The sequence below is a fragment of the Schistocerca piceifrons genome, chromosome 2 (assembly GCF_021461385.2).
Source record: "Schistocerca piceifrons isolate TAMUIC-IGC-003096 chromosome 2, iqSchPice1.1, whole genome shotgun sequence".
In the NCBI taxonomy this organism is placed as follows: Eukaryota; Metazoa; Arthropoda; class Insecta; order Orthoptera; family Acrididae; genus Schistocerca; species Schistocerca piceifrons.
In genome coordinates, this window is record NC_060139.1 from 1,010,845,677 (window position 1) to 1,011,134,034 (window position 288,358).

The 288,358-nt window shown below is 42.0% G+C and overlaps 2 protein-coding genes and 1 pseudogene across 2 annotated transcripts; 2 read left to right on the top strand and 1 right to left on the bottom strand.

Annotated features, from left to right (window-relative positions):
* Positions 1-43,742: 43,742 nt before the first annotated feature.
* Positions 43,743-44,976, top strand: LOC124777040 (RNA-binding protein pno1). Its single transcript, XM_047252306.1, has 2 exons — positions 43,743-43,829; positions 44,222-44,976. The coding sequence occupies exons 1-2, from the start codon at positions 43,814-43,816 to the stop codon at positions 44,890-44,892; spliced, it is 687 nt and encodes a 228-aa protein (XP_047108262.1). The 5' UTR covers positions 43,743-43,813; the 3' UTR covers positions 44,893-44,976.
* A 57,860-nt stretch (positions 44,977-102,836) lies between these two features.
* Positions 102,837-229,337, bottom strand: LOC124777686 (mast cell tryptase-like). Its single transcript, XM_047253162.1, has 7 exons — positions 229,262-229,337; positions 133,907-134,068; positions 132,281-132,447; positions 119,367-119,589; positions 116,534-116,695; positions 105,064-105,264; positions 102,837-103,044 (listed from the first exon to the last, which is right to left on the bottom strand). The coding sequence occupies exons 2-7, from the start codon at positions 133,998-134,000 to the stop codon at positions 102,902-102,904; spliced, it is 990 nt and encodes a 329-aa protein (XP_047109118.1). The 5' UTR covers positions 134,001-134,068; positions 229,262-229,337; the 3' UTR covers positions 102,837-102,901.
* Positions 190,336-190,453, top strand: LOC124778717 (annotated as a pseudogene).
* Positions 229,338-288,358: the final 59,021 nt, after the last annotated feature.

Consider the following 288,358-nt stretch of genomic DNA (forward strand, 5'->3'; position numbering starts at 1 on the left):
TCATGTTTGCTTGTCGGAGATTTGACTTACCACGTGGCCATAAGCGAGCAGGATACAATAATATCCTTCCGCTCAGCCGCTCTGCCGGTATTTAGGAGCCCACACAGCCCCAATCCAGCAGTTCCAGGACGGGGCTAGTTCTTGTTGCACTCCACTGGAGACCGTCCAGCGAGCAGCCCATTGTGGTCATTAGATTGGCAACATCGACCGTCCTGCTCTCACCATCGGCTAGTGTCTGTCTAGGGCTTTGCTTCTAACTGATCGTTTGAATCTATTCTGTGGATTTTGGTTCCACGTGATAATTAGCAGAGTTGCGTGACTCGCGCTCACAAGAGACACCTTGAGTGCGGCGTCGCAAAAGATTAATGATGTTTACGGCATTCGACGCCCCACATACTGTCTGTCTTGCAACCACAATATTGGCTGCTAGTCGCAACACGGGGCGGGACCGGAGGTGTCCAGTGGCGAGCGTGGCACGAGGCTACGGAATGTAGTTGAACCGCTTAGTCGACGAGTAACTCACAACAGTGATACAGTGTAGTGCTGTTGATACAAAGCAACGCTACGGCAGCGATAGACAAAGCAAACATTGCATTATGTTTAAAACAACAGTTGCCGAAGTGGACAGAACGGAACCCATGAAAGTTCACAGAGTGACAAAGAGGTGACAGATGAAATACTAGCAGTTACGCAAGATGCCGCCCCCCCCCCCCCCCCAATCGTGAACCATGGACCTTGCCGTTGGTGGAGAGGCTTGCGTGCCTCAGCGATACAGATAGCCGTACCGTAGGTGCAACCACAACGGAGGGGTATCTGTTGAGAGGCCAGACAGACGAGAAGAAGGGTAGCAGCCTTTTCAGTAGTTGCAGGGACAACAGCATGAATGAAAATTCCTGGCAGGAGAGCTTCTGTAAAGTTTGGAAGGTAGGAGATGAGATACTGGCAGAAGTAAAGCTGTGGGTACCGAGCGTGACTCGTGCTTCGGTAGCTCAGATGGTAGAGCACTTGCCCGCGAAAGGCAAAGGACCCGAGTTCGACTCTCGGTCGGGCACACAGTTTTAATCTGCCAGGAAGTTTCATATCAGCGCACACTCCGCTGCAGAGTGAAAATCTCATTCTTGAAACAGCCTGGATGATTGACTGATCTGGCCTTGTAACACTAACCAAAACGGCCTTGCTGTGCTTGTTCTGCGAATGGCCGAAAGCAAAGGTAAACTACAGGCGTAATTTTTCCAGAGGGCATGCAGCTTTACTGAATGGTTAAATGGTGACGGCGTCCTCTTGGGTAAAATATTCCGGAGGTAAGATAGTCCCCCATTCGGATCTCGGGGCGGGGACTACTCAGGAGGACGTTGTTATCAGGAGAAAGAAAACTGACGTTCTACGGGTCGGAGCGTGGAATGTCAGGTCCCTTAATCGGGCAGGTAGAAAATTTAAAAAGGGAAATGGATAGCTTAAAGTTAGATATAGTGGGAATTAATGAAGTTCGGTGGCAGGAGAAACAAGACTTTTGGTCAGGTGATTACAGGGTTATAAATACAAAATCAAATAGGAATAATGCAGTAGTAGGTTTAATAATGAATAAAAAAATAGGAATGCAGGTAAGCTACTACAAACAGCATAGAGAACGCATTATTGTGGCCAAGATAGATACGAAGCCCATGCCTACCACAGTAGCACAACTTTATATACCGACTAGCCTCGCAGGTGACGAAGAGTTTGATGCAATGTATGATGAGATAAAAGAAATTATTCAGATAGTGAAGGGAGACGAAAATTTAATAGTCATGGGTGACTGGAATGCGATAGTACGAAAAGGAAGAGAAGTAAACGTAGTGGATGAGTATGGAATGGGGGTAAGGAATGAAACAGGAAGCCGCCTGGTAGAATTTTGCACAGAGCATAACTTAATCATAGCTAACACTTGGTAAAAGAAGGTTGTATACATGGAAGAAGTCTGGAGATACTGAAAGGTTTCAGATAGATTATATAATGGTAAGACAGAGATTTAGGAATCAGGTTTTCAGCTGTAAGACATTTCCAGGGGCAGATGTGGTCTCTGACCACAATCTATTGGTTATGAACTGTAGATTAAATCGAAGAAACTGCAAAAAGGTGAGAATTTAAGGAGATGGGACCTGGATAAAGTGACAGAACCAGAGGTTGTTCAGAGTTTCAGGGAGAGCATTAGGGAACGATTGACAAGAATGGGGGAAAGAAATACAGTAGAAGAAAAATGGGTCACTTTGAGAGATGAAATAGTGAAGGCAGCAGAGGATCAAGTAGGTAAAAAGACGAGGGCTAGTAGAAATCCTTAGGTAACAGAAGAGATATTGAATTGATGAAAGGAGAAAATACAAAAATGCACTAAATGAAGCAGGGAAAAAGGAATAGAAACGTCTCAAAAATGAGATCGACAGGAAGTGAAAATGGCTAAGCAGGGATGGCTAGAGGATAAATGTAAGGATGTGGTGGTGTATATCACTAGGGGTAAGATAGATACTGCCTACAGGAAAATTAAAGAGACCTTTGGAGAAAAGACAACCACTTGTATGAATATCAAGAACTCAGATGGAAACCCAGTTCTAAGCAAAGAAGGGAAAGCAGAATGGTAGAAGGAGTATATAGAGGGTCTATACAAGAGCGATGTACTTGAGGACAATATTGTGGAAATGGAAGAGGATGTAGATGAAGATGAAGATGAAATGGGAGATACGATACTGCGTGAAGAGTTTGACAGAGCACTGAAAGACCTGAGTGGAAATAAGGCCCCGGGAGTAGACAACATTCCTTTAGAATTACTGACGGCCTTGGGAGAGCCAGTCCTGACAAAACTCTACCATCTGGTGAGCAAGATGTATGAGACAGGCCAAATACCCCCAGACTTCAAGAAGAATATAATAATTCCAATCCCAAAGAAAGCAGGTGTTGACAGATGTGAAAATTACCGAACTATCAGTTTAATAAGCCACGGCTGCAAAATATTAACACGAATTCTTTACAGACGAATGGATAAACTGGTAGAAGCCGACCTCGGGGAAGATCAGTTTGGATTCCGTAGAAATGTTGGAACACGTGAGGCAATACTGACCCTACGACTTATCTTAAAAAATAGATTAAGGAAAGGCAAACCTACGTTTCTAGCATTTCTTAACTTAGAGAAAGCTTTTGGCAATGTTGACTGGAATACTCTCTTTCAAATTCTGAAGGTTGCAGGGGTAAAATACAGGGAACGAAAGGCTATTTACAATTTGTACAGAAACCAGATGACAGTTATAAGAGTCGAGGGACATGAAAGGGAAGCAGTGGTTGGGACGGGAGTGAGACAGGGTTGTAGCCTCTCCCCAATGTTATTCAGTCTGTATATTGAGCAAGCAGTAAAGGAAACAAAAGAAAAATTCGGAGTAGGAATTAAAATCCATGGAGAAGAAATAAAAACTTTGAGGTTCGTCGATGACATTGCAATTCTGTCGGACACAGCAACGGACTTGGAAGAGCAGTTGAATGGAAGGGACAGTGTCTTGAAAGGAAGATATAAGATGAACATCAACTAAAGCAGAACGAGGATAATGGAATGTAGTCGAATTAAATCGGGTGATGCTGCGGGAATTAGATTAGGAAATGAGACGCTTAAAGTAGTGATGAGTTTTGCTATTTGGGTAGCAAAGTAACTGATGATGGTCGAAGTAGAGAGGATATAAAATGTAGACTGGCAATGGCAAGGAAAGCGTTTCTGAAGTAGAGAAATTTGTTAACATCGAGTACAGATTTAAGTGTCAGGAAGTCTTTTCTGAAAATATTTGTATGGAGTGTAGCCATGTATGGAAGTGAAATGTGGACGATAAATAGTTTAGACAAAAAGAGAATGGAATCTTTCGAAATGTGGTGCTACAGAAGAATGCTGAAGATCAGATGGGTAGATCACATAACTAATGAGGAGGTATTGAACAGAATTGGGGAGAAGAGAAATTCGTGGCACAACTTGTCTAGAAGAAGGGATCACTTGGTAGGACATGTTCTGAGGCGTCAAAAGATAACCAATTTAGTATTGGTAGGCAGCGCGGAGGGTAAAAATCGTAGAGGGTGACCAAAAGATGAATACATTAAGCAGATTCAGTAGGATGTATGTTGCAGTAGGTACTGGGAGATGAAAAAGCTTGCACAGCATAGAGTAGCATTGAGAGCTGCATCAAACCAGTCTCTGGACTGAAGACCACAACAACAACGCAAGGTGAGTCAGTGGAATGTGTGGTGTCGTATATGCTCGACTTTGCGGATAATGTACATGAGGAGTATAATGATGACGATACGTACCGAACAAGTGAAAATGACACTGAAACAGGTGTCGAGCCACGTAGTTGATATTCCTTGTCGGATAGGGAGCCACAAATACCTTCTCGAGTGATACGTAGTAAAGGACATCCAAGGAGCAGATACTAAACATAATTACGTACACGGAAGATCATCCGCAGCATAGTGAAAAAAAATCACGAATAGATTTCGAATAATTCGGCACCAATATGACCTTGTAGTACGTAAGAAAAACTACAGATATTCATGGCAGGACAAGGCACTACCATGCACACCCTGTATATTGTGTCGAGAATCCTCGAAACGCACAGACATCAAAAACTGGTGTTTGCGCGTTTGAAGGATGCTCTATAAGTTTACAAGATGTGCATGCTAGTGATCTGCTACGTTATGCACATCAAATTGCGCGCCATTGATTACAATCATTTCAAGGGAAACACTGAATGCTTACATAACTTCAAACAGAGCTACAGAATTGGAAGACGTAAGATAATGAAATTTCAAACAAAGCACAATCTTCATGATGCACAAAAAAATGAGGAATCGAACCGAAAATTTATAGATGAGAATAAACAAACTTGTCCCATTGGTCTTTAAAGAATTTGCTTTCAACTCTGACCAATCAGGGTTTGAAGAGGAAATGCATTTGAAAGAAATCCTGGAAACTAGAGCTACCAAGAGAGTTGTATCAAGATCAACGAACATCAAGGCCTTAACGCGCTGAAATCCAGTTGTACCGACTGTTAACCTGAACGGTAAATTGGGTGAAAAGTTATTTACTGTGCAGCGAGAAGTTGGAGATGCTCACATATGCTTTTATAATTTGCTGATTTTCATCCACCTGACAACTTGGCATGAGGTTCGACGTACAATGAACGCGTTTCACAACAAAAAGATTTTGAAGGCCTGAAGATGACAGCGAAGTCGGTCGAAACCCGTTGTCTTTAATAAGGAAATACTTTATACGATCTAGGCTGTTGAATGTTCTTTAGCAAAGAAATCAGATCGCTCCTTCAGTATTCTTAAAATGAGAATGCGAGGCCCGTCTCACTGCCGGCAATGTAATAATAGACTTTGAACTAGCGGCCGGCTTTCAGCCGGCTTTGTAAGCCAGTGGGTTAAGGTAAAGACTGAACAGTACGCGTATGCGGAACTGTTACGTGACAGATCACCAGTGGTACAGAAGGTTTTAAAGAAGCCGTGAATGTTTCTTAAGTTGATATCTAAAACAAGGTTAGTGGGACACTGTTGGGGGAACTTGTGTTCCAATGTGCTTAGTCCTTTGCACAAAGTGACTTGATAATCACGATACCGCTTACACGAAAAGAATGTTGCTTGCTATTGTTATGGTTGTCAGTTTGACAACACGTGAGTACTTATTCACCAAATGCAGCTCTTAGCATCTGAAGATGGCCATTGTGGCCGAAACCGGTTATGACTGTGTCATAAAAAACGATTATGTTGAAAGCTAAGCAGAATTTGATAGGTCAGTCTTCATCAGTACCAGCTATGGCCTAAACACACACACCGTGACGCGAAGAGTAACAGCGCTGTGCTTCTCGAAAATATGGGAAGAATTACGTAACTCTCGAGGTCGCCGTCATACCCCCAGACGATGACTATCTAGGGTGGAGCAGAACCGTGATTCACCGCTGAACACAGTTCCATTCGTCAGCAATCCATACTTTCTGGTCACAACACCATTCCAAAGGTAGCCGTTTGAGTCATGGTGTCAATGGCAGCATGCGGTTGGTATGGCAATTCCATAGGCCAGCCTCTATTAGTCTCCAACCAATGGTGTGTGATGACACAGAACTGCCCAGGGTGGCTATCACTTGTTCTCGGACGGGAAACGCAGAACTCGATTTAGGACATGCTTGAAACACCTGGGTTAGCAAGACAGAGCGGATTAGGTTGTGGAAAGGGGCCAGAAAAGGTTGCTGTCAGTTGCACTCAACACACAAACTTTATTCATCAACACACAATATTACAACAACGATGCAAAACACTTAAAACTTTAATCGACCTCCCTTGATTAACTTTAGATCGGCAGTAGGCCACACTCAAAATGGAAGACACAAGGCCTAAGCAAGAAATTGATATACAGGGTTCTTCTGGAGGTTTCACCCAAAAATATTTTCTAAATCTTCAATCTAAACAGGCTGAGGGCCTTAGCAATTTAATCTTAATGGAACTTGGCTGGAGGCAGCATATTAAGCAATAACAGTTACAATCAAAAGGCAGAAGGCCTTATCTTGAAACATTTATTGCAAGACAAGAACATTAATTTAAGAGATATTAAAACTCGGCTGAAGGCCGCACATCAACCAAATAACTGAAATCCAAACAGGGAAATTACTATGTAACACACAAGAAACGGCGCTGAAGTTTCAAAGGGTCGATCTGGGATTGTAAGACTAACGCCCGTTTAGGTGAGACAGGCAGCCTGTCCAACGACTTCCTAATCTGAAGGCAACCCAACCGACAGACAGCCGACAGACCAATCAACAAAATCAGTTCCGCTCTACGCAACCAGCAAAACGACCGCAAGATTTCAATACAACGACACACAGAATATTGGCGTCCATAACGACCAACAACACCTCAGCTGTCGAACTACACGCCGCGCTGGACAGCAACAACATGGCGAGGAAACTACACCGCCGAAAATTACATCAACGGCCAGGGCAGGTAATCGGAACGTCAACGGCACAAAGCAGAAGATACCGCTGGTCAACCTCAATAACAGGGAACAAATTAAGTTAAGCTGCACAGGAAGACAGCTGGAATCTTAGCCGACTAAAGTACACACACGTTGTTGCTGGTGGGAATGTCCCAAAGCGACAAGCAGTATCACGCGAAGAAATGTAAACAGCTGAGGCTAGATAGTAGGTTAAGTGAGGACTCAACTTCCATGTCCAAGATCGGTGGGCGACGCACTTCGTAGCACTCGCAAGCAGCACCTCACACTCCAATCGCGCGTGCACGCCGGCCCGACTCCGCGCGACGGGGACTTCCTCGCTGCTCCACGCCAACCGACCGACTACGAGGCCCGGAAACGGTGAAAGGACCAAATATAAGTCGGCCGATGAGACGACCAACCGAACGACCAACCAACGGTCGTCCCGCTCCTATCTCCCTCCGTCGGACAGTTTGTGTGTGTCGCCAGCGGTCGGCGAGCTCTGGTTGTCCGCGCCTCACCGGCGCTCTGTCCCCGACTTCACTGCTGCTGCGTCCCGACCAACCGCCAGACACACGACGACCCGGAAACACTATCGGTCGCTCCAGAGATGATACGACAGTGCACTTATCGATACGCGCTGCAAACACGAGCCGTTCACGGCTCAATGCATGTGCACAATACTGATGTGTCCCTATCGATTTGTAATATGCGATATCGCTGATATCGGACTCGGGGACGTAGGCTCTGTGGGGCGCGAAACCTATGAAATAGCACGCCATTTGGGCAGAGAAGTCGGTCGGTTTGTTGTCGAGGAGGCCGCGAGGAGGCGCAGGACGCTCTGGTGTTGGAATTTGCTCTGGTCGGCGGCGTGCACAAGTAGCAAGATGCGGCAGCGATGTGGGAACTGCGTTCGGTCTCGGTGTACTTGTATTTCGGTCGGGACGAAGGTTTTTGCCTCCTTGTCATCCTGTAGGGCGTCATTGCAGATATGGGCCGACAACATAGTGAGCTGCACTCAGGAACTGGGTGGACTTGTGGTGACACGCTAACTTTGCTAAACATATTCACGGTGTCGACTGCAGCAGTTGAAATTTTTACCGGTAACTTCAAATAGTAACTGTGTGGTGTGCTGACGAGCCAGGGGACCTTTTGCTTAACTATCAAGTATCCGAGCTGAACAGGGAAGAAGCTGTTATTACAATATTGTGGCCTCAAATACTTGTCTCAAAAGTACTTTTCCTGAATTGTCCAGTTGCACGACAGGAAGCATGTGTGTGCATAAAGTCTGTTAAACTAATTTGCTTCTCTGTGTTTTCTAGAAGTCTGCTTATTTTGCCTTCTCTGTGATCGCGGGTTTGTTCATGACGGCGGTTGGCTTGGGGCAGCCTTGACCATTCTGTGTCTGGCGTAAGGGAAAAGGACGCACTCAAAACAAGCCTGCACTGGCTGTAGAAAAAGGAAAACGATTACTGTTTGTAAACTGGATATGTTGGTTTCTGTAACCTCTTCTATAATTTTTTGCGTCTTGTAGTATAGTTAATATCAGTAACGCGAGTGTTGGTTAAGGTTGAATGCATGTTTGCGGTCTAAAGGTGTCAAGCTCGAATTCTGTAGTAACTGATGGGTTTTATTTTGCCATGACTTGTGAATTATTATTAGTCATTTTGAGAATTTCCTGATAAGTTTTAGTCAACAAGTTTCTATAGGCAACCCGTGTTGGTTAAGCTATCTTTGTTCAGGACTAACTTGTTTTGAACATCTTTTTTACGATGACAGTTGTTCCCTCGAAATTTAGCCCAGTGCGTATTTTATTGAAAGTTTTGTAATTGTTATTAAAGTGAATGCCTGTTTTTTTTATATACAGGGCGTAAATTTTAAGTTGACAAACCAGAATAACTCGAAAAATAAGCTTCACACGAAAAAATGTGTAGAGTCCAAAGACCCACTTATCCGAATCTGCGGAAAAAATTAATATTTTGGTCAACATTTGTAAAACTCTAATTCCTCGCCCTCAAATCCCACCCTATGGCGAGAGAGGAGAGTTTTAGTTTTAGCGAATCAAAATTTACGTAGTAAATAAGGATCTTTTTTATTCATCTGTAACCACTATCCACGCAAAAATGGGGATGAAATGAGAATGAGGACAGCACAACCCCCAGTCCCTAAGCGGAGAAAAATCCCCGACCCAGCCGGGAATCGAACCCGGGCCCCGTAAGACGACAATCCGTCACACTGATCGTTCAGCTATCGGGGCGGACTCATAAGTGGTTTGAGGTACCGAATCAAGATGTTGGCAAATGATAACGCTCAAAGACGAGAGTGTTTTGCCATACTGTTAATGTGCGGCGCTTCCATATCTATCGTAGTATTCAAGGTACTACAGATTTTTCAATGTAACACTGAAATTATTGAGGGCTATCGATGGCTGGTGAAACGAGAAATGTTGTGGTTTTTTTAACAATATAAGTGAAGAAGTTACATGTTTATTTTTATGCTGGGAATGGGCTATTTCATAAACTATTGACCTGATTTGTACTCAGTTGTTTGTTCAATAATACACTATTCCAGAATCCTGTCACAGATTCAACTGCATTAGAATGTTACTGAGATAATTTATTTCTAGACTCTGCTGTGTTTTGGCAAAAGAAGCAAATTTTAACATGGCAACAATAGAAGTTACGTATTTCTCAAAACTCGTCACAGTCCTTCATGAATCAATGTCTCCTCAACTACCTTCTTGGTGTGACTGACAATTCAAGACAAGTCCTGTCGTGTGACATTTGCAGTGTCTCCTCTTGTCAACATTTCAACTTCAAATAACCTAAACGTCTTGCTTTTTGCCACATTACTTTTCATCTAGGCCCATATACTCTCAACTCGATTTAAATGAACATGATACGGACGAAGCCTCATTAAACTATGCCCTTTTACCGTTAGCCAGTTCGTCGGCCTTGTAGAATGGTTGGCACTAAAAGTTCCATTAACTCATCCTTATAAATGTTAGGTTCAACTTTATCTCATGGAACATTTCTTTGTACCCAGAACAAAATATGCGCTTTTCTCCAATACATTGTTGGAGCTTTATGCATCACAACAGAGTGGTATGGTGCTTCGTCCATTACTACTGTCGAATTCCGAGGAATGTTTTGCAGCAGAACGCTATTTTCCCAGCCGGTGAACGTGTTCTTGGACGATTCTTTTATTGCAAATCTCGTATTCAGAAGTATTGCACTCTTGTTGTTAGTGCAACGACAATACGAAACACTTGTTCACAATACCTGACGTCTACAGAACGCTTCGGCGCCAGAAAACACGACTTTACAACGAGAACTGATGAAAGTTGATGCATCTAATGCGTGACACTGCGTGGTACTGTTTATACATAGTATGGCAATAGGGTCGCTTTACCACCAGAACCGTTGGAGGCGTGGTAGGGTGAGCCGGCTCGCCATCGGTGTTACCTGGGCAACGGTGTCACGTCCCCCTCCAGTCAGCCAAACGTCAGAAGTCACAACTAGTTTCAAACGCACTCTAGTCAGAGACTATAGGCTTGTCTTGGTCGTACTGGCCTTACTTACTAATAAGATCGTTTGCAGACTCTATAGCTGTACAGTAGATGCCCCGCTTGTGTGAAGGTTTAATGTGTTGAACAACACCTCGTCGATGCCTGCAAAAGGCAATGTTCTGGGTTGGAGTCCCAGTCTGGAACAACGTTTCGTTCAGACGGCGGGAGTTACATGCAGGATATTTCAGTCTTTGAAGGACCATAGTGCACTCACCAAGGATCATATTTCATTAAGGAACACGAGCATTTAACATGACATTTAAGAGGTATCCATATGAATGAGCTGAGCTTGCCATGACAAGCAACACAACATAACGTGGTGAACTCAAGGCCGGTTGTGATCTGCTTTTAAACCAAGAGATTGCATTAAAAGATGTTCCACTGTCTGGCCATCCAGATTTAGGTTTTCCGTGATTTCCATAAATTCTCGACTCCAGTATTCATTCTGTTGCCTCATTTCCTGTTCCATAGTCGATAACTGACTACCATGAAAACGCACAACAGTTTTTTGAATGTGCATTTAAACACAATGGTGAAAAATGAACGACGTTCATTTTGTGTAAGAGGAAGCGGTTTTATGTGGAGTGAAGGAAAAGAATGAGGACTACACTGAGCTGGAAGTTACTTGTTTCCTTTAGTTAATTGAAGATAATCGCATTTGACCTTTATTAAATGGTACTGTCTTTGGTGTACTAGAAAATTCGGACTGATTGGTGACGAACTTACATCCTGTCCCTGGCTGTCTAATTTTTGAACAGTTTCTCTTACAAGGAAGCATCACCAACTTGATCTCATATTTTAAATAGAGAAAAAGCATACATGAATGATATCAGTTCCAGCAACCGATACCGAGAGAAAATTTGGCTCATAATTATGATATTACGGACGTACTACCTTCTGAAATCACAGCTGTTAAGCATTCAGGCGCACCGATTGTTTCTCACTCGTTTCTGCAGCCGCCAAACGCGCGAGTGCCAAGTACTATACTGCAGAGTAACAAATAGAGCCCTACTATTGGCGGAACCAAGACGACGAGGAAAGAGGAAGAGGGTGGAGAAGGCCTTACGTCTGCCAAATGTGTTTTGAAATCTCGATCGATAACTTATGTTACTTTACGCGAAAAACAGTTAAGTAACATTAGTATGCAATATGTCAACATCACACGTTCGACATTATTTTAACATTATTCTGGTACTGTTCTTTCAGGAAAGGCTGCAACCGTGCCATTCATGATTTAAATAATGAAAACTGCACCAGTTACTTATTTTTTTATACTTAGCACAATTGTTTCGAATGTTGTAATATCTTTGTCGGATATTTTGTAACCAAATAGCATAAGTGATGATTTGCGTATGTGTGATATAATGGAGGAGGCACAATACCTTCTAACCTCAAAAGATGCAATAGAGGCAGAAAATCACACATACATGCATCACTTAACATAGTCATGTAAATAAATGCACAAATGAACTTGAAAATGAGAATAAATTCTCGAAAAGCTTTGCGCTGAGCATCAAAAAATTATGTAACTGATGCAGTTTTCATTATTTATATCATAAATGTAAAATCCTAGGCAACTGTCGAATTATTATGAAATGAAGTTCACGGTTTTCGATTTACAATTCATGTCAGTCACGTTAAAAAACAGCACAACTCCTGCAAATGTGCTTCACATTAACAGAATCTGCTTTAAAGTCCAAAGAAAATAATGCACAGCAGCGACGACAATAATTAAAAAGCGCTACGCCACTTCTTTAATGACACCCTAATTCATTTAGTTAATTTACGCTGTATTTGTGAATCGTGGCATAAAAGTGTTCCAAGTAAAAAGATCTCCGACATCATCTACATGCTGGAAACCCCGCACTTTGACGCAATCAACAGAGCACTATCGTTTGTTGGTTCACAGACGTTATGAACACAGACCTCTTACAGTAGTACTGACCAGAGTGGCCGAGCAGTTCTAGGCGCTACAGTCTGGAACCGCGCGACCGCTACGAAAGCAAGGTTCGAATCCTGCCTCGGGCATGAATGTGTGTGATGTCCTTAGGTTAGTTAGGTTTAAGTAGTTCTAAGTTCTAGGGGACTGATGGCCTCAGAAGTTAAGTCCCATAGTGCTCAGAGCCAGTTGAACCATTTTTTAACCAGTAGAACTGCGTGCTTTGGCATTAGTAGGCTGCAGTGGGGCGCTACGAAGTGACAAACACGCGGTGCGCGCGAATATTTCAATGCTGTTTTCAGAACGTCGTAACTGCATATTGTTAGTATTTTGGCCCACATTTCCGCGCGAAATCAATCGCTGGGACTAATGTCTCGCACGAGTGTTCTTCTCTCCTCAAAACATGAGCTCAAGTTGGAGATGTTTTCTTGTTAGTGGCAAACGTCACCTACAACTGGTCACAAAAATCTGCTAATTCTGCGCAGAGGAATAGGAACATGTGTTAATTCGAAGGTTTTCTAGTCATCAAAGTTACCAAAACGTTGGAGCAGAATTATCTTACACCTGTGACGTCTCCGTATTTTTTTTCCACAATGTGCGCAATTTAAATGAGTTAATGATACAGTTTCAGAGCATCTAGGGGCGTGCATAAAATTTTTTAAACGCATTTTCCGTACGATCTTCTGCTTTTCATCTTCCGTACAAGTTCACTGACATGTTTGAGGAAAGCATACTGTTTATTTAAAAAACGCCATGGAGACAAAACCGGACAGTTGATTTATAGGCAACATGCGTATAAAACAACTTACGCTCGGAAAACCGATATTTGATTGAGCTAGCAAAATACACTCCTGGAAATTGAAATAAGAACACCGTGAATTCATTGTCCCAGGAAGGGGAAACTTTATTGACACATTCCTGGGGTCAGATACATCACATGATCACACTGACAGAACCACAGGCACATAGACACAGGCAACAGAGCATGCACAATGTCGGCACTAGTACAGTGTATATCCACCTTTCGCAGCAATGCAGGCTGCTATTCTCCCATGGAGACGATCGTAGAGATGCTGGATGTAGTCCTGTGGAACGGCTTGCCATGCCATTTCCACCTGGCGCCTCAGTTGGACCAGCGTTCGTGCTGGACGTGCAGACCGCGTGAGACGACGCTTCATCCAGTCCCAAACATGCTCAATGGGGGACAGATCCGGAGATCTTGCTGGCCAGGGTAGTTGACTTACACCTTCTAGAGCACGTTGGGTGGCACGGGATACATGCGGACGTGCATTGTCCTGTTGGAACAGCAAGTTCCCTTGCCGGTCTAGGGATGGTAGAACGATGGGTTCGATGACGGTTTGGATGTACCGTGCACTATTCAGTGTCCCCTCGACGATCACCAGTGGTGTACGGCCAGTGTAGGAGATCGCTCCTCACACCATGATGCCGGGTGTTGGCCCTGTGTGCCTCGGTCGTATGCAGTCCTGATTGTGGCGCTCACCTGCACGGCGCCAAACACGCATACGACCATCATTGGCACCAAGGCAGAAGCGACTCTCATCGCTGAAGACGACACGTCTCCATTCGTCCCTCCATTCACGCCTGTCGCGACACCACTGGAGGCGGGCTGCACGATGTTGGGGCGTGAGCGGAAGACGGCCTAACGGTGTGCGGGACCGTAGCCCAGCTTCATGGAGACGGTTGCGAATGGTCCTCGCCGATACCCCAGGAGCAACAGTGTCCCTCATTTGCTGGGAAGTGGCGGTGCGGTCCCCTACGGCACTGCGTAGGATCCTACGGTCTTGGCGTGCATCCGTGCGTCGCTGCGGTCCGGTCCCAGGTCGACGGGCACGTGCACCTTCCGCCGACCACTGGCGACAACATCGATGTACTGTGGAGACCTCACGCCCCACGTGTTGAGCAATTCGGCGGTACGTCCATCCGGCCTCCCGCATGCCCACTATACGCCCTCGCTCAAAGTCCGTCAACTGCACATACGGTTCATGTCCACGCTGTCGCGGCATGCTACCAGTGTTAAAGACTGCGATGGAGCTCCGTATGCCACGGCAAACTGGCTGACACTGACGGCGGCGGTGCACAAATGCTGCGCAGCTAGCGCCATTCGACGGCCAACACCGCGGTTCCTGGTGTGTCCGCTGTGCCGTGCGTGTGATCATTGCTTGTACAGCCCTCTCGCAGTGTCCGGAGCAAGTATGGTGGGTCTGACACACCGGTGTCAATGTGTTCTTTTTTCCATTTCCAGGAGTGTAAGTTCTGTCCTAACATACAAACACAGCACTGGAAAGCTGCTTCTGAAATTCGTTTTTCGTCTTGTGCCAGATGTTACGCGACCTAACGTAGTGAATATGGCTGGGAATTACGCACCCGGCGTGCAAGGTTAAACGTTCACCAAGGAATTGCTTCCTACGAACCAGTCACGCACAAGACTTCCATCGCAGTACCCTTGCTATGGCTTCAGTTCAACAGCTTCCAGTTGCCACAGACGTGTGACCTGTCACATACGTGAAAAGAAGAAATCATACAACCCATAATTGCTGAAGTGTGGATTTTCTGCATATCCAGCATTACTTAAATACCATTAGTTTCTTTGTCTATGGGTTCACAGTCTCGACGTAACTTGTAAACGATGAAATCATTTTAAAAACCAGCGTATGATCATATTTACGTATAAGGAAGCAAAAGGATAGGTTGTGCTGTTAAATGAATTTGTAAGAATCAGTAAGCTAGTTGTTAGTAGCGTTTTTACTTACACGACGTATTGGAAGCAATTTGTGATGTAAAAGACCATATATGCAAACGTTCGACTTTTGTACGGGCGGGGGGTAACAAGTGCCAGTACCGACACAGATTTCTTTAATGTGACACACACATCACCAACGTTATATATTTAAAATAGCCAGTGGCGAAAACCAGCAAGTAATGTGAAATATTTACGTGGGGAAATAAAATCACTTTGCATAATAGAATTGACAGCCATCGGTGATTTTTGAAATGCTTTCATCATTTATTAGTTAAATACATCGCCTTCTGTTTCATCAGAAAAATCTGCTTACGAAATTTATCACAGTGAAAAGTGTTTTGTCATCAACAGGTAACCTTATCAGCTGAAAACATAATTTTCCAGACGATTTCCACATACAGTATCTTCGTCTTCAGAGACGTCATTATAACCTAGTGAGAGACAATTGCTGCTATTATAGTGGACGTTCTCCAGCCAGATTGGCGGCTGTTTCCACTAACGAAACGTAACAAGTTACGTTTCAGTGCTGGGCATCTAATATACACAGTCTGATCAAAAGTATGGGAACTTTTTTTTTTCAGCGTAAATGGGTTCCGCATTAATGCATTAGTATATCATACCAATTCGCTGCCGTGCGATAATTTCACCCCATACTGGACTCCAGTGAGTAGTTGCACTTTAATTATAACTACCGGGTAGCTCCAGCTTAAGTTATACCGTTCACACACTACCGTTTAGAAGCCTTACTGAATCATCGCTTTGCTTGACGCCTTGCAATCTGAAAAGAGGGAAAATCGCGACGTGTCAGACCACATTACACACCTCCAGTCAGTTGCGGAATTGTGTTGTTTGACCAATTGAATACGCTGACGTTAACAATGGTTTTTTGTGAGGTACATGGCTCCGTACATCCATTCATGCACCTGCCTTTTCAGCGTTCGTGCGGAATTGTTTCATAAATGTTCTAAGTTTTTCAGACGAGAGAGAGGAATTAAACTCATGCAAGGCTAGAATACCTAATTGTCCAAAAACTAGAAACAGAAGGTGTGTTTGCTTCAACTTGTGTCCAAGGATCGCTACTTTCCACGGTTTTAGGAAAGACTTGATGTTCCCACTATTCCCGCTCATGCTCCAAATAGAAAATATACCAGCACCGTTATCTGCCATAGAAGATGTAAGAAGAAGGGTCAATGAGGGTGGTAATAATCAAAAACTTATATTATTTATTCGTGGGAATGCTATATCTGGTGCCCCAATTATTAGCGGTACAAGTCAACGAAAAGAATTTTTAAAATAAAATGTGATTTTCTCGTCATCTTTGTCTCACAAACCCGGTTTATAGAGCTGTTATTGATGCCATTCGTAAAATTTAGACACCTCTATAAAGCTATAAAAGAAGTTATTGGCTAGTCACTTCCTCCTGCGAAATATTTTTTGAAATGAATAACATCAACAACATTTTCGAGACTTTTTTTTTCCCGAGAGGCACCACTCCGAATTTTTGTGTTGAGGCCAAATCAAATTTCGTGAAACTCATTTTTTTTGCTATGGAATGGAACTGGCAGCAACACAAAGAAAGAAAAAGCAAACTTGGAGCGCTCTATGGAGCGCTGTGGAAGCTATTTCTTAATGCTTACTTTACTTTCTGTCCCCGGGAGAAATACATTGCACTTTTCCTCTCCAGAATTCCGCAGCTGTTATGCCCTTCCTGGTGGCATTTTAAACACTTCCCGCGCATGAGATCCCTAGTCTAAAGCCTGGTTTCTCTGAAGTGATCTTTTCGTCCACAGTATCATTCTCTCGAAGATTTTGCACAACTGACACAAAAGCGAGATCAGGCGAAAATTATTTAGATCGTTGGGCTCTTTCCCCGGTTTGAGAATAGCTATGATATGTGCTTCTCTCCACAGCTTGAGTAAATAGGCAGATTCAACACATTCATTCATTATTTTAACCAACAACTTTATACCTGTAGTTTTAAATCTGAAATTCTACAGCTGCTGTGGCTTATATCGTCTGGCACTGCAGCTCTGTAGCTTTTCATTTGTTTTATGACACCTACTAATTACGTTGTTGTAAAAGGCAGGCTCAGAAACTTATTTTCCTCAGTGTTTCGTGATAATTTCTTAGTTTGTGATTTCTTCTCTGTTTTATCTTTCGTAAGTAGTTGAAGAGCTATTTCATTTGACTTTGCTAAGGTGGGTTCCTTTGCTGTTTTTTTTATAATCATTGCTTCATTTTTTTATTAGTTTCTATGCCCTTCTATTATTTTGAGGCGTATCTAGATCAGCTACAAGATTTAATCATTTTTCACTTCTGCCTTCTACGATACATGTCATCAGCTTGAATAATGTCTTCAACAAGAGGGCCTCTTTCATATTTATCTTGATAGAGTTTAAGAAAGTTAACTGAGTCTTTTTTGAGGCTGGATATATTCGTATATTGTACACTGCACCGAAATGGTATGATTCCGAGAAATCTTTCTTACTAGAGCTAACGAAATCCTCGTACGGTTTTGGAGTCGCTTTAAGTTTTGCAACTTATTTGTCCAATTCTTCTGAGAAACTTTCTCTGCGCGCTTTTTTGATGTTGAATCGTTTAAAGGAAACTTCTTTTGGACTGATAATTCCAACTACCTCACACATTACGAGATTAAGCTATGTTTTTGGCATCGGTTCATCAAATGCTTTTACAATATAGTGAGCTGCTTGCAAACTGATGAAAATATTATCTGGATTATAGCTCTTGCGCCATCTTCCACTTCCAAAGGATGGTCTCAACAAAAGACATGTACGAGCTTCAAGCCTTCCCTTTCCACCTAGCTTTCTAGCTCATCGACATTCTTCTCTGTAGTTCCGAGCCCCAGGTTTTGCTTCTGCATTTGAAATCTGCCACTACAATCTTGATACTCTTAGACCTGAAATTCCTGTACTTAGCGGAACTGAAGTCAGCGTTAGGTGGTTTGTTGGTTGATGTTATTACGCTGGCCTCTAGTTCCATTGTTAGTAACTCTATGTAGTATCTGCGTTTCAGACTTGCAGACGTGATGTTTATCCCTAGCCCTACAAATACTGCACTTAGATATGTTCATGGAGCCATTCTAGTCCATTCACAATCTTTCAATTTTTTCTGTTATTTTTTGTTCCACTATTTTTTGCTCCACTATGTGTTTATTGCACAACAAGAACGTCAGCTTTAACTTTTTTGCCCATGTTAGCTAATAATATTTCTTTATTACTGGATAAACTTTCCGTGTTGATTGAAGTTGTCGCCAACCTTGAGGAAAGCGTTTTCTTTCCTCTGTGATGTCTCCTGGTGGTTGAAGGATTTGCCATTGGCATGATACCAACGTTGCCCAGGGTATGGATGACACTGGGAGTGACTACTGCGAGTAAAAGGCTGCTATGAAAAAAGATGGTCGTGAAAACGATTGATAGGCTTCTGAATTTGCCGGAGCTGCGCAACATTACCGAGATAGCCGGTGAAAAACGAGTCGCTGTCATCTGCGTGCGGGCGCTGCGGAAGCATCGTAGTGTGGAAGACGACTCCACGTCCGTCGGTGATTGTCTCACGTCCGCGAAAATAGTTTCGCCCGGGTGCCCAGACGTCTTTACAAATAACTGCTCTCTCCATAGAAACGGAAGAGCTCTAGTGACTGTGCTCCGTGACGGTCGAGAAGCCAGTCCCGCCTCTCCCTTTTGCTCAAAACCTTCCTAAAAACAGCCGCCCCCCCCCCCCCCCCGCCACCAATGTTCTCGAATAAATCTATCATGGCCCAGCAGTGGTTACCATTCCAATCATGTTTTCTAGCAAGGAGACCCGATCTTCCTCAACCAAACACTGCAGTGAAGTACACATTCTGTTCGCCGAAAAAATTACACACTATGCTTGGATGTCCTGCATCCAAACCCCTGACTCATTTCACAAGATGAAGGAAGCTTCCTAGTGAAAACAAGCTCAGTCTCGTCCATAAAACGATTAAGTGGGCGCCGGTTTGGAGGGACGCCGCGGCGTCTGAGAAACACGACGTCCGGAGACATCCGTCGTCCTTGCCTACAAGGTACGCTAGTCTTGTAATAAACACATTAGCTGGGCAGCAGCCCGACGCTGTTTTACCTGCGCCTGCACGCGAGATAAGGAGAGCAGACTCCCACACAACGTCCACTCGCTAATCAAGCAGTTAGGCCGGAGCGTGAATGTCCGGCGCCGCCAGTTTCTAAAGAAGTGACATTTCGCATTCAGCCACGGCGTTCCCACCCTATTGCTTGCCGACCGCCACAATGGTGCCCCATAAACCACTACCCTGCCAGGCACACGGCCCGTTGCGGTGACTCCAAAGGAATCAGTGAACTGGCCTGCTGCTCGGGGAAGTTCTAAAGCTGCCCCTAATGCAATGGTCACCTCCAGCGTCCAAAACTCTGTCTCTATAGCCAAGTTTAATTCTAGTACTGCTACTCAAGTCATGCAAGTATTGTGAGATCAATCAGTGGTTCACCCTAACCCTAATAGTCTATCAGATTAGTATCAATGAGGAAAAATTTAGATACGCCAAAGGTGAATGAAATTGTATGATAATCACCGAAACAAAATGAAAGGGGATGTGCCTGGCTGGTATTACCACAGCAGTAGCCTGCCCAAAAGGCACCACCACCATCCACCTTTGACACCACTTTCCGGATAGAGGATGTGAGTAAAGCAGCCGGCCGGGATGACCGAACGGTTCTAGGCACTACAGCCTGGAACCGTGCGGCCGCTACGGTCGCAGGTTCGAATCCTGCCTCGGGCATGGATGTGTGTGATGTCCTTAGGTTAGTTAGGTTTAAGTAGTTGTAAGTTCTAGGGGACTGATGACCTCAGAAGTTAAGTCCCATAGTGCTCAGAGTCATTTGAACCAGTTTTCAATAAAGCAGCACAGACAGTGCTGGCCTGTGGGGCAACGGGCCGGCTGTTTCTTCTATCGTCCATGTGGCTTACAAGTTGCTCTGGCTGAGCATCTTCTGGAAACGAGGGACGTGCACCAGAAATGGGAGTCTCTACATTATTCCTCTGGTCGACCATGTCTGGAGACAACCAGTGGGTCGTTGTCGTCCACAAGTCTTCTAGTGACTACAAGCAGCTTTGTGTACTCAGTGAGCTGCTTTTAGTTCGTTGCTGCAGTGCCGAGAGCTCGCGGCGTTCGTAAAGACTGATAATGTTCTCCACTGTGAGCGTGATAAATGTGACTAGTTCGCTTCCTGCATGTGTTTGCGCCCTGATGCTTCTACACTTATGCTCATAAATTAAGGATAATGCTGATACATGGTGAAACAACGCTCTGGTTCAAATGGCTCTGAGCACTATGGGGCTTAACTTCTGAGGTCATCAGTCCCCTAGAACTTAGAACTACTTAAACCTAACGAACCTAAGGACATCACACACATCCATGCCCGAGGCAGGATTCGAACCTGCGACCGTAACTCTGGGGGCGGTTTTCCGGTATAAAACACCTCGGGGTATGGCCATGCGGTGCATTTGACCTGCGGTCGTAGCACGGTGGCGCTGGTAGCAGTCCACATACGCAGAAGTGTGTTGGTGCATGTCATAGTCTGGTGCAGCGAGTAAGTGTGCAGACGTTTTCAGACGTGCTAATGGTGACTGTGTGTTGAAAATGGCTCAACGAACAGATATTGATGACGTTATGAGGGGTAGAATACTATGGCGACACACAGGAGGTCGTAGCATAGGCCCTCCGTGTGCCGCAAAGTGTGATCTCAAGATTAGGGCAACGATTCCAGCGGACAGGAAACGTGTCCAGCGGCTACAGTACGGGACGTCCACAGTGTACAACACCGATATCTCACCATCAGTGCCAGCAGACAGCCACGGAGCACTGCAGGTAGCCTTGCACGGGACCTTACCGCAGCCACTGGAACAGTTGTCTCCAGACACACAGTCTCAGACAACGGAACAGACATGGTTTATTCGCCCGCAGACCTGCAAAGTGCCTTCCACTGACCCCTGGACACAGGAGAGCCCGTAGACCCTGGTGTCAAGAACACAGTACTTGGTCATTGGAACAGTGGTCCCAGGTATAGTCTGAACAGTGATTCTCGCCGGGTTTTCATCTGGCGTGAACCAGTAACCAGATACCAACCCCATAATGTCCTTGAAAGGCACCTGTATGGAGGTCATGGTTTGATGGTGTGAGGTGGGATTATGATTGGTGTACATACACCCCTGCACGTCTTTGGCAGAGGAACTGTAACAGGTCAGGTGTATCGGGGCGTGATTCTGCACCAGGATGTCCGCCTTTTCATGGGTGCAGTGGGTCCCACCTTCCTCCTGATGGATGATAACGCACGGCCCCACCGAGCTGCCATCGTGGAGGAGTACTTTGAAACAGAAGATATCAGGCGAATGGAGTGGCCTGCCTGTTCTACAGACCTAAACCCCATCGGGCACGTCTGGGATCCTCTCGGTCGACGTATCACTGCACGTCTTCAAACCCCTACCAGCTCCGACAGGCACTGGTGCAAGAAAGGGAAGCTATACCCCAGCAGCTGCTCGACCGCATGATTCAGAGTATGCCAACCCATTGTGTGGCCTGTGTACATGTGCATGGTGATCATATCCCATATTGATGTCGGGGTACATGCGCAGGAAACAGTGGCGTTTTGTAGCACATGTGTTTTGGGACGGTTGTCTCAACTTTTATCACCAATACGGTGGACTTACAGATCTGTGTCGTGTGTGTTCCCTATGCTATTAGCGCTAGTTTTGTGTAGTACCATGTTCTGTGGCACCACATTCTGCAATTATCCTCAATTTATGAGCATGAGTGTATATCGGAATCGGTTCAACCTTCTGTTGTTCTCTGTTCCTATGTCTGGACAGACGATTTGAGGAGCGTGTCGCTCGTATCAATAACATTTTCCACTTGGTAACTGTTATGTTGTCATTTAATGGTGTGTTTCAAATTATTGGCGTTTTGTAAATTGCTTTAATGTTTAACGCGTCGTTATTCAGGACGTTCAAAGTATTTTTTCTCTGGTACATTTTGCATTAAATCGCCACGTCGCTTGCTTAAGTTATTTGGAGCCACTAGCTGATGCGCCTTACCGCGCAAATCTTGTTGCATGTATTTTGGTGGGTTATACTTCCAAGCCAGGCTTGTGTTTACATAGGTGAGGTTCACCAGCCAACCGTTGGCATCTTCCTTTCACCTATGTTTTCCGACCTGCGTGACTCAAGTATTTAATTTTTCCACCTCATGGGGTGATTTAAAGCTGAATGTCAGTTGGCCACTGAACTTCACTTTTAGGTGTTAGTGGGGTGGTTACCTTGGCCAGTTACTTATCTTATAGCAACTTTTCACAACTGTTTTAACCGCAATGCCAGCTTGCAGTCTGAAGACTTCTTTCTGTTTTTACTTGGTTTACTTAAAAATTGCTTCCCTGTTCATCAGGCTGTCATTGTACGTCTGTGCTCTGGGGCGCGTCCCCACTCATTGCTTGGGAAAGGAGGGGCGTGGTGAACAGCGTATCGGGCCCGCCGTAAGTAACTTCAGGTCCGTTCGTCCGGACCATTGCGTGGCATGTGGTGGTTTCATATCAACACCTTTAATTTTTTTTCTTTTTTTTTAATGATCTCTTTTTTTTCAGGTAAACCTCAATTATTCTCGCATTTTAGTCAAGTCCATTCAAGAAATGTTCGTGGACTGACTATTCGACGACTGTTTTCTCAGAACCTTTGGAGAGATTAGTATGTAACTTTAATAGCTTAAATATTATCTTGCTGCTCTAATTAAAAATTGTTGTAAATAGTTCAAAAATAGTAACCATTGGCACACAAGATTTCCATATTTTTGGAAAGAGAACAACATTTGTTGTAAATTTAAATTTTTGTAGTTCATGTTTCCAAGAATGACTTTTGGAGAGCTGAGAGCAAGTATTTGTATTAAGACTATAACCTTTTGTTATTTGATCTCACTGGAATGTTTGATAAATTGTTGATCGATTATCAGTAATTGTTCTTAAGTAATTTTATTTAACAGCTCTGTCTTAATATATCAAGGTCCCGTTGGCCTGGTTAATAAAGTCATGTTGCTGGCAAGAGTTAATAAAAATCTCCATACGAATGACGTTCAACCCATATTTGGCCCAGTTCTTCCACTCCCTGGTAACGTTACCCCAGTAGTGAGTACCAGTTTACATCCTCAAAGATGCAAAATGTCATTTCCGACCATTTGTTACTAATATAAGATACTCAGTTAGGGATTCTGTACCGTTCATAAAAGACATTAGAATGCATGCATCTCCTAATCCCTCAAGGGCTTGAATATAATTTAATACTTCACTGATTAGCCACAAGGCTGTTACACACAAATCAAGTACTTAAACTACTGGGCTCTTAATCACTATTAAAACGATAATGACAATTAAACCCTCATTTCATTTTTAAAGAAATCAAGAAACTCAGTGCTCAGTTTGCCTAACGGCTTTCATCACACGGTCACAAGGACCTTACAGTAATAGAAACACTGAGTAAATAACTCCTCCAAAACACTAAAACAAAGTCCTAATCCGGCGACACCCCCTCAGCGGCAAGAATGACAATAAACTGCTTAACATGAGGCTGGAACGGGAGATCTGCAGAAGCGCGTGTGACCTGCCAACACTTAGGCCTCGTGCGATGACGGGAAAGCCACCGAAGAAGAGGGAAAATGCGTCACTGTCCCGGACTAACAAAACAGCAACGCGTCAAGCGTCAAGGCTGTCAGCATATACCAGACAACAAAGAGCAAACAAGTTTGATAGAAACTAACAAATGGTTCAAATGGCTCTGAGCACTATGGGACTTAACTGCTGTAGTCATCAGTCCCCTAGAACTTAGAACTACTTAAACCTAACTAACCTAAGGACATCACACACATCCATGCCCGAGGCAGGGTTCGAACCTGCGACCGTAGCGGTTGCGCGGTTCCGGACTGTAGCGCCTAGAACCGCTCGACCACTCCGGCCGGCTGAAAACACTGAACAAAGTCACTTAAAAAATCACATAACAATCACACAAGATTAAATAATTCAAGGTATACCCTTACTGGGGCCTCTTAAGGACTAATAGACACTGTAATTTGGATTTGCACCAAATGGCAAACGGCTGGTTAAATTGCACATCTATAACCCGAAGGGCTCCTAAACACGGAGTAAGAGAGTGTGCAAATACAAGCACGCACACACTATGACCCACACGTGCTTACCTTCAGTCTGATGGCACACAGCAACCTTAGTTACAGGCCAAATCCAATAACTCGCCCCATGACGGGCCATAAGGTCTATTACAAACAGAAATCACCATCAGTAGTATCAAATACTCAATGATGATAACAAACAACGATTTCAAGTACCAGATTAACATAGCAAAATACTAGCTTGGCGCTTACAGAAACCTCCAGATTCCCCGCATCTCGTGGTCGTGCGGTATCGTTCTCGCTTCCCACGCCCGGGTTCCCGGGTTCGATTCCCGGCGGGGTCAGGGATTTTCTCTGCCTCGTGATGACTGGGTGTTGTGTGCTGTCCTTAGGTTAGTTAGGTTTAAGTAGTTCTAAGTTCTAGCGGACTGATGACCATAGATGTTAAGTCCCATAGTGCTCAGAGCCATTTGAAACCTCCAGATTGACACACACAGCCCGAAAGGGGGGCACTGAAAGGCATAAAGGAACCGGATCCTAGCCAGCTCACACTGGGGAAGTATTAAGTCTTTAAGTACAATACTTACTGAACAGCCTTCATACATAATTTCAGACAAATGTCACAGAGGCCAGTGGCTTCAGGACTCCATGTAGGCAACCGGTTAATATTGCCCCCTGCCCGTAGCTGCTAAGAAGTTGTTCAATACAACGCGGCGTATTTAGCGCACCACAAGTGACTGATGCCCTTGGTAACCAGATTGCACGCGACGCGAGCCGCTCCTTGTCCGCTAAACTCGCCGGCAGCAACTGTCAACCCTGCAGGAAAATGTGCCCCCCCATACCCAACAGCCAACGGTTACAACTCTGTGCAATCAGCAGGACGCCGAGTACTCAGGCACACCCGTCAAGCTCCGTGTCCCACACACCACTCACTACCACACAGCACGGGAGGGAACACATAACCAAACAAAGATAATACGACGGGGACCAGCGTTGATGGACCGCGCACACAAGTGGCGCCAACAGGATCGCGCTCGCGCCCTCACAGAAGCAGCCACGGCTCAAAGCCACTATAATTTCCATCTGAAGGTTTGTTTTGCATTGTTGTAGTACTATCTGCCTGTAAGAATCGTCCAATTAAATGTAGATGGCACCTCTATAGACTGTGTAACGAATGCAAAATTTCTAGGAATGAATATTGATTCGAAGTGGTGTGAACACACAAAAGTACTTACAAACAGAATGTCATCAGCATGCTATGCCCATAGAATCCTATCATCAGCGTGTAACATTCAGTGTCTTTTAGTTGCATATTATTCATATGTACACTCAATGCTTAGCTATGGCATTCTTTTTTTGGGGAACAAATGCACAAAATATGAACTCAGTTTTCAAACTCCAGGAAAGAGCCTTAAGAATAACAACCAAAAATACTAGTCGAGCTCATTGTAAAGATCTGTGCAAAACACTGGGGATTTTAACTGCTCCATGTGAATACATTTACCAGTCAGTTGTACACATCAAAAATAACATTGGTAATCACTGCACAAACAGCTCTGTCCATGACCATGCAAAAAGAGATAGACTCAACTTACATTTACCAAGAAAAAATATAAAACTCTACACAGTATTTTCTACCAAGGAATAAAACTGTACAATAAATTACCAAAAAATATTAAAGAAATTGGAAAAATACACTTATTTAAAAAGGCAGCAGAAAAGAACCTGTTATGCAGCACATTTTATACATTGAAGGATTACTCAGATAAAACAGTGTAGGAGTTTGATAAAAAAAATGTTGTACAAATAAATAATAATAATAATAATCCAGAAAGAGATTTTCACTCTGCAGCGGAGTGTGCGCTGATATGAAACTTCCTGGCAGATTAAAACTGTATGCCCGACCGAGACTCGAACTCGGGACCTTTGCCTTTCGCGGGCAAGTGCTCTACCATCTGAGCTACCGAAGCACGACTCACGCCCTGTACTCACAGCTTCTGCAAGATTCGCAGGAGAGCATCTGTAAAGTTTGGAAGGTAGGAGACGAGATACTGGCAGAAGTAAAGCTGTGAGTACCGGGCGTGAGTCGTGCTTCGGTAGCTCAGATGGTAGAGCACTTGCCCGCGAAAGGCAAAGGTCTCGAGTTCGAGTCTCGGTCGGGCACACAGTTTTAATCTGGCAGGAAGTTTCAATAATAATAATGATGATGATGATTATAAAACATCCAACATTCCACATAACACCTTCACTTTGTTTTTTTCCTTCTTTTTTTCTTTCTAGAAATACTTAACCCCCAAGCTATGCATAGCACAACACCTCGTCCTCTTTCTGAGCTCAACATCTCACTCATTATGGAGGGATGCTGACTCAGTTTCTCAGGATAGCAAATGGGAAGTTGCGGTACAGAAAATGGCCCAGAGATCACCAGTGATTGTGTGTGTGTGTGTGTATGTGTATGTGTAGTGAGTGAAGTGTTATGAAACAATGTGTGTATAGTGTGTGCAGTGACCGATAGTGAGATATGAGTAAACAGTGTGGCATTACATTATTTAATAAGTCATTTGTAAAAAAAAAAAAAAAACTATTGTATACCAGGTGTAAATCTAATGATTGTCTCTAACTAGAAGTCTGTGCATATATGTGTATACGAATTAGCTTATTTTAAATTGATCTAAACTTGTAAATACTTTGACATTTCGTACATCCTTGTGAAAAGAGATCTACAGATGAATAAAGTTACTACTACTACTACTACTACTACTACTACTACTAAGAGTACATATAAACAAGTGAGTTCTTGTTACAGGCCCATCACACTATGTTCACCATATGCAAAACCGTTTGTAAGTGTAGCTTATGAGAGGATACAAAAGCAAACTTGAAAAAAATTAGTAATCGACGATAGATTAGGTTACATGCAGACTTTTGTACTAATGCTGGTTCACAAAGATGGTACTTCAGTCTGAGACGTCATCATCCCTGCCCCTCTCCCTTTCCATTGTACTTAATGTTATCTACATTCGGAGAGAATTACCGTTCATTAAGCCAAGCAGGAATTTTGCCCAAGTATTTGTGCAATTTCTTACGGTAATAGTCAGCCAACAATCTTATAGTGCTGCTAATCGTATATACTAAATAGTTTATGTAAACTGGAAAACTTACAGGTCTCGTTGGGGTTCCTCTGAGCACACCCAGTGTTACCTCTGCGGAACATTCCCCGTTCAGTATAACGTACTGGGTTCTGTTAGACAAGTACTCCTAGGGCAACTCATATTTTTACGAAGATACTTCGCATAATCATACTCCATATGATAAATGAAATGAGCGTATGGCATCGTGGGTCGGAAGGCCCCTATTCGGGGAAGGTCGGCCGCCACGTGCAAGTCTTATTTCATTCGACGCCACAGTGGGCGACTTGCGCGCCGGCGATGAGGATGAAATGATGATGAGGACAACATGACACCCAATATCTGAGTGGAGAAAATCTCCAACCCGGCCGGGAATCGAATCCGGGCCCGCTTGCATGGGAGGCGAGCACGTTACCACCCAGCTAAGCATTGTTGTTGTTGTTGTTGTGGTCTTCAGTCCTGAGACTGGTTTGATGCAGCTCTCCATGCTACTCTATCCTGTGCAAGCTTCTTCATCTCCCAGTACCTACTGCAACCTAAATCCTTCTGAATCTGCTTAGTGTATTGATCTCTTGGTCTCCCTCTACGATTTTTACCCTCCACGCTGCCCTCCAATGCTAAATTTGTGATCCCTTGATGCCTCAAAACATGTCCTACCAACCGATCCCTTCTTCTAGTCAAGTTGTACCACAAACTTCTCTTCTCCCTAATCCTATTCAATACCTCCTCATTAGTTACGCGATCTACCCACCTTATCTTCAGCATTCTTCTGTAGCACCACATTTCGAAAGCTTCTATTCTCTTCTTGTCCAAACTGGTTATTGTCCATGTTTCACTTCCATACATGGCTACACTCCATACAAATACTTTCAGAAACGACTTCCAGACACTTAAATCTATACTCGATGTTAACAAATTTCTCTTCTTCAGCTAAGCATGCAGACTCCATATGATAATATTGCTGCACCTCGAATAAGACGCGCTGTTATCGACTTGCCCTTGACTGTGTCTACCAATTTTTAACTGTGGCGGTTTCTTTTGAAATTATGGATTGTGAAGTCATTGTTATGGCACCAGTCAAGCCATACAAATAACAGTTCAAATTGTATTTTAAATAAGTCTGAATGCAAACTGTATTGAAATTTATTGCTACGCAATAAAAATGGGAGTACCTCACAGTGCGCTGGTTCTGTATCGAAATAAGTCATGTTCATAGTATGTTCATTAAACCGGATTGTTATGAGGGTAGAATGGCTTAAAATTTAAAAAAAGAAAAGATTCAGAAAATAAAAACTGAATAATATAATATTATTTAAATCAAACGAGAAATTTTGATGTGGATTGTATGAATCCTGAAATGGATTTCGTCAGAGCAATGGTGATGTATTCTTCCAATTCGTTAAATAAAGTTAATTAAAATAGTGTCTTTTTTGTGGAAATGCATTGTGCAACACAGTTTTAAAGGACGGATTTTTGGAAACCCCGTAATTATCTGCCATTGCGACGCAAGTTTGAAATTTGGCTCAAAGGTGCCCACAACCATCCCTGCGTAATGGCGCAGAAGCGTGGCGCCCTGTGACGTCATCAACGCATGCGAGAAAAAGGACAGAGCTCAGAAGTTCACGTGGGGTCTAAGGTGGGTTAATGATGTCACATTGGCACTAAATTTCACCAGTATTCTGCCCAACTCTGCCGTGCGTGTGTCACCCAATGAGAGGGTCGTCACATTCTCTTTAACTCACATTTCAGCCCTTCTTTTGAAGTCTCCGCTATGGATGTCAGAACCGCGACGCCCAGCTTTGAAATCACACCGTTTTCTTATGGGTGGCCGAAGAAAACATTTCAGACACGCCGCTGCTCAGAATAGACGCGGAAAAGCCTTGGTGCATCACATAAAGGGCGTCAACAAAACACCTTTCCTTGGGACGTTGACTTCCGTGCATTTCGCCGTGCATTTCGCCGTCTGATGAGGAATAGGACTACGTTCTTGACCACGTTTGACACTACCATGGACGATTCAACCTTTCTCTATGGACATCACGGGCCACCAACTCCGTTCAGCGCAAACACATGCCTTCCGAGTGCAGCACTACCACAATTTTTGCTCTGGTGTACGGGGTGAAACCACTAGGAACCGTTCAAAAGTATCCGACGAAATTTGAACTCGATCCGAAGCCGCAAAAGGAGCTTATGCTTTATCACTCCTTGAGTTCCGCGCCCTCTTGTGGCGTGATCATGGAGGGGTGCGAGATTCTCACGTACGTGAATAATATGGCGATACCTACCACACCAGCTTTGTTTCAGAGCATTAAAATATACCTTTACAGAGACAGGCCATGACGGAGTCATATGAACCTGTAGGCAACCTGCGCTGCTGCTCTTGCGCCTGTTAGTAGGCATCTGAAATCGGAGAGGTGTCGAGAGGTTTGCCTGTCTGCAAACCTGCAGGACTACTTTGCAGACTTTCTCTCTACAGCTACATTTTTAAAGTTCTCAAAGTTCTCTACAAAGATGGGCAGGTGAGAACGAGGCTGTTGGCAAACTAGGGAGTCTCAGAGACACTCTTTGCCCCTTTATTCAAGTATGCGTCTGTGTCACACCCCTCCATCCTCCATGATCACACCACAGGAGGGAGCGAACAGGAGGAATGTAAAAGCACCCTTTGCTGCTTCCGATCGCGTTCAAATTTCGTCGTATGCTTTTAAAAGGTCCCTAGTGGTTTCCACCATGTACACCAGAGAATGAACTATGGTCGCACTGCACTCCAAATAGATGCGATTATAATAAATGAGGTTGCTCTCCCACAAAGTCGTTAGAGAAGGGATGAATCATCCGTGGAGTGTCAGCAGTGTTAAAGGTGGTCAAGCACGTAGTCCTATTACTCATCACACTGTGAACTGTCGTTCTCGACCGCAAAATTTACAGAAATCAACGCCCTTAGGAAAGGGGTAGTTTTATTGACGCTCTTTATGACACTCTCTAAGTCCTTTTCGCGTCGATTCTGAGCAGAGATGTTTTTCTCGGTCAAGACTTCAACGCTGGGCGTTGTGGTTCTGACCTCCAATGCGGAGGCATCAAAAGAAGAGGTGAAATGTGAGTAAAAGGGGCTCCGAAGATCTTCCCACAATGCAACACGTCCACGGTGGCGTTCGGCAGATGGTTCAAATGGCTCTGAGCACTATGGGACTCAACTGCTGAGGTCATCAGCCCCCTAGAACTTAGAACTAGTTAAACCTAACTAACCTAAGGACATCACAAACATCCATGCCCGAGGCAGGATTCGAACCTGCGACCGTAGCGGTCTTGCGGTTCCAGACTGCAGCGCCTTTAACCGCACGGCCACTTCGGCCGGCCGTTCGGCAGAATTTCGTTGAAATTCGGCTCCAATGTGACATTATGAACCCACCTTACACCTCACATGAACTTCTCAGGTCTGGCCATTTGTTCCGCATGTGTCGACATCTTGTTGTTTGAAGCGTCGCAGAGTCCGAGGGTGATGTCGCAGGGCTCCACGCTTTCCCTCCATTACAGAGGAAGGTTGTAGACACCTTCGAATCGAATTTCATACTTACGGGCCACGATGGGAGGCAATGACGGGGTTTCGGAAAAGTGATCCGTTAACTGTGTTGCGCGGTGTACTTGAATGCACTGTAAACACGTTTCGACTGGCAACTGAATTTCGGCCAAAGGTGTTAAAAAATTTCTATAAGGCTCCTTGGCGGGATTAGCTCATGGAAAATACAGTCCACAAAACTTATTATCCCGCTTTGAATAGATTCTCACTTAACAAGTGTTTGTGACGTTCCTTTAAAAAGGTATCTAAAGGCGAATACTGCATTCACATGATCACTACTGATACAGTATACACAAATAAAATTGCTGGTATAAAATGTGTGAGATAATGTCAAGAGTCTTTATGTTGTTTCCGAAAGAGTTTATTATGTTACAGAAACACCTTTTATAAATCTGACCTTTCAATTTTGAGTAAAATTCAGGCCATGATGCGTAAAGAGCTTCCCATCAGCAGCAATTGGTTAAATGTTGATCTTTAGTGGATACGTAGAGGGGTTAAATGTTCAAATGTGTGTGAAACCTTATGGAGCCGGCCGCGGTGGCCGTGCGGTTCTAGGCGCTTCAGTCCGGAACCGCGTGACTGCTACGGTCGCAGGTTCGAATCCTGCCTCGGGCATGAATGTGTGTGATGTCCTTAGGTTAGTTAGGTTAAAGTAGTTCTAAGTTCTAGGGGACTGATGACATCAGAAGTTAAGTCCCATAGTGCTCAGAGCCATTTTTTTGAAACCTTATGGGACTTAAATGCTAAGGTCATCAGTCCCTAAGCTTACACACTACTTAACCTAAATTATCGTAAGGACAAACACACACACACACACACACACACACACACACACACACACACACATGCCCGAGGGAGGACTCGAACCTCCGCCGGGACCACCCGCACAGTCCATGACTGCAGCGCCCTAGACCCCTCGGCAAATCCCGCGCGGCGTAGAGGGGTTAATTCAACAGTATAATATCGCAAGTCTTCTACAGTATCCTCAATGGATAGAAAGCATACAAAAGCTAGAGTTCTCAACATTCGTTTTCCCTCTTTTATATACGAAATTTTCTGAAAAGTTCTCGGCCGCCCCCATAGACCACAGCACAATTTTTCCCACCTAGAGGTTGCTACAGGTTTCAGCGGGCGCCGTGAGAAATATGGTGATCCACATGGAGGTCGTCCGAAGAATACAACCGCAATAGAAATCGTGCAAGAAGTTCATAACACTTTGTGTTTATGTTGTTGAATGATAAGCATACGAAGGGATACGAAATTATCACATATGTAGGGAACTGAGGAGTTGGCGATGGCTATGTTTTGCTCGAAGAAATGCACATGATACCAAGAGTTTAGCGAAAGATGGGTGCCAAAACCGCTTGCGACGATTCAGAAACAGATTCACAAGACGATTTCCGAACACTGTTTGGCGTTGTTTCGTATAAAAATAAAAAAAAAAAAAAAAAAAAAAAAAAAAAAAAAAAAAAAAAAGCTTCAAATGGCTCTAAGCACTATTGGACTTGACAGCTGAGGTCGTCAGTCCCAGTCCCCTAGCCTTAGAACAACTAACCTAAGGACATCACACACATCCACGCCCGAGGAAGGATTCGAACCTGCGACCGTAGCAGCAGCACGGTTCCAGGCTGAAGCACCTATAACCGCTCGCCCACAGCGGACGGCTCGTAAAAACAAAGTGATTTCTGCATGAGTATGTGCAAATGGATGAAGCTTGCAATCTTCGCTAAACATTGGAATAAAAAAAATAATTTTTTAAATAAAAAAAAAAGAAACCGCGCTGGTTGGCCGCGCGCTCTATGGCGCCTTGTCACGGCCCGCGCGGGAAATCGTGGACAGAAGCTGGTTCTTCAGCTCCAGAGAAGACAAAGACCACGTCAAAAGCGGAAAAGGCCACGGTATTCTCCATTATTTCTCTCTAGAGATCATCACGCTGTTGACGCAAAAAAAATCATTATGGTAGTAATCATTTATGTAGGCTCTACTACAACGCGAGGTACAGATACATTAATGCACACCAATCATCAAACCATACCCCTGGGCTGACATTACTGTGACAACAAGCCAAATTGGTAATTAAAAATAGGTTAGCAAGTAAAATTGAGTGGATTAGCAAGTACACGTACGAAAGGACTTCTGATAACTGACAAAAAATTTCTTCACGGAGCAAATTGAAGGATGGGAGTCTCTATACACGAAGGTCGAACAGTAACAGGGGACTGGTAGTCTGACCTAACGGGTATAGATGGAAAAATTGGAGAGGAGAGACCTAGTATGCGAAAGGAAAGAATCATATTTCATCGATAGAATGGAACTGCGCACAAAAGTGTCTTGGAAATGTAAAAACTGAGGGATCTGTGGTACGAAGTGATGAGTCATTCGCCCTATTTTCCAGATCTGTCTCCTTCAGACTTCTCTATCTTCCAAAACTCAAATTCTTCCTCACTGGTCAGCATGTTTCGTCCAACGGAGGAGAGACTGGAACTGCAGATCAATATGTTACAGTACTTCCATCACTATGGAGGCGGTTCTAGGCGCTACAGTCTGGAACCGCGCGACCGCTACGGTCGCAGGTTCGAATCCTGCCTCGGGCATGGATGTGTGTGATGTCCTTATGTTAGTTAGGTTTAAGTAGTTCTAAGTTCCAGGGGACTGACGACCTCAGAAGTTAAGTCCCATAGTGCTCAGAGCCATTTGAACCATTTTTGAACTACTAGTGCGTGCAGTCGTCTTTCTGTCTTGTGTGTGTTGTTTTCTGCAGCTGGGTTATATTTCAGGTATCAACGACATTTTGAGGGAATAGTGCGATCAGATTGCGTTCCAAGCTCTACAAGGGCGTACTGCAAAGTTTATGAATCGATGCAGAAAGCCAGAGACCAGAAAAATGGGCCAGTGGCTTCCTCCTTCATCACGACCGACAATGGGGCACGCCACACCTCGTTTTTGATTTACATGTGTTTGGCAAGAAAAAGTGTACCTATCTCTCCACATCCGCCTTACTCACGAGATTTAGCATCATGCAACTTCTGGCTCTTCCTAAAAATTAAAACTCTGCTTAAAGGAAAGCTTTTTGCCACCACTCCTGGCAGTTAGATGGCTCAACATAGCAGCTGAATGCTCTTCCTACTAGGATAAGTGCATTGCAAGCCAAGGGCAGTACTTTGAAGGAGATTAAATCGAATTCGATGTAAGCTTATTACTTTGTTCGAATAAAATTATTCGCCATTTTTTTGATCACATCATCAATGAAAATAATCAATTTTTGGAAATAATTGGATATATAAAAAATTATTCGCCAAGCAGCAAAAGGAGGAAGCACACATGGCAGTTAAAGAAATGTTCGAGATTTCAGAGCCAGTGGCTCATTCTTCTCACAAAACGATTGAAGGAGAAGGAAGAGAGCTGAAGGAAAAGGACTGCAAGGATCAGGAAATGGCGAGAGTTGCAGCAAATTCGCCGAAAACCCAGTATCAGGGGAGATTACCAGACAAGATGAGAAGGAAAAACTGATACAGAAACAGTGTTGCATGTACAAGTACAGACATTGTCACGATAGGTTCAAAAATGGCTCTGAGCACATTGGGACTTAACATCTGAGGTCATCAGTCCCCTAGAACTTAGAACTATTTAAACCTAACTAACCTAAGGACATCACACGCGTCCATGCCCGAGGCAGGTTTGTGTAATCCATTATTGTGAAGTGTGAAGCAGCTTCTTAGGATCATTGCATGTCAAAGACAGAGAGAGGCAGAGAGAGAGAGAGAGAGTGAGAGAGAGAGAGGTAGACTAGACCAGTAATTGATGTCGCTGTCAAACTGTGGTCTGCTCACACTAGCTGGAGCGTTCACAAAACGTCACTTCACTTAGCCCAACGCCAAAAGAGCGAAGATGAGGTTACGAGATACCATCTGAGAGAAAAAGATGGAATATAGTGTCATAATTAAAGAATTAGCCACGATAAGCTTTATTAGTGGCCACAGCAAGATGTATATTGAATGCTCTTGATCAAGTTTGTACAGTAAACTACGAAGAACTTTAACAGCAGGGGAAGTATCATCGAAACATTTCAAAATAGTAACATTTATTTTTTAAAGAAAAATACTGACATTTATTTGCTAGAGTAAACATTCGCATACAAAGGTATGAAACAATGTTTATAAGGAAAAAGGAAAAGTTTATTTTTCATTGCATATTATGTGCATTTATAAGGAAATATGTAGAGTCTTTTTTCATTGCATATTATGTGATTTCTGCTCTTTCTGATTACATAATAACATCAAAAACTATTGAAATTTGCTCCATCGATGGAGCTGACTTTGCACTGTTAAAAAGGTATTAAATGGTTCTCTCCCTCAATAGAGCTGACTTTTCATTATTAAAACAGATATTTAATGACAATTGCTTCATCAACTTATACCCTTATTTAGATACACTGTAGCCATTTCCTTTGTGTAGATATTACAAAAGACAAACCAGTTTTATCCTTCAAATAGGTATCTGGTCACTTTTGTGAAAGAACACCCATAGGAAAAATATTTTAGTCATCACAGAATCTTTGCAATACGTCACAAAACAAAACAAGTAGTAAAATTAAGAAGACACGAGAATTTATTAAAGTCTGATGTTATCAGATAAGCCCCTTCTCTGTCAATATCTACAATATCTTCGTCACAACTAGAAACATTGACATTAATGTCCCATTTCGCTTCTTTCAGTAGTGTGACCAGGTGAAATGCATTGTGGAATATTTTGACAACCAGTTCTGTACCATTCAGCCAGCTCACACACACAGCAAAAGTATAGCCACAGCTTGTGGATACAGAAGTTTTTCAGTTTTTTGTGGCGCTACTTACAAGCCATAGCTTTTGTAATACTACAAAAACTTCAACTTGTTGTACGTGTTTGCGCCACTTTTCTTCCATTACTGCTCCCTGGTGGCAGTATTTCGAAACGTGAGCATTCTGTTGCTGTTATTGTGGTCTAATTGCTGCTGTACTCCATTAGCTTTTAGTGTGTTTTAGTTTATTATTGGGAAAGGTGAAAACAGTGAGCGACAGGTAAACTTTCGCAGCTTGTGGTACTACAAGAGCAGCAACCTATGTTTGATTTTCTGCATTTGTGTGTGTGCGCGCGCGCGCGCGCGCGCGCGCGCGCGCGTGTGTGTGTGTGTGTGTGTGTGTGTGTGTGTTTGCGAGCAATATTTGCAAACCAATGATGTATTCTACAATCTTAAAAGATTTTTGGATGAATAAATAAATAAACTTAATACATGTGACGAAAAATGCGAGTTGTGTAAATGTCGTGATTAGTGAGACCAAGCATTGTATAAATTGTGGATTAATGCTGCGCTATAATATTCATAACCACCCATTTGATTTCAAGTGTCACCATACTGAAAGCTATGTAACTATGCAGAATTTGTGGTGTCCTGTGCGTACAGTAGCTTGCGATGCCACAACAGAAAGCCACAAGCTGTGGCACCACATTAGTTGCATGTATAGAAAGCAACAAGAAACAGAAATAGGAACAGAAAATTAATTACTTCTCCTACGAATTATAAAGAAGTCAGTTCTCAACTATCTCCTAACAACTGTTGTGCAATGCTCTTGTATGCAACAGACAACTTATCTCCTCTTGCCGCTGCAACATGCTAAAATATTTCAAAAGTAATACTGCTATCCGTGCAGTGTGCAATGCATGGTTATCATAATTGCAAGAACTACTGCCGTGTTTCTTACATACATAGAAATTGGATGATCTGCAGGGGTTAGGTCAACTAGCCTTAAATGGTGTAAAAAATGAAAGAAACCAATAAAGTCATAGGACGTGGAGGACACATAAATTGGCCAGCCCGTTCTCCTGATCTTACACCCCTGGACTTCTTTCTGTGGGGTACGTTAAAGGAGAATGTGTACCGTGATGTGCCTACAACCCCAGAGGATATGAAACAACGTATTGTGGCAGCCTGCAGCGACATTACACCAGATGTACTGCGGCGTGTACGACATTCATTACGCCAGAGATTGCAATTGTGTGCAGCAAATGATGGCCATCATATTGAACATCTATTGGCCTGACATGTCGGGACACAGTCTATTCCACTCCGTAATTGAAAATGGAAACCACGTGTGTACGTGTACCTCACCCCTCATGGTCATGTACATGTGCGTCAGTGAAAAAGACCAATAAAAAGGTGTTAGCATGTGGACGTAATGTGCTGCTCCAGTCTCTTCTGTACCTAAAGTCCATCACCGTTCCCTTTGGATCCCTACATAATTCGGTGCTCTCCGATACACACGATCGAACAGCGGAGGAGTGGTACTCAAGCGTCAACTTTAGGTTACAATGTCTCCGGATGTAATTAACATTTTACAATGCAACAAACGGCACTGATTACGTATTTGTTTACATGTTCAGATGTGCTAAGAAAACTAACAGGGTTCTATTTAAAAAAAACGTAGGTTTGTGTTAAGAAACATACTTCTGTGCATTTTTTATGGTTTGTATTAACCAATTACACTAGCCCCTCTCCTCACGTTCGGTCTGTGGAATCGATTCGTCAGTATTTGATGTGGTTTACGAAATATATCCAGCGGTAACGTTAGGTGACTCACCCTGTATATATATATATATATATATATATATATATATATATATATATATATATATATATATATATATATCAGTGTTGTGGCCAGAAATTGTGGAATAATTAAAAGTCTGTGTAGAGTTTGTCAATGTTTAAGTAATATATATATATATATATATATATATATATATATATATATATATATATATATATATATATATATTACTTAAACATTGACAAACTCTACACAGACTTTTAATTATTCCACAATTTCTGGCCACAACACTGATACAAATATTGCTCTCAGTGTATGCATACACAAATCTGACAGAATCCCTCCAGTGCACAAGCAACTAGCAACTATGTGCAGCAAAAAGGAAATTACCAAAAAATCCTCAATTAATACCAAGGTCTCCTCTGGTGCTACTAGCATAATCACAGCAAGTTGCAACCTCTCATGTTGCATGGCTTCCATATATTGCATGTTGCGTTCGACCACTTCTGACTCCCCTCAACAACTGTTCGCTTGCTGCTACAAGCATTAATAATACCTCAGACTTAAAGTTTGTGTACGATCACAGCAGAATCATAGACGTCCAACTTCCAACATACCAACTGGAAATTCCGTTACTTATAACATGTGACCTATCTGTCTCTTCATGATTTTTGCGTATTTGTACAGGGTGACACAGAAAAGCGGGAACATTTCCACTATACAGTAAAACTAGAAGTACGAAAGAAAGAAATTACATTCATAGTACCTGAAACCTTACAACATTCCCATTTATTAAACATTCATGTCATTTGTCAGTTTTTAAAAAATTGCATCCTTTAGATGGCGTCCTCCTGTACGAATATATTTGTGAAATCTGCTGTTGAGATTCCTCATTGACTGCTGCAACATCTCAGCTGGGATATTGCGAATTGCTTCCTGAAGTCTCTATTTTAACTCATCCAAGGTTCTTGGTCGAGTCATGTAGACTTTGCTCTTGAGGTAGCCCCACAAGAAAAATTCACAAATGGATAAATCTGGCGATCTAGGGGGCCAGGGAATGTTACCGAATCGTGAGATCACACAGTTGCCAAACAATTCTACCCCATATGCCATTGGTTGCCGTGCAGTGTGTGATATCGCTCCATCCTGTTGAAGCCAGGCTTCTTGAGCGTTTGGAAGGCTGATCAATGCAGGTGTAACGAAAGTTCACAACATCTCCACGTAACGATTGGCATTGACAGTTATTGTGTTTCCCTGTTCATTTGCGAAAAAATATGGTCTGATAATCCCATGTGATGAAACACCACACCATACTGTAACTTTACTAGCGTGCAAAGGGCGCTCATGAACGTCATGAGGTTTTCTGCTTGCCCAGTAGCGGTAGTTCTATTTATTCACATAACTTGTGAGACGAAAGTGCGCCACATCTGACATTCACAACTTGTTTAGAAATTCATCCTCATTGTTTTTTGTTGTCATTTCTTGACAGAATCCTAAACATAACCAGTAATCATTGTCCTTAAATTGTTGCACCATTTGTAGTTTGTACAGATGAAATTTTAAATCAAGATGAATAATTCTGTGAACACCCTTCTGCGACATTCCAACCACTGCTGCCTACAACATTGATGTTCGCTGGAGAGTACACACTTCTTGGTCGGCCTGTTGGTTTCTTCTTGAGGGCAGATCCAGTTTCTTCAGAGAACATTTTATCTCGTGTTTCGATGGAACGCCATCATGATGTCCTAAATTATAGAAACGTCGAAACTCCCTCTGTGATGCTACCAAACTATCATTGCTTTTATAAAACATTTTTATGGCTAATGTATGCTGTCATCCTTTCCACTGATCCATGATTACTGAAATGGCGGACTGTTTACTCGCTAACTATCATGAACCCCCAGTGCTGCCACCTGCCCATGGCTGCCATTACCCATCTGAAACAGTTCCGTTATTCTGTGTCACTCTGTATTTGTATTTCTTTACTCTTCCTATAAATCGTGATTAAGTACATAATCTGTACAAACGATATAGACTAAGTCAGGTTTGATACAGTACATACTGTGATTTAGAAAACAACAATCAATATATGCTGAATACTGGTAACATAATTATGAAAACAATAAGATGACTGAAAGAATACTTTGGTTAAGAATAATTATGAGATCATTTGTGGTCAATTAAACTACATTTTCTTGGTGCTCCAAAAAATCAGAAACAGAATAGAAGCAGTGGTCAAGCAAGTACTCTTTTAGTTTCACTTTAAACTTAGGTTAATTTTGTATCTGTTTCAGACAGGATGGCATGTTGCTATAAAACACAATGCCAGTATGAAGTGCACCTGCCATACAAATGTTTGTATGTATTCTACTTGCTGTACACAGCACACTGTACATGCTTCTGCCTAGTATCATGAGAGTGGAAATCACAATTATACTTGAAGATATTTCCTTCTTTTAATATGCTTACTTTTATGAAGATTAGTACCTTGTACATATATAAACAAGGAAGGGGCAGTATATGAGCCTCTGTATTTAATATGTGTTATTAGTCTAACAATTTTTTTGTAGCCTGCATGTTTTTATATGAAATTCCCTCAACAGATAATTCCATACATCGGAAGTGAACAGGTACTGTCATGGTATATTGTGACCACTGATGTGTGTGCCAGGATATAATTGTCAAAATATTTGTGACAAAAAAGAATATGAATGTTATGCTGCTCATTTCACTCATAGCAATTTAAGAAGGCCTGTTAGGTTCTGACCTAACCATGCACTCAGAAATCGCCACATATTGAAAAATATAGAGCCAAATATTTGTGAGAAACAAGAATATTACCTTTATGCTTCTCGTTTCAGTTGTAGCAATAATTACCTTTATTATTTTATTACCTTTATTACTAATTCTATGTCATTCACCAGCGATGGCTTGAGAGACAGTGTCAAGTTTATAATAATATTACTACAATAAAATGAATACAGTATTGCAATTTCAACTTTGATACTGAAATGGATATTATAAAACATAAAGTTAGGAACTAGATAACAATATACTTTACAGTAATTAAACAATCAATATAATATAGTAAAATAGCAGAGATTTTGCTGCTTCATTGGCAATGAGTTGCAGCTCACGTAGACATTATTCTGTCATCAGAGATGTATTCTTCAATACTATACAAAGGTAGCACTGTAAGTATATGCAAATTTTAGTTTTAAATTGTTTGATTGGTAATGACTCAATATTATTAGGTAGGACATTAAATAATTTTAGGGAACCTGTTCAGTGTCTCAATTACTCAATATATTTCCCTGTCTGTAATGGCCATATAGTGAGTGCTGTGTTGATTAACTTCATTTCCCTTCCTATAGGTCTCATGAGTTTTCTTTGTATGAACAAGGCAATTGAAAAAATATTGGCTGAAAACAGTCAGAATTCCTAATATGGAAAAAACTGTTGTCCAATGATCAGCTTTTTTGCTTGAGGCAATGAGATTCATTGCTTTCTTTTCCAATAAAAGCACATTCTTATGGCCTGCAGAATGGCTCCACAATAACAGCCCATAGCTGACATGGCCATGGAACATTGCATAGCATACTGTTAATAGGTACCACTGTGACATTATAGCATGCAGAATGGCTCCAAGGTAACAGCTCATAGCTGATGTGGCTATGGGACATAGCATAGTATGTTGTGATACTACACTTTTTATTTCCTCAAGAAGTGTAGAACCTGTGAGAGTTAGGAAATACATGTTGAGTACGTTGTTGCCAAGTTAGCTTGGTATCAATGAAAAAGCTTAGAAGCTTAACAGCTGCTGTGTAACCCAGGGCTCCAGCGTCACTAAGGCTGCATATAATCCTCTTTGTTCTGTCTTTATTGACTTTCATCTTGTTCATGATGAAACAGGCCTTGGCCCCACTGGATGGTACCTCTACTTGTTGAACAATCTGAACTATATCCACCCCTTTTGAGAATAAAGGTGTATCATCTGCAAACTGCAAAGTGTGCCCTGTTGGAGTCTATGTCATTAACTAAACTTAAGAGCAGCAGAGATCCTATTACATATCCCTGTGGCACACCTTGTTTTATCTTCATTTGACCTGAGTCTGCTCCTTGCACTGATACAACAATTCCCCCAATACTACACGATTTTAACCTGCTGAGCTGGGCCCTATGTGGCATACAATCAAATGCCTCACTAAGGTCACAGAATACCATTGCTATAAACTCATTGTCTTCAAAACCCTGACTTATATTTGTAACTAAGTCAAATACTGCTGTTGTAGTTGAACTGATCTTCCAAAAGCCATCTGCATATCATAAAAGGTGTTCTTTCTTTCAAAACAACTTAATAGCTGATATTCCGTTATAGACTCCACCAACCTGTCTAGTATTGGTAGTTCTGATATAATTCTGTAGTGATATGTGGATCACCTTTTTTCGCCTATGTTCATTAATCAGATCCCTTTGCTTCCTTGCATGGATTCTGAGTTTCTTCGATAAATCTGGCCTTGCTTTCCTTCTTTGCTTGCTCCACTTATTTCTGTGCACCCTTTTGGCCTGTAAATAACTGCAGTATAGTGTACCCTTAATGCAAATATCTTCAGTGACTTTGTAGTTGTGCACTGGATTTTATTTTATCTAATGAAGAGGTATACCACCTTTTTACTTAGACAGTCTTCCATGTGGATTTTGATTTGGCAGTTGGCTATTTTAGTTTTCTTTGTAATAACCCTATTTCTGAAGACATAATTTCAGTGCCAGTTGGCAGTTTGTTGCGTACTTATTGAGTTTGTTGTAGTTTCATGATTACCGCGCTGTGATCTGCAAACATAGGGTCAACTATACTTACTTTGTAGTCCCAACTATTTAGGTTTGTGACAGATTTATGAAGACAAATATCTTCTCTTGTTGTTAAGATAACTTGCACAAATAGTCCATAACTGCTTCCAAAGTTCATAAAAGGCCTCTCTTTGTCACTATCTTCCCCAATATGGATGTTAAAGTCTCCTGTGTATACTAGATTACACAGCAGCTTTCCAGTCTGCTGATAAAGTTTTCAAAATTGCCATTTTGAGAACGGTACACAGAAATAAGCATTACGTTAGCATCTGGTGTCTTCAAAGCAGAAAGTTCACACAGAAGTTACTTACTTTACATGCTCTTACGTTCCTGCCTAATTACGCACTAGGAAATTGTCACATATTCGCAAATAAACAGCGAAATATTTGTGAGAAGGAGGACTATGAATTTTATTGCTCTTCATTTCACTCCCAGCAATTTAAGCTGTTTTCTTAGGTTTCTCCCTAACCACACATTGTGACATCGCCACATATTCGGAAATAAAGAGCCAAAAATTTGTGTTGAGGAAGAATTTAAAATTTATTTCTTCTCGTTTCAGTCGCAGCAGTTAAAACTGTGCTGTTACGTTCCTACCTAACCACACACTCGAAACGCGTCACATGCTTGGTAACAAACAGCCAAATTTATTTCATCCTTCGCTCTCTAATCTGACAGAAATGTAAGTAACGTAAGATGTTGCAGAACATTAACTCAAAAGAAAATCGCATAATGCTTTAACAACACTAAGATAGGCTACCTGTAGGCACTATTGGGATGCGATTCTGCATCCTTCCACTCTGCTATACATAACATTATCCACTACGCTAGGTTCTTGAGACGTAGGATTTTCACTTCCTCTCTTGGTTGTCAGAGCTTCTCTTGAAGGCTTCAAGATAAGGGTGACGTGATGTGTCAGATTTTCAGTTACCTTATATAGAATACTGCGTCATAAAACAAAACAGCTAAATATGCATTTAAATATGCAAGATGAGTATGGTGGCTGTTGCAACGAGCAAGAGATAGTATCAGGACTGTGTAACAGTTTTTGGAAATGGAAGCTTCTGCCACTCGTTTCGTTTTGCCTAGCGTGAATCGATCGTTTGGCAGCGATCATTGACTCGACTTTGCTAAAATATCGTTGGTGGCATACCATATCTTTCTTCGTAAGTTTTTGCGTCTCAGTGCACGTGGGTTTGTAAATATGGAAAAGTAGAGTAGCAAAGTAGATTTATTGTTCCAGGAGAGATCAAAATGCCAGAAATAGAAGGTTGGTTGCTATTAATCTTTTTGTTGCCATGGTTGTTTTGGTACAGATGTTGACAGGCTTTTATATTTTTCTGTTTACTTTGTGTAAGGCGAAATTTTTGGGTGGATGTGTACTAGTCGCGTTTACATATGTCCGAAGTTTTTCTTCTAAATAATTTATCGGATCATGCCATGTGCGAGTGTTCTTATCAGTCTGTTGCGGTTGTAGTATATTGAGAAACTTCTTTTTCGATACCAGTAATTTTAATTTTTAATACTTGCTATGTCTGAGGAGGGGTTTACCACATCCATATTTATTGCTGCAAGATCTTTTAAGTTGTGCACAGAAGCCCTAGTTGTAGTCTTTAACTAGTACTATGTTTCAAATTTGACAAAACGTAATTCATATTTCAGAAATTAAACAAGCAGTCAAACGTCGAGCCCAGAATGACAGTCCTATGGAGATTGACCATGGTATCGAAGGGAAAGCAAAGCCTAATTCTCTTCCAGCTAAAAGACAGAAGAATTTTTCTGCGGAAAAAGTGGAAGTAAGAAAAGTTCCCGTGCCAGCTCATCGTTATACACCACTCAAAGAAAACTGGATGAAAATATTTACTCCTGTCGTTGAACATTTGCATTTGCAAATAAGATTCAATCTGAAGACTAGACATGTTGAAATACGTACGTGCAAGGAGACAGAAGATATAGCAAATCTACAGAAAGCTGCTGACTTTGTGAGAGCATTTGTGTACGGTTTTGAAGTGGAAGATGCCTTAGCGCTTTTACGTTTAGATGATTTATTCATTGAATCGTTCGAGATCAATGACGTTAAACCCTTAAAAGGTGATCACTTGTCTCGTGCAATTGGAAGACTAGCAGGAAAAGGTGGAAGAACTAAATTTGCAATAGAAAATGCCACGAAAACTCGAATTGTTTTAGCAGATTCGAAAATACATATTTTGGGATCGTTTCAAAACATCCAAGTTGCCCGAAGAGCTTTATGCAACCTGATTCTTGGTAGTCCACCCTCCAAAGTGTATGGGCAACTACGAACAGTTGCAAGTAGGATATCAGAACGTGTGTAAAAGTATTATGTATTGTAAAGTTTACCAAATAATATTGGTTTTATTTGTGAATATAAAAACCATAATAAAACTTATGTACCATAAGTTTGTTATTTTCTTTGTTTGTTGTCACTTTTTTCCTTTGAAATTAAATGAGATTACCTCCAATTCCAAACCATCAGCTTTATGTTGTAAATAGCAAGTGATGTTTAACCACATGTGCTATCTGCACAGCTTCCATAATTTCTCCATTAATTTACAGTTTAACAAGTAATGCTACTTGCTGTGTGGCTAACAAATTTCAGTTATTGAGTCTAAATAAATGTGGAAGGTATCATTGGCCTTGCTTGCTCCTCATTTGTGTCAATGCTTGCAGGCTACTTTTTCCACTCGTGTTATATTTGTTCTGAAAGTTTATTTTAAGTAAAATAAGACATAAATTTAATGGTTGGTTTTGAATGTGCTTTTCCAAACTGATGGAATCACTCACAGAATTTTATGACTTCAGTTGTGGCCCAATAAAAGTGTATCTTTGGAATTTAGCATAATGGGTGTACTTAAAACCAAGGAAAATCTGTGTGTAATATAGAAAGGGGATTACTTATGGTGCTGTGGATTCTGAGCCTCATAAATAAGTTGAAATATTACAATTTTGGCATCACTCTGTGCACACTTCTCCATGAATGTGACCACTTATCTCTGATAATGCTCATACTTTAAATCTTGAGAATGCAAATATAGAGGAAAAACAATATTGCAAGAATTAAGCTACGCTTTCAGCTGCTAAAATCTGGCTGCTAGTCTGTTATAGGATTCCACTCTCCTAAAACCAGTTTGGAGGGGTAATGTTGCCCCCCCCCCCCTGTTCTCACTATCAATAATGTTTTAACTTGAGAGCTACTTTCCTTTCTGTACATTTCTTCTTCATACCTGTTTGTTTCTTGTATCATTTGTTGCCATCCGTATGTCCAGTTTCCTCTGACTTGTTAATAGCCCTATTTTTTTATTGATATTATGGAATTTGATTGTGACAGTTGTGAAACAATCTCACCTCAAACTTCTTACTTGGGTTTAGAATAATTTCTTTTTGCATCTTACCATCCCTCACCCAATTATGCTATATGTATTTACTGTCTGCATTTACATCTTGAGAAAGTTTATTTTCCCCCCAAACTGCTATGTATTTCTTTGAATTAAATATTTGTCGGCTGTGATCTAGCTGTTCCATGTATGACAGCTGTTAAACAGATGGTTGTAACTCATTGCACAAAATGAATAAATCCATTCCTGTTGGACAGGCAGAAGCAAGTGATTTCTCAGCTAAACAGTGGAACCAGGAGTTTTGAAGGCATTAAAAAAACTATAGCATATTGGTCATATGACAGATTTGTATTGTAATTCAACATGGATCATGTGTCCTTAGTAGGGTGATTTTCCTAAGTTAAGGCAGCCACTATGGTTCTTTTGAAAAACTTATTTAGTTGATTTCCATATCAAATCCTAGCTTTACTGTCTCTGAAAACCTCATTTATGAGAAAACGTTGCAATCTTCTTTCCTAGGAGGAGGGGGGGGGGGGGGGAACTTAATTCATAAATTATCAGTTTTGTGTATGATTCTACAAAGGAGCTATTTGGTAAGCCCATACCATGCTTTCTGATGTTGGCAGTCAGTGGGTAAAATAAGTATTTAACAAACTCCAAGCATGCCGTCCTTTACCTCATATGAGTTAGTCATCCTGTGACTACTTAATTAAGCAATAAATTACAGAAGAAGAAATACTCAGTATTTTAGTAAATATAATATGTTGGATGAAGCTTTGTTAGACACAGACCTCAATGTCATAAGCTGCTACAAAATTGTCATTTACAGATTGTTACAAACTTTGCCGAAATGCAATGTGGCACAACTGGATACGTGAGAATTCTACAAGCCAGAAATATGCTGGGAAAACATCAGATTGCATACCAGAATTAGAGTTCTAAATTGGTAAGCTAACACCTGGTCCTCTGAAAAGGGCATAACCAATTCCTGTCCCTATTGTCATTCACTCCGAGCTTTAGTTCCATCTCTGTGGTGTCATCATCAGTGTGACATTAAAACCTGATTTTCTCTCCTACCAATAGGTGTCAGAAATGGTAATTTAAAGTGAAAAGTTTGTACGTGTACATCAGTACTCCACAAACCACCTGACAGTGTGTACCAGAGGGTTCTGCTAACACTAACTGATCCACTCTTCCCTGTGAATGGCACATGGGAAGCCTCTGTGTGGGCTCAAATTTCTTGAATTTTCTCATTGTGGTCAATATTTGTATGATCTGTTTTGGATGATTTCTGAATTACACGTCATGTTCATAAAGTAAATGTACCAGATTTTTGCGTGTTTTAGAAAAAGTGTATTTGGAAACAAATTACAGGATGTTGTTAATACTGTTGACTATTTTTCCACGTAATTGCCACTGCATTTAATGCATGAGGTGAGCTGTCACACGAGCTGCTTTATACCTTGCTTGAAGATATCCCCTACCATCACCACCTTCCCCCCCTCTTCAGAACCTGTTTCTGCAGCTGCTAATCAGTTGAAAATGTAATTCCACACATCTGTGCCAGAGTAGTGTAAACACAATAATTTGAAGGTGCCAAGTGTGGGGAGGTGATTTGAAACATCTCAACCAAATAATTCCAAGTGCACCTTGGCTAAGGCTGTGTGAGTGAGGATGGGTGTAGATGTGCAACAAGCACAATCCTCTCATCAGCAATCCCCTCCTTTTCCTCTGAATGTTGCTTTTCAGAGTTTTTTTTTTTGGGGGGGGGGGGGGGGCAGAGGGTGTCTCAATCTCAAATGCATTGATAGCTCGTGGCAGAAAGTTGATCAAAATAATGCCTTTTCAGTCTCAAGACACCAAGGACGTGATTTTTTCCCCCAAAATTGTGGTTTTGAATATTTTGGCAGACAGGAAATTAGTGAGATGCCACTGTGATGCAAATCTTTTTTGCCTCGGGCATATAATGAGCCACCCATGTTTCATCTCCAGTCACAACAGAGCTTAGGAAACCCTAACCTACCTATTCAAGTCTCTCAAGAAACTCCTGGGCACTACTGACCCAATTTTTGTTGTGCGGCTCTGTCTGCTGTTTTAAGATCCTCTTGTGCATGGTTTCCAGAATCCTAGAGCTGCTGTGAGTATCTTGTGTTAGAGAGTTGTGGAAATATTGCAGGAATTACATCAACTGTCAATTGGCAGCTTCATGAACAGTTTCCTCAATTTGTTGCACTCCTCTGCTCATCATGAACATTTGTTCTGCCTCAACTAAACTCCCTGCACCACTTAAATACACACTTTCTGTTGGTAACTCCTTTGCCATAAACCATTTCGATTCACAAAAAAAAAAAAGTTCTGTAGGTATTATTACTTCCGTGAGTAGGAAGTGGATCACTGCCATGTGGCTTGCACTTGGTGAGATTTCTTACCAATATCTTTCATGGAACAGAACACTACAACATGAGTTTATGTATTATCATGTTCGTGTGATGCTCACTCTGGTTAGCAGTCCACCCTCTACCACTCAATGTTGCCAATCCTAAAAAAAAAACAGCCTGTTATCATCACAGCACACATGCTTTCTGAACATGCATAGTATGCACTTGTAAATGTTTACTATAAATATTTACCTTGAATCTGAAAAAGATTTATTTTGTGTTTTATTGTGAGTTGTTTGCCAGGCAATGTAATGACCAACAGTTTATAACATGGTGTTGGCAGTTCATGATAAATTTACGAGCATTCAAAATACATTTGCAGTAGTCCACATAAAATTTACCATAGCTCAAACTCAGTTTTAAATTTTCACAGAGTCCACCGATAGTTTGAATGCTTTTTTTCCCCCAGAACCTTTGTGTGAAATCCCACAGATAATTGTATTTAACTCAAAAGTTTGGAGTTCTTTGTGGGAAGTTTATGGTACTACCAGAACCAAGTCACTGACTGCAGTTCAGAGGTTTCATCAAACATGGAGAAACTAGATTACACTGGAATTATATATATTGAATTATTGTGGCCAGCAGAACAATCTCTTAACTGTTCAATTAATGAATGAATTCTGTTAGAAGAGTAATGAGACTAATTTTTTGTAACATTTTCCCATGTCAAGGTTGTCTTCTTCAAAATATTTCCCTTTATTAGTTACACGGTGGCAGAGGTGTTCTTCCAGGCTTCATTGCAATACCAGAAGGTCATTTCCGTTGCTGGAACACCTATCAGCTTGTCAGATACACTCTTTGTGGATATTATTCACGGCACCAGAATGATTCCCTTTCAAGCAGTTTTAGGACTAGGGGTTTAAAATGAAGTCACTGGAACAGAGAACTATCAAATAAAAGGGCTGAGCAACCACAGGACTGTTGTTTATTGCCAAAAATTTATTTATGGAGGCTGCTGTGTGTCAGGTTACATTGTGTAGTGCAGCATCTCGATAAAAAGTTTGGTTGGCAGTTTGTCCTGGGGCACAATATTTCTGTTAACAATAGTGTGCTAATTGCAAAAAGAAAAAAAAATTATTTCGTGTTTGCTAATTTTCGCCTTCCTGCGACTGTGTAGTTCGCAGAGCACCACCACTCGAACTTCGCCATTTCGTTTTGGGATCATGTTCAAAAGTATATTAATTGTCACCTATAATAATGTTTCTGATGGATTCTGATACTTCCTAAATACAGTCCAGAACAACAAAATGTGCTTCCTCCATACTGTTCTTCTGGTCAATTTTGAAGCTCTTTGGAACTATCTTCGCTGGTGCACACTTTTTCCATGTGCAAGTACTGGACTAAATTTTGATGAATGCTAAATACATTCCGTTTAACTTATTAGTGGTCACACCCTACGTTGACAAGCTAGCCGCACAAAATGCTGCAGGCTTAGTACACTGATATCCATTCTTGAGATTGTAAGTCTTTCCATGCAAGCTTCCACTTCTTCTCCTATTAAAAGAGATGTATGTGTAACTTTTCACGGATTTCAGTAGTGGCCTCACCAAGCTGTACACAAAATTTAAGGGCTCTTTTGCCCATACTAATCCATAATGCACCTAATGAACAGATTTCCCTCAGAAAGTCTCACACTTATTTAACAACTTCAGGAAGTTCAAATTGGTACTGTGATTAGGCCACGATTCAACCTAACTGCTTTGGGGAAGGGGAGGGAACAATGTTTTCGGTTCAAGATCTGTGTTGCCAATCTTATTCTGTAAGACACCTCTTATGTTCCAAGAACAAAATGTGCAAGTAGTGGTACACTGCCACTCATTTCTTAAAAACAATGTGCCTGAAATCAGTTACCACGAATGACTATTTCTGCCAGCTTCTTAAGATCAGAAGGGGAGTGAGCACAAGTCTTATGTTGTGTATGTTAGAAACCAAGGGACCACTTTTGCAAAAGTGCTATACTGTCTTCCTCCCCACTCAGTTCTATGAGCATGACAAGTCTAAGAGTGGAGGCACTGTGGTTGGCTGCTTCTTACTTGATGACTCGTTCTCTCTTACTGATGTGTGCAGGAAGGAAGGCTAGTTATGACTTAGTAAGGAAGTTGTATGTATGTTCTTGCTGTGGCAAAGTAGCTCCACTGTCTAACATGCTTTAGGCTGTAGTAGCACTGACAGGGTGGAAATGGCCAGTTCTCTGGGTCAGACAGCCTGAACAAAGTATGTTTTGTGAAGCTGCGAAGGATGCAAGATGAAAATTAAGTGACACAGTGTACACAATTGCAAGTGTGCTCCAAAAGAGGAAGATTGATATTTCAAAAAAGTCCATCATGCTACAGACAAAAAAACCACACAAAGTCTGTCCACTGCAAACAAAATCATAGTATACTTGTTTATTCCCCCCCATTAACCATGGACCTTGCCGTTGGTGGGGAGACTTGCGTGCCTCAGCGATACAGATGGCCGTGCTGTAGGTGCAACCACAATGGAGGGGTATCTGTTGAGAGGCCAGACAAACGTTTGGTTCCTGAAGAGGGGCAGCAGCCTCTTCAGTAGTTGCAGGGGCAACAGTCTGGATGATTGACTGATCTGGCCTTGTAACAATAACCAAAACGGCCTTGCTGTGCTGGTACTGCGAATGGCTGAAAGCAAGGGGAAACTACAGCCGTAATTTTTCGCGAGGGCATGCAGCTTTACTGTATGGTTATATGATGATGGCGTCCTCTTGGGTAAAATATTCCAGAGGTAAAATAGTACCCCATTCGGATCTCCGGGCGGGGACTACTCAAGAGGACGTTGTTATCAGGAGAAAGAAAACTGGTGTTCTACGGATCGGAGCATGGAATGTCAGATCCCTTAATCGGGCAGATATGTTAGAAAATTTAAAAAGAGAAATGGATAGGTTGAAGTTAGATATAGTGGGAATAAGTGAAGTTCGGCGGCAGGAGGAACAAGACTTTTTGGTCAGATGAATACAGGGTTATAAATACAAAATCAAATAGGGTTAATGCAGGAGTAGGTTTAATAATGAATAAAAAAATACGAGTGCGGGTAAGCTACTACCAACAGCATAGTGAACGCATTATTGTGACCAAGATAGACACGAAGCTCATGCCCACTACAGTAGTACAAGTTTATATGCCAACTAGTTCTGCAGATGACGAAGAAAATGATGAAATGTATGATGAGATAAAAGAAATTATTCAGGTAGTGAAGGGAGACGAAAATTTAATAGTCATGAGTGACTGAAATTCGAGAGTAGGACAAGGGAGAGAAGGAAATGGAGTAGGTGAATATGGATTGGGGGAGAGAAATGGAAGAGGAAGCCGTCTGGTAAAATTCTGCACAGAGCATAACTTAATCATGGCTAACACTTGGTTCAAGAATCATAAAAGAAGGTTGTATACATGGAAGAATCCCGGAGATACTAAACGATATCAAATAGATTATATAATGGTAAGACAGAGATTTAGGAACCAGGTTTTAAATTGTAAGGCGTTTCCAGGGGCAGATGTGGACTCTGACCACAATCTATTGATTATGAGCTGCCGATTAAAATTGAAGAAACAGCAAAAAGATTGGAATTTAAGGAGATGGGACCTGGATAAACTGACTAAACCAGAGGTTGTACAGAGTTTCAGGGAGAGCATAAGGGAACAATTGACAGCAGTGGGGGAAAGAAGTACAGTAGAAGAAGAATGGGTAGCTTTGAGGGATGAAGTAGTGAAGGCAGCAGAGGATCAAGTAGGTAAAAAGACGAGGGCTAGTAGAAATACTTGGGTAACAGAAAAAATATTGAATTTAATGGATGAAAGGACAAAATATAAAAATGCAGTAAATGAAGCAGGCAAAAAGGAATACAAACGTCTCAGAAATGAGATCGACTGGAAGTGCAAAATGGCTAAGCAGGGATGGCTAGAGGGCAAATGTAAGGATGTAGAGGCTTATCTCACTAGGGGTAAGATAGATACTGCCTACAGGAAAATTAAAGAGACCTTTGGAGAAAAGAGAACCACTTGTATGAATATCAAGAGCTCAGATAGAAACCCAGTTCTTAGTAAAGAAGGGAAAGCAGAAAGGTGGAAGGAGTATATAGAGGGTCTATACAAGGGCAATGTATTTGAGGACAATATTATGGAAATGGAAGAGAATGTAGATGAAGATGGAATGGGAGATACGATACTGCGTGAAGAGTTTGACAGAGCACTGAAAGACCTGAGCCGAAACAAGGCCCCCGGAGTAGACAACATTCCATTAGAACTACTGACGGCCTTGGGAGAGCCAGTCCTGACAAAACTCTACCATCTGGTGAGCAAGATGTATGAGACAGGCGAAGTACCCTCAGTCTTCAAGAAGAATATAATAATTCCAATCCCAAAGAAAGCAGGTGTTGACAGATGTGAAAATTACCAAACTATCAGTTTAATAAGTCACAGCTGCAAAATACTAACACGAATTCTTTACAGACGAATGGAAAAAGTGGTAGAAGCCGACCTCGGGGAAGATCAGTTTGGATGCCGTAGAAATATTGGAACACGTGAGGCAATACTGACCTTATGACTAATTTTAGAAGGAAGATTAAGGAAACGCAAACCTATGTTTCTAGCATTTGTAGGCTTAGAGAAATCTTTTGACAATGTTGACTGGAATACTCTCTTTCAAATTCTAAAGGTGCCAGGGATAAAATACAGGGAGCGAAAGGCTATTTACAACTTGTACAGAAACCAGATGGCAGTTATAAGAGTCGAGGGGCATGAAAGGGAAGCAGTGGTTGGGAAGGGAGTGAGACAGGGTTGTAGCCTTTCCCCGATGTTATTCAATCTGTATATTGAGCAAGTAATAAAGGAAACAAAAGAAAAGTTCGGAGTAGGTATTAAAATCCATGGAGAAGAAATAAAAACTTTGAAGTTCGCCGATGACATTGTAATTCTGTCAGGACAGCAAGGGACTTGGAAGAGCAGTTGAACGGAATGGACAGTGTCTTGAAAGGAGGGTATAAGATGAACATAAACAAAAGCAAAACGAGGATAATGGAATGTAGTCGAATTAAGTCAGGTTATGCTGAGGGGACTAGATTAGGAAATGAGACACTTAAAGTAGTAAAGGAGTTTTGTTATTTGGGGAGCAAAATAACTGATGATGGTCGAAGTAGAGAAGATATAAAATGTAGACTGGCAATGGCAAGAAAAGTGTTTTTGAAGAAGAGAAATTTGTTAACATCGAGTATAGATTTAAGTGTCAGGAAGTCGTTTCTGAAAGTATTTGTATGGAGTGTAGCCATGTATGGAAGTGAAACATGGATGGTAAATAGTTTGGACAGGAAGAGAATAGAATCTTTCGAAATGTGGTGCTACAGAAGAATGCTGAAGATTAGATGGGTAGACCACATAACTAATGAGGAGGTATTGAATAGAATTGGGGAGAAGAGGAGTTTGTGGCACAACTTGACGAGAAGAAGGGATCGGTTGGTAGGACATGTTCTGAGGCATCAAGGGATCACAAATTTATCATTGGAAGGCAGCGTGGAGGGTAAAAATTGTAGAGGGAGACCAAGAGATGAATACACTAAGCAGATTCAGAAGGATGTAGGTTGCAGTAGGTACTGGGAGATGAAGAAACTTGCACAGGATAGGGTAGCATGGAGAGCTGCATCAAACCAGTCTCAGGACTGAAGACCACAACAACAACAACTTGTTTATTCCACCTACGCCATGAGAAAACATATGTGCTCCACTGAACAGAAACAGGGTACAGCAATGTCCCTAAGATCAAGAAGTGTACAGTTTGTGTATTCTTCTGCTCATGGCAGCTTGCATTTATGGGCTAATAGAAAGTTGTGGAGCTTATCGTTAGTTTCTATAACTTGTGCAAAGATAGCTGTAAAATTTATTTTAATAATTAGGTGGATAAATAAGGAGCCTTCAGCCTTTCGACATGCACCAGCATACATCTGTCAGATAATTATAGTGCCCCTGGAAAGGCTGCATTGAAAGGCAGTGGCAATCCTTCCAACATCATGAAAGTAAGAAGAAAAGGCACTTCACAGAGCCAACCCTGATGATTGCAAACCTAAACACAGAGGGCAAGAAAAATAAACAACGGATCCTGAGAATGTTGACGCACGCAATAATGGGACCTACATTGTGTGCAAGAAATGCACAAAAAGGAGAAAACCCACATTATAAATATGGCAGTACTGTCTTCACAAAACCCGAGATAGCCATCACTACGACCAACAGAACTGCCAGTAACAATTTAAAACTAATGACTGTTGAATGTGGTATCTTTACAGACTGCTGGTATGCAAGACCTCTGGAAAGCAACTCAATCTCACCTTATCACCAAAATTCAACAACCAGAAAACACAATTCATTTTAGGAGATTAACTGGCACAGCACATCATTGGGCTGCAGAAGTACAGATGAGAATGGGCATATACTAGAACATTGGATGGAAATAAATAATTTATCCCTTTTTCATGGCCCCAAGCTATCATGCCCATTCACAGTAAGATCTGAAATTGTGAATCCTACCTTGATAATTGTTGTTTGTGATCAAACATAGAAGATCAATACTTAAAAACTGTGTATGCACCTCTCCATAAAACAAAACCAGCCTATCACAATCCATATATATATGCTGCTATGAGAATAATGCAAATACCATTCCGCAGAAGGTTAAACTTTAAAAAAGTTGAATGGGCAGAATGCACTGTGGAACTGGATGCAGAAACAAAAAATCTCTGGCCAGTACTGGAAAATTACCAAATCTTTGCAGCGTTGTCCAAAAGATTTCTAGGGGATGTACCATGAGGCTGCAGGCAGCATTTTATCTCAGCGTTCGCCGATGAATCAAAGAACAACCTGCTGAAATATGGAACATTTTTCAAACAGGAACCTTTCAGTGAAGAAATGTGGAGAAACATTAATGGAAAAGATTAGTAGTGAGTCAAGACAAAGGAAATGGTCAAAATCCTGGAAAGAATGGATATGACCCACAGCAGCAATGTGACTCGGAACCTAGTCGAAAAACTTAACTGTGGCTGTGGCCTTAGGGTAGTCAAGCAAATCCCAACCAAATTCATCACTAACTCCCATTAAATGGAAAACCCAACAAGAAATAGAAAATAAAAATTATCAGAAGCCAGAGCCAAGAATCAACAAACATGTTCAGAATGTCACTTACTCAAAAAGAAGTTAACCACAGGCTGAATTCAATTAAAAATAGAAAGCAGCTGGAGTCAATAACATGTGTGTGGAACAAATCAAACACCCTAGCCATGGTGGCAAACAATGAATTGTACGACTCTTAAACACTGTCTAAAAATGTGCAAGATCCTGATGATGTGGGAAGGGTGCAAACCAACTACAGAATGGCTGCCCAATAGTGCTCCAGTGCCATATGTATAACCTGTACAATTGATTGATTTTAAATGACATAGTCAATATCATGGTCCAAAAGCTCATCCATTACCAGGTTGGATTCAGATATGCAGAATCGTGCTCCAGCGAAATCCTGTCCCATACAGAGCACATAGAAAAGGGATTTGAAAACGAACAAATAACAGGTGCAGCTCTGGTATGCGTATGGCATTGTCAACCATAGACTCATGAAAAAACTCAAACCACATTTTGAGACCATCATTTCAGGAAAAGATTGAATCTCTGTTACAAAACAGTCATTTTTATATAACACTGAAGGATAGGAAAAGCCAGTGGCATTGGCAAGAGAATGGTCCCACCCAGGACAGTGTCCCTTTTATTTAATCTATACAGAGATGATCATCCAGCACCAGACCATATTACACATTTCTTTTATGTCATTGAGTAAGGTGGCACAGTGGTTAGCACACTGGACTCACGTTTGGGAGGACGACGGTTCAAACCCGCATCCAGCCATACTGATTCAGGTTTTCCGTGATTTTCCCATATCGCTTCATGCAAATGCCATGATGTTTCCTTTGAAAGGGCCCAGCTGACTTCTTTTCCCATCCTTCTCTAAACCAATGAGACCAATGACCCCACTGTTTGGTCCCCTCCCCCAAATCTAACAACCAATCTTGTATGCTAATGATCTGGGTATTACAACACAAGGAAAGAGCTCTGAAAAATTAGAAGGAAAACTGGAAAACTCGTTAAACATCATGTCTGAATGTTATCAAGAGAACTCCCTCGAGCCAAACACCTTGAATACACAAGTTAGTGCTTTCCACTTTTGCTTACAGGGAAATGGAAAGCTGAATGTCACCTGAAATGGCAGCAACCTGGAATATACTGAAAATGCAACATACTTAAGTGTCATGCTTGACAGATCACAGACATACAAATATCAGTACAAGAAGACCTGCCAAAGGGTTGTTGTCAACATCATCATCTTGTGGAAACTAGCGAATAGCAAATAGGGAGCGAGAATGATTTTCCAAGCATGCTGCTTTTCCATGGCAGAATATGCATGAACCCTATGGTCCAGACATGGATGTTCTGAAAGAGTCATTACAAGCTATATAAAGCAGCCAGATTCTCAGATCTTGAATCCCGAAGAATTACACTTGAGTGCACAGAAAAATTTAAGCAGACTTTTTTGATAAGCACTAACACCTACATGGTGCTTCATGTGGACCTGGCAGACAGACATAAAACCTGCATGAGGTTTCATTAGCGCCAATCTAAATGAGCCCCCAAAGCACAACTCCGCCTCATAAGAGATACCCAGCAGCAATACATCAAGCTGGAAGCTTTGAAGAATGTTGAATCATATCAGAACATATGTAGTGCCAATTGAAATGAATTTGATTAATGGAGCCTTAACGATGAAGCAGGCAACAAATGCAACTGTGGTGAAGTCTAGGACATGGATCACATACAGTGTCCCAACTCTCCACAAGAAGCATCCTTGATGACTCGTGGCCAGACAAGAGAGAAGCACTGGACATGGCTCAATATTGGGCTGAAAACGTTAAAAGAAAACTTTCTGGACATGAAAATGTAAAAGTAAGTTTAATAATTACTCACCAATTAGAACATGAACTTCATCCTTTGTCTTGTTTTCTCGTATACCGTCATTACAGACTTGAAAGTCAATCCCCCCCAAGGTGGCTCATCACTCTTTTTGGTGAATTTGTGCTTGGCTACCAGGGGCCCCAGCCTTTGCAGCACCTCTCCCCTTTCCATGCTGTATGTCTATCTTCCTGCTATTTTCTTTTCCCCTCCCTTGGGGAAAATGCCTTGGGTGTGTTTGGGAATGCATTCTGTAACTTCGGTAGCCCAAAATCGGAACAGTCCCTTGTATGTTTTTTTCTTTCTTTCTTCATTCTTCAACTCCTATCTTCTCGCCTTCCTCCACTTTGGTGTTTGAGATTTCTCCCTGCCTCTTCTTCCTTCCTGCTCCCGATGGCTGGCCCATGCATTGGACCAATAACAGGTGGCTAATTTCCAGTCTTGGGTCAACAGGTAGGTTTCGCACATACCCACTGGTATGGACCAGACCCACAGAGAAGTAACTGCCTGAACTGTTAGCTTTCCAATTCCCAATTGGTCCCTCTGTTGGGAGTTTGGGGAGGTGACCCGATGTGTGTTCAATCACCTATGGCGGGTCGGGTGAGCCCCCCCCCCCCCTCCCCCTCTGAGGAGCGTGCGATCAGAGATGCTAGCAGTCATGGGGGATTTTTTCACAATGAACCAATCATTTCCATCAGTCTACGTCTACTAAACGTAAACAGAATGAGGCTAGAGATTTGACGACTCTCCCTGCTGCGCCTCAGTTCTTCAGTGTGTCATGTACTGTAGGAGATCAATCTTCCACCACAATTAATCCATTTATTCTTCAGAAATGAATTGATGTGACTGGAGGTCCTGAGAAATACTGCTCTCACTTACATAATGTTAGATTGCTTCTGGAGACCAATTGTGATTTTGAAGCCCAACAACTACTTACAGCTGCACTCCTCCGAGGCTATCCTGTTTGAGTTGAGACCCATTGCATGCTGAATTATTCATGTAATGTTATTTACACTTGGTTGCTTGATGATCTGACCAAGGGGAGAATCCAAACTTATCACTAAGGTCCATCGGGTAATGAAAAAGGTTGATGCAGATTTAGTGCCTACATGCACTCTCTTTCTCACATTTGATTGAGTAGTGCTTCCATTGAAGATTAAGACAGGCTGATCCAACTGTACATTCCAAACCCAATGCATTGCTACCAGTGTTAACATTATAACCACACTCATGTGTCCTGTCAAAATATGGCCAAATTTGTTACCAGTGATATAGGTGCTCATGAAGGTCATTGCCCACCTCCTCCTTTCTGTCATATCAATTGTAAGACAACCCTGCCATCTCATCCCACGAGTGCCCCATTTATCTCAATGAGTGGGCTGTCCAGGAGATTAGGTTGGAGAACAAGTACCCTACCCTGTCACTCGCAAGTTGTTAGCTAGTCAAAAGCCAAGTACTGTCCTTGCTACACCTTATTCCGAGTCCGTCTGCCCCAAGTCCTTCAGGAATTTTTAATAGACCAAGTCTTCAAGGTAAATGTGTTTTGTCCTTGTCAGATACCTTTATGCAGGAGAATGGGGTGCCTCAAGGTTCTGTCCTGAGCACCGACCTCTTTGCTATAGCCAAGAACCCTGTTATGGACTGCATCCTGCCAGTCATCTCCGGCTTCCTTTTCATCGATGGTTTCGCCCATACTCTGTACATGTGAGGCTTCCACAAAGGACTTGGCCACACAGACTTGTGACCTCCAGTGTAGTACTACAGTTATGAAATTGCCCAGTATCACAGTAGCAGCCATGTCTCTTTCTCCAAAAGCCAAGCAATGAGCCACCAAATCTTTGCACCTGGTGGCAAAATTACCTGCTATTCAACCAGCAGGCCAGAAAGGATAAAAGGAACACTCCTGCGAAGACTTTTTATGTCCCTCCAGCCAACAAATGTCTAAGTCTTCATCTGCAAACCTTAAAGGCTCTAAGACTTACAATGGCACGGCTGAGAGTGTCTATGCAAAAACTGTCATACCAGTGTGATGTCATCGTCCTCGGATATGCATACCGTTTATCCACCACCGTGCCCAGCCACCCATCCTATGCCTCCTTTTCGGACAACTCCCATGACTGCCAGTATGGGGTGTGCCCTTTTTCTGTGTTGCCTCCCAGAGTTCACTTTTGGCTACTGCTCCAGCAGTTTAACTTAATGGTATCTGCCACATTCCCAATGGGTGTGAATCATTCACCACCTTGCCTTTGTCTGGCAGCCAGTGTTCATCATGGACTTCATTCACTTCCCAAGGACACTACTCCAGATTCAATCTATCACTGTAAGTTTCTCAAACTTTGCACCCAACTTAGTGATAGCACCTTCATGTACACTGATGGTTCTAAGACTGACCGTGGTATCGAGTGTGCCTTCATTATTGGCACTGACCGTTTCACGATATCAGCTTCCAGAACAGTGCTCAATTTCCACAGCAGGGCTCTTCATATTCTATCAGGCCATCCAGTACCTCTGGCAACATAGGCTTTTTAATCGTGTCATAAGCTCCAGTTCTCTCCGTGCCCTTCAGAGCCTTGGTGTGCTGTACACAATGTACCCCTTAGTGTGACAGGTCCAAGAAATCTCCAACTACCTCACTGTTGAGAGAGCCACCTTGGTGTTCATTTGGGTTCCTGATAACAATGGTCTGACAGGAAATGAGGCTGCTGCCAAGGCTGCAGTCCTCCTGCCTTGCCCTGGTAGCTCTTCCATTTCTTCAGATGATCTCTGTGTTGCCATCTGTTGGCAGATAGTGTCACTTTGCTATCACCACTGGTCTTATCTTCACAGGAACAAGCTCTGGTGGAATAAACCTCACCCGATGGCTTGGCTGACCTCCTCTTGTCATGAGGAGATCATTTTAGCTAGGTTCCGTACTGGGCACTTTCCTTTTAGCAATCATCATTTGTTACTTGATGATCCCCCACCTCTTTGTGCTCATTGTCTTTGATGGTTCGCCATATCCTGACCCAATGCCCTTTTTTTTAAACTCCTTACTTCCAGTTTTTGTTTGCCGTCTGAGTTATCAGCCATCTTAGTAAACAATGCATGGACTTCCAACCGTGTTTTACTTTTTATGTATAACAGCAGTCTGATAAAAGACATTTCATCTTTGGTTTGGAAAGGGGCAATGACAGTGTCTCACAAATCGAGACTCTGAGCGGAATGAGTTGGTAAGTTCAGAGAAGTCATACGACTTACTGGTGAACTGAAAGTGAGTATACAGAACATGTTTCTGATCTCTAATATTAACCTCTTCTACTGATGTTCCCTGTACATTTGGTAATATATTTTGTATGACTGTACTGCCTGTATAAGAACATATAACAGAAATTCCAGAGAGATAGGGATTTAATATCTCCACAAACTTTTGAACCAGTGCTGACAGCCCAAGAAAATTTCTGTTTATGTACTTCGAAAAATAAACATTTTTTGTTTCTTTTCCAACAAATGATTTAGCATCACAGTTGTTTGGAAAACAAATTGAGTACAGCGTATTCAGGTTTCCACTGTTTGAAATGTTACTTTATACAAATATGTTACCTTCATATAAATTCCTATAGAAGATTTAAATTACATCATCAGCATAAACGCTAACTTAGCAATATTAATTAATCAACAAACTAAGAATTTCAGAATTGAATTCATTAAGTACACCACCATTCATATTTGTTTTTGGGCATACAAATAAAAACAAAATCCTGTGATTCTCAATGCATAAATCCTAAATCTTAGCCACAACTCATTGTGCAAGTCTATAAACACCCTACCTCTCTAGCTGATTAAAAGATTGAAAAAATATACTATAAAATGAAAGAAATTTAGTCCATTGAGTGAGGAAAAAAATTAATAGTTATGAGTGATTGGGATGTGATAATATTAGAATTTTGTACAGAGCTCAATTAAATTATTGTTGATCCTTGGTTCAAAAACCATGAAAGAAGTATGTATAAATGGAAGAGAGCTGGAGACACTGGAAGGTCACATTAAATGGAAAGTATTTTTTATTCCAAAGGTTTATGCAAGTGGTTTCAGAATTACCTTTTTCCAAAATTTGGGGACAGGTTTCTTACACCAAACAAAAAAAAAATATCCAGCAAACATTGACTCTAAGATGTGTACCTTAAAGTTACAAGCACTACTGAGTAAGTGCTCACAGATCTTAAGATATGCATTTTAGAGCCTGAGCTCACTGGACTTCTTTTTTTGACCTTGTTTTGTTCCATACTACCTCCTCCCAAGATATGGAAAGCAAAGAACTTGCAATAGAAGAGAGATGGCTCACATTGCCAAAGATGAACAACTGGTCATAGCTCTTAAGGTATGCATTTTAGAGTCCATGTTTACTGGATACTTTTTTTTTGTTGGTGTAACAACTGGCCCCAGATTTTTAAAATATTATTTTGAAACACCCTGGATAATAGTAAGACAGATTTTATACTGAAGAATATTTCTAGGTGCCATTTTGGATTCTGACCAGCCTTTATTAGTTAGGAAATGTAGATTAATGTTGAAGAAATACCAGAAAACTAGAAAATTAAAGAAATGGTATCTGGATCAGTTTAAACAAGCAGACAGTGTTGAGAGTTTCAAAAGGGGCATTGGACAACAAATGACTGAAATAGGTGAAAGGAATACAATAAAAGACGAATAGGTGGCACTGGAAATGAAATAATGAAGGCTGTAGAGAAAAAACTGGGACTTGCTCGTATAACATGACACACAGGTGATAACTTTCGAGACAGGAAGGTGAATCAGACCTGGATTGAATCTGCATGGCAGATTAAAGACTTGGTGCACCAGCCAGTCAGAGTGGACTTTTTAGGCAGTTTCCTACACTTGTTCTAGCAAATGTTGAGCTGTTCCCCTTGTGCCTCATAAAATACAGAGTGTCAACAGTTAAAATATGATCACACATGGAAAAATAGGTTTACATGGTTCACAGACAGGTGGCACACATGACCTCCTTCCTTCCAGTTGCAAGTCAAATAAAATAAATTTGTCAAATCTTGAGTACAGCAAACCCTGTATTAAATAATATTATCACTAAGAGGAAGGAGTAGTTGAGAAACAACTAGACAAAAAATAAAGGCACAATGGAGGGAGGGAAAATTAGTGTTTAAAGTCCCGACGACAAAGAGGTCATTAGAGATGGAGTGCAAGCTTGGAGTAGGGGAGGATGGAGAAGGAAAGTGGCCATGCCCTTTTTAAAGGAACCACTCCACCATTTTCCTTGAGTGATTTAGGGAAATCACAGAACACCTAAAGCAGGATCACCAGACACAGGTTTACGCCATTGTTCTCCTGAATGTGAGTCCAGTGTGCTAACCACTGAGCTACCCCACTTGGTAAGGTGCAGTGGAAATCCTGGATTAATACATGAGATATAAAATTTACACACACACACCTGTCTCCCTACATTGTGCTCAGTCAGCTTCCAGCTCTTTCCTGGCCTGTGGTGAATGTACTGGGGTAAGGTGGGGGTGTAGAGTGAGGGATGGAAAGAAGCAGGGGGGGGGGGGGGAGGATTTGGGGAGAAGCATCTAGTGGCTTAGGGGAGAGTGGGGAGCCATCAGTGAGCTAGCTAGGAGTGCAGGTGGAGGGTGTAGGTAACAGGCAGCTGGACACGTGATTTCGTAGACTAGGGCATAAGATAACAGCACACAACTATCTGATGTAGGGACGCAAATTGGGTGGGGACACCAGGACAGGGCATATATCTCATGCCCTCGTCTATGAAATCATGTGTCCATCTGTCTGCCACCTGTTGACTCTACCTGCACTCCTAGCTAGCCCATAGATGGCTCCCCACTCTCTCATGAGCTGCTAGACACTTCCCCCCAACCCCCTCCCTGCCTTCTGCCTCTCTCCATCCCTCATTTCAGCCCACACCACACCCCCACCTCATCCCAATACAGTCACCATGGGACGGTAATAAGCTGGGAGTCAATTGAGCACAATATTGGGAGACAGGCGTGTGCATGTGAGTGACTGTGTGTGTGTGTGTTTGTCTGCATGTTTTTCCTGCAGCTAAAAAAAGCAAGTGCATTCCATAAGCTAGCCTAACTCCACATTTTTTGTTTGTGTACCTATTGATTATGCAGTACTTCTACCTTTTGGTGAGTCATCTCCTTTATTCCTAAATAATTTGTAGTTCTCGACCAGCATTTTCCACACATTATTTATCTAGGAACAAAATATAAAACTGCAACATATGGAGGAGGTGAAAGGGAATACAGATGTCTAAGAAAATAGCTTGACAGGAAGTGGTAAATGGCAAAGCAGTTATGGCTACAGCAGAAATGAATAGCTGTAGAAGCATATATGAATATGGGAAAGATATATGCAACATGTAGCTACATTTTAGAAACTTTTGGAGAAAGAAGAGGCAACTGCATTAACATTGAGACTTCTAATGGAAAGACAGTACTAAGGCTGGAAGATGGGGACATATACAGTGTATTCCAGGACGAATTGTCATATTTAAGGATATGACAGGAAGGATCATTTGAAACAAAAAAATTTTAGTAAACATGGGCTCTAAAATGCATAGGCCTACCTTGAGAGCTATAAGCATGTCTTCATCTTCAATACTGTGAAGCAAATCTCCTCTAGAGCAAGCTCTTTACTTTCTGTATTTTTGGATGAGGAAGTATGGGCCAAAACATGAAAAAAATTGTCTGGTAAACATGGGCTCTAAACTGCATACCCTTAAGAACTATGAGCACTTGCTCAGTAGAAGAGATGTGTTTCACAGTAGCTAAGATAACAAGTGGTCACAGCTCTCAAGGTATGCACTTTAGAGCCTATGTTTTCTAGCACTTTGTTCTTGTTTATGTCCACACTACCACCTATCAAGACATGGAAAACTAAGAGCTTGCAGTAGAAACATTGAAGATGAAGATGTGCTCATAGTTCTTAAGGTATGCGTTTTAGAGCCCATGTATTCTATCTAGACTTTTTTGCTCAGAATAATCACTCTTATCACATCCCTTGGTATTGATCATTCCTCTCAGGATACCCTGTATAAAGGAAAGAAATTTGGTGACAGTGTTACAGAAAAGGAAGAGGAATTTATGTTGATGCAATATTAATCTACATTCCTTTACAGAATAAATTTATCCCTGTCTAAAATATAGCACTCATGTGTGGTTGAATGTTACGGACTTTATAGATTCAGTAAGTTTCCTTTGCTCATCTGGTCACTCATATCCTTACTGCCAATCTCTTGCATCCCTTGGTGGACAGTTGTTTGTTATATGTAAGTCTACAGGCTTTTGTGGCCATTGTCAATGGAGGTAAAATTTTCTAGGTTGTTAGATTGTGTCACATTCGCTTTCTTCTACAGGATCAGTGTTTCAACCTTTTGGCTGGGTTCTTCATCAGGATCTTTTGGTGTTCATGGATAGCTGAACACCAGAAAATCCAGTGGAGACAGCTTAAAACATTGGTTATGTAGAAGTAATTGAACATGATGCAACCTAACATTGTAGAAGATTTTACATTTCCCACAACATTTGGTTGTATATGACCAAAAAATAATCATCCATGTTCTAGCCACCTTTAAATTGTTATGTATTTCAGCTATAGATTACGAACAGCTGCATGATATATATGCTGTGAGACTTATGCAGTCAAATCAATTGTGAAACACAAGAACCATTTGCTCCTGCAATATTTGTGGCTGCAATATTTGTAAATTCAGTTATTCACAAAACCAATTTTACTGACTGACATTATCATCTGCAAACAGATATCAAACCTGTTCACAAATTTTTTCAGCAGTAAGTAAGTGGAGATCTGTACTCTGGTCACTGTACATAGAAGAACAGATGACATCCATAGGTAATGTGGCATTTTAAAGCCAAAAATCTCTAGAAGTACTGTTCTTTAAATTGTTACATATTTCACCTATAGATTACGAACAGCTGCATGATATATATGCTGTGAGACTTATGCAATCAAATCAATTGTGAAACACAAGAACCATTTGCTCCTGCAATATTTGTGAATGCACTATTTGTAAATTCAATTATTCACAAAACTAATTTTACTGACTGATATTATCATCTGCGAACAGATATCAAACCTGTTCACAAATTTTTTCAGCAGTAAATAAGTGGAGATCGGTACTCTGGTAAATTTACAGCACCTGCTTCGAAATCTAGCTCTATGGCCTTTGTGGAATTTCTGTATTCAAACGGTATTACCTTTATGATGTGTATATGTAGACTGAAGCAATGAATGAAAATTTGTGCCAAGGTCAGGATTCAAACCCAAGCACAGTTAACAGGAGACCCGAGGTTGAATCCCAGCCTTGTTGCAAATTTTCATTCATTGCTTCAGCCTGCATATATACATCATAGATATTTGAGACTGAAAAAGGTCTCTCAAACCATATAGTTTGATTTGATTAAGGTGCTACCTTTGACTGTGATGGAGACAATACTAGACTCTTACAAAAAATAGTTGAGGTGGTACTTGCATTGTTAGTATCTTGTAGGAAATTTAAAACATCATACATGCAGTGGAAAATATGAAAACTACACACAGTGAAGCTCTAAAAATTCCATGGAAAAAATGTTGATAAAACGTAATGAGGCTTCTTTACTGTCAAAGTCATGCTCTCCATTTGCTACAAATTTTATTGTTAGAAAATTGTGAGAGACAAGGCATGGAAACTGGAATGTCCCTACATGAAGGAGATTTCACAGACATGGATCTATAAGATGTATGTTTGTGTAAAGCACATAATGCTGAGCTGTAAAGTAACAACTAGAACATAAGAAAATTTCAATGATAACTGTAATGGAACTAGAGGGGCTCAAGGTCGGTGATAAAAACAGATTCCCAATAATCTATTGTGTGTTAATTTCTGAGTAATTGCAGATAAAAGCTCCATCACATGTTTATAATGGCATACTGATAAGAAATAAAGTTAAGGTTGGCCTGTGTATGTGTAACACACATTTATACTGTAATTTAGTCAAAAGCATACCTACAGATGGTAACTGCATTTTTTCATGAAATAAGTAATTACTGTATATAATACTATCCAGTACACCTTGCTTTGTATTTTATCTAGCCTGGCACAGTACCAGTTCTGCTCATGTAATGCTTCTTTGTGCACCTCCTTTCATAATTAATATTTTTACATGTTATATGGTATGCATTTGAATAGTATGGAAAAGCAATATGTCTGTACACAAATAAAAAAGCTCATCTGGAAGTTTATTGACAAGAAAGATGATGATCCTATTATGTTACAAATGGAAGCAGAAGACCCAACACAGTACTCTAATATGTGTATAGATACGAAGGTAACAACCACAGCACCTTCTCTAACTATGAAAGCTGTGCCTAAAGGACTAGTCCAAAACAAATTATGTACTCCAACAGCTCCAAGAACCAATGTAATAACAAATGCAGTACAGCTCACTCCTGCTGGAACAAGCACACTGAAATCTGAAGGCAAGATCAATAATTCAGGGAAACACTCCACTATTCCAAGTAGTTGCAAGAATAACAGAAAAACAAGATCAGTGCAGCCTATAGTGACAACAGACGCACCGAAGAAAATGAGCTTAAGACCAAAATGACCTTCAAGAATGAACCAGGATTTTTTCCACCACAGAACAGCAAAAGTTGCAGTATAGAACTTTCAACAAATGTGCAGACAACCAACTTCCCTACAACCAGTTCTATAAAACAAACTGTAAGTGTAACTAAATCTAGGCTCCCATCAAATTCTTTTCAAGTTATGAATATAAATATTCAGCCTCTAAGAAATAAATACCTTGAACTAGAAGTTGCTTTAGATGAGATTAACATTGAGTGCTTGTGTCTTTCAGAGCATTGGTGTAGGGAATATGAATTAAACAACATCATTACACACCGTTTTAGACTAGCTAGCTCTGTAGGGAGGATGCCAGAAGTGGTGGTGTCTGTAATTATACAAAAACAGGGATAAAATTCAAAAGGAGATGTGATATTGAAAATTTAAGTGTAGAAAAGCATTTTTAAGCAGCTGCTATTGAGTTATATGGTAAGCAAAGGAAAATGATAGTAATGATTGTGTGCAGGTCACTATGAGGAGACGTAGATAATTTTTTTTCAAAACTAGAAATTATGTTAAACATTGGGTACAATGAAAAAGTTATTGTGCTTTTTTGTGGGGACTTTAACATAAATCTTATGTGCAATAATACGGTTGAAGATAAATTTCTAAATATTTTACAGAGTTTTAACATCTTACCCCATGTAATAGGTCCTACCCGAATAACACACACATCACAGACCCTCATAGATAATATATTCTCAAACATACACTCCTGGAAATGGAAAAAAGAACACATTGACACCGGTGTGTCAGACCCACCATACTTGCTCCGGACACTGCGAGAGGGCTGTACAAGCAATGATCACACGCACGGCACAGCGGACACACCAGGAACCGCGGTGTTGGCCGTCGAATGGCGCTAGCTGCGCAGCATTTGTGCACCGCCGCCGTCAGTGTCAGCCAGTTTGCCGTGGCATACGGAGCTCCATCGCAGTCTTTAACACTGGTAGCATGCCGCGACAGCGTGGACGTGAACCGTATGTGCAGTTGACGGACTTTGAGCGAGGGCGTATAGTGGGCATGCGGGAGGCCGGGTGGACGTACCGCCGAATTGCTCAACACGTGGGGCGTGAGGTCTCCACAGTACATCGATGTTGTCGCCAGTGGTCGGCGGAAGGTGCACGTGCCCGTCGACCTGGGACCGGACCGCAGCGACGCACGGATGCACGCCAAGACCGTAGGATCCTACGCAGTGCCGTAGGGGACCGCACTGCCACTTCCCAGCAAATTAGGGACACTGTTGCTCCTGGGGTATCGGCGAGGACCATTCGCAACCGTCTCCATGAAGCTGGGCTACGGTCCCGCACACCATTAGGCCGTCTTCCGCTCACGCCCCAACATCGTGCAGCCCGCCTCCAGTGGTGTCGCGACAGGCGTGAATGGAGGGACGAATGGAGACGTGTCGTCTTCAGCGATGAGAGTCGCTTCTGCCTTGGTGCCAATGATGGTCGTATGCGTGTTTGGCGCCGTGCAGGTGAGCGCCACAATCAGGACTGCATACGACTGAGGCACACAGGGCCAACACCCGGCATCATGGTGTGGGGAGCGATCTCCTACACTGGCCGTACACCACTGGTGGTCGTCGAGGGGACACTGAATAGTGCACGGTACATCCAAACCGTCATCGAACCCATCGTTCTACCATTCCTAGACCAGCAAGGGAACTTGCTGTTCCAACAGGACAATGCACGTCCGCATGTATCCCGTGCCACCCAACGTGCTCTAGAAGGTGTAAGTCAACTACCCTGGCCAGCAAGATCTCCGGATCTGTCCCCCATTGAGCATGTTTGGGACTGGATGAAGCGTCGTCTCACGCGGTCTGCACGTCCAGCACGAACGCTGGTCCAACTGAGGCGCCAGGTGGAAATGGCATGGCAAGCCGTTCCACAGGACTACATCCAGCATCTCTACGATTGTCTCCATGGGAGAATAGCAGCCTGCATTGCTGCAAAAGGTGGATATACACTGTACTAGTGCCGACATTGTGCATGCTCTGCTGCCTGTGTCTATGTGCCTGTGGTTCAGTCAGTGTGATCATGTGATGTATCTGACCCCAGGAATGTGTCAATAAAGTTTCCCCTTCCTGGGACAATGAATTCACGGTGTTCTTATTTCAATTTCCAGGAGTGTAGATTCCACTGAAGTGGAGGTAAATAACACTGACCTTGGTTTATCTGCTCACAATGCTCTTGTGCTTACCGTTCCCCCAATGCCTGTGAAAAAAACACCTTGCCACACTTATAAAAGAATTTTTTATAAAGAAAACTGCACAAATTTTTTTAACTGTCTAACCAATGAAAGCTGGACAGATGTGATATCAGAATCAAGTGCAAATAATGCATATAATACCTTTTCTTCTATATTCATGTCGCAATTTGAAATGTGTTTCTCTAAGAAGTTAGTGACGTCCAAGACTTCAGAACAAAAAGCACACAAACCTTGGATAGCTACAGGCATTAGGATTTCCAGTGTTGCTATGAAAAGACTGAACCAAGAAATTAAAACTTGCTCAGATCCACAGTTTGTGGAATATGTAAAAACATACAAAAAATATACCTAAAGGCAATAGCAAAGGCAAAGTTGTTATATAATGACAATTTAATCAGTAACTCAGACAAAAAACCACAAACTATATGGGACATTGTGAGGAATGAAACTACTACCTTGAGAGAAGAGGAAGAAATAATACTCAAAGGCAGTGAAAATTGCAATATAGAAAAGAAGGAAATGGCAAACTATATTAATAACTATTTTTTAAATGTACCACATTCACTAAACCTAAACTTCACAAAACAAAAAATAATACATACTCCAAGGGTTGCCTGCAGTATGAATATTCCTTCAACAAATGAAAAGGAAGTATTTAGAGTGATTAGAAGCTTAAAACCAAAAATGGCAGCTGGTGTTGATGAAGTACCAGTTTCAATCATAATAATGACTGCAGTGCAGATTGCAAAACCGTGAGCACATATTGCAAATTTATCCTTTAGTGAAGGTGTGTTTCCTCAGCGACTGAAGATCACAAAAGTGAGGCCACTATTTAAAAATGGAGACAGACGTAAAATAGAAAGTTACCGTCCCATATCACTTCTTCCTGCTTCCTCCAAAATATTAGAGAAACTGATGAAATTGAGAGTCACTAGTTACCTAGACAATAATAAACTTTGGAATAGTAACCAACATGGTTTTTGTGCAAAACGAAGCACAGAAACTGCAGTCATAGACTACACCTAAGAAATAATTAAAAATTTGGAGAAAAACAAAAGTGTAGTAGGCATCAAATTAGATCTATCTAAAGCTTTTGATACGGTCTGCCATGAAATCCTTCTTGATAAGCTGGAAGCAGTAGGTATTAGAGGAAGAGTTAAAATGTGGTTTGAGTCATATCTCAAAAACAGATCTCAGATAGTAGAGCTCACCACTGTAAATTCAAATAAAAAAATAAGATTAGTTTCAGAAGCAAAAGGAGTTCCTTTAGGAGTACCCCAGGGCAGCATCTTAGGGCCACTACTCTTTCTCATATATGTCAATGATTTCCAGTTACAATATGATACAGCCAAACTTGTACTACATGCAGATGAAACAAGTCTGATAGTGAGCGACTTTAGAAACTCGTTACAGTCAACTACTGACAAAATCCTAAAAAGTATTGAGACTTGGTTCAGTGCAAATAAACGTACACTCAATGCAAAGAAAACAAATTACATACAGTTTGGTAAAATGATTCAGGATGAAGACATTAATCTAGAACTGGATGACAGACTAATAGAAAGAGTGCATTTTGCAAAAGTGTTAGGAATGCATATAGGTGAAGCTATGAATTGGAAACACCATGTAAAATTTCTTACACGTAGACTTAACTCAGCCTCCTTTGCACTGAGAGTTATTGCAAATGTTTGCACTCTAGAAGGCATCAGAATGGCATACTTTGGATACTTTCATTCTGTTGCCTCATTTGGAGTAGTGCTCTGGGCCAGCTCAAAATCTAATTTGAAAGACAATTTTATTTTACAAAAACGGGCTGTTCGAATTATTACCCACGGTCCGACACAAGCTCACTGCAGACCTCTTTTCAAAAAGTGAGGAATACTTACTCTGCCATCAGTCTATATACTTAAAAGTGTACTCTTAACCATAGCTAATCTATGCTATCTCCACACAAATGCAGACTGTCACAACTGTAACACAAGGAACAAGAATGATCTCCATATAGAGCAAGTAAGAAGAATACGAACTCAGAAGCATGTTAGCCACATGGGCATTAAGCTCTATAATGCACTGCCTCAGTACATTAAAGATTTAAAGGACAATACAAATTTTAAATGGGAACTTAGAAAATTTTTAATTGATAAATGATGCTACTCAATAAATGAATATCTTGAAGACCAAGAAAATGACTTTACAAACTAACCTCCAAAATTTTCTATCTTCATTTGTTTCAGCTTTTATTATACTTTACCATCTATAGTACTAGTTATATATTGTTACTGAGAAACAAATTACTATAAACCATTTATGTGGAAAGAAACTGTAAGTTTGCTGTCATTAATTATAGACAATTTCATTTTGTACATTCTATATCTTAATTTCTGTGTATGACAAATCCAATTGTATACAATTTCATTTTGTATATTCTATATTGTTAATTTCTATGTATGACAAGTCCAATATCATTTATATGATGACACAGATGCTAAATAAATAAATAAATGATAGGTTAAATAGTGCTCACTTAAATCATGCACCACTGTTTGATACCTCAAGTCAACTTGAAAGCAACACCTCTTGTATTTGGCATCAATTTGAATAATCTGACTTAATGAACATAGTCCTCAGTTCATAGACTGCTAATGATACAAAAATGACAACAGACTTCATTGTTGTAATTACACTAATTCTGCAGATAATTGCATAACAAATATTACAAATATTACTGCCCATTATGCAAAAGAAATGACAGTCCCTACATGGATTCTATATGCTACAGCAAGGCAAATAACCAGATTGCTGCATTCCTGCTTCCACTGTTCTGAAATAGACTGGACATTAGTTACGTGATGAAATAGCTCCTGCACTCTGATTCACATGTATCTGACATGGCTTGGCACCATCACAAAACAATGACCAAGGAGAGAATGCAGTTGAAACCCTGTCACACAAGTAGTAAGATAAATTTTCATAAATCATTTCTAGAAAAGTGACATCTAAAAAATGTTTGACACTCAGTGATAGTTGACTGACTCCCAGGACTCAAGCTGAATTATCCTACCAAGTTCACTAAATATGTATTTGTTATTTAGATGAAATATTTTCAACAAATCTTGCACAGTAAGTGATAGTGTGTTACAAATTTTAATTCTGCAACTGCCAGAAGGTTATTTTACAAGTAAATTATAATTTCTCTTATCTTTTATTTTGTGAGAAATCTGCCTCTTTGTGCCTTAGCCACTATTACAGCAATGAGAGAATTTTCATATTATCAGTGCCTCACTAGTGGTGTGCTACTGCAACTGTAGCCACAGATTCAAATCTCTCTGGTAAAGTATGTTTAAAGTTAGATGTTTTTCCTTCTGTGCAGTAATATAAATTTGTAGTTGTGGTTTATTCATCTCATGATGTACATTTGCAATACATTTGGTTTGCATACAGGAAACATTCAAAACTTTGTAATACAGTTACAATGATTTTCACACTAATAAATAATAGCACTATTGATACTGGAGTGGGAACCAGAGGGGAGAAGAAGAAGAGGATGGCCTATGACCATCTGGCTCCAAAATGTACAGCACACAATGAGGAGAACGGGTGCAGAGGAAGAGGACACACAAGATTGAAACACCTGGAGGAATATTTTGAAAATATAGTTTAAGAACGTTTATTCTTTGAATTATATTTTCTGAGTTAATTATTATGTTGGAGATAAGCCTCTGTAATGACAAAAAGCTCAAAATAAAAAAAATAGCACTAAGATAAATAATAACACTACGATGATATTTCTTGTGCTATGTAAGACATTGTATCCACTTCAAATTTCCAGTTAAGTGGACCTAAATTCATCTGCTCTAACTTGTTCCCCTTTAATTCATTATACATTTTCAGTCCCATGTACCAAGGTGCCTGGGCATAGAGTTTGAGGCAGTGGGTGGGTAGCATAAAGTTTTCTTTGTTTCTTCTGTCATGTGAATGAACAAAATGGTTTCCCTCAAATAATTCATGTCTGGCGTACAAAAAGATAATAGCCTTCATTTAGCTGAAACCAAGTTTCTAAAGTACTGAGGGTACTGATCACAGATTTGGGATTTTTTTTCCAAATTCTGATTTTCAACTAAGACAGATGTATAATCTGTGGATAGAAGTGACAGGGAGCTGATCTTTAATGATAATTCATTAACATAGAATAAAAATAGGACTGGGTCTAGTGTGGAGCCTTGAGAACACACAAATCTGAAGGCTGTAAATTCACCTAAATACTTATGGATTACAATTACAGATAACCTAAATTGGAACGATCACATAGATAATATTGTGGGTAGAGCAAACTAAAGACTGCAATTCATTGGCAGAATACTCAGAAAGTGCAACAGGTCTACTAAAGGGACTGCTGACACCACGCTTGTCTGCCCTATTCTGGAGTATTGCTATGTGGTGTGGCATCCGCATCAGGTGGGACTGATGGATGACATCGAAAAAGTACAAAGAAGGGCAGCTCATTTTGTATTACCGTGAAATAGGGCAGCTAGTGTCATAAACATGATACGTGAATTGGAGTGGTAATAATTAAAACAAAGGCGTTTTTTGTTGCGACGGGATCTTCTCATGAAATTTCAATCACCAGTTTTCTCTTCCGACTGCAAAATTATTCTGTTGCCACCCACCTACATAGGGAGAAATGATCATCATGATAAAATAAGATAAATTAGAACTTGCTCAGAAAAATTTAAGTGCTTGTTTTTCCCGTGTGCCGTTTGAGAGTGGAACAGTAGAGAGACAACTTGAAGGAGGTTCATTGAACCCTCTGCCAGGCACTTTATTGTGAATATCAGAGTAATCACGTACATGTAAATGTAAATGTAGAGATATTTTTTTCCACTCAGAATAATAATTTGTCTCATTTAAATAGACGCTAACTCTTTGCTTTCTGCTTAATATGTAGGATTTCTGCCATTGTGGGACACTGCCCCTAATGCCATACTTTTCAAGTTTGTAAATAAGCAATGCATGGCTTACAGAATCAAATGCCTTTGTTAGGTCACAGAAAATTGCTCCTCTCTTATTGCTCTTGTATAATGATGTATTTATTTTCTCAATGAAATTATTCACTGCACTTTCCATGTTTTTCCCTTGTTGAAAATCAAATTGATGGTTTAGAATAATAGAATGTTTTGCAATGAAGTTTTGGATTTGGGCAACAGCAACTTCTTCTGATATTTTAGATATGACTGGGAGAATTGAGATAGGGTGGTAATTTCCCATGATCCCACTTGATCCCTTTTTGAAGAGTGGTTTGACTCAAGTACATTTTAGTACCTCTGGGAAACAGCCCTCTTCAAAACATTGATTGATTATTTGAGCTAGTGGGTTTGCAATTTTGTTGTGTACCATACTGCTTTAATAACTTTGGTGGGTATTCCATCCCAAACTGAAGTTTTTTTTTTTTTTCTAGGATTGAATTTTTTTTTAATGCTAGGATTGAATTTTCTACTTCCATAGTGTTTCCTTCAATGTTAGTTGAAATTCCTTGGTTACATTCTTCAACACCTAACTCAGATTTAAAGAGTGACCACATTGAAATTAAGTGAGTAATAGTAAGAAATCCTTGAGTCTGAACTGCAAGGTACAAAAAATGCAAGCTTTTCCTATTTGTCAGATGACAGATGGATTTTGCCAAACTTCATTAATTATTACTATAATCATAGGCACTGTTATGTTGCTTGTTTTCACTATTTTTGGCACGGTGGATCTGGAAGATTGGAAACACTGTATTTTCACCACACAGAATGTTCGTATTTATCTTAAGTATTCATTGTAAGAGCAATAGCAGAATACACAGTCAGGAAAGCTGATGAGAAGAAGCCGGTAAAATAGGTATAAATCTGCATGAGAGGGTGACCAGGTTTTGTGTCTAAGAGTGTATACAGGATTTCTGATGAATAGCAGACCATAATCTTTAAGGATAAGTCCTGGTTCAGCTTGCGAGGTAATAGCTGGTGTCTTTCAGCGTACCAAGATGCCAAAAGCTTTTATCAACCATTCTGTGTCCATAGTAACCAGATCCAATCCACTGGAAAACAAATATTGAGAAAAGGCAATAATTTTTGTATTTAATCAAAACTGGCATGAAATAAACCAATTTTTAACGTGGCAATAGAAGTAAAATTAAAAGGAGAGTTTGAATGAAAGTAAACAGTTTGTATTGTGAAATCTCTCTGCAAATAATAAACTTAAATTATTGTCCTTTCATTTCTGTTAACCCACCTATTGATGCTGCTTAGTGAATGAGTTATATTTTTCTTACTCCATGAAGTGCTGTATACTATGTGTTGAATCACCAGCATTATGACCTGTCGTTTGATACTGCAATTTGCCATACAACAGACTGCACAGGAGCACTGCCATTAAGATTATCCACAATTTTTCTCTGTCAGAGGGAGTGCACAAATGACAATGTTGAACATGTCATTTTAAGGTGCATTCCAGGATGATTCATTTGTAAAAGGCATAGCCAATTTCCTACCCCACCCTTATCTTATCTGAGCTTGTGCTCTGTCTCTAATGGCATAATTATTTTTTGTACAACAGAATGCACAGAAGCATTGCCATTAATATTCTCCATCGTTTTTCTCTGTCAGAGGGAGTGTACAGATGACAATGTTGCACATGTGGTTGTTAAGGCACATGCCAGGATGAATCATTTGTAACAGGCCTAGCCAATTTCCTCTCCACCCCTATCTTATCTGAGCTTTTGCTCTGTCTGTAATGACATTGTTACTAGTGAGATGTTGGATCCTAATCTCACTTCCCTCTTGTCTATTTGTACATGTTCATTGCATCTGCTGCTGGTAAGAAGAATACATTTTGTCTCACAGCTAAGGCTTTTCATATTTATCAGCGTGGTAATGTAGTTAATATCAGTGTGCAAGTGGATGACTTGGAAATGGATTCACCAATCCATATTCCTAGACTACTCTATTTAATAAATAATCAGATAAAATTATTTATTAAACAGACTACTCTACTTAATAAATAAGCAAATAGAAATAAATAAATCTGTCTTCACTCTGGGCTCCTGTGACCACATCAAAAACTGTGTTGGTGATTTTTACTTAAGTGCAAGCTGTGTTTCAAACAGGCAAAATGTTTTTCTATTCATTAAACATTATAAAATGTGAGGATGTGACGAGGCTGAGCCAGCTGACAACTGCCTTAAGTTAGAATAAAAATTGTCACTATGGTGACTGCAATTGTGCCTGTGAATTTGCTGTTTCCAGACAAGTTCTGTAATTTTACTCTGTTAGGAGAATTATGGAATCAGAATATGAAAATTTAAAGTTCCATAGATCTATTCTGATGTGAAAGCCAACCAGTTGTAGCTACTGGCCTTCCCTAAAAACATAATGATGTGCCATCATTTAGCAGCACACACTGTAGTGAAAGTTCCATATTTGGCATCAGTGCTGGTTTTGTATTCTCACCATGGCAGAGATTGCATGAAACTTCAAAGCAGTGGAGTGCAGCATCATCATGAGGTCACAAGCAGCTGTGAGTGACACTTAAAAGATGTCTAGTGTGTGGCAGGAAAGAGGCGATGACAACTTGACTTCGTCAGTGAGAAAAAGGTCTTTCAAGGTTTGAAATTATGTGTAAAGTTTGTAGCTAATGACTAACTGCTCTCATTCTCAAATACTGAATAAACTCTGCATATTTGTGAACCATGAGCTACACTCATTTGTCGCCCCCACCCGTTTGATAGGTAGGTGGCTCTTACCCCCACAGAGCTTCTTTACAGACAGTAAGTGGTGCAAATTGATCTAGTAGTTTAGAAGGAGATGTGGTACATACAAACATTCGTTTCTATAATACAGAATGTATTAAAAAGAATCATCTGATTTTTAAAAAAATCATAACTATTAAGTTATTTGAGATACGTGCATGAACAATGTACGGTTGGAAAACATGGTTCCCACTAGGTAGCAGCAGTGTCCACTCACTTCAGTTGTAGTAAAAATGGTGTCGTGACAACAGAAAGCAATTTGTGTACTACGTTTTGCACAGTATGGGTCAGTAATAACTGTTCAGCGTGACTTTCACGCTAAGTATTGTGTGGATCCTCCTACAGCACAGAGCATTAGACAATGGCATGAAGAACTCCAAGAAATAGTTTGTTTGTGTAAAGGCAAATTGCCAGGCCATCAACGAGTCTCTGACACAGATGTCGAACGCATCTGCCATAGTTTCACATGGAGTCCACCGAAATCCATTCGCCATGCAGTTCGACAGCTCAATGTGCCCCCAATGTCCATTTGGTGTGAGTTGTGCCAACATTTATACATAAAACCATACAAAATTCAGCTAGTGCAAGCTCTTTGTGAAGGTGACAAACAACAATACGAGGAGTTCTGTAATTTTGTTCTTGGCAAGATAGGGGACAACAATTTTTTTCCACGCTTAGTGCTTAGTGACGAGGCAACATTCCATTTAAATGGAAAGGTGAATCATCATAATATGAGAATCTGTGGTACAGAACAAGTACATGAAGTTGTACAACATGAGAGGGGCTCTCCAAATTTAACATGTTTTGTGCAGTTTCATAGGAAAAGGTGTATAGTTCGTTTTTATTTGCCAAGAAAACTGCTACAGGAAGCATGTGCTTGAGAACTTTCTTTACCCACAGTTGGAGATTGATTTTAATGTCTTCATTTACAACAGGATGGGGCACCACCACACTGGCATCTGGAAGTGTGGGGATTTTTAAATCAAAGGATTACTGAATGACGGATCGGTCGCACTGGATCATATGATTCAGCCTTACATTACTGGCCTCCAAGGTTACTGCACCTGACTATGTGTGATTATTTCTTGTAGGGGTTTATAAAAGGCCATGTTTATGTGCCTCTGTTACCAACAACAATGAATGCACTGAGACATCGCATAACAGCAGCAGTGGAAGCTGTAACTCAAGAAGTACTCACTGCAGTGTGGGAACAATCTGAATACTGCATGACATATGCCATGCATCTCATGAGGGGGGTGGGGGAGTATTGAAAACCTATGAAAAGGCATGAAAAAAAACTTTTTGTGTTTCTCATTCATCAAAAAACAAAATTTTATATGTTTACTAGTTTCAGCATATATAGTTAATTGCTTGTGAGCTTGCTGATTTACACTGTGATCTCATTTTTAATGTTAAAGTAACATTTGCTTAAAGTATCAATATTTTTGCTGGATTGATATTTGATGTAAGATACACTGTTCATTTTTGTTTGTTGGTATTGAGTGTGAGTAATGTTTCCATATTTTGTTATTTCAGCTGAGTTGTTCTGGTCAGTTGGGCTGAATAATGAATAAATAATATTGAAGTTAGTAAGTATTTATGCCCACACAACCCCCAGCCATATACCACTTCCAACAGTTCCTGTGCCACAATAAAAAAACTCCAAAAGTAGTCTTACATATACATAAAATCAGATAAAATGTATCAGAAGCATGTGAACTTAACGTTAATTTATTTTTAATATTTTACGAATGTTTATTTTAATGTGTTCTGATAACATTAAAATTGTTGATTAGTAAATTATTGACCACTGATTTTATTTGAAGTTCAATTCATATTTGATATGCTGTGCCTACACCATTCCAGGTGCAGTGTGCTGTCAACAAGTAATAATGAGTGCTTGAAAGCTAATGAACTTTATAAACAATATTATGAGAAAGAAAGTTACCACTCACCTTATAACAGAAATGCTGAGTTGCAGATGGGCACAACAAAAAGATTTTCATGCTTGAAGCTTTCAGCTAATGGTCTTTGTCAACAATAGACACACGTAAGCACACACACACTCACACAAACGCAACTCACACACATGACTGCAGTCTCAGGCAACTGAAACCACACTGCCATCTTGGATTTTCCATTGTTTGAACTTCATAAACAGAAACCTGAATAGAAACACAAATCAGTTTATAAAATAAATATGCTATGACGACTGATTTACGGTGAAAAACTGTAGCAAACTTACAGAATGAAAGAAAAAAATGTCAATTAATAATGGTAATAAACTTTGTTAAAAACGTGAACAAAATGGCCACTGAACTCAAAAATCCAAGTGCAACATGCTTTTGCTTCCTGGTTATGATGGAAAAAGGCTGTCTGATACTCTATAAAACATAAACAATGATATCCCAGTTACCAATGTGGTGATATCAGAAGCAAAAACAAAGGGTATCTTAAAAGTTGCAGGTTTATAAAGCAAAGTGTTGCTTGACAGTGATTTTGTCTTCTATGTCTCTGGTACAATGGATGTGGTATGTAATGAGGTTGATATTTGTGCTGGAGGTTTTACAAATTTTGTAGACCAAAAATAATTGAAAAATGCTATAGTTACTGCTGCTCCACATTGGACACATATGTTAACAGAGAAATAAGAAAAACAAAGGGAAGCTTTACAATATTACTCTTAGGTTATGAAAAATTCCCAGCTCTAGACTAAAGATATTTAGATAACAGTCTGCTCACCAAGCATGGATTACTTTTGAACTATGAGGATTAGCATATTTAGGGTGAAAAATTAAGCAAAATAATTAAGGAATGGGTCAAACTGAATATCCTTATACAGGATATGTCCTAACACTTTATTTTCAGTGCCTGAGCATTCAGTCATTTGAACTTTAATGTTCTAAATGATTAATGGAAAATCTCATATAAAGATGTGAAACAAATACTAACAAATAGATAGAGGTGCTGGCCAGTACTTACCTCAGCTCAGTACAGCCGATAGGTACACAAAAAACAGAACCGAAAATTTACGTTCCTAGCTTTCAGAACAAATGTTCCTTCATCAGGGAGGAGAGAGGGGACAACCATGCCTCCATCCTTGCTAACCTCCCTGTTTTCCTTTCCCTGTTGCGTCATAGCCTGGGTTGTGATTAACTGAATCTACTTCCCTTCCTTTCCGCTCTCTCCTCCCTGATGAAGGAACATTTGTTCCGAAAGTTAGGAACGAAAATTTTCGGTTCTGTTTTTTGTGTATCTATCGGCTGTACTGAGCTGAGGTAAGTACTGGCCAGCCCCTCTATCTCTTTGTTAGAACTTTAATGTTTTCAATTTTGGGGGACATTTATGTGGATTTATATCTCCATAAATACTGCATAAGCCATCTGACAGTGTGTGGCAGAGGGTACATCTGGTACTGCTAACTGATCACCCTTTCCCTGTTCCACTCGCAGATGGTGCATGGGAAGAATGATTGTTGGTAAGCCTCTGTATTAGACCTAATTTCTCAATTTTCTCATTTTGGTGATTTTGTGGGATATATGTGGCAACTAATATGTTGTCCAACTTTTCCCAGAAAGTAATCTTTCGAAATTTCGATAGGAATCCTATCTACAAGTAACAATGCCTCTCTTGTGCAATCTGCCATTAGAGTTTGTTGAGCAGTTCTGTAACTCTCATGCCATCCCAACTATCCGATCTGCTTTTCCTACTATTTGTTTTATGTGGTCATTCCACTTAAGAGTGCTCTCAATAGTTACTCCTAGATATTTTAGGACAGATACTGTGTCAGAAATTTTTCATCAATATTGTAATTGTACAGTAGTGGATTTCTTTTCCTATATATGCACAATACGTTACATTTATTAACATTCAGATTCAACTGCCAGACTCCTCACCAACCATCAGTCCTCTGAAGGACATGCTGTAGATTGATACTGTCTTCTGGCATTGCTATCTTCTTATTGACAATCACATTATCTGTGAACACTCTTAGAGAGCTTCTGAGACTTCCTATTAGATCATTCACGTACATTGTAACACAGTTCTATCGCATTCTCTTGCGGTATTCTGGAAATTACTCTTACATCTGTAGGTTTTGTTCCATTGAGAGTGACATGATGAATTCTGTCTGCAAGGGAGTCTTTATACCTGTCACAAATATGGTCCATTACTTGGTAAGCTTGTATTTTTTTTCACTAAACAGTGCAGTATCATGTGAAATGGCTTCCTGAAGTCCAGGAATATGGCATGAACCTGAGTACCATTGTCTACAACGCTAGGGATCTTGTGGAGGAACAGAGCAAACTGATTTTCATACGGTCTCTGTTTGTGGAATCTGTGTTGATTTTTACAGAGAAGATTTTCTTTTGAAAATGTCATAATTTTTAAGCATAAAACAGGTTCTGTAATTCTACAGCACTAATACTTCAGGGTTTTGTAAAACTGTACCTACCTGGAGTGAATTTACATTATAAATAATGTTGAGTTTAAAAAAAAAGTAAACTTATTGTGAAGATGGTCTTTGAATCAACAACCATAAAAATGAAGCTAGGTAAGAACAGATTAACAGTAGTTGAACTAGAAGGAGAATTTGTGTGATAGTTGGCCTGTATAGATCACCAAACAGGAAAGTTGATAAATTCTTCAGTCATTTAGAAGAATTTCTTCATAAACTCTCAACAACTGAAATATGCTTATAATAATAGGAGATGTGAATATAACTCTTAAGCTATAATGGTAATTATTCTGACCATATGACTGTTACAGCTCATTATACCTGTCAGTGAACAATTATTGCAATCAGCATCTTGTGTTAAATGTGGAACCTTGCCAAGATAAAAAATATATTAAATCTGAGTACAAGAGGGTAATAAATCAGTCAAAAATAGAGAATTGTAGGAGACTGCTGAAAGACATGAGCTGGACAGATGTTTAAAATACTTCTGACTCAAATGGAAAATACAAATCATTTATTAATAAAGTTACTTCTCCATTGAAACTTGTTTTCCCTTAAAGCTAACTCCGATCAAATGGAAGTCTGAAAATAAACCATGGACTACACAAGAAACAAAGGTATCATGTGGGACAAAAAGGAGACTGTATCTACTATCTAGGAACAGCTCTGATGCTAGCACTGTAATGCGTTACAAAGAATACTGCAAAATCCTGAAGCAAGTAATCCAGGAATCTAAGCAGCTTTATTATGAGAAAATGATATTTACATCAAGCAACAAAATAACAACTGTATGGGAGATAGTGAAGACACAGACAGATGGGACCAAAAAAGAAGAGAAACAGATAGCTCTAAAAATAAGTGAGACATTGGTAACAAGTGCACGTAGTGCTGCAAATCTCTTAAACAAGTACTTTGTTGCTGTTACTGGCAGCTTAGGGTTATCAGGTTCAGTAAATAGTGTGCTGGAGTATCTGAGACCAGTATTTCCAAATAATTTCAGTAAAACAGAAATGACACTCACGTCTCCGAAAAAAGGAGCATCCATCACAAAATCTTTAAAATCCAAATATTCTAGTGGCTATGATAACACATTGACAAAGTTAATCAAAGAATGCTCATGTGAGTTGAGTTCTATCTTAAGTTATTTGTGTAACCAATCTATTTATCAGTGGAACATTTCCATACTGGTTAAAATATGCTGAAGTTAATCCGCTTTACAAGAAGGGAGATAAAGAGATACCATCAAATTATGACCCATTTCACTTTTTCTGCCTTTTCAGAAACATTTGGAAAGGCTGTATTCAAGTGTCTCCTTAAGCACCTGACTGCAAATAATATCTATTGTGCAAGTCACAGTTTGGCTTCCTTAAGGGTTCCAATAAAGAGAAAGCTATTTATACATCAAGTGAGAATGTACTTAATTTGTTAGATAACAAATTAGAGGCTACTGGCTCTCTCTGTGACCTGTCAAAAGCCTTTGACTGTGTGAAGCACAGCAATCTCTTATGTAAATTAGAATATTATGGTGTCACCAGCAGTGCTGTGAAATGGTTCACGTCTTACCTAACTAACAGGAAACAAAGAGTGTCATTGGGAAATACCTATGGAGTAAGCAATTGCTCTTCATCTCACTGGCAATTAAATACATGTGGTGTTCCTCAAGGTTCCACCTTGGCTCCATTGCGTTTTATTGTGTACATTAATGACCTCACATCTGTTACATTGCCAGATGCTATATTTATTTTGTTTGTAGATGATAGAAACATTGCAATAAGTAGCAAGTCAAGTACAGATTTAGAAATGGCTGCTAATCAAATTTTCACTAACATCAATAAATGCTTTAAAGCTAATTCACTGTCAGTAAACTTTGAAAAGACCCAATATATGTAGTTCAGAACCTGTAAGTCATTTCCTTCCAGCATGTGTATAACGTATGAAGACATGCTGATCAAAGATGCTGACAGTGTTAAATTTCTGGGATTACAACTCGGTAATAACTTCAGTTGGGAAGGGTATACAATAGAACTACTAAAGTGCCTAAACAATTCTGTATTTGCAGTGAGAATGATGTCAGATGTAGGAGATATAAATATAAATAACTTACATCCTTTCTTACTTTCAATCAGTTATGTCATAAGGGATCATATTTTGGAGTAGTTCATCAAACAGAGCAAAAGTTTTTAGTGTGGAAAAGCATGCAATAAAACTTGTTTGTGGTGTACACACATTTTTGGTAAACTGCCAACAACCATTAAAAACTTGGTTCCATATAGAGCACAGTTTGAACAGAGCTTGAAAGACTCTTTGACAGGCAGCTCCTTCTACTCTGTAGATGAATATCTTAACAGGGTCTGTTGGACCAGCTTAAGTAAAAATGTCTGTTAGATTTCAGTTTTGATAGCACTTAGTCACAACAATCAAGATTAGGTATTTTGTGTATGATAAATTTATTAAAAGTGCACAACTAAATTTCATTCTGACAGTGTATTAAATCTGTAAAAATTAGCAGTTCCAGTTTACTATAAGGTATTCACCTATTTTGACAACCTCCTGACAATTGATCAGGATAGTGAGTATATATTCAAATGTTTTATGTTTTTTATGTTATAGCTTCTGACTTGTTCCACACCCACAAGAATCATCTCATTTTTGGGTATATGGATCTAAAACTGAATCTAATCTAATCTAGTCAGGAGGGTTACTGCAAGCAGTGAACAGACAGCATCTTCAGCTGGCAGGTTACGTGGGCCTGTCAGCCGGGCAACAGCCCAAGCGGCAGTAGGCACTCCTTACTTCCTTTCAAAAGCTGACATGTTCCTTTCCACAACCGATAGAAATATTGATGATGACTCCGCATTAAACCAAATTTTTGGTACTGATTGTGTTACTACTGGGCCTGCCTGGAATCTTACTATAGTAATGTTCGACTTACCAATACTAAGCTCTCACTTCAGTGGACTGTGGTACCATTCAGCCACATGATTTATATCAGCCTTGCCTACACATAAAGTCCACCACCATAATTCAAGTGTGTCCTCAACAAGGTGTTAATAAATGATTTGTGTGATCTAAATTGGGAAATACAAAATTGACACTGAAGGAGGTGGCAGTTTGGTCAGAAAGCATGGCTACTAGAATTGATTCAAATGGCTCTGAGCACTATGGGACTCAAGAGCTGAGGTCATAAGTCCCCTAGAACTTGGAACTACGTAAACCTAACTAACCTAAGGACATCACACACATCCATGCCCGAGGCAGGGTTCGAACCTGCGACCGTAGCAGTCGCGCGGTTCCGGACTGAAGCGCCTAGAACCACTCGGCCACCGTGGCTGGCTGGCTACTAGAGGTGTGAAATTTTTGGAATTGTGGCAGTAGTAGCTTAATCAACATCAGCAGTTGCTGGAACAGTTGATGAGCTCAGCTCATCATCGGCCACAATTCCTACCAGATATTCTGGCTTTACGGCCATTTATCAATGCATAAGAAGGCTGGGAAGCTTACCAGTAGTAGTCAGCAGTAAATTTCCAGACAAACAACATTCAGCACCCACAACAGTAGCTGAATTTTTTTGCTGTACATGAACTCCCAGTTTTCTCATCTCATATAGAAATTAGACTTGCTGTTGCAACCCCCAGAGTTATCACTTTTGGACATTATTTGCAGAACATTTTTCTACTAAAATGCAAGTGGTTGCAGCTCAGTTAATGGTTTTGCAATCTGTAAATCAGACTGAGAAAGGTAAGCTTCATAGGTAATGTTAATTTACAAATGCTTGTGGCCTGTTGTACATAGACAGTTTAATTGGGGATGTGATTCTTTCAACCTGATAGAGACATGTGCACACAGGCATTACATCAGTCATATCATTGTTATTAAAGGTGTTGCATATAGCTCATAATTTGAAATTTCCCAAGCCACCCAACAAATTTTTTCTACTGATTTTAAAGTGTCTGTATTGGGGAATTGGAATGCAGTAGTAGGGGAAGGAATAGAAGACAGAAGATGTGGCAGCCAGAATGAGGGAGGAGAAAAACTAATTGATATCTGGAATAAATTTCAGCTGGAAATAGTGAATACACTGTTCAAAAGTCACAGGAGGTTTAAGTGTAATTGGAAAAGCCTAGAGACACAAAAGGAATCCTCATGGATTACATCATTGTCAGATAGAGATACAAAAATTAGATATTAAATTATAGTGTATACACAGTAACAGATATAGATTCAGATCACAACTTAGTAATAGCGAAGAGTGGACTCAAGTTGAACAGAATTGTATAGCAGAATTAAGATGGGCAGAAGTGGGATACCACAGTTTTGAGGAACGATGATATGCATTTGAAGTTCTCTAAGGCTGATGATACCACAATAATTAATACCACAATAGGCAGTTCAGTTCCAATGGGATCTCTTAAAAAGGGCAGTCACGCAAGTTGGGCACACAAACATAGATACCAGGAATGTAACTGTGAAGAAACCTTGAGTAATTGAAGAAATACCTCAATTGATTGATGAAGAAAGGAAGTACAAAAATATCAGTGAAACATCTTGGAGTGTAATAAACAGGAAGTGCAAGGAAGTCAAGATTAAATCATTGCTGGAAAAATGGGACGAAGCCAAAAAGGAAATAGTCATTGGAAGGGCTGCTTCAGACAACCTTCAACAAAATTAAAGTGTCAGGATTAAGGATTCCAATGTTAAACATGGAGGAGATAGCAGATAAATGAAAGGAGTTCAGTGAAGGCCTCTGTGATGGAAAGGATTTGTCTGAAGTTGTGCTAGAAGACGAAATGGGAATCAATATGGAAGACATACAGGAACCAGTTTTAGTGTTGGAGATTAATAGGGCTTTGGAAGAATTGTGATCAAATAAGTTAGCATGGTTAGATAACATTCCTCTGGAAATACTAAACTCATTTGGTTCAGTGGAAATCAAATGACTTTTCAAGCTGATCTGTGGAATCTATGAGACTGGAGATGGCAAAGAGCAGGTAAGTGCAAGAACAGCCGCACAGTCAGTTTAAATGCCCATGCATCTAAGTTGATGACAAGAACAGTAAAGAAAACTGTGGACCTGTTAAATGACAATTAATTTAGCTTTTGGAGAGATAAAGACACCAGAGAGACAGTTCTGATGTTGCAATTGATAAAACAAGACTTAAGAAAAGTCAAGACAACTTCATAGGATTTGTTGACCTAGAAAAAGTGTTTGACAATGTAAAATGATGCACAGTTTTTTTAAATTCTGAGAGAAATAGGAGTGAGCTACAGGGAAAGATGGGTAATATCTAATTTGTACAAGAACCAAGAGGTAACAATAATAATGGAGGATCAAGAACGAAGTGTTCAGATTGAAATAGTATAAGACAGGGTTACAGTCTTTTGTCCTTGCTGTTTAACCTATGCATCAAAGAAGCAAAGAGAGAAATAAAGGGTAGTTTCAAGAGTGGGATTAAAATTCAGGATAAAAGGATATCAATGATAAGATTTGCTGATGACATTGCTTTCCTGAGTGAAAGTGAAAAAGAATTACAGGACTTGCTGAATGAAATGAACAGTCTGAAGAATGTAGAATATTAATCGAGAGTAAACTGAAGAGACACAAGACTAATGAGGAGCATCAGAAATAATATTAGCAATAAACTTAACATCAAATTGGTTACCATGAAGTAGACAAAGTTATAGGACTCTGCTACTTTGGAAGCACATGATGGATGAAGCTCAGAGGGCATAAAAGTACGGTTTCATAGGCAAGGAGGGTATTCATGACCAAAAGAAGTCTACTGGTGTCAAATATCAGCCTTTATTTGAGAAAGAAATTACTGAGAATGTACATTTGTATCACAGTATGCTATGGTAGTTAATCATGGAATGTGGGTAAACTGGAAATAAAAAGAATCTAGTGTTTGGGATGTGGTGCAACAGAAGAATCTTGAAATTTAGGTGGACTGATAAGATAAGGAATGAGAAAGTTCTCCACAGAATTGCCAATAACAGAGGAACATATGGAAAACACAGACAAAGAGATAGGACAGAATGATAGCATCTGTATTAAAATATCTGGGAGTAGCTTCCATGGTACTAGAGGTAGCTCTAGAGGGTAAAACAGTAGGCAAAACCAGAGATTAGAATTCATCCAACAACTGAGAATGCTGGGTGGGAAAGAAAAGGTACACTGAGGACCAATGTAGCGCAACAGAACTTTCCTTCCAATCCTAATATACCAAACATGTTCCACTGGTGGCCAAATCTACTCCCCTTCATGTGGTTCAGAGGTGTTGGACATGACTTTTACATTATTTCCTAGTTATCTTGTCTATCAGTCTACATCAGGGATGGCCAAGCTTTTCGACTGCCTGAGTGTCAAAGTGCTCAGCCTCACTTCACATTTCCCCCCCATTGTCATGCCATGCTGTCTGTGTGGGAGGAGGGCAAAGAGGGGAAAACAGTAAACACACTGCATTTAAATGGCAGTACAGTTGTACTGAATATGACTTTGTTTTATATTTTGCATTTCTCAACTACATAGATCACAAATAAAACAAGTTTTTAATATTAAATAACTATTTCTCCCACACTAAACACATAATATAATTTTTATCTGGTACAAACTGTCGGCATACAGACAGACAGACAGTTTCACAGAGTTTCACACCCAACTTGCCACATAATCATGACTGATTTAGTTTCATAATCAAAAAAATATCTTTCAAACAAATATGTCAATTAAAGTATTGTAGCACTTTTTCAACTTGGAAAATCTACCTGAGAAAAGTAATGTAGGCATCCTGGACAATTTTATCATAAAAAGATTTGTAATTAAAACTGGAATTATCTTGCAGGCCAGTCATCTACATCTGCACATAAACAGGGCCACTTTCAGATGAAACAGCAAATGCTCTCCAAAACAGCTTGAAAACAGATGTAAGAGTGACAGCGTCCTCAAAACCTTTATAAAACTGACATAATTCTTGCAAGGCCACAGTGAATTCTTCAAACCTTGCACTTTCTCCAATGTCAGTAACCTTAGCGAATTTTGTTGTCTTTGTCAGAATGTGTCCCTCCCACAATGTGATTTTCTTTTTAAATGTATCTCCATGAAATCAGAAAGAAGTTACCTTGCAATGTCATACGGTGGACAGTGTGCAATCAAGTCCACTTTAAAAGCAAAGTCCTAAATCCACTCCGGATGTTCTAATATTCATTCCTGCACTACTTTTTCCTTCATAAATTCGACAATAGTGAGACTTAAATTGAAAAATCATTCTAGCCATTTCCACTTGACTTAACCAACTTACTTTGCAGTAATATATGAAGTCTTCATACTTCTTCTACTCTTCATTCATTTCCACTGAAAACTGTTGCGACTGAAAGTGGAATAACGGATACAACTTCAGAAATTTTACTATTTGTATGAACATCTTCTTCAAGTGCTCCATGCCTGCTAATTTAGCACAAAATGTTTCTTGATGTACAGAACAATGAATCCTGTGTGTTGATCATTGTAAGTTTTTGTTCTTTCATTGTCATCTAAAAGTTTCAGTTCTTTCTGCGTGGTGCTATAACATCGTTTTGTAGCAAATAAGCAGTACCCATCACTTATGTGAATTGAAAATTTTCATCCCTGTCTTCTGTCATTCCCATTCATTTTAAAGTGTTGTAATGATAGATCGCTAGATTGCCTCTTCTTGTGCAAACAGCCACTGGACCTATGAATGTCCTTCATATCACGAAAAAATGGTTAAAGGTAAACAGCAGTGAAACCACAATTCTGTCAAACTCAGAGAGTTACACTGATGGCAAAATGGTGCACTGCAATGCTAAATGGAATGTTGCACTGTTCTGAGTACTTCTGAGTAGGACAAAGCAAAGCCGAGTGATGGGCTGGGGCTTGGGCTGCACATGGTCCACACACACGCACTGCATGTATGGCTGGCCTTGCTCTATATCCACACCAGTATTGCACTCATTATGTCCCCAAGTGCTAACAGTGTTTTTGTAAGGGACATATAATGGAAGTACTGTATGTCAGAGTTTGACATGCACTTGGTCACATGTTTCTATGATCCAGATCGATGCAATAAAGTGCACAATAGTACCAGAAAAAATACAGTTACCCCCAGAAATCAGGGGTATCTATGGATGCCCATCATACCTGGGGGCAAGGAAGGGCCACAGTCCCCCCCACCCACCCAACTCTCAGGGAAAGGAAAAAAATGTAGTGTAGTCAGGTGTTTTTCTTTCAAGCCAATGATTTAAAAACCAGTATTACAAAGGTTTTTAACGGGGTAGGAATGGGAACTTTTTTATGGCTACTTACAAGTTGGAATTCACCTTCCAAAATATTAAAAATACCTCGCCCCCCTCCCCAGACTATCATGGGGGCACCCTTGGAAGTGTCCCTGTTACATTGTTATTTGACGTAGGTTCATCTGTCTCTATGGTTAATAAGTATGTATACTGTAGTACTGCTCTGCCTTTGGACACTGTACAGTCCATATTGTGGGTGTATGGGCATTATGAAATAACATTGTTAGGCCAAATTGAGGTCTCTGTAAAGTATAAACAAGTGACCAGAAATTTGCCATTTCTTGCGATTGCCAACCCATCTGTTAAAATATTTTTGGACTTGATGGCCATTTGCCTTTTGATTTTTCTCTTCAGCTTGCAGTTATTAGTACTCAGCCTTCAGGCTTATCTAAAGAAACTGACACTCATCTTTCCCAATTTACACTGCTATATAAGCCTAGGCTAAGAACAGCTTTAAATTTTCATACACTTGTTGTTTTGAAACCTTATATGGTGCTGTATTTTTAAAGCCTGTCTCATCCCACTGGTCCTTCAGAATGCAGTGAAATTTGAATTAGAGAGGTTAGAACAATGGAAACGGCTTTTTTCTATTCTCTTTTGATAATGAGTCTTTCCTTTGGAGTCATGTGTAAGCCTAGTGGAACCATACACCTATATGACGGCTTTAACCCTTTCAGACCTGAATTTTTTCTGAAGGAAGGAATATTTTTCTTTATGTGGTAATGCTTGTAGGTGACTTTTAAATTATTTTAGATACTGGATTTATAAAAAAATATGTGCCCATTTTCCAAATATACTTTGTACACTTGACTTCATTTTAACAGACTAAAATAACTAATTATGAAATATTCTGTATTGTTACAAACAGTAAAATGATCATTCAACAATTACCATGAAAATAACAATAACAATATTCAGTTATACATTGGAAATATAGTGAACCAACCATTTCACTTATTCTAGTGGTCATGAGCTATGCTGACTTGCTGATATTTTCAGATCAATGCCCAACAGTTGGCAGCACTTGCGCATGATGAAAAGGTTGAACAGTCACAAATGCGTACCTCAGGTTTCCACTGGGAGAAAAGTACTTCTGTTGCAGTTAAGACACGTTAAAACTTAATATACACAAATGTAGTCAGAGGGTCTAAAATGGTTAAACTTTCTGTCAGTCCCAGGGAGAATTCTTATTACTTACCCCAGTCTGATGAACTATTTTTCAGACCAGCTGGTGGTGAGTTCTTTTCAAAAACTGACCTGGTGGAGCCTTATTTCCATCTTCCATTACCTGAGGAGTCGAAGAAAATCTCGGTGTTAAGTACACCCTCTCGCCTTTACCAGTGTAATACGTTACCATTTGGGGTCACAAATACAACTGCTATTTTCCAGAGATTTTTAGAATCATTGATATTAGATATTCCCCAATGATTCAGCTCTCTTGGCAACATCCTGGCTAAGAGTCATAAGAATGAGCAATGTCCATGCAATTTGCATCCCTGTCTGAATGGCGTCTTAAGTGCAGTTTTTCTAAGTGTTCATTTTTTCAACCTTCTGTCACCTGGGACACATTTTAGTGAAGAGGGGCTACACTCCACATTGGACTATGTCGAAGACATCAAAAATATGCTGGTTCCCACATCTGGGAAGGACCTAGAGGTGTTAGGTGTATCTTGACAGAATTATATATTATACTTGTTTTATTCCTTGGTGAGCTTCCATTGCCTATCTTTTGAATCAGTTCCACTGCAAGGGTGTTCCCTTCCAATGGTCTATGGCTTGTCAGGAGGCATTAGAAACTTTGAAAACTTGCCCTTAGTCAACTCATTGTTTAAGGATGTACCAGCTTCAGTTTCCATTGGTTTTGGTAATGTATTTCTCCTCTCATGGCAATGGGACCAGTCTTTCCCATAGTTCTTGGATGATCCCAAAAGACCTGTTGTACTTGTTTCCAAATTCTTAAACTAGACTCAAGAACATGATTCATAAACACAAAAGAAAGTGCTGGCCTTCATTTTTGAAGTACACAGATTCCACATTTTTCTTTATGCAAATTAGTTTCATTCAGTTACTGCTGGTCTTTGCTGTGTTTGTTTGGGTCCAAGGCTTCAGTGTCAGAATGAATGGCTCACCATTCCCCATTGGGCTTTGTACTTATCTAATTACCAGTGCTCCATACATTATTGGCCTTCATGTATGTCCATACTTGAAATTTAAGAGACAAGAATCTGTTTTTGCTTTGAGTCCCTGGCTGAGCAGCCTTTGGAGGACTTCTCAATAAATTCTAGGGATGTTACAGTTACATCCCAGCAGGGTTCCACATTCCAGCACATTTTCTAGTATGCTCGAATAGCTAATCTGCTGACCTCAGCACCACCAGCCTCCATGTTTTCTCATGTGGTGCAACCAGCCTTCCCAAATAGCCCTGCAGCTGCTGATTTTCCCTATGTCATCAGGCTGCACCAAAAAATGACAACTGCTATGACCAGGCCCCTATAGAAAAAATTTCTGGAGAAGTTGCCCCTCACCCCTTAGTCATAGATAATGGGTCACAGTTTGTGGCAGTTGCCTTCCAGCAAATTCTGAACCTTTAATGGCTTTAAACATATCATGACTACTCTTTTTTTTCCTGGCTCCAATGGCCAGCAGGAACATTTGTCCACACTGTTAAGACCCAAATGCCAAAGCCTACGAGGATAGCTGCTTCCCAATTGGCTGTAAATGCTTTTCTTACTTCTTGTAGAGCGACACTCATTTACAGCTGTAGTCCAGCATGTATTGCATGAGTATCCCCAAAAGATGCTTTTTGGTCTTTTACTACCACTGCCTGCTTTGAGTCAGAGGGGCATTGCTTTTTGTGTGGGTGCACCCAACTGGGCGTGCACCCCAGGTTGGATCTGAGGGACTATTATGGCGCAAGAGGGCTGTCAGTTGGTTCCAGTGGCAAATTTGTAGGGGTTGTTCCACAGGCAGCCAAATCAGCATCAGGTGCAACATCCTGGCCAGATGCCTCCAACTTCCAGAGGGCTCCCACAGCAGTGGCTGCCCCCATGTTGTGACTTTCTACATCTCACCAGAGACAATGGGTGTATGGTCCTTCCATTTCTTTTGTACCTGGCGCAAGAGGTCCCCATGGACATCAATACCATTACTCCACCAATGAAGTCACCTGTGCTTCTGGGCATCTCCACCTGAACAGCCAGCTCCTGTTTCTTCATCTCCTCTCCTGACCATCAATGCAATGGGATGTTGTCCATCACTAGCCTACTGCCAGTACACCATTTGCTCTCATATTGTCCAGATCATTTCTAGCCCTGTGCACTGGTTCATGGGGCAAGGGATCTAGTAGTTCTAATGGATGTAATGATGGATGATGCCATACTGTCGGTACGCCTATGCCTACCATCCAACAGGGTCGCTGTGAGTGGTGAGCAGACAGCTCCTCCAGTCGACAGGTCACATGGGTTGGTTGGCTGGCTGATTTAAAGCCAAGCAGCTGCAAGCACACCCTCACTTCTGTTTAAAAAAGATAATGTGTTCCTTTCCATTGCCAGATGAAATACTGATGACTACTCTGTACTACATCTCTTATTCTTTGAGCTGTTCATATAACAACTGGGCCTGCTTGAGTATAGTGGCATTCTGTTATCACTGTTAAGTTCTGCTTTGGTGGACTGTGATACCATTCAGCCAAGTGATTGATTTCAGTGCAATCTATGAGTTGTTCCACCACCTTAAGCATAATGTGTATCCAGTAAAGCGTTAAAAAAATGTCTTCTGTAATTTAAATTCAGAATAAATGATACATCTGAGACATTGGAGGAATCTTCAAAAACCTGAAAGTTTGCTAATGGCACAAGAAACTAATAACATACCCAAACAGGAAAATAACTGAACAGCTGGTTCACAACCAGCAGATGGATAACAAATTGAGGTGATGCCACTGTGTAGATAAGTTAATAAAAAGGCTCAGTTCTGCCTGCTTTGCACTCAGCAATTTCTTTCATTGTTGACCTGCAGACAGGTTTGATGTATACATCATTTACTTAAGACTCAGTTCTGTCCTGTGGCATAGCTACTGAGGCAACACAAGTAAAGTTATAAAAATATTTCTTCTACAGAAGTTTGCAACAAGGATAATATGTAAATCCAGTAACTGAGCACCCTGCAGAAGCTTCTTCAGTGGCCTAGGGATTCTCACACTAAGCTAACAGTACATATACTTGCTAATGGTAGTTGTAGTTAATAAAAGGGGTGAATTTAGAATGAACAATGCAGTTTACAGCCACAACAGTAAATGTGAAGATTATTTTCAGATAAACTATGTATTCCTCTCGAGGGAGCAGAATAAAGTTGTATACTCTGTGCAATAGTCTCTACCAGTAGACATCAGGGAGGGAATTGAAAATCCTCAAGTATTTAAAAATGCAGTAAAGAAATACCTGCTCCTACAGTTTATCAAGATATCTCAAGTTAAGAATGTAAATTCCATGCTACTCTAGTATTTGTGTCAAATGTATCTTCACTTTGCCAGTATATAGCCAACTGGTAGCAGTTTGTATAACGTTACACAGATGCTTTTTTTGGAGTATTAGATAAAAACAGCAGGTGATTGGTACAGCAGAAGTAGTGGCTTATTTCAAAGCACTGTAGACTTTCCACTCTACAGCTCATGACTATCTGCCCTCCATACCATCTGGCCTACTTAATTAATATTATAATAATACTTCTCCATGATAAATCAGAATCAAGTTATTGTATGTACTGCACTTTTCCAAAGCCTAAGTGAGTGGATGTAGGCTACACTCCTGTATGGCTTTTCAGAATATTTTATCCCCCTTTTGTGCTTCTAGCACATCTGGAATCACAGTTATAAGGAACATACTGCATTGTTAATACTGAATTAATTACCAGAACCACTCTTTACCGAACAATCCTTAGGAAACCTCTTCAAGCATTCACAAACAACAATGAACACATGTAGAGAGCAGCTTTGTTGGCAACCCTTTGTTTCTTCAGTTGCATATCACATGTCCAATGTGCATATGTTGTTAGATTGTTGTTTTGTGCAGTCCTTCGTGTTTCAATTAAACAGTCTGAGCCTGATAAATGATAAAAACATGCAGTAACTTTGGATCAGGGACTTTGCACAGTACTGCAATTGGATTCTGGAGTAACAGCCAAAACTATTGCTTTGGGGTTAGGAGTAGGAAAAAGTGCTATTGGAGACTGGAAGAAAAATCAAGGAGAAATTGAATAGTGGTGTGCTTTCCAAGCAAGTGGAAGTGGCATAAAAGTAAGGAAGACAATGTTGAAAGGGAACCATAAAGATGTCAAGGAAGCTTTATTTTTGTGGCATGAACACTTAAGAAGAGAAAGTTTGCTCATTAATGGGTTAATATTGCAGGGAAAAGCATTGCAATTTCAGTGGCAAATAGAAGGAGAAGATACAGAATTTACTGCCATTGATGGATGGTTGGATCAGTGGAAGAAACTATTCAGTATTTGTCAGATTACCATTAGTGGATAGGATTTATCCACTAAAAACAGGTTGTACCATTGTTTAAAGTCTTATCTTTCACAGCTGATTAATGAGGAGGGAATGTCTAGTGAACTGTTGTACAGCAGGGGTGAAAATGGTTTAAATTACAAGATGCTGCCTATGAAAACGCTTTCTTCATAAAGGAAGCTGTGGGACCCAGATGCGAGAAATGTATGGAATGAGTTGCCGTATTGACTTGCAGTAATGCATCTCACAGCCACAACCTTAGGCTTACATCAATAGGGAAATCATGGAAACCTAAAGCTTTCAAAGCCTGAAAAATCAGAAATCACTACCCATACATTACACTCGCCAAAAGAAAGCAGAAATGAATTCATATATCTTTAAACCTTGGTCCAAAATGAATTCATATCACCTTTAGAGAAATATCTGAGACACAATAATTTACCAAGGAAAGCTCTGCTGCTGTTTGATAGTGCACCCTCTCATCCTGCCAGTGGTGAACTCACAGATGGAGATATCATAGTATTATTTTCCCCACCAAATATGATTGCTCTCTTTCACCCAATGGGCCAGGGCGTACTTGAAATGTTGAAAAGGAGTATTTCCACCATTTTCTTATTGTGTTGATATCAACAAGTGATAATAATGAGACTGTATAACAATTCTGAAGAAGACTGGCATGCTAGACATCATGAAGTGGTTGGCTGAAGTGTGGGAAGAGAGTCTAAACTTATCACCTGGAAGGTCTTGGAAAACTATTTTAGGCCATGTAGGTGGACATTTTAACTTAGAGTCCATATGTGAAACCAGATACAGATGATGAAATTGTTTCATTGCTCATAAATGTCCTGGGCTGTGAGGACATCAATGCAGAGGACATCACAGAATGGATGGCAAATGATGAAGTTGATTAAATAACTGAAAATGATGTTGTGGAAATGGTGATGCAAGGGGAGGAGAGGAGGACGCAAGGGTGTAACACAAGAGAACAAGGGCAAACTTAGTTGACAGGAGAAATCTCATCCAACATTTGGAAGGGTTATAGATGATTAAGGCAGTGATGCAGTACATTAGTAAGCAGGAGGAAGAAATGCTAGCTGATATCATCTGTTTGCACAAGTTGCAGGTTATTGCAGCAGGCAAGAGGGCTAAAGGAAACAGTCATCTATCAAAGACTTTTTTAACACTTCAACCTGTAAGTTTCATCTTTTTTGCTAGCCACATCTTTCCATATATGTGTAAACAAACATTCATACTTTACAATGTGGATTGTTTTATGTTTCCTTTAATAATTTTTGAAGGGTGCAGTACATACATAACAAGCACTTATAACTAGCTTGTATCACATAATAAGTCAGAAAATGTCAATAAAACTGCTTTTGGTATAAAGAAGGATGGTTTGAGTGGTATGGCTGGAGTCAGGTGAGAGAATTTTGAAGCTCTGGCCTATCCTCCTTTTTTTCTTTTTATCTAGCTCAACGTTCACCACATTAGGCAGGATAGTCAAGAATCAACTGTAGCAATTTTGCTCCTAACATAAAATCCGTGGCACAGGCATGGGCACCCACATGGTACTCTCCTATGCCAACCTGTTTATGGGACATCTAGAGGAGAACATGCTAGCCTCCCAAAACACCAAACCCCTAGTCTGGTTCAGGCTCATTGATGGCATCTTCATGATCTGGACTCAGGGCCAATAGACCCTATTTTTATCTTTCAGCCTCAACACCTTCTCAACCATCCACTTCAGCTGGTTCTCCTCAAACCAGCATGCCACCTTTCTGGATATGGACCTTCTCCTACCTGATGACTCCATCCACACCTCTGTCCACTTTAAGCCCACCAATCACGAACAGTACCTGCTTTTCAATGGCTGTCATCCCTTTCACACCAAAAAATAAATCCCTTCCATACAGCCTGTCCACCTGGGGATGGCATATCTGCAGTGACAAGAACTCCCTTGCCCATTATACATAGGGTCGCATTAAGACCTTCAATGACAGGCACTATCCCCCAGACCTAGTCCACAAACAGGTTGCCCATACCATTTCTCCTCACACCCCGAATCTTCCCACCACCTCCAAAAACTAGCCACAAAGGAGTGCCCTACAACTAGCCACAAAGGAGTGCCCTGTAACTAACCACAAAGGAGTACCCCCTTCTTCACCCCTGACTGGAACAACTGAACCACGTCCTTCACCAGGGCTATGATTATCTGTCATCAAGTCCTGAAATGAGAGACGTTTACTCAAGATCCTTCCCCCCCCCCCCCCCCCCCAATGTGGTGTTCTATTACCCACTCAGCCTCCATAGCATCCTAGTTCATCCCTATGCCTATTTCAACCCCTTGCCACAAGATCACACCCCTGTGGAAGACACAGGTGCAAGACCTACACAATCCATCCACCCAGCACTTCTTATTCCTGTCCTGTCAAAGGGTTATCATATCATATCAGGGGCCAGGCCACCTGTGAAAGTATCTGTCATAGACCAGCTCTGCACAGCTTTTTATATCGATATGACTACCGAAAAACAGTCCACCAGGGTGAACAGCTACTGCTGAACTGTGGTCAACAGCAAAGTAGACAACCCTGTGGCACAACCTGCTTCACTACCTGGGCCATCTGGATCCTTCCCTCCACCACCAGTTTTTCTGAACTGCATAGATTGGAGTTCTCCATTCGCAAAATTACCCCGGCCTCAACCTATGATAACATAATGTTCCTACACTCTCCACCCAACAGTTTCCATCTTATAACCTCCTCCCTATTCTCGTCTCCCACATTCTTTGTGTGCTGTCCTCTGCCAATACTCCAACCCATCTCTCCCAACTCCTGTCCTTTATTGCTCCATTTTCCCCACCCCCTGCCTCAAAGCCTCCTGATGCCATGCCTGTTGGCAGTCTAGTAACTGCACAGTCTGCCAGACAGTGCTCCTCTCTCCCCCCACCCATACACTGCTATCCCTTCCCCTTCTCTGTCCCCTCCAGAGTGCTGCTTCCATTCTACGTGACAGTTGCATTTTGGCGTGAGCTGCTGGAGTTGGCAGTCATGAGTGAGTGATGTGTGCGTGTTTGTGTGAATGAACGGTGTGTGTTCCGCCTTCTTTTTCTGAAGAAGGCTGTGGCGAAAAACTTATGTGTAGGGGTCTTTTAATGGTGCCTGTCTGCATGGCCAAAAACTTATGTGTAGGGGTCTTTTAATGGTGCCTGTCTGCACTTTCTTAATGTGATATCTTTATGGTAAGTTGCAATCTATCTTTTCCTTACATTGTTAACTATACATACATAAAGAACTCTAGAAGTAATAACCATGATTGCCTGTGTGACTAGATTAGCACTGGACATAATTTGCTGTTAGTGTATTTTACAGTCACCAGCTTTGGCTGCTTCTGCCTGTCAATGTGTAACTAGACTCATTCCATAGCCCTGAAGGCTCTCCTTCATGATAGGGTTTACAGGTCGTAATATGTGAATGAAAGACTATGAATCATTCAGTACATTTATTAGGGATTTATGGTATAGGAGGGGTAGCACTAGGTTTTTTAAACTATTATGTTTGTGATAAGTATATTATCCCAGGCTATATTTCAAAAGTGAAGGGAACATCCTAAAGTGAAATCATCATACAAGATCCTTACTTTTTAAGGTCTCACAAGGAAGCACTCATTAGTTACATTTGTCCCTTGTCTATATTAAAGATATCACACAGCCAGAAAAAGTTAATTATGTTGATAATATATCCTTTATTAGCTGGGGCTGTACTGATTAGATCACAGTGAAAAACAATAAAGCTGAACTTAAACTCACATTGAATAAGGATAAGAAAGTCATGATGAAGTTCCTGTAAAATTATAATCAACCTTAAGTTGATATAAATGTTAAATCATTGTCTTAAGGTGAAGAGTTTCATCACATAAATTTTTAAGCATTGTGTGGATGAGCATCTTACATGGAATGACCACATCAGCTACATCCATAAAAAGATTAGTTGCAATATTTAGTTATTACACATGTTGGAACCACAATAACTCCTCCTGCCCTAAAACAAATCTGCTACAGATCAATCCTCTCACATCTGCAACGTGGGTTTCGAATGTGTTAAATGTGAATCCTATGTGGACTATTTCATTAAAGATAATTTACTAACTGCAATCCCTGTGTCTGTTCTTAAGACAAATATGGTTGTAAAAGAGAATGTAGAAAATAGTAAATCAACAGAGACATTCATCTCATCTACATCTACATCTACATTGATACTCCGCAAGCCACCCAACGGTGTGTGGCGGAGGGCACTTTACGTGCCACTGTCATTACCTCCCTTTCCTGTTCCAGTCACGTATGGTTCGCGGGAAGAACGACTGTCTGAAAGCCTCCGTGCGCGCTCTAATCTCTCTAATTTTACATTCGTGATCTCCTCGGGAGGTATAAGTAGGGGGAAGCAATATATTCGATACCTCATCCAGAAACGCACCCTCTCGAAACCTGGACAGCAAGCTACACCGCGATGCAGAGCGCCTCTCTTGCAGAGTCTGCCACTTGAGTTTATTAAACATCTCCGTAACGCTATCACGGTTACCAAATAACCCGGTGACAAAACGCGCCGCTCTTCTTTGGATCTTTTCTATCTCCTCCGTCAACCCGACCTGGTACGGATCCCACACTGATGAGCAATACTCAAGTATAGGTCGAAACCAGTGATGCTTATTGTACAGTACTAAGTAATAAAAGATCTACATATCATGCATACTTGCTGCTGGAAAACATTTTTTTAACAGCAAGTTCATGAAAATCTTGTTTAAGGACAAATTAAAACAGTTATTAACTGAAAGATGTTCATATTCACTTAAATATTTTAGAACTCCATTATCTATGTTTCCAAATTTTTGAAAATATTAAGTTCCAGTATTTTATGGTAATAATATTCATTTAAAGATAGTTGAACTGTAGTATCTAATGTGGTACCTTTTGTTTATATAGTCATTGTATTTGTGGTACGTTTTTTTATTGTAATACACAAATACAAAGATATCCAAGACTCAGAAGTTCTTATAGACAAATAAAGATTATGTTATTAAATGGTGAGGTAGTAATATAGGCAAGCTCGTATATCATGATTTTGTTATTGTTGTGGTCTTCAGCCTGAAGATCTGATGCAGTTCTCAATGCTATAGTGGCATGCATGTAAGAAGACAGCAGTGCGACGCATTCTGCATAGAGAGACAAAGAATATTTTGTGGCACCACCACTGTGATCTTTGTCTTCATCCCATGCCTCACATTCTGTCCATTGCCTATCCTGGTAACTGCCAACGCAGGTATGAGTGCTACGCCAAGCCACTGTTTCTGCTTCTGACTCTCCTTAGCAGAATTTGTAAACTTGGAAAACTATCACCGCCACTTCTAAATGTACTACTTGTCATATTTGCCTTATGCTGCCCCTAATGAACACCATAGTGGCTAAATAACCTCACCGAACCTGAAATACCATGAAAATCAACACTGAATGTTCTACATGCTCCCCAATGCACATGCTACTGGCAGATGAGGCAGAATGACACTATTGACTGGAGTGTCACTTGATACACCCTGCTCCTTGCCACTGCACATCACCCTACCACCTACCTTCTCATGTGCACACTGCTAGAGTCTATTCTGTGTAAGCCTCTTCAACCCTGCACTACTATTGCAGATAAACTAGTCAAAACACAAATGTTTAATTCCTAAAAAGTGTACAGATTGTGAAACAGTACATGGCAACCGCAGCTGATATACACTGAGGTGATAAAAGTCATGGGATACCTCCTAATATCATGTAGGACCTCCTTTTTCCCTCCATAGCGCAGCAACTCTTCATCATGGGTTGGACTCAACAAGCTGTTGGATGTCCCCTGCAGAAATATTTAATCATGCTGCCTCTATAGCTGTCCAGCGAAAGTGTTGCCAGTGCAGGATTTTGTGCAGAAATTGACCTCCCGATTATGCCCCATAAATTTTTGATGGGTCTCATGTTGGGTGATCTGGGTCGCTAAATCATTCACTTGAAATGTTCAGAATGTTCTTCAAACCAATCAAGGACAGTTGTGGCCCAGTGACTTGGAGCATTGTCATTCCATCATTGTTTGGAAATGTGAAGGCCATGAATGGCTCCAAATGGTCTCCAACATTAGCTCTTAGTATCTGAAATTCAGACTCATTTGACCAGTCATCTAGGGTGCAACCAAAATGGTCATGAGACCACAGTGTGGCTTCAGTTGTCTGAGACTTCAGACATGTGTGCAAGTTGTGTTTGCATGAGTGTGTGTGTGCATGTGTGTATGTGTGTCTATAGCTGACAAAGGCCTTAATGGCTGGAAGCTATAATTGTGTGAATCTTTTTGTTGTGCCTATCGCGACTCAGCATCTCTGCTACATGATGAGTAGCAACTTTCCTTCTCTAATATTGTTAATGTCATATTTTGCAACACTGTCCTAATTGATACATTAGTCATACATCCCACATTGATTTTTGCAGTTATTTCATTGAGTACTGATAGTCTATTAGCACTGACATCTCTACACAAATGCTGCTGCTCTCAGTGGTTAAGTGAAGGCCATCGGCAACTGCATTATTCATCCCAAATGAAATGTCCCATGAGCCTAGCTCCAGCTGTCATTCCACATTCTGTTAGTTCCCATTGTGCAGCCATAATTATGTCAGACATCTTTACATTATGAATCAACTGAATACAAATGACAGCTCTGACAATGCATAGCCCTTTTAAACGTTGTGTATCTGATACTACCACAGTCTGTAAATGTACATATCGCCATCCCATTACTTTTGTCAGCTCAGTGTATATGTGGCAGCATGTGGCAAAAATGGGCCATACGTGCCTACAACTAATAATAATAACAATTATTGTTTTTGTTGTTGTTGTTGTACTAAAGACTATTTTGTATGTACAGCATTAATTCATAGAAATGGAACTGAATTCCAAGAGCTACATATTTATAAAGTTCACTTTCTTGTTCAGAGACACTCATTCTACCCAGTAAATGTCCTATGGTTGCATTTAGGAATTGTTACTAAACTCAACAAACAAACAACTCTGAATGGTAACAGTTAATAATTTCATAGATGACTTCTGTAACTTTTCTTATAAATATTTTATTTGACTGCAAGTAGAGGAATAATGGATTACATGTGTAGTTCTGTTGTTTGTGTGATACAGGACATTTTTACACCCTCAACATTGCACTTGCATGGGATTGCACTACTGTGTACAGAAAGCAGTGCATCTTGTCATTGTACTCATTTGTGGCCAGCACAGTGCAAGGATTAATATTTTCAACAAACTTATTATGTCTGATGGTTGGAATGAGCTGAGAAACTTGTCATAAATCTGAAAATGTTTTACTGATTTCATTAGTGGAAGGTAATAGAGCATTAAAATAAAAATGCACAAATCAACAAAAAATAAAATTATCTTTATAAATTAATATGGCAGTCTTTTGGGAATTTTATGCAATATGTACATATAAATTAACTGTACATCTATATACATCATATGTACAATTATTTTTACAAAAATAGTTTCAGTGTAACAAATTTTTGGTATTCAGCTCTTGATTTTTTTTGTCCCTTTTTGGGAAAAGTATAACATGCTGGGCTAAAGTTCTTGTTGCAAGCCCAGTTTCTTGAAAGATGCATGTATCCAATCAACATAATGTGAAATCCTGGTGTAAACACCAGGTTTTGATGGTTTAGCACAACCATCACCCCACGATACAAGTCCTGTTAGCACGAACCTCCCTGTAATCATATTGAAACAGTAAGTAATGATCTCATGTGAACAAAAATAAAACTTATTTAAAAACAATGTAGTTTATGCATACCATCTATGTCTGCTTCATGTTCCATCATTACGCATATTTCTAACATGAAGGGACACAATTAAGTATACTTTCAACTACAAAAAGAGTAAATATAATTCATAGTCAATAACAAGTTTTTATAATGAACACATTTGCCTAAAATGCTTTCTCACACATCTTTCTTATCTGATTAGGGCAACTAATGTAATGAATTATAGCTGAAAAACTAGGTTGACATTCATTAGTGATGGTCTGATTTGCATAGTGGTCATGTACAGTGATTTTTAAAACCTAAGACTCAGTTCACCATGCCACCCTATTTAAGGTATTGCATGAACATGATATAGATAGCAAAACAACTAACTCAATCCAGTGGACTTTACCAAACACCTTGAAATAAAATTAATGTATGAAATATATTATTTGTCTCTTTATTTCTAAATAAATTGTTATTCTCAACTAGAACTTTCCATGCATTATGGTATTGCATCAAATAATGAATCTTTTAAAATTGAAAAAAAATGTAAGGCAAGGTGATGGGTTATCTCTATCCCTTTTCAGTCTGGTAAGGTCATAAAAACATGGCAAAGAGAAATATCTACAATAAATATGGGAACATAATATATAAAGCAATATCAAGTGCCTCATCTAAGTTGATGACCTAACAGTGATTACAAGGACTACCATAGAATTCATACATGTCCTAGAGAAGCCTCATGTGATCACTACCAAAACTGGCCTCCAAGAAAATACAGAACATGGATTTGAAGTGTAATAGTCTAGTGTCCCTTATGACGATATATGGAAACATCACACAGGTTAAACATGGGAGAAGTTACGAGGAATGCTGATAATAGCAGAGTGACCAATAAAACCCAAACAGAAAATATTCATAGAGCCTATAAAACCACCTACAATATCTATAACAAGAAATCCCTTTCCACCTAAGCCAAACTGTTCCACTAACAGATAGTTGTCCTCCCAGAATCACTCCATGAAGTTGAAATATTATCATTACCCATCAAACAGCAATGTCACTGAGAAAATTATTCAGGCCAAAGGTTCAAGATAGTATCTGGGAGCATAGAAACTCAAAACAAATATATGCCCTGATTGAACTATTTATTTTCATTGCAAGGAAATGATATTGTTGAAGTAGAAGATACACTGCTTATTTAATGTATGGTTTGCTTTTTGAATATGTGTTCTTTTTGTTTCTGCATCAGTACAGTTCACTCACCAAGGGTTTAAACTGCCATGCACAGTTATCTCTCATTACATTTATGCCTTTAAAATGACAATATTTTCACTTGACAAAATATCTGAGGAAGTTGAGGATGTTATCTGAATTCATTCCCATAAGTTCTTTAAACATTTGGTATAACTGCAGGAACTCAAGGTTCACAGTTACAAACTGGTTTTTCTTGAATAACTGATAGTCTGAATTTGTCGTGGTATTTTACTCATTGTGCCATGACTATTCAGTCTTTTTTCTCTTTAAAAGTAAACTTTATTTCATTCGATTCCATTTCTTTTTTGAAGAATGTATTAAGTGACAATTAAATTATAATGCTGAGTGTAATAGCTTAGGATGTGTGCTACTGTTTCTTCCTGGCTGCCAAACTGCATTTTAAAAGCCAAAATTCTTTAATTCAGTTCAGCTTTTCTCAGATTTTTTTCTGAACTTCATCTCTTAATTAATTACTCACACAACTTTAAAATGGCATGTTTCAGTTGATTCCTTATGCTAAAACAGTATTTCACAGTAATTTCAATCTGTTCAAAATATTTATATACTTCAAAACTATGTTGTTTATCTTTAATTTCTCCACTTTGTGCATGTATTGTAATTCCAACGTTTGAAAGACATCTCTTGTAATATATGATAAACTACTTATATAAAATATGTGTTTTATTTACTCAGCTGTTAAAATTTAGGTATAAGACAAATCCTTACCATCAACTTCACAAGCCAGGGGTCCACCGGAGTCACCTCCACAAGCATCGACACCACCTTCAAGGAGACCAGCACAAAGCATGCCATCAAGAATCGCTTGATCTCGGTCCCCATAAACTTCTTTTGTGCGGCATGTCTCTTGTTCCAGTAATGGAACATATGCTGCTAGCAGTACATCAGAAAGGCTCTCCATGTCCTGAGCTATAAAAAAAAACAGGCAGTAGCAGGTGAGAAAAAGGGATATTGTCCATACTGAAGATTGAAAATGAGACTGGAATGATTATGTTGTACCATTCTCCCTCCTACCCCCCCCCCCCTTTTTCCTCACAAGAGTCCATAAAGTGTAGAAATATTATCTAATATTCATATACAAAATTGTATCTTAACACCATTAAATTTTAGTAATAGGAGATATCACAATCTGTTTAATCAATTAGAACAAGCTGTCACTGCCACACCAACATAGGATGATGTCATCATTTTTTTATATTTCAGAAACGTTTGGAAGGAGAGAATACAGGGCTTTTCTTAGCCTCTCCACAAAAAATATGGATATGCATGACTTTATTAATCACTAGTTTCTGATGTAGAATACATAATTCCACAAGCAAGCACATGCTACATTGATCATAGCACATGCTATGTTGATCATACTTTGTTCATAACACATAATGTCATGTTTCAGAGTAAATTTTTCCTATCCATAGATAGGTTGAAATTGACCATTCACGTGGATGGCAGGTGGACAAATTGTTGGTGGTCACACCTGTTGTATCATGATCAGAGCATGGCAGTAGCTCCAACATGAATACCAATAAAGTACAATCAAAGCCCTTATGTTACACAATAACCACAATAGATGGTTTCCACTGAGAATTACATGGATGAATAAGCTGACAATAATCTGACCAATTTAAGATGCAGTACAAGCTGAGAATCACATGGACGAATAAGCTGACAATAATCTGACCAATTGAAGATGCAACACAAGTTCATCTTACCAGAAAAGTGCTGAATATTACATTACTAAAACTTACAATTTCATTTCAAGAATCACACTGTATCTCAGGACTTCGAAAATAAATGGTTTACTGTTTGGATCAAATACTTTTTGATTACCATCACCACAACTGTGCTTCATGGAGTGTCCATGAAGAATGGCTATAATACTTGTATTTTAAAAAAAAGAAGGGGGAAACAGTGTTTATGTAGGTACAACATTTCTGGTTTCACTGCTGATCCTACCAAGAAAGGTCAGTGTAGTTGTTAATGAACCAGACTAGCACTTTGGAGGAGCGAGGTTAAAATATCCGCATATTTAGATTTTCTTTGGTCCTTAAATTGATTAAAGCAAATGCTGGGGTGGTTCCTCAAATAGTATATGGCCAATTACCTTCCACATCTTTTCATATCAAAGATTGTGCTCCATCTATAATGTCCTCATCATGGTGTGTTAAACCCTAACTGTTAGTTCTGCGTCTAATGAAATAAGATATGGAAGTGGCAGAGATATAACAAAATGTATTGGTTGGATGTATGAGAGCGATATTGAAACTAGATTTTTTTCACATATATATGACCCATGTGACAAGGGACTGGCAGCACAAATAATCACTTCTCATTGCTGTTGCCATTCTATGTGATGGTTGCATTCTGGCCTGAGCTGCCGGAGTTGATGATCATGGGTGCATGAGGTGTGCTTTCTTGTGTATATGAATGCTAATGAAGGCTGTGACTGAAAGCTTTGTGTAAGTGTCTTTTAATTGTGCCTGTCTGCAACTTAATGTGTCTTCTTTACGGTAAGTAGAAGTCTTATCTTTTCCTACATTGTTGATATCCCTACATCAATTTTCTATTGTATGAAAGATGACACTCATATTTATTAATAATATAAAAGTTGAATTTAGCATATAATTAAATATTATTTTCCTTTAGGTAATCTACCTTGTAAACCTAGAATAGGTGCCCCAATTGAGAAAATCTCTGCTCTTGTGGACCAACACCTTCACCCAGTTATGACTCAGCACCTGCAGCCCACCTGTCTGGCCCGTTTGTGTGGCCTATCAGCAAAACATTAGTAGAAGTGACGCAGTCTTATGACTATGTACTGTAGTACTAACATTTTAAGTTTGATAGGGCCAATATATGGCATGTTTTACTTTTAATTTTATATTGTGATATTTCTAAAGAAGGCTACATTATTATAGCTGAAACCTAGTTAAAGTTACTTTGCTTACGCAACTGGAGGCTGAATTTTAATGTTAAACTATAAAGCAGTTTTTATCCACATGGGGACAAATTTTCTTTGAAGCTACAGTCAAGAATATATCCTCATTGGAATGAGAAATGTGATCAAAACAGCAAAAATGTATTTGCAATGTGAATATTAGTAGTATGTGGCATTATCAAAAGAAGAGCAGTGAGAGATAAATATATGAATGAAGTAAACTGGGGTGTCAGGGAACAGTGTAAAAGGCTAAAAACATTATTTATGGGTCCTAAGACGTTTAAAACCACAGGTTGGGTAATAAGTGAAATTTGTGATTGGACTGAGAATTTTTTGGTAGAGAGGAAGCAACATGGTACCTTCAATGGAAAGTCATCAACAGATGTAGAAGTGCCATCAGGGGTTTTCCAGGGAAGTGTGTTGTGACCCTTGCTGCTCATGTTGTATGTTAATGATCTTGCAGCTAATGCTGACAGTAATTTCAGACATTTGACAGATGATGCAGTTATCTATAATGAAACACTGTCTGAAAGAAACTGCAGAAATATTTAGTCATCAGATCTTCATAAGATTTCAAAGCAGTGCAAAGACTGGCAACTTGCTTAAAATGTTCAGAAATATAAAACTGGGCACTCCAGGAAAAAAAAAAAAAAAAAAAAAAAAAACAACAACAGAAAAGCATAGTATCCTTTGACTATAATATCAGTGAATCACAGCTGGAATTGGTCGACTCATACAAATACCTAAGTGTAACAATTTACATGTATATGAAATGGAATGAACACACAGTGTTAGTTGCAAGTAAAGCAGGTGGCAGCTTGCAGCCCATGGATAGAATGCTAGGGAAGTGTAATCAGTCTACAAAGGAGACTGCATACAAAATACTCATGCAACCCATCCTTGAAAATTGCTCAAGTGTGTGGGAATCATACCAGATAGAATTGACAACAAATATTGAATGGACATACAGGGTGTTTCAAAAATGACCGGTATATTTGAAACGGCAATAAAAACTAAACAAGCAGCGATAGAAATACACCGTTTGTTGCAATATGCTTGGGACAACAGTACATTTTCAGGCAGATAAACTTTCGAAATTATAGTAGTTACAATTTTCAACAACAGATGGCGCTGCGGTCTGGGAAACTCTATAGTATGATATTTTCCACATATCCACCATGTGTAGCAATAATATGGCGTAGTCTCTGAATGAAATTACCCGAAACCTTTGACAACGTGTCTGGCAGAATGGCTTCACAAGCAGATGAGATGTACTGCTTCAGCTGTTCAATTGTTTCTGGATTTTGGCGGTACACCTGGTCTTTCAAGTGTCCCCACAGAAAGAAGTCACAGGGGTTCATGTCTGGTGAATAGGGAGGCCAATCCACGCCGCCCCCTGTGTGTTTCGGATAGCCCAAAGCAATCACACGGTCATCGAAATATTCATTCAGGAAATTAAAGACGTCGGCCGTGCGATGTGGCCGGGCACCATCTTGCATAAACCACAAGGTGTTCGCAGTGTCATCTAAGGCAGTTCGTACCGCCACAAATTCACGAAGAATGTCCAGATAGTGTGATGCAGTAATCGTTTCGGATCTGAAAAATGGGCCAATGATTCCTTTGGAAGAAATGGCGGCCCAGACGAGTACTTTTTGAGGATGCAGGGACGATGGGACTGCAACATGGGGCTTTTTGGTTCCCCATATGCGCCAGTTCTGTTTATTGACGAAGCCGTCCAGGTAAAAATAAGCTTCGTCAGTAAACCAAATGCTGCCCACATGCATATTGCCGTCATCAATCCTGTGCACTATATCGTTAGCGAATGTCTCTCGTGCAGCAATGGTAGCGGCGCTGAGGGGTTGCCGTGTTTGAATTTTGTATGGATAGAGGTGTAAACTCTGGCGCATGAGACGATACGTGGACGTTGGCGTCATTTGGACCGCAGCTGCAACACGGCGAACAGAAACCCGAGGTCGCTGTTGGATCACCTGCTGCACTAGCTGCGCGTTGCCCTCTGTGGTTGTGTACGCGGTCGCCCTACCTTTCCAGCACGTTCATCCGTCACGTTCCCAGTCCGTTGAAATTTTTCAAACAGATCCTTTATTGTATCGCTTTTCGGTCCTTTGGTTACATTAAACCTCCATTGAAAACTTCGTCTTGTTGCAACAACACTGTGTTCTAGGTGATGGAATTCCAACACCAGAAAAATGCTCTGTTCTAAGGAATAAACCATGTTGTCTACAGCACACTTGCACGTTGTGAACAGCACACGCTTACAGCAGAAAGACGACGTACAGAATGGTGCACCCACAGACTGCGTTGTCTTCTATATCTTTCACATCACTTGCAGCGCCATCTGTTGTTGAAAATTGTAACTACTGTAATTTCGAAAGTTTGTCCGCCTGAAAATGTACTGTTGTCCCAAGCATATTGCAACAAACGGTGTATTTCTATCGCTGCTCGTTTAGTTTTTATTGCCATTTCAAATATACCGGTCATTTTTGAAACACCCTGTAAATGAGGGAAGTACAAATGGTCACAGGTTCAAACAATCCATGGAAGAGTATCATGAAGATGCCAAAAGAATTGAACTGGCAGACAGCTGAAGATAAATGGTAACTGTCCCTTGAAAGCCTACAAAGAAACTTTCTAGAACCAGCTTTAATTGATAAGTGTCAGAAGATATCACCCCCCCCCCCCCCAAACCTACATATTACTCCCATTGGGATTAAAAGATAAGATTAGGCTAATGCAGGATGCTCAGAGACATTTCAGCAATCATTCTTCCTGTGGTCCATATATGAATGCAATGAAAAAACAACTCGCACAATGGGACGTAACCTCTACCATGCACTTCACAGTGTTTTGCAGAATACTGATGTAGATGCAGATTGCTTACTGCTGGATGGCATGTGTATGAACTGGTTAAGGTCTGCAAAATTCAGCAAGATATTTATTGACATGTACAAAATTTAAAAAAAATAAAAATGAGTGATTTGGGGAGGGGGTGACACTCTCCTAAAAAAAGTCCATTCTGAAAACCATAATAAAATTAATAGACATTTCTAATGCATTTAAGCACCAATGTCTTGGATATAAAATATAAATCCCATAGATGCAAAAACTGCTAGTCTACAAATTTCTGTAGTAGGGAAGAAATATATCAGTCTTTTGTCTAAATGAAAAATGGCTAACAAAAAACTGCATCAAAATCATTAATGAATGAGAGAACTATGCTGTAGCTATTATCTTTTGTAGAAGTAAGAAAATGCATGTGGGCTCCTGTATACTTATTAAAAATACTTTAGCATTTAAGGTAAGAGATGATTTTAATATTCTAAATGATAAGGACATATTTGAAAGTTTCTGCATAAAATTAAGAAGACAAACCATTCTAATATTTCAATACATAGAATCCCTGGAAAAGAAGTAACAAAAGTATTTCCATTTAACTGTTGAGTAGCAAAGTCAGGTCAAAATAACCTAAGAGATTTTTCTTTTGCTTGATTTCTTTGGCACTTGAGATTCTGAAACTTGCCAGGGGCATGAATTTCCTTTTATTGCTGGTCTGTTTCAGGTAATGTGTTCAGAGTACTTTCAGTCTTCATTGCTTTGCATTAAAATGCCACTATTCAGCGTCTGACCCAACATGATTTCTGGTGTTTTCGCATTGTTACCCAGCTGACCTAACATGTTTGCATTCAGCTGTTTTTGCAGTTGTATTCTGATGTGAGTCTGAGTTATCAGCCATAAAATACAGACGCTACAAGTGTTTGAATAAGTTTAGTTTTTCTTTTCTGTATAAGTAAATCAATTATTAACCAATTTTATTTTTGCTATCACATTTTCTTCTCTTAGTCGAAAGGAAAGTGACATGGCTGTTCTTTTGCCCTGAAACAGAATGCCTAAAATCATGACTGATGAAGAAATTATTGTGCATTTATTTCATGAAGATAATGATGAATCTGTGGGAGAAATCTATTGATTTTGATTATGACGTTGTTGTAGAAAGTGAACTTGGCACTGATTCAGATGTTTCTGCTGCTTCTGATGATGAAATGGTGACTATGAAAAATGACTAACTTTTTCTGGGCAGAGATAGTAAAACCAAATGGAACAAACAATCATTTAGTCAAAGGGCTTTGCTAAAAAGTACAAAATTATTACCATGCATTTACATGTAGCTCAAGGCACAGCAGTCTTCTCCCTTCATTTCAGTAAGAATGTAATTGGCAGACTGAATGTACACTAACATGTAGATTAAGAACATTGCCACAATTTTTGTTGTTGCTTCATTCTGTTTACACCTATTCATAAATTTCTAGTACTAATAGGGAAAAATTTCATGAAAGCTTATACCCAAGAAGAATATTTGATGATGGATGAGCAACTCATTCCATTTCAGGATTGTTGCTCATTTAGGTAGTATTTGCCTAAGAAACCTAAGAAATATGGAATAAAAGTGTTTGTCATACTAGGTTCTAGAACATTCTCCTTCATTTGAGGTGTATGCAGGAATGCAGCCTGATGGTCCATTCAGGCAGTCTAACAGTCATTTAAATGTTGTTCAACAACTTGTTGCTCACATTAGAGATTCAGGAAGGAACACAACCATTGATAACTAGTATAATAGTGTTGCAATTGCCAAAACAGTTCTGGATATTAAGCTGACTTTATTGGGAACAGTGTGCAAAAATAAGTCTGAAATTCCTGCTGAGTTTCTGCTCATTAAACACATGAAAGTGAGTTCAAGTTCATTTGTCTCTTATGTTCCCAGGAAATATTACTCACCTCCACTAATATCATCAATGCACAGTGATGTCAAGGTAGATTCAGAGACAGGTGCTGATAAAAACCAGAAATTGTAGGTTTCTACAATTGCACTATTGACATACACAACAACTATATGGTTGGCTGAAGAACAAGGAAGTAGCCCTTCACTGTGCTTTTCCACTTTATGAATGTCTCTGCATCTAATTTTGAACACTGGGCAAAAGTTACAAAGAAGAATATTTCAGAAGGAGCTTGCAAACAAACTTATCATGGAGAGTGTTGTCAGGAGAACACAGCATATACTCCACAATTTTAGGGAGAGAATAAAGTTGTCTCTGATAGCCAGAGGCACAGAAGTACCACAACAGTAGCAGCAAGACTGTTGACATCAAATACACTAGGAAATAGCAACTAGACTAAAATCATACCAATGGAAGAGATGCCCCATCTGGCCATGTACAGATGACAACAAGCATTCAACAGTGTGTGCTTCTTGTATGGAGCATGTAGGCAAAGTGCCTTTCAAAGTTATCTGGACAAAATGCTTAGCTCACTGAAATATTTTGATGGTCTTTACTAGTGTATAACATTTTTTTAGAGTTAGGGTAAGTTTTCTTTGCCCCTCACATAATAACTCACAGTGTCATTAAATGATATGAAGTACATGGTGTTTTTATTCATTTGTGTTCAAAAACCGTCATAAATCATACCACTTCATTTTTTATAAGACTAGGCATATGTTGCCAGCTTAATTTTTGCCAGGGTCGAATTGACCTGATGCGAGTACTTAAGTTACTTCTCGTCATGTGAATATTTAAGTGTTAAACCAAAAAGTCTCTTACAGAAATTAAAAAAAAAAAAGGATTATGATAGCTGTCAATTTTAACATCAGCATAATAAATGAGTCCTATGAATCAGCACAAGTTATTGATCTGGTCCGAGCATTTTGTTTCAAGCTAAAATTCACAGAATTCACAAGAGGAAATAGACTTCAGCCTTATAAATAACTTTTTGACAAATTACACATTTGTTGGTACAAGAAAATTCCCCTTTATTTTGGTATGTCTCATGTTGTTCATTATTTTTGGAGCTACCAAAAGTAAATGAACTAGGCATTTGAGAAATGTTCATCAAATGATACTCCAACAATGAAAATATAAACTTCTTTTATTGTAGTCTTGAAGAAGTAAAATGGCCAGTGGATCATCGTAATTCAAGTTCTAAAAATTATGACACATCTTGAAAGATTTTTGGACATTTTTAGCAAATTCCCCTACCATATGCCATTAAAAAAGAGAAGCAAACGGAAGTAGATAACTGCTTGTTTAAAAGTGTCAAGTGCTAGAAAATGACAGTTACACAATGAAGTGAAAAGTAATACAAATTTATACTTTATAAACTATGTAAAAAGATATAAAACTGTATTTTGAAGGATTAGAAAGGCAGCAAACAAAAGGAACATAAAAAATTCATTCTGAACCATACAAATAGGTCAAAGCCAGTATGGTCAGCCATAAAATGTGAACTTAGTGTCATCGCCAGCAGCCCAAAATCTCCAAAATTGAGTTGGTCACAAATCGATTGTAAATTCTCCAGAAATATCACCATATTTCATTGAGTTTTTTGTAAATGTAGCAAAATCAAATGTTGATGTCAGTGGTTAGCTAGATAATATCCAACCCATTAGTCTTGATCATGATAACATAGAAGTTCTCACTTAATTTGATAGAATTACAACTGAAGATATATAAACATAGTATTATCCCTCAAAAATATAAATTCAACTGTGTGGGATGAAATATCCACTAGAGTAAATGCAACAGTTTCTACTATATCATAACCCCTAGTTGAAATAATTAGTCAGTCATTTGAAGAAGGATGCTTCCTAGCTGCTCTGTTTACACTTTAGTAAAGCCTCTACTCATGTAAGTCTCACAGGAAGATGTAGGAAACTACTGGCCAGTAAGTCTTATTCCAGTCTTCTCAGAACTATTTGAAAAGGTTGTTGTAACCCAGATTCAAAATTTCATAGAAAAATCTAGTATCATCACATTACATCAGTTTGGCTTCCAGAAAGATGTGAATACGGTATGTGCAATCAACAAATTTGTTACTGTTTAACAAGTTTGAAAAAGTCTCAGAAATTTTCTGTGACCTTATGTAGTCTTTTGATTGTATAAACCGACCTCTACTGCTACATAAATTAGAAAGATACCGAATAAACAGTAGGACTTTGAAGAGGTTCAAATGGTTTTTAACAAACGGAAAGCAAATGGTGGTTACTACGTCAGGAACAGTAAATTGTTTCTCAGTCTGGAAAATTATTTCACAAGGAGTTCCACAAAGTTCCACTTTAGTCCCTACCCTGTTTTTAATTTATATAAGTGATTTACATCCAAATGTAACACCCCAGTCAGTTTTATTTGCAGATGATACACCTGTACTTATTGAAAATGATACCACAGAATAAGTTCCCCAAAGGGTCATTGATGCTCTAAACAACTTAGAACATTGGTTTGATGTTAATTAATGAAATTAAACAGGTCATAGACCCAGCTAATACTGTTTAACTAAACAACCAAAATCAAATGACTTCCAAATTACCCATAAAAATCTGAAACTTAGGGAAGCAGATACTGTCAAATTCATGGTGATATTTCTAGACAAAATGTATCATGGTCTTCTCACACAAGCTACTTGGCAAACAAGTTAAACAGTCTTGCATTCTCATTGACAATATTGTTCTACGCAAGTGATATCGACACTGGAAAAGTTGTTTACATGGCTACCCCGAAACTGTTGTAAGATATAGAATAATCTTTTGAGGAAATGCAAGTAATGTAAATAGGATATTATTAACACAAAAACTATTATTATAAATGTATATAATGTTAAGCCTACTCACAATATAGCAGAGACAGTGAGTCTCAGATAGGCACAACAACAAAGACTATCAAAAAAAGCTTTCGGCCAAACAGGTCTTCATCAGAATTAGACAACATACTCACTTACACTCACACAAATGCAACACACACACATGATCACTGTTTCTTACTCCTGTCTGGCCTTGGAAACCAGAGACTGTGAGTTGCATTTGCATGAGTATGAGTGCCTGTGTTGTCTAGTTCTGATGAAGGTACGTGTGGCTGGAAGCTTTGTTTGACAGTCTTCTTGTTGTGCCTATCTGTGGCTTAGCATCTCTGTTTGTGGTGAGTAGCAACTATCCTTTTCATAACAATTGTCATTATTCCATACTGGATTTTCCATTGTTTAATATTAAGCCTATGAATTAATGTTAACAATGTTCAGGGATCTAAATATTTTGACTATTCTGTGTATTTATATTTATGAATTGTTTATCTTTGTATGTAAGAATCCAGAATTATTTATAGAAAACCATTTTGAATCATTTCATGACAACATCTCTTAGATTAAAACTGTACTCCCAGACTCAGTAATTATGAGATATTGAAGTTGAAACACTTTCATAGTATGCACCTGGGTTCACTGAAAAGTCAGTCAGTAATTTTTAAATGATGATAAAGATTTTTTTGAAGAGTAATGTTATAAACTTTTACTGATGATTGTAAATAAAGATTAATTTTGGCTCTTGTCTTGACAAATTATATGTACCTTAATTATGTTACTTCCATCGGTGAGTTTCCTGTGCATTGTATCAATGATTTACGAGTTTATGTAATGAGATAACAAAATTCTGATTCTGACATTTGGCATGACCTGGTGCACAATACAATAAGGGTTAAATTGGGCTTATTATTATTATTATTAATAAGGCAAAATGTGTCATTGAAAAATAAAAAACTAAAATTGCAACCAAGACTGTTTTTAACCAACACTATTATTAAATTTTTTTATTAAAAATCATAGTAGATGTTATTGTGTTAGGCACAGGGAAAATGACACACCATGCTATCTTGAAATTAGGTACTGTATGTGACTGTACCAGTACTGTGATGATGTGCTTGCTGTTGTCCAGTCTCTAATGCAGTGAATAACTGCACTAGACAGTGAAAGATCAGTAAATATTGTTTGCCATGTCATCCTTGTCAAACTTGCCCCATCTTATGTGACAGCCCACACCAAGCTATCTGTCCATTATGTCCATATAGCACTGTTTCTCAGCAGCTGCTGAAGTCTAGGTTATTCTTCAAACTTGTTAACATAAACCATTAACGTTTACATTCCTCTAAGTTACTTTTGGAGCAATCCAGCACACTGACACAAAAAAAAAAATAGTTTAAAAAATGTTGTAAGAAGAAACAAACCTATGTTTTCCTCTCACAAGGGGAGGTGCATGAAACATACAGTATGCAGTATTTGTTCGGTCTGACTCCATCTACACACTGAAAAAATTAAATTGCTTATATTTGCCAAAAGACTGGGCAAATGACAACTGAGGGTTCCTAAAGAGAGACGCAGGGTATACAATTAAACAAATCAGAGACTTACGTTTCTGTGCTCCCCATCCTGTAACAGTGCACCAAGTCCCTGCAGCATTTCTGGTATGTGCAGCCGGGAGACATATGGGTCGTACATGTGAGTTATAACTGATCCCTTTATCATCCGTGGCTTTCAGTTTCAACAACCCAATATCATGACTGTAGTAACCATCTGTAACAAAAGTACTGTGTGTTCATCCTTGACTTTTACCAATAAAATGATTACTTAGTCAAATTTATATATAGAATATGTTTTGCAAGACAAGTAGCCCTGTGTTTCATACAAATCCTCTCTTCTTGAATTTTATCCATTTTCTGTATTGTAATGTAAAATTTTGTGCCATTTTATTTCAGTATCATCAACTATGGTGGTACCATACACATAACACAATCTAATTTATCACTTTAACTGCTCTGGATGTGTTAAAGCCCGCGCCTTTGTACCTGTCCCAGTGTGCTTTGAACGTGCTTACGCGTGCCACCAGTCCTTCTACCTGGTACTCTGAACGTGTCTAGAGTACCAGGTAGAAGGACTGACTGGTGGCGTGCATAAACACATTCAGAGCACACAAGGACAGGTACAAAGGCGAACACGTTAGCACATCCAGAGCAGTTAAAGGGTTAAAGCATTGTTTTTCTTTCTGCAGCATTTGATATTTTTAGCTTATGTTCATTTTCAGAGGCAACCATTCAATAGTGCATTACTAATCAACTAATAACTTAATTTTCTGTTACACTAAATATCTGTTTTAACAGCAGTTTGGTGCAGACAATATGCTTCAGAAACTTGTGGATGTTTGTCTTTAAATTTTGCTGTCACAAGATGATTGAATATTGGAATTATAATCTTCCTTTCCTTTTTTATTATGGATATTGCTATTGTAATACATTTGTTTTTTAGATATAATTATAAGCAAAGTTATATGTTCTAAAATTGAAATAACATGCAAGGCAATTTTCAGTCTGCACCTCATCTGAAGGTGGCTCATTTTAGAACTGTTTTTGCATGTATCTCCATTGACTGAAGGCACCTGATAAATTTTAATCTTCCTTTGATTGCCTTGTGATGAACAGTGCTAGGCAACAATAAATGCTTAACTCTAGACTGGAACATGGGTATACTTCAGTTCAGTCCAGTTTTATCCTCTGCAGTGTCTGTGTTCAACTTGATGCTGAATGTTTTTTGCCATTAAGTAAAAAAGATATAATGAAGGCACTGTTATGAGTCCAGTGTAGAGTGTATAGAATATAAACGAGGCTGTGAGCAACTTGGACACAATCATAGATGTGTGAAGTACTGTCTATTAACGGGTAAGAATAGTACAGTTGAATGGTAAAATTTGCTTAACAGCTACTTCAAAGTATATTTAAATGAAAATAATAAAAAAACATAGTTCAGAGTTTTCTTTTTTAATTTCTGTGTATATCTTTTGAAACACAGTAGTTTAAATTTTTAGCAGACTACATATACCTAAAATCGTAACAGATTTTCACTGTTATCTTTTCACAACAATATAGAGATTCATGATTGTGTTCCTATACATCTGTCTCAGATGCTGGACAGTTGTGATTTGTGTATTATAGAACTTTATTTTTGGCTAATTGATTGAGTTACAGCATTGTGGGCTACTTCAGGAACATTACAATATTTTTCTTGCCTCCAACTCAATTCAGAGTTTTAGTGATACATATGCTTCTTTCTGAACTGACTGTATGGCATTGTTGGCCAGGAGGCCTCATCTGAAGTTGTTCAGCTGCCTGATGCAACTCTTTCAGTTAACTGCCACTTTGGTGATTTGCCTGTCAATGATGGTGATGGGATCAAATGGTTACGGCAACACAAACACCCTGTCCATGAGTGAAGAACATCTCTGACCAGGCTGGGAATCAAATCAGGGACCCTTCAATCTAGAGGTAATGGTACTAACCAGTAGACCATGAGCTACAGATTTGCTTCTCTCTGATTACTAGGCACATATCACCATGATTACAGCTGTCTGCAAATGTTCTAAAACATACTTTTTATCATGTTTTAATGTCTGTGTGGTAAGATTGCTTGGAATCAGAGTCAATCCAGTTCTGACAATTAAAAGTGACTGTATTGATGATGACAGTTGTTTTGAAGGAATGTATTTCTGGATGAACAAACCAGCAATTAAATCCAGATTCCCCTCTTCTCCACTTTTTTTTAAAATAAAAACAGGCAACCATGCTTTGCTTCTATTCCAGATTGGTTAATATAACAATAAAAAGAAATTTATGTGATAGTGACAGAGAGAGTCAAAGTCTTTTGACTCTTTGAAATAGTTGTACTACAATTAACATGAAGTTAATCATGTGCAAGGAATAAAAAGAAAAACTTACACTTGACTAACTGCATCTTGGAAGAAAATATAAATTATGTCCATCATGTATCTTTTTGTGTCATTATAATCACGTTTTCAACATTCATATGTTTAAGTTTTTGCCTCCCTCTTTGGTCTAACCATATGCAAGGATGTAGTGGCATCATGTGGTAAGCCCCTTGACAACCTGTTTCTACAACATTCTGTCTTGGGCATGATGACTTGCTTGCTGTAAGCCAATAGCAGTCGGGCTGATAATCTGGTCTATCCATCATAATGGTGGCCATTCTCCATGTCTTTTCCCTCTATGATTGTTCCTTCTGTTGCTGCTTGCCTTCTGGCTATGTGACCAAAATATTTGTACTCTGCCATTATTTAACATGTAGCTGCATGAATAATAAAGTTACATTTAGACCTACAAGCAAGGAAGCGGTTTCATGCTTCTGCAGAAAAAAATTGCATACTTTTGCTACAAATTTCTATTATTAGAGAATTTACCTCTTCTAAATTTTGGATGGAGAAGGATCTTGTCAACTCTGAAGACTTGCTCATATTTATTGTGCTGGCTGCGGCGATGTTTTCCCACTGTGACACGCAAACGTTCTGGATCATAACTCTGAAGACAGTGGGCAGCAGTCACAATGAGCCTTTCTGATATTATAGCTCCACCACAGTGGTGTTCATATGATTTTGCACCATATTTTAGTATTTCTATTTCAACCTGCCAATGCAAAATCATTACTGGAGATCAGCAAAGCAACTGACAATCTTTTGTAGACTAAGCAGTCAATAAATTAGTTTAACATCAGAAATACATAGTAGTAAGCAGAATTCCTTCACCAAGAGCTCAATTAAATTACTTGTACCTACAGATAGTTAAAATTATAGTGTTATTACTTTATTGAATAATTGGTGACAACAGGTCTTTTCTCTAATTTCATTATAGAAGTTTATTAAAGTTTCTGCCAGTGTTACATACAAATTGTGACTTCTGTACTAAGTATGTTTTGAATAACTTATAAATATGGTAGGAAAATGTCACTGCTGTAGAGCATAAATTGAATGCAGAGTTATGTATAAAAATGTATTATCTGTAATTGATTTTTCTGAAAAATCATGAAATTACTATTTGCAATGTCCAAGCACATACATGTTTTCTTGCATAAAAAGAAAAGGCCAAACAAAAAGAATCACAGCCTCTATGAATTCCATAGTTGTTACTAACATTCATGTGCATATTGTATTGGGAACTGCAGTTTGCCGTTTCTGATCTCCATCCTGCAATCTGTTTCTGAGGATAAGCTGAAAAAAGATATGGTCTAGAACTGTGGATGACACAGTTTAAGTGCTGCAACTAATAATAAGAGAATGCAATAAGAATTCAAGTGCAGAAAAAGTAATTTTGGGCTGATAAGTTGGGAATTTAAGGAGATGGGACCTGAGTAAACTGAAAGAACCAGAGGTTGTACAGAGTTTCAGGGAGAGCATAAGGGAACAATTGACAGGAATGGGGGAAAGAAGTGCAGTAGAAGAAGAATGGGTAGCTCTGAGGGATGAAGTAGTGAAGGCAGCAGAGAATCAAGTAGGTAAAAAGACGAGGGCTAATAGAACTCCATGGGTAAAAGAAAAAATATTGAACTTAATTGATGAAAGGAGAAAATATAAAAATGCAGGAATAAAGACGTCTCAAAAATGAGATCGACAGGAAGTGCAAAATGGCTAAGCAGGGATGGCTAGAGGACAAATGTAAGGATGTAGAGGCTTATCTCACTAGGGGTAAGACAGATACTGCCTACAGGAAAATTAAAGAGACCTTTGGAGAAAAGAGAACCACTTGTACGAATATCAAGAGCTCAGATGGAAACCCAGTTCTAAGCAAAGAAGGGAAAGCAGAAGGGTGGAAGGAGTATATAGAGGGTCTATACAAGGGCGATGTACTTGAGGACAATATTCTGAAAATGGAAGAGGATGTAGATGAAGATGAAATGGGAGACACGATACTACGTGAAGAGTTTCACAGAGCACTGAAAGACCTGAGTCGAAACAAGGCCCCGGGAGTAGACAACATTCCATTAGAACTACTGACGGCCTTGGGAGAGCCAGTCATGACAAAACTCTACCATCTGGTGAGCAAGATGTATGAGACAGGTGAAATACCCTCAGACTTCAAGAAGAATATAATAATTCCAATCCCAAAGAAAGCAGGTGTTGACAGATGTGAAAATTACCGAACTATCAGTATAATAAGTCACAGCTGCAAAATACTAACGCGAATTATTTACAGACGAATGGAACAACTGGTAGAAGCCGACCTCGGGGAAGATCAGTTTGGATTCCGTAGAAATATTGGAACACGTGAGGCAATACTGACCTTACGACTTATCTTAGAAGAAAGATTAAGGAAAGGCAAACCTATGTTTCTAGCATTTGTAGACTTAGAGAAAGGTTTTGACAATGTTGACTGGAATACTCTCTCTCACATTCTAAAGGTGGCAGAGGTAAAATACAGGGAGCAAAAGGCTATTTACAATTTGTACAGAAACCAGATGGCAGTTATAAGAGTCGAGGGGCATGAAAGGGAAGCAGTGGTTGGGAAGGGAGTGAGACAGGGTTGTAGCCTCTCCCCAATGCTATTCAATCTGTACATTGAGCAAGCAGTAAAGGAAACAAAATAAAAATTCAGAGTAGGTATTAAAATCCATGGAGAAGAAATAAAAACTTTGAGGTTCACCAATGACATTGTAATTCTATCAGAGACAGCAAAGGACTTGGAAGAGCAGTTGAACGGAATGGACAGTGTCTTGAAAGGAGGATATAAGATGAACATCAACAGAAGCAAAACGAGGATAATGGAATGTGGTTGAATTAAGTCAGGTGATGTTGAGGGAATTAAATTAGGAAATGAGACAATTAAAGTAGTAAAGGAGTTTTGCTATTTGGGGAGCAAAATAACTGATGATGGTCGAAGTAGAGAAGATATAAAATGTAGACTGGCAATGGCAAGGAAAGCGTTTCTGAAGAAGGGAAATTTGTTAACATCAATTATAGATTTAAGTGTCAGGAAGTCGTTTCTGAAAGTATTTGTATGGGGCGTAGCCATGTATGGAAGTGAAACATGGAAGGTAAATAGTTTGGACAAGAAGAGAATAGAAGCTTTCAAAATGTGGTGCTACAGAAGAATGCTGAAGATTAGATGGGTAGATCACATAACTAATGATGAAGTATTGAATAGAATTGGGGACAAGAGGAGTATGTGGCACAACTTGACAAAAAGGAGGCACCGGTTAGTAGGACATGTTCTGAGGCATCAAGGGATCGCAAATTCACAAATTTAGCATTGGAGGGCAGCGTGGAGGGTAAAAATCATAGAGGGAGACCAAGAGATGAATACACTAGGCAGATTCAGGAGGATGTGGGTTGCAGTAAGTACTGGGAGATGAAGAAGCTTGCACAGGATAGGGTAGCATGGAGAGCTGCATCAAACCAGTCTCAGGACTGAAGACCACAACAACAACAAGAAGTTGAGGGGCAAGGGGTAGAAGGAGAATGTTACTTATGTTTGGCAATAAAATAACGGTACATCATATTTGTTTACAAGTTGGACTAACTGTGTGTATTTATGACATATTTAATATTATTACCAATGATATTATTGTAGACATTGTAGTTTGTGTAATAACCCGTGTGTGAAAGTTATTTCATAGCAAGTGCCGATGTGGGACCAACATCCACTATGTTTATACCCACTGATAAAGATTTAAATTCCTCAGAGTCCTCACTCAGACCAGATCTCAATTAACCAGTCAGCTTGAGGAATATATAAATTATGATATTCAGTTAATTAGTGATTGGTTTGAGAAAAACAAGCTCATAGTTAACACAAAGAAAACCACTTACCTAAACTTCCACCTAAGAACAAATAAAATTATGCCGGATATGAAATTACACAGTTCCCAAATATCCCCAAGTACAGAAACAAGATTTCTAGGCATATGGATCCAGGATAATCTAAAATGGCAAACACACATTAATAAAACTAATAGTAAGCTAAACAAAGTGTGCTATGCCCTACAAATCCTCGCATACTGCACAAGCCCAGAAACTGTTCACACAGCCTACTATTCACAGTTCCACAGTGTAATGCAGTATGGTATTATATTCTGGGGAGACTCTACACATAGTCCAAACATTCTCCTCACCCAAAAGAGAGCTACAATAATAATGAACAAGGCAAAGCCGACCGATAGCTGCAGACCTCTCCTCCAAAAGTTGCTCGTCCTACCCCTTGGCAGTCTGTGTATACTAGAACTATGCAAATTTGTAAAAAGTAATATTACAAAATTTAATAAAAATGTAAATGTCCATGACTATGGCACTAGGCAGAAAATGAAACTCCATGTTAAAGAAATGCACATCTCTGCCTTTAAAAACTCTCCCTTCAACAAAGGCATTAAAATATACAACAGCCTGCCATTAGGAATAAAAACAGTAAGTCCCTGACTGTATTTAACAAAAAATTAAAATCACTCCTACTTGATCATTGTTTCTACAGTGCAAGTGAATTTCTGCTCCACATGGATGGAAAGAAACATGAAACAAATTGCACCAAAGAATTTTGTAAAGAGTAAAACATTAATGCAAGTATGTGCAAAAATCTTGCATCTATATCATATGCTACTAAGCAAATTAAGTGCAGAAAGAATATCCAACCAGGTACTGTTGTATATATGTGTGAGAAGAATACAGCACTAAAATATAAATGTGTAACTAAGTAATTTGTGTGTTCATAACTTCTCAGAAAATATGTATGTAAACTAATGCTTGTGTAAACTTTTGGCATATTACTTCATGCCAGCAAATTATCATAATGTCCAACATCAGCCGGCCGGGGGTGGCCGAGCGGTTCTAGGTGCTACAGCAGTCTGGAACCGCGCGACCGCTACGGTCACGGGTTCGAATCCTGCCTCGGGCATGGATGTGTGCGATGTCCTCAGGTTAGTTAGGTTTAAGTAGTTCTAAGTTCTAGGGGACTGATGACCTTAGAAGTTATGTCCCATAGCACTCAGAGCCATTTGAACCATTTTGTCCAACATCAAATGTATGTTTGTGCATGACCCTGTGCATGTGATGTACAGTATTGATTCAGAGGACAATAAATAAAAATATTTTTGATTTCTTGTACTTCACATTGTGCCATATGCTGTCATGTAATGCCATAAATACTAAGCATTTAGCACAATGGAGGACACTTGACATCCACAAAAAGGATCAAGGCAAAATTTTTCACGTTAAAGAATATACTGTAACGATGGTAGTTTATTTGACTTTGGAGAATGTGGATCATGGGAAGATGGAGGGTATTCAATTCTGTGAATGCAACACCAAGTAAATATTACTAAATAAATACCTTACATCACGTGGGACTGCTTCACTAATATTATTTGAGATCTAGATCTTTACGCAAAGCTATTCATCAGTTAACTTCAGGGGAGATCTAGATTGACATGGAAATGGAGCATCTGTCAAAATTGTACTTCCTTTGAGATATACAGCCACTGACAAGCAGACAAGAAAAATTTTAATTTATTTTGCTCATTCAGAAAGGAGATAAACAGATACTCATAATTCCAGATTCTTAAAGGCTCCTGGCAGAGATTTTCAAACTGGTCCATCACACTGGTCTATAGTGCATAATGCTTAACATTCCTGGCTTTCTCTCTCTCTCTCTCTCTCTCTCTCTCTTCCCCTCCCCACCACGTCCAGTATCTACATTAAAATTTATACACTCCTTCAGTACCAGTAAGCAAAATCCTGTACTGCATTAGTTTGTCACTGGGACTTCTTCTTTCACAGATATTTATTATTTTTTGGCAGTTCAGTTTTATCATCTCCTTTGCAATAAGCAGCATACCTTCAGTTTCAGCTCACTGTGACACTAACAGCAGCAAAAACATCATGTGATTTTTTTGCTGACTTCAAGTTCTGTAGCTACGCTTTCCCAAATAAGCCCAGTCTCACATGTTGACCTCACTAACATATAAAAGACAAGTTCAATAATTAACAAGTCAAATGCTTGTGGGGAAAAAAGTATTCAGTGAAAATTAAGCTTACATAACTTTTCAGTGAAGTCTCCAGCAAGATCTATTCCATATCTCTTTTAAATTTCTAAATTATATTATGAAGAATTCCCATGCCTAGCATTTGGTCCATTTTGCACACATTGTTTAGCTGTACTTTTGTATTTAAATTTTATGAAGCTTAAAAATGCTTTGAACAGGTAAAAAGGGGATGGCACAAGATTGGCTCGGAAAAGTAAATATGGCAAAACACTCCCATTCAATATTTTCAATCACGTCTCATATTTTCTAGTCAGAATGAACGCAGAATACTTTTTGTACTGGACTAATGTCTTTTGAGCACCTAGTGTTTTCTTCTTATTTCAGTTTGCATTTTATGTTGAAACATCTTCATAGCATGTTCTTCTAAGTAGTTAAAAAAATTTGATCCTTGAGAGCCACTGGTGATCATTAACATGGCTTTATTAGCCTGAGATTAGAGTTTTTTCTTAGATAGGGTGTCCAAATGTTTGCATTCAAACTTTACCATTTGGGTTCAGTTTCAGAGTAGTGAATCCACATCTAATCACTAATCACTAATAACATGGTATAAAAAGTTATTGCTTTCCATAAAAAACTATTGTGTGAGTTTAGAATAGAAGAATACACTGCTGTCTTTATGGAGATAAATCAACTCTCCTGGAACCCAATTCACACATTTTGTGACAATTAAGCTTTTCAAGACCAATTAAATCCACATTTCTAGTTCCAGCATTTTAGAATTGTGTAATATTTTTTTAAAGTTTGTCGTCACAATTAAATTCATTATGCAGTCTTGTAGTTTATTGCTTGATACTTCATTTAGTTGTATAGTTGGTTGAATATTAATGATGTTTGTTCTGATTGTTTAAAATGTTCAATCTGCTTATATACATTTCTGCAGATTAAACACTTCTCAGCATATTGTATCAACAGTACTGAGTAACTTGCAGCTCGTTTCACACCTATAGCTAACAAAAGTCTTATCACCGGACACCGTTTTTCTGATGTACATATTTTATAGGAATCCAACATTCTGAGATGAATGAGAGAGGTTGTCTTTATTAATGTTTCTTTAAAAGCAGTTCTCAACTTGGCCTACAGAAAGTTTCATCCATTAGTACTGAGTTTCCTCTGCAGTTTGTCTTGTTTAGTATTGAACACCTCTCACATTATTACAGAACAGTACTAATTTACTAGACACAATATGAACAATACTGTGTGTCATGTTCCCAACACTCAACTAACAACATAGTGTACTCCTATACTGTGCCCCATTCTTTGAATTATCTTGGTAAATTGTGTAACCAATAAAATAAGTCAAGGGGTGGTAGGGAGGGGGGGGGGGGATAAGAACATGGCACATACAGTAAAACAAAATTAGTTCAACCAGACGACACGAATCAAGAATTTTCTCCAGGATAAGGACTTCTTTCTTGTGTTCTGGAGCAAAGAATATGAAGTGAAATATCCCCCTGGGATGCAAGTAGAGAGTCTATCAGCAGTAAGCTGCTGTTAGTTAACACATAGGAAAATAATAATCCATAAATGGCTAACGAAAATAGAAGATAAATGCACAAACAAAGAGGATGAGACAAAGAAAAGACACAATCAAACAAAAGCAATAGAAAGTGTAGAACACTTAATAACTTTTCAAAAATAGGGAACTGCGACAATGAAAAAGCGGAGGATAAAAGTAATCATAAGAAGTAATGGAAAGCTGTGGAGAGGTCCTGAGAAGAAGCTGAGGAGGAACAGCTGGTGAAAATTAAGAGCAGATAAATGTCAAGAGTGTCACTTCCCACACTGATAGCCTCAAAGCAACAACAATAATGAAGTGACTCCAATATCAGCAGTGATAATACTGTTAATCTGGTCCATGCTCTTACGAATGAGTTTGTGTGTATATGTATATATGGTACAGTCTCATTTATGTGAGTGCATGTCAAAAGCTGAAATAACCATCTTTTGCAGCACAGACCAGCAGGAAGAGAGTCAGTGAGGTTATGGAAGGTATTGACAGTGATGTGGAGCTATGCCGACTCCAGTGACATAGACAGCTGTTCTAGGTTTCTCAGTTGTGGATCTGTGGTGCAAACAGCTGGATCAAGGTTCATCCACAAACTCTCATTTGGGTTTAAATCGGGGGAGTTTGATGTGTATGGTAAACTCATCCTGGTGCTCTTTGAACCATGCACATACACTGTAAGCTGTGTGACACATTGAATTGTCCTGCTGATACATGCCATTGTGCTGGGCAGAAATAAACTGCATGTGAGGGGTGGACATGGTCCCCAAGGATAGATGCATACTTGTGTTGATCCATTGTCCCTTCCTGAATGACAAGATTACCCAGGGAATATCACAAAAACATTCCCCAGATCATAACACTCCCTCCTCAGGTCTCGACCCTTACTACAGCTGCTGTAGGGCTGAACACGTCAACAACCATTGGGTCCGATGGAGCATAAAAGGTGATTTATTTGAAAAGACAACCTGTCACCATTCACTGGATGTCCAGTTGTTGTATTGGCATGCAAATTCCAGCCTTTGTCGCTGATGAACAGCAGTCAGCGTAGATGCATAAATCTGGCTCCTGCTATGGAGGTCCATACACAGCAACATTCACTGAACAGACTCTGGTCGGTATCCCCTTGATTCATCTGGATGATCAGTTGCTCAGAAGTCACACATCTATTCACCTGTATATATCTCCACAGCCATCATACACCATTGCCACTTACGGAAGGCCAATATCATGCCCTTTTGGATGTCTAGATCAGTCTGTTTCTTGTGACATCCGCCCAGACCAAACGTAACGAACTATATAGAACAAATGGTAGAACAGCTGCACGAGAAAGGCAAAGGTCCCGAGTTCGAGTCTCGGTCTGGCACACAGTTTTAATCTGCCAGGAAGTTTCATATCAGCGCACACTCCACTGCAGAGTGAAAATCTCATTCTGGAAACAACTGCATTGTTTTCTGCATACCTCTTTCCCCCCTAGGCACACCTTATATATGCTTCACTATAGTGCTGCCACCTGCTCTCTGTAAGTGATAATTGCATTATTGTATGTTCACATTGAACATAGGCAGTGGTCACATTAATGTGACTGGATTGTGTTTATGTTAGGGATTTTGTTATTTTATATTCTTGTTAAATTCCTCTCTTTCTTGCTGACTCCTTTTTTCTTCATCATCATCAGTATATTGTGTTTTACATTTCATCTTTGTCTGGAGCAACTTAACATCTTAACCTACATGTATTTACTGTGTCACAAAGAAAGCTATCTGAAAAATATGAGGGCTCATGATTATTTTTCCATTTGTGTTTCTGTCAATTCTGCCTTGATTGCCTCTGTTTAGTAATTTTTCATGAAAAAAAACATTAATAATGCACATAGAAAGGCCTTACAACACACATGTTAATGCAATGAATGCCAAGAGAAACATGACAAGCTGCCATTAAGCAGAGAAGGTGGGAAGAATCTGCTATGTGTAAATCTACACCACAGTTGGAAATTGGCCAGTGTGTAATTAGTGATGGCATAATTGAGATCAGACAGGGACTGGAAGTTGCTTCCGAGACATAGAGGGAGTCATGGAAGGCTAAAGTGAAAACACAATTAGTCTCTTACTTTATAATATGGTCTATGGAAACTACACTCTTATCTGGTTAATAGCTCTGTGTTGAAGAACTAGTAGTGAATTGGAAGCAGGATGTTTATAGGTATTTAAATTGGTCACCATAGAGGTAATATCACTGTAGGTCAAATAATTTCTTATGCATTCACTCACTGTATCCTGTAGATTCTGTCAAGAAGGAGAGTTTTTAGCATTGTGGAACAAGTTGAGGTATGTACAAGTACATTCCTGGCCATTAGAAGTGAAGCACCAGAATGTATATCAAATAACATAACTGTACTTATTGTGCATTTATAGTATAGTAGGAAGAATACATTGTTAAATTTGTAAGTGATTTGGGAGTATACAGGGTGTGAAACTTAGGAGGCTACAGAGAGCTGTCAACTAGGCAGAAACAGTAACTCCAGTCCTATTTGATATCAAATTGAGCTAAGCCTGGGTGACAAACAAGAATGTCATACAATGCTGTATCAACTCTACACCAGAGTAGTTCATCAATCACAGCGGCTAGCGTGTGGTGGCATACCAGTCTCTCAAGAGCCCATGGTCAGACGTTTTATTGGGTGAGAATTTGGAGAACATGTTAGCCAGGGTAAACAGACAAACACCTCCTTATTGAGGTAATTCTGGACAGCACAGGCAACATATGGTCTTGCATTATCTTGTTGAAAGATAACATCACAGAGACCCTGAAGATGGTGTGCAGCAATGTTTGTTAACACATTAGAAATATATATGGGCTGCTAGATTGAAATTTTCACTCTCCAGTGGAGTGTGCACTGATCTGAAACTTCCTGGCAGATTAACATGGTGTGCTGGACCAAGACTCGAACTCGAGACCTTTGCCTTTTGCAGGCAACTGCTCTACCATCTGAGCTATCCAAGCATGACTCATGAGCCATCCCCACAGCTTCAATTCTGCCAGTACCTTGTCTCCTACCTTCCAAATTTCACAGAAGCTCTTCTGCGAATGTTGCAGAGCCTCCACACAGGTACATCCATTGTGGTGCTGTATGCAGAACCAGGACTTGTCTGAAAAGATGACGTGGTGTCAGCCTTGTGCCCATTATTAGATGGATCCCTTCTGGAACATCTCCCTCTACTGCCACAACAATGGAAGCAGCAATAACAGTTGCCGTGCTAACAGTAAGCAGTGCTAAAGATGACATTACATTGTGTGTTTGTGTACTTTTCTTGCCACAGTCAAGACTTTTCCATGAGTCATTGTATGTGACATGTGTGTATGATTCTACACAGCCAAATGAACAATATGCCTGTCTTCTTTGGCTAGCCACTGAGACTTTGCAGGGCACTGGGTATGGCTGTCCTGAAGCAAATGACTCCATATTCACATGATAATTGTGGGATGCTGATCAACATGAGCAGCAATGTCACAGAACGATAATACACCAAAATCCTGCCTCTGTCAAATTCATGGACTGTTGTCATGATTTCTGCAAAGAAAATATAGGAAGTTATATTCAGTTTGTGATATTTGTGTTTGGATACATACTGTCATTTATGCTCCAGAATGCATCATTGTTTTGAAATGTTATTTCCACATTTCAACTAGAAAGTGTGGTAAGTCACAATATGTAATCATTATTCTGGATAATCTTTCCAAACTGCAGGGTCACTGACATTAGTTTGTTGTAGAATCTTAGAATGTATTCTGAGCTCAATCATAATGAGATATCTTGAACAGAATGAACTCCTCCTTGCCAACCAGCATGGATTCTGAAAACATCAATCATTTGAAACCCAGCTCACAGTTTTCTCACAAGACATACTGAAAGCTTTATACCAAGGCAGTCAGCTACAGGCAGTATTTCTTCATCTCCAAAAAGAATTTGGGTCAGTATCACATCTATGCTTATTATCCAAAGAACAATCATATGGGGTAGGATTGATGATTTTTTGGTATGGAGGATGCAGCATGTTATCTTTGTTGAAGAGTCATCATCAGATGTAGAAGTAACTTTTGGTGTGTCCCAAGAAAATGTATTGGTACCCTTCATGTTGTATATTGATGAACTTGCAGACAATATTAATGGTAACCACAGACTTTTTGTGGATGATACAGTTATCTATAATGAAGTGTGGTCTGAAAGAAGCTGCATAAATATTCAGTCAGTTCTTGATAAGATTTAAAAGTAGTGTAAATACTGGCAAATTGCTTTAAATATTCATAAATGTAAAATGGTACACATCACAAAGTGAGAAAACGTAGTATCCTAAGATTACACTATCAACGAGTCACAGTTGGAATCAGCAACTCATACAAATACCTGGCTGTACCGCTTTGTTGGGATATGACATGTAATGATCACACAGCCTCATTCATGGGTAAAGCAGATGGTACACTTTCATTTATCGGAAGAATACTGCAGAAGGGCAATCACTCACGTGACCCCCCCGTAGAATATTGCTCAGTGTGTGGGACCCATGCAAGAGAGGACTGCCAGGGAACACTAAACACATGCAGAGAAGGGGAGCATGAATGGTCACAGGTTTGTTTGACCCATGTGAGAATGTCACAGAGATGCTAATAAAACTGAACTGACAGACTCTTGAAAACAGACGTAAACTATACAGGGAAAACCCACTTACAAAGTTTCAAGAACCAGCTTTAAATGATGATTCTAGGAATATACTATGACCCTCTACATATCGCCAATATAGGGATTGTGAGGACGAGATTAGACTAATTACAGCATGCACAGGGGCATTTAAATAGTCATACTTTCACTGCTCCATACAAGAATGGAATGGGAAGAAACCCTAATAACTGATACAATGAGACATACCCTCAGTCATGCATCTCACAGAGGACTTTGAAGCATAGATACAGGTGTGGATGTAGATGAAAGTGGGTCAAAAGTCACTAAACCATCATAACCTAACTAAATATGAAATAAAATGATCAGAATTTTGAAATAACTGAACACTTTATAGAAGTTATAGGGCTATTTATAACATTCCTTCTTGAATTGTTTTCCATCTTTGTTGATACAACTCATTATCACATCTCTTAATCAATTTGATATTGTCTTGCAAAACTGAAGCCTATGGTCATGACTGTCTCCCAATAGCCCATGTATGAGATGAGTTATGCAATGTTCAAATTTGGCTTTATGTAAAATTCTTTGCACAGAAGTTCTAGAAACATCCTGTCTGAGAAATAATCTGCTAGGAGGCACTTTAGGACACTAGATAACGTCTTGTAAAACTTTAAGCTTAGTTTCTTCACTTAATCATGGCCTACCTGATCTGCGGCAACCGGTGCCTGATCTCTGACAACCTGCTGCAGATCCATGTTTCTATAAACATTTCCATAAATTGTAGACAGCATTGTTTGTAGGTGAAATGGTGCTGTAATTATTAGTCCTCTCAGTTATTATTACATTATAATCACCTTCGTATGACATTTTTAGAGCAAAGCCCCTCTCTTCATTAAAAAACATCTTCACAACAAGTCAGAATTAGTAAAGAATGATGTCAGAGATATTTGATTTAATAGCAGTACACTCTGGTTTTTGTATCTATAATTATCACAATCAGGCTACAATTGATAATGACTTTTTGCCCACCCCATACATAAGTTTCCTATGAGAAGTATTAGTTCACTGGTCTCATAATTGCACCATTATTAGTACTTTGTTATTAACTCACCTGCCAGGGGTATGCTCCATAAGAGGTCTCGGTGCCACCAACAATCTTAGGATAAGGGGCTCCATTCCTGTGTGGATGGTGCTCAACCTCTCTTGTTCCACAACTGATGACTGGCACAGGGCTTGTAAAGGGAAATTTAGGATAGCCACCACTTCTTCGTAATCTGGCTGTTGCAAAAAAAAGGAATTAAGTTCAAACTTTTAATTAATTTATATGCCTTAATCAGTACTCATTTAAAAATTACTTTTTACAGTGATCAAACAGTCCACGAGTGTACTGTTGGTACAAGTGTCAATGGGCCCAATATTTCAGCAATCAACATGTCGCCCATATCAGATGCACTGATGAACCAAGCTCCTGAGGATGTGTACTTATATACCCTCCCACTACAAGCCATTCACTCCATGGTCCGCACCTGAGGGCATGCATCAGCAGTTGAGCTTGTGGAGAGACTTGCAGCAGCATCAGTTTTGATGTAGTTTCTCCGTCTACCTTGCTTGCCAGATCACTGAGTTTACTGCTCATCTTCTTAATTAGGGCCCAATGCTGATTCTCAAGCCTTGCTGAGATTATAGCTGCAGTCCTGATTGATAAGATTATCCCTGTGTGAATTACAGTGGCTTCTTTAATGACTCTGTCCCATTGGAGGTCTGCACAAAAATCCTGGTATGTCCATATTCCATAGAGTAATTCTCTAACAAACAGTGCTCTGTGACTGCCGACTTATTGGGGTACATTATTCAAGTGTGCCACTGGTCTTCTCAGCATCGACCACTGATGGTGCACACTGTTTGTCCAATATATGTCTTGCCATATTGGCACTGAGTCTGACATACCCCAGCCTTCAACAAACCAAGGTAATCTTTGACACCCCCAAATAATGCCTGTCTTTTATTTGGTGGGCAAATAATGGTTCTTACATGGTGCATTTTCAGTACGCATCCAACTTTTTCCAATAGCATGCTGGTGTATAGTATAAATGCGGTTGCTACCTTTTCCTCCATATTTTCTTCTGTCTCCACGGGCTGTACTGTGGTGGTGGAGCAAGAGTGTGTTTAAATTATCATTCTAATATCCATTTTTTTGAAACACAGTTCTGAGGTGCTCAAGTTCCTGTGGCAGACACTCTGCATCCGAGATGGGCCCTGTAGCATGTACCAGGATTTTAGCACAGACTTCCAAATACAGGGGCCGCATCATTAGAGAAGCCAACAAAATTTGCACCAGGGACAATCTTATCAATTGGTAGTGTGGCTATAATCTCAGCAAGGCTTGGGAACCAGCACTGGGTCTAATTAAGAAGACGCTCAGGAAACACAATGATCTGGTGACTGGTGTGGGCAGAGAAACTATGTTGAAGCCACCAAAAATGCCAATGTGACTGGTAACACTTACCCTCAGGCATGGATCACAGAAGGAATGGCTTGCAGTGGGAGGGGATGTAAGTCGGCCATGCACCCTCAGAAGCTCAGTTTGTCAGTGCACCTGATGATGGTGATATGTCTGATTGCCAAAATATTGGGACTGTTGGAAACTGTGGACTGGCAGCACACCTGTCAACTGTTTGATTAACAAATACACCATGAGAAACAGAAGAAATACTTCTCACAGTGTCTGTCGACTTACGTGGAGCCTGTGTGTATTTCATATCTTCATGTGGCGCAGCCAATAACAAGTGTGCCACAAACAAAATTCCAGTTGTTTTACCAATAAGTAGCATTTTCAAAAAAATTGTGTGGTGTCCTTTTTTTGTAGATCCTTATTTGGCAGAGCACCAAGACCCTCCTTCTGAAATGTACAGAAGAAATGATTGTAATATGGTGATGACATACACAAGCATATTAAAGTTCTTATTTAAATATCTCTGGAAAATGTTATCATTACAAACCAAAATAAAAAAATATGTGGAGCACACTTGGTAGCTCCAAAAACTGACATTTTAATCCTTCACAATATAAATTTATACCACAGGAGTGGGAAAAGACTTAACTCAAGTTATGCTTAAATGGGTAATAATATGTGTTAGACTATAGCTCTTATATAGAGTTTTCTCAACTACTAACATTAGATGGTAGCTCCATTTGAATGACAATTATTTGGAGTCTGCTTTTGTGCTGCAGAAGGTTTTCTGTGTGCACTTGAAAATTCCTTTCAGAAATATGTCAGATTAACAAAGAGACAGATGAACTGAATAGTTATTATCTTCAGGAGTTACATCTCCTAACAGATAAGAAATAAAGTAAAAAGAACTCCTGATTTCTGGAACGAAAGGTTGCTTCTTCAGCAAAAAAAAAAAAAAAAAAAAAAAAAAAAAAAAAAACCGGAGGAAAAAGTCTGGAAATGGTGATAACATACAGGGAAAGGACATGTTGGGTGGTAGGATAGAGCAGAGGGGGTAGGGGAGAAATGAGCTACAGCTCATGAAGGCACTTCTAACAAGGGTTTTGAGTAACCTGTATTTCGTATTTCTCTCAACAATTTTCCTCTTTTAAGACCATGATGTGTTCTGTTTTTTAATGTGTGTTTCTATTGGCTATTCTGGGAGTTGTACCATCTGACAGTAAGAGTACACTATTTGATCAAAAATGTCCGGAAACCTGGCTGAAAATGTCTTACAAGTTCATGGTGCATCCCATCGGTAATGCTGGAATTCAATATGGTGTTGGCCCACCCTTAGCCTTGACAACAGCTTCCACTCCTGCAGGCATATGTTCAATCAGGTGTTGAAAGATTTCTTGGGGAAAGGCAGCCCATTCTTCACGGAGTGCTGCACGGAGGAGAGGTATCAATGTCAGTCAGCGAGGTCTGACACGAAGTCGGCATTCCAAACCATCCCAAAGGTGTTCTATAGAATTCAGGTCAGGACTCTGTGCAGGCCAGTCCGTTACAAGGATGTTACTGTCATGTAACCACTCCACCACTGGCTGTGCATTATGAACAGGTACTCGATCATGTTGAAAGATGCAATCGTCATCCCCGAATTTCTCTTCAACAGTGGCAAGCAAGAAGGTGCTTAAAACATCAATGTAGGTCTGTGCTGTGATAGTGCCATGCAAAACAACAAGGGGTGCAAGCCCCCTCCATGAAAAACATGACCACCCCATAACACCACCGCCTCCGAAGTTTACTGTTGGCACTGCACACAGTGGCAGATGATGTTCACCAGGCATTCATCATACCTATACATTGGATCACCACATAGTATACCATGATTTGTCACTCTATACAACATTTTTCCACTGTTCAATTGTCAAATGTTTACACTCCTTACCCCAAGTGAGACATTGTTTGGCGTTTACTGGAGTGATGGGTGGCTTATGAGCAGCCGCTTGACCATGAAATCAAAGTTTTCTCACCTCCCACCTAACTGTCATAGTACTTGCAGTGGATACTGATGCAGTTTGGAATTCCTGTGTGATGGTCTGGATAGATGTCTGTTTATTACACATTACGACTCTCTTCAACTGTCGGCAGTCTCTGTCAGTCAACAGATGAGGCTGGTCTGTATGCTTTTGTGCTGCACATGTCCCTTCACGTTTCCATTTCACTATCACATCTGAAACAGTGGACCTAGGGATGTTTAGGAGTGTGGAAATCTTGTGTACAGATGCATGACAGAAGTGACACCCAATCACCTGACCACATTCGAAGTCCATGAGTTCCGTGGAGCGCCCCATTCTGCTCTCTCACGATGTTTAGTGACTATTGAGGTTCCTAATATGGCTTTCCTGGCAGAAGGTGGCAGCACAATGCACCTAATATGAAAAACGTATGTTTTTGGAGGTGACCAGATACTTTTGATCGCATAGTGTGTATATTGCAACAGAGTACTACTCACTGACAACATCCTTTTTTACTTATTTGTTTATGTATTAGTTATGTAACTTCATGGCACTGATTGGTAGCTATATACAATACTGTAAGCAAACACAATTTTTTAAAATTGCTATAATATTAATGGAACAAAAATATCTTGCTCCTCTTGTAGTATGTAAACAACCCAGTACATAAAAATGCCATACAGCTGTGGACATTACTGTGTCAGAGGAACACGAGAGATGTACATGTAACCCAAATAATCAGCTGTAACTGAAGACGGTCTAGAAAATCAAATTAAATAAAACCATCATCAGATGGACAAGTGGCTTCTGGAACTAGGTATATCTTATACAAGAAGCTGTATTAATTAAAATAACAAATAACGTGCCTAAATGCAGTATGCAACCCTGTCATCATGAGGTTGCTCCAACCACATAGAATATTGAGTAAAAAACAAAGTTTTTCATGACAATGACTAAGATACCAGTTCTGTTGTGATGACTGACTTAGCTATATTAACATGGTACTTTCATGCTGACTTGAGCTGTGAATGAAAGATGAAAAAAATAAGTGGTTAGCACTAGACAGTGAGGGGAACACCGGACCAAAAAGTCATGAGAGAGTAAACTACTTGAGACAAATGAAAGCTCAATATTTGAAATCATTAAAGTAAATTTCATGCTATAGTGATATTTTTCTGTTTTGATTGGTTTGTACAAGCATCAAATCCAAAAGAAGATGCATTTACTTCTATAGGCCTTTCTAACTGGAAAAAAACTTTGGAACAATTCCGTCTTCATGAAAATACGTTTAACCATAAGGAAGGTGTTCCGAAACTAATTTCTATCACTAACTGAAGTGTGGCCTCCCAATTAAATGAACAGTTTGATAGCGATATGAAGAAAGTCCGTTTAGCTCTTGAGGTGTGCAATTTATATGCCGACAAGGACTAGCAATTAGAGGGCACGAAGATGTAAACACAATTTTTTTTCAATTGTTGGAACTCTGAGTTTAAAGATTGGTTAGGGTTCAAAAATGGTTCAAATGGCTCTGGACATTATGGGACTTAATATCTGATGCCATCAGTCCCCTAGAAATTAGAACTACTTAAACCTAACTAACCTAAGGACATCACACACATCCATGCCCGAGACAGGATTCGAACCTGCGACGGTAGCGGTTGCGCGATTCCAGACTGAAGCGCCTAGAACCGCTCGGCCACATCGGCCGGCATTGGTTTGGGCGTTCGGGGTATAAGTGGACATCCCACGATATTCAAAACGTGATCATTGATCGACTAGGAAAGTCTGTGTAGAGAAAGGAATTGGCTTCAATCAAGAAGACAGCTTTTTTCTATTATGGTTGACGAAACAAGTGTCTTTGATTCACGAACAAGTGTCTTTTGTATTCGTACTGTTGACGATTCCTTAATCATCAACGAAGACTTTGTTGGGTAATATGAGTCCACAAACACTGAATCACGAACTCTGTGTAGTATTTTAAAAGACGTTTTTACTCTTGATTTGTCAATGGATAACATAAGAGGACAGTGCTATGATGGTGCCTCGAATATGAGAGGTAAGTTCAAAGGACTAAAAAAGTTGGTTTTGGATGTACAACCAAAAGCACGTTAGGGTGTAAGTCCCAATTAAAAGCCGCTATTTGCATACTTTTTGATTGAAAGTATTAGGCATACTGTATTAACTGTATTAAATCATTAACTTTGAGATGATGTTTTTATTTAGTGAACCCTGAGCCTTATTCAAAGTAAGCTTAAATTAGCTATTTCACTTATTAATCAAAGTCCTATTACTGTGCGACAGCAAAATTTTTGTTTTATTCTTTTAATGATAGTTTAGGATTTATTTAAATATAATTTCAGTCTTTTCAGAGCTATATATTCACTACTCTGTAATAGTGTATAAGCGTGATTATTATTGTAAACTAAATTAGCTTTTTACGAAAGTGCTGTGCGTGTTTTGTTTCTTTTTTCAAAGCCAAAAAATGTGTCAGGCTTGTCGAGTTTCCCGAAGTGTCGAGTTATCGAGAATCCAGTTTTCGGGGTTCTAATGTTGATCGTATGGCTCTAAAATGCTTATAAAAACTTTAAAACTCACTATTTTTCATCTAAAATTTAGAAAATTTCCCGGAGCAAGACCCTCAGTATGCCTCTCCCCCCACCCCCTCCCCCCAAATATTTTTTTATAAGTCGGCGTCGTTGCTTGGCATCACCGGTAGTCCGCCACCTTATGGACAGTCATCTTCTGAGGACACTGGTCTTTGAGCATCCGCTGCTTGATCTACATATGACATCTGGCTACAGCTACTCAGCGACTGTCAGAATCGAAGATACAGAAGGCCACGACAAGTCATGAAGAAGTGAGAAAAGAGAAACTCAGACTATACAGGAAGAATCGCGAATTGCACGCCACAATTCTTTTGTTAAAAAGTGAGCTAAATGAAATGCATTCTTATCTGCAACACCTCAGATGGCGCCAGCACCACAAATCAAGCAGACTGGTAGCAGATGGCTACAAGCAGCCAGAACTGCTGTCGATGAACTGCCTCAAGTAGGCATTGTCAGACAGTCTGACAGCACCTGGGCTATGCCCATTAATCTAGTGCCTAAGAAACATGGACTGTAAACATTATGTGGTGATTATCGGGCTGCCAATGCTTGCACAATCCCTGATAGCTACAAAATACTGAGCATCCAAGTCTTTACTCACACCTTAGCAAGTGTTTCTATGTTCACTGTAATACACGGTAAAAAAGCTTACCTACAAATTCCTTTGGTTACTAAGAACAAATCCAAAACAGCGATAATAACAGTACTTCTGCTCTAAGAACTTTTGTTCATGCCTCATGGCTTGAAAAATGCAGTCCAAACACGGCAATGCTCAATTGACGATATCCTCTTCAAGTTTCCCTTCTGTCATGCATACCTGGGCGATATTTTGGTTTTTCTAAATTTTCTTTATGAACACACCACACCCATTTTCGAGACACTGAAATACTTCGGTATAGTGATAAGCAACGAAAAATGCCAACATAGTAAATTCTAAATAATATTTCTCAGCTACTCCATTAGTTGTAACGGGATTCGACCCACGACTCATCGCATGGAACTCATCCGTCAGCATCCACAGCCTAGATAATTTGTGATAACAAATTATGCCATTTCTCGTCGCGAATAAGTTTTGCAGATATGATTATTTCATGCAGTGGCCACTCAGACCCCACTGATATATGCACTGGCATATGTCCATGCGGCAAAACCCTGCAAATGTAACAAGCATTTGATCAAATTATGCTCAGTTTATCACATGCTATGATATTAGCTCATCCACTGACAACAGCTCCTATGTCAGTCATTTCTGATATGAGTAACACTGCCGTGCTCAGAAGCACTGTAAGTCGTTAGCTTATGACAGAGAATGCTGAGGGAAGACCACTTACTATTTATTCTGACTGCCAGCCACTGGTAGAGTCCATATGTAATTCACCAAAAGACTGTTGTGCCCCTCGTCTCTGACACTTTGACTGCATCACACAATTTACGATTGATGTCCAGCACCTCAGCGTTGTGCATAGCGTCATGGCTGACTAACTTTCTTGAGTAAATGCACTATCTGTTGACGTGAACTACAATGATCTCATACTGTATTGTCTATGGATAACATAAGAGGACAGTGCTATGGTGGTGCCTCGAATATGAGAGGTAAGTTCAAAGGACTAAGTGTAACAGCAGGATACACAGAATATGTAATCCCTTACAAGATATTACGGCTGGTTTCAAACTTGAATGGTGGGCCATTCCTGGTTCCTCTGTGCAAGTCTGGTGTAATGTGTCACAAAATCATCTCTGGCCTCTCGTCCCACTCAATATGCAGAAACCTATTTTTCACAGCTTGCATGAACTGTCACATTTGGAAACATGCCCTATGACTAAACTAGTTGCAGACTGTTTCTCTGGCCACATGTGAAATGAGACTGTAAATTGTGGATTCAAACTTTCACAGCTTCCAACACTGCAATCGGATGGCACACACAACTGAAGCACAGGTGATATGAAATACCTAAAGGTCGTTTCCAAAATGATCAGACCCTTCCCAGAGTCAAAAGGTTTCCAATACATTCTTTCCACCACGGACTACCTTACCCATTGGGTCAAAGCCACATCCTTGCCAGACATCATGGCAGAAACGACAGCAAGAGTACTTGTCCACTTGTGGATCTCATGTTTTAGTTGCCCTGGCTGCATCATGACTGAACAAGTTCGCCAGTTTGAATCTACATTATTTTCCAAACTCTGTAATCTTTATTGTGTCCAGCATTACTGCATCACAGCCTGTCATCCAAAAAGTAATTCAGGGATATTACAAATGATTGAAGCGATTTCATAAATTCACTGTAGCTCCATTCATTGACATATGGTCACGACACACTACAGATACGTAGAAAAACTCATAAAGTTTTGTTCGGCTGAAGCCGCACTTCAGGTTTCTGCCGCCAGAGCGCTCGAGAGCGCAGTGAGACAAAATGGTGACAGGAGCCGAGAAAGCGTATGTCGTGCTTGAAATGCACTCACATCAGTCAGTCATAACAGTGCAAAGACACTTCAGGACGAAGTTCAACAAAGATCCACCAACTGCTAACTCCATTCGGCTATGGTATGCGCAGTTTAAAGCTTCTGGATGCCTCTGTAAGGGGAAATCAACGGGTCGGCCTGCAGTGAGCGAAGAAACGGTTGAACGCGTGCGGACAAGTTTCACGCGTAGCCCGCGGAAGTCGACGAATAAAGCAAGCAGGGAGCTAAACGTACCACAGCCGACGGTTTGGAAAATCTTACGGAAAAGGCTAAAGCAGAAGCCTCACCGTTTACAATTGCTACAAGCCCTGACACCCGATGACAAAGTCAAACGCTTTGAATTTTCGGCGCGGTTGCAACAGCTCACGGAAGGGGATGCGTTCAGTGCGAAACTTGTTTTCAGTGATGAAGCAACATTTTTTCTTAATGGTGAAGTGAACAGACACAATGTGCGAATCTGGGCGGTAGAGAATCCTCACGCATTTGTGCAGCAAATTCGCAATTCACCAAAAGTTAACGTGTTTTGTGCAATCTCACGGTTTAAAGTTTACGGCCCCTTTTTCTTCTGCAAAGAAAACGTTACAGCACACGTGTATCTGGACATGCTGGAAAATTGGCTCATGCCACAACTGGAGACCGACAGCGCCGACTTCATCTTTCAACAGGATGGTGCTCCACCGCACTTTCATCATGATGTTCGGCATTTCTTAAACAGGAGATTGGAAAACCGATGGATCTGTCGTGGTGGAGATCACGATCAGCAATTCATGTCATGGCCTCCACGCTCTCCAGACTTAACCGATGCGATTTCTTTCTGTGGGGTTATGTGAAAGATTCCTCTACCAAGAAACGTGCCAGAACTGGAAGCTCGCATCAACGATGCTTTCGAACTCATTGATGGGGACATGCTGTGCCGAGTGTGGGAGGAGCTTGATTATCGGCTTGATATCTGCCGAATCACTAAAGGGGCACATATTGAACATTTGTGAATGCCTAAAAAAACTTTTTGAGTTTTTGTATGTGTGTGCAAAGCATTGTGAAAATATCTCAAATAATAAAGTTATTGTAGAGCTGTGAAATCGCTTCAATCATTTGTAATAACCCTGTAGTTTAGTGAAACATTGGCATCGAAGGCTCAAGGCAGCACAAGGATCACAACATCCCATAATTTTTCTTCTCTCTCGCCGAGAAATTGTCCACCCGTGCCCTGCATAGCGGTCAGCCACGGCACAATTGATCATGTGCACCTGTGCGAAGCTGACTTCAACAGCGGTATCTACTCCCCAAGTGCATGGTGGGCAGGGGGGGGGGGGGGGGGGAGGCGGGAATCCGTGGAGTCGTAGCGTCGATAACGCAAGTGAGAGATAATAAGACTCTTTGGTCACTGGTTGAGAGCCTTTGAGGAGATCATCTTCGACACTGTCAGTTTGCGATGAAGAACTGTCTAGTGTACATGTATTCTTGCTGGATCTCCATGTTCTCAATTACGCGTATCTTAACAGCATTGATATGGTGCCTGCATTTCATTTCAAGCATTCCGGCCAGGAATACATACAAACTCGTGCAGTCATTACTATCAAGATCAGAAAAAACTGCCTGTCCTGTGAGATTTGATACATGGACTACACTTTTTGACAGTGATTACCAGAGAAGCTCACAACTTTCGCTGTTTGAACGTCTGTCAAAGTTTCATTCATGCTAGAACAACACTGTAATGGTATTACATAAGTTTAGGCCCACTTTCTGTGAACTGAATACACCAGATATTTCAGCAATGTATCCAATGAGCAACGAACAGCATATGTTTGTTTACGTGAGGATCCAGTTTAGACGAAAACAGTACAGCTGCATTTAAGCACCATGACTAACAACTCACGTAACAATATTATTAATAAGCCATGAAAGGCACAGTCTTGAATTCTATTTTATTTACACAGCAGACTGTTCCGACAGAAACTTTAGAGCAGCAGGAGTACTTGCTGGAACGGCAAGTTTACTACATATCCCCTCCACCGTTGTTTGGTTGCTTCCTCCACTGTTGTTTCTTTTTCTACTCTTCAGTGGATGGAAAACGGCAAAAATCGGAAGTTTTCGGCCAAGTAGCATATTTGCTTCAGCATCCACTCGCCGACTGAGGAAAATACTGCTTCTCAAAGACAGAAACAGGAATACTCACGTACCTCTTCCGGTTAGTTGTTAAAAAGTGTTTCTTTCTTTTTTTTCGGTTAGTTTTTGTGCCCCTCCATACCTTTTGGGCCTCTCTCACCAACCCTTTGGTATGACTGTCAGCTTACGGACGTATGACTTTCTTAAAACTTGTTTAAGGGGGCACTGAAATGAGAGTCGTGTGTACCATGTCCCGTACTGAGAGGCTGTGATGTGTTCCTTGTTACAGAAAGGAAAAGGTCTTCCTATGGCCATGCGTTTCCTCTGGAAACCAGTTCCGTCAATAACCTTGCAAGGCAGGCGGCGTGCGTGGCGCACGGCGCATTAACATCACCAGCGATTACCTCTCTCCGCTGCAGAGACAGCGGCAGCCAGAGATAAACGAGCTGAGGGCAGGCGAACCGGTTACAGCCGGTTACCCACTCAGCCCTTATCTCTGCAAATTGGGGTTACGCTCCCTTTCCCCTGGAGAGGAATCTCTCGCCCGCACACCACGGCAACACACCGAGCCACCGCGACTCCACATCTGGTGGCTAACCTCGAATCCTTGGAATGCATCTACCGAAAGGCGGCAGTGTGGTTTTGTTGAAATCTAGAATCCACAGGGGGCACACTTCCCGAATCCGCTTCTTCATACATTTACTGTTTTATTTATCTTCTCCTCGTTTCATTTTCAGATGTCGCCACAGATTACATAATAATATCGTAAATTTTCGAACTGTCCTGCATTGGTAAACGTCATTAGTCGCCGCATACAGTCGTTATCGTTTAAAATTTGCACCTATTGTCCGCCTGTTTCTCTGACTCGATCCACGCTTTGAATTAATTTACTCTGTAAACACCACAAGGCAGTAGTAGTGGTAGCAGTAGTACCCCACATCATGCTTGGTGTTAGTTGTAGTTGCAGACCACTTGTACAAGGATGCTAGACATGTTGTGGTATTAACATATCAGAAGAACAAAAATGGAGTAACTCGTATTACAGCCATTTACATACTTATAGGTCTAGTCTGACAAGAATGTGACAGGAAGTTGGCCGCAGCTTTAAAGTAAGAACCATCGCTGCATTTGCTTGAAGTAATATAGGGAAACCACGGAAAATCTAAATCGTGACAGCCGAATGAAGATTGGAGCCCCACCCTCCCGAATACAAGGCCAGTCCATTTAAAATGGTGTTATCTCATTTGGTTTATTCCCACCGTCCTACTGTACAATACTGTTTTCTCTATAAAAGGCTAGTGCAACAATGTTCATTCGTTTCTCACTACCAATCACAGCAAGCATTACACATGCAACACACATATTACTTCAGAAAAAATTAATCACGCCTAGACAAATCATGACAAGTATCATTTAATGTCGTGTAATTCCGCACTTGGAGTTGATAAGCGTTTATATTGGGTTAGAAAGTGAGCCCACAAGATTGCGTAGGTACGTTGCACCCAACTTAAGCCACTCGCTGTGGACTTGTAGTAATTCCACGAAATTGCGGAGATGCCGATGTCGGCGTTTTACATGCTGATGTCCCACAGATTTTCTATGGTGTTCAAGTCAGGTGATTATGCAGGCTAGTCGAGATCATGTGGTGGGAGTGTATAGAAAATCAGTCACATATTCTTAATCCGATGAACTTTGCAGTTATCGTCTGCATGTGCGTGTGTGAGCAATAGCCTCTTGCGAGGTGATCGACCCCAAATGTTCACTCCTTGCAATTCCCGTCGTAAAGTTCTCGCGCTAACAGATAGGAATGGACCTCCATTCAAGCCGGCCGGGGTGGCCGAGCGGTTCTAGGCGCTACAGTCTGGAACCGCGCGACCGCTACGGTCGCAGGTTCGAATCCTGCCTCGGGCATGGATGTGTATGATGTCCTTAGGTTAGTTAGGTTTAAGTAGTTCTAAGTTCTAGGGGACTGATGACCACAGTAGTTAAGTCCCATAGTGCTCAGAGCCATTTGAACCTCCATTCACTGCGTGCACCAATGCCTGAAGGGTTTGGAGACGATTTTGATTCACAAGCCGCGAAACGCATCTCTGGTCTCTTTCAGTCAGAATCTTTTCCCGACCACAGTTTTAACCTCGTGTTTCGTGGCCACGTGTGTTGTACACTGCTTGTAGACACGTTCGACAGTCCGCCGCGAAACACCAGATGACGCCGGGCATGCCCAAACATGATTGCCCCTTTGTGCCACTCTGCAACATCCTAACATTTATTTACGTTTACGTGCGATGTCGGTTAAAACATGAATGTCTCACTGGTCGCTACTGCCTTATACTCATGGAGAGGTAGTGCGTACGCGGTTGAGCATGACACGATCGCTGCGCCAACTGTAAAGGCTTAACGATTCATCTGTGCTTGCGCATTGGGATGACACATGTTTTGTCGGTGAGTTTAATTTAACACTACAGATCTATCAGCTGATATCAGGACCATGGCGACGATGTTTTTTCTACATTTTTTGTGCCGCTACTTCTCATTTGCTAGCCTGAAAAACCGAGTCAGCAATCCTCCATAATGATTGAGATGTTGAACTCAGAAAGAGGATAAGGTGTTAGTATTATACATCGCACAGCTCTCGGAGTAAGGTGCTCCAGAGAAGAATAAAAGGAAGAAAACTTAACGCGAACGTGTTATGTAAAAGATAGATATTTTATTATTCTTTCTGTTATTATTTAATTATTAGCTGCGCCCAGCCACCCTTTGGTGTGGTTCAGTCTGCTTAAATGAAAAAAAGAGAAGTCACACATTTCTGCCATGTATGCGAATTGGATATACGACCTAATCTCCTTCTCTCCCCTGTCTCTGTCCATCTCCGAATCCTCCGTTCTTTGTCCATCTACTCCTCTTCCCCCCCCCCCCCCCACCTCGCTGTCCATCACCTCCTCCTTCCCCTCTCTCTCTCTCCTCTGCGATCTCCATCTCCTACTGCCCCCTCTCTCTTCCCCTCTCTCTGTACATCACCTCCTCCCCCTTTATCTGGCCATCTTCTCCTCCTCCCGTGTCTCACCATCTCATCCCGCCCCCTCTCTCTGTCATTCTGGATCACAATTTTCCCGAGCAGTTTGTCCTTTGTTATTTTTTTCCTGCGATTATTACAAATAATACTGAGACACGTAAGGCAGAGATTATACCACGCAATTTGTATTGGCACCGCCGAGTCTTAATTAAATTAGCATTACAATTTGTTTCCACTCACAACCACCCACTTCCACCCGCTGCGACCAAAACACCATAGCGCACAATGGGAGGCTTAAGGCTACTCTCATGCATAAACGGCATTGGTTTGGAGTGAATAGTTGTGGCTACAAAGTGAAATATAGAGACACCCGTCCCAAACCGTTACTCTGTGTCATCTAAGAAATCCTTCTGTTACTGTATAGTGGCTTGCGGAGTATCTGTGTAGATGTAGAACGTCATTGTAGATGGATGCATGGTGTCTGTCTTTCGGACATGTCCGAAAGAACAGACACCACTCATTCACATAATGGATTCGCCTCGGTGGGCAATGAATCCACAATCTTCAGTACGTATGCACATTTCGTTCGACCTCCGGTGGGAATCTAAAATTTGCAAGCATGGAGGACATGAACGGCGACTGCGATAGGTCGGAATGTGGGAGAGTGAGTCGGCCGGGGGCCGTGCCGAGAAAGTCTGCGCATTTGCGATAAACACTGTGTCCGTATTGTGTAGTGGTTAAAGCAACTGCCTAGGAAACAGGAGACCCTGGGTTCGAGTCCCAATGAGGCACATATTTTCATTCGTCGCCGGTGATTTCGTATAGGGTCCTGATAGTTGATATCAACAGCTAGAGGAACTATCGATATCAGTTGTATCGGGACTTTACTTTCCTTTCTCCCCCCCCCCCCCCCCTTCACTTTCAATTTACATAAAATCCTTCACTACATAGCATGCTTTACTTAACAGATACTTTTTAACTGCCTTTTTAAAGAAGTTCGTTTCAGTACTTCTCGTACCACTTACCGCTACTTTTACGTCTGGCATTTATTTATTAGAGAGAAAAATGCTAAGTTATTTAGTAATTCGAAGTCCACGATAAACTGGAGGCCTCTCATAACTGGCTGCGTAATTACTCGTGTTCAGGTTAAAGCCACCGTCCAGTCACGCAGGTTCACGTTTCGTACGGCTTTCCTAAGTTACTTCAGACCAATGCCAAGATGTTTCGTTTGGTACGGCCATAGATGATTGCTGTCCTCTTCCGTGACCCACGACCAAATGAACGAAAGACGCATCTTTCCCTATCTCACTGCTCATGAGAGGGCACACACTAAGGTTCTGTTAGTTTCGATGACTTACTGAAACAGCCTCCAAAGGCAAGAGCGCTGAAGCCTGCTAGTGTGATGAAGGAAGAAATTTTTATCATCACAGTTTCGTAAGTAACGGGACAAAAGATGTTGGCGCAAATATTCTGAGCGCTCAACATTGTGCCGATGACCCCTAAAACCCTCAGACCTCTCATTTAATGAGCCAGTGGGACACAGTTTCCGGCAGTATACATCGACACTTTTCTTTTTATCTTTTGACATAGATACCGGTAATCTGTTCTAACCTGTACAAATACTCGTAGTACCAAGGTAATCATGAACGATGACCAATTTGTTTTCTTAACCTTACTCACCATCTACGTGAATCCAAGGTTTCGGGATTCAAGCTTCAAGCTTCAGTCGGTCTTAGAATTTATTCTGCCGCTTAAGGAAGGAAGGAAAGAAGAACAGTGTCTAAAGTCCCGTCGACATCGAGGTCAATAGGGACGGAGCACAAGCTCGAACATTTCACAGGAACTAACTCGGCATTCGCCTGGAATGATTTAGGGAAATCATGGAAAACCTACATCTGGATGGCCAGAAGCGGACTTGAACCGTCTGCCTCCGAATGCGATTCCAGTATGCTAACCACTGCGACACCTTGCTCGGTTTCTGTAACTTAATGTATCGCTTCTTTCATAACTGGCAGCGATTTATATATTCAAAACAAGGCTAAATCAGTAAAATTTCATGGTTCTGATAAAAAAATCTCAGTACAAGCTTTTAAGTCTGTCGTGGGCTGAGTGGTGTGCCTTCCGGGTTTTTATGCCACTCTGTTCATAAACGTGCTTCACCGATGCAGTGCACGTTTGATCAGTTGTGTGTTGCCCTCTAAAGAGTTTGAATGAACTGCTGGGGAACTACTGCACTGTTCAGGGGGATCAAATTTTCTGTGAAACGCATCGTCTATGAGGTGTTTACAGTGCCCAACCTTTATTAATTTCCAAATATTTTGGCGTACCAGAAAAGATTTTACAAATGTAGGGTGTCGTAAAAATGCACCGAAAGAAGCGGAACATCTACCAACGTAGCAGTTGATGTGAGTCTCGTCAATGCGCTGTACCACGCGTTTTTCCTAGGAGTGAACTATACATGTTGCTCACCATGCACGTCTTAAACGTAAGTACAAGTATGGGGTAGGGCACTCCTCTGATAAATGTACATCAATTATCATCATTGTGTCGTTACCGGAGTGCAGTCTTCCAGGCGTTGATGTAAACGACCGAATATTAACGCAAGCGATGCGTAATCGGTTGTCAAAGGGCGGAAAAACAAGCCACTGCTAACTGTGACGACCTCGCTTCAGCAATAGAGGTAACTTTTTTTGATAACTGACATTTATTACCTTCTTATGTGGGTGGTTGTCATGAAAATTACTGCACTGAACGGTTTATGTAAAATATATTCAGTAATATGTTATTTGATCAATATAAGAAGTGATTGATAAATTGAATTCTTTATCAGTAAAATAATTCCTTGAAAATCATTTATTGAAGAGCTACAGCAGCTAGTGACGAGCCAGTTCCCTTTTTCTCGCTAGTGACTTTCCTTTGCCGAATATGTTTCCGATGCGTTAAAGATCCAGTTGTTCCCAACTTGTTATACACATATTTAAATGTACGACGTGTGGGGTGGGGACGTTGAGGATATCTTTCAGCCCATAAATCTCTAGCTCTCACTGAATTTCGTTGGCATTCTCCGTAAATAAGAAGCACATTGACTTGTTCTTCAAAGGAGTACATCATTCACATTCGCTTGATTCCTATTAGTGTTGTACTGCGAAACAGTCGAATGGTGTTTACATGTCAATGACACTTTAGATGGGTATTTACTATTTGCACGATATACGAGACAGAATTGTCAGAACATGTGCTTCGGTAAGTGCCGAAGTGATATGGAATACCACTCAATCCATGATAAGAAGATTGCAGCACTGCATTGATACCGATGGTCATCACTTCGAACGCGTTCTCTAATAGGACGTTCATGCCACTTTTTTGACCTTCGTTGACCTTACTATTACACATCGTTGTATTCGTCTCGATAGCCACTATCAGAAAATAAGTACCAAACTATAGCATCCCATTAAAAAAAAAAAAAGTTGTCCTTCATATCTCTGACACCAACCCACATAGCAACAAAAAACCAACGTCATGCAACATTTGTCCCACAAATTTTTCAGCTGCTATCATACTTTCGAAGTTATTCTAGATGGCAATAGTTATTGACTCACCCTGTATAGCAGTGAGAACCCGAGACTCGGGATGATCAACACGATAGCGCCCAAACCACGATTATTAATGTACTTTTTGGAATTTACGAAAGATTAATTGGCGACCGTTGTCATCCACTATAAACGATTCACATATTTCCCAGAGTCATTTCGAGACAAAGAATGCCGCGATCACACGTACGGTTTCTCGTCGGTTTGTGCAGAATCCCATCCTGAAAAAAAAGTGATAAAGGAATTGAAGCCGGCCGGTTTGGCCGTGCAGTTCTAGGCGCTTCAGTCTGGAACCGCGTGACCGCTACGGTCGCAGGTTCGAATCCTGCCTCGGGCATGGACGTGTGTGATGTCCTTAGGTTAGTTAGGTTTAAGTAGTTCTAAGTTCTAGGGGACTGATGACCTCAGAAGTTAACTCCCATAGTGCTCAGAGCTATTTGAACCATTTGCACCAAGGAATTGAAAGAAGGATATTTCAGACGAAGAGGTTTTCAGGACTGTGAAAAGGAAAGACAGCGATATAATAGATTGTTTGGAATTGACAGGTGGCGTGGCCATAGGCATCAAGGACCAGAAAACAGCGAAGAAAAATATTGAACTCACTGGAGTAAAAGGGAATGGATGAAAAAAAGAATTTTTAAGGTAATCGGTGTGAAAAACTTCGCGCAAATAACGAAGAGAACAACTTTGATTCTATTCAGCTACATCCTGGAGAAAGTGATTAGATACACTATGTGATCAAAAGTATCCGAACGCAACTGGCTGAAAATGACTTACAAGTTCGCGGCGCCCACCACCGGTAATGCTAGAATTCAGTATGATGTTGGCCCACCCTTAGCCTTGATAAAGCTTCCACTCTCTCAGGCATACGTTCAATCAGGTGCTGGAAGGTTTCTTGGGGAATGGCAGCTCATTCTTCACGGAGTGCTGCTCTGAGGTGAGGTATCGATGTCGGTCGGTGAGGCGTTCCAAAACATCCCAAAGGTGTTTTATAGGATTCAGGTCAGGACTCTGTGCAGGCCAGTCCGTTACAGGGATGTTACTGTTGTGTAACCACTCCGCCACATGCCGTACATTATGAACAGGTGCTCGATCGTGTTGAAAGATGCAATTGCCATCCGCGAATTGCTCTTCAACAGTGGGAAGCAAGAAGGTGCTTAAAACGTCAATGTAGGCCTGTGCTGTGATAGTGTCACGCAAAACCACAAGGGGTGCAAGGCCCCTCCATGAAAAACACGACTACACCATAACACCACCGCCTCCGAACTATACTGTTGGCACTACACACGCTGGCAGATGACGTCCACCGGGCATTCGCCATACCCACACCCTGCCATCGGATCGCCACATTGTGTATCGTGATTCGTCGCTCCACACAACGTTTTTCCACTGTTCAATCGTCCAATGTTTACTCTCCTTACACAAAAGCGAGGCCTCATTTGGCATTTACCGGCGTGATGTTTGGCTTACGCGCAGCTGCTCGACCATGAAATCCAAGTTTTCTCACCTCCCGCTTAACTGTGGTAGTACTCGCGGTGAATACTGATGCAGTTTGGAATTCCTGTATGATGGTCCGGAGACATTACGACCCTGTTCAACTGTTGGCGGTCTCTGTCAGTGAACAGACGAGGTCGGCCTGTACGCTTTTGTGCTATACGTGTCCCTTCACGTTTCCACTTCCTGACACATAGGAAACAGTGGACCTAGGGATGTTTAGGAGAGTGGAAATCTCGCGTACAGACTTATGGTACAAGTGACACCCAATCACCTGACCACGTTAGAAGTCCGTGAGTTTTTTTGGAGCGCCCCATTCTTCTCTCTCACGACGTCTAATGACTACTGAGGTCGCTGACATGGCGTACCTGGCAGTACGTCGTAGCACAGTGCACCTGATATGAAAAACCTATGTTTCTGGGGGTGTCCGGATACTTTTGATCACACAGTGTAGTACTACAAAAGGAATTTCATAAGATTTGCACCAGGGAAAGACGATATAATAACAGATTACTTGATATACGCGGTGACATAGCGGTACGGAAGAAGACCAAGAAACAGCGAATATTAGAGTTGACTAACTGCATAATACGGACAGACTGATTGGAGTATAAATCTGTAATGGGAAGACAGTGCTTTGACAAACATAAAAGATGCTTCAGTCATCTGGTAGTATAAAGAAACAACTATCAGGCAGCTAAATAGCACCTAGTGAGTGAAGGAAGATATACAAGATCCTGGTTCCGAAAATAACGCGATAAAACAGCGTTTGAGAAGAATAACAACTTAACTACTAACGATGCGCTATAAGAACAGTAAAATATTATGTCTGACCTACATTTTTGTATGCTACTGAAAGTACGACTAGAAAAGGAAGGATAGAGAACACCCAAAAATAGAAAGAGAAAAATGCTCCGAAAAAGGGTGCGCCAAAAATGAAAGCTGCTCGGAAAAGACTACACCTCGACAAACAGTTGGTACCTAAAGTTGGTAGAATTGATGGAGAAGAGAAGAACAGAGTTTTATGGAAGTATATGCTCTGGACGTATGATGGAATAACGTAGGCTATGCGAAATTGAAGATTGTGAATTATTTGTTGTTTTTCACTGTTGTAGTGGCATATACATTTTTCATTATGATGTGACTAATTTTGTGAAATCGTCATCTTGAAGTCATTGGAGAATAACCGTCATTAGACCGCAAGGAATCGCGGAATAAGTTGCGACACAAAACGTTGAGAATCTGTGAAGACAAGCGAGAGAGAAAATGTAGAGCTCTGGTGTTGCGATATGATAGTGTTGTTGCCGTTTTGAATAACAAATAACTTTGAAGAGGGAAGCTATTAACCACATATAATATTAAAAAGTAGCACAAAACGCAAAACAACACACACGAATGTTGTGAAGTCTTAGCATTAATATGCAAGAAAATTACGCTACGCTATGTAAATGTACCAATATTCCGATATCTCTAAATTACCTCTATAAGGTCGCAGATTAGTACCTTTATGTTACGAACATATAAAAAGTGCCAGTTGTAAAAGATTTCGCTCAAAATATTTCACTTTTTATAAACCAATTAATTGAAAAACGTTGTTATAATATTGTTAGGGAAGCATTACGCCACCACAGAGACATTAATTAAATCTAATCCTACATAGAGGGCTTTGCTCTGTCGTCATCAAGTTATCATTATAAACATGCAGCACCGGATGCTGTTGTACGTATAAAATGCTCACAGAGAACTGTCGATGTCATCAAGGAGTAAGTAAATAATGATTTTAAATAGTGAGCAGAGCTAACTCTGTAGCATTTCTCCGATTGCATTAATACTGAAAGTATTTCTAAAGCGTACAGGTATACACTTACAAGGGAACCTCCCCATCGCACCCCCCTCAGATTTTGTTATAAGTTGGCACAGTGGATAGGCCTTGAAAAACTGAACACAGATCAATCGAGAAAACAGGAAGAAGTTTTGTGGAACTATGAAAAAATAAGCAAAATATACAAACTGAGTAGTTCATGCGTAACATAAGCAACATCAAGGAGAACGCGAACTGCGGAGCGCCGTGGTCCCGTGGTTAGCGTGAGCAGCTGCGGAATGAGAGGTCCTTGGATCAAGTCTCCACGCGAGTGAAAATTTTACTTTCTTTATTTTCGCAAAGTTATTATCTGTCCGTTCGTTCATTGACGTCTCTGTTCACTGTAATATGTTTAGTGTCTGTATTTTGCGACCGCACCGCAAAACCGTGCGATTAGTAGACGAAAGGACGTGCCTCTCCAATGGCAACCGAAAACATTTGATCGCAAGGTCATAGGTCAACCGATTCCTCCACAGGAAAACACGTCTGATATATTCTATACGACACTGGTGACGGCATGTGCGTCACAGGAATATGTTGTCGACCCACCTAACTTGTACACTTGGCGAATGGGTAAAAAGGTTCTTCTACCTTGCCCGATTTAGGTTTTCTTTTGGATGTGATAATCACTCCCAAAAAAGTGATCGCATCGGACGGACGAACGGACAGATAATAATTGTCTGAAAATAAGAAATTAAAATTTTCTGTGGAGGGAAGACTTGAACAAATGACCTCTCGTTCCGCAGCTGCTCACCCTAACCACGGGACCACGTCGCTCCTGAATTGACATTTGTGCTTGATGTTGCCTATGTTGCGCATGGACTACTCAGTTTGTATATTTTGCTTATTTTTTTCATACTTCCACACAACTTCTTCCTGTTTTCTCGATTGATCTGTGTTCAGTTTTTCAAGGCCTATCCACTGTGCCAACTTATAACTAAATCTGAAGGGGGTGCGATGGGGAGGTTCCCTTGTTAGTAATTTGATCGTTGCGAACGCAACAATGACTTAGCGAAAATTCAGCTTCGGCTACATAAGTAGTTTGAAATATAGTTGGTCATATATTTTCTGTTAGGATAGTATGTTTAACACGTTCGCTGCCGTCGGTGCAGCAGAACCCCCGTCCGACACTGATGCACATGCCGTGGACGCGCCTGCGCGGCGAGAGACAGCTGTTGCGAGGCACCACGGTTTAGTCGGGTACAGCCATTCGGTGTGTTTTATTTCGCGCAGGCACTTTAAGGACGTATTGTTTTCAATTTTACGGGTGCGGCTCGCGTTTTTTCCCTACAGTTTTTCTCTGTTGTGGAACTGAAAATGGAAAACAATCGTGACACGGCGGGCCCTTCAGAACCTAAGAAGCGTAACATACTGGACACAATAAACGTACAAAGCTAACGGATGCGGAATTATTACGAATATTAGAAGAAAGCGATTCGGAAACGGAATTGGTCAGTGCTAAGGACGGGAGGGAACCCAGTGAAGCGTCTGACGAAGCCGAGTTTGCTTTAGATGAGACTATAGAAATGGCTGTGACTCCAAGCGACAGGGGAAGAAGGGCAGAAGGAGTAATAACAAATGTTAATGTAGCTGTTGCGCATGGGAAAGCGAGCCAGTTGGAACGGTAGATTGCCCGTTTATACAAAATTGAGGGACTGCTAATTCAACCAACAGGAAACACTCCCTCAGATTATTTTCGTCTTTTGTTGACGGACGAATTTCTATTGAAAGTTGTAGAAGGAACAAATCGAAACGCAATTGAATTATTGCTTTCTGTGGGAACCAAAAAACAATCACGAATAAGTTGTTGGAAAGATGTGACGGGTGGCGAATTGTTAGTGTTCTTGGGAGTTTTCCTGCACATGGGAAATGTAAAGGTGAGGAAGTTGCAGGACTATTGGAAAAAGGACCCTTTATTTCACGTGAAAGGGCTTGCCAATAGTATTTCACGAAATCTTTTTCTTCTAACATTACGTGCATTGCATTTTTCTGAAAATCCAAAACAGGGCGAACCAAAACCATCCGACAGATTGTGTAAAATACGTCCAGTTATCAATGTTTTCAATGAAAGCATGTGCCAAGTGTACTACACTGGCATGGAAGATTACATTTCCGCCAACACATCAAAAATAAAAAGCACAAATATGGCATAAAGCTATATATTTAGGCAACTCCCACTGGAATGGTCTTAAAATTCGCCGTATACACTGGCATGCTGGACGATTTAGGAGGAAGAGGCCTTGCGCAAAAAATGTTCGTCATTTACTGGATGAAAAGTTGAATGCTGGTCACCACGTGTACATGGACAATTACTATAATAGCTTCGCTTTGGCGAAGTTACTCCTAGATAAGAAGACTTACCGCACGGGAACTCTGAGCGCGAATAGGAAGATGAAGCCGTTGTCAGATTTGCGGAAAGAGTTATGATAGGTAAGTGGCGTGATAAGAGGGAGGTTTGCTACATTTCTAATGCATTTACAAATGAAATGGTTGAGGTTGAAAACAAAAGAAAGGAGAAGAAATCTATGCCCTTGGCCATTGCAAACTACAATAAATTTATGTCGGGAGTTGATCGGCGCGATCAGATGTTATCATATTACCTCTCGGAACGAAAAACCATACGCTGGAACAAGAAACTTTTTATCCACGTTATGGAAATGATGCTGACAAACGCACATGCCCTACACAATAAATATTCTGGCAATAAAATGCCCCTCCAAGAATTCAGACTCAGTATTATAAGAACACTATTGCTACAAAAGCAGGTAGAGCGGCCAGTCAGAAATCCCCATTATGTTGTGGTAAAACGAGAATCAAATGGAAAATCAAAAACACCGAGAAGAAAGTGCAGATCATGCGCCAGCCGAGGACAATGAACAGACACGATTTACGAGTGGCCAGATTGCCCAAATAAAGCAGGGTATTGTTTGAATTGTTGTGTTATTCACCACCTCTAAAGGCAGATAGCACTTCCGTTGTTCTTTCATTTTTCGACAGTTATGTGTAGGTACTATTCTTGAACTTTGTATTTATTTTATTTGTTTGAGTGTAATCGGTTAAGTTATTGATTGTATCTTTTCTGAGATTTGACATACATTGTATTTCAGAAGTTTCTTCAAGATCTTGTGTGTTTTTGAATGCTGTTTCTACTATATTTTTTGTTCAATAAATATGTCGTTTGTCAGTAGGATGTTTCGTTTTATTTTTGAATATAAAATAAAAATGTACACTCCTGGAAATGGAAAAAAGAACACATTGACACCGGTGTGTCAGACCCACCATACTTGCACCGAACACTGCGAGAGGGCTGTACAAGCAATGATCACACGCACGGCACAGCGGACACACCGGAACCGCGGTGTTGGCCGTCGAATGGCGCTAGCTGCGCAGCATTTGTGCACCGCCGCCGTCAGTGTCAGCCAGTTTGCCGTGGCATACGGAGCTCCATCGCAGTCTTTAACACTGGTAGCATGCCGCGACAGCGTGGACGTGAACCGTATGTGCAGTTGACGGACTTTGAGCGAGGGCGTATAGTGGGCATGCGGGAGGCCGGGTGGACGTACCGCCGAATTGCTCAACACGTGGGGCGTGAGGTCTCCACAGTACATCGATGTTGTCGCCAGTGGTCGGCGGAAGGTGCACGTGCCCGTCGACCTGGGACCGGACCGCAGCGACGCACGGATGCACGCCAAGACCGTAGGATCCTACGCAGTGCCGTAGGGGACCGCACCGCCACTTCCCAGCAAATTAGGGACACTGTTGCTCCTGGGGTATCGGCGAGGACCATTCGCAACCGTCTCCATGAAGCTGGGCTACGGTCCCGCACGCCGTTAGGCCGTCTTCCGCTCACGCCCCAACATCGTGCAGCCCGCCTCCAGTGGTGTCGCGACAGGCGTGAATGGAGGGACGAATGGAGACGTGTCGTCTTCAGCGATGAGAGTCGCTTCTGCCTTGGTGCCAATGATGGTCGTATGCGTGTTTGGCGCCGTGCAGGTGAGCGCCACAATCAGGACTGCATACGACCGAGGCACACAGGGCCAACACCCGGCATCATGGTGTGGGGAGCGATCTCCTACACTGGCCGTACACCACTGGTGATCGTCGAGGGGACACTGAATAGTGCACGGTACATCCAAACCGTCATCGAACCCATCGTTCTACCATTCCTAGACCGGCAAGGGAACTTGCTGTTCCAACAGGACAATGCACGTCCGCATGTATCCCGTGCCACCCAACGTGCTCTAGAAGGTGTAAGTCAACTACCCTGGCCAGCAAGATCTCCGGATCTGTCCCCCATTGAGCATGTTTGGGACTGGATGAAGCGTCGTCTCACGCGGTCTGCACGTCCAGCACGAACGCTGGTCCAACTGAGGCGCCAGGTGGAAATGGCATGGCAAGCCGTTCCACAGGACTACATCCAGCATCTCTACGATCGTCTCCATGGGAGAATAGCAGCCTGCATTGCTGCGAAAGGTGGATATACACTGTACTAGTGCCGACATTGTGCATGCTCTGTTGCCTGTGTCTATGTGCCTGTGGTTCTGTCAGTGTGATCATGTGATGTATCTGACCCCAGGAACGTGTCAATAAAGTTTCCCCTTCCTGGGACAGTGAATTCACGGTGTTCTTATTTCAATTTCCAGGAGTGTAGTACTCTAAAATGTCACAATTTTCAGGAAAAATAAACGAGACGCACTAGCGCAGCCATGGCCACCCGCTACAGAATGTGGCCTGATATGCCACTGACGCCTTAGTGAAAAAATTTGATTCACGAGAGTAAATTTTACCTTTTACTTATAAAATAAATACATTTTATATTACTTTTAGCAATACAGTTTGAGGTGCTATTAAAAAAATAATTGGTTACGTGGCAACGCAAGGCCAATTACAGTGGCCCCGAACGTGCTGATAAGGTTTTGACTGCACATGTTATCTGTTGTGTTTTCGAATGCGCTTCATACTGGTAACAAGTAGAACCATATTTGACGTTAGAATATCCTGTCTGCTCTGGAAACTGCTTTATAGTATTAGATTTACGATCTTGTCTCTGAAGTTAACCAAACATACTGCACGCATAACAGTAACCTAAAATGCTCTCTTATGGATTAGCACTTTCTCCCGCCGAATACTTCATTTTATTAGACAGGTTTGACTGATTCTTCGTCTTAGCAGCACAAAGATTTTCGATGTTGTTTAAAATTCTGACAAATCTGAGATCGAGATTGTATTGCTACACGTCCAGTCGGTGGATTTTCGTTTCATTATCGCGCAGGTGGTGAAGTCCTTGAGAAAGAGGACACTTTCTTCAAAGAAAACTGGAAGCCTATCACATTCAACAAAAGAACTATTTGTGAAAATATGGGGCAGCTTTTCTGCGATGATCTTGTTCACCTGAGAACAGTTCGTACACAATAATTGCAAGGAAAAACTAAAGAAAGACATGAGCTGTTGATTGTTTCGTGCAGGAGTAGCTGATGTGAATGGTAATATTCACTTACCTTCTTTTTTCTTGACTAGCCTGGACGAAAAGAAAAATATATTGGAACGTTGTATTCAGTTATCTGACTACAAGACGGAAATCGCAATGGCGACTTTCACCTGGATAAGTCGCAGTACGCCTTGATTTCTTCATTTTATTCACAAAGACAGAATTTTAAGCCTACTGCCACGACCAACGAGGACAGTTAATTCAATCAGTCTGATCATTAAATTTGAACTCCGCTGTCGAGGGCGTGCATACAACACTTCGTTTACATGCAACAAATCTTCCGAAAGATGAAAACCGAGTTTGGAAAACTGTTTCTCGCTGCCGTGTTCACATTATAAGGTCTGAAGCTGATTTGATAGGCCAGTTAAATATGGCGTCTGGAAAACAGCTCTTCCAGTTTCCGATTTAGCACTATCGCTTTATCTCTTCACTTAATTGTTAAGAGGTAGACAGCTTCACTCTCATTCAAATATTTCTGCCCCTCCTTCACAGCACTATGTCACTCCGTTCATTTTACCTCTACATTTACATATATACTCCGCTAGCTACCAAGTGGTGTGTGGCGGAGGGCACTATTCGCGCCAGTCACATTTCCCCCTTCTATTCCACTCGCGGATCGCGCGAGGGAAAAACGACTGTCTGAACGCCTCAGTACGAGCTCTAATTTCCCTTATCTTTGAATGGTAATCATTGCACGATGTGAAAGTTGGTGGTAATAATAAATATATGCTCTACATCCTCGGCGAAGGTCGGATTTTGGAATTTAGTGAGCAGTCCCTTCCGTACAGCGCGTTGTCTATCTGCAAGTGTGTCCCAATTCAAACGTTCTATGAGATTTGTAACGCTCTCGCGATGGCTAAACGTACCAGTCACGAATCTTGCCGCTCTTCTTTGGACCTTCTCAATCTCTTGAATCAGGCACAACTGGTAAGGGTCCTATACAGACGACAATAAGACTAGACAAACTACAGTATTGTAAGCAATTTCCTTTGTTGAAGGACTGCATCGCTTCAGTATTCTACCAATAAACCGCAATCTAGAGTTCGCCTTACCCGTTACTTGTCAATTAGCTGAATATTTTGAGAACAAGGCATAACGTGACAACCTAAGCTCGTTTAAAAAACGAGTGAAAATAGATTGCGGAAGTGGAAAACCGTCAGCTAGAAACGGACTTCCAGAATTGATTTTGGGAAGTTTAAATGACAAACCAGAAACGATATTGTAAAATCGGTTTACGAAATCCGGTTTTGGGAGCTTCATGCAAACATAGTGACTGTTATGCACGGACTTGCGCGCCTTGGATAGAGCGCTTTGTCTCATCTTTGGTGGTGCAATAGTTTGTAGTTCCGGCAATCGTCACACAAGCGTTGTATTGCGTTGTTTTATTTTGTCAGATGACAGTCACCAGATAGTGTTTTGTTCTTAGTTGCACCTAGTTTCGAGTAAACATGGCTGGCGCAAGACTTACATTCGATGAAAGGAAGTCAGTTTTGAAGTGGTATTTAAAGTACGAAAACATTAATGAGGTCCAACGGCAATGGCGAAATGAGGATTAAACAGAGCCACCGACACGTTTAACGATTCATGGCATTCGAGACAAATTTGAAGCCTAAGGCTGTGTTAAAGATGTACACAAACAACGATCTGGACTACCTGTAACAGTAACACGTCCAGCTAAATCACGTCGTGTGTTACAACTATTCACTCGCTCACCACAGAAGTCTGTGAGACAGTGTGCCCGTGAAACTGGAGTGAGTCGCTCAAGTGTTCGGCGAATTTTGAAGACAGCAAAGTGGAAGTGCTACATCGCACGATTGCTACACGCAATGAACGAGGACGACCCAGATCGTAGAATGGAGTACTGCGAGTGGTTTACTAACATGGTGGCAACGATGAAGAGTTTGCAGAGATGATTGTGTGGTCTGATGAGGCACAGTTCAAACCCAATGGTACAGTAAATCGCCACAGTTGTATCTACTGGGCCGCCGAAAATCCGAACGTCCATGTCGACAAAGCCATGGATTTGCCAGGAGTAAATGTGTGGTGTGGGTTGTCTTACCGGGGCTTGATTGGGCCATTCTTCTTTAACGGCACAGTTACCGGTGAGTTGTACCTTCAGAAGCTTCAGACATCCATTGTACCTGCCATCCGAGACTTGTATGGAGACGGAAGAGTTTAAAAAATGGCTCTGAGCCCTATGGGACATAACATCTGAGGTCATCAGTGCCCTAGAACTTAGAACTACTTAAACCTAACCAAACTAAGGACATCACACACATCCATGCCCGAGACAGGATTCGAATCTGGGACCGCAGCGGTCGCGCGGTTCCAGACTGTAGCGCCTAGAACCGCTCGGCCACCCCGGCCGGCACGGAAGAGTTTACTTTCAACAAGATGGTGCCCCATCCCACTACCAAAATCATGTTAGGGCGTATCTCGACGAAAATATACCAGGAAGATGGATAGGCCGTAGAGGTACTGTGGAGTATCCACCACGTTCCCCAGACCTAACTCCTCTGGACTTTTACCTGAGGGGAACACTAGTCGTTTATCGACAAAAGTAATGCACATTGGATGAACTTCGAGAATCCATCGTACATTCATGTGCAAATATCCAACTGAACACGTTGCAGTCAGTTGTTCGTGCTGCAGTTCGGTGGCATCGTTTTGTGTGTGGATGTTGATGGTGACCATTTCGAACACCTGCAGTGATACCTTATAAGTTGGTCTTTAAGCTACACTTTCACCAAAAATGAGACAACTCCGTCAATTAGTTTGCAAGTTATGGACTTTTAAACAGTAGACAATCTTTTTTGGACCCCTCTGTATAAACGTAGCGGCATGTAATAGGCTAGGCTGTGTCCGTTATCTGGTGTTCTCTTCCGCTTCCTCTAGTGCAAACGCTGATTCGCAGATAAGAGCGACTGATAGCGAACACTGGCGAATTGCATGCGAATGTTCTCCCGCCTGTGTTGGATTGCATTCATCCGCAGTAAACCGGGCGTCAGAGGTGACCCGATGCTCCCGAAGGTGTCTGCTTTCGCACGAACGGCCGCCAGCACAGAATATCGAGAGGAATGGAGGAAAGCGAGTGCAGAAGAAGCGAGCGGTACTCACGGCGAGAGTGCGGGGCGCGCGCCGGGCTGCGAACTGCGGGCGGCGCGCTCTCGCGGACTTTCTGCGGCTGCTGCTCCCCGCCTCTGTGTTTACATTCCCGCCGCGACCGGTTGGCCGGCCACTCCCGCGTAAGGCGCCGATCTCTCCATCAAAGAGTCCGTAGCTGGTGCTCATTAGGAGGCACGGGAGCGGAGGAGGGGCGCGTTGACAAAAACAGGAGAGGCGGATTTCCAGAAAGAAATTTAAGCGGGGGAGGGAGGGGAGGGGTGTGGGGGAAGGGAGGGTACAGGGGAACTCGTAGTAGTTTCGCGGGAAAGGTGAAACACACTATTGGCCATTAAAATTGCTACACGAAGAAGAAATGAAGACGATAAACGGGTATTCATTAGACAAATATATTATGCTAGAACTGACATGTGATTAGATTTTCACGCAATTTGGGTGCATATATCCTGAGAAATCAGTACCCAGAACAACCACCTCTGGCCGTAGTAACGGCCTCGATACGCCTGGGCATTGAGTCAAACAGAGCTTGGATGGCGTGTACAGGTATAGCTGCCCATGCAGCTTCAACACCATACAACAGTTCATCAAGAGTAGTGACTGCCGTATGTGACGAGCCAGTTGCTCGGCCACCGTTGACCAGACGTTTTCAGTTGGTGAGAGATCTGGAGAATGTGCTTGCCAGGGCAGCAGTCGAACATTTTCTGTTTCCAGGAAGGCCCGTACAGGACCTGCAAAATGCGGTCGTGCATTATCATGCTGAAATGTCGGGTTTCCCAGGGATCGAATGAAGGGTAGAGCCACGGGTCGTAACACATCCGAAATGTAACGTCCAGTGTTCAAAGTGCCGTCAATGCGAACAAGAGGTGACCAAGACGTGTAACCAATGGCACCCCATACCACCACGCCGGTGATACGCCAGTACGGCGATGACGAATACACGCTTCCAATGTGCGTTCACCGGAATGTCACTAAACACGGATGCGACTATCATGATGCTGTAAACAGAACCTGGATTCATCTGAAAAAGTGACGTTTTGCCATTCGTGCACCCAGGTTCGTCGTTAAGTACACCATCGCAGGCGCTCCTGTCTGTGATGCAGCGTCAAGGGTAACCGAAGCCATGGTCTCCGAGTTGATAGTCAATGCTGCTGCAAGCGTCGTCGAACTGTTCGTGCAGATGGTTGTTGTCTTGCAAACGTCCCCATCGGTTGTCTCAGGGATCAAGACGTGACTGCACGACCCGTTACAGCCATGTGGATAAGATGCCTGTCATGTCGACTGCTAGTGATACGAGGTCGTTGGGATCCAGCACGGCGTTCCGAATTACCCTCCTGAACCCACCGATTCCATATTCTGCTAACAGTCATTGGATCTCGACCAACGCGAGCAGGAATGTAGCGATAGGCTACAATCCGACCTTTATCAAAGTCGGAAACGTGGCTGGAGGGGTGAGGGGTATTAGGGAAGGGAGAGGATGGGGGAACTCGTAGTAGTTTCGCAGCGAATGGCGAAATAGTTTTGAGATTTCACGACAAATTTTTCCGACAAAAAACATTTTCAACTTGATCTCATGTTTTAAGGAGGAAAAAGCACGCTTACAAGATATCAGTTCCAGCAATCGATCCAGCGCGAAAATTTCGGTCATTATTGCGAGAGTACGCATTTATGGCCTTCGGAATATAAAGCTTTTAAACTTACACGCACACCAATTGTCACTCGATCCCCCAATTGCAGCGCAGCGAGTAAGAAGATCGTGTTCATAATGTCCGTGAACCAACAGGCGATTGTTGTTTGTTCATTATGTCAAGCCGGCCGCTGTGGCCGAGCGGTTCTAGGCGCTTCAGTCTGGAACCGCACGACCTCTACGGTCGCAGGTTCGAATCCTGCCTCGGGCATGGATGTGTGTGATGTCCTTAGGTTATTTAGGTTTAAGTAGTTCTAAGTTCTAGGGGACTGATGACCTCAGATGTTAAGTCCCGTAGTGCTCAGAGTCATCTGAGCCATTATGTCAAAGGGCTCCGTTTCTAACTTGTAACAGTTGTCACAGAAGCATTTGTAAGTTGAGATTCACAAATGCAGTTTAAATTAACGAAATGAATATGTCATTAAATAAGTAACGTAGCGCTATTTAATTATTAACATCGCTACCGTGCTTCTTTGGATTGAATAACTAACACTGTTAAAGTGAAGTGCTTTTGCAGGAGTTGCGATATTTCTCAAAGTGCCAGAGACAGGATTCGAACCTGCGACCGTAGCGGTCGCGCGGTTCCAGACTGTAGCGTCTAGAACCGCTCGGCCACCCCGGCCGGCTTATTCATTCAGAGTATATATTTAAAATAGAACGCATATTTGCCTGAGATTGACATATAACGTACTGTTCTCGCGTGTACACAGTCTTCTCGAACAAGGTTTCAAAAAACGTTGACGTGACCCTCTCCTCTTTCTTCATCTTCAACGTCCCGAGAATAGGAGTGATCTGGTTGTTATCTCTGCTGTACAGTACTTGGTGCTCGGACATTACGTGGCTGCAACGGCGCGGAGCGAATGACAAACAACCGGTGTGCGCGAAAATTTAAAAGCTGCACATTCAGAAGGTTATCAATGCTTATTATCAGAATTATTGACCAAATTTTCGCGCAGGATCGATTGTTGCCTCCTTATAACATGAGCTCGAGTTAGTGATGTTTCCTTGTCAGTATACTACCTGCTCCTCAACACCCTTTACATGTTCCGCTTTTCTTCGAACTGATGCTGAGCTGATACATCTGCCACTATGGCAAGTCAATATGCAATGCCACCCAGTAAAGACCATTTCCTCTGGGGAGGAGGAGGAAGGGAGTAATTGTACCACCTCCAGGTGCCCCCTCCCCCCCCCCTCTCCCCCCATGCTGGGTACGTTCGTGAGTGTGACAATAGAGTCGCGACGCTCACAGACATGGAAGCTGTTACTGTTTGACAGTTGAAGATACAAGAAAATCATTCGTCATTCAACGTCTGATTAATTTGTGCTTTTAATTGTTTTTCTACTTGATTTATGAAATTATTATTATATTTTTTGTCTCAAAAGTTGGTAAGACGTGAAGAGACCTGAATAGTCGTAAAATATATGTAAACAAAGCTAAAACTTGTGAATGGAATACCGTAAGCTGCAATGACCTCGCCGGCCGCGGTGGCCGAGCGGTTCTAGGCTCTTCAGTCTGGAACCGCGCCACCGCTGCGGTCGCAGGTTCGAATCCTGCCTCGGGCACGGATGTGTGTGATGTCCTTAGGTTAGTTAGGTTTAAGTAGTTCTGGGGGACTGATGCCCTCAGATGTTAAATCCCACAGTGCTCAGAGCCATTTGAATCATTTTTTGCAATGTTCTCATGCTGAAATGCTCTCGAAAATGCATATAGCTGTGACGTATCCTACTGACAGCATGAAAATTTAAGCGCAGTATTATATCCATAAGATGTTCATATTATGGACATTTTTTTGACATGAAACAGTTTTGTACAAAGATTTGTTCATCGTTCCACGTCACTATTTTCCAGTTTACGAGTATTTGTCTCACATAATTACTTCTTCAGAAGAACACGACTTAAGTTTTGGCTCTGTTGTGGCAACCATTGAAAATTGCGGAATGGTTTCATTTGAGTTGCCTGATTATCACGCCTGTATGGTACTTTTCTCTTCAACTTACTCTGCGACGTTAAATAATTTTCGTACTGCATCCCAAGCCAGTTTACTATGTTATGATTTAATAAACTGGTTTGTTACGAAGTGTAGGGCACAAAACTTCACGTTATAGTGTAGACATACGACGTCTTTCTACAACTCATCATAATTATCTTCTCCTGTTACTATTTCTTTTTCTTAAAAGGAACCGTTATTCTTCAATAATGCGTTTAAGTTACAAGAAAATTGTAACTAAACAGTCCTGTTTTGTACCTCTTGTGGTCTTCAAAAAATTTGTAAATCGACAAATTTGGTGTCGTCTTTTTGTTACTGCTACAATTTATTGCGCTACGCACACTTCCTTTCGTACAAACTGTTACAAATCTATGCAAACAATACTGTTCGCAATCATCGGATATCGTATTCAACAGTGTAGCTTACTCTCCGCTTGGCGCGCTGCTGTTGCAGTGTATAACAAAAATGGAACAGCTGTATGTGTTTAAATTGTGCTACCGCCGAGTTACGCGCGGAGGGCAGATGCTGTCGCGCAGCAGCTAGCTCGTTGGTGGGGATTGCTCGGAGAGGAGAAGGGCAGGGGAGAGGGGAAAGGGAGTGGGGGAAGGGGGGGAGGGATTGGCGGATCTTGGCGCCAAGCTGTCTGGCGGCTGTGCTGTTGCTGATTGCTGCAGCGCACGCAGCGCCTTTCCAGCAGCAATGCTCTCTGTCCACAGGTCTTGGAGTAAGAGAAACCACTGACAATGAGATCACGCGGCATTCAGATTTCTGCAATTTTTTATATTTATAGAACGTAAAGTTCAGAACTCAACTACCAATCAGCCAAAGCAGTTCGATCCAACTCTCAAAAATTCTCGAGAACATCGACTTTCCGGGAAAATGTAATTCATGAAAGTTAAGGCACATTATACAACGCACCACGTGGATCACTTGGTAGCGGCGTAAAATGGTAATCAGTGGTTTGCTAGTTCGATTCTCACTATGTTTTAATTTTTTTGTTCAAATCGAATACCTATACCATTTAAATTGAAAACTTGTCAAATATATGCTAATTAACACATACCTAATCAACACTTTTTATGAAAAATGCATGTCTTGTTGCTTCTAATTACAAATTATACACATTGCAAATTTAAATTTGCAAATTTTTTAAAATGAGAAAGCATTACAATATAAATTACTAATTATCGATTTTTTATAGAAGATTGTTGATAAAGATTGTTTAAATAAAAAACTTATACATTTATTAACGCTCCTTTCGATAATTAAGAATTTATGTTTGCAATGCGCGAGATATATAATTAAAAACAGGGAGACGAGTATTTTTCACAAAAATGATTATCACGTACATGTTAATTAACATATAAGAGATGAATTTTATATTTAAATGATGTAGGTATTCGAACTGAACGAAGAAAATAAAACAAAGAACACCCTAGCAATATTCGAACAGTTAGCCACTGATTATCTAATTACCGTTGTCCAACGCTACCGAATGAGCCACGGGACCCATCTTGAACACCCCCGCAATCTTAATAAATTAAAGTTCGTCGGAAACTTGAAAGTCGATTTCCTCGAACATTTTTGCAAGTTGTATTGACCTGCTCTGGGAGAGTGGTACTTGAGTGCTGAACTTCACGTACCACAAATATAAAAAATTTACAAAATCTGAGTGCTGGGTGGTCTGCTCGTGAGTTTTACATGTCTGGTTTATAACACTCTTGTCTGCTGCCACCAAACCATCTGTGGAAGTTGTATCACGAGACAGTTGTTTGTATCACTGTCTTATCTACAGCTATACTACCGATTTCACGTGTTTGCTCCATTTCACTTCGCTTTAGAGTACCACCGGTAGATATTTATAAGATGTGAGAGACCCCATACGTTCATTACCGGTATCCCGAGTGATTCTTACGTCACGATCGACATCGGCGTGGCGCTACTCAAATTAAAGCTGAATGCTAGCATAGTAAAGTTTGCGATACTGGTGCTGTCTATCGGTTACGTTAGTGGTGCTGTTACAGAGGCTCCAGGTGATGCTGTTGTAGAGGAGAACACTACTGTGAACGAACTGCTCCTGATCGCTTGTGTAGGTGGAACACAGTGAAAGATAACGATGGTACTGAAGTGTAAGAGGAGGAATCTAACGTGAACGCTCGACTGCTGATCTCTGGGATATCTTTAAAAGAAACTAGCGGACCAGAATCTTTCATCAGTCTTTACGACTGTATATGGATGACAATTATTCCTCTGGCTCTGCTAGGCTGTGAATATCTATATAACACCAGTGTTTCCGTTTTATAAAAGCTCAGTCTGTTTTAATCTCAATTTCTTGTACTGCTCGGGCTTAAATTAAAGTGATCATCAAAATTAAACACACAGATTTTTTTCTGTTCAACAGTCAGTTGTACACTCCTGGAAATGGAAAAAAGAACACATTGACACCGGTGTGTCAGACCCACCATACTTGCTCCGGACACTGCGAGAGGGCTGTACAAGCAATGATCACACGCACGGCACAGTGGACACACCAGGGACCGCGGTGTTGGCCGTCGAATGGCGCTAGCTGCGCAGCATTTGTGCACCGCCGCCGTCAGTGTCAGCCAGTTTGCCGTGACATACGGAGCTCCATCGCAGTCTTTAACACTGGTAGCATGCCGCGACAGCGTGGACGTGAACCGTATGCGCAGTTGACGGACTTTGAGCGAGGGCGTATAGTGGGCATGCGGGAGGCCGGGTGGACGTACCGCCGAATTGCTCAACACGTGGGGTGTGATGTCTCCACAGTACATCGATGTTGTCGCCAGTGGTCGGCGGAAGGTGCACGTGCCCGTCGACCTGGGACCGGACCGCAGCGACGCACGGATGCACGCCAAGACCGTAGGATCCTACGCAGTGCCGTAGGGGACCGCACCGCCACTTCCCAGCAAATTAGGGACACTGTTGCTCCTGGGGTATCGGCGAGGACCATTCGCAACCGTCTCCATGAAGCTGGGCTACGGTCCCGCGCACCGTTAGGCCGTCTTCCGCTCACGCCCCAACATCGTGCAGCCCGCCTCCAGTGGTGTCGCGACAGGCGTGAATGGAGGGACGAATGGAGACGTGTCGTCTTCAGCGATGAGAGTCGCTTCTGCCTTGGTGCCAATGATGGTCGTATGCGTGTTTGGCGCCGTGCAGGTGAGCGCCACAATCAGGACTGCATACGACCGAGGCACACAGGGCCAACACCCGGCATCATGGTGTGGGGAGCGATCTCCTACACTGGCCGTACACCACTGGTGATCGTCGAGGGGACACTGAATAGTGCACGGTACATCCAAACCGTCATCGAACCCATCGTTCTACCATTCCTAGACCGGCAAGGGAACTTGCTGTTCCAACAGGACAATGCACGTCCGCATGTATCCCGTGCCACCCAACGTGCTCTAGAAGGTGTAAGTCAACTACCCTGGCCAGCAAGATCTCCGGATCTGTCCCCCATTGAGCATGTTTGGGACTGGATGAAGCGTCGTCTCACGCGGTCTGCACGTCCAGCACGAACGCTGGTCCAACTGAGGCGCCAGGTGGAAATGGCATGGCAAGCCGTTCCACAGGACTACATCCAGCATCTCTACGATCGTCTCCATGGGAGAATAGCAGCCTGCATTGCTGCGAAAGGTGGATATACACTGTACTAGTGCCGACATTGTGCATGCTCTGTTGCCTGTGTCTATGTGCCTGTGGTTCTGTCAGTGTGATCATGTGATGTATCTGACCCCAGGAATGTCTCAATAAAGTTTCCACTTCCTGGGACAATGAATTCACGGTGTTCTTATTTCAATTTCCAGGAGTGTATTTTCCAAAATTGTTGCGTGCCTTTGCTTGCAGCAGCGTCATCGGTTAAACCAGTGGATAAAGACACTGTTGTGTTCCGTCTGAATATGCCAAAGAGTGCAAGAAAGTTACTCTTGAGAGTTGGCAATACTCTCTTAGGATTTAAAAGTTGGCTACAGCGCGCATACACAAGCTCTGGAATCTAAGATATTGTTCTCGCGCTTCGCAGCGCACGGATTAACTAGTGGCAGTTTGGAGGCCAGTGTAGGAGCCCGCCTGCTGTGGAGCGCACGTGTGTTGGGCGAGGGGTCGTCGCCGAGCTGCCGTACTGCCGTGTCCGCCAGCAGCGACACAGGATTTGGTATTGAGTTGATATTTTTTATAATTTGCAGCGCGCTTATTAATTTAAAGAAAAGGGTTTGTGTATGTGCGTAGTAGCAGACGGTATTTTTGATACTGATAGTAGTTGAATTCTTAAGGGAAAACATTGTTAGGTGAATAGATTAAGTATTGACTTTTGTCATTGATTTATTTTGTAATTGTCAGGGAATTGTTTCACTATGTAATTGAGAAGTATTTCAGTCTGTCTCAAGAGTTTGATTAATTTGTAATATTGCTTTAATGCCACTGGAGGCAGATTTACATACGAAGCGATTATTCAAAGAGCTTCTAGCGTTTTCTTAATTGAATGAGAAAGAATGGCTTTCAGAATATAGTTTTTTTTTAAAAAAGGGAATTACTTGTTTGGGTTATCATTTATCAAGTTTAGATTTGACCAAACCCTTTCTCTTGAATTTATATGTAGCTGTAGTAAGCAGTAGGAGCCGCCGTACAGAACATGCATTGCACTCAGTATGAATAATAGATTTTTTTATGTTTTTGTTAAATAATGGAATGCAGCAGATCAAGCAGTGGCAGCAGAAAGACCAAGTAAGTTATCTCTTGCGCAGAGGACCAATTAAAAAAAAAATAAAGTTTAGGCGATCTCTGTAATAGTAAAGTTAACAAGAGTACAAGCACGAGATTTTTAGTAGAAAACACGAGATAAGAAGATAGAGCTCGCGACTTTCACTCTCAAAGTTACAGATTACGATGTTTTCTACCAAGGTGCATCTGGGTCTCCACTGCAAAGTGCGAATCATCGGCACAGTGTAAGAGGCTTGTATGAAGGCACAGGACGGTGAAAGGACTTGTATCCAGTTCAGAACACTCCCACATCAGTTACAACACAAACCCACTTGCCGTGTTCAAGCTGTCTTTCTGTTATTGTCAGTATTAGTGTCTTCAGAGGAGTGGCAAGATTATACAGTGGCTGGATGAAAGTTATAGCAGAAGACAGACAACAGTCTCTAGCTGGCGGCTGAAACCTATGCTGCGCTGTGTCTCCGTGCAGTAATGGGTTCGTGATGCCTCAGATTCATATCTGACTCACGGTAGACGGTCAATATTCCCGGGTGGCTGTGTGGCATAGATTCACAGCACTGTGTCCAGTGGCGACCGCGACAAAACGTGCTTCTGGTAGTCGGGATACCAGTGCCTTTCACAGGATTGGGAAGACGATGCACTGAGTGGCTAAAGCTGGCGAAAAGTCATGGAAGTCATTGAATGTGATGTCAGTTGGCGGCTCTGGAGCCTATGCAGTAAATTCCGTACATCCCTAATAGAAATGGGTTCCTGGCGCCCCATATTGCAATGGACAGCTACCTGACTCAAAAAAGACCCTTCTATTGCCATGTATGGCTGGGACAAAGTGTCGTCTATTCACTGTCCAGTTATCGTGTCTACACTCGCCTCAAGCCGCAACATTCGGCCATCATACAAAGCACGTCTCCAGATGACCATTGAACGTAATTCCCAGTGGGTTGCACAGCGGTGTAGAGTAGATATTTTTAAAAATATCAGCATTCCGATACGTCGATATTTAAAAAAATATCATTATCGGCTCTCGACTATCGACGTACAGGCCAAAAAAGTATCGGCTTGACATTGTAAATGTACTGTCAGTTTTAGAGCTCTATAGTTTTGATTTATTATTAGATATTCTGTACCAGCAACAAGCTTATCCCCCTTAGAGCAAGAATTGAAAGGAAAACGATGCCCGTTCACGCTTGGCGATAACCACTTCGATAACAACGGTAACTGCAGCTAAGTGGCACAGTAAAAGGTGGCCGGTGGGTTTGTTATTCGGTTTCGTCATATATCGAATTCATTTATGTATTCATGTTGACTTCCCAGGTTTTTTCATTTCTGCAAACGCCAGCGACCTAGCAGCTGCAGTGTCAAAATTGCGTGGTGAAGTTAAACGTTGCAGTTTCTGTTGGAAGCACCGAGGGCCGATTACGTCAGCATTTTCCCTCAGACGTCTCCGCCCACCGGAAAGACCAATCTTGTCATTTAGATCTTTGTTCATCAGTTTCAGCAACTGTTTTTGTAGAACTCCGATGTGAAGAAATAGCGGGGGGAGTTGCGTTAAAAGTTTTTTCTTAACGCAACTGGTGTACTATTTCTTCACATCGGATATCCTGTTGTTCCATTCACACCGCCACAAGCGAGTGCAATAAGATTTCTTTGTTCCATCAATAGTTTCTTCACACGGTCAAAGAGAAAACTGGCCATGATGAAAGCTCAAAAAGTAGTAAGACTCCTTCACACAGTGAAAGTAAAATTATGTTCTACTACAGTTTCAAAAGAAAATCTTCAAATGTTTATCGTAAATTTGTACATATATATTTTGTGCTGGCGTACGCTGGAGCCAGCACACCATACGCCATAGAGGTCACAAGAAGTATCGGTAGAAGCCAACGGCAAGATTCGCTGGAAACGCGCCGCCAACGCCCTCTCAGCAGCCAGTATTTAGGATCACCACCGCGGACCGGAGGGACAGTTTAGCCAGTTATTTCGAGCCTATTACGCCAGTTAGTTCGAGTCTGTACGCCATGGAGTTCCTGTGTGTCACCGAGATGGAGCCGCAGACATGGCCTCTAGCATAGAGAGAGGCAGCACAGAGTAACTTTAAGGTGGACATAGCGGACTTCTAGTTCAATAGCATTCTGGCTACGTAGACTATACAGAAGAGAGCTTATACCACAGCACATGGAAACCTAAGTAGCTCTTTCTTTATGAATAAAGAACCCAGTTATTAATTGCGTGCAGTTTGCTTCCCATGGTACAGCTCTACAGAGACAGCGAGACGAACACGTATAGTATAAAATAAAAATATCGGCACTCGATCTGCCATTTCGACATCGATGTCTCGACTTATCGCTAGAAAATTATGTCTGATATACAGGGTGGTCCACTGATCGTGACCGGGCCAAATATCTCACGATATAAGCATCAAACGAAAAAACTACAAGGAACGAAACTCGTCTAGCTTGAAGGGGGAAACCAGGTGGCACTATGTTTAGCCCACTAGATGGCGCTGCCATAGGTCAAACGGATATCAACTGCGTTTTTTTAAATAGGAACCTCCCTTTTTTATTACATATTCGTGTAGTACGTAAAGAAATATGAATGTTTTAGTTGGACCACTTTTTTCGCTTTGTGATAGATGGCGCTGTAATAGTCACAAACATCTGGCTCACAATTTTAGACGAACAGATGGTAACAGGTAGGTTTTTTTAAATCAAAATACAGAACTTAGGTACGTTTGAATATTTCATTTCGGTTGTTCCAATGTGATACATGCACCTTTGTGAACTTATCATTTCTGAGAACGCATGCTGATACAGCGTGATTACCTGTAAATACCACATTAATGCAATAAATGCTCAAAATGATTTCCGTCAACCTCAATGCATTTGGCAATACGTGTAACGACATTCCTCTCAACAGCGAGAAGTTCGCCTTCTGTAATGTTCGCACATGCATTGACAAAGCGCTGACGCTTTTTACCAGGCGTTGTCGGTGGATCAAGATAGCAAATATCCTTCAACTTTTCGTTCAGAAAGAAATCCGGGGACGTCAGATCCGGTCAACGTGCGGGCCACAGTATGGTACTTCGACGACCAATCCACCTGTCTTTAAATATGCTATTCAGTACCGCTTCGACAGCAGGCGAGCTATGTGCCGGATATCCATCATGCTGGAAGTACTGTACATCGCCATTCTGTCATGCAGTGAAACATCTTGTAGTAACATCGGTAGAACATTACGTAGGAAATCAGCATACATTGTACCATTTAGATTGCCATCGATAAAATGGGGGCCAATTATCCTTCCTCCCATAATGCCGCACCATACATTAACCCGCCAAGGTCGCTGGTGTTCCACTTGTCGCAGCCATCGTGGATTTTCCGTTGCCCAGTAGTGCATATTATGCCAGTATACGTTACCGCTGTTGGTGAATGACGCTTCGTCGCTAAATAGAACGCGTGCAAAAAATCTGTCATCATCCCGTAATTTCTCTTGTGCCCAGTGGCAGAACTGTACACGGTGTTCAAAGTCGTCGCCATGCAATTCCTGGTGCACAGAAATATGGTACGGGTGCAATCGATGTTGATGTAGCATTCTCAACACCGACGTTTTTCAGATTCCCGATTCTCGCGCAATTTGTCTGCTACTGATGTGCGGATTAGCCGCGACAGCAGCTGAAACACCTACTTGGGCATCATCATTTGTTGCAGATCGTCGTTGACGTTTCACATGTGGCTGAACACTTCCTGTTTCCTTAAATAACGTAACTATCCGGCGAACGGTCCGGACACTTGTATGATGTCGTCCAGGATACCGAGCAGCATACATAGCACACGTCCGTTGAGCACTTTGACCACAATAGTCATACATCATCACGATATCGACCTTTTCCGCAATTGGTAAACGGTCCATTTTAACTCGGGTAGTGTATCACGAAGCAAATACCGTCCACACTGGCGGAACGTTACCTGATACCACGTATTTATACGTTTGTGACTATTACAAAGCGAAAAAAGTGGTCCAACTAAAAAATTCATGTTTCTTCACGTAAAAAATGGGGGTTCCTATTTTTTAGAAAAACGCAGATGATATCCGTTTGACCTATGGTAGCGCCATCTAGCGGGCCAACCATAGCGCCATCTGCTTTCCCCTTCAAGCTATACGAGTTTCGTTCTTCGTAGTTTTTTCGTTTGACGCTTATTTCGTGAGATATTTGGCCCGGTCACTATCGATGGACCACCCTGTATATCAATATGTTTTGGAAGAAATATCGATATGTCGATATTTCACAAACAGTCCTAGTGCAGAACAGAGCGCGGCCTGCTTCCGTGCTCCGGAAATGCCGCTCTGGGTGCGGGCCGCTTTCTCGGCCACCGCTCTGCCCTGCCCTGCAAAGCACAATCTCGACCTCTTGCAGAACCGGTACTCGCGCGCTCATCCGTACCGCACGCTGCAGCTGGAGCTTCCTCGAGCTCGTTTCGCATGGCTCGGAAACGAGAGAAGGAGCAACAAGACGAAGTACGAAGCGAGGTAGCGATTCCTTGGCCTGCTAAAGAAATAGCGTTGAGATCAATGAAAATTATTAAGTCTCATGCACTCTTCCACCTCCGCAGCTGAGTGGTAAGTGCAGATGGCTTCCATGCTGAGGACTCGGGTTCGATTCCCGGTACCGCCAAGGATTTTTCTTTGGTGGGAGGACTTGTACGGGGTGATGTCAGCTGGGAAGTTACTTGGCCGAATGGTAGCGGCTCCAAAGTGGCCGGGAGAGCGGTGCCCTGACCACATGCCCTTCTTACGTCTGCCACAGACGGCCCCTGCCATGCAGACTACATTCAAGACACCCCTGTGTAACATATAACATACACAAGCACTTGCAGGCGCAACCAAGAGGAAAACAATTCTTCAAAATAAACAGAACTTGCTAGAGGCTAATGCGAACCTTTTTCTGCATAGGTCGCCTAACAGACACAGGGAAAGTTGGAGTACTCCGCCGGCTTTATAAGGCCAGCGCAGCAGCAGTACAGCCAGTTCCTCGCCGAGCTAGGACCAGCTCTGACGGACATCACTGACACTCTTGATGAATTGTCGTCTACATGTTATTTGTTTTCTTTGTGTGTATATAGTGATTGTTCGAGAAGTGCAGTTCAGTTTCAATAAACGACATTATACTGAGTGTTATACAATACTGAGTATTCTTCACCCCTCTTCACAGAATCTGCATAACGCCGCAAGGCAACGAATGGCACGGCAGCTGGCAGACATTCACTGGGCCTTCACGGCCTGGAGAGCAGCTCGTTTATGCACCGTAGTACCAGTCACTAATTAAGGTTTATTTTAAGCTACGTAAATTAATACGTACAGGGCGTTTCAAAAAGAATGACCTGATTTCAGAATTCCATATTTGTTGATAAAAACATACTACAATCAGGAGATGCATTGCTAAATACTCAGAAAATCTTAAATTTTTAGCTGTGCTATTACAAATGCTGCATGTGCCCACCGCCAGCAGCATAAACAACATCTAAACGGTAGCTAAATTCGTCATAAACTTTACACAATGTATCATCTTTTACAGAAGATATGGCGGCTGTTATTCTGTTCTTGACTTCTTTGTCGCAAGATAAAGGGGAGGTGATCACATTTTCCTTCACATATCCACAGACATAACGCAATACAATTACTAGGTAAAACAGTTCGAAAGGAAACAAAAAGTAACATCCATTCATCACTTTAGCAGATCTGTTTGTATAAATCCTACCATTACCTGTTTACGTTATTCCGAAACAAAAAGAACACAGCGTACTGTACGTACGGAACAGCACTGATGCGTTACAATAGCGGCTCGATTTAGCTATCACCAACGTTGTTGCCGTCATTGTACCTATGAAAAATGTTCTCCATCACACCTGGTGTCTCTTCAGTGTTCAGTGCAGCGGCCAGAACTCGTGCCAGCAGATCTTCCTCTGTCTCTACAGAAGTCTCGCAAATTAAACTTTGCTTACGGCTCCACAAGAAGTAATCAATAGGAGTTAAATCCGGCGAACGCGCGGCCACGCGGTTGGACCAGTCAGCCTGTCTATCTTTTACCATATCGCCTGTTGTCTCCGAACCGCACTTGAGAAGAGAAGTGGTGCACCTTCATGCTGAAACCACATTTCCTGACAGACATTCAGTGGCACAGCTTCCAAGAATGGGTCCAATACGTTTTGCAGAAAGATCAAATATGCAGGACCAGTGAGCTTGAGTGGAAGCAGACGTGGACACGATACACATCTGAAATGCAGCGGTCATATCGGAAACGGTATGTTTCCGGACGTGGGTTTCTATTCAAAATATTATGTACTCACTCCCCTCTACAATTCTTGTAATGTGGATTTCCGAACTCCCTGTATTCAGTATGGAGTGAATCGTATAAAAATGCGTTCCCGAGCACTAGGTCAATAAAAATTTTCGGTCTCTTCCGACATTTGTAACGCTCGCCCACCGCGATCTATGTAGGAAACCACAAGCCGGCAGCTTTCCGCCGTGGGCAAGAGCGGCCTAGCGAGGGCGCACGCTCACAGTCTGATCGAACATTTAGGGCATCATCAGTTTATAGCTAAATGTCGCAGCCACAGATGAAATGGGGTGCGACTTACACAGACGTTACTGATACAGATAAGAGACACAGAGAGATTAAAATCACGCCACTCCATGACTACCACAGTGGCGCTGTTGCAGGTGACGCGTTTCTCCTGTTGTGGGTATTATCAGACAGTAGCTTTCTTTTTCCTACTGTCATTTTATATATATATATATATATATATATATATATATATATATATATATATATATATATATAATTCAGGTTCACCGGCCATTTGACCTTCTTCTGTGCGGATGCACAAACAGTGCCCGAACTCTTACGGGAATCGGGTAGTAAAGCCGCGAGTAATGAGTGTAATGCGCAGAAGCAGTATGAATATAGTGCGGGACAATAAGTTGCGAATGTGGGTCTCACGGGAGGCGTGCCAGATATGTCTTTGCAGTCGCATTATCCTGTGTGTCCACCGTGGCTCAGATGAATCTCGGCACGGTAGGTCAGCTTTTTCGGTCAGAGGCTTAGCTGCCCTCTGTAATAAAAAAAAAACTGAGTTAATGGATCAACGACGAACTGAAACGGGTGTCTTGCGACGTCCGCCCCCGAGCAGATGCAACGAACTAAAACGAACAAAATGAGATTAAAAAAGAAAAAAGATGGATAGAGTGTCTGCCATGTAAGCAGGAGATCCCGGGTTCGAGTGCCGGTCGGGGCACACATTTTCAACTGTCCCCGTTGACTTATATCAACGGCTGTATGCAGCTAGGGGTATTCATTTCATTGTAATTACCTTTTTTCGTGTTGCGTCTAGGTGGTGTAATGAAGCACTGACAATGGTTGTCTGGTTACCTCCCAGTTCTATGGGACTCTTAATTACATCTGACATCTCTATTACGATTATAAGGAATTTTTACGCCACCCCCTGAAAGACAAATATGGCCCTGTGCTACTTAGTCCAATCGGTGTCCAATTTTTAATTTATTCATTTATTATTGCCTTTAATAGCAATTTATTCTTATACCAGCTTGTAATTTGCCGTCATTGTCTGATGATAAACCTATCTTGCGCAACCAAGACGGTTTTTTTTCTGTTCTAAAGACACAAAGTGTTTACAAACAAAAGCGTAACTATCTTATGAAACACAGAGATCGTAAGGTTCAACAAAAGAATTACAAAATAACGTTTTTTTATACGGTGTGGAAAAATAATATTGCATTTACTATTGTAATCTATAATTTTCGTAACTGAAACATAATAGAGGGGGGAAAAAGGAAATCGTATTTAAATCATTCTGAGAATTGTAGAGTATATTTACTGACTTCAAGTATTTTCAGTAGGGATATCTTTCTGCTTTCCGTAACAGTCACATTCGACATCATATAAAAGGTATTCTGTTAAAAATTCTATGCTCCACAAAGGTCGAATATGCCTTGCCTACGCTCCAGTTTCTCTCATGTTCCGATAACGTAATTGCCACAACTCTGTCTGAACGACCAACTCAGTCTTTTCCAAGGCGCTTGCAGGTAATTCAACACTCGTCACTCTATACCGGATATTTCTTTTTGCCTTTACTATTACAAAAGGAATTTTTTATTAGTTTTTATTATTTTGCTACATACTGTGCAATAGCAACAGTCAGTGTCTAAATGATACACGAAATAGGTTTCTTCACGAGGGTTTTTACGGTTTTCTTACTGAGTTCCCTTAGTTCATGCGCATGTACTGGAACACCGCGCTACTGCAAAGTACGTTCTTTTGTTGGATTATCGACAAAAGGAATTTACCAGCGTGATTTAAATAATAAAACACTTCACCAGTTACTTTCTTTCGTGCACAGCACTAAGTCTTTCGAGAATTTATTCTCATTATCAGGTGCAAATAATTACGCAGCTATATTATGTGATGTTTTGCGTGTGTGTTTTCAGGGTACTTCATTGTGCAGAAATCTAGAAACAATGTGCGAGACGATTTGCGTGTTGTGGATTTCTGCATAGTGAAGGAGGCTGCTACTCTAATAACTACAAAAAGACAACTTCAGGGTAAGAGAGGCAGAATAACACGCACGCAAGCATCACATAAAATATTACTGTAAATATCTTTACTCGCTAGTGAGAATAAATTCCCGAAAAGCGTTGTGCTTTGCTTAAAAAAAAGTAACTGGCGCAGTATTTTAACTTTCCTGCGCAGTGAATGGTGGAAATGCAGCTATGTCATGATATGAAATAGTAAATAAGCAGCCTCTGGCTGGAAGAAGGATTTTTAATTTTTTTAGTGGATTCAGGAACTTAAAAATCAGCGTTGCAGCCAAAGGCTAATTTATTTACAATCTCAAATAACTGGGGGCAGTGTTTTCTTACTGAATTCCATAAAAATTGATAACGATGAACGAAATTAATTTATCAGTAGCTGGTGGTCGTTTATAAGGAGTCTGCTCCTTAATTTTCAATAGTTAGAAAAGGATGACGGGATTCAAACGCGGCCACATATCTCTTCAAGACATTTGTCGCGAAAGACATCGCAAAACTTTAACTGTATGAAAAAAATACCGAGAAAGTCCACAACACGTTATTCGAAAAGCAGCGATAGAAGGTATATAAAATACATGACGTCACTGGCAAATCTAAAATGGAGTACGTTACATTTTGCTTAAAGAATTAACTGCGAGAGTTCTTTGTAGAAGCTGCGTGCTGCTATAATTGTTGATCCTGACAAAAGAAAATGTAAAAAAGCTTTTCTCCGTAACGTTTGAAAAGTTTTACAAAAAAACTCTTACTGATATGGGGCGTTTATATTTGTTCCTGCGACACGGGATCATCATTTTACCCTGGTAACAAGTAGACAATGAATAAAGTGGGAGAAAGGTTGTAACCCAGTCCAAAAAGAATAATGGTCTTACCACCTGCTGGAATGGCTAAGATCATTGTTTTTGGGATGCAAAAGTAATTTTTCTCATTGATTACCTTGCAAACGGTTAACCAATAACTGGCGAATAGTTCACAAGTCGTCTGAAAAAATACATAAGAAGAGACCATGATTACAAACAAAAATTAAATCATCTTCGTGAAGGATGCACCTTCCCAGAAAGGTGATTTGACAATGGGCGGATATGAAGTATTATAATTCGGAATATCCTTGTTTCTCAGCAGATTTGCACCGTCTGGCTTTCACCAGTTGCGACATCTCAAGAAAAACCTTTTGAATCCAATGGAGTGGTTAAAATAGACATACAGGAGTATTTTGCAGATTTTCTAGAATCGTTCTTCAGGGATGGAATCTACTTTCTAAATAAAGGGAATACCTACTCCAACATGGGTATTATGTCAAAATACAAGTTTATTTTTGGTCTAATAGACACCACATTCATTTGCCAGAGTTTCGTCTTGCTCTCGCCGTTGCGCACTATCCCTTATGTACAGAATGCTCGGTATGCACACAGAGTGTTCTGTGGCTTGGTGTTGGCTGGTTAGTATATGCATCAAGTACAGGACGCAGCTACACGCGTTGCTCTTCGGGCGGGTCGTTTCTGCGTCTCGGAAAACCTGTGTATTATTACATGGCGTCAATGAAGCCCCTGCGAGAATGTTGATTATGCTTCCCGCATTACCTCCACGCGTTGGGCCGTTTCAACACACAAGCACTGTGAGGCAGGTCAGAAATTCGTATCTTCTTAGCATGAGATCGCTTTATTACACTCACTACTAGCTTAGATGCTCAAGGACGGGGATGGAATTGGAGGTGAACTGTTCCAAAGAATGGTCTCTGCATCCGTTGAAGAATTTCGGAACAGGTCTTGTGATGTAATTAAGCGGATCAGCTACCCTCTCAAGGATGTAGAGACAAAGAGAATCGTGTAGATACTAAAGAACGTCTGCTTGATAATGCCATATACGGGAGGTTTATATATAATAAAATTGTGACTTGTAAACTAAACTGGGACCCCGTGCTGCAGTCATTATATTCAACTGAAATTTATGTATTCTGTGACAGAGAGAGATAGAGAGAGATTCAAACAGAAATGCAGTGGGATATTCTGTAGGAAAGGCGAAGAGTTTCATGCTTAGTCTTACTCCCAAAATTCAGAGCGCTCACGCCTGACAAGAGGAAGCATATTAGAGACATTCCGACGTATACGGAAGAAGCAGATGTAAATTTGGAAGTTATTTATGGAAATCAAGGAAAACATAAACCTGCACTAGGATATGAAGCACGCAGTTCCAATATTCTGAGATGGATCGCATAAAAACTAACTCACCAGTAAAGCACAAGTACATCTGGATGGAGAAAGCTTGTTAATATGAAGGATGAATATGAATTCCTCCGACAAAGTTTCGTAGATTATTGAGGGATATATTCAGAGTATGTTGGTTTGCATTTCATTTGATATCTTACCCCCATTTATTTTGTTATCTGTACTACGCTGGAAATACCTGTAAAATAGTGGAAATATTTTGCTTGCAAACAAACTTCTTCAATTCACTCAAGATACTTGCTGTTGCCAATAGTAATGTCCACTTTTCTCTTCGGCCTCAATTTTCCATTCTGTGCTGCTCGGTTCTCTGTCAAGTTTGTTTTTGCGTCAGTGCTGGCTGTTCGTTAGCACCGACACCAGCAGTATGCATACCTTTTCCGATAAAGAGTTGGCCGATATGCACCTTGTGTACGGGTTCACTGAATGCAAGAGATGAGCAGCACAAGGATGCTATGCTGAGCTGTTCGTGCAGTGATGGCAACCACGTCACAGTAGTTTTCACCTATCTGACAAGGGAGCTGTACTATCCGTCATGTCTAAACCTGCCCTGAATGTTTTTATACAGGAAGAATACAACGAAAGAAACATAACGTCAAATTTTTAACTGAGACATGCTGCAAGAATTTTTAAAAAAATGTTCGAATTTGCCAAATTCCTTGCGCGCCGATTGGTTGGAGAAGTGTACAACCCCTGCTATATCTGTCTTCTTACCATTTACAGAGACTAATTCATTGCTTTTGTTCCACTCTTGGCCTGGACGTAACACCCCGAAGAGAAAGTAAAACACTTTTGAGATAATCGTCAGAAAATATAATTTACGATACCTCTTTGTCATTTGAGATTTATCAGTGTAACAGTATTGTTAAACTTCAGTCATTTCTTCAATTGTCAGTTTGTTTGCATCACAACATTTTGCTAATTTGATCAAGCACGCCTGGTACGAAGCACAATATACACAGTTATAACTGCATTCCCGTTCTGCCTAAATAAAAGTAGTAATCACTGTGAAGTTCCTGAATTTATTAACTTTTTAATACCAAGTGTGCCTGGTGTAAGGATAATGATTGTTTTCGTCATCCAGTAGACACTTATCATTTTTCTGACGATTACAGGGAATAAACAAGGAACTGTTTCATTGTTAGCAAACTACTGTATACATTATTAAAAATTATCATAAGAATTGTCCTACAGTAATTGTCATAATATTTAATATCAACAATATACTTTGTATGATATAGCAAACGGGTTACAATAAGATTTAACTTGACTTGGTTTCTACACCGACTAAAACCTAAAACAATTACGTTTAAGCCGGCCGCGGTGGCCGTGCGGTTCTGGCGCTGCAGTCCGGAACCGCGAGGCTGCTACGGTCGCAGGTTCGAATCCTGCCTCGGGCATGGGTGTGTGTGATGTCCTTAGGTTAGTTAGGTTTCAGTAGTTCTAAGTTCTAGGGGACTTATGACCTAAGATGTTGAGTCCCATAGTGCTCAGAGCCCAATTACGTTTAATCATATTTAAAACCACATAAAAATTACAGGTATTGGTACTGACATAACAGTGCTACTCGTCAGTAAAAATTATAGCTACATGACGTAACGCATTGTACGCTGCTGTTCTGAACTGCCCCCTCCATTGCCTGTGTTCCTCCTTCAGCCCTTAGCGGCGTACAGTGCGTTACGTCATGTAGCTATAATCAGTATGTATTATAAAAGTAAATATGCAACGTGCGTGCCGCCAAAAATTAAAAACGAGTCTTGGTACGATCAAGGGAGTTATATGGTGTGGTAGCCCTGTATCCCCCATCCATGAAGAAGGTTCCCGTTTTTACCTGAAGGGCGTGCTTTTGAAGATATAAAGGCTGAGAACTTTCGCCCTCTATAAATTTCTAGAACATTCCAGAGCATTCGGGAACATTCCAGAACATTCGAGAGCATTCCACAGCATTCCAGAATGCTCCACAATGATTCGGGATGTTTTGGAATGTTCGGAAATAGTAAGGAACATTCGGGAAGATTCCAGAATGTTCGGAAACATCCCGAAATACCCCAGATGATTGTGGAACATTCTAGAACACACCAGAATGTTGTGGGATGTCCTGGAACATTCTGGACCATTCGAAGCCTTTTTGTTATGTTCTGGAATTAGCCACTGATGGGACTACCCATTGTCAGGTGTATATGAAGCAAGACGCCTCGTGGGTTCGAACGTCAGGTTCTTATCAGTGACAAAAGGCGAAACAGAAAAAGTTGTGCAGTGAGTAAATAAAAACGAAACAGTGGAGTGTGAGTAGTTAAAATGATACATTGACTGAACGTAAATCGAAAATAAAGTGTGAAAATTGTGTAAAGTGTACTCAGTATATTTTTTAATGAAAAGTTGATATCATTTATATTTTAGACAATGCCCAAACGTAAAACAGGAGCTGACCTTAACAGTTCTGGAGCAAAACGACGAAAACAAGAACAGCAGCGAAAAAACGAAACACGTTTTAAGTTCCCAAAGCACGAGAATGATCACCGTGAGAAGCAGATAAACCGAAGAACAACAAAATGAACGGACTGAAGAATCAGCAGTCTTACAATAAAAGACAATGAACTCAAGCCAGCCACGAAAATATCACCCTACGAGAAGCGCGCAGGAGGATAAGCAAACAGTACAACCTAACAAATGAAGCATTTCTTTCCGAGCAGCGCTGTAACTGTGGGCAACGGCTACGAAACGAAATTTAAATGAGGAAGCACTTACCAGAACTTCCCACGGCTACCCATTATCTGTAAAGCTCTTCCACGTCGGCCGGCGACGTAACTCGACCGCAAATACTGCGCAAAGCCGCGCCGCTATCGCGACGGCGGATCTCCGGAAGTCAACTGCGAGCAAACGGGGACACGGGTGCGGATGGTAGGCTGCGGGCTCTTCAAGGACGCCGGGCGGAGAGCGAAAGAGGAGAAGAGAAAGCAAAGAAAAGGGAAAGTGCGTGGGTCGGCGGTGCTGCCCCCAGGCGACCGGCCGGCGCAGCTCCCAGCTGTCCCACTGACATGGCCTCTCTCTTCTCCTAGCCTAGCCTAGGAGCCGAGCACTTGTCGCAGCCTACTCTGCAAGCTCCTATAGGCTCTGTCGTATTCTTCTTCGTGGAAGTAACTACCATTACGAAAATGTGATTTTCTGTCGTGCTACAAGGTCGAGTCACAAGCCAAGCAAGATCGTAAGAGATGGAAAAGAGCCACCGTGGTACAACAACCGAGTTAGAAAACTGCTGCGGAAGCAAAGGGAACTTCACAGCAAACATAAACATAGCCAAAGCCTTGCAGACAAACAAAAATTACGCGAAGCGAAATATAGTGTGAGGAGGGCTATGCGAGAGGCGTTCAATGAATTCGAAAGTAAAGTTCTATGTCCTGACTTGGCAGAAAATCCCAAGAAATTTTGGTCTTATGTCAAAGCGGTAGGTGGATCAAAACAAAAAGTCCAGACACTCTGTGACTAAAATGGTACTGAACCAGAGGACGACAGACTAAAGGCCGAAATACTAAATGTCTTTTTCCAAAGCTGTTTCGTAGAGGAAGACTGCACTGCAGTTCCTTGTCTACATTGTCGCACAGATGGCAAAATGGTAGATATCGAAACAGATGACAGAGGTACAGAAAAACAATTAAAATCGCTCAATAGAGGAAAGGCCGCTGGACCTGATGGGATACAAGTTCGATTTTAGACAGAGTACGCGAAGGAACTTGCCCCCATTCTTGCAGCGGTGTACCGTAGGTCTCTAGAAGAGCGTAGCGTTCCAGAGGATTGGAAAAGGGCACAGGTCATCCCCGTTTTCAAGAAGGGACGTCGAACAGATGTGCAGAACTATAGACCTATATCTCTAACGTCGATCAGTTGTAGAATTTTGGAACACGTATTATGTTCGAGTATAATGACTTTTCTGGAGACTAGAAATCTACTCTGTAGGAATCAGCATGGGTTTCGAAAAAAGACGATCGTGTGAAACCCAGCCCGCGCTATTCGTCCACGAGACACAAAGGGCCATAGACACGGGTTCCCAGGTAGATGCCGTGTTTCTTGACTTGCGCAAGGCGTTCGATACAGTTCCCCACAGTCGTTTAATGAACAAAGTAAGAGCATATGGACTATCAGACCAATTGTGTGATTGGATTGAAGAATTCCTAGATAACAGAACACAGCATGTCATTCTCAATGGAGAGAGGTCTTCCGAAGTAAGATTGATTTCAGGTGTGCCGCAGGGGAGTGTCGTAGGACCGTTGCTATTCACAATATACATAAATGACTTTGCGGATAACATCGGAAGTTCGCTGAGGCTTTTTGCGGATGATGCTGTAGTATATCGAGAGGTTGTAACAATGGAAAATTGTACTGAAATGCAGGAGGATCTGCAGCGAATTGACACATGGTGCAGGGAATGGCAATTGAATCTCGATGTAGACAAGTGTAATGTACTGCTAATACATATAAAGAAAGATCCCTTATCATTTAGCTACATTATAGCAGGTCAGCAACTGGAAGCAGTTAATTCCATAAATTATCTGGGAGTACACATTAGGAGTGATTTAAAATGGAATGATCATATAAAGTTGATCGTCGGTAAAGCAGATGCCAGACTGAGATTCATTGGAAGAATCCTAAGGAAATGCAATCCGAAAACAAAGGAAGTAGGTTACTGTACACTTCTTCGCCCACTGCTTGAATACTGCTCAGCAGTGTGGGATCCGTACCAGGTAGGGTCGATAGAAGAGATAGAGAAGATCCAACGGAGAGCAGCGAGCTTCGTTACAGGATCATTTAGTAATCGCGAAAGCGTTACGGAGATGACAGATAAACTCCAGTGGAAGACTCTACACGAGAGACGCTCAGTAGCTCGGTACGGGCTTTTGTTGACGTTTCGAGAACATACTTTCACCGAGGAGTCAAGCAGTATATTGCTCCCTCCTACGTATATCTCGCGAAGAGACCATGAGGATAAAATCAGAGAGATTAGAGCCCACACAGAGGCATACCGACAATCTTTCTTTCCACGAACAATACGAGACTGGAATAGAAGGGAGAACCGATAGAGGTGCTCAAAGTAGATGTAGAATGTCACCACTGCCTACGTTCGACGTAAAAGTGCAATAACCGTACACAGAAGCGGATGGCAGCACTAGCAGTGGAGGGTAGATAAAGCGTTTCGCAGGGACGCGGAAAACAGTGCTGTCGTTGTCATAATGTTGAAACGGGGCCATTTATCCAACGTCCAAATGGATATGATCGTTGGCTTTCAGGTCAAAGGTGGAAGCATTTCTAAAACGGCTACGTTCCTGAACTGTTCGCCTGGTGCCGTGGTTAAAGTATACCGTACATGGCAAAATGGCGCAGACCCAAAACTGGCGCCGAGGCAACTGTTGGTGCACCACGGGCCATAGATGACAGGTTTCAGCCGGCCGGTATGGCCGAGCGGTTCTAGGGGCTTCAGTCCGGAACTGCGCTGCTGCTACGGTCGTTGGTTCGAATCCTGCCTCGGGCATGGATGCGTGTGATGTCCTTAGGTTAGTTAGGTTTAAGTAGTTCTAAGTCTAGGGGACTGATGACCTCAGATGTTAAGCCCATAGTGCTCAGAGCCATTTGAACAATTTTTTGACAGGGGTCAACAACGGCAGCGGAGATGTCTACGGGCGAATAAGTGTGCAACTGGGCGAGCAACTGACCGTCCAGATGAGTCGAAGAGCTATCATCAGTGTTCCACCAACTACCGTTGCTGCGAACGTTGCTACCTTGGGGCCTCTGCGACGGGCGCCTAGTTCATCCACCCACGCTGAACGTCGTCTCATTCCCGAAATGCCTGACTCGCAGTGGTTTTTTCATCAGAGAAAACAGTTACTGGGCACCATAGCAGGAGAATGCCGGGGGTGAGTCAAAATTTGAAGGTCCGAAGAAGCAGCATGTGTGACTGCGTCCTTTGCAGTATGAGATGGAGGCTGTCGTGTTTAAGTTGACAGTTCCCTGTTCCCACCGTAGGAGATTTCGTTAGTATCCTTCTGTGATGGTCTGCGCTTTACTAGTATAGTATAAACTGCCAGGAAAAAATTACTACACTCTTTTAGAGGTGTTCTCTTCACACAAAATTTACTGTTGCAGCAGTGCATATGGAGTACGTGAAATGATTACATTTACAGATCAATAGCACAAGCGGTTCTTAGGTACCCAAGCAGAAACTCCCATATTAGTAGATGGTGTAGCCTCCACAGCCGGTGATGCAGGCGCTGTCTCTGGCATCCAGTCGATCGTATAGATGGCGAATATTGTCCTGGGATACATTATGCCATGCCTGACTGATCTGTTCACGTAGTTCTCTAAGAGTTGTTGGCTGACAAGTGGCATTAGTCACTTCTGGCCGAATCATATCCTATACGTGTTCAATTGGAGACAAGACCGGAGATCGCGCTGGCCAGGGAAGTTGCTGCATGTCCTGCAGAGTGTGTTGTGTTTCACAGGCGAGCATTATCCTGTTGGAGCAGCACATCACCTCCTGGTCGCAAGCACGGCAAAAGAACGAGCCTAACAACATTCTGCACGTACCGAGCGCTGGTTAGCGTCCCATCCAGAAACACCAAAGGTAAATAAGAGTTGAAGCTGAAGTTAAAGTCTTCTGGGTTATTAGTCCGCGTCATGTTTCTTCTAAAATGTTCGACGTTTCGACCCCTCTGCTGGGATCTTCCTCAGGATCTTTTGGTGTCCACTACTGCTAGAACACTGTCAGAGACGTGTGTCAAATGGTTCAAATGGCTCTGTGCACTATGGGACTTAACATCGATGGTCATCAGTCCCCTATAACTTAGAACTACTTAAACCTAACTAACCTAAGGACAGCACACAACACCCAGTCATCTCGAGGCAGAGAAAATCCCTGACCCCGCCGGGAATCGAACCCGGGAACCCGGGCATGGGGAGAGACGTGTGTCGCGTCCACTTATAAAGGGGGAATTTTCTAGCGTTCGTGCTGGAGAAGTGATAGTATTGGTTAAAATTCATGTGGCTACCATTGGTGGGCCATAGTCATAGGCTAATACAGAAGAAGGGGCGGTGGTAGCTCCTCTCCTGTGGATACCATTGGTGGTCATCGTCATTGGATATAAAGGCACTGTTCCACACTTATGCTGGAGAAGGGTTATTGGTTGAAATGCCTGGTACCGCTATTGGTTGGTCGTCATCAGTGGCTAGATTCGAAGCGGACAGAGCAAGAGAGGGGGAATGTTTACCCAAAATATTATTGTCCGCCTAGGTCACTTGCAGCGCTTTGTTTATACCGCCCACACACCGCGGCCGCGTATTTACTTCCTTGATGGCGGGGAGCCACGATGCCAGAAACCTATAGCCGTCCCCTCTATTGAAATTAGATGCATTCTTAGAAATTTCAACCGCTTCTCGGACCTTTCTTCTATAAATGTTTGTTTCTTTAGCCAGTACACGTACGTTATTAAAATCGATGTCAGAGCCACAGTTCTCGTGATGTTCCGCTACTGCCGATTTTGCACTTTGTTTTAGCCGCATGTGCCGTTCGTGTTCCTTAATGCGTTCTTTAATAGTTCTTCCCGTTTCGCCTATATACACTTTGCCGCAGCCACATGACACTTGATAGACGCCTGCATTGTGGAGGTAACCAGGTGCACCCGTTTTCCGTCGGAAAAAGTCTTTTATTTTGTTTTGCCTAAAGAAAGATATCTGAATACCATTTTTCTTTAAAATTATGCTTATGCGGTCAGTGACCCCAGAAACGAACGGTAACCTGACGGAGTGAGAAGGCGGTTGCACGTCATTCTTATTAGTGGTATGAATATTCCGCCTAAAACCCCTGTCGATTGAATAACTATCATACCCATTTGCCTTCAATGTCCTCTTTAAAAAATTCAACTCCGAGTCTAAGTTGTCGTCATCGCTGATACGGAAGGCACGTGAAGACAGAGTGTTGAGTACTGATTGCTTCTGGGCTGGGTGGTGGTGCGAAGTGGCATCTAAATACCTGTTTGTGTTAGTCGGCTTTCTATACACTCTGTGACCTAGAGTGTTATCAGATCTTCTGTAAACCAACACATCTAGGAACGGGAGACCGACCTCACTCTCAACCTCCAAGGTGAATTTTATTTTGGGGTGAATTCCAATTAAGAAATTGTGGAACGCAAGAAGTTCTTCATCGCCGTGTGGCCATATAACAAATGTATCGTCCACGTAGCGGAGCCAGCAAGAAGGCTTCAAAGGAGCACTACTTAACGCCAGTTGCTCAAAATGTTCCATAAAAAAGTCAGCTGCAACTGGCGAAATGGGTGAACCCATAGCAAGGCCGTCAGCCTGTTCATAGAATTCACCATTGTACTTAAAATATCTCGAGCGGAGACATAATTCAATTAAGTCGCAAACATCTGGAGCAACATTCTCTCTTATGATCTCCATTGTATCTGATACTGGGGCGTTAGTAAATAACGATGTCACATCGAAGCTAACAAGAATGTCACCTGCAGATATCCTCAGTGTGCATATAATTTCTAAAAACTGTTTCGAATCTTTTATAAAAGTATTTGTTTTACCAACGAGATGTCTCAGTTTGCCAGATAACTTCAGTGACAACGGCCACGAAAGCCTGCAGACTTAAATAAAACGCTTGTATGGGCAAGAGGTTTATACCACCATCAGCAGACTTACATAAATGAGAGTTGTAGCTTATCACACTGCAGATCGTAAGGCACTGGGTGGGACCAGTGTATTTTGGAGGAATACGCTCTACGGGACAGCGCTCACCTGGTCTGCATTGTACAGGCAAATGACCGTCACTTGTGTGCAGGCAGAATCAGCTGTCATGGCTGAAGACCACGATGCTTCAGTCCATCTTCCAAGAGATCTTCTGACGGCATCAGTATTGCCGTGCACGTCGATGCTCTGACGTCATTGGAAGACAGGCTAGAGTTGTGCGTGCCCGTAGTCCCACCAGTTAGCAATAGTCTGTGTTGACACGTCTGTGCTTAATAGCCCTCTTATATGTGCTCAGTTGTATGAACTGCCACTGCTCCCCTTACAATAAGACCATCCTGGCGGCCGTCTGTGCTGCGTGGACGTCCGGAACCTCGTCTACAGGTGTCACAATGATCACGTCACCACTGATACGAGCATCGTCGCGCAACCCACATAACTCGTCCAACTTGTGCGGCAGTTCTCCAAAAGGACCATCCCGCCACTCAGAAGGCCTCAATTTGATCCCTACCAAACTCGTTCACTTGGCTGTATGAAGCACGAGTACACTTCAGTGGAATGGTTCCCTGCTTGCTTCACACCTTTGCAACATACGGAGCCTCCTCGCTGTGAGCATTTGCTATTAAAGGGTAGACACAGATGGCGATCTTCTTGTAGCTATGCCACTACGCCACGTTCGGCAGACGACGGTGAAACCATTATTAGTACATCTGCTGGCCGGGGGGGGGGGGGGGGGGGCGAGCGGTTCTAGGCGCTACAGTCAGGAACCGCACTGTTGCTACGGTCGCAGGTTCGAATCCTGCCTCGGGCATGGATGTGTGTGTGATGTCCTTAGGTTAGTTCTAAGTTCTGGGGGACTGATGACCTCAGAAGTTAAGTCCCATAGTGCTCAGAGCCATTATTAGTACATCTATTACCCGCCACATGGCATATGCCATCATCGGATCAAATTCGACGTTGTCTTTGCAGGTGTACTAATTTTTTCCGCAGTTTATTTGAACCCAAGGCAACGGCCTTGCCGCAGTGGATACACCGGTTCCCGTGGGATCACCGAAGTTAAGCGCTGTCGGGCGTGGTCGGCACTTGGATGGGTGACCATCCAGGCCGCCATGCGCTGTTGCCATTTTTCGGGGTGCACTCAGCCTCGTGATGCCATTGAGGAACTACTCGACCGATTAGTAGCGGCTTCGGTCAAGAATACCATCATAACGACTGGGAGAGCGGTGTGCTGACCACACGCCCCTCCTATCCCCATCCTCCACTGAGGATGACACGGCGGTCGGATGGTCCCGGTAGGCCACTCGTGGAATGACGACTGTGTGCTTTTTTTTTGTTTGAACCAGGGTGTGACAGTACCAAAAAGCAAAACGTGGAACAAACAAAAAAAGCACTCCGCATCCCCTTGGCCAATACAGACTGAGTCTTCGCCTTTTGCAGTAGTGGTGATTCCACGTGTTTCCACTGCTTACGTTGCTCCCTTATCTCGTGGCCACAGCGATACATCCAGCAGTTGCCCATAGTGATTAGGTGGCTAAAGAAGTCATCTGGACTGGCCTAACACAGCTGCAACACTTCCATTTATGCCTCGGTTCCGCGGACTGTTTGAATGGGTGTGAGCAGTCGCAGAAACCAGCGAGCGGCGACTTCATCACGTTCGAGTCTTCTGATCCATCAGCGATTTTCACTTTTTTCCACAGTCGCCTCGGTTGTGATAGCCAGTCTTCGAGCACCAGGACTTCTATCTTTCTTGCGATTCCTGGTACTTCACAGAGAGATGGTCCCTCAGTTCGTTCTTCATCAAATATATTCCTTTGACCACCTGGGAAGCGTCTGCGCCATCTAACCAGTGCCATGTGGTGGTTCATTGTCGCCATGCACTTCCACTAGATCACAACTCAGCATGGCTCGATGCAGCATTGTTCCCCTTCAAATGCAGAACATGGATCACAAGTTTGTGATTGGAGTCCGACATTTTGTTTTGGATCTTGTAGCAGCGTGATACGGTACTGGGATATTGTGATTTCTGTGTGTACCAGGACTTCTGACATGGACTTGCAAACAAACTAAAAATTAATTACGTAACCCTATTTTTTTTCGAGGCCATAATCAAAACTTTATGACCAACCCTCGTACAGTGGAACTGTTTCACTTCAACCAAATTTGCTCAATATTGTTTGACAGGGCTCGACTCCTTACCATTGTGATAATTAATTGATTGGCCGTGAGACAAATTAAATATAGTTTAACGATAGCTTTAACAAACTAAAATGAATTTTTAATGAAGTCATCGGACTTTGTAGCTTGATTTTTCCCTTAACAGAAGTCGTCTAAATAAGCTTACTGTTACTTAACCCGATATTAACATAAGCGGTACTCTTTGACGACAGATAGCCTACCCCAGATATACACTCCTGGAAATGGAAAAAAGAACACATTGACACCGGTGTGTCAGACCCACCATACTTGCTCCGGACACTACGAGAGGGCTGTACAAGCAATGATCACACGCACGGCACAGCGGACACACCAGGAACCGCGGTGTTGGTCGTCGAATGGCGCTAGCTGCGCAGTATTTGTGCACCGCCGCCGTCAGTGTCAGCCAGTTTGCCGTGGCATACGGAGCTCCATCGCAGTCTTTAACACTGGTAGCATGCCGCGACAGCGTGGACGTGAACCGTATGTGCAGTTGACGGACTTTGAGCGAGGGCGTATAGTGGGCATGCAGGAGGCCGGGTGGACGTACCGCCGAATTGCTCAACACGTGGGGCGTGAGGTCTCCACAGTACATCGATGTTGTCGCCAGTGGTCGGCGGAAGGTGCACGTGCCCGTCGACCTGGGACCGGACCGCAGCGACGCACGGATGCACGCCAAGACCGTAGGATCCTACGCAGTGCCGTAGGGGACCGCACCGCCACTTCCCAGCAAATTAGGGACACTGTTGCTCCTGGGGTATCGGCGAGGACCATTCGCAACCGTCTCCATGAAGCTGGGCTACGGTCCCGCACACCGTTAGGCCGTCTTCCGCTCACGCCCCAACATCGTGCAGCCCGCCTCCAGTGGTGTCGCGACAGGCGTGAATGGAGGGACGAATGGAGACGTGTCGTCTTCAGCGATGAGAGTCGCTTCTGCCTTGGTGCCAATGATGGTCGTATGCGTGTTTGGCGCCGTGCAGGTGAGCGCCACAATCAGGACTGCATACGACCGAGGCACACAGGGCCAACACCCGGCATCATGGTGTGGGGAGCGATCTCCTACACTGGCCGTACACCACTGGTGATCGTCGAGGGGACACTGAATAGTGCACGGTACATCCAAACCGTCATCGAACCCATCGTTCTACCATTCCTAGACCGGCAAGGGAACTTGCTGTTCCAACAGGACAATGCACGTCCGCATGTATCCCGTGCCACCCAACGTGCTCTAGAAGGTGTAAGTCAACTACCCTGGCCAGCAAGATCTCCGGATCTGTCCCCCATTGAGCATGTTTGGGACTGGATGAAGCGTCGTCTCACGCGGTCTGCACGTCCAGCACGAACGCTGGTCCAACTGAGGCGCCAGGTGGAAATGGCATGGCAAGCCGTTCCACAGGACTACATCCAGCATCTCTACGATCGCCTCCATGGGAGAATAGCAGCCTGCATTGCTGCGAAAGGTGGATATACACTGTACTAGTGCCGACATTGTGCATGCTCTGTTGCCTGTGTCTATGTGCCTGTGGTTCTGTCAGTGTGATCATGTGATGTATCTGACCCCAGGAATGTGTCAATAAAGTTTCCCCTTCCTGGGACAATGAATTCACGGTGTTCTTATTTCAATTTCCAGGAGTGTATGTAAAAAGTGAATCTCTGGTAAAGTGGCAGGTAACGTGAATGGATAGAAACTAAATTCGGTTCACCAGTGAAGTTTGATGAGCTATTTTCGAACAGCGATCTTATCTAAACTACCTTTTCAAAAATAACTCCACGTAAATGCTTTTCTCACGTGACCGTTCGAGTAAACATTAAATATTCATTACCGTAATGTAGTGGAGCGTCCTAAATAGTCTCACCGACAAGTAATAATTCGTGGTGATTTCTGATTCACGGACAGTAGGCCATGGTCCAGGGCAAGTTTCTCTGCACAATGTTTCGTCCTTAGTGCTGGGGACATTCTCACAAGCTATAAAGGAGAGCTAGTTGATTTCCAATCTTAAAACAAACTCAACATGCCGAACTGCCTAAACGCAATGGCGGAACCGTTGAGTCGTGACGTCGTTATTTCACTGTCAAAGATTGCAGAGTCGCACTGACGTGCGGTAAGCAGCTTGTTCAGTAGAAGATTTGACGGCGTTTATTTTGTTTAGCACTAAGGCTTACTGCTGGTTCATTTCAGTACTACTTCTCTTCTGTTACAGTTGCTCCTCTGTTTTTGAATTTTTACGTGTAGTAAAACAATAGTATCAGAGAATCTTTGTTCAGGGTTTGGCTTCGACATATCGGCATGTCCACCCACGTTACCTCATCCATACTCTATGAGATAACAGTCGTGAACACACTGGAATTACATACCGCAATGATATATCATTGTATCCACGGTCAGAACAAGACAGAGTCCGCACTTAAACAGGGATCAAGGAGTTGTAATACGTTCAAGTGATTACGTGCCACCATTGTATCGAGCTTTTGATTAAAGTTTTTGTCTTCCTTCATATAATCAAGTATTAAGTTGCGCATAGGGAAGAAATAACAGCAGAATGGGTCGGTCAGGATGTAGACTAGTCATTGGATGTCAGGGACCTTTCAACATATCTAAGACCGCCCAAGTCGACTGTTGGTAATGTGACTGTGAAGTGCGAACACAAAAGAACAAAGCTAAATCATGTCCAGCCAGACCTTATGTATTGATAGACAGGGTCGTCGAGCATTTCGTACGGTGGTTATACAATATCGCATGAAGTCAACGTAAGGATTTACTCGTGAATTCCAAAGTGTTACTAGCAGTCCAGCCACCGCAATGTGCATAGGTATTTAAAAAGAATAGGGTTGGATGGTCGAGAAGCCTCTCATGAGCCACATGTTTCTGCAATCAGTGGTAAGCGACGTTACATCTACTATAAAGAGCAACACCACTAGACACTTCATAACTGGAAATGAGTGATTTAGAATGATGAATCTGATGGAAGGGATTGAGTTTGGCGAATGCCAGAAGGTTACCTCCCATCACGTGTGGCGCCAACAGTGAAGTGCGCAGGAAGTGTTGTTAAGGTGCAGAGGTGTTTTCATGGTTGGGAGGTCGTCCGTTTATTGCGCATAAGAAAAGGACAAATGCGGGATGCTATGAACACATTTAACAGCTTTGCGTATTGCGTGCAGTAGAGGAGCAGTTCAGAAACTTTGATTCTATGTATAAGTGTGGCAATGGACCCTGCCATAAGGGAACATCTGTGAAGGAATGGTTTATGGACAACAACATTCCTGAAATGGACGTGCCCACCCATACTCCCGACGTGAACCCAAAGGAACATCTTTGGGATGTGCACATTGACTTCATTCCAGCGCGCAACATAGTTCAAATGGTTCAAATGGCTCTGAGCACTATGGGACTTAACATCTGAGGTCATCAGTCCCCTAGAACTTAGAACTACTTAAACCTAACTAACCTAAGGACATCACACACATCCATGCCCGAGGCAGGATTATAACCTGCGACCGTAGCGGTCGCGCGGTTCCAGACTGTAGCGCCTAGAACCGCTCGGCCACTTCGGCCGGCGCGCAACATGGCAATTAGCATTAAACAAAGAAAAGTGCGAGGTCATCCACATGGGTACTAAAGAAATCCGATAAATTTTGGGTATACGATAAATCGCACAAATCTAAGGGCTGTCAATTCAACCAAATACCTAGGAATTACAATTACGAGCAACTTAAATTGGAAAGACCACATAGATAATATTGCGGGGAAGGCGAAACAAAGACTGCGCTTTGCTGGCAGAACACTTAGAAGATGCGATAAACCCCCTAAAGAGACCGCCTACATTACACTTGTCCGTCCTCTGCTGGAATATTGCTGCGCGGTGTGGGATCCTTACTAAGTATGATTGACGGAAGACATCGAAAAAGTGCAAAGAAGGGCAGCTCGTTTCGTGTTATCGCGCAATAGGGGTGAGAATGTCACTGATATGATAGCGAGTTGGGGTGGCAGTCACTGAAACAAAGGCGGTCTTCTTTGCAGCGAGATTTCAATCCCCAACTTCCTCTTCCGAATGCGTGAATATTTTGTTGACACCCACCTACGTAGGGAGAAATGATCATCATAATAAAATAAGAGAAATCAGAGCTCGAACGGAAAGATTTAAGTGTTCTCTTTTCCCACGCGCCATTCGAGAGTGGAATGGTAGAGAAGTAGAATAAAAATGGTTCGATAAACCCTCTGCCAGGCACTTAAGTGTGAATTGCAGAGTAACGATGTAGATGCAGACTATCTTTTCTGCTTTCTACTTTTGGGAAAGAAAGGGCTGCCACCCCTTCATACACATTCCGAAACCTGATTGAAAGTGCGTCTACCAAAAGCGATGATGGAGGTGAAGGGTGGACACACCCCATATTAATCTCCACTAATAGATGTCCGGATACTGTTGACGAGATGGTATACGCGCTTCACTTTCAGCTCCGCACGTCGCCGGCGCTCACACTCGCCGTGTGCCCTCAGCCGCCTCCGCCACTGCCCTTCCCGGTTCCGGCAGATGTTGAGGCAGAGGTCACTCTGCGTGGGCGCGAGCCGCTCTTGAGCCGCTTTCCTGGTCTGCCGGCCACGTATTGTACAAACAGAAAGCCTCTCAGCAGCAGCTAGCTAGTTAGGCCGAGAAATTGCCCGATAGCCGCTGGGGGCGGCCGCGGCGAGAGAGGTTAGACAGATGGCGAAGCGCTCTCCCTCGCAAACACGACTCACTCTCGCGAGCGTGACTCGTGGAAACGGAAACAGCCCGCCCGCCTCCGGCCGGCGCACACGAGAACGATCACACCCAATTAGCACCTCGCCGGGGCTATTCGCGCAGATACAAATCTCTGCCGGCGAGAACTGCATGAAACGATCTCAACGATGCCGTCATTGCAAGCTCTTAAAGGCCAACTGCTTATTCCTCAGTTTTTACAAAGTGCACTGTCGGCCGTTTAAACTGCAACACCATCAAGGATAGCAATGACGATGAAGATTGCAGTCAGGCAAAGTTTCTTATTCCTGGTGCATCCACATACGTATTGGAGCTACGTGATATTGCACGCAGACCCGGACTCTTCTGAAAAGTCGATGTGGCGACAATTCTGTGCCCATTATTGTCGTTGGGCGTACGATTGTCGCCGCTCCTATCCTTGCTCCTCCATCGAGGGAAGCCGCAACAGTGGTCGCCTTGCTGATATCCGAGACGTCGTCTGGGGATTGCTGCAAAAATGCCCATTTCTTGATTGAAGGTACGTGACGTGGCTGTACGATCCTGCACAGTCGAGTGAACCATGGTACGTCCTCTCGGGCGCTAGTCGCGTGGGGCCGTTGAGATCCTGTATGGCGTTGAGTGTGGTCCTCCTGAAGCCAGTGATTCCATACTCGCACGACATTCGTGGGAAGACGACCAACGCGAACAGCAATATCCCGGACGATAAACCGCAGTTTTCATACGGTACAATCATGTCGCTGTCGAATACCGACACATTAATGGTAGACGTTTGCCCTTCTTACACGACATACAAAATGACCTTCTCACACTCACAAACAAAGAAGACTCAGCTGCGGTTTCTGAATGAGAAACTCGCTGCCTAATATTGCGAATACACTTCATGACTTAATACGGCTACAAAACGTCAGCGGTGTCTGTTCCTTCGGATATGCATGCAAGTGCGAATATCCTCTCAAATACAGGCACAGCACTAATAGACACCGTAATATACAGACACTGCACAAATATAGCCAAGACAACACGACGAGAAAACTAAATAAGACTCTTCCTGTGCAGGAATCACATAACTGCGCGAGCGCTATGGGAAGCAGACACTGGGGCAACTGATACTTCCGGTCAGTCCAGGGATTGTGCTCGGATAGTCGAAGCGATTAACGTGACTCACATGAAGCGGAAAATCCGGGTTCGAGTCCAGGTCCGACACGAATTTTCATTTCTTTCCAGTAAATTGTATAGCTCCGGTAGTGCTGTATTCGCATTTTGCGAATACACTTCATGATTTAATACGTCTATAAAACGCCAGCCGTGTGTGCCGCTTGGGTCATGCATGCATTCTTGAAGTAACATTGCATAGAACTTTATAGAAACTGTCAAATACAGACACTGCACGGAAAGAAATTCTAATCGCTTGCATATCCAAGCATGTAGTACATCTCATGCCAATTTTACATTTGATGTTTTCCGCCTTCATGGTGTTACAGTTTTAATGGCCGAGACTGTATTAACACGTCCTCTTAGAATTTTCAGGAGCATTTTACGTCATGAGCCTCCTCCCCGCTTAACACCACTCCTACATTTAAAGCTTTCCCTACGTCGTAAATTTTGTTGAGTCAGCCCACCACTGCCTCGCTGATGTCACAGAAAAAATGCAGTGATTCAGCTCCTACTTTTTTTTTCAGGCGATGACGTTTGGTGAAAGACCCCCGGAGGGTTCTACTTGTACGTGGATGGCTGGTGGCTTTGCTTTATTAGTGGTACATTCATTGTAAAACAAATAGTGTCATCTCTGTTTGGGTGTTTAAGCATCAATTGACGTCGTTACCTGAGGACAGCGACGAGATGCAATAAAGATTGTGTATTTGCAGCGGAGTCGGCCGGTGTAACGCCAAAGTGTGTTGACCCTTTCGAGAACTTTTAACTGCAATAGTGTTAAACGTGCGTCTTATTTCAAAGCTTCCTTACATGATTACTGTGTACGTGAAGTGATTCCTTTCGAATACTCCGGTATTCCGCCTAAATAGTGCTATTATAGTCATACATTTCATAATAGCTCCATACCCCACAGACTTAAATTCCTCTCTTAATTTAGCCAGCAGGCCTCTATTTTTTGCAACAGAAATACAAAAAAAAACGCTACAAGAAAGGGTATTACTGCCAAGTTGGACAACGCGAGAATGAGTAGGTAGACGCCTATTTGGATTGAAAAAATGTGTTGTTGCTTGTGTGATGTTATTCCACCACCTGCTCCGAATTACCATTTCCGCTGTCAACACTATGTGTATCCATTGGTGTTCCATTGCTTGCGTCTTTGGGTAATTACTCATGTTGCTTGAAGAAACTGTTTTACCACTCCCCTTAAGGCTATTTCCATCAGCTGATGTCTGACGGGGAGTGTAGAAGAGAATAGCCGGCCGGTGTTGCCGAGCGGCTCTAGGAGGTTCAGTCTGAAACCGCGCGACCGCTACGGTCGCAGGTTCGAATCCTGCCTCGGACATGGATGTGTGTGATGTCCTTAGATTAGATAGGTTTAAGTAGTTCTAAGTTCTAGGGGACTGCTGACCTCAGATGTTAAGTCTCATACTGCTCAGAGCCATTTTGTAGAAGAGAATGTGGGTTTAACATCCCGTCGACAGTGAGGTTATTAGTGACGGAGAACAATCGCAGCTTGTAGAAGGATGGGGAAAGAATTACGCCACGTCCTTCTCAAAGCTTACATCTCGGCATTTTCCTTAAGTTCTAAGGGGAAAAAATCTGTGTTCGGTCTCATTTAGTAGCAGCTGACAGTAGTAGTAGTAGTAGTAATAGTATGGTTCAAATGGCTCTGAGCACTATGGGGCTTAACTTCTGAGGTCATCAGTCCCTTAGAAATTAGAACTACTTAAACCTAACTAACCTAAGGACATCACACACATCCATGCCCGAGGCAGGATTCGAACCTGCGACCTTAGCGGTTGCGCGGTTCCGGACTGTAGCGCCTAGAACTCGGTCACTCCGGCCGGCGGTAATAGTATAGTACTGGTAGAATAAGAGGAGTGTCCGCTTCAGAACATCTTCTTATTTACAGCCAGGAAACTGAAAGTACAACTAACTGCCATACTTTTCGAACAAAGAATAGAGATAAAATTCTGAGCAATCGCCAAACAAGAACTGGAACTTCTACCCAGTAATTTACAATTAGAAGGAAATTTCAGAAAGAGTAAACTTCTACCCCATTTGTAAATCTTCAACTGATAAATAAATATCATGTCTTTTAACAATAATATACCGCAGAAAGTTCCAGCAAAAAATCATGCTCATTAGGTCCCACTCGTCTACAAGAAAGGAAGCAGAAGTGATCCACAAATGTACGAAGGGAGTTCAATAAGTAATGCAACACATTTTTTTCTCGGCCAGTTTCGGTTGAAACAAGGCGGGATTTGTTGTGAGCCATCGTGAAAGATTCCCACTTCAACCCCTATAGTTTCACAAGTTACAATAGATGGCTGCGCTGTACGTAGCCCTCAAAATGGCGTCTGTAACGGAAGTGGGTTCCAAACAGAGAGATGTCAGTGAGTTTCTTTTGGCGGAAAACCAGAACATCGCAGATATTCATAGGCGCCTGCAGAATGTCTACGAAGGCCTAGCAGGGAACAAAAGAACGCTGAGTGGTTGATGGAGGCGTCTGCACCGGCGCAACGAGGTCGCGCAAACCTCCCCCATCTTCCGCGAGACGGCCGGTCGCACAGAGCTCGGCTACCCTCAGGAAATTTGAAGAAACGAATTCAACGCGTTCGTCGCCACAAAAATGAAAACGAACTTCTCTTTCTTCATGACAACGGAAGGCCTCACACAAGTTTGCACGCCCGAAAGAAGATCACAAAACTTCATTGGACTGTTCTTCCTCATCCACTCTACAGCCCGGATCTCGCACCTTCCGACTTCCATCTATTAGGCCCAATGAAGGATGCGCTCCACGTGAACCAGTACGAGGATGATGGGGAGGTCAATAAAAAAATGTCGTGTGACTAGGGCCTCCCGTCGGGTAGACCGTTCGCCTCGTGCAACTCTTTCGATTTGACGCCACTTCGGCGACTTGCGCGTTGATGGGGATGAAATGATGATGATTAGGACAACGCATCACCCAGTCCCTGAGCGGATAAAATCTCCGACCCAGCCGGGAATCGAACCCGGGCCCTTAGGGTTGACATTCAGCCGCGCTGAACACTCAGCTACCGGGGGCGGACGGGAGGTCAATGATACGGTAAGAGGTTGCCTCTGACGTCGACCATTAGAGTGGTACCATACCGGCGTACAGGTCTCCTAGAACGTAAGGCCGTCGCGTTGAACCGAGATTATATAGAAAAATATGGTTTTGTCGCCAAAAGAGTTGAGAATAATATGGTGTATTGGAGTCCAGAATAAAACCAATCTGTTATCAGAAAAAAATGTGTTGCGTTACTTATTGAACGCCCTTCGTATCGTCTAATATCCTTGACATCCATTATTTGTAGAACCTTAGAACATATTCTGAGCACTAAGGTAATGAGGTGTCTCGAACAGAATGACCGCTTGCATGCCAACCAACAACGATTCCAAAAACATTGATCGTATAAAATCTAATTTGCTCTTTTCTCACACAACATCTTGAAGGTCTTGTATTAAGTTACTTTCTTCGGAGAAGGATTTGACTTACTACCATACCTTGTTATTGAAAGTACGATTGTATCTGGTATCAAGAGAAATTTATGACTGTTTTTAGGTTTCCATAGTCGGGAGGTCACAGCATATTATCATGTATGGAGGGTCATCGGCAGATGTAGGAGTACCTAACTGTTTTGGGACGCTTGTTGTTAATGCGGAATATAAATGATATTTTAGACAGCCGGCCGAAGTGGCCGTGCGGTTCTAGGCGCTACAGTCTGGAGCCGAGCGACCGCTACGGTCGCAGGTTCGAATCCTGCCTCGCGCATGGATGTGTGTGATGTCCTTAGGTTAGTTAGGTTTAAGTAGTTCTAAGTTCTAGGCGACTGTTGACCTCAGAATTTAAGTCGCATAGTGCTCAGAGCTGTATTGTAGACAACATTAATAGGAACCCCACACTTTTAATAGATGATGCATTTATCTGTAATGAAGTATTGTCTGAAAAACTTTGCACAAACATTCAGTGTGATATTTATAAGATTTCAAAGTGATGTAAAGACTGGCAACTTGCTTTAAATGTTCAGAAATATGAAATCAAGCACTACAGAAAACGAAAAAAAACGTCATATCCTACGACTTTGATATCAACGAATTGGAATCGTTCGACTCACACAAATACTCGCGTGTAATAATTTGTAGGGATATGAAATGGAACAGTCACAGAGACTCAATCGTAGGATCTCACTTCCCGAGCACGAGGTCCCGGGTTCGATTCCCAGCGGGGTGAGGGATTTTCACTTGCCTCGAGATGACTGGGTGTTTGCGTTGTCATCATTTCATCATCATTCATGAAAGTGGCGAGTTTGGACTGAGCAAAGGTTGGGAATTTGTACGGGCGCTGATAACCGCGCAGTTGAGCGCCCCACAAACCAAACATCATCATCATCATCAATCGTAGGTAAATCGGATGGCAGACTTCAGTTCATTGGCAGAATATTAGGAATATGCAATCAGTTTGCAAAGGAGACTGCTGACAAAACACTCGTATGATGCATCATGGAGTACCGTTCATGTGCGTGGGATCTGTACCAAAAGGGCTAACATGGGATAATGAATATATACAAAGCCGAGTGGCACGAAGGGTCACACGCTTGTCTGATCCTAGGATAGAGGATCATGGAGATACTGAAGAAACTGAACTGCCACACACTTGAAGATAGATGCAAACTATCACAAGGAAGCCTAGTTAGAAAATTTCAGGATACAGCTTTAAGTGATGCATCTAGGAATACACGCCCCACTTATCGCACCCGCATTGATCGCACTAGTAGTGCTAGGTTAATTAAAGATCACACAGAGGCTTTTCTTTTCTTAATCCATCCTCCGCTCTCGATGCGTAAATTGAGAGGGAAAGAAGCACTAATAATTAGTACAGTGTGAAGTACCCTCTGCCATACTCTTCGCAGTTTTTTGCAGAGTGTCGAAGTAAATGTGGAGGAAAAGTTCTGGATGAAACAATTAAGTACCAGTGTTCAAGTAGATCTTGACTTTTTCCTCGGCGTCATGTAGCTACTCGCTTTTTCTCGTCAAAACCGAACTCTAGGCACCCGTCTTGACGTCCAGTTGTTGTTATAAGGGCTATGGAAAATCATATTTGTCACAGCACAGGGTGATTCAAAAAGAATACCACAACTTTAAAAATGTGTATTTAATGAAAGAAACCTAATATAACCTTCTGTTATACATCATTACAAAGAGTATTTAAAAAGGTTTTTTTTTTCACTCAAAAACAAGTTCAGAGATGTTCAATATGGCCCCCTCCAGACACTCGAGCAATATCAACCCGATACTCCAACTCGTTCCACACTCTCTGTAGCATATCAGGCGTAACAGTTTGGATAGCTGCTATTATTTCTCGTTTCAAATCATCAATGGTGGCTGGGAGAGGTGGCCGAAACACCATATCCTTAACATACCCCCATAAGAAAAAATCGCAGGGGGTAAGATCAGGGCTTCTTGGAGGCCAGTGATGAAGTGCTCTGTCACGGGCTGCCTGGCGGCCGATCCATCGCCTCGGGTAGTTGACGTTCAGGTAGTTACGGACAGGTAAGTGCCAATGTGGTGGCGCTCCATCCTGCTGAAATATGAATTGTTGTGCTTCTTGTTCGAGCTGAGGGAACAGCCAGTTCTCTAACATCTCCAGATACTGTAGTCCAGTTACAGTAGCACCTTCGAAGAAAGGTGACGCTGACGCCTAGTCAACAGCGCCTCAAGCGAACAAATGTACAACTAAATGAAACTTTATAGCTCCCTTAATTCGCCGACAGATAGTGCTTAGCTCTGCCTTTTGTCGTTGCAGAGTTTTAAATTCCTAAAGTTGTGGTATTCTTTTTGAATCACTCTGTATTTCACTTATTTCTCTTCGGATTGCTTTCTTACAAATTCGCTTTCACCAGCCCAATCGAAAAATCGAGTACTTGTCATCGATCGCCTAATGCCAGATTATCAAGAAACTACTGGAAGAAACTTTGAAATATATCGTTACATCCCACGACGATTACATGACTAGCAGATCGGATGCTACAGCCCTCCATGGCTAGTGCGCATGCCCGAGCCACTGGAGAAAGCCTCGATCATCAGAGGCGCGCATGCGCATCTGTGTCTCGGCCGTCACTTTCACCTGGGACTGCCACTGTGACACCGGCTAGGGTCAGATAGCTTGTCTGTCACACGGTGATGCAGCACGCCGATCAACCACCAGCGAAAGCGCTGCAAGAGGAACTATAAGTCGTCCAGCCAGTATATGCAAATCTCTGTTGGAATGATACTGTGATACAGCCGCGTCACCACGTGGGGCTGCTCCATGGTGAAACTGTGGCTCTCGTGCGCTGGAGCAGCTGGAATGAAATCCCGTTCTGGCGCCCTTACAACACTACAACAGCGTTATTGTGATAGATCATAAAATATTTTTGTTGAAGAATATCTCTTTTACGACGTTTTCCGGAAATACAGCGGCCAAACACGTTTTAGTTTATTCGAAAATTATCAGTTGTCTGTTTTCCGTTCCAGGCAGGTGTCAAGAATTTCGCCACATCACACACACTACATATTAAACACGCAAACTGACCAATGATTGTTCTTTGAAATAAACTCGTTTAGTCTAAGCAAAGACCTACTGCATTTGCGGAATACATAATATACAAAATCTTCCTTGTGGCATAAAACCATAAAAACAAAAATTCCATGGTCGTTCAAGCGTCACACACCCTTAAAGTTTCTTTCTTCAATAACAACAAACGGAGGTTCGGGTTTATCGCCCACGACGCAGACGTTAGATACAGATAGCAATCTCTGTTCGGACAAGGTTGGCGCTCAGGAAGAATGATTGTCAGTGAACTCTGTGTGAGTTCTAATTTCTCTAATTCACGAGACGTATGTCGGAGGAAGTGGAAATGGAAATGTCGTGTGGCTAGGGCCTCCCGTCGGGTAGACCGTTCGCCTGGTGCAGGTCTTTCGATTTGACGCCACTTCGGCGACCTGCGCGTCGATGGGGATGAAATGATGATGATTAGGACAACACAACACCCAGTCCCTGAGCGGATAAAATCTCCGACCCAGCCGGGAATCGAACCCGGGCCCTTAGGATTGACAGTCTGTCACGCTGACCACTCAGCTACCGGGGCGGACTCGGAGGAAGTGATATGTTGTTTGACTCTTCCCAGAATGTACTCTCTAAAAATTTCAACAGTAAACATCTTCGTAATGCACAACGCCTCTCTTGCAGTGTCTGTCACCGAAGTTTGTTGAGCATCTCGGTAAAGGCCTCCGTAATCGATCAAACATTTTGTCAAACTTAATTAAGTTTTCATAGTATGAAGGCTTTCACGACCGGATGACATATCTTCTGGTAAACCTTGCGGGATGTAAGGTCGTGGTCCATGAAACTCTTCAGCTCCTAACGTTTCGTCCAGTGCTTCGCTGGACATCTTCAGAGGGGTGTTTCTCCTCCGGTGAGTCTTGCCGACTGACGGGTCGGACGTCTGAGAGCGACTTATGTATCGTAGAAAGTGGGCGTGACCAGAGTTACACGTGATATGCAGAGATAACCTTTGTCAGAGATAAAACTTAACTATCGATCGTAATGTACTCAAGGTACATAAGAAGGACCTTCCTCTGAGACCGATTGTTAGTGCTATCAATTCTCCTACGTACGAAATAGCAAGATATCTAGCAACTCGTTTACATCCATATTTAGGAAAAACGGACTCATATATAAAGGACTCACGTCATTTTATAGAGAAAATTGAAGGTTTAATTCTGACTCCTGAAGATATTTTAGTAAGTTTCGATGTAGTATCTTTATTTACTATGATTCCAGTTAATGAAGTTATGGATTTTATAACGGATATTTTTCCAGAAGATCTGACTGCTCTTTTCAGACACTGTCTTACTTCCAGTCATTTCCAGTGGAATAATGAGTTTTACGAACAACTTAATGGCGTAGCAATGGGTAACCCATTGGGTCCTGCAGTAGCTAATTTCTACATGGAGAAATTCGAACAGTCAGCCTTGGAGAAAGCAGATAAGAAACCATCTCGCTGGTATCGGTATGTAGACGATACATTTGTGGTCTGGCCACATGGTAGAGAAGCCTTAGACGAATTTTTTGATTACCTTAATAATATAAATCCAAGAATCCAGTTTACCATGGAGAGAGAAAATGATAACAAAATACCGTTTTTGGATGTTTTAGTTATGAGACAGACGGATGGAAGCTTGAAACAACAGATTTTTAGAAAAATAACGCACACAGACAGATACTTACATAAAAACTCTAACCACCATCCAAAGCAAAAAAGAGGTGTGATTACAAGTCTCGTTGACAGAGCCAGACGGATTTGCACGCCAGAGTATCTAGACGACGAATTAAAACATCTGAAGCACGCTTTTGAGAAAAATGGCTACTCAAAGAAAGAAGTAAGCAGAATTCTGCACCCAAACAACAAAAAGCTTAAGGACAAGTCCGGAAAACGATGGAAGAATACAGTCTCTCTCCCTTTTATAAAGAAAGTAACGGATCAGATTGGAAAGATTTTAAGTAAACATGATATTAGACCTGTTTTTAGACCAACGAAGAAAATTTGTCATGTTCTTCGGTCTGTAAAAGATAAACGCGCTCCTCTATCAGCCAGTGGCGTATATAATATTCCGTGTACATGTGGTAAAGTTTATGTTGGAACAACAAAAAGAAGCGTAAATACACGGTTAAAAGAACACAGAAGTCTTTGCCGATTAGGAAAAACAGATAAATCGGCTGTAGCAGAACACGCTTTTCAGCCAGGAAATCATCAAGTGAAGTTTTCCGAAACAAAAATTTTATCTACGACGACGAACTATTACCCACGGCTTTGCAGAGAAGCAATTGAAATATATAAACATAGGGATAATTTCAATCGGAAAGAAGAGACCATGAAACTTAGTGATATTTGGACAGTAGCACTACAGAATTGCTAGACAGTTTTATCCGTGACAAGATTACGATCGATAGTTAAGTTTTATCTCTGACAAAGGTTATCTCTGCATATCACGTGTAACTCTGGTCACGCCCACTTTCTACGATACATAAGTCGCTCTCAGACGTCCGACCCGTCAGTCGGCAAGACTCACCGGAGGAGAAACACCCCTCTGAAGATGTCCAGCGAAGCACTGGACGAAACGTTAGGAGCTGAAGAGTTTCATGGACCACGACCTTACATCCCGCAAGGTTTAATTAAGTTTGCCAAATATTTGATAGTGCACAGTGCAATTTGACGTGTTTGTCAAGCATAGATCGCGTTTTACGTCTTTGAGAGAAATTTTGACTCATAAGTTTGGCAAGATGGCGGACGTTGTTTGTGTTTAGTGAAAAAATGTTTTATTACTATTTATCTCACTTTATCGTGAGTTTTCACGACTATGGAAACTATCAAGGACAAAAACAAAGCCGGCCGGGGTGGCCAAGCGGTTCTAGGCGCTACAGTCGAACTGCGCCACCGCTAAGGTCGCAGGTTCGAATCCTGCCTCGGGCCTGGATGTGTGTGATGTCCTTAGGTTAGATTTAAGTAGTTCTAAGTTCTATGGGACTGATTGCCTCAGAAGTTAAGTCCCATGGTGCTCAGAGCCATTGAACCATTCCACTTTCGGTCGTTGCGGACTGAACGTTAAACTCCTTTTTATATTTTAAAGATTAAAAACTGTCTTGATCGCAACTTTTTAATTTTATTGGAGTGACCGGTTTCGACTCTATTTACGAACCATCTTCAGACTCCAGAACGGTGGGTGGACTCCGTGGAGCAAATTGCGCCGACCCTCGACGCGTTTATAAGTCCTCAGTTCCTTTTTTTATTCATTCGTCTTGTAGTTTGAATACAAGTGTATACACAATTGATCCGATGTGTCTATAGAGATGCTGTCAATAGCAGCACTACTTATTATTGTAACTCTTGTAATCAATTGTATGAAGGAGAACTAGATTATATGAAATGACAAGAGGCTTGTGTATAACCATGTAATGGCCTTGTCCTGAACATCTAAATTAAAATGTCCTCTTAGCATTACAATAGGAACTTACGCCATTGTGTTTAGAAGCTAAAAGCTTTAATAATGTGTATAAATATCTCTTAAGTAACTCAGAGTCACAAGGTGGAGCCCACTGTGTCGCGACTATAACTGTGAACTTTCCATCAATTCTACTTCTATAGCACAAGAACTGATAATCACTGCATAATCGGAGGGTATACTTTGCGTTATTTCTTAACATGAATGGCAGCTCCTAATTCCATTTAATTTCTAACAGTAGTCCGTGGCCCCTGGGTAACTATAAATTCCAACGTAAATCTCTCACTTGTGGGCAAAGCGAAACGAAACAAAACTGCACAACCACTCTTGATAAACAGAGAAAAGAGTCGCAGCCACATTGCCACAAAGCTCTGCTAACCACCCTGGGAGCGTGCACGAATCGCATGCGATCCGTCAGTTTGGGATTTCCGTGTGTCGATCGCCCGTGCGATGGATCGCCAGTAGCTGCAGCACGTGAAGTCGGCGTTGCGCAGCTTGCAGCTCGCAGCTGCCTCCCCCCCAGCAACCTGCAGACGACCGACGCTTCCTGTCCGGCCTGTGGGCTCGCAGCTTTCACCGGCAGATGGCGGTTCGCCGCGGCCGTTACGTCACGGCTGCCCAAGGCCGCGCGGTGTCGCGCACGTGCAAGTCGCGCTCCACGTGGGCCGGTGTTTACCTTGCCTCATACTGCCACGGCCAATCACTTAACGATATTTTGTTTATGTTTCTATAGCAACGTGCTGCCGTTGCTCTAGGCGACTATTGTTGCCAGTCGGTACTAGCACGTCGTTCTTAGGTTGGCACCACCCCTGATGCCTGTCGGGTATCCGCTCTTGTAGTATAACTCTTTCACCGCGACAATGTCACTTACAGCAATACTCCAGCCGTGGGTCACGGTTTCCACCTATTGCTTCTGTTACTTCGTTATTTAGACGATGTAAAAAAGTGACATTGCCAGATTCCGCGCGATCTGAGTATAATGAACTCCGGGAGAACCTCCAAGCAGCGGAATTTTGTAAGACTATGTTACTATCTTCGGATCTTCAACTTTACAGTTCATCGAGCGGTCTAAGGCGCTGCAGTCACGGACTGTGCGGCTGGTCCCGGCGTAGGTTCGAGTCCTCTGTCGGGCATGGGCGTGTGTGTTTATCCTTAGGATAATTTAGGTTAAGTAGTGTGTAAGTAGGGACTGATGACCTTAGCAGTTAAGTCCCATAAGATTTCACACACATCTGAACATTTTTTGAACAGTTCATGCAATCTCCGTCATCTTTGTTTTGCATCGTGCCATATCACAAATGCATATATAACGATCATGGCACCCATTGTATACACAAAAAATAAGATTAATACGCCGACTGCCAGTGCTCATGCTTACACAACAGCTCTGGTAACATAGACCTACCGCAGTCATCTAAATAAACGCTTTATTAGCGATCTTGGCTGTTTAGTGGTTTCCCCGGAGTTAACGATATGAAATCGATGTGTACTTTCAACATTAACAGTATCTCATTGCGCAAAACAAGTGTGAACACAGGTCTGCCAAAAATGGCTCTGAGCACTATGGGACTCAACATCTGAGGTCATCAGTCCCCTAGAACGTAGAACTACTTAAACCTAACTAACCTAAGGACATCACACAGATCCATGCCCGAGGCAGAATTCGAACCTGCGACCGCAGCGGTCGCGCGGTTCCAGACTGAAGCGCCTAGAACCGCTCGGTCACACCGGTCGGCACACAGGTCTGCAGATTACAGGTACAGGTGTTGGGCACAAATACGGAAACACAAAAACACAACACTTTACTATGAGTGGAACGGTGTAGGAAACCTGTTGGCATTCGAAACAGTTTCCAGTCCTCCCAGAATAGATAAATATAGGCCTTGCACAGCTTTCAAGGGAATCTGATACCACTGTTCTTGCAAAATTGTCCTCTTCAGGTAACGATGATGGAGGAGGGTAGCGATCCCGCACTCTTCTTTGCAAAGGAGACCTCAGTGGCTCGATAATATTGAGATGCGGTGGCCAGGTGAAGATGCGACAATTGTTTCTCGTGCTCAGAAAACCAGTCCTGGACGATGCGACCTGTGTCAGTAGGGCCCTGTTGTCTTGGAAGGGTGCATTTCGAATGGGGATGGACCTGATCGGCCAAAATGATGACATAATCCTTGGGAGTAATGTGACTTTGCAGAACAGCCATGGGGTCCATGGAATACAGAGCTACGGCTGCTTAAATCATGATCGAATCCCCCGCCGTATTTAAATCTTGCGGCGTGAACTCGGCCAGAAAGCCGTGTGAAACGGGACTCGTCCTTCTGACCACGACTGGCACTTGCAACGTATTGAGGAGATTGCACAGGTGCCGTTCGCGGTCAAATATAAAAGCACAGCCGGCAGGCTTGACCAGCATCTACATTTACGTTCAAGCATTAATTTCTAACAGTTTTCTATATTTTTGTCCAACCATTGTATATGAGCATACAAATGGGGAGAAGACTGTTTCTTTCCGTGCACGTTCTGGAATGTCTGTCTTTCTGTTATTTTTTCTTAGTCTGTTTTGCTTAATAAATACCTGTGGTTCTGCCGGATCCACCTGTCGCTCCACTAACCGTATCAAAGCAATTGTTGGCAGCACGCACGATCAGCTTATCGAGGGGCGCCTTGACCTGGCTGGAATATCTTGTGTAGCCAGTAGAGACGGAGGCCCATCCATGTGAGCTGGTCTGAGGCAAGCAGTTGAGAAGTATCCTCTGTTACAGGTTGTAATTTTCTGGAATTCCTTGCCTTTTCGAGACTCTTAGTTAGCATGCTGCTTTATTCTCAGAGATATGCCTAAAAATACACTCTACGACAAAGAAAAGAACGACGCACAACGAAGGAATTATCCGAAAGGGACGGGAAACGGTAGATGTGACGTGTATGAACAAACAAAAGATAACATTTCAGAAAAAGTGAATAATTTATTCAAGAGAAAGAGCTTAACAAACGGAGCAAGTCAATAACGCGTTGATCCACCTCTGGCCCTTATGCAGATAGTTACTGGGCTTGGCATTGATTGAATAAGTTGTTGTATATCCACCTGAGGGATATAGTGCCAAATTGTGCCTAACTGGCGCGTTAGATCGTCAAAATAGCGAGATGGTTGGAGAGCCCTGCCATAATGCTCCAACCGTTCTGAATTGAGGAGATATCCGGCGACCTTGCTGACCAAGTCAAGCACGTTGGCAAGCAGTAGAAACTCCGCCGTATGTAGGCGGGCATTATCTTGCTGAAATATAAGTCCAGGATTGCTCGCCATGAAGGGCAACAAAACAGGGCGTAGAATATGATCGACGTACCGTTGTGCCGTAGGGGTGTCGCGGATGACAACCAAAAGGGTCCTGTGATAAAATGAAACGACCCCCCTGCTTGTAGGGCCGTACGACGAGCGACAGTCAGGTTCGTATCCTACTGCTGTCCGGCGTGTCTCCAGACACGTCTTCGGCCTGGAATCTCATTGAGTGGAGTAGAATTGTCTTCAGCGATGAGTCTCGGTTGGGATTGAGACGTCCTGGACACCAGTGGAATACCAGCCCGACTGTCGGCCCTCATACGGCCCGACAACCAAGAGTAGTGGTGTGGGCTGCCATTTCTTATCATAACAGAACCCATTTGATAGTCACACGAGGCACCCTTACAGCACACCGGCAAGTCGACGACATTCTACGCCCCGTTTTGTTGCCTTCATTGCAAGCGATATTGGGCTTAACATTTCAGCGAGACACTGCCCGCCCACACAAAGCGAGAGTTTCTACTAATCGTCTTCGTGGTTGCCAAACCCTACGGTGGCCAGCAAAGTCGCCGATCTCTCCCTAATTGAGAATGTTTGGAGCAGAATGGGCGGGACCTTCCAAATATCTCGGCATTTCGACAGTCTAACACGCCAATTGTGCAGAATTTGCCACGAATATCCCTCAGGATGATATCCACCAACTCTAACAATCAACGCCAAGGCGAATAACTGCTTGCATAAGGGTGTGAAACTCTTCCTTCTGAAATTGTAATCATTTGTTCGTCCACACGTGTACTTCACATCTACTGATTTCCGTCCCATTCGGATAATTCCTTGATGGTGCATCTTTTTCTGTCTTGGAGTGTATAGACGCTTTTCTTACAGTGTTCTTTGGGGCGGGGGGAGGGGGGTCTCGACTGTTTGACACCGCCCCTCTCCCGTTGGACCCCTGCCCGTCTTTCATAGAGAGTGTAAGTAGGCTGTTTAGGTTTTTATGTTGGTAATACCACAGTCTAACATAACAGTCGCGCCAGCAGCGCGCCAAGCGGCCAGTAACTTAAACTGTGAGCTCGGCGCGATCGTGAAAGCGAATAGTGGTTGTTTATTTTGATTTCTACAATGTTTTTTACAAATGGTTGAAATGGCTCTGAGCACTATGGGACTTAACTACTGAGGTCATCAGTCCCCTCGAACTTAGAACTACTTAAACCTAACTAACCTAAGGACATCACACACATCCATGCCCGAGGCAGGATTCAAACCTGCGACCGTAGCGATGGTTTTTACAAGCGGGACAGTTTGTAGTACCATAAATTGCAGCAACAACAGGAAGAAGTCACCACAGCTGTCTATTTTTAGGTGTCCTAAGGATCCTGAGAGTTATATACCATCATTTTACTAATTCACTTGCAAACTACACGTGTATTAATGGTTAATATTTCATTTTAGGAGCAGAAAATGGATAGTTAATAGCAGATGAGAAGACCTTATGAAAAAAGACCCAGTTTACCTGTATAAAAACATTAGGTTTCGTTCGCTACATTTCGAACAAAACCAGTTCATGAACGCATACAGTAATAAACTCGTGTGGAATGCAGTACTCACACTGTTTGATATCCCCAACAAGCTGCCTCAACTGACGATGAAGAGGAAACTGCCACAAAGATTCGACAATCCATTTAAAGCTTTAAAACCGACCTATGACAGAAGCAGCCAGTTCAGCTCTCCGTGTATCAGTGCCACATTCGTGTGAATCGTCAACACAGACCTGCTTTGACGATGAGGTGGTTAGATTAGGTGCAGTTATTTGTGTCTTACAAAAGCGTAAAAGTTTGGTATGTATTTCATTCTTTTCTGTTGTTAATCACTTCATTTTCCTTGCTTCCTTCGTGTGATGACATTTTGTTACCACCTTGTTCACTGACCGGTTGTTTGAAAGTTACTCAAATATTTGCTTTTGCATGAAATATAATGTAATCAGCTCATTATAATATTTTCAACATATTTCACCCAGTATTTGGCAGTTGCTTGTGCCACTTAGAGTAATACAAAGATGAAGGTCGTACTTGTGGCAACAGGCGACAATGACAAACACAGTAGGCCTAGCTGTCGATCGCTTTTGCATGTAGAGGTACATGTCTGTGCTTCTTACGTGTGAATCCGTGTGTTTGTATTCTTTTGATATCAACGTGGTAAGCTACAATTCTATCCAACGTCACAAGTGTTTCTTCACGAATGTGTTGTAGCTAGCCACTCGATTCATGGTTTTTGTCCATACTTGCGCTTATTTTAGAATCATTTTTAGAAACATATATGCCTTCTGATATTACACAAACCCTTGGAGGCAAGAAAATAACTCAAATATTTCGTAAATTACGTAGGAAATGGATGCAAAACAAACATTACGCTTACGACGCGTCTGATGTTCACCTTACTCGCCACTTGGAGCTCTAGTGTCGCTCCGTCTGTCAAACAGTAACAACTTATACAGCAGTGAGTGTCGCGACTGTTATGTTAGACTGTGGTAATACCACGTAGTACTCTGTATGAAAACCGCTGACTGCGCTGTGTGCAGTCTGTGGCTGGTTAGACTCATTGTTGGAGTATTCACTGGTGTAGCATTTGCCAGATGGATGTGAACAGCGCGTAACGTTGGGCAGCTGGAGCTGAGCCGCCAGCAGTGGTGGATGTGGGGAGAGATACGCCAGTTTTGAGAGGTTACTACGAGCGGACAATCTGGACGTGTGTCCGTCAGAAAAAGGAAATTTGTAAGACTGGATGTCATGAACTGATATATATATATATATATATATATATATATATATATATATATATATATTGTTGTGGATTGGCAGGAGCCAACCCACGGAGTTTGGAGGAGGCCGAAAGGCACGCTTTTAAGCTCATGCAGGCTGGCGTGAGGTCTGGAACAGGACAAGGAATTCAGAATTCAGAAAAAAGGTGGTACTTGGTGGAATACTTAACTTTAGTCCATTAATGTTGAACGTAGCTCTTGTCTATACATTATTTACAATATCAATAGCAACTGATAATGGCGCCTTGCTAGGTCGTAGCAAATGACGTAGCTGAAGGCTATGCTAACTATGCGTATTTTGTCAGTGAACCATCGCTAGCAAAGTCGGTTGTACAACTGGGACGAGTGCTAGGAAGTCTCTCTAGACCAGCCGTGTGGCGGCGCTCGGTCTGCAATCACTGATAGTGGCGACACGCGGGTCCGACGTATACTAACGGACCGCGGCCGATTTAAAGGCTACCACCTAGCAAGTGTGGTGTCTGGCGGTGACACCACATGTATATTATGACTTTTGAACACTATTAAGGTAAATACATTGTTTGTTCTCTATCAAAATCTTTCATTTGCTGATAATGCCTATCAGTAGTTGGTGCCTTCAGTAGTTAGAATCTTTTATTTAGATGGCAGTATTGTCGCTCGCTGTACTGCAATAGTTCGAGTAACGAAGATTTTTGTGAGGTAAGTGATTCATGAAAGGTATCGGTTATTGTTAGTCAGGGCCATTCTTTTGTAGAGATTATTGTACGTCAGATCGCGTTGCGCCAAAAATATTGTGTGTCAGTTTAGTGATGATCAGAATAAGTAATGGGAGAACTGTCTGAGTACGTTCAGTTTTGCTCAGCAGTTTGAAAATCAAATAACGTAAGAGTTTTTCCAGCACTGTCACTCTTTAATTTCAAAGGGCAAGTTTCATCTTTCTTTTCAGTCAAAGGGGACGTTTCAAGAGTATGAATCTGATGAAAGAATTCGCTTATAACAGCATGATGGGTCAGCTGTTTCCCAACAAAGAAAAACCCATCGCTGTGGTCGGTAACAGTTCACATAAAAACATACACGAATGAGCCGAAATATTCCGATCAACAGCTTATTACCGTGTTGGTTCACTACCTTTGGAATGTATTACTGCAGCAGTTGTGTGTGGCATGTATCTGACGAGTCGCTGGCAGGCTCTTGGAGTTACGTGGCTCCAGATGTCTATGCACAATTCACGCAACTCCCGTAAAGAGGGGACGCGGGTTGGCGCCCAGTAGCATCCCAGATGCGTTACATAGGGTTCAGATCAAGCGAATTCAGTGGCCGGTTCGATACGATGGCGCTGTAGGGTGACACGCCCACTCTTTAACGCCATCTTGTATTCATAATTTGTATGAAGCTCAGTGATCTTGTATCAGGCTGTTTACGTCTGCTATCTTTACAACACGTAACTATGACTACTCCGACTACTGGTTGCTTACAGTTCTGGGGTACGTGTCTTCTTATGATTGCAATGCTTTTATCGTATGTCTATGTTGAGTTTGTATCCCATTTTTACTGCATGTGTAGTTAAGCGATTTGTTTAATTTCAATAGATATGTGACCATGGCAAATGCCGACACACCTAATACTGGATTAATAAAGTCATTTTGCATCCAATCAGTGACTTTTCCCTCAGCGAACTGTACACTACATACATTTTTCAGCATGGTCACACGCCTTCTTCGTGACTTTGTCACGGTTACATTATATGCTAATTCTTAATTAATGAGAAGTCTCACAACGTAGACTAGTACTACCGTCATGGAAAATGCTATATATACCTTCACTAATGAAATATTAAATGCTCTGAGTAACCGGAAGTCACCCGTAGGGATGTTTTGTGATCTATCAAAGGCTTTTGACTGTGTAATTCATGGAATACTTCTAGATAAGCTCAAGTACTGTGGTATGAATGGGACAGTGCTCAGATGGTTTAAATCATACCTAACTGGAAGAGTGCAGAAAGTTGAAATAAGCAGTTCACATAATATGCAAAAAACTGGTGATTTCTCAAACTGGGGAACAATCAAGAATGGGGTGCCGCAAGGTTCGGTCTTGGGTCCTCTGCTGTTCTTAATATATATTAATGACTTGCCATTCTACATTCATGAAGATGCAAAGCTGGTACTTTTTGCCGATGATACAAGTATAGCTATCACACCCAACAGACAAGAATTAACTGGTGAAATTGTAAACGATGTTTTTTCAGAAAATCATTAAGTGGTTCTCTGCAAATGGGCTCTCATTAAACTTTGACAAAACACAGTATATACAGTTCCACACAGTAAATGGAATGACACCATTTAATAAATACAGACTTCGATCAAAAATCGGTAGCTATGGTAGAATATTCAAAATTTCTAGGTGTATGCATTGATGAGGGGTTGAACTGGAAAAAAACACACTGAGAATCTGCTGAAACGTTTTGAGTTCAGCTACTTATGCTATTAGGATCATTGCAAATTTTGGAGATATACATCTGAGCAAATTAGCGTACCACGCCTATTTTCGTTCTCTGCTTTCGTATGGCATCATATTCTGGGGTAACTCATCATTGAGTAAAAGAGTATTCATTGCACAAAAGCGTGTAATCAGAATAATTGCTGGAGCTCATCCACGATCATCCTGCAGACACATATTTAAAGAGCTAGAGATCTTCACTGTAGCCTCACAATATATATATTCACTTATGAAATTTGTTATTAACAATCCGAACGAATTCAAAACTAATAGCAGTGTACATGGCTACAACACTAGGAGAAAGGATGATCTTCACTACTCAAGGTTAAATCTAACTTTGGCTCAGAAGGGGGTAAATTATGCTGCCAAAAAAGTCTTTGGTCACTTACCTAGTAGCAACAAAAGTCTGACAGATAGCCATATAGCATTTAAAAGGAAATTAAAAGAATTTCTTAATGGCAACTCCTTCTTCTCATTAGATGAATTTTTGGATATAGTAAGTGGGTAATTCAAATAAATAAATAAAATAAAAATATTGAGTGTCATGTAATATTTTGTGTAATGTAATATCTTGTATAAACACCTTTTATTAACCTGACACATTCCACATCATTACGAAGTGTCATATTCATGATCTATGGAACAAGTACTAATCTAATCTAATCTAACTACAACAACTGCCGCAGTCTGCCACGAGGAACGGTGTCCACATAATGACCTGATCTTAACTGATGGTACTGTCATAGATTCATTGAATTAATAATAACAGTTAACAGCAACACAAGTGCTGAAGAAAGTGAAGCGGTGCTGGGCCCTTATCCGAGGAAAATCTCCTTTCCAGTTGCAGACCCAATCCAAAGTACGTCATTGCGCTTTCCGTAGATGGCTAAAAACTAATGCTGATACTCTTCGCCAGCTTCCTTTGCTCTTTTGGGACGAAGGAATACGGTGGTCTTGTTGGTAAGAGGATAGGGCCTACTTAGCAAGGAATTACGTACGACCGCCGAGATCTTTGCAGGAAGAAACTGCAAACTTCTTTTATTCTGCTGTTTATCGTTCAGTTAAGATGATACCACTTTCAAGACTATAAACTCCAGAAACAAAAGTACATATGTCAAACTCGACGGACGGCCGAAGTGGCCGTGCGGTTCTAGGCGCTGCAGACTGGAACCACAAGACCGCTACGGTCGCAGGTTCGAATCCTGCCTCGGGCATGGATGTGTGTGATGTCCTTAGGTTAGTTAGGTTTAACTAGTTCTAAGTTCTAGGGGACTAATGACCTCAGAAGTTGAGTCCCATAGTGCTCAGAGCCATTTGAGCCATTTTTTGAAACTCGACGTGAGCTGTAAAAACAGCACAAATTGCTAAGGGTGCATCATGTACAATGAGTCTAAGGTCATCTGAAATGGAAAATTGTCTCAGTTAATAGACGCTGAGAAGAAACGACCCGTGAATATCTTTATGCAGTTATACCGCCATTCATCTGGAGCTACTTAGAGCAACTACATACAGAGCGAAACGAAGTAAACGGACCAAACTGAGAACTTGTAATCTCCTCAGTTCGAATCCGCCAATTTACCACAGTAGCAGTCGATGTTTGCCTGATTTCCTAATAGTTTTCATTTTTTCTGTGTGGTTGTAGTATCAACCCAAATAAATTAGCATCTACCATCAATTACTGACGTACAGTACAGTAATCGCAAGAATAATACACATCGTACTATAGCCCAGTCAATGCAGGTGATTTAGCAGCGAGATTAAACGTTGCTATGTCACTTTTTTGTCACGACAGAAACGAATTTACTTCTTAATGCATGCAACGATGATGGAAACCACGAATGTATAATTAATGAAGTTCATAATTACGACGGGAGCGTGTTGAGAATGTTAATGAATTCGTACAAACGCTACTGAAACAGGGATGTCCCCATTACTGCAAGCCCTACATTGTAATGCGGGGGTGGTGACATCAATGCTGTGAGAATAGGCTACTGGCGTTGTTCGTCCAGAACTTTTTTTTTCGGATCATCAGTCTCCTGACTAGTTGGTTGCGGCCTGCCACGAATTCTTGTCCTGATTCTCGTCATCTCAGAGTATCACTTGCACCCTACGCCCTCAGATATTTGATGAATGTGTTCCAATGTCTGTCTTCCTCTACAGTGCTCTAGAACCATGGTGGTTATTTCCTGATTCCTTAAGACATGGTCTACCATCCTGTCCCTTGTTCTTGTCAGCGTTTTCCGTGTCTTCACTGATCCTACGGAAAACCTCCTCATTCCTTGTCTTATCTATCCACCTTTGTTGCTAGCGAGGATAAACTATGTCACTCTAGGCGCTATGACACAAGTCCTTGATCACCATCATCTCATGTTTCTTAGAATCAAACTTCAGAAGTATAATAAACTTATCATTTATGGCATTTAAGGGTTTAGAGAATATCCTTGACAATGGTGATCGGAATACACCCCTTGAATTCTTAAGGAAGTAGGGATAATATAGGAACCAGTAACTTAGAAAGGAGTGAGACAAGGTTGTTGCCTGGCCTCTATCCTATTCAATCTGTATTTTGAGCAAGTAGTAAAGGAAATCCGGAAAGGAGTTTAAAGTTGAGGGAGTAGAAATAAAAACTTTAAGGTTTGTAGATAACATGGTAATTCTGTGAGGAATGATAAAAGGACTTCGAAGATCAGTTGCACTGTACGCATAATGTCTTTAGAAAAGGTTATAAACTTCAACAAAAGTAATGGTAATGGGACGTGGCCAACTCAAAACGAGCGACGATGGCAGGAATCAGATTAGGAACTGAGTCAGTATAAGTAATAACAAGGTTTGCCACACAGGTAGCAAAAGTACTGAAGATGGCAGAAGCAGAGAGGATGTAAAATGCAGACTTGCAATATCAAGAATTGTTTTTATGAGAAAGGCAAGTACGATAACAACTAAATATAAATTTACGTGTTCGGAAATATTTGGAGCATAGTCTTATACAGGAATGAATCGCTGACGATAAACAACGCCGACATGGCGAAATAGAAGCTGTTGAAATGTGCTGCTGCAGAAAAATGCTGAAGATTGAAAGGCTAGATCGCATAAGTAAAGAGGTGTGTTGTATCAAACCGGGGGAAAAGAATTTTCTGGCACAATTTCTCTAAAAAAAGAGAGGGGTCGTTTGGTAGGCATAGTTAATTTTGCACTGAAGGGAAGTGTGGCGGAGAGGGGACGGGAATTGTTATGCCCGGAGGTGGAAGAGGAGTCAAGGCTTGAGAGCACCCAGCAGCTTCGAGTGTATATAGTTGTACTAGCTATGCAGAGGTGAAGAGACTTTTCCCTTATAAACTAGCTTGGAGAGTGCATCCAAACAAAAAATGAATTACGTGACTTTATTTTTTCTAGGTGATAATTAAAACCTTATGACTACGCCTCTCGTGTCTTATTTTGACGGCCTCCCAAAGACCTGTGACATCACTGCTTCGATTGATTCCAAAAAAAATGTTCAGCGCAATTTTGGAAATTGCTTTATAAAAGCTGCAAAAATTGAATTCTGGTCACTGGAGAGTACTTTGACAGTGAATAAAGGTCTTATGTTTCTAACTTCTATTTTGTTGTATGTGACAGTTTTTTAACTCGTTTCATTGAGTTTAACCGGCATACTTTTCACAGAGTGAAATATTTATTTCTATCTTACTTTCGTAGTTTCATTATGGCACTCACCTGAACTGTTAGACGCACCTTATGCTGGACAAAATTTACTGTCCACTGAACAAAATTTACTGCCCACTGAACAAAATTTATTGTTCACGCTGATGAAGTATGAGTCTTAGGCTACGAAAATGTTCACTACTACTCAAATTCATTGTGCCAAATGCCACTCAGGTGGTACTAAGAAGAATGATGCAAAGCGAGATTACCTCCTTCGCAAGGGTTACGTGCACAAATGCAACTAGACAGCGCTTCTGAATGGATTGGATGAGAATGGAATGAGTCCGTGTTGTAGGTGGTGCAGTCTTTTCGTTGTTGTAGATAATGATGACGACAGATGACGAATACTGTGCTAGCAACGAGCTTCTTTTTTTTTAAACGAATCATGGATGCTGTCGACCTCAACGTTCTTAACAGGTTAGATTAGGTTAGGTTAGTGTTGTTTTAACGTCCCGTCGACAACGAGGTCATTAGAGACGGAGCGCAAGCTCGGGTTAGTGAAGGATGGGGAAGGAAATCGGCCGTGCCCTTTCAAAGGAACCATCCCGGCATTTGCCTGAAACGATTTAGGGAAATCACGGAAAACCTAAATCAGGATGGCTGGAGACGGGATTGAACCGTCGTCCTCCCGAATGCGAGTCCAGTGTGCTAACCACTGCGCCACCTCGCTCGGTCGTTCTTAACAGTCGGACGAATCACCAATCAGTGTCAAAACAGGAACCCGGTACAAAATCTGGTTATGAGGAACTTCATGCCCTCGTCTTGCCTTCCTTACCGTCCAAATACTCGCGCGGTTTAAATGTCTTCCATAATCAGATTTCGAAGCGTCTACCTCAGACCCAAGTGCCATCATACAAGAGCACGTTACCGAACTTCACCATGGACCCAAACGTCTCACTGATGGAAAAGTATTTCGTGCGGATATTTCCGCCTATTGTAAAGCGGTGAATAGAGCCTTTTTGCTTTGTCCTTTCTATCTTGCTATCTTAACGTTCTACGAGTCGGGGCATGGAATGTAAGAAGTTTTGAACGTTGTAGGGAAGTTAGAAAATCTGAAAAGGGAAATGCTAAAGCTCTATCTAGATTTAGTGTGGGTCAGTGAAGTGAAGTGGAGAGGAGACAAGGGTTTATGGTAAGATGAGTGTAGGGTAACATCAACAGCAGCATAAAATGGTATAATGGGTGTGGTGCCACCGCAAGGCACCACACTGGCTGGGTTGTAGGCTTCAAATCGGCCGCGGTCCGTCAGTACACATCGGACCCGCGAGTCGCCACTGTCGACGCTAGCAGACCGAGCGCCGCCACTCGGCTGGTCCGGCGAGACAAGCTAGCGCACTGTCCAGTTCTACAGCCGACTTGAATAGGAATGGTTCACTTGTTGTAGCTTCAGAGATCTTATCTGCAGAGACGCAAGTAGCATAGCCTTCAGCTAAGTCAGTAGCTACGACCTATCAAGGCGCCATATACAGTTTATGCATTGACAGTTGATCTACATGTGTGAAGCAATCAGAATTGTAAAGAAGTATTCGCAGTTCAGTCTATAACTACACTTGTAAATGTAATTGTACAAAGTCAAGATCGACATTCACCGCTGATGCTGAATTAAAGCTAAGTATTTAATTGTATTCCTGTCTACTAACTTCCTAATCACCTAAGATGTTCCAGATACACCCCGTCAAGTATAGCTCATTGATTCTCACGTCAGCCTAAGTGATCAACGTGTGCAATTAATGGCCACACCTCATGATCATACTAAGAGTCAAATTGCGCGACTCAGCCGGATCACCCTTTTTCCATGAGGCCCGTAGTTCCGCTTCATATACAACAATGGGAATTCGTTACGAACAGGAAAGTAGGGCAGAAGCTGAGTTACTGTGAACAGTGCAGTGATAGGATTGTTCTCATCACAATCGACAGCAAATCAACACCGACAACAACAGTTCAAGTATACACGTCGACATCGCAAGGAGAAGATGAAGAGATAGAGAAAGTACATGAGGATACTGAATGAGTAATTCAGTACGTAAAAGGAGATGAAAATCTAGTAAAAAACTGGAAATTGCCGGTAAGCGCTTATGGGACCAAACTGCTGAGGTCATCGGTCACTAAGCTTACGCACTACTTAATCTAACTAACATACGCTAAGGACAGCACACACACCCATGCCCGAGGGAGGACTCGAACCTCCGACGGGGGCAGCCGCGCGGACCGTGCAAGATGCCCTAGACCGCGCGGCTACCCCGTGCGGCAAAATCTAGTAGCCATGGTGGATTGGAATGCGATTGTAGAGGAATGAGTAGAAGAAAGGATTAGGGAAGAATATGGGCTTAGTAGTAGGAATGAGAGAGGAGAAATGATAATTGAGTTCTGCAATTAATTTCAGCTAGTAATAGCGAATACTCTGTTGAAGACTCACAAGAGGAGGAAAAGGCCGGGAGATATGAGAAGATTCCAGTTGGGTTACATGATGATAGAGATTCTGAAATCAGATACTGGATTGTAAGGCGGAACAAGGATGACATAAAAAGCAGACTAAGATTGGCCAAAAGATTCCCTGCCAACAGAAGTCTACTAGTATTACACATAGGCCTTAATTTGAGGAAGAATGTAAATTTGGAGTGTATTGTTTGGTAGTGGAACGTGGACTGTGGGAAAACCGGAACAAAAAAGAATCGCATCATTTGAGATGTGGTGCTGCAGAAGAATGTTGAATATTAGGTGGAGTTACAAGGTAAGGAATGAAGAGGTTCTCTGTAGAGTCGGCGAGGTAAGGAATATCTGGAAAACACTGAGGAAGGGATTGGATGACAGTGCATCTGTTAAGACATCAGTGAATAACTCCCATGGTACTAGACGGAGCTGTAGAGGGAAAAAACTATAGGGGAACACAGAGTTTGGAATACATCCAGCAAATAACTGAGGACGTAGGTTGCAAGGGCTACTCTTAGATGGAAAGATTGGCACAGGAGAGCAATTCGTGGCGGGCCGCATCAAACCAGTCAGAAGACTAATGAGCCAAAAACAGAAATCTTCTTAAGTATCAAATAAAATCCAAAACTATATATCTCCTTCTATACACCTGATTTTTTCACCGCTGAAAATCGTTTTGCTCTATTTACGTTCTTATTTATTTACAGTGCAGACTTCTTCTTTGTCCATATATCGTAAAATTTAAATAACTTTTTGGTTTCAAATATTTGCTATCCGTTGTGGAAGTAGCAAAAACTTCAGCTCCTTGTGCACACGTTTTCACTGTGTCACGAAAACAAAGCATACGACAAGGTAAACATTTGAGAAGACACAAATGCGCAAGATCCTTTAATACTAAGTTGGTGCCTAAGTTTGTAGCGTATTTCCATAAAATTAATAAACATATCAGGCACACTTAAAGAGTTTAGTCATCAATTGTATAGTCTCCTTCACTATTAGTTACAGTCTGCCAACATTGAGGTAACTTTTCGATCGATTTTGCGACTGTAGAAATGACGTGGTTTTGAGCCATGTTCGGAGTGCATTTTTATCCCGAATGGACGTCCTTTGAAGGTTGTTCGATAGAGAGCGGAAAACCATTTTCTTGCCGTGCTCTGTCCAACGGCATTATCCCCATACATGTGCGAATGTTTCTGGTTGCCTCCTATGCTGTCACCTCTGTACTGAACTCAAACAGAGGAATACGTCGGAAATTTACTATTCTCCACTTGGCGCTCCATTTCCTAGCGTCCACAGCTCCACTCACAAATTCCAAGTGACAAAACGGCAATATGTAAACTCAAAAAGCAACGGAGAACTACAAATAAAAAATGACAATCGATAAGTAAACTCGTAGCAACCGGAGTACCAGCATGCAAAACAGAAACGCTACGAACTTATGTACCAATCTAACATAACGTGATACCGAGGCGAGAATCGATGCTTTCTGATGTTAGCCAACATCCCCGGTTCCTGCGCATGCGCAGTGTTTAGCATGCCCAGGTATTCACAACTGTACATTCGCCACAGTCAACCGATCAGTGACGTCAGTAATCGACTCGTGATGTGCTTGGCGGCTGATTCACTCGCAGGCACGTGGTGCGCAACCACCACGCATAGTAGATTTTAGGCATAAAGTATGAAGTGCAAAAGAGGCTTACATGTGGCCTGTTACACATTGCAGGCACGGATTGAATGCTGCGAGCAACGGCTTACACCAGCAGCAAACGCGCTACCAAACGCTGGTGCCAACGCTTCTGTTCTGTACAGTTTCGTTTACACGGAAGAAGTAAAAATCTCTTAATGTCGTAATCCTTACGAGGGCTCATAATGGGATTCCTCGCAACTACTTAAAAGCATCGAACACCAATGGAGTTAACAATCTTTGTATCAAATAAAGACGTATGTCTCCAATAGAACGACATAACCCCTTGAATAAATGCGATATTTACTGTCTTGTAATTTTCTTTGTTTCTCCAGCTTGATGATTGGGACAACTGAAGAAAATTGTTCCCCTCGTCATAAAATTTGTTTTAATATAAAAATTCACTGACAAGAACTATCAGTGATTCTGAATGCATGAGGAAGTATGTGAGGCTGTGTTATCAACAATGCTACAGCGGATCAGAACCAGTGAAGACCAATAATTGGAATTTTTAATTTGTCATGTGTTTCGTTATGTTAACTAACGCTCTGCTGTATATTCATAAGCGTAAAAAAAGTTGGACCTGATTGCTAAAAATACACGCTGTGGTTGGGATTCAATTCCTAAACGAACTACATATTTTATGGCAGTTCACGTGACTGTTATCATCACCAATGTTTTGTCTTGTAAAAAGATTGCGCTGTACCATAATTTGGATTCCGCTTTAAATTTCCTCTCCGTCTGATGACAACTAGGGCACTCTTAGAGCAGCAAAGAAGCGAGAACACGTGCAAAAGCTCCGCTCTTTGTATATGAGACAGTGGTAATCACATTGCTCTGCTGGCCGTTAACGTCGGCCTTCAAACTGGTTCCACCCACTTGTGCTTGATTTAGGTCCTCGTTTGTTCTTGTGAGAGTGAATGCACACTAATCACTCTCATTGCTCGGCGGCGGAGACCAATTGAAGACATGAGCGGGAAAACGGGCTAACCTTCAAATGTAAAAGCTTACGGATAAGTGTTGCCATCTGTTGCTGCGCTCGGGAACTATCAAAATTGACTTTGGTCTCACCCCTAACAAGGGAACCTCCCCATCACACACCCCTCAGATTTAGTTATAAGTTGGCACAGTGGATAGGCCTTCAAAAACTGAACACAGATCAGTCGAGCAAATAGGAAGAAGTTGTGTGGAACTATGAAAAAAATAAGCAAAATATACAAACTGAGTAGTCCATGCGCAAGATAGGCAACATCAAGGATAATATAGGCCTAAGAGCGCCGTGGTCTCGTGGTTAGCGTGAGCATCTGCAGAACGAGAGGTCTTTGGTTCAAGTCTTCCCTCGAGTGAAAAGTTTAATTTTTTATTTTCAAACAATTATCTGTCCGTCCGTCCGTCCGGAAATTCCAGGACATGTTCCAATTTGCTTGGACATATGCAGGATTTGAAGGTCCACACACGGAAAACTTTGAAAACGTTAAAAATATATGTTTGACAGAGCACAGGGAAAACTGTGCGATTGTGAAACTGTTGCATTCATTTGCTGCAGTTTATGTGACAAACTCTTATGTTTTCATCACTTTTTTGGGAGTGATTATCACATCCACAAGAAAACCTAAATCGGGCAAGGTAGAAGAATCTTTTTACCCATTCGCCAAGTGTACAAGTTAGGTGGGTCGACAACATATTCCTGTCATGTGACGCACATGCCGTCACCAGTGTCGTATAGAATATATCAGACATGTTTTCCCGTGGAGAAATCGGTTGACCTATGACCTCGCGATCAAATGTTTTCGGTTCCCATTGGAGAGGCACGTCCTTTCGTCTGCTAATCGCACGGTTTTGCGGTACGGTCGCAAAACACAGACACTAAACTTATTACAATGAGCAGAGACGTCAATGAACGAACGGACAGATCATAACTTTGCGAAAATAGAGAGACTAAATTTTTCACTCGAGGGAAGACTTGACCTAAGGACCTCTCGTTCCGCAGTTGCTCACACTAACCACGAGACCACGGCGCTCTTAAGCCCATATTATCCTTGGTGTTGCCTATCTTGCGCATGGACTACTCAGTTTGTATATTTTACTTATTTTTTTCATAGTTCTATACATCTTCTTCCTGTTTTCTCGATTGATCTGTGTTCAGTTTTTGAAGGCCTATCCACTGTGCCAACTTATAACTAAATCTGAGGGGGGTGCGATGGGGAGGTTCCCTTGTAAGTAATATGCACGGACGAGACCAATGCCCATTTTAATAGTTCCCGAACCCAACAACAGATGACAACACTTATCTCTAAGTTTTTACATTTGAGAGTTAGCCTGCTTTTTTGCGCATGACTTCAATTAATGTGCACTGACATTGTCTGGATAACTCCCACGAATGTTTGTATCGTCAGGGATGAGTAGCCTACTGTTTGATGGAAGGAATACGATGGAAACCGAGCTTAGCGCACCACGCCGCCTCCCTCCTCATCCGATGTGGTTGGACAGCAGTATCCTATGACCGCACTTATATGACGCTGTGAAGAGGTTTGGAATTTAAGCCGGGGTACTGGCACGCAATCTGGCTGTAGACCAGTTCGTCTCCTCCTTTTTCCGTGAATGTTTTGGCCGTGTCAATGTCTTTCGCGACAAAGATTCGAACCAGTTGCTCCCGTGCGAAGAGCAACAACGTATTAGTGGGTAGGTATCAGTACAGTGGTTGCGACATCTTCAGCCGCTTTGTTTCATTATGGTCCTTTGCACCGACGCTTTACCTCTTATTCCCTGTTAAACATGTATGAGACGAAACGAACTGAACGGCCCCTTATGAGTTCACTAGCGTAGGGCGCGTACGTAAACGAACGAGAGAGGTTTCATCTAGCAATTATTGGTAAACATATTTATGACATAATCTCTAAACCTGTTCCCAAAACAGTACGGAAACGAATATCTAATCCACAGGTACGGAACTGTCTCCACACAATGGTAATTGCATTGTGTATGTGCACACATTTCCCACAATACAATTACCTAGAACGTTTTTAGTATATATTCAAGGTCGACTACTATCAGACGAACCAGCTGAATAACCAATCCCCGACGCGATCTGCTATCAGAAATTAAAACAAAAGTAACTTAATTATACACTAAAGAAAAGAAATAGAACACGCAACTAAGCTATTTGCCAGAAACTCGTCATTGTATGCTCGAATTATTTTCGGTAACTGCTACTGTCATAAATAAAACAGTATATAAAATTTTTACGTGGCTGATTTTGAAATTGTTCTTGTCCATAACTCTAAAATGCAGTACAGTATGTACCCTGACACAGTACGCTACAATTGTTTGCTACAGGTCCGTCTTCTAATGTGTTACATTCTGGCAGACGTAGGATATAATTCAGAAACATAACCATTTATTAAGTTACAGCCTCTATCATCTCGTAGAGAAGTATAAAAAGCTTACTAATTATCCAGAACGAAAGTTTCGGTCTGAAGCAGTGTGTGCGCTGAAATGAAACTTCCTGGCAGATTAAAACTGTGTGCAGCACCGAGACACGAACTCGGGACCTTTGCCTTTCGTGGGCAAGTGCTCTACTAAGTGAACTACCCAAGCGCGACCCAGGCCGCGCGAAAGGCAAAAGTCTCGAGTTCGAGTCTCGTTCCTGTACATGGTTCTAATCTAACAGGAAGTTATACAATTAATGTTTGAAACTGTAGCATTTGAAATAATTAATGTGAATTCTTACACATCGTACGGCTCATAATTCAGTCCGAAGAACTGCTTTGTTTTATGTGGGATAAATCAAAGACGCTAGGGAAAGTTATTCCACCACGTTAGCTCTTGACAGACATTAACTGCAGTTTTGTTCTCGTTAGATTTCGTAGATTTGCCAAAATGAAAACGAAAGTTTTACGTAAACACATATTTTACCCACGTAGTTCATGACTTTTCAATTAGGTATAATTTCATCTTGACGATCAGTATATTTGATTGTACCCATAGAGTACGTACATCTATGGAGTCAGCATAGTCTACTGCATATTTTCTCAACAACGAAGCGCGTTCGTCACATGTCTTTGGGACGGCGCTGCTTGTCTGCATTTTGCTGTAATAGCGAAACTTGAATATTAGGCGTATTCGCCTTCTGTTATAAACGTTTCTGCACGTCTGAGTTTTCTTGATAGCTATGGTGCAGTATTGTCGTTGCTTAGAACAAAAAGAGAAGTGTGCGAAATGAGAACCATTTACTTTTAAGAGGTATGTACAACATGTATATTTGAAAAAGTTATGTTGATATGAGGCTCTTTATTTGTTGAAAAATATCGAGACACGGTATTGTACTCTATTTTAGAGATAATTTCTGCGGTTTTGGGGCGATATGTTCACGAGACAGGCGCCAGGTAAATTTGCAAGTGTGTCTGAGTAAATTCCAAGTCAGTGTATACGTATTGGTCCCATGTTCACATCGAGATAAAATTTATACCTGACAGCCTGGTTAATTTCCTCCAGTTTATGCAGGTTCCCAAACTCTTGTGTGTATCTAAGTATTTCTGCATCAGAGAATTTCCTATTCAGTCTCATTGTAACGTAACTGATTAGAACAGATTCTACAAGATGAATCAGTACAATAGAAAACAAAAATAATATTGTTGGCAGTCTCTTCTTTTATTACTCCAAAATTCGAGCATTAATCTTCTATTTTTTCGTGCGTTGCATACGGTTTTACTTTCCTGATGAGATGGCAAAAAAAATGTTATAGATCTTTTACTTTTCTATAAAAAGCGGATGGGCAAATAATGAATACTTGGAAATAAAAATGGGTAAGCAGGTGGTGAAAATTGCTTACCGTATTTACTATAACAATTTCGAGTTCCAAATGCGTTGTTTTTTCGTGATACTTTGGCGTCTTCCACAGTGTAATTGTAACATAATTACACATAATTAGAACAGAGATTCGACATTATGAATAAATACAATAGAAAACGTAAAGAAAAAGATTGTTTGTTGTCACTTCTTATCCTGTTGCCGAAAAAATGTAAATTTAGTGGAATATGAGCTATAATACTTGGCGGAAAAGCACAATATCGTTGCTCTTCACATCTTTACATCAACTTCAGTTCCTGGTATAAAATTGTTGAGGTGTCTGTAAAAAACATATACAAAATTTCACTGTACTTCTGAAGGTGATCTATCCGTAGTAGCGAAGTAATAACACTCAAAATACATTTAGCGCTATACGGGCTACAAAGTGCTGTCCCAATCACGTGACTTCGGCTGCAGCAGAAGCTGCGGACATAATTCTCGTTCTGTGCATCCAAATGCTCACTCCGTAGCTATTTACGGCTGTACCCAGAGATCACTGACTATATCACACCAATAGCAGGGAGCGAGGACGCAAAGAAGTTCCATAAAAGAACACTACTCACAGCGTGTGCGATCGACGAAGGCTGGAGGTCGACGCGAAACCTTGTGGCTCGTCCCAGCGGCGACCTCCCGATTACCAGTAGTAGTGCGTGTGTGTGGCGCGCGGTCTAATATTTTATACCGGCGCGGCGGGGGATGGCGTGGCCTCGATCGCAGCTATTGGCGGACGCGGAGCTACTATCCGCACGGCAGATGTCGCCCCCCTCCCCCCTCCCCCCCCCCCCCCATCCTTCCCACAGCACTCTCGCCTTCGATGTGCTAATCGGCGCCGTCCCCACCTAACTATTCGGTTGTCGCAACGGGGGACCTCACAAACTGCGCGCTCCTCAAATCTGGTTTCAGCAGCCGCTTTCAGGCGCGTCATTCATTACTCATTAGTTTCGAACAAGCGGGTTACTAGGTGGGCTCTTCATTTCCCTAAGTGATGCAGTTAAGTTCCTCGCCTATTGCGTGTCAACACGAGTGGGTGTACACGATTGCATGTCATGAGCCGAACTTCAGGTCAATATAACCTGCTACTGGTAATCCACCTGACCCAAAATTCTTTTTCACCCTTCCAATCAATACGTTTTGTAAAATGAATAGTCAAAACTTTATTTTTAGAACAGACGCGAGAGCTTCCATAGCTTAGTAGTAACATAGCTGTCCGGGGATGTATTTCTCTCATAACCACACCATACTTTATGGGAACCGAATACACCCGTCTCCAATGTTCTCCGCTGTTGTTTCTAGTGCAAATGCTTCTCTCAGTCTCATAAACTGATCCACAATTTGTGCCTTAAAGCTTCGCTTAGCTCTTACATAGCTTATTGGTTCAAATGGCTCTGAGCACTATGGGACTTAACTTCTTTGGTCATCAGTCCCCTAGAACTCAGAACTACTTAAACCTAACTAACCTAAGGACATCACACACATCCATGCCCGAGGCAGGATTCGGAACCTGCGACCGTAGCGGTCGCGCGGTTTCAGACTCTAGCGCTTAGAACCGCATGGCCACTGCGGCCGGCGCATAGCTTATTCAAACTCTCGTTCACAGCCGCCTCAACTCGATGGCGAATATCGTCACGAGCATCAAGTTAATCTCTTTGAAAGCTGTCTTTCAATACTACCTTTGGCCGAGGGAAGTGGCGCAGTGGTTAGCACACTGGACTCGCATTCGGGAGGACGACGGTTCAATCCCGCGTTCGGCCATCCTGATTTAGGTTTTCCGTCATTTCCCTAAATCGCTCCAAGCAAATGCCGGGATGTTTCCTTTGAAAGGGCACGGCCAGCTTCCGTCCCCGTCCTTCTTTAATCCAATGAGACCGATTGACTCGATGTATGGTCTTCTCCCCCAAAAACAACAACAATACTACCTTTGCTCCCAGTAATTAACAATGTTACCAAATATAATTCTGTCCTAGATGATGTCTTGACTCTTATATCTTTGATTCCTTACCATCTCTGTAACTGTATCACTTGGAACCAATCCCAGACGACCCTACACATTCCCAGAGAAACTGGAAAATCAGTTACGGAACGTGAGTTCCTTGTTTCTTGAAGAAAACAGAGAAGTAATAAGCAGTAGCAGTCAGGGAGACAACATATGTAATAATAAATTCCTCTAAAAAACTCAGAAAATTGGTTAGGCCAGTTCAAGAGAGAAAGCAACAGAGACCACAGCTGCTCCATGCTTTGCCAAAGAAGTTAAGAATGTAGTTAATTCAGTCAAATGCAAAATCTCCCATGGAGTTGATAAAATCTCATGTTAATTACTAAAACCCTAATATATTTTTTGAAGATAGTGTCCCAATAGTAGATATTTTTAAAAAAACGTCATTTTATTATTGACAGTTTAATATATTTTACTACATGATAACAGTGACTTATGGTCGATTTTGTTTGACGCCATAGGTTTTATACTGCCGAGAAACTGTTCTAAATGTTTTATGGTACCTGATGACTGTTTGAGGACAAACTGGTTGTAATCATCATCATCAGTTATCTGCTGTATTAGCAGGTCCTTTGCCTCTCCATTTTCTGCGATCCATTGCTTCCTTCTTAAGGCTGCTGTATGTTCTACCGTCCATCATGTCATCCAGTGTCTGGAATCTCTTTCTTCCTTGCTTCCTTTTCCCTTCTACATAACCTTCTAAAACTGTTTTTATCAGTTCGTCATTCTTTCTTAACATATGCCCAATCCTATTTCTTTTTCTTCTCTTTATTACATCTAGTAACTGTCTTTTCTCTCCCACTCTTCTCAGTAACTCTTCACTTTTTACTATGTCCATCCAACTTATTCTTTCCATCCTCCGCCATGTCCAGATCCCAAAAACCTCCAGCCTTTCTCTGTCTTTCTTCTTCATAGTCCATGTTTCAGCGCCATATAGAAGAACACTCCATACAAGACATTTTATGAGTCGCTTCCTGAGTTCTCTGTTGAGACCGCTGCAGAAAATTCTCCTTTTCTTATAAAACGCCTCTTTTGCCATTGCTATCCTTGTTTTAATTTCTGTGTTGCGCTTCCAGTCGGTGTCTATCCTGCATCCAAGATACTTAAAATTTTGCACCTGTTCTAGTATTTCTCCACTCAGCATAATTTTTATTTTCTTATTTCCTCCTAGTGCCAATACTTTTGTTTTATTTGTGTTAATTTTCATTCCATATTTTTTCCGTTAGTTTCAATGGTGTCCACCAAATCCTGTAATTCTTTTTCCCCTGTGGCTAGAAGGACCATGTCATCAGCAAACCTCAAACACCCTACTCTTCTTCCTCCAATTTCTACGCCTTTGTCTTCTAATGAGCATTGGTCAATCATATTTTCCAAGAAGAGGTTGAAAAGGGTAGGTGATAGACAGCATCCTTATCTTACTCCCTTTCCTAGTCCGATCCAATTTGTACTTTCTCCTCTCACTTTAATTGAAACTTTTTGATTGAGATGTAATGTAAACAAGTCTCCTGGTGTTCCAGTCTATTCTCTTTTCCCTCATTATAGTCGCCAGCTTGTCCCAAACCACAATGTCAAATGCCTTTTCTAGATCGATGAAGCACATACATAGGTCTCTACCTTTTTCAATAAACCTTTCTCCCTAGATTCCTAGGAGTCCTACTGCATCTCCGGTGCCCGTATTCCGTCTAATGCCAAACTGCTCCTCACCAAGATTCTCCTCCATTACTTTTTCAAATCTTTTATTAATTATTCTTAACATCACTTTGGCTGCACGTGAAATGAGCCTGATTGTCCTGTGCTCGCTGCATTTCTTGATTCCTTGTTTTTTTCGGTAATGGGATCATTACTGCTGTCAGAAAGTCCTCAGGCCATTCACCACTGTCATATATTTTATTACATAATCTCAATATTTCTCTTATTCCATCTTGGTTCATGCATTTTAATATTTCTCCTGGTATCGTATCTGTACCTACCGCTTTGCCATTTTTCATTGCAGCTATGGCAGACTTTACTTCTTCCATTATGATGGTTGGTCCTTTCTCGTCATCACTTATACTGTTGTGTGATTCAACTTCCACAGTTTCTGGTTTGCTGCTTGTGTCATATAGCTCTTTTAGATATTCTTCCCATCTCTGGAGGACATCGTCACGATCTTTGTACACTAGCTCTTGGCGTTGAACTACGACATTATTTTTCTAGGTTTACTTCCGTTCTTCGCATAAATGTCAGGCATTCATTAACATGTACAGAACATCCCGATCACAGGGTATATTCGCAGAGAGAATGAAATATGCTGTTGTGAGATTCCTTTACAAGAAAGGTAATGACAGATATTGTTGATTACCGACCAGTCTCATTACTTACATTCGGGTCGAAGTTAATAGAAATGATTACGTACACAAGAACAGTAAGACGCCTCTCTTACACTAAGGCACCAGTCAGTTTCAATTTAAATTTCAAATGGGCCTCTCAATAGAAGATGCTATTTCTCAGTTCCCAACTCAATTTTTTAGGCCAATCGAGATGACTTCTTTAGGGGCCTAATCATGAAAAAGGTGAAGACGCAGTTATCATCGGGCAAGTTGATGTTGAGCGTTTTGTAGGACTGCCGTCGGGTGCTGCTAACAGATTATGCTCGTAAGGGGCAACTGTCATTGGAGGTTACTACCAAAATCTCCTGACGAGACTGTGAAGAAGAAGCATCATGGGAAATGGTCTAAAGGGGTATTTTTGTTCTACGACAGTGCCCCAGCTCTTTCTGTACAGGACTCACCCTCACGAACTGCTTCTTTGGGTTATCAAGTTTTCTCTCTCTCTTTTTTTCCCCTGCCATGGCACCCCGTGACTTCTTTTACCTTCTTCGAATGGAAAAACCATTGCATGGTAGGCATTTCCAGAATGACGTCAAAGAGATTTTTGAAGTGGAACGTCAAAATCCGAACTTTTACAAAGTCTCTGCCAAGTTTTCAGTCTTTGGGTCGCATTCAAGGGCGAATCTGTAGAGAAGGATTAATACCATCTCCAAGCATCGCGATTGCGGTTTGAATTTTTCGAGGTGATAATCAAAACTTTATGACTACCCCTCGTAGAGATTGTCACAGTACGCAGTTTCTTACTAAGGAAATTTGTCTATTTGGCATTGTGCCCTTTTCTGTGATCATTGACCCTTGGAGACTTAAATACGAGTATCTGTTGGGCATGGTTAGTTTCACTTTACAGTGAAACCGGCAGAAGGCATGAGCTAAGACTGGCTGTGGTAATACATAATGTGTTTACCGGTCTGGTAGGACGATACCCATAAGGGTTTCGCTTCGAGTTGCAATGGGCATTTTGAAAAGTTTGCTCATCCTCAGAGACTCGGTGGCCACTATTGTTGGACACGGTTCACTTTAGGTTTTCCATTCACGTTTCCCTTTGGACGTAGGAACGGGCGGAAGTTACAAGGCACCAAATCAGCTGAACCTCGAAGACGTTCTAACAATTCATACTTCCAGACCCTCAGCTTTCCCAGTGCCCAGATCAATGATTTGTTTTTTCTTGTCTTCTATACCGTAGCTCTTGTCACAGATTTATTCATCCAGCCTGTAACTTTTCCTGTTACGGAATATTGAGCGTAGGCTAATCGGACGCTTATTCTCATATTGACAAGAAAAATTTTCAAACACGCTTAGTACGAGTACTGCACATTCACGAGCGTATTTCTTATATGAAGTAATTCCACGAAATCATAAATAGCCACGCGGGGTTACCCCCGCGGTCTCGGGCGTCTTGTCACGGTCCGCGCGGTTCCCCCCGTCGGAGGTTCGAGTCCTCCCTCGGGCATGGGTGTGTGTGTCATCCTTAGCGTAGGTTACATTCAATAGTGAGTAAACTTAATGGCCGATGACCTCAGAAGTTTGGTCCGTAAGACCTTACCACAATTTCCAAACTCATAAATACAACCAAAGTTGACGAATGTCTAGTTAAGAATTTATAATGAGAACAATCAACACTTCGTTTACGCAATGAATAACTTAGCATACATTCAGAAAATCATTCACACACACACACACACACACACACACACACACACACATCCACACTAAGTTATTGTTAAGCACGCACAAAAATAATACTGCAAGTTTTGAAAAACAGCATCGAAAATGCTAAGCAGCTGGTCCAATACTGAGAAATGATTGATGGCTTTTCAATACGTAATGCTATCAGACTACACTGAGGTGACAACAAAAGTCACGGATACCTCCTAATATCATGTCGGACCTCCTTTTACCCAGCGTACTGTAGCAACTCGACGTGGCATGGAGTCAAAAAGTCGTTGGAAGTACACTGCAGATACACTGAGCCATGTTACCTCTTCTACAGCCGTCATTAATTGCGGGCGTGTTGCTGGTGCAGGATTTTGTGCACGATCTGACCTCTCGAATATCTCCCATAAATGCTCGATTGGATTTATGTCGGCCGTCCGTGGTGGCCGAGCGGTTCTAGGCGCTTCAGTCTGGAACTGCGCGACCGCTACGGTCGCAGGTTCGAATCCTGCCTCGGGCATGGATGTGTGTGATGTCCTTAGGTTAGTTAGGTTAAAGTAGTTCTAAGTTCTAGGGGACTGATGACCTCAGATGTTAAGTCCCATAGTGCTCAGAGCCATTTGATTTACGTCTGGCAATCTGGGTGACCAAATCATTCGCTCGGCCTTCCAGAATGTTCTTCAAACCAATCGCAAACAACTGTGGCCCAGTGACACGGCGCACTGTCTTCTATAAAAATTCCATCGTTGTTTGAAAACATGAAATCCATAATGGGTGCAAAGGGTCTCCAAGTAAACCGACATAACCATTTCCATTCAATGATCCGTGTAAACACTGTCCACACCATTATGGGGCCACCACCCGCTTGCGCAATACCTTGTTGACGATTTGGGTCTATGTCTTCGTGAGGTCTGCACCACACTCGAACACTACAGTCATCTATTACCAATTGAAATGGGGATTCATGTGACCAGGTGACGGTTTTCCAGTCGTCCAGGGTCCCACCGATGTGGCCACGAGCGCAGGAGAGGCGCGGCAGATGATGTCGTGCTGTTAACAAAGCCACTCGCGTCGGTCGTCTGCTACCATAGCCCATTAACGCCAAATTCCGCCTCACTGTCTTAACGGGCACTTTCATCTTTCGTCCCGCTTTGATTCCTACGGTTATTTCCTCAGTGTTGCTTGTCTGTTATCACTTACAACTCTATGCAAACGCCGCTGCTCTCGGTTGTCAAGTGAAGGCCTTCGGCCACTGCATTGTCCGAGGTGAGAGGTAAAGCCTGAAATTTGGTGTTGTCGGCCATCTCTTGACACGGTGGATCTCGAAATATTGAATTCCCTAACGATATCCGAAATGGAATATCCCATGAGTCTAGCTCCAGGAATTATTCCGCTTTCAAAGTCTGTTAATTCCCGACGTGCGGTCGTAATCCCATCGGAAACATTTCACATGAATCACCTGCGAACAAATGACAGCTCAGCCAACGCACTGCCCTTTCATACCTTGGTTCAAATGGTTGGTTCAAATGGCTCTGAGCACTATGGGACTCAACTGCTGAGGTCATTAGTCCCCTAGAACTTAGAACTAGTTAAACCTAACTAACCTAAGGACATCACAAACATCCATGCCCGAGGCAGGATTCGAACCTGCGACCGTAGCGGTCTTGCGGTTCCAGACTGCAACGCCTTTAACCGCACGGCCACTTCGGCCGGCTTTCATACCTTGCTAGGCGATACTACCGCCATCTGTATATGTGCATATCGCCATCCCATTACTTTTGCCACCTCAGTGTATTTCGTAGAGGGACATTATAGTCTTTTCAAATGACTTTATGGCACTATTGGCTGTTATCTTTCCGTATCAATGCAAAAATTAATTCTATCAATCGCTACTTCAGTGTTTCACTACAACTATAATTTTATTATGATGGATAAAACGCTCATTAAATCTTCGGAATTACTTAAATTTGAATATTAAAGAAATGCTGAAAGCATCACTTAACGGCTTGTACCACTTATATGTCTTGCTGGGCGTACGCATTGTGCAGGCAGGTGTTGTATTTCTAGTGGCGGACTGGCATTTTCGTCTCTTTGTCTCTCGCAGTGCCTCCAGTAAAATTTTATGGCTAATATTCCATGGCATGAAACGGCTTCCTCCATCCTTAACATCTGACATTTTACCCACATCGAGCCAAATCTCTTCCGGTAAGTACCACTATTACATACACAGACACTGCAGCCACTGACTGTTCGTCTCCTTGCTCTATAACAAACAATATCTTTCATCTATGTAGTGCAGCTCTCCGTCAAATGTTACCAAAATGTTAACCAATGAACACGGTACATTCTGCTACTTGCATATTAGTTAAAAAAACTGTAATGAAACAATTCAAAATGTGTCATTGAAAATTAATAAAAAACTAAAATTAGATATTTCCGGCATATCGTAAGACGGTCCTATCTTTCAATCATCGTACGAACGTCGAAATGGCAGATATTTAGATTACCGACTGCTTAATAGTGTAAAGGCATCGGGACCAGAAGTGATATCGATGAGATTCTATAAGGATTATACGAAAGAACTCGCTCCCCTTCTAGCAGCAATTTATCGTAGATTGCTGGAGCAACGAAGGGTACCTAGCGACTGGAAAAAAGCGCAAGTCATTCCCGTTTTCGAGAAGGGCCGTGGGACAGATGCGCATAACTAAAGACCTACATCACTGACGTCAATCGATTGTAGAACTATGGGGTATGTTCTACGCTCAGGTATTATGATGATGTTGGAAAACGCTAATCCCCTGCATAAAAGTCAACTTGGATTCCGCAAGCAGAGATCTTGAGAAGCTCAGCTGACTCTGTTCCTCCATGAGATACACAGTGCCGTAGACTACGGAGCTCACGTTGATGCCGTGTTCCTTGACTTGAGGAAGACATTTGACGCCATCCTGCAGTGCCGTTTAGTGAAACAAATACGAGCTTACGAGCATCGTACCAGATTTGCGACTGGATTCAAGACTTTCTTGCACCACTCACTTAACAGAACAATACATAAAGGAAGTGTGATTGGACCATTACTGTTATCAGTTTATATACACTACTGACCATTAAATTTGCTTCACCACGAAGATGACGTGCTACAGACGCGAAATTTAAGCGACAGGAAGAAGGTGCTGTGATATGCAAATGATCAGCTTTTCAGAGCATTAACACAAGGTTGGCGCCGGTGGCGACACCTACAATGTGCTGACATGAGGAAAGTTTCCAGCCGATTTCTCATACACAAACAGCAGTTGACCGGAGTTGCCTGGTGAAACGTTGTTGTGATGCCTCGTGTAAGGAGGAGAAACGCGTATCATCACGTTACCGACTTTGATAAAGGTCGGATTGTAGCCTATCGCTGTTAGCAGAATATGGAATCGGTGGGTTCAGGAAGGTAATACAGAATGCCGTGCTTGATCCCAACGGCCTCGTATCACTAGCAGTCGAGATGACAGGCATCTTATCCGCATGGCTGTAACGGATCGTGCAGCCACGTCTCGATCCCTGAGTCAACAGATGGGGACGTTTGCAAGACAACAACCATCTGCACGAACAGTTCAACGACGTTTGCAGCAGCATGGACTATCAGCTCGGAAACCATGGCTGCGGTTACCCTTGACGCTGCATCACAGACAGGAGCACCTGTGATGGTGTACTCAACGACGAACCTGGGTGCACGAATGGCAAAACGTCATTTTTTCGGATGAATCCAGGTTCTGTTTACAGCATCATGACGGTCGCATCCGTGTTTGGCGACATCGCGGTGAACGCACATTGGAAGCGTGTATTCGTCATCGCCATACTGGCGTATCATCCGGCGTGATGGTATTGGGTGCCATTGGTTACACGTCTCGGTCACCTCTTGTTCGCATTGACGGCACTTTGAACAGTGGACGTTACATTTAAGATGTGTTACGACCCGTGGCTCTACCCTTCATTCGATCCCTGTGAAACCCTACATTTCAGCAGGATAATGCACGACCGCATGTTGCAGGTCCTGTACGGGCCTTTCTGGATACAGAAAAATGTTCTACTCCTTCCCTGGCTACCACATTCTCCAGATCTCTCACTAATTGAAAACGTCTGTTCAATGGTGGCCGAGCAACTGGCTCGTCACAATACGCCAGTCACTACTCTTGATGAACTGTGGTATCGTGTTGAAGCTGAATGGGCAGCTGTATCTGTACACGTCATTCAAGCCCTGTTTGACTCTATGCCCATGTATATCAAGGCCGTTATTACGGCCAGAGGTGGTTGTTCTGGGTACTGATTTCTCAGGATCTATGCACCCAAAGTGCGTGAAAATGTAATCACATGTCAGTTCTAGTATAATATATTTGTCTAATGAATACCCTTTTATCATCTGCATTTCTTGTTGATGTAGCAATTTTAATGGCCAGTAGTGTACATGAACTAGTAGAAAGCGTTGGATGCTGTTTAAGGCTGTTCGCAGATGATTTCGTTCTCTGCACGAAAGTAGGAGCGCCAGAAGACAGTATCGATTTGGAGGACGACCTGCAGAGGATTGTTGAATTGTGCATATTACTCATACATACCCTGTAGGAAAAGAAATCCACTACTGTACAACCACACTATTGATGAGAAACTCCTGGAAACAGTATCTACCGTAAGATATCTAGGCCTAACCAGCCAGAGCGACCTTAATTGGAGCGACTACATAAAACAAATATTAGGAAAAGCGGATGCCAGACTGAGGGTCATAGGAAGAACCTTAAGGAAATGCAATTATCCACGAAGGAAATAGCTTATAAGGCATTTATTCGATCGACTCGTTTGTTCGACTGACTCTTGACTATTGTTCATCAGTGTGGAATCGTTATCAGGTAGCACTGATAGAAGGGACAGGAAAGATCGAAAGACGAGCGGCGCGTTTAGTCACTGGATCGTTTAGTCGGGTTGAGATCGTTACGAAGATGCTCAACAAACTCCAGTGGGGAGAGGCATTGTCCATCACGGAGAGATTTACTATTGAAAGTTCGGGAGAGCACTTTCCAATAGGAGTCAGATAACATACGATGGTTGTCCAGAAAGTAAATTCCGATCGGTCGCGAAATGGAAACTACTGGGAAAATCCGGTAAAGCTTTGCACAAATGTGTTGGGCAGTGTCTGTAGTACGCCCGTCGATCGTCTCGCGTCACTCTTTTCAGTTTTGAGTAAACAGGGAGGGCGTAAAGATGCGTAGGGAATAGCATCTCCCGCCAAGTACGAGGGCTTGGTTAGCGATTTCGCCTGTGTCACGCAGCCCACATAACACAACTGTCGAGCAGTTCCTGCATCATGCCTATTCTCGGCCGCACACTGCAGGGGCAATGAAGACGCTCCTGCAGCATTTGGTCACTCACAATACAGTCCGTAATTGGCTCCCCCTGGGTCTCATCTCTGCTCACAAGAACCGCTGGCTATGAAGACAAAATTTTTCCAAAGACAACGAGCTGCACACCAGTGCAGATAACTGGCCGAAAGCACAGGCGGCTGCTTTCTTTGACGAGGATATTGGAAAGTTGATACAACAACTGTTGCAAATAAAACGTTTCTGGTATTCACTGTGGTTTCCATTTCGCGACTGATCGGATCTTACTTTCTGGACAACCCTCGTATTGATTCCTGCCACACACATCTCGCGAATTGACCATGACAAGAAAGGTCGAGGAATTATTAGCCAATACAGACGCATACCGACAAGGCTTCTACCCACGCGTTGTTCGAGAGTGGAACATGGTAAGGGAGGGGGTGGGAGGGAGAGTACCCTCCGCCACACGCCATTAGGTGGCTTGTAGGGCATGACGTATATGTACATGTAGTCAATACAAAAATTGAAATATTTCCATTCGCCACTAACTGGTAATACTGGTTGCTCCTTTTATAGCGCATTGGCACGTATACCGAGATATTTCAAATTAAATTATAGGTTAACTGAGAAAGAATGGAAAGAAAAATTTAATTATGTCACAATGACTCGAATTTACTGTCATTAAATGCTGGACTAGAGGATTAGGACAGCAACTGCTAGCTATTATTTTACTTTTCCTAAAGATGATCGATAAGAAGAATTCTACTTGAATTCCAGAAAAAATAGAAATAAGTACTTTGGTATATGAAACTGACGTTGTTTTTGATGCTGAGTTTCGCACTTTCAGATGCTTCTTTGATCGACATTTCAATCCTGGTGAGAAATGGTGGGCCCACGTCTCGTCACAATAACAGTCTAGCGTGCAAAGTCGACTGAATAGTAGTTTAAACTTCCTGCAATTGCTTTTATTCACATGATTAAATTGAAGGAGGGGGTGAGAGAAGGGAAAGGAAAAGGGATTGGTGATGTCAGCTGCATCAGAACATTACGCAGAATCAGCGGCGACGAGTTTATTGTACCTGCGCGGACTACCTTCCGCCGAGCGCCACCTACCCAGTCTGCCCATTTCCTCCATGCACGCTACTCCGAGATTCCCACAGGAGGCCAGACGCACTTATGCATCAGCACTGAAGAAGTTTGATCCCTTGCCGATCTAAGCGTATCAATTATATGAATGCATCGTGTCTGTTCTTTCAGACATGTTTTTTCAGTGTGGATGCACAAATATATCTACATCTACATCCATACTCCGCAAGCCACCTGACGGTGTGTGGCGGAGGGTACTCTGAGTACCTCTATCGGTTCTCCCTTCTATTCCAGTCTAGTGCTACGCCGGGCAAATGGATTCCGATACGATATGAGGAGGTATCCCATGACTTGCCACCTCAGTGTGTACATCTGGACTTACAGTTAGATGCCGAACACCCCCCTGTGTCCAAGCTAAAAGCTTATCTCCGTAAGCTTTAATTGGTTCTTTAATGTGTAGTAATAAAAGCTTCCGTGCCAACGACGAACAAAATTCCACAGCAAAAACACAGACATACCATTACAGATTAAGATGAAACGGCCACTCGAAAGTACTATTGCCATTACCAGATAAACTCTTTCCCAACCAAAATGCATAAAATGTCTTACGAGTGGATGATAAAACCGCCACAGCTGTTATTTCAGGTACGTTTACTACACCAAAGCCGGTTTCGTTGTAAATGGACATCTTCAGGCGACAAATTGGCGGAAACGTGGCGGTGTCACGATTTGGAGATGCTTAATAGCCTGATAAAACGTTAATGACAATCGGAATACTACACGTACGCTGATTAACTTCGTTGACTACTTGCTGTGTGCACAGCCAGCGTCACGCGTAGAGAACGTAACAACATGCAGCGATACACTGGACTGCACACGTGCAAGAACTGCTGTCACATTCGTCGAATGTTCTTTGCAATGAGTACTAAACGTTCGGGAATCTCAGAGTACCGAGCATAGAGGAAATGGACAGGGATTGCGGATAGGTGGCACTCGGTGAGAATGTGGGTCGGCCGTAAGGCGCGCAGAGATACTCCGCGCAGTTGCGATAAGGAATGCATCTCGGATGGCGCAGCCTCCCTCAATTTATGTATCACAGCTGCGTATTCCGCGTGGTGTCTGTTCTTTCGGACGTGTCCAAAAGAACACAACACACATTCGTACAATTGCTTTGATTTAGTTTGCATTGGTCACCACTCGACGAATTCGGCATAAATCTTGCTCAAGCTTTCTCATATTTAGTTATTTATGTAAAATGTAGCACAGCCATTCCTGTGGCTAAAGTGTCAGCTGCTTCAGGGTGTATACGTGGACAAGGAAGAAAAATTCCCGGATTTTTCCCGGAATTCCCGGTTAAAAATAAACTTTCTCCCGGGTGAAAACACGCTTTTTCCGTGTTAAGTGACAATATACACTCCTGGAAATTGAAATAAGAACACCGTGAATTCATTGTCCCAGGAAGGGGAAACTTTATTGACACATTCCTGGGATCAGATACATCACATGATCACACTGACAGAACCACAGGCACATAGACACAGGCAACAGAGCATGCACAATGTCGGCACTAGTACAGTGTATATCCACCTTTCGCAGCAATGCAGGCTGTTATTCTCCCATGGAGACGATCGTAGAGATGCTGGATGTAGTCCTGTGGAACGGCTTGCCATGCCATTTCCACCTGGCGCCTCAGTTGGACCAGCGTTCGTGCTGGACGTGCAGACCGCGTGAGACGACGCTTCATCCAGTCCCAAACATGCTCAATGGGGACAGATCCGGAGATATTGCTGGCCAGGGTAGTTGACTTACACCTTCTAGAGCACGTTGGGTGGCACGGGATACATGCGGACGTGCATTGTCCTGTTGGAACAGCAAGTTCCCTTGCCGGTCTAGGAATGGTAGAACGATGGGTTCGATGACGGTTTGGATGTACCGTGCACTATTCAGTGTCCCCTCGACGATCACCAGTGGTGTACGGCCAGTGTAGGAGATCGCTCCCCACACCATGATGCCGGGTGTTGGCCCTGTGTACCTCGGTCGTATGCAGTCCTGATTGTGGCGCTCACCTGCACGGCGCCAAACACGCATACGACCATCATTGGCACCAAGGCAGAAGCGACTCTCATCGCTGAAGACGACGTCTCCATTTGTCCCTCCATTCACGCCTGTCGCGACACCACTGGAGGCGGGCTGCACGATGTTGGGGCGTGAGCGGAAGACGGCCTAACGGTGTGCGGGACCGTAGCCCAGCTTCATGGAGACGGTTGTGAATGGTCCTCGCCGATACCCCAGGAGCAACAGTGTCCCTAATTTGCTGGGAAGTGGCGGTGCGGTCCCCTACGGCACTGCGTAGGATCCTACGGTCTTGGCGTGCATCCGTGCGTCGCTGCGGTCCGGTCCCAGGTCGACGGGCACGTGCACCTTCCGCCGACCACTGGCGACAACATCGATGTACTGTGGAGACCTCACGCCCCACGCGTTGAGCAATTCGGCGGTACGTCCACCCGGCCTCCCGCGTGCCCACTATACGCCCTCGCTCAAAGTCCGTCAACTGCACATACGGTTCACGTCCACGCTGTCGCGGCATGCTACCAGTGTTAAAGACTGCGATGGAGCTCCGTATGCCACGGAAAACTGGCTGACACTGACGGCGGCGGTGCACAAATGCTGCGCAGCTAGCGCCATTCGACGGCCAACACCACGGTTCCTGGTGTGTCCGCTGTGCCGTGCGTGTGATCATTGCTTGTACAGCCCTCTCGCAGTGTCCGGAGCAAGTATGGTGGGTCTGACACACCGGTGTCAATGTGTTCTTTTTTCCATTTCCAGGAGTGTATTTTCCCTTATCAATCCTTTGAATGGTTAAGGTTTTATACACGGGCGTAGAATTTCCTGGCACTTTAGAAAACGAAACTCAGAGAAAAAGACGCGTTTTGTAAATATCTTTTATGTGCAGCAAAATGTACGTTGCATATTTTCGTATTACGAAGTATACATTGGAATTCCACCAAACACCGCATGTTACTATCCGAATCATTGAAATCGAGATTGCGATGCGTTTCTGTAAACCAGTCATAGCTCATGTCATGTGATCTCGGCAGCCGCTGACAACGGATATTCAGAGCATAGGACACGTGATGTAGTCAGCCTACAGCAGCATCACTGTTACGTAGCACGAACACACAAACAGGGACAGTTAATAGTTTAAATTAATATAAGTAGTGTTGCTACAAGAAAACCAAAGCTTTCACACATAATATTGGTCTCTAAGGTTTCTAAGCTGCAAGAGAAGCTATGATTTCGCATATAATGTTGATCTTTTTTACGTGTGTTACATTTTAAGAATCACATAAATGTGCCAGTAAAATTTTTAATAATGACAAATGTCTGATCTTCAGGGTTCGAAATTGTTCTGAATGGCTCGTCATCAAAGAGCTGATTTTTAAATGAGAGTCCAACGCTCTGTCATTAATAGTTCAACTTACGGAAAAGGATATTTACTTTGAAAGTAACGCTTTTCAAACCACCATTCGCAATATTTTCCCGCGACCAGTTAGAAATAGGTTCGTTTCAGCAGTTGCAAAACGCAGATGACAGGCGTCACCGCGCTTCCGCAGCTACCATGACGCAGGACGACCTTACCTACGTACGTGTAAAACATTGAAAGATCATACATTATGTCATAAAAGAAACAAGACATCAGAGGATACTCCAAGAGCATTGGAATTTCGTGAACCGTAACAAAAATGTGCACATTTAAAGTGCATACTTAAGTGCACATTCGTATGTCCAGATTCCTAATCAAGTAGACCTGATATTAAGCTTTTGAGTGTGGTTTTCGGAATGTAAATTTTCTTGGCGAACCAGTACTGTATTATATCATGTTTGGTTCTCTATTATGGCATAACGCCATACGTGCTAGAAGATGAAAAGGTGCACTTGAAATGCAGCGAACAGTTGAAACTAGCCAGTACTGTGGAATTAAACATTTCATTTCAAATACGTTGACTGCCTCTGCGGAAAGGGTTAATAAAAGTCAAATTTCTTTAGCAAACAGACAAAAATAACTTCATTGTTCTGCAGGGCGATTAATGCTTGACAGTCAGAAAGGCGGAAATAAAATCTGAAACTAATGACATATTTTAGCCTTCCGTAATTATGTGAATATATTTTAATTCACTCGATAGCTCCCGGCCACAGATATCTGATTTGTTTTCATTTGACGTGAGAGTAAACAGCAAAACCTCTATATGTAAACACGGGTCATGTGAAGACTATCCACTATAGCTCAGACTGCTCTGCGCCTCTGCCTCGGATCTATGATATTTGCGAACCGGGTCAATACTAAAAAAAACCGAATTTTCAAAAATATGTTCATCTTGTAGCGCACATCTTTCTGAAAAGTCTGAAACATAAAACATATCTGTGTGCGAGAACATGTAAGACATGTTATTTGGTCTTAAGTGTGCCAGAGTGCAGTGCCACGCCTCTTCGTAAAACATTCTTCTATTGCACGTCACTGTATTTCGCTCTGTGGAATTGAAACGTGTATATTTTGTAATGGATGGCATCAAACTATATTCACGACAGTGGAAGTTGAAATGTCCTGTGGTGCCTCTCCTGCTCACAGTCGGCCGGTTTGACAGCCGCTCTTTAAACAAATCTCGCAATTAATAGAGGCTGGGATTATTTGTAATTGGGAGAACAAGAACTCTTCAGAAAATTTGCACTCTTTATTGCCTATTAGCTAATAACTTACTGTTTTGTGTGACATAAAATTAAATATGGGATACATAAAACCAATAAAGAAAAGAGAGAAGCAAGAAAGTACACATTTCTTCAATCCTTAGCTCCTAGCATTTTTTTCTCTCTAATCTTGCTAAAGCTTTACACGGCATGCTTTCCTTTCTGCGAAAGAATCTATTACCTCATCAAAGCTCGTCAAACGGCTCACTACATGAAAAATCGAAATGTCGTTATCTAATACCGAAAAAGCTGTTAACACAAATAATACCCAAGACTGGTGTGGTTTGTCGATCTGATTACGTCTATTTTGTCACTCTCTGCTAGATAAAATAAAAGAGGCCTTTCTAATATTGGAGCAATTTTGTAAGACACACCAAATAAACGAGACTGTTTTGGCACAAATGGCCCTTGTTATTACACGACAGAATATAATTCACGAAGTGCCAATATCAGATGCCTATTAGGCCTACTACAAGCAAAAAACTTTTATGTTAGGAAATAGTTTCACATTTCATTCATACGCATCAGCTTCTCAAGCATGAGATCGAAAAGTAGTACTACGAAATTTTTCTATAAACTTGGAATCGTCTTATTCTTCCATAATTTGTGTGATGTCCCCGTTTCTTCTCCTTCCTCGTTCTAACAAACAATCTTGTCATCACCAATTCTGCAGCTATTCCTACCATTGTCAAAATTTGTTCGCCGATTAATTTCACTAACCCTGCCAGAATCACAGGTTTAGTTATCCCGCGATTGTTTTCCGGTTAGGCGTTATTACGTGTTCGTACAACATGTTTTCCGCGTTACTTCCAGAATAGAACTTAGGCAGCTGCTAGCCGGGGACTGTACAACTGGTCCTTTCTAGTGTCGCGACCTGGCCAAAAATTGTCTGTCAAAATTTCATTTTCTTGGGTACACTGAGAAGATAGTACGTAATCTTTCTCATCTGTTATTCCTGTCAGTCGTTTATTTCAATTCAGGTAGTCAATGCTGATCATTCGCAAACCCAATCAACTACACAATCAGACAACGATTGGCATTCATCCGTTCGGCTTTACTCCGCTCATATAGCCCCGACCTCTTTCGTCTGCAGAAAGTTTATTTCTAGATGTGACGAGGATTCTCCTGACAGAGACATCACGTACACTATGCACACTTTCAAAAATCAACTTATGATTCATTCAGAAATCAACTTAAAATGTGTTCAAATGCCAACAGAGAAGCGTTTCAAAATCATAATCATAATCGTTAGACAAACGTACGCTGGATGCTAGGCGCTTTATGAAAAAAGTTTTTTTTTCCTCAAGAATATGAATTTGGCGCCCCCTTTTCCCGGTAGCATCTAAATGCTTGCTGCGACTGCTTGCACAGCCAACAGCCACATTTCTGTAGCCAGAAGTGGGAGAATCTACTGCTCAAACGCGACTCAACTGCGCATGCGCATGAGCCCGCTCGTAACTGCTAAAACGAATTTAATGTAAACAGTTGGGACTTCACGCTCATTGGAGGCAATTTGTTGTTATGAAGCATTGCATAGTCTTCCTAAAGCCTTTGACACATTTTGCTGTTGGCTGACGCTTGCATGAGCACTGTGTGTCGTTGTTGTACACGGCGAATTTCCTTTGCAATTTAAGTTATTTTGGTTTTTTTCTCTCGTTTATGTTTTATTGTTGAAGTATTACTCTGCAGTAGCGGGATACAGTAATATCCTTTGTTAGAGTATCGGTTCTTACCAGTCAAATTTAAAAAAATTTAACTGAAAACTAAAACAATGAAAAATTCCCGGAATCCTAAAAAATTCAGGGGTTTTTCCCGGTTTTCTCCCGGATGAAAAAAATCCCGGGTTTTTCCCGGATCTCCCAGTTGTCCCGGGTCGTATACACCCTGTGCTTGACACACCTGTAATCGCCAATCCCCCAGCGACACACTGTGCAGTCACTTTAATTTAGTTTGCATTGGTCACCACTCGACGAATTCGGCATAAATCTTGCTCAAGCTTTCTCATATTTATTTATTTATGTAAAATGTAGCACAGCCATTCCTTGATAGGCTATGGCTAAGGTGTCAGCTGCTTGACACACCTGTAATCGCCAGTCCCCTAGCGCCACATTGTGCAGTCACTATCAGAAAATAGAAGTGTGGTGCACAGTTAGTGGTAACAGAATAAAAAGTCCCCACTTTTTAAAGACACAGTTAACAGTGAAAGCGATTGGTAATCAAATTGCGTGCATATGGAGTATCGTCTCAGTTGTGTGACTGATTTCGTGATTTCCTCTCAGAGAGATCACAGTTCGTAGTGATAGACGGTAAATCATCGAGTAGAACGGAAGTGATATCTGGCGTTCCGCAAGGTAGTGTCATAGGCCCTCTGCTGTTCCTAATTTACATAATTGATATAGGAGATAATCTGAGCAGCCCCCTTAGATTGTTTGCAGATGACGCTGTAATTTACCGTCTAGTAAAATCATCAGACAATCTATTACAATTACAAAATGATCTAGAGAGAATTTCTGCATGGTGCGAGAAGCGGCAATTGTCACTAAACAAAGAAAAGTGAGAGGTCATCCACATGGGTACTAAAAGAAATCCGTTAAATTTTGGCTATACGATAAATCGCACAAATCTTAGGGCTGTCAATTCGACTAAATACCTAGGAATTACAATTACGAGCAACTTAAAATGGAAATGCCACATAGATAATATTGTGGTGAAGGCGAAACAAAGACTGCGCTTTGTTGGCAGAACACTTAGAAGATGCGACAAACACACTAAAGAGACAGCCTACATTACACTTGTCCGTCCTCTGCTGGAATATTGCTGCGCGGTATGGGATCCTTACCAGGTAGGATTGACAGAGGACATCGAAAAAGTGCAAAGAAGGGCAGCTCATTTCGTGTTATCGCGCAATAGGGGTGAGAGTGTCACTGATATGATACGCGAGTTGGTGTGGCAGTCACTGAAATAAAGGCGGTTTTCTTTGTGGCGGGATCTATTTACGACATTTCAATCACCAACTTTCTCTTCCGAATGCATAAATATTTTGTTGACACCCACCTACGTAGGGAGGAATGATCATCATAATAAAATAAGAGAATCAGATCTCGAACGGAAAGATTTAGGTGCTCCTTTTTCCCACGCGCCTTTCGAGAGTGGAACGGTAGACAAGTAGTATGAAAATGGATCGATGAACCCTCTGCCAGGCACTTAAGTTCAAATGGTTCAAATGGCTCTGAGCACTATGGGACTTAACATCTGTGGTCATCAGTCCCCTAGTACTTAGAACTACTTAAACCTAACTAACCTAAGGACATCACACACATCCATGCCCGAGGCAGGATTCGAACCTGCGACCGTAGCAGTCGCGCGGTTCCGGACTGCGCGCCTAGAACCGCTAGACCACCGCGGCCGGCAGGCACTTAAGTGTGAATTGCAGAGTAACCATGTAAATGTAGATTTAGATATGTGCAAAACATTATGCACCGTTTTTAATGAACTGAGTAAAAGAGAACGAAGCTTCAAGTTTTTTTCAACAGGAGTTGGGTAGGGTTTATACGACCAATGTTTCTTTGCACCCAGTTCAAGATGTGTTCCATGAGAGAATCATTAGCAACAATATATGGCCCGCCTGAAGTCTCGATTTAACCCTATTCGGGATCTAATTTTGGGGAGCACTGAAGGATAAAGCGTTCGCAACAAATCTGCACACGTTACGAGAACTCAAATTCAATATCTCAAAGAGAATTGTATCTTATGATGGACAATTTCTTGTGCAGATGCCAGAAATGCGTGGAAAAGAATGGCAGGCAGTTCAAGCATCTCCTTACATCGAATGCGTACATGGCATGGAGGAGTGCAAAATTTATTTGCATATATTTTAAATTTAGCATAGTGGTAGTGCACAGGCGACACCGCAACTAATTTGCCGGGAAACGGAGCGCTCTCTGCCTGCCATCAACAGCGACGTGCAAGAAGTTATCAGATAAATGGAACACCCTGTCTAATAACAATCCCAGTGGAAGTATCTTGCACAGCAAGATAATAGCTTCCACGAAAGCGAGTATGGAATACTAGGACCCGTGGCGCCGTGAGTAAACACCGAAGTCAACCTCACTGGAAGATCAGTGTGTCCGAAAGCACGGTCAAGGACAAAACGGAACTGTAAGAGCAGGACAGCGCGAAGGATTCACAAACTCGAATACAAGCGAGAGTAAGCCGAGTAAACAAGAATCTGGGCTAATGTCAGCATGAGAATGACACGCCGCATGCCCGAACCAGGAAAGCTACTACTCCAGACCGCGCGACTGCTACGGTCGCAGGTTCGAATCCTGCCTCGGGCATGGATGTGTGTGATGTCCTTAGGTTAGTTAGGTTTAAGTAGTTCTAAGTTCTAGGGGACTTATGACCATAGCAGTTGAGTCCCATACTGCTCAGAGCCATTTGAACCATTTCTACTACTCCAGAGGTACTGCTCAATGTATGCGACACTCACGCCGCTTGCGGTGGAACCGTAGATCACTCCAAACCTCGTTTGGCATGTGTGAGTCTGGAGGGGATACCAGAGGGATCAAATTGGTACTAACAAAAGTCCATGTCCTAGATCAATGGTTAACGCGTCTGACTGCTATGCAGCAGGCCCGGATTCAAATGGTTCAAATGGCTCTGAGCACTTTGGGACTCAACTGCAGAGGTCATCAGTCCCCTAGAACTTAGAACTAGTTAAACCTAACTAACCTAAGGACATCACAAACATCCATGCCCGAGGCAGGATTCGAACCTGCGACCGTAGCGGTCTTGCGGTTCCAGACTGCAGCGCCGTTAACCGCACGGCCAGGCCCGGATTCGATTCCCGACCGAGTCGCTAGTTTTCTCCGCTCGGAAAGTGGGAGTTGTGTTGTCTTCATCGTCATTGACACCCTAGTCGCTCAATGTGGTGTCAAAGACGTGCAAATCGCTACCGAACTTCCTCAGGTGGGGACTACCGGCCATCAATACCATACGATCATTTCAAGGCCGTAACTGCAGCATTCCAAAACTGCTGGAATTTCAACATAGGAAAATGGCACAAATTCTAGTAGCTCTGCACATAAACTTCAAAAAAACTAAATAAAAGCAATAGTACTTGTCGAAATCACCATTATAAACAGATCAGTTAATGCAAAACATCAAAAAGTGCAGAAGGAAGGGAACAGGGACATTTATTACTATTGCAAAGAAACACTGACATTTATGGCTTAGTAACAGCTACAAGTTCTAATGTCGAGATCGTCAGTTACTACAGTTACATTACAAAATATCAGCGATTACAATTACAGATTTATACAAATAAGTCCGTAACTGCAGCGCTTTGTGCTGCTAGGATTTGAACATGTAAATTTCAACCGTTCAGAACCATAGCGCATGAAACTAAAAGTCATAAGAAGACCAAAAACACTTTTAAAAATATTGAAAGTAACGGACCAGGGACATCTACTACATTTAAAAGGAACCACTAGTATTTATGATCTAATAGCAGTTACACTTCTAACATCGAGATCATCGGGTATTGCATTATGATACAAAAACATGGGGGCCATGATTGATCTTTCGTTACAAGACACCGATGGAATGCTGTACCCCACCACAAACGAAACAAATCTGTGACACCACAACAACTGCAAATCACAGCGCACAACAGCGAACGCAAAATGAAATGTACAAACGCTTTAACAGTCTTACATAAAATTACATCTTCTCACGATTTGAATAGAGACATTTAAAGAATGAAACTCTATCTGCATCCGTAACATGAAAGTAAATGTTTAAAGTACAAGTATTGCTTATCACATGAAAAATATTTAAAAAGGCTGAGTAAAATGTTTAATTGGTGGCATAGTGTGCCACAAGCAACTAATCCAATTTAGTACTGCTAAATTAAACTACAGAGGATCGGAGCCAGTCCACAAAATCGTCAAACAGAGAGAAAAACCAATTCCTGTTGAATCCACTTTTCTCATTTGTAATTCGATCTATTCTTTTTTGTGATGTGAAAAGATCTCATTTTTCTCGAGGTCATCATTAATAGACTGCAATTCGCGGCTGTTGTCTCTAAGATGGCAGCTTAATGCACCCAGGTTGCTGTCGGCAACTTTCCTCTCTCAAACTCGTCTTGAAATCACGACCTGTCTGCCCAACTAAGTAGTTTCTGCAAGACCTATATTTCATTGTAGTAATAGTACTGAATCAGAGTGCTTATATGGTTGATGTTGTTTCATTCGTGTAGATTCTACAATATCAATAGGCCTACTTCAACTCTACGTCCACCTTAAGGCTGTCTGCAGGCAAATACGCTTTGTTAACAGTTGTAAAATTACGAATAATAACAATTCTATACAACAGTATACACTATCACTAAAGACCTAAGCTGACGTTTCTCAACAACAGCAGTCATAAGTGAAAATTAAATTTATTGATTAACAAATAAAATTAGGCTGAACTGAAAATCCCTATATAGCAAGATTATAAGACAGAGACGAACTCACGATACAGTAAGGATGTAAGTACCAGCACAAAATCAAACAAAATTGTTATTATTTATAACGAACAACTGTTAACACAGCATTTTTGCCAGCAGATATCCTGAAGATGTCAACAGAGCTGAAATGGGCCTATAATATAAAGCAATATAGCAACATTACAGCAGCATTATGGTTTAATACTATTATTACAATGTCATTACAAGACATCTTCTATGCTGTCGTCCCGAAAACAAATAAATTGTTGATCCATATTTCAAGCTGTAAATACTAGCTCTAGTATATCTATGAATTTTCTTTTTTCTTGCCAGATTGAAGGGGAGACAAAAATCCATTTTTCTTAGTGTGGAAACCTACCATGACGATGAGCTTTCGAAATGCATGAGCACTCTTATGATGGAAAGAACCGCAGTACGTCAGCAACACAATTTTTTTTCTTTTTTTTCATATTTTTAAAGCATGGGTGATTTTGTGTAGTTCTCGTTGAAAGAATAGAATGGTCACCCTACGTATATTTTTTGCTTTATGTCCACTGACCTGACCAACTTGAGTTCAAGCTCACGGAATCCGTGATCAGGGCGTAATTTCGCTAGCCTACGTAGCACTACTGTGCTGCTGACTCACGTAACTAATGAGGAGATATTGATTAGATCTGGGAAGAAAAGAAATTTGTGGCATAACCTGACTAAAGGAAGGGATCGGTCGGTAGGACACATTCTGGGGCATCAAAGGATCACCAGTTTAGGATTTTAGGGAAGCGTGGGTGTTAAAAATCGTTGGTGGAGACCAAGAGACGAATACAGTATACAGATTCAAAAGGATGTACGTTGCAATAGCTATTCGGAGTTGAAGAGGCTTGCACAGGACAGAGTAGCATGGGGAGCTGCTTAAAACCAGTCTTCGGACTGAAGCTCATAACAACAACAAAATAACAACAACATGCGTCAGTGGACGGGAGGAATCTTCGCTAACGATAAGATCAGTGCCTGTCGGTTTGTGGTAAATATCCGCGGCTTCTAATTTGTTTTACATTATTTTATTTTATGTGCACTACACTGGTATCAAAAATGAAAGCAGCAAACCCCTATTTCCCCATCTGTCTAATTTACGGTACAATCATACGAACTGTCAACAGATGTCTGTACTATCGTGGTCTGCACGGAAGATGGCATTCCGGTCCACAGACAACCATGCCAACGCTATCAGTGTACCTATCAAACGGGGTGGTGTGCCCCTAGTCTCACAGCCACAATCGCTATGTATACTGTGACAGACTGTGCAGTATTCTACAAAGTCGCCTGCCAGACTCTCTGCGATGGAGGGCCATGGGAAGAATGGAAGCAGGACGGTCAGAATCTGATGCGGCCCGATGACTTAATGTGAATCGTTCTGTTGCTCCTCGGATGTGGCGACAGTTTATAGTGAACGAAACTGTATCCCGAAGATCAGGACAGGAACGACCGCGTGTGACATCAGAAAGAGAAGACCGTTAATTGACTGTAAGGGCACGACGGTACCGCCTTAGTACTCCACTGCATCTGGCATCTGACCTCGCAGCATCCGCTGGACGTGTTATATAGAGGCAAAGGATGTAGAGAAGGCTTCGGCAGAGTGGCCGTTATTGCTGGAGCCCTTATTTGGTCTGGAGAGTGATTCTCGACGGATTCGTATCTGGAGGTATCATGGAACACGATATAGAGACCAAACATTGTGGAAAGAGACCGGTATCGAGGAATATCCCTTATAGTATGGGCAGGGATTATGTTGACCACTCGAACTCCTCTTCATGAAACTGTACGGGTGAATCGGCGAGGTTTAACTGCTGTCAGGTATCGTGACGAGATCTTGGGACCATGCGCTGTTGTTGCGAAGTGCTGTGGACCCAGACATCGTATTGATGGATGATAATGTTCACCCTCATAGAGCGCGGATAGTCGATGTTTTCTGAAATGGAATACGTTGCATACATGGCGTAGCCTGCACGCTCTCCCGATCTGAATCCCATGGAGCATGTCTGGGATGCACTAAGGAGACCGGTTGCATCACGTCAGCATCCACCAACCACTCTCCAAGACTTGCCAGGAGCTCTGCAGTAAGAAGGGGAGTTATTGCCTCAACCAGAGATTGATGGCATCAGTCACACGCCCCGTCGTTGTCAGGCCTGTATTGCTACCAGAGGTGGTCATACCCCATACTGAGCGGGTTAACCAGTTGTCAGAATGTGTGTGCAAATCCATTAAGTTGGAAAAAACGAAGAAAATTTTTGTCTAGTGTTATGCATGTTGAAGTTGTTTACGTTCTGTATTCTTTACATTGTTTCTACTTTAATGTCGCCCTTTTATGCTGTTTTGCGGAAAAATAAACGCAACTTTGCAAAATTTCCGTTTGCTGCTTTAAGTTTGGACACAAGTGTATTTTAGAAGGAGCGACAGCGTCAAGACAATGTATGCCTAATCTGGAGAAACAGATATCTAATCAGCGTCCAAAAATGATGATTTCTCTTCATTAACTCAGTATATCTACAGGAAAATGTAATTCCATCATTTCGACGTTGATTTAATTTTTCCAGGATTTCATTAAGTCACTTCGTACCAGCTCCAAAGTCACAGTCAGCTTCCTCTCCTAAAATAAATGCAAAAAGAATAATCTACACATCTTGTTTACTTTCCAGACGTTCACTCTACCATATTATATGTCAGCATATTTTGGGACAACTCTGTCCATTTGCAGAGAACATTTATATTAAAGGAAATAAAACAATCTGCGGTGGCATTACGCTAACTTCGTACTGAACGTTGTTCAAGTGTCTCCGAGTTCTGCATGTAGTATATACCCCCTCCCCCGCGGGTTTGTGGTTAATAATCTCAACTTATTCATTGGGAACTCAGTGAAAGAAAGACAGAAAAAAAAAATTGCACATGGATAACATTCCGCCGGCCTCGGTAGCCGAGCGGTTCTAGGCGCTTCATTCTGGAACCACGCGGCTGCTGAGGTCTCAGGTTCGAATCCTGCCTCGGGCATGGATGTGTTTGATGTCCTTAGGTTAGTTAGGTTTATGTAGTTCTAAGTCTAGGGGACTGATGAACTCAGATGTTAAGTCCCATAGTGCTTAGAGCCATTTGAACCATTTTTAATAACATTCCTTTAACTATTTTATGGGGAAGTGTGTGCACTATTCTGCAGGTTTCATTGTCAGTATGATTCCATCATAACTTAATAATTTGAGTAATGAACACAAGATTTTCAAATACGAGGTGCGACAATAAAGTAATGAGACTGATGTGAAAAAAAATGTTGCTTACCGTTTTAGTCAAGTTTAGTGTTGTCTCCTTCGAAGTAGTTCCCTTCTGATTGCACACACTTTTCCAGCGCTTCTGTCATTGATAGTAACATTTCTTGAACTCATCTTCTGTAATATCCTTCAAGACCCTCGTCACAGCTTTTTGGACATCTTGTGTTGTTTGAAAATGGTGTCCTTTGCCGGCCGTTTTGACTCTTGGAAACAGAAAAAAGTCACACGATGCGATATCTGGTGAATAAGGTGGCTGTGGTAGTACTGAGATTTGTTTTGAGGTTAAAAATTGCAGTACTGACAGAGCAGTACGGGATGGTGCGTTATCGTGATGCAAAATTCAATTACCAGCAGTGTTGGCACGGACGCGAAGAACTCTTTTACGAAGTCTATCTAAAATTTCTTTGCAGTAATATTGGTTAACTGTTTGTCCAGGAGGCACCCACTCTTTATGAGTGGAATCAAAGAAGCACACAAACATGCATTTCAGTTTTGACTTTCACATGCGAGCTTTTTTTGGTTTGGGCGATCCCTTTGAACACCATTGCGAACTTTGTTGTTTTGTCTCTGGATCGTACTGAAAAAACCATTTTTCATCACCAGTGATAACATGGCTCAACAACTCTGTATTGATTTCTGTTTGCTCTAACAGATTGGCTGCCCACATTTTTCCGTGTTTCTCGCTGTTGTGGTGTGAGATTTTTGGGGACCATTTTTGCACAAATATTTCTCATACCAAGATCTTCAGTTATTATTAGACGAACCGTTTCTCCATAGATGTTCAGTTCTTCTAGAATCATTTTCACAGTTAATCTTCGATCACATCGTACGACTTCACGCACCCTGGCCAAGTTGACATCCGTCCGTGAGGTTGATGGTCGTCCACTGCGGTCTTTATCTTCAACATTCGTTCTGCCTTCACTAAACATTTTATGCCAACGAGAAACTTGAGCTCTTGACATAACCTCCTCTCCAAAAGCCTTCTGGAGCTTGCTGTAAGTTGTTTTTACTCAATTTAATGCAAAAAGAAATGGCATACCTTTGCACAATATAATGCAGTCCCATTTCCATGACGACAGACAGAAACACGTTTTAACTTATTTACAGCACAAGTTATGACTGAGCAGTTGCATTGATGTGCCGCTTGGACTAGAAGCAGCTTATAGACCAAGGTCAAAGATATTGTGCCTACGCAGGCCTGCAGGGTTGCCACATCTTGCAAAGAAAATCAGTCTCATTACTTTATTGTTGCACATCGTATAAGTGGATATGGCCCCTTGTGTGAAACATCTTTTATACTGAGGCGACAAAAGTCATAGGATCGCGACAGGCACAATACAGATGGCGGTAGTATCGCGTACACAGCGTACAGAAAGGCAGTTCATTGGCGGATCTGTCATTTGTACTCAGATAATTCGTGTGAAAAGGTGTCCGGCAGGGTTATGGCCACGCAACAGGAATTAAAACACTTTGAACACTTAACGTTATTTGGATCTAGATGCATGGTACATTCCACTTCGGAAATCTTTAGGGAACACAATATTCCGAGATGCACAGTATGAAGACTGTGCCGAGAATACTGAATTTCAGGCATTACCTCTCATCATGGACAACGCAGTGGCCGAAGGCCTTCTCTTGATGAACGAGAGCAGCGGTGTTCAAATGGCTCTGAGCACTATGGGACTTAACATCTGTGGTCATCAGTCCCCTACTTAAACCTTACTAACCTAAGGATATCACACACATCCATGCCTGGGCCAGGATTCGAACCTGCGACTGTAGCAGCAGCGCGGTTCCGGACTGAAGCGCCTAGAACCGCTCGTCCACAGCGGCCGGCAGCAGCGGATTTTGCGTAGAGTTGTCGGTGCTAACAAACAAGCAACACTGCGTTAAACAAACGCATAAATCAATGGGGAATGTACAACGAACATATCAGTTAGGACAGTACTACGAGATTTGGCGTTAATGGGCTATGGCAGCAGACAACAGACGCCTATGCCATTGTTAACAGCACGAGATAGCTGGAGCGCCTCTCCTGCGTTCGTTACCATATCGGTTGGACCCTAGACGGCTGGAAAACCGTGACCCCATCAGATGATACCCGATTTCAGTTGATAAGAGTTGATGGTAGAGTGCGAATGTGGCGCTGACCCCACGAAGCCATAGACCCAAGTTGTCAACAAGGGGGCAAGTTGGTGGTGGCTCCCCAATGCTATGGAATGGACACGGAAAGGACTGGGTCCTGGTTATGTTCGGCTACTTAGAGTCCATTTGACGCCATTCATGGACCTCATGTTTCCAAAAAACGATGGAATTTTTATGAATGACAGTGCTCCATGTCATTGGGCCACAGTTCGCGATTGGTTTGAAGAACATTCTGGACATTTCGAGTGAATGATTTGCCACCCACATCGCCCGACATGAATTCCATCGAACATTTATGGGAAATGAACGAGAGGTCAGTTGGTGCACAAAATCCTGCACCGGCAACACTTTTACAATCATGGACGGGTATGAAAACAGCATGGCTCAGTATTGCTGCAGGGGACTTCCAACGACTTGCTCAGTCCATTCTTCTTCGAGTTGCTACACTACGCCGGGCAAAAGGTAATTCGACACGATGTTAGGAGGTTCAAATGGCTCTAAGCACTAAGGGACTTAACATCTGAGGTCATCAGTCCGCTAGACTTAGAACTACTTAAACCTCACTAACCTAAGGACGTCACACACGTCCATGCCCGGGGCAGGATTCGAACCTGCGACCGTAGCAGCAGCGCGGTTCCGGACTGAAGCGCCTAGAACCGCTCGGCCACAGCGGCCGGCTATTAGGAGGCATCCCATGACTTTTGTCATCTCAGCGTTCCTCGTACTGTAACGTGTTATTTATTACATGTACTAGTACTAATTTTATCGTGTGTCTTTTGAAGTTATTATAGTCCTATATTTAGATATTTAAATTCTCTTATAAGCTTTCTGTGGATAACGTGATGGCACGTTCCGTGAGCAAGTGTCCTTATCTCAGATGGCCGCAAGAACCCGATGAATTAACATGAACCAACTCACAATGTTCATCCACGAGACACATAACGTGATAGATACGGTGCCCACACTGATGCTGTGTTCCTTGACTAGCGGAAGGCGACAGATACCGTCAGACACTGTCGCCTAATGATCCAAATACGAGCATACGGAATATCAGATCAGCTTTGTGACTGTATGAAGGAGTTTCTAGCAAATGGGACACAGTGTGCCATACTTCAGTGAGAGAAATATTAAGACCTGAAATTAGCTTTGGGTGTAACCCAAGGGAGTGTTACACAACGAAAGCGTTCACAACAAGTAAATGTGATTTAGGCGATAACTTCAGAATATTGATGGGGCTCTTCCCGGATGACCCTGTTGTATATAAAGAAGTCCCAAAGCTCGAAAACTGTAGCGAACTGCGGGAAGCTCGGCAGAGAATCGACGACTTGCGGTTACGATTAAATGGTGATGAGGACAACACGAAATCGAGTCCCCGAGCGGAGTAAATCTCCAACCTGGCCGGCAATCTATCCACGCACCCCAGAGTTTTGGAAAAAGAAATATTGCTTGACCTATAAAAGTTCGCTTCCACTGGAGGCTTACCTGGACACGTGTGAAAAAATCGCGTGGGAAAGTTTCTAACGAAGTCGAGGGATCAGCCGTGTAACTATTCCCGCCTGCCGCTGTGGCCAAGCGGTTCTAGGAGCTGCAATCCGGAACCGCGCTGCTGCTACGGTCGCAGCTTCGAATCCTGCCTCGGGCATGGACGTGTGTGATGTCCTTGGGTTAGTTAGGATTAAGTAGTTCTAAGTCTAGGGGACTGATGACCTCAGATGTTTAGTCCCATAGTGCTTAGAGCCATCTGAACCATTTAACTGTTCCCTCCGGTGTTTTCACCCAAGGCCTTCACTGTCCGATGAGGCAAGAGATGGAGACAGCTGAGGTCTGTTGTAGTTGCGGGCTTCACTGCAGACGATGAGAAACTGTTGTTGCCCTCGTGTTGCTTATAGATCTTTCATTCTTCAATGGCTTTATAACCGAGTGGATAGTGTAATTCTAAAACGCGTTTTACTAATGATATGAAATAATAATTCGTAGTATAGTTTAATGTCATTAGCAGCTGCGGGCTTTTCTACACAAAGTGCCAAAGTTTATACTCGCATAGTTATAAGAGAGATAGAATTACAGCACTGTTGTACACTATTGGCCATTAAAATTGCTACACCAAGAAGAAATGCAGATGATAAACGGGTATTCATTGGACAAATATATTATACTAGAACTGACATGTGATTACATTTTCACGCAATTTGGGTGCATAGATTCTGAGAAATCAGTACCCAGAACAACCACCTCTGGCCGTAATAACGGCCTTGATACGCCTGGGCATTGAGTCAAACAGAGCTTGGATGGCGTGTACAGGTACAGCTGCCCATGCAGCTTCAACACGATACCACAGTTCATCAAGAGTAGTGACTGGCGTGTTGTGACGAGCCAATTGCTCGGCCACCATTGACCACACGTTTTCAATTGGTGAGAGATCTCGAGAATGTGCTGGCCAGGGCAGCAGTCGAACATTTTCTGTATCCAGAAAGGCCCGTACAGGACCTGCAACATGCGGTCGTGCATTATCCTGCTGAAATGCAGGGTTTCGCAGGGATCGAATGAAGGGTAGAGCCACGGGTCGTAACACATCTGAAATGTAACGTCCACTGTTCAAAGTGCCGTCAGTGCGAACAAGAGGTGATCGCGACGCGTAACCAATGGCACTCCATACCATCACGCCAGGTGATACGCCAGTATGGCGATGACGAATACACGCTTCCAATATGCGTTCACCGCTATGTCGCCAAACACGGATGCGACCATCATGATGATGTAAACAAACCTGGATTCATCCGAAAAAATGACGTTTTGCCATCCGTGCAGCCAGGTTGTCGTTGAGTACACCATTGCAGGCGCTCCTGTCTGTGATGCAGCGTCAAGGGTAACCGCAGCCAAGGTCTCCGAGCTGATAGTCCATGCTGCTGCAAACGTCGTCGAACTGTTCGTGCAAATGGTTATTGTCTTGCAAACGTCCCCATCTGTTGACTCAGGGATCGAGACGTGGCTGCAAGATCCATTACAGCCATGCGGACAAGATGTCTGTCATCTCGACTGCTAGTGATACGAGGCCGTTGGGATTCAGCACGTCGTTCCGTATTACCCTCCTGAACCCACCGATTCCATTTTCTGCTAACAGTCATTGGATCTCGACCATCGCGAGCAGCCATGTCGCGATTCGATAAACCGCGATGGCGATAGGCTACGATCCGACCTTTATCAAAGTCGAAAACGTGATGGTACGCATTTCTCCTCCTTACACGAGGCATCACAACAACGTTTCACCAGGCAACGCCGGTCAACTGCTGTTTGTGTATGAGAAATTGGTTGGAAACTTTCCTCATGTCAGCACGTTGTAGGTGTCGCCACCGGGGCCAACCTTGTGTGAATGCTCTGAAAAGCTAATGATTTGCATATCACAGCATCTTCTTCCTGTCGGTTAAATTTCGCGTCTGTAGCAGGTTAACTTCGTGGTGTAGCAATTTTAAGGGCCAGTAGTGTATTAATTCCTAATGTAATACTGTTCCTCTCACAGTAAGGAGGACTTCATAAAGAATGGCTAGGAATAGCCTAAGTGAGACGTCGCCTCTTCGCATAACAGTAATTTTTCAGTCAAGAGCATTATGTTGTTTTATTTACAGTCAAAATAAAGTCCTTTATATGTGTTGCCGATGTAATGTAGCTTTTGTTTCAACCTAAAAAGAACATTTAATACTTTCGACAGAAGATGAAAGTGTTAGCTGCGTCAATGCTGGAACGTAATTGGCAGTCTGCAGTCTGGTGCACTTAAAAATTTGCTGAAATTCTGGATAATCTTAATAGTAGTACTTGCGTAATAACTTATGAGCAACGACGCAGTTTTTCTCTGAATAAACTGGTCATTGCGGCCACATTTAAACAAATTAACCATCCAGACAGAAAATCTCCGTCTGATATTAACGGTGCAAATACTCAGAGAGAGGACGTTAATTTTTATATACATAAAATCACTTTAATAAACACAAGTTACATTTTAAAGATAACAAATACATAATTTTCAGCAGTATGTACCTTTTATCAACCGAGTTAAATAAGAGCATCCAGATATTTCAATCCGCACAGTGATAAGACACAAAGCAGAATAATCACGAAGAAGGCCATTGTCTCTAAATTACATAAGAAACAATTATGTTTAAGTATCATTTGGTTTGATATCCATTTGCAAACTCTGATAAAATTCCGATGTTCCATGTCTTTGTTTTTTCCATTATTTTGATACAATTCAGTTATATTGAGCACTAAATTTTTTCAGGAGACGTTACAATACGACAAAGAGCCTTGGATTTTGTGTTTAAAAGGGCGCGCTCAGGCCAGAACTAAAACTCTTACATATTTGCGGCTGTAACTTTCACGCAAATCCGTGTGATAGCGGATAAATGAGAGAATACGCTATGGAAAGCGTAAGAACCCTCTCTCACAACTATGGAGGTGTGGGTATTTCTTTTACTAAACTTAGTACCTACACTTTACGGTACAAATCCCACAGCCTTTCGGGTACCATACTTAAAAAGCTAATTAGGAAGACTTTCATTACATTTAGAAAATATCTGTTTAGTTGCGTCATTGAAACGGTTGTTAAATAGAATACAAACTTCTGTGACATATCTATCCCCCTCGAAACACATCTTGTTACTACAACCCAGTTTGCGACGCTGTATTGCGACATTACTACTGAAATATTTAATTTTATTCTTTTTCACAACTGATAGCTTTTAATTTTTTCAAAATTTCTTGTGTATGACCAGTTTCACAAATGTGTGAACACTGTAATCTAAATAGGACAAATGCATTTGGTATAAATGAAATATTACCTGAAATTGTTAAAAATGACTTTTTTAATAACTTGTAAAGTAGACACACAGCCAAAGTCAGGGACTTGGTTTTGCGTAGCGTCACTGAAACTGAGTAGAACAAAAACGAAATCCTTGGGCTTTTTTTTTTTTTTCTTTAATGGCTCTAAGCTCTATGGGACTTAACATCTGAGGTCATCAGTCCCCTAGACTTAGAACTATTTAAACCTAATTAACCTAAGGACTTCACACACATCCATGCCCGAGGCAGCATACGAACCTGCGACCGTAGCAGCAGCGCGGTTCTGGAATGAAGCGCCTAGAACCGATCGGTCACAACGGCCGGCTAATCCTTGAGTAGGCGGTATCTGACAGCAGCATATTGTAAGAAAGAATAAATAGTATAGCAGAAAAAAAGACAGGATGGAAGTGTGAGAGATTCTGTTGCAATGAATTTGTGTGCAGCAACTGCTTGTGGCTACAAGATGTACTGCGGGCTACGTTCCTAGTTCTTCTCGTATATTCTCATGGCTCATAAGGTCTCTTCTTGAGAAACTTTTGAAAGATCTTAAGAATACCACCGGAGCCGACTTTATGTTGCTTTTTTTTAATTTTTTTCAGTCGTAGATTCAGTGACACTGAGTAAAACAGGCAGTCATTCCCTTGTAAGGCTTTAATTTTGTATCTTTGTCCGTCTTGTTCTTTAAGGTTTTACTAACAGTTCCAAATAAGTGAAGAAATTTATTCATTTTATTCGGTACATTATCATTGTTATTTAAGTTGACTTCGCACCCTAAATCTCTAAAACTGGAGATTTTGTCCAGTGCGTTGTCTTCGATAGTAATTTTTGCTAGGCTGAGTGTTTTCCATGGTGAGCCATAACTTTAGTATTATTGATGGATATTTACAGACTGTAGCAAAAAATGTGTGTCTGTGTGAATTTCTAAGGGACCAAACTGCTGAGGTCATCGGTCCCTAGACTTACACACTACTTAAACTAACTTATGCTAAGAACAACACATACCCATGCCCGAGGGAGGACTCGAACCTCCGGCAGGAGGGTTCAAAATGGTTGAAATGGCCCTGAGCACTGTGCGACTTAACTTCTGAGGTCATCAGTCGCCTAGAACTTAGAACTAATTTAACTAACCTAAGGACATCACACACATCCATGCCCGAGGCAGGATTCGAACCTGCGACCGTAGCGGTCGCTCGGTTCCAGACTGTAGCGCCTAGAACCGCACGACCACTCTGGCCGGCCCGGCGGGAAGGGCCGCGCAATCCGTGACATGGCGCCCTAAACCGCGCGGCCACTCCGTACGGCCAGACTGCAGCATTCTCTTCTTAGTTCGTATAACCGATACACTGACTGCTGTAAATTTGTTCGTTACTCTAAGACTACACTATAAACATATAGAATAGCATTCAGACGATAGTTTGTTTTCAGTTCTGTACATTTACTTATTTCATTCCTCTATTTTCTTTTGAGGTCCTCAGTAAACATATTAAACAATGTCGGTAACGAACTACATCCTTGCCTGATGCATGGATTTATTAATATCTCTTCTGTTTCTGAATTGTCTGCATTTATGATAATTTTGGAGCCTTCGCTTAAGTTTTTGATTGTGTGTATGAGTACGGGTCTTTCTTCCATTACTGTCCCTAGTCTATGGACCACTCTAAAATTATCTGTGTAATTGCATTTCTTTGCACTCACTCTTTAATAAGACGGTGTATTTAGTTGCCGTATTGGTGATGAGTCTTATACCTCTCCGCATCGTTTTGGTCAGTTTTCTTCGGAATCACGGTCGATTAAAGCGTACACCGAAGTGGGAAAGTTGTTGTCTGCTTTTGGCTGTATTTAAGAGCTAGGAAGCGCGACCGCCGTGACGATTTCCGCCGTGTCTGGTTAGCCTGGAAGAATAACATGAGAGAGACGTCGACACGCTAAATAGCTAATAGCATCAGACCTACAACTACGCAGCACTTACCAGGAATCATTAATCGGTCTAGCAAATCCCTAGTTCTTGTATTAAATGCGTTAACAACATATGCTAAAGAATTACGTGTCGTTCTAAGAGCACTGAACCAGTGAAGGCGTTACCGTGTGGTAAATTTTCACTACACGATGCTTTTCACGTACAGATAGTTTATGAAACTTGTGACCCCGTTGGATCACCTTTACACTTCGGTTCTAAATAAAAAACAAGGAATATTTGATTGCAGAGGTACCTTACGCAATCTCGGAACCCCTTTATAAAGTCCTCTCCTCATTTTTACGTGACGGAGACGATCGCAGGAATTACCATATTGTTTTAGTACTGTCTCTGCTCGAAAATCAGAACCATGAACTTTATAAAAGTTCTGGTAACCTTGTTTTCCTCACTGAAGAGCCACTCAATGGTCAACGGATCATGCAAATGGACAGTCGCGTTGTCTTCCACGATCCATAAAAGGGACACTGACTCTTATCGGGTGAATGTTTCCGAGAAGGAAATATTCCCGCTGGCTGGCATGTTACGCGGTCGTGGGACACGTCACGCAGCTCGGGAAACCTGTTGCTAATAAGAAGCTGTAGACGATTTCCTTGAACTCCGTCATCACCATTACAACTGCTCCGCACCAAATGTCTAAGAACAACAGATGACGAACAGTCTGATGGCAGGGTGTGCGAAAATTAATAAGAAGTCAGGGAGCTACAATCTATTCGAAAGTTTTGAGACACCTTCTAGTATCAATGTGGCAACACGAAGAAAAATATCATCACTGTATCGCAAATGAAAGCTGAGCGAGTCGCGTGGAAACGTCCATTTTCGAAATTTTCGGCATTTTAATATTCCTCGACTGAGAAAGTCAGAAGTAATCAGGGTCATCATCTTTCGCATAGTTTCCAAATTGTGATTCTGGGCTACCTTCAGATATGAAGATACTGCTTATTTCAGCAATGAGTGTTCCATGACTTTTTTAATATTTTTGCCTTCCACTGATCGATTATTTTGCGTAGTTAAGGTTGTTACAGTAATTACGTTCTCAAAAGTTCATAAGAAAGAGTTTTATAAAAATGTTTTTGAACAGAGTAATGTGTCAAATTCACGATGTAAACTTTCTATTAAAATTTATTTATATATGAAAATACTGGGTAGTCCTTTTTCAAAAACTTTCTCTTCGTCTGACGTCTGCTATAGATATTGTATTCAATTTCTGAGCATTACTGACTGTTGTTGGTTGGCCCTGTGTTGCACATGTGAACAGTGTCGTGAAACAAAAATTTAACTTCGTAAAATACTGAATTTGGAATCAAAAAAATGCATCTAACTACATGCCCAAGAAACTAATTGTGTGCTGAGTGTAAACTATTTAACTAAAACTCAATACTGAAGTACATTATGGAAGTTGCATAACATGAAGAAAAAAATGGTTCAAATGGCTCTGAGCACTATGGGACTTAACATCTGAGGTCATCAGTCCCCTAGACTTAGAATTACTTAAACGTAACTAACATAAGGACATCATACACATCCATGCCAGAGGCAGGATTCGAACCTGCGACCGTAGCAGTCGCGCGGTTCCGACTGAAGCGCCTAGAACCGCTCGGCCACCGCGGCTGACTTCAAATGCCCACTAAAATAAAATACTACTCTACGCAGAAGAAAAATAACGGTTTGAGATTACCTGCGCTATTCACTGTACATTAATCTGCTTATGTAACACAAAACCTGAAAATTATGACTATTTACTGTTTCCCCATAAGGATGCAAAGTGAGATCTGCTCTGAAATAAAAGTAACTTATGCCCAGCGTACTGTTTCATGTCTGGTGTAGTGACGTTCTCGAAAGCAAATAGAAATCAGCAGACGCAGCAGCTAGAGAAACACAAGCTACTCACTATAAAATTTGTTTATGATTGTCAAAAACAATCTATGGCTTCGTGTGGCGTAAGTTTCAATGCACACAGACAAAAATATTCAGAACCTTACTAAGGTTGGTTTTACTTTAAAGGAAATCGTTCTCGAAAAATTAAATTCTGATTGTCGAAAAAAAAGACTGTACAATATAATACGCCCCTAACAATTACGAAATTCTCACAATACAAAAATTACAGACGTTTACATTAATTTCATTATTTGTGACATAATGAACACAGACCAAATTAACATTACTAATCATGAATATTGTTAGTTATCTGAGAGACAATGGTTTAATTCAGTTAATAGTTCTTACAAACAAACATTTCACTCTTGCGAATGCATTGGTTACCTTGAAAAATTCCTCTAAAATCTTCTCTACCAGTACAATCAATAACATATGTTTACAGACAAGTTTTGATCTCCATAATAAAGTATTCCAGATAATTTCTCTCAGATTAACAGATATCAAGCCTCCTTCTCTAAAAACACAACTACTTGCTACTGTGCTTCAGATAAGAATGCTCCCGAGCTGCACAAGTGACAGGCAAGCAAGAGAACCACAGATAAACGCAAACACTACTTGTGCAGCGCGCTCATTCATCTTTGTCCTAGTAGAGTAAACGTGAGTTACTGCAATGACAAAAAACGTATGAAAATCTTTTTTTTTTTTTCCTTATATGAGTAACCAAAAAATTATCATCAAAAGTGTCACTTTTAAAGGCAATAACTTCAAAGATGTGTCAGAAATGACTAATGGTTAATGGTTAAAAGACTAACAGAGATATTAGCGTTGTCGGGTGAATGACTATGATAACTGATATCTTAGCATAATCGTTCGTACTAAAAGAACGCCAATTTACATCAAATAACAACCCTTGTGAAGAACGCGCAAAAGACATTTTGATGAGTTTAATGCGCGAAGTTGTTAGTTGGTCCTGGGATAAAGTGAGGTAAAGCTGTATCAACACGAAGGATGGTTTGAACCTCATAGTGCTTTAATAGACATGGTCCTATTGGAGGTGGTAAGCCGTTGTACTTTACAGGGGTGACTTACAAGTCAGTGTGGGCTCCAAGTTACGCTGTAGCTTGGCATTTTCCACATTAACAAATCACTTTGAGAGGTGAAAGAAGAGGTAAGTGGCAGACCTCTGGATTTGTAATCGTGGATGTACCCGTTGGGGTTGGGAGGATACAACAACGAGTGTCCTTGGAAATATTAGGTCACTGGAAGCAGAGCCATAGGTGAGTACACCAAGAAAACATTCACTGTGTCCCAGATAACTGCGAACCCGTAAGCGTACTGTCGCTGGAAGGAAGGAAAGGTGACTAGGATTTAAGGTCCCGTTGATCAGTCGATCGAGAAGCCAGTTGGGCCGAACTAATAGGAGGGGGTGGATGTGACAGAAACTTCAAGAAGGCGTAGAACTGAATCTTCAGCTAGACCTTACACTGAGGTGACAAAACTCAAAGGATAGCGATATGCACGTATACAGATAGTGGTAATGTCGCGTACACAAGGTATAAAAGAGCAGTGCATTCACGGAAGTATCATTCATACTCAGGTGATTTATGTGAAAAGCTTTCCGACGTCATTGTTGCCCCACGACGCCGGCCGGAATGGCCGAGCGGTTCTAGGCGCTACAGTTTGGAACCGCGCGACCGCTACGGTCGCAGGTTCGAATCCTGCCTCGGGTATGGATGTGTGTGATGTCCTTAGGTTAGTTAGGTTTAAGTAAGTCTAAGTTCTAGGGGACTGATGACCTCAGCAGTTAAGTCCCATAGTGCTCAGAGCCATTTTTTTTGCCCCACGACTGGAGTTAACAGACTTTGGTAGCTGGAGCTATACGCATGGGACATTCCATTTCGGGAACCGCTAGGGAATTCAATATTTCAAGATCAGCAGTGTCAAGAGTGTGTCGAAAATATCAATTTTCAGGTACTATCTTTCAGCACGGACAACGCAGTGCTCGACGGCCTTCATTTAAAGATAGGACGAGCGACTTTTGCGTATAGTTGTCAGTGCTAACTGACAAGCACCACTGCTTGAAATAGCCGCAGAAATCAATGTGGGACGTACGACGAACGTATACGTTAGGACAGTGCTGCGAAATTTGGAGTTAATGAGCTATGGCAACAGACGACCGACGCGACTGACTTTGCTAACAGCACGACGTCGCTTGCAGCGGCTCTCCTAGGCTCGTGACCACATCGGTTGGACCCTAGGCGGCTAAGAGTTAATGGTCGGGTTCGAGTTTGTCGCAGACACCACAAAGCCATGGAACCAAGTATTCGCTATTGGTTTGAAGGAAATTCTGGACAATTCCGGTGAATGATTTGGCCATCCATATCGCTCGACATGAATAACATCGAATATTTATGGGACATAATCGTGAGGTCAGTTCGTGCAGAAACTACTACACCAGCAACACTTTCGCAATTATGGGCGTCTATAGAGGCAGCATAGCTCCATATTTCTGCTGAGGACTTCCACTGACTTGTTGAGTCCATGCCACTTCGAGCTTCTGCACTACGATGGGTTAAAGGAAGTCCGACCGTTATTAGGAGGTGTCCCAAGGCTTCGGTCACCTCAGAGTGTATCAAATCCAGTGACACCAACGTAATGGTAGAAAGTATAGAGATCGAAGACCAAAATGTTAGTTTGAACACCACAAAGAAATACAGAGCTTGATTGTGATGGAGGCGGTACATCCGAAGAAACGACTCATCCAGCTTTTTATAAGAGGACCTACAGTGTGTACTGATCCAAATAATGCAGAGCATTGGTAGTTCTCACAAGCGTTAAAACCTAGCAGAGGTAAAAGTCGTGACAAGTTGCAGGAAAACGCCTACTCAAGCAAACGAAAGAAATACTCCAGAAGAGAATTTTAAGCGTAAATGTTATAGATATATTGTTACATAAGAATGGTCAATAAACATACGAAGGGCGTTTAAAAAGTCCATGCAAAAATAAAAACTACTTACGTGTTTGTGAGAAATCTTTTTTATTTCTCGACATAGCCTCCTTTTAGATTTGTACACTTCGTCCAACGCTGTTCTAATTTGTCGACGCCTTCCGAATAATAGGAATTGTCCAAGTCTGCAAAATAGCTATTAGTTGCTGCAATCACATCCTCATTTGAATAAAATCTTTGTCCCACCAGCCATTTCTTCAAACTGGGGAACAAAGAGTAGTCCCAGGGAGCCAAGTCTGGGGGGTGTGAAACGAGTTGGAATCCTATTTCAATTAATTTTGCGACCACAACTGCTGTGATGTGTGCTGGTGCATTGTCGTGATGGAAAAGGACATTTTTGCGGTCCAATCGCCGGCATTTTTCTTGCAGCTCGGTTTTCAAACGGCCCAATAACGATTAATAATATTCATCTGTAATAGTTTTACCCTTTTCTAGATAGTCGATGAGGATTATCCCTTGCGAATCCCAAAAGACTAGTCACCATAACCTTTCCGGCCGAAGGAATGGTCTTCGCCTTTTTTTGTGCAGATTCTCCCTTGTTTAGAATGTTGTTTGGTCTCAGGAGTATAGTAATGTATCCATGTTTCACCCACAGTGACGAAACGACGCTTAACGTCCTGCGGATTCTTCCTGAACAGCTGCAAACCATCATTGCAACACTTCACACGATTCCGTTTTTGGTCAAGCGTGAGCAATCGCGGAACCCATCTTGTCGATAGCTTTCTCATATACAAATGTTTATGCAAAATATTATATACGCATTCATTCGAGATGCCCACAGCACTAGCAATCTCACGCACCTTAACTCTTCTGTCATCCATCACCATACCACGGATTTTATCAATGATTTCTGTAGTTGTAACCTTCACAGGGCGTCCAGAACGTTCAGCATCACTTGTGCCCATATGGCTACTCCGAAAATTCTGATACCACTTATAAACTGTTCTAATCGAATGTGCAGAGTCACTGTAATGTTTATCAAGCTTCTCTTTAGTCTCCCGACGCGTTTTGCCTTTCATGAAGTAATGTTTAATCACCACACGAAATTCTTTTTCGTCCATTTTTTGACAATCACTCGTCTTCCTTGATTCACACGAATGCTAAAGAAATAGACCAATATGGCTGAAACTTGGTGTGTGTTCTTTACAAAGATGCTACTAACTAAAAATGATCCCGATACGCGCCGGTGGTGCCACCTCTCGGACTTAGCACGGACTTTTCAAACGCCCCTCGTACTTGTAGACCAACAGATGTTCATAGTGTCTGAACACATCTTCTGTGTTTATAATTCTAAGGCAAAATATGAAGGATGTTCAACAATTGATGCAACACTTATTTTCTGAAAGCAAGTTGCTTTTATTCAGGCTTCCAATACACCATATTATTCCCCACTCTGCTGGCTACAAAACGCTATTTTTCAACATAGTCAATACGACGGACTTACGCCACCTTGCTGAGAGGGCCTGTATGCCCGCATGGTACCACTCCACTGGTCGATCTCGCAGCCAACGTCTTGCTGCACAGTAACCTCCCCATCATCCACGTAATGCTTCCCGCAGAGTGTATCCTCTTTCATTGGGCCAGACAGATGGAAGTCGGAAGGCGCGACATCCGGGCTGTGGGGTGGATAAGGGAGAACAGCCCAATGAAGCTTTGTGAGCTCCTCTCGGGCCCGTAGACTTGTGTGAGACTTTGTGTTGTCATGGAGAAGTTCGTTTGCATTTTTGTGGCGACGAACACGCTGAAGTCGTTACTTCAGTTCCCTGAGTGTAGCACAATACACCTCGGGTTTGATTGTTGCACCATGAGGGATGACTTCAAACAAAATAATCCCTTCAGTGTCCCAGAAGCCCGTTGCCACGACTTCGGCGGCTGAGGGTGTGGCTTTGAGAAGTGGCGTGGCACCACTCCATAGATAGCCGTTTTGTTTCAGGATCGAAGTGATCAACCCATGTTTCATCGCCTGTGACAATGTTCGGCAAAAAATTGTCACAATCAGGCCCATAACGCTCAAGCAGTTCCGCACGATGGTCCTTCGTCGCTCTTGGTGGTCTTCTGCTAGATGGCGATGAACCCTGCAGACACACACCTTCGAGTCCCCCAACTCGCGGTCGAGAGTGTCTGCACTACCGACAGAGGCATCCAGTTGTGCAGCGATGTGTCTGACTGCGATCCGTCGATCTCTTCGAATGAGAGTGTCCGCACGTTCCAACACTGCAGGAATCACAGCTGTCTGCGCCCGGCCGGCGCGCAGGAGATCGGATAGGTTAGCGCGACCTTTTTGCGATGATGACAGACGCCTCGCCCAATGGCTCTCCGTGCTTTTGTTCATTGCCAGGTATTCGTAGACATTCTGCAAGCGCCTAAGAAATATATTCGATGCTCTGGTTTTCCGCCAAAAGAAACTCAGTGACAGCTCTCTGCTTGGAACATAGCTTCGTTACAGAAGGCTGCATATAACGCCACAACTTATCGGAATTTCATGTCCGCCCCGATAGCTGAGTGGTAGCCGGCACGGTATCTCAGCGTGTTCGGTCGGAGGGTTTAGCTATCCTCTGTAATAAAAAAACTGAGTGAATGGATCAACGAACAACCTGAACGAGTGTCATCGGACGTCCCCCACGAACAAATTCAGCGAACAATATAGAACAAAATGAGGTCAAAAAAAAAAGTGGTCAGCTTGACGGATTGCCGTCCTACGGGCCCGGGTTCGATTCCCGACTGGGTCGCAGATTTTCTCCTCTTTCATACCCATCCGGCGCGCAGGTCACCCACTGTGGCGTCGAATGTAATAAGACGGCCGGACCTGCCCCGCAAGGGGCCTCCCGACCAATGACGCCAAACGCTCATTTCCATTTTTTTCCCATCGGAATTTCATGACAGTATGGGGGCTGAAGTTGGACTATTCCACGGTTTTTCAGGCGAAATTGGCCAAGGAAAAATCATTGTTGGATTACATATTGAACATCCCTCGTATGTATCATATTCTTAAAAAGAAAAGAAATAGAAGACCTCATTACGGACTGTCAAAGAATTTGAAGTCAAATAAACCTAATCTTGTGTAGCTACACTGTTAAAACGGTTTTGAAAGAAGATAATCTTTTATTTGTACTATTTCCCTCCTGCTTGCAGAAAACTTGGTTGAAGCGTTTAAAAACGTTGAAAAGGAACATTGGGAGCGTGTCTCTTTAATGGATCAGGAATCTACAAAGGTTTCAAAACATTTCCGCTTTAATGTAGTCATGAGAGAAAAGACCAGAACACCAGCCATGTTAGACGCAGCAAGTCGGCCGAAAATTCTACCGATACAGCAACAGAATAAATTGAAACACTTATCTTACCCACAATCTAAAGACTTGAAATTTACTGCAGAATTAATGACCGTGTATGGTACTCAATAAGAGCGTTAATTATAATAAACATGTTTGTTCTTACGAATACAAGCACGTTATACTGTCCCTTGTATTTTGAAGGCAATAATGTTTTGAAACAGAATGTACCTACAGTCCCCTCTTCTTTCACACTGTCGCAATTTCTCGTATGTCAACAAATACTAGCGCCAGTGATATCCAACAGTAAAGCAGTGACACAGAAGTAATAATGCGATTTTTTGTATCGTACCTCACCTACAGTGTTTAGAATCAGATCAATTTCTGACTCGAGGTCAGTCAACGTGGTAACATATTTCTCTGGGTTTAAATGTGATAACTGGAATGTTTATTTGTCTAGTCGCATGTTACAGCTTCGAGTGCCGGTAATTTCCATTTTCCCGCCAAACAGAGATGTAGAAATGGAGACGTTTGCACTCCCCTCTGACAGTGACATTGGTATCAAGTCCGCAGATAATCTTACAACTGAAAAATACGCCCAACGAGCCACCGTGTATATTCACTTTTCGTACAACGAGTGCCATAACCAGATTTCCCACAGACTTCGCTCAGTGCTAGAAGGGTCAAAATAACCGAACATGTCTCTCAGCTTTTATGTAGCCACTCAATCGTATCTGACAAAACAAAGGTCGAAGTTTTCGAGGTGCTTTACGTGCCCTTTAGCGACTAAATAGTCCAGCTGAAGCGCTTGCGAGAGGTTACCCCCTCCCTTCCAGTGATCCTGTTTTACTCCACCGTTTTGATATAACTTGCTCACAGACTATTTGAAAGCCACCGGCATCAAAATTTAATCTATGAGTTGTCGAAGTCTCCATTTTCAAATGGCCTCAGCCTGGTTCGTAATCGGTTGCATTATTTCGAATTTTAATTTACGTATGGACCACTACTTGTACATTCCATTTTCATTGTCCTTTCTTGGGCATCTTATGCCACTGTTCTACTAACACTATCGTACATACCGTTGGTTGTCTTGTGTTTGTCGTTTTGGGTTCTTCTTTATTCTAAGTACGTCTATCTGTATGCTATATTCTCACATTATTATACGATGTGATTTACAATTCGGCCGGCCGGAGTGGCCGTGCGGTTCTAGGCGCTACAGTCTGGAGCCGAGCGACCGCTACGGTCGCAGGTTCGAATCCTGCCTCGGGCATAGATGTGTGTGATGTCCTTAGGTTAGTTACGTTTAAGTAGTTCTAAGTTCTAGGGAACTGATGACCTCAGATGTTGAGGCCCATAGTGCTCAGAGCCATTTGAACCATTTTTTTGTTGCTGGGATAAAGTGAGGTAAAGTTGCATCAACACGAAGGATGTTTTGAACCTCATAGTGCTTTAATAGACATGGTCCTGTTGGAGGTGGTAAGCCGTTGTACTTTACAGGGGTGACTTACAAGTCAGTGTGGGCTCCAAGTTACGCTGTAGCTTGGCATTTTCCACATTAACAAATCACTTCGAGAGGCCGCGATGTTAGCTGCTGTGCCATCATTTTGGCAGAACTAATTGCGCTCAAAAAGTGCATCGAAAACGTTGGCCATCACTCTCTCAGAAACGGTCGGATATCTGTGCATAAGCTGAGACACATTTTCACTTACGTTGACCCCTCTCCATTGAGCGATGTTTCTGGGAAATCGGGATACGGCACGTGCCGTGTTCTCCTCGTTAGATGTAACGAATGCTAATTTAGTATGATGCACTTCTCAAAAGATTCAAGAGACTGTGGTTCAAAGTTTTATGGAGTTGTTGAATTCACTACCTGCAAATAAAGTGAAGCACCCATAAGAGAAAGAGTAAACAAAATGAAACTTCACACGTTGGCAGGATAAGTGATGTTATTTCAGTCAAATTTACAAAGAACAATAGTATGAGCCCATTTATTAATGTGACTGTAATGGCAACTGCTGACACCGAACTTAACAGCAACACCAAATGTATTAGGAAGAGGTAGAAGGCACCATATTAAGACTCATCCAAGCTTTCCAAGTGATTTATTGTTTCCAACTATAGTGCCGCTTTCCCCTCAGTCTGTGTCATCGGGTCCCACAATGCTGAGGACACCACTTTGCTGACTACGAAATGGCTTGGCCCGGAATGGTTGTCTTGGTGACCCGTGCATGCACTGCAGTGTGTCGGCCTTGTACGGCTGCGACATCAGGATGTGCCAACAGTCGTCTCAGTGGTCTTTGCCCCTGCTGCCTCAGCACTGCTCGCCAGGAGCCGCAGGCAGCCCGCTGCATGCTTCTTTGTCACCGTGGTTCAGATCACGGGCGACAATAAGCGCTTGCGATCCAATGTCAGAATCTGCGGCCCTCGCCTCAGGATGCCTCCGGCGTGTGTTGGGACCCAACAAGTCTGTCTGTGGTAGCAAGCCTTGGCATGGCCCACCACTGGTTGGCTGCGGATCCTGCGTTGGCCTGAGACGGTCAAACCAGCGACCTGCTGTGGACTGGAACGCTGGTTCTCCATCTGCTGCTGCGTATAGCCAGTGGTGTGACACACCCCGCAGCCCAGGAAAGCTGCCACACTTGAATTGTTTGTTAGTAAACCATCACCTATTTATATTCAGCTGTCGCCTCTGTTTTGCTAAACGCACTGGTCCGCATCACGTACGCATAACACTTAGATTGGCCAGTGGGCTCCTTCTGCCTGTGACTTGCGCCATGCAAACCGCTGTGTATACTTTTTCCAGCGATTCTACGCCCCTGTGGCCTCTATTTTACTACGCAACTGCTGGTGAGCGTAACTCCCTGTAAACAGGCTTGTGCCTGGCTGTAACTTGCACGCTCAGAAATATTGCACCAAAACTGACTTTTCGTATTCCAAACGGTAGTGCCGCTACATGAAGGTTCACACCTTTTGGCCTGGGTGCATGTACAGATTCAGTTGGGAAGGGTGTCATAAAGTTGTTGTATCTTCTCCTCAGGCAACTGTTCTAACTGGTTCTTGATATCCTCGATACTGGCAGTGGGATGGAGGTGATACCCATGCTCGACCGATACACGTTCTATCGAGGACAGGGCTGTGGATCTTTCTGGCCATGGGAGTATCTCAGCATCACGCAGACAGTTCACAGACGCACGTAGCATATGTGGAGAAGCATAGCCCTGTTGAAAAATGGCACCGCGATACTGTCGCATGAGAGGTAATACGTGAGGACACAGGATGTCTGTGACGTACTGTTTGGCCATCAGAGTACCCTCACTCACTACCAGCTGTGACCTAAAGTCATATCCAGCGTCTCCCCACTCCATGACACCGGAGTAACATCGCTGAACCTCTCTCTCTCCAAAACATTGGAAGGATGGGAACTCTCTCCACCACCATACTCACCGACAATAATCATCCGAGGTTATGTAGAGCAGTGCTTCATCGATGAACAGAATCCGGTGCCACAAATTAGCAGTCCAAGCTACCCAGTCATAGCACCACCCCAAATGCAGCAGGTTGTACTGTGGTGTTAGCAGCAGCCTATGAATAGGACGGTAATTCCTTAATCAGTCTCCTTCTAGCTCCCGAGCAATGGTGTGGCGATAACACAGAATGTTGCAGGGAGTCCATTACTTGTTTTGAGACGGAAAGGGCAGATGTGAAGGGATTACGATGTGCATGATGCCCAATGCAGCGATTCTCCTTTGTGGTGGTGAGACGTGGTCAATCGGAACTTTGAAGTTGAATATGCCTCCTCTGACTTTCCACCAAGCAGTCCAACATCAGGCAACTGTCACACCCGAATGCCCAAGAAATCAACCAGCTGCCCAAATGAAGGCGCTTTCAATCTCTGTCATCTACTGATAACACTGTAACGCACGAGTACCTGCATCTCCATGTCATTCACAGCCATCGCTCAACGTATGACACTCTTCATGCCCATCATATATCCTAACACGCCCGGCAGCAACACTGAAACGTGGAAAGTCCTTCGGCTAGCCTTTTTTCGTTTTTGTTGACCTTTAATTATACAGACAGAAGGGAACTGAAATAGTTTGATAGATGTCATGATATCACAGTGATTGTATAAGCTGATTTCACTTCCTCTTCTTAACTTCTTGTAGTCTAACATGGTTCTGGGTACATTCATTTGCTTCGTGGGCTACCTTTGGATGTGAGGAATGCTATGAATATGAGACAAGCGACAAATTGTGGGGTCCAGCAGAACGAGCCACAGTGATTGTATAAGCTGATTTCACTTCCTCTTCTTAACTTCTTGTAGTCTAACATGGTTGTGGGTACATTCATTTGCTTCGTGGGCTACCTTTGGATATGAGGAATGCTATGAATATGAGACAAGCGACAAATTGTGGGGTCCAGCAGAACGAGCCATGGGGGCCATGGGCGTGCTGGCCTCTGTACAAACAGGGGGAGAAGAAATAGCAGGTAGGGTGCCCACCTCATTGCAAGGGGATGAAACTAGCTTTTCTGCACGGAAACAGGCCATTGTCCATTTCTAGGATAGTCTGTGACAGCTGAGATAAAAAAGCCTTCCTTCCAGAAGATAGAACACTATCAGGGGGTCTCAGGCGCTAGGAGCTTGTTAAGTGATACAATTTGACAGAGAAATGTCTCCTGGCTTTTCTAAAAACGTGACAAAACAGCACTGTCCTACTTAATGTACAGACACTGGTGCACATTCAGCTACTAGCTTAACATTTCACAGGACTTACAGAAGATGTTTAAGAAAAGTAATGAGACTGGTTTTTTATCTACCATTTTTTTATTTTTTCAAACAACAGTATTGTTCCGTTCAAAGCAGTTCCCTTCAGCGGTTAGATCCCTGGGGAGTCGTTGTTCCTAGTCTTGGTAGCAGCGCTGAAAGGCTTCATTTGGTGGGGCCTTTAACATATCAGTCAGATTTTTTTAAATTTTCTTCGGAGACCAAAAATGACGTCCTTTTAAGACATTTTTCAGTTTAGAGAAAAGAAAAAAAGCCTGAAGGACTCAGATCAGGTGAGTAGGCGGGCTGTGGAACAACGGGAATGCCTTTTGATGTCAAAAATCCCGTAATCGAAATGGCCACGTGGCACAGGACGTGTCTTGACGTAGCGTCCACTTGTCTGCAATGTCCAGTCTCACTCGACTCATCTTTTTCCTGAGCCTTTCAAGGTCACATTTGTAGAACACTTGCTGACAGTTTGCTAGCCGGAACAAATCCTTCATGCACGGTACCCCTACTGACAAAAAACAAATCAGCATTGTTTTGCTCTTTGATTTGCTCATTCGAGATTTTCTCGGTCGAGGAAATGTCTCAGTGTGCCACTCCTCACTTTGCTGCTTTGCCTCGGGATGACATTCAAAAATCCAGGAATCGGCACCAGTGATCACGCGACTGAACCATTCGCGGTCATTGGCAGTCCTCTCAAGAAGATCAACACACACGTCTCTTTGATTGTTCTTCTGCTCCGTTGTGAGGTTTTCCGGCACAATTTTGGCGCTAACTTTTCGCAAGTGCTAAACTTCAGTCCACATTTCTTGTACGGTGAAAGTGTTTAACATATCACTCACCATCCTTATTGTCAAACGCCAGTCTGGTCTCACAAGAGGACGCACATGTTCAATGTTTTCGTCAATTTTTGAAATTGAAAGTCTGCCAGAAGGTTTATCTTTAACGTGTTCTTGGCCTTCCAAAACTGATTTGTGCTCTTGATTAGAAATGTTCGCCGTGGGCCTGATTCAACTTTTCAGAGGTCACACTAACGGATTCCCGAAGTTTAACTCGGAGCATGATTGCATAACGTTGGTCTAAACTCCACTGCTCCATTTTCGTAGCACACAATAAAAACACAACTTTGCTGACAGCACTCTCAAAAAGCACGTCATCGCTGTATGGAGCTGAAACTCGGACTGACGTTTTGGAATGGATGAACACACAGAACTACACAAGCAGAATAGTGCAGCGTTGCCAGATCACCCGCAGTGTTGCCAGCCTCATTACTTTTCCACACGCACCTCGTAATCCGAGACTAGCTGGTGGCAGGATGAGTACCGATTGGAGTTTCAATAGTAACGTCGTAAGGATGTAACATTCTGCAAGAAGCTTTTCAGAAAACGTGGGAAGAAATTCGATTCATTGGCTTGTTAAATTTTTGCCGTTTCTGGGCACGAAGGGCTGCCAAAGAAATAGTTACGGTACTGGCGGGCTGTAGAAATTTTTAAGAGGATTGATTGCCGCATTTTGTTGACAGGAAGATAGGGGCAAGATGCTGGGAGGATACTCGAAAAAGATACATGGATGTAATCAGTCAAAGAGGGTGAAGAGAAGCGGAAGTTGGAGGACTTCCGAGGCAAAAGTCACGGGCAGGCGACAGAGGTCAAGTTATGGCTGTGCTCTCAAGTCGCAGAGTCGCTTTCTCTGCTATCCGCTCACAGTACATTGAAGAAAACGGCGAGCGTCGCTTACAGCTGCAGCATATTAAGACAAGTGAGATAGCTAGCACTGGCTCCTATTCGCCAGTGCTTCCACAGATCTTTAGGGTTCTTGAGTGATAGTTCCAGCCAAACGGTCACTGTGATCATCATAGAGAGGTTACTGTAACTAGTTCACGGAATAATATCCGACATTTTATCGAACTCCATCTTTTTCGGTAACTGTGCCCGCTCAGAGCCTTAGTTTGCAGTTCTCATAGTAAGGTGCATCTTTGTAAACCTTTTGTCCAGGCAACTGTGTTTCGTTGCATTATTATTTATGAGTCTTTCATAATAAACCATAGTGTTGCTTAAATTCAGAATTTATTACCACAACCGTTTCCTTTACATTAGGGCTGGCCACGGCGTGCTGAGCTTCACGCGTGCAGCGTGTGTGGGCCGTGTGTGGGCAAAGACCCAGCCTGTCACTCGGGTTTGCTCGGTCCTTCTCGGAAGTACTCGGAACAGCGCGACATTTCATTTGATGTTGCGGTGTGCCATTTTGCGGTCGGCACAACTCTCTGCACTTCGGCAGAATCGTGGTGTCAGCACAAACTATCCTTCGCTATTTGTTCGTGATATGAAGGGTGTTCAAAGGTCCAGTGGTTCTTTGCTCAAAAAGAGGCTGTCTAGCGGTCTGTAATCACAATCCTTTTGAATGACTAGGAATGATAGAAGAGAGGCATGAGAAGTGTCAGTTCGCATAAGCGACCAATACTACATATTTGCTATGAAACGACATTACAGTAACATGAAGAATGAATTTAAAGGTTTATTTGACAGTGAAAGAGCAAAAAATACAACGATCTGCAGTTGGGATTCATTGTTCCGTACATCAAGAAACACTTTGTGATAAATTTGCAGGCATGGAACACGTAAAGAAATTGGTGGTACGAATAGTAAAATTTCTGAAGTCGCACCCATTATTCCATTTTCAGTTGCAACTGTTTTCAACAGGAATGAACGAAAAGTATAAAGATTTCGTATATTACTGCAAAGTACGTTGGAAAAATTTTAAATCTCGCTATTGTTGGATTTATGAAGGAAAAAGGAGTGCAGCAACAAAAATTAGAACATCCGGAGTGGATTGCAGACTTCTCATTTTGAGTGGACTTGACCGCACACTGCCCACAGTAAGACAGTGCAAGGAAACTTCTTTCTGATTTGATGGAGATGCAGTTAAAAAGGAAATCTGACAAAGACAATCCAGTTCCATAAGCTCACTGGTGTTAAGGCAAGCACGAGGTTTGAAGAATTCATTGCGGCCTTTCAGGTATAACAACGACAGTTTTATAAAGGTTTTAAGGACCCTGTCAGTCTTAAATCTGTTTCCGATCTTTTTTAGAGTCTGTCAGTTCAAAGCACCCCTGTGCATGTGCAGGTGTAACTGACTGACCTGCAAGGTAATTCCACTTTTAATTACAAATCTTTTTACTTTAAAACTGTTCAGAACGTCTACATTGCTTTTCTCATATAGATTTTCCAAGTCTCTATAATGATGTTGCAAAAATGCTACAATATTTCGATCGACTTATTTGTATTTAAATGCGGTGCATTCTCTGTTTTCCTCTCTTCCCTCTTCCCTCTCAGACAGCGAAGTTTGGCGGTGGGGGAAATGTGAAGGGAGGCTGAGCGCTTTGGCACTCGGGCCCGGGAGTGGCCTGCGAGCCAAAATCTTGGCCACCCCTGCTTGAAATTACAAATATTATGTCAATTCCTCATCTTCAAATTCACTGCTAGGACCAATAAATTAATATGTTGCGTACATTAAATTCAGTACTGGATCTCTAGGCTGTGCCTCATTCTTGATTAATTTCGAATTCAATTAGATTTAACTTTCTCACACAGGTTGGGTTTTGCAACATGAACAGCACAAATGCACTCTGGTGGCCATTCTAGCAATCACATCATTTATATACCCGCCGATAGTGTGTTCGTTCACGAAGTTATTTTGACGTACGACCATGACTTCTGGGTGCTTCACTTTTTTTGTGGATTAGTGTACAATATGTGAACAGCGTTGGAAGCTCAACCGGCGAAAGCAGCAGACTACATGTCTGCACGTGCGAACTGTATTAAAAAATAAAGGAGCTTTTGTTTTGGAAATAATTTTATTAATCCTTCTACATCAGTGTTATTCCCTTCAAAATAGTCCCCATTGGGTATTATATACTTACTCCAACACTTTTTCCTATCCCTGAAACACTTCCGGAGTTCAGTCTTTGGTGTAGCTTTTAGCTTCCTCAGCGATGAGTTTCTAATCTAATCTATGCTTGTAAAATCTTTAAAGTATTCTTATATTTTGGGAAGAGAAAAGATTCACGTGGGGCCATCCCCTTCAAAATAGTCCCCATTGGGTATTATATACTTACTCCAACACTTTTTCCTATCCCTGAAACACTTCCGGAGTTCAGTCTTTGGTGTAGCTTTTAGCTTCCTCAGCGATGAGTTTCTAATCTAATCTATGCTTGTAAAATCTTTAAAGTATTCTTATATTTTGGGAAGAGAAAAGATTCACGTGGGGCCATGCTTGGAGAATACAGAGGTTGCGGCGAATTGGGGTCCGTAAGCCCAGGCGTTTTTTTTCGGATTGTTACCGCAAACGACGATGACGTTGTAAGTAGTGCTCTTCGTGCACTATGCTGTTGATGTCAAGGACCACAGTGAGCGTAAAATTCACATTCGAGCGCACTTGTCGAGCTATTTTCGGTCTTTGCACTCCACAATGCTTCCACTGGCACGACTGAGTCTTAGTTTCAACGTCTTACCCGTGAACCCATATATCACCACCTCTTATAACACGTTTCAGCAGTTCTGTGTCGTCGTTGACTTCATATAGCGAGTTCTGACCAGCATGCATTCACCGCTGTTTTTGTTCGAAATTCAATAACTTTGGAAAAAACTTTGCTGTCACAACTTTCGTACCCAAAACATCCGAAAGAATTTCAGAGCATGAGGGAACCGATGTTCCAACATCATTAGCGACTTCCCTGATTGTAATTCATCGATCGTCAATAATCATTTCTTTCATCGGCTGATAACATCACCGTCATCATGGCCTTCTTCGAAACGCTTTTACCACCAGTAAATATTTTACTCATAGGAGACTCACCAAAAAAACAATAGTTTACGTTTCTAAAACTCTACTCCGTTTTATTACGTGATTACAACAATATTTAATTCAGATTCTCTGATTCATTTTTATACAAAATAAATAATCGCCGATACTGGCAGAACATATCACCTTTTTGAAAGCTGACAACATTCCAAATATTCATAATGGATAACATTGCATAGATACTTTTCTGATATGTTTACGAACACAACAACGGATGAATCGCACTATTCGGACTACAGCAACATTTACATCCATAATCTACAAACCACTGTGAAGGGCATGGCACAGTGTATTACCCGTTGTACGAGTTATTAGGGCTCATTCCCGTTCCATCCATGTATGGAACGCGGGCATAATGATAACTTAAAAGCCTTTGAGCACGCTATATATTTCTCCAACCCGGTCATCGCAGTCTCTAATGGAGATCTAACTAGGGTATTGTTGTGCACTGCTTTATTCACCTGTTAAAGTCGGTTCCTGAACCAAGGAGCTTTCACGGGATAGTTTGCGTCTATCTCCACCTGTTTGCCATTCAGTTTTTTTAGCATCTCTTTGTTGCGCACCCATGTATCAAACAAACCTGTGATCATTCGTGCTGCCCTTCTCTGTATACGTGCATTAGAGCATTATTCTAGAATGACATGCACGAGCCGGCCGCGGTGGCCGAGCGGTTCTAGGCGCTTCAGTCCGGAACCGTGCAACTGGTACGGTCGCAGGTTCGAATCCTGCCTCGGGCATGGATGTGCGTGATGTCCTTAGGTTAGTTATGTTTAAGAAGTTCTAAGTTCTAGGGGACTGATGACCTCAGATGTTAAGTCCCATAGTGCTCAGAGCCATTTGAACCACTTGCCAAGCACGAGAGTTCCTTAAGCAATTGCTTTGTAGACTGACGAAAATCCGCCACCTGCTTTATCTACAGACTGTTACAACATGCGAAGTTACAAAACATACGAGTATATCGGACTGCATTCGAATCACGTCACTTTTTCTTATGTTCCGCGAAAAACTTGTACGACTACCACGAATGACGATTAACTGGAAAGTCTTTCGTGATCATTATAGAAATGGTTATGCACTCATGTTTAGAAAAAAAACAGAACACCTTGAACGACTAGAGATAGGACGTTCGTAAGCACATGACAAGAAATGATTAGCATTTGAACCATGTCGGTACGCGGGTTCAAGGTCAACATCGATATCGCGGTGCAACACTACCTACCGGTAAAATGTACTCGTCGCTACAAATCGAAACTGGGAGTTGGTGGTAAGTTCCTACGGGACCAACCTGCTGAGGTCATCGGTCCCTAGGCTTACAGAATACTTAATCTAACTTAAACTAACTTACGCTAAGGACAACACACACACCCATGCCACAGGGAGGACTCGAACCTCCGACGGGGTGGGAGCCGCGCGGACCGTGGCAAGGTGCCCCAGAATGCGCGGCTACCCCGCGCGGCACAAATCGAAGATAATGGATCTGTGTGACTTAAGCAGACGTGCAGGATGCCGCGAAGACTTATGCGAGAACCGTATCGTCAAATCGTTGAGGTTGAAAGAAGGCGTATTACTGGCATGAGAGAATGTGACGCATCCATCCGGAAAATTGCTGTTCATGTGGGACGAAGTGTTTCGGCAGTGCAAAGGGTGTGTGCAGAATGGTTCACAGAACGTCGCTGAACACGATGAGATGGATCAGGTCGCACCAACCAGACCATCACCCGACAAGAGCAACATCTCATCCGAACGACAGTCCAGGACGTGTCTGCGTCCTCCTCGGTTCTGGCGCAGCAGTGGAACAGTTAAACATATCGTGCATTCTCAGGGGTGACAGTCCGTCGCCGTTCATTACAGCGTGGTTTACGTGTGCGTCGTGCACTTCTCCGACTACCTTTGACTAATTTGCAAGAACGTGCTAGAACGGCTATGGCGCATCGAGCGACGTCACTGGAGACAGGAATGGCACCAGATAGTGTTTTCGGACGGATCCAGATACTGTTTGTTTGAAAATGATGGCCGCATTTTGGTTCGCCGCAAACAGGGGGAGCAGCATCACAGTGACTGCATTCGCATAAGACATACAGTGCCAACTCAAGGCCTTATGGTGTGGGGTGCTATTGGGTACTACCACAAATTACAGTTGGTGCGTTTCCAGTGCACTGTGACCAGTGTGACCTACGTGAATGACATCCTGCGACCCGTAGCCGTATCCTTCCTGCACAACACCCCAGACGCCATTTTTCAGCAAGACAATGCACGACCAGATGTTGCTGCACCAACATATGCCTTCTTAGTGTCACAGGATGTCAGTCATTTGCCCTTGCCAGCCAGATCACCAGACTTGTCGCCAATGGAAAGTGTGTGGGATACGGTGGAACGAAAGGTGCAGAGCTGTGACCCAATGCCGACCACCACACATGAACTTTGGAACCAGATGAATGAAGCGTGGATGACTATACCACAGGACGCCATTCTTGCCTGATATGCTTCGATGCAATCACGCATGGAATAAGTTGTCAGGGACCTTAGCAGATCTTATGCCTACTAGGCAACAGGACACATGCTGAAAACGACGTGACTAAAATGCTAATCAATTTTGCAGAACATACTAATGTGCATGTCCTGTGAATATGAGCGTCCTAACTCTAGTCGTTAAATGTGTTCTGTTTCTCTGAACATGAATATAATTACACTACTGGCCATTAAAATTGCTACACCAAGAAAAAATGTAGTTGATAAACGGGTATTCATTGGACAAATATATTATACTAGAACTGACATGTGATTACATTCTGCCGGCCGGGGTGGCCCAGCGGTTCTAGGCGCTACAGTCTGGAACCGAGCGACCGCTACGGTCGCAGGTTCGAATCCTGCCTCGGGCATGGATGTGTGTGATCTTCTTAGGTTAGTTAGGTTTAAGTAGTTCGAAGTTCTAGGGGACTGGTGACCTCAGAAATTAAGTCCCATAGCGCTCAGAGGCATTTGAACCATTTTTTAAAATTACATTTTCACGCAATTTGGGTGCATAGATCCTGAGAAATCAGTACCCTAAACAACCACCTCTGGCCGTAATAACGGCCTTGATACACCTGCGCATTGAGTGAAACAGAGCTTGGATGGCGTGTACAGGTACAGCTGCCCATGCAGCTTCAACACGATACCACACTTCATCAAAAGTAGGGACTGGCGTATTGTGATGAACCAATTGCTCGTCCACCATTGACCAGACGTTTGCAATTGGTGAGAGATCTGGAGAATGTGCTGGCCAGGGCAGCAATCGAACATTTTCTGTATCCAGAAAGGCCCGCCCAGGACCTGCAACATGCGGTCGTGCATTATCCTGCTGAAATGTAGTGTTTCGCAGGGATCGAATGAAGGGTAGAGCCACGGGTCGTAACACATCTGAAATGTAACGTCCATTGTTCAAAGTGCTGTGAATGCGAACAAGAGGTGACTGAGACGTGTAACCAAAGGCACCCCATACCATCACGCCGGGTGATACGCCAGTATGGCGATGACGAGTACACGCTTCCAATATGCGTTCACCGCGATGTCGCCAAACACGGATGCGACCATCATGATGATGTAAACAAACCTGGATTCATCCGAAAAAATGACGTTTTGCCATCCGTGCACCCAGGTTCGTCGATGAGTACACCATTGCAGGCGCTCCTGTCTGTGATGCAGCGTCAAGGGTAACCGCAGTCATGGTCTCCGAGCTGATAGTCCATGCTGCTGCAAACGTCGTCGAACTGTTCGTGCAGATGGTTGTTGTCTTGCAAACGTCCCCATCTGTTGACTCAGGGATCGAGACGTGGCTGCAAGATCCATTACAGCCATGCGGACAAGATGTCTGTCATCTCGACTGCTAGTGATACGAGGCCGTTGGGATTCAGCACGTCGTTCCGTGTTACCCTCCGGAGCTCACCGATTCCATATTCTGCTAACTGTCATTGGATCTCGACCATCGCGAGCAGCAATGTCGCGATTCGATAAACCGCAATGGCGATAGGCTACGATCCGACCTTTATCAAAGTCGGAAACGTGATGGTACGCATTTCTCCTCCTTACACGAGGCATCACAACAACGTTTCACCAGGCAACGCCGGTCAACTGCTGTTTGTGTATGAGAAATCGGTTGGAAACTTTCCTCATGTCAGCACGTTGTAGGTGTCGCCACCGGGGCCAACCTTGTGTGAATGCTCTGAAAAGCTAATGATTTGCATATCACAGCATCTTCTTCCTGTCGGTTAAATTTCGCGTCTGTAGCAGGTTATCTTCGTGGTGTAGCAATTTTAAGGGCCAGTGGTGTATTAATTCCTAATGTAATACTGTTCGTCTCACAGTAAGGAGTACTTCATAAAGAATGGCTAGGAGCAGCCTAAGTGAGACGTCGCCTCTTCGCATAACAGTAATTTTTCAGTCAAGAGCATAATGTTCTTTTATTTACAGGCAAAATAGAGTCCTTTATATGTGTTGCCGATGTAGTGAAGCTTTTGTTTAAACCTAAAAAGAACATTTAATACTTTCGACAGAAGATGAAAGTGTTAGCTGCGTCAATGCTGGAACGTAATTGACAGCCGGCAGTCTGGTGCACTTAAAAATTTGTTGAAATTCTGGATAATCTTAATAGTAGTACCTGCGTAATAACTTGTGAGCAACGACGCAGTTTTTCTCTGAATAAACTGGTCACTGCGGTCATATTTAAACAAATTAACAATCCAGACAGAAAATTTCCGTCTGATATTAACGGTGCAAATACTCAGAGAGTGGACGTTAATTTTTATATACATAAAATCACTTTAATAAACATAAGTTACATTTTAAAGATAACAAATACATAATTTTCAGCAGAATGTACCTTTTATCAACCGAGTTAAATAAGAGCAACCAGATATTTCATTCTGCACAGTGATAAGACACAATGCAGAATAATCACGAAGAAGGCCATTGTCTCTAAATTACATAAGAAACAATTATGTTTAAGTATCATTTGGTTCCCCCCCATGAACCATGGACCTTGCCGTTGGTGGGGAGGCTTGCGTGCCTCAGCGATACAGATAGTCGTACCGTAGGTACAACCACAACGGAGGGATATCTGTTGAGAGGCCAGACAAACGTGTGGTTCCTGAAGAGGGGCAGCAGCCTTTTCAGTAGTTGCAAGGGCAACAGTCTGGATGATTGACTGATCTGGCCTTGTAACAATAACCAAAACGGCCTTGCTGTGCTGGTACTGCGAACGGCTGAAAGCAAGGGGAAACTACGGCCGTAATTTTTCCCGAGGGCATGCAGCTTTACTGTACGATTATATGATGATGGCGTCCTCTTGGGTAAAATAGTCCGGAGGTAAAATAGTCCCCCGTTCGGATCTCCGGGCGGGGACTACTCAAGAGGACGTTGTTATCAGGAGAAAGAAAACTAGCGTTCTACGGATCGGAGCGTGGAATGTCAGATCCCTTAATCGGGCAGGTAGGTTAGAAAATTTAAAAAGGGAAATGGATAGGTTAAAGTTAGATATAGTGGGAATTAGTGAAGTTCGGTGGCAGGAGGAACAAGACTTCTGGTCAGGTGGCTACAGGGTTATAAACACAAAGTCAAATAGGGGTAATGCAGGAGTAGGTTTAATAATGAATAGGAAAATAGGAATGCGGGTAAGCTACTACAAACAGCATAGTGAACGCATTATTGTGGCCAAGATAGATACGAAGCCCACACCTACTACAGTAGTACAAGTTTATATGCCAACTAACTCTGCAGATGACGAAGAAATTGAAGAAATGTATGATGAAATAAAAGAAATTATTCAGATTGTGAAGGGAGACGAAAATTTAATAGTCATGGGTGACTGGAATTCGAGTGTAGGAAAAGGGAGAGAAGGAAACGTAGTAGGTGAATATGGATTGGGGCTAAGAAATGAAAGAGGAAGCCG

Bases quoted from the DNA above. Each gene is read 5' to 3' on its own strand.
- LOC124777686 (XM_047253162.1), bottom strand. From the start codon at position 134,000: ATGCTACTTATTGGTAAAACAACTGGAATTTTGTTTGTGGCACACTTG. The intron at 132,448-133,906 runs GTAAGTCGACAG...TTTTTGCAACAG, and splicing joins GAAATACACACAGGCTCCAC to CCAGATTACGAAGAAGTGGT. The intron at 116,696-119,366 runs GTAAATTCTCTA...CTTTTGTTACAG, and splicing joins CCATCCAAAATTTAGAAGAG to ATGGTTACTACAGTCATGAT.